This window comes from Colletotrichum paranaense (genome assembly GCF_030867605.1).
Source record: "Colletotrichum paranaense strain IMI 384185 chromosome Unknown Scaffold_24.1, whole genome shotgun sequence".
NCBI classification, from domain to species: domain Eukaryota; kingdom Fungi; phylum Ascomycota; class Sordariomycetes; order Glomerellales; family Glomerellaceae; genus Colletotrichum; species Colletotrichum paranaense.
Genome location: NW_026848982.1, coordinates 1 through 264,680, shown reverse-complemented (window position 1 = coordinate 264,680; position 264,680 = coordinate 1). Strand labels below are relative to the sequence as shown.

Genomic DNA, 264,680 nt, shown 5'->3' with positions numbered 1-264,680 from the left:
TCCCGCATCAACCACTCGGCCTCTCTATTAGTTGTAAACTGACTCTGTGTATTTGTCGTAGTGTCAAAATATTTGCGCAAATTGCAAGCCCAACTGCTTTGGAGGTTCAGCGCCAGACTTGGGCGCAACTTGCTGCGAGCAGTCGGACGGGACGATCAACATATTCTGCTTCCGCACGGGAAAGAACAATTGTTAGGAATCCAAATATTCAAATATGAGTCAACCTCAGGATAGAAATGCCACGGGACCCGCGCAATGCTTCACATTCCGACCTACTTTAGTACATGAACGAACAGATATGGGGACTAGACTAAAAGACAAGTAGAACGAGATCTTACAAGCCTCATTATTTCAAGCCCTTTACCAAACTTACTTCGGGGCCTGGACCGATACGTGATCCCACCAAAGTTGGACAAACCTGTGCGATGTTTACATGTGAGGTGATCCCGTATATTCCAAATTGGGAGTCTACAAAACTACCTCCTACTATCTCGGAGGCTTGATTTCGTATTCGGTGTTTGGAGCTTATGTTCAATGATGGAGAAGTCTAGCCTCAAGCTAACCACAGAGTAGCTCTGCTTGCTCTCCACGAACTGACTAGCTGGCTGTCATGAAAGGCGCCGCTGGGCTTCGCCCGCCAATGTTGCTATCTCAACCACGTGGAATAGAAACACTACTTGGACAGATCATTCAACCAATCCACTGGGATCCCCAGAAGTGGAATGGCCAAAATATTTGGTAGGATTTTGAGTGCGCAGTTGCAGCCGAGATCCCGATTCTTGAAGGCCTGCCCTGCAGTAGCGTAAATCGCTGATTGTTAGTCAACGATTTCGCTTTTGCTAGCGTGAGGGGAACCTAATGTCCCAGTAAGGCGGCGTTCCCGTCAAAGTCTAAGGAGAGGTGCCGTCTGTCTTGAGTTAACTACACGTTAGCAGTTCCACCTGAGTTACACAAGGCCGAGCGGGAACCCAGGCACTCGGGTAATATCGCGCTGTCAGTACCACGCCAGATCGACAAGTCTAGATCTACTTGTTTACTCGGTATGCTGTGCTGGCACATCGATGCTTGATGCGCAATATCGAGCCGGAGGCGTTCTCTTCGGATCTACTCTAGACGTCATGGTGAGTCTCCAGAGTGGTAGAGTCCATAAATAGTTTTCTCATCGGCCATCACATCATCCATCTCAACCCTTTACTCACCTCAATCTATTCTAGAGTCAATATCGCTTGTGATCCTCAGGGCATTGACAAAAAAGGTAAGCTTTCCGGTCTACGGATCGTAGACTTTGTGCCAATGACACTACCAGCTTGATGGACAGCGACGGTGGGTGCAATACGAGCGCCGCCGTCAACTAGCAGAATATGGACTAGAGGCGACTAGAGGCTTCTTAGCATCAACGATACCCGACAGGCGAACGTTCAAGCCACACCGGGCCATTCCTTTGTCAAAGACAATCCTCACACATCACCCGTTTTTTCGGATCAAACAAAGAGTCTTTGAGTGAAGACTCGCGCTACAGTTTGACGCATGGTTGCTATTTTTGCTCTGGTGTGATGCCCAGAGTCCCAAGAGTCAGGTTTGCAGCGTCAGTGGCCGAATCTCAAAGGTTTCCTTCCCGAGTACCGAGAGCGAGGTGCGCCTAATTCTGCAACGACTCTGTTAGCTTCTGGTCACTAGAGTGACAATCAGACGATGAATGAGGCTTTTCCGTAGCTCAAAGAATTGGATGTTGGATAACCGAAGCCTAAGGTTCTCTGGCTAGAAGCAATCGTGGCGGAAAGATGTATATAACTCTTGGCGAGATCCGACCAATGCCACTCTCTCTTTCACACTCATCACAGTCATTCATCACAATCATTCCTTCTTCTTCCTTCTTCACGATCATTGGCTTTACATACTAACATTAGCTTCATCTTCCCAACTTCCAAGATGCGCTCATTTACTGTTCTCGCTGCCTTGACGGCAACCGGGTCGGCTCAGCTCTTGTCTCTTTCTGAGCTAGCCAGCATCCCAGTCTCGACTGTCCAGACTGTTCCCATTGGTGTTGGCAACCAGACTGTTGCAGCAACCAAGAGGGAAGTCAACAACTTGGCCGCCCGCGGCGACTGCAGCGCTCTTCCCGTTGGCAGTGGCCCGGTCCCCACCACCGACACGGACACAGCTTTTCTCGCCGACACGGACTTGTCCAATGCTGCTTTGGCGGCCGTCACCCCGGCTGGGTGGTACCAGACCTTCCAGAACCTCCAGTCTGCGACCTCCGCCTCGGCTTACATGGGCTACAAGACCTATGCCACCTACAGCCCTTCGCAGTGCGCAGCTGACTGCAAATCGAACACTGGGTGTACAGCCTTCAACGTCTTCTTCGAGAGAGATCCCAGCCAGGATCCTGGCACCGCGTGCCCCAACCCCTCGAGCACAACTGTCATCAAGTGCAGCTTCTGGGGTGTTGGCATCGGCCCTTCCACCGCCACCAACAGTGGTGAATACAGGAACGATTTCCACGTTGTGATTGCTGGCTCAAACGGATACCAGCTTACAGCACCCGACTACGCCGTCACCGGCTACAACTCTACATTCACTGATACGGCCACCATCAACGCCCCCAGCGACTGCAACAGCTACATCACTTACAGGGCTCACACCAACGCCGCTTATGACCCTTCTCTCTGCGCTGCCGACTGCGCTTCTCAGAGACAAGAAACCAACCCCTTCAACGGTCTCTACTGCCACTTCTTCACCAGCTACTCACTTGTCAAGAATGGTGTCGTCCAGGCTCAGATTTGTGCTCTGTACTCGCGCACCTGGGACAAGAGCTACGCCGTCAACACGGGATACACCTCTGGCTCTGATGTCTACACCATCCAGTATGCTTACTCGTACTCTTATACCTCTGATTTGGGCACTTGGACTTGCCCTCAAGGCAATGCCGCGGTCGCCTCTACGACATCGACTACTTTATCTACTTCTTCCACGTCTCAAATCGCGACCCCTTCCACTCTTTCCACATCTACTACCTCACGGGCCGCCACTTCTTCGACCCTGACTACATCCAGCAGCTCATCTGCTTCCACAATCAAGACTTCCACCTCTTCTTCGACCGCCGCCGCAACAACTAGCAGCACGGCGGTCTCCAGCGGGCCCATCGCCGCCTGTCCCAGCCCAGTGAGCTATGTCGTTGGCTCTGCTGGTGGACTGTACGCTGTCTGCGCAAACACCGACTTCATGATTCCCAGCCCTCAGATCTACTACGGCTACAAGTCCAACGCTGACTGTGCCACTGCCTGCGAGGCTCAATCTGGCTGCACCAAGGCCGTCTACAACCCTACCACCCAGATCTGCTATCTGAAGGGTAGCCCCAGCGTCGCCGCCTCCAACTGGAACATCAACGCGCCCTTCCAGACCCTCGTTAAGGTCACCGACGGCACCGCTCTCACCAAGTGCTTGGCTCCCACTTACACCGTCAACTACTTCGGCACCACCTACCAAGTCTGCCCCAGCAGTGACTTCACCAACAACCCTGCCACGGACATCTGGTACTACGTTCCCAGCGACCTCGCTTGCATTGCTCTGTGCCGCTTGAGATCAGGATGCACCAAGATCGTGTACAACTTTGTTACCAAGACCTGCTACAACAAGGGCAACCCGTCCCTGGCCAGCACCGGATGGCACGTCAACACCCAGTTCCGCGCCATCTACATCAACTAAGTTGATGCGCGCCAGGGTAGCATTGGAGTTTTTGGCTCGATACTTAGACTTTCTTTCACTTTTAGCGTCATAGACTTTGTTTGGGGTTTGGAGAGAAGGCGTAAACAAAAGGTTTTAGGAACTCTCTTTTCTGGTTTTGACATTCAAGTCACTCTTTTCTTACTCTCTTCTACACTCTCTTTAACAGACCTTTTTGAGACCTATACATAATTATTTCACATCTCCATGGATCCATCTGCAATTTAACAGTTCAACCAATTTGCGCTTACTCGTTGCTTTCGACCGTGTAGTTCAATATTTACATGAGATTAACAAATGGCGGATTAATAGCCCAGTCCGAATAGTACTTGTTTCATCTGTTCTCTCAACTGCAGACTGGCTGTGTTGAGGGCTTCGATACCGCGTTTGAAGGGTTTGTTTGCCCACATCCATTGAGAGCACCCAAGGCTGTGTCGTCAACAGCAGCGTTATACGCGGCACCGCAGTTGGGATCGCTACAATTAGATCAGCATAATTCATGAGTTATTAAAACATACACAGCAAAGAGCACTCGAGATCTGCTTACCTGGCACCGCCACTGGCGCTGTTGAAGTACGAGCAAATATCGTGGGAAAAGCAATCTTGTGTGTAGACATTACCAACGGCAGTTCCAGTGCACCCAGCACCGCAGCGTCCATTGCAGGAGTAGCTTAGTTTGCCATTAGCAGTATTCAGATGCAAAGCATTACGGAAAAGACTCACTCTCCAGAGCCAGCGAGGTTAGTGCCGTAGTTGCTTCCCACTACGCCGGTGAATGTGCATGACTTGCCAGCACTGTTGGTCCATTTTGCTGTTGCAGTCGCACCAACCTTCAAACATGTGATCGCTCTCTTATCAAGTTCGGGAGCTGAGGGGGCTGCTAGTGCCATTAGGGGGCACAAGGCCATGATGAGCGAAAGTTGAGGCAACATGATGGTGAGCTAAGAATGGGTTCACTCATTCCGTTAAGGCTGAAGAGTGACTAGAATGCACAACAAGTTCTAGAATCAAGATATTGACATATTGTAAGCTATATAACCAATTCCTCCCCATTCAGTCCGCGTATAGAGCAACTTAGATGAGAGCTTCAATTTCGCCGATTGATGTTGCGGTCAACTCCGAGGCAACGGAGCAATTCCACGTCGGGAAAGCGTGTCGTCTTGGAGTATATTGCTTTCCATACTTTCGACAGGGCCAATAACATTCTGTCGAATGAAATCTGGGGTTGATGCAATTGCGCCATCAGTCGTCATCGGCATTGGGCCACTAAGGGCAAGGTTCCGGAGAATTTCACGGAGAATCATGTTGAGCCTCGTCGGTGAAGGATGATGATCTCCCGCTCGGCCCGGTTCTTGAACTCTCGATGAAGATTAAAAAAAGTCGTTGCCGCCTGCTTCATCTGGAGCAAAAGACAAGTCCATGATCCCACGAGTTCAAAGAACTGCCTCAATCCCGGGTCTAAGAAGCCCCACGACCCGTCTAGCCGAGACTTACTACCCCACCACGCCAGAACCGGTAGTCGCATTTCGATGAGCGTTGCTCAATGGTCTAAGGTATGCTGTATCTCTCGACAGCGTGTTGAAATGGGCAAAAAGAAGACAAAGGCCTTCTTATGGGAGTATTGCACCGTTTGCGAGATATCCAACCGCTGCGGCTCTTGAGTTTATAGAAATAGCACCGATTTCACCGAGGATGACCTACCAGACGCCCCTGCTATCATCTGAGGGGAGAACATCGTGAGTCTGCCGATGGCTCGATGACTAGACTGGATCCAGCTGTGGGCCGAACTTCTCAATTGCTTTGGAGGAAGTTCATACGGACCCTTGCGAAGGAAGAGTCTGGACTTATGAACTTCGACAGTACACCTTCAACGCCAACTTTAAGATGCTACGGCGCAACAGTCTTCCACTCGGACCACCCCGGCCAACGGAGCGGCTCCTATGAGAACAAAAGACCTTCCTTACAGATGTACTGACTATTGGCTCACGCTTGATGTCTTGGAACTTCATGGCATTTGAAAGAGAGGATGAAAGTAATGACCTTTGCGTCGGTGTATGGTTCAACTACCCATAGTGGGTACTCGCTACTCAGCGAGGGATGCTTCTGCGAGAAGAAGCCACCAAAACCACCCCTCCATTGCACCCTTAACAGGATGGCCATCAAGGGTTCAGACGAGCCCGGATCATCCCATATTTCCTCGAGTCTTGTACCAATGACCCCATTGAACAAACTTCTCTTCGGTCTTGGGAATCTCGCTGCCAATTGACCCATCAGAATGCTCAGGTCATGAGCTCAAGTGGACCAGTGTCACATCCGTCATTTGCTGATGTTTCCCGCAGTTCATCTCGTATCTATCCACCTGTCTTCGCGTATCATGGCATACCCGGCCGGTCAAGATGAGCCGAACGCAACCCTCGCCAAGCTGCTGGGACCAAGGACAAGACGAAGGATGCCAAAGCTCAACGGTCCAACGGAAGATCCTCTCTCAATACACTGACAGCTCGCCTTCACCGCACTCAGATGACATCAACGCCCAGCGGACATCTGCCCCCGAAAAGGCGTAATTTCCAGGCCGCGGGATAGAAGGATGCGACGGTACGCGAGCTAAAACCCCGCACGCCCATCGATCTTGGGTTAGTCTGAAGGTCTGAACTGGGGGAGGACTGGGGTTGTTATATGAAGTTACCCAAGACTCGTGAAGCTTTCTGGAGCTTCCCCGCACCGACACAACTTTCAGTGATTCTCAACGGCGGAAATTTCTCCAGGTTTTTTTTGTTTCTATCTCTCGTCCCCTGGCCCTGCAGCTTGGCGCTCTACTTAGCCCAACCACCCCTCTCTTCCTCTCCTGCAGTCCGCATCCATCTCGTGCCTTTGGAATGGCACCTTGGCCGATCATCTGCTTGAGTATCCCCCCCCCTAAAAAAGTCTTTCTTGTGTTCTTGGAAGGGTCTTGGCCTTGCGCGACTTCCAACGCTTCTCAGTGGCCCGGCTTAGAAGCCTCGGCTTTCGGGCCAATGCCGACCGGCTCATCTCGGCCGGTTCCTTCATGAAGTCGTGAAGATGGTATAAATACGTTGAGTCGCATTGTATTTCCGCAGTCTGGAAAATGGTAGAGAGACCGAGACCTTGAGACCGTTCTCGTCCCAGCACAAGTCCTCTCCTAACATGGCGCTCGCAAAAATCTTCTCGTCCGGCCTCTTGCTCGCCTCCCTCGCCGCCGCGAAGTGGATTGTCCCCGGCGGCAGATGGCGTGACAACGAGGGGAATCTCGTCAACGCCCACGCCGGCGGTGTCACGCTCGACAAGGACACGGGCAAGTTCTTCTGGTTCGGCGAGTACAAGATCGAGGGCCAGGAGGAAGGCGGCGGTGTCTCCGTCTACAGCTCCGATGACCTCGCGACATGGGAGTTCCACGGAAAGGCGCTCGAGCCTATCGAGGGCCATCCGTACATCTCGACCAACATGATTATCCAACGCCCCAAGGTCGTCTACAGCGAGCCCACCAAGGAGTACCACGTAAGTTTTTGCCTTGAATTCGAGACGAAATCTGGCTTCCAGCGTGACTAACTCGTTCCAGATGTGGTGGCACGCCGACAACTCGACGTACGGCCTCCTCCTCCAAGGCCTGGCCACCTCGCCCAACATCTCTGGCCCCTACACCTTTGTCGACGCCACCGCGCCCCTCGGCAACTGGTCTCAGGACTTTGGAATCTTCACCGACTACAAGGACGGCCGCTCCTACTCGCTGTACTCCAACGGTGACCGCCGCGAGGGCCGCGACGTTTACATCTCGGCCTTCAACGAAGACATCACAAACGTGACCGAGGTCGTCCACCGCTTCGACAAGTACGACCTCGAGGCTCCGACCATCATCCAGACCGATAAGAGCTACTACGCCCTCATGTCCCACAAGACGGGCTACCGCCCCAACAACGTTGTCGCCTTCCGCGCCGACTCACTCGCCGGCCCCTGGTCCCAGCCCTTCTTTGTTTCTGACGCATACACCCGAACGTACAACTCCCAGTCCGGCTTCTCCCTCAAGATCGAGGGCTCCGAGGTCACGACGTACCTCTACCTCGGCGACCAGTGGGACTCCAACTCCCTCTGGGAGAGCCGCTACATCTGGTTGCCCCTCGTCATCGACGACGAAAAGAAGTCGGTCCACGTAGAATGGCACGACGTCTACGACCTCGACGTCAAGACGGGCGTCGTCACCCCCATTGAAGGCACACCTTACTACGCCCACGACTCCGCCACCACAGCCGGCGCAGCTTTCAAGCAGGAAGCCACCTTTGCCAGCGGCGGCTCCATCGTGACGGGCATCTACGGCAACGACAGCACCGTTACCTTCACCGGCATTCAGGGCGCCGGCGAGCCGCAGTGGGTGTCGTTTTACTACCAGAACACGGACGACATGGGTTTCGGCGACCAGCCTGGCGGCAATCCCGACCGTATCGGCGGAAAGTGGCAGCTTCGTCGTGTAGCTTCTGTCGTGGTGAACGGCAACGAGCAGCAGGTTGAGACGCTTTTCCAGCGTGATAGCCACAAGGGCATTATCCTTTCCACGCCCTTGCAGTTGACTCTGGAGAAGAACGCGAACAACACTATCACTATTGGTGGGTTGTGGAATGGCTTTGACTTTAAGGGTGCTGATATCGACCGTATCGTGGTGTACCCTCCCGAGGGTGGCCCTGTCAAGTGCAAGAGGGGCATTGAGAATGTCGAGTAATGCTTTGATTAGAATAATTAGCCAATATTGGCCTCGTACCGAAAAATTACGTACGAAGGCATGATTCTTTCCAAGGTCTTTTTTGTCAAGATTCATTTGTGTAATCAGCAAGATGTGCTCTCTTGTCTAATCTCTCGTCAATCTCAACCTTGAACGTAGAGCCATCTATTCCATAGTAAACTCTACTGAGAGCCAGTTGAAAAAACTCAGAATCGGCCCTGCGGCGAAAAGGTGTTACAAGGTAAAGAACCTCCAAGGTTGGCAGAGCAGAGAATGACAGGCTCTTAGCGGCCATGCTCGAGTATAGCAATGAGAGCAAGAAACCAAAACGATTCCAACAACCTATTCTTCCAAAATTACAAGCCGTATTTGTTATCGCCTACCAAGTGTGGCTGACCGTACGATCAAGGCTTCTTGCGGGTAAAGACGCCGGGCGAGCGAATGCAATAAACACAGCAAGAAAGACGTAGTCAAGGATTAAATAAAAAAGCCCCGCTCGTATCGAATAAAGGGAATAAATACAGACGCCCATAAACTACTTAAGAGGGCATAAAAGAAAAAGAAAAAGAGGGAATGGAGGGGGGATACTGACCTTGCAACTCACGCCCCTGCCCAGCCTCGAACAGCGCGCCCCTCTGTCAACCCGAACTCTGACTTCATGGGAGTATTTGTTTTTATTTTAACCATTCGACCACCTCGCACACAGCTTGACCTGACCTCGCCGACCAAGACGGGCGCTGCTGTGCTGGTGACAGAATTAGACGTTGGGAGGGTATAAGTACCTACCGTGGTAGGTAAGATAGGTACGTAGATGGCCTCACGTGAGGCAACAGCGAGGCAGAGGGTGCCCGGTCAGGTGATGGTGGGCCTGGGATACGTAGAATTCTATTAGACGGGATAGAAGGAAGGTGACAGTCTGGGTCGTACCTTCTTACCCTGTGAGTTCACTTTACCCTCGACAAGGTAATAGTTACGTGTCCTCAACGTCCATGATCTGATATCGTTGAAATGATTATCAGTCCCTTATCTTCGTCAACCATCATTTACGTGGTTTTTGACTTGATTTCTTGTCATAGACCTGATCAAGGAAACGAGGAGCCCAATGGACTAGGCCCCCTAACGATCCTTCAGGGCAGTGGGGTGGAACTACGTAGCAGAATAGAGGAAGTCAACATTCCGTTTGATACACAGACTATAGCATTAGAAAGCACACAGGGAGGTAGTCTCCAATAATCAGGCCACAGAGGACATGGACGACGATGAATATCAAATGGACCACGGAAACACTTTGTAATTCTTCCAGAGACAATGGTTGACATCTATCTCTCATGCCTAGCAAGCAACTCATCAATCATCCGCTGCAACCATAGCCTCTCTACAACGCCAATAATCATGGAACGCCTACTCGTCTTACTCTACTCTACGATGTGTGAACATCCGTCTTGGAGATGGCCTCTGTTACCGCCTCGATGGCCGGGTCAGCCTCGGCCTTCTTCTCGGTAGACTCCACCGACGCTCCAGCTCCGGCCGCCTTGGCCTTTTCCGCCTCCTTCTTGGCCTTCTTACGGGCCTTCTCGGCGTCCTTTGCCGCCTTCTTAGCAGCGGCCTTGGCCGCCGCCTCCTCCTTTTGCTTTCTGACTTCCTCGCCGCCAAAGGCGTCCTTCCACTCCTCAATCTTGGATACCGCAATCTGGGTGAAGAGATGCTCGGGGGTTCCAAGCTTGTGACCGGGCTTGATGGCATCAGTGACCCAGGTGTCGGGGATGAACGGCTTGGGCTCAACGCCGAGCTGCTTGAGGATAGCAGTCGAGGTGTTGGGCAGGTAAGGAGCGACGAGAGAGGCCAAAAGGTCGATCTGGTTGAGCGCGAGACCGACAACGGCAGCGCAGCGGTCAGGCTCCTCAGTAAGAAGTCTGTTGTCGAGCTTGTTGTCCTGGAGCAGCTTGTTGCCGAGGCTATCGATATTATTAGCTCACGTCACGAAATAACGGGGGAGATAAATGGTTAGCATACGCAGAAATAGACATGATGGTCTGAAGACCAGCCCTCATCTTGGTGGCCTCCATGTTGTTGATGTACTCCTTGAGCAGGGTGTTGACCTCGTCGATGTGCTTCTTCAGGTAGTCATCAGTGTATTTGGTGTAGTCGGGAACCGCGCCTTCGGTCTTGGCCTGGCAGAACTTGTTGACTCTCTGGCAGAAGTTGCCGAGGTTCTTGAGGAGCTCGTTGTTGTTGCCGTCAACCATCTCCTGCCACATGAACTCAGAATCGGAAGTCTCGGGGCGGCGAGACAGTAAGTAGTATCTCCAGACATCGACGGGCACACCAGTCTGTTGTACCTGATTGCCAAAGACACCGACACCTCTCGACTTGCTGAACTTGCCACCCTCGTAGTTAAGATACTCGGTAGTGGAGATCTTGTGCAGTTTAGTCCAGTTCTCGCCGGTGCCGAGCTGAGATCCAGGGAAGATGATGGTATGGAATTGAACGTTGTCCTTGCCCATGAATTGGTACAGCTTCACGTCATCGGGGTTCTTCCACCACTGCTCCCAGTTCTTGCCTTCGAGGTTGTCGCCGTCGGTGTAGTTCTTGGTGATGGAGACGTATCCGATGCAAGCGTCGAACCAGACGTAAAAGACCTTTCTTGCGTAGTCCTCTCCGACCTCGTGAGTCGGGATTGGGACACCCCACTTGAGATCTCTGGTGATACCACGGGGCTTGAGGCCCTTGTCGATCCAGGCTTGGGTAATCTGCTCGGCATTATTGCTCCATGCGCCCTTTTTGCTAGACTCCTTGAACCACTTGACCAGATCGTCCTTGAGAGCATCGAGTCTGAGGAACAAGTGCTTCGTCTTGCGCTTCTCCGGGGTAGCTCCGTCGAGCTTGCAACGGGGCTTGATCAAGAAGCCAGTGGGCTTGGCAGCAACATCATCATCGGCAGAAGCGTTGGCTTCGGGTTCGGGCTCGAGGGGGTCGAGAAGATTACCGCACTTGTCACACTGGTCGCCTCTAGCACCATCGTAGGCGCAGATAGAACAGACACCCTCGACAAATCGATCGGCGAGGAAAGACTGGTGGGCCTCGACAGGGCAGAAAGGCTGAACGGTCTCGCGCTCCTCAATGTATCCGTTTTTCCACAGCTTGGTAAAGATGTCCTGGACAATCTCGGTCTGTTGGGCGGTCGGGGTTCGGCCAAAGATATCGAACGAGATGTCAAAGTAGTCGTAGATGCCCTTGTGGAGGGCATGGTACTTTGCGCACAGCTCGGATGGGGTTACGCCCTCCTCAAGGGCCTTGGTCTCGGTCGCAGTGCCATACTCGTCGGAGCCGCAGACTGTAGTAGAAAGAGTCAGCCGGGATTGGGCATTGGAAGACACTCAAGGGAGAGAGGTAGTCGCAACATACTGTAGATGGTGGGGTTTCCGCGAGCACGGGAGTACCGCGCAAAGACATCGGCAGACAGAACACTGCCAATGATGTTTCCGAGATGAGGAACGTTGTTGACGTAGGGCAGGGCGGAGGTAATTAGAACATTGTTCTTGCCCTTGACGGGCAGAATGGGATTCGGCGCCATGATGTGTTTGTTTGCTGTGTGTCGAGAGGAGAGGCGGAGAGGAGGAAGAGAGGAAAAGAAAGAATGGAAACTTGAGATGCCGACTTTCTCGGGGAAGGGAGTCAGGCGGCACGGTGTGCAATTGCGCCCACGGTGAGGTACGTCCCCCACTGCCCAGGGCAACTGCCACTGCCAACTGTGAGTCGCACCTACCTACCAGACTGACTCTGAAATGTTGCGCCAGCCTTGGACCCCGCACTATCCCCTTTTGGGATGAGGGGCACGGTCGAAAAGCTTGGGCCATTTCTCAATCGTAATCGCCGAGTTCTCATCCTCACTCACTCACTCACTCACTCATGTAAGGTACTCACTCATTAAGGCAACTCATTCAATATCTGGAATGAATTTGATCATGAGATGAGTTACATAAGGGTTGAGATGAAACGCGATGTTCTATTACGGCGTCAAGACTTAGCATATATTCGCGTTTTGAAATGCCATTGATATCAGCTTCGGTTCTTACGACCAGCAAATGCCATAATGCACACAAAGGCGTGATTACAATAGGGAGCATTGGGCGCAATGGACAGACTTTGGGGCAGGTGGCTCAATATCCAAACATTGGTCATCAAGCCTCGACTTATGACTCCATTTGTCACCTCCGCAACCTTTGTTCGCTCAGACGGCACTGGACGTGTTTGTGCTCGGCTGGTCGCGGACAGAGTCACGCGAGCACACGGCTTACAGCCTAATCGAAAGCAGGAAGTATGTTTACCTTCCTATTCTCTCAAACTAAACATGCAGCCCAGGCATGATATTTGAAATTCATTTACATGTCGCATTCGTTCTGGGAGCTCTTTTCGATTTCCAGTTTCATAAGACGATTGACGAACTATGAAGTGGTATTCAGGACAAAAATACCATTCCTTCAATGATTGAAATAACCAGAGATGCTGATAACAATCCAACCGTATTCGTCCGAACTAGGAGATCCCGTCCCAATTGACTTCTACAATAAGAGACGACATAATGCAAAGTATGTGAGCGAACCCAATTTGGTCACTGCTTTTCGGCGAAACGCCTTTGGGGGTTTCCAGATGAAATCCAATGTGGCGATAAGTCATGAGACCAATACCTTTGGGTTGAGGCTCCGTAATATGCTCCCTGAGATAGGTTTATGAGATGCCTGAATCACCATCTGTATATGTAATCTCCCTTGTTTCCCGAAACTTTTGAACATGAAGACAGCACTTTTGCCTGATTCATCGCTATTCCCACATGAATTCAACAGAAAAACGTTCCCACCCGCATCGTCATAAGCAGATCAAGACAAAACACAAACTCCCATCATCATAATCCTTCATAGGGCGCCAAGTTCCACACATCAACAACACCACTATGCCTCCCAACAGCCATCATCTTCCCGTCCATCGAAAAGGCCGCCGCCGTCACTAGCCCATCAATCCCCACCGCGGTCGTCACTTCAGCCAGAACCTGTCCAGAGTACACATCTGAGATATCCATCCCCTCCTCTGTCCGACACGCCAGGAACCGACAATCCGGCGACACCGCCAGCGGCCACCCTTCGTTGTTCCGCACTTTGTTCATCTCCCAGCTCGATACCCGCCCAGCCTCGTGCTCCCACACATACACGGCCCTCGCCCACACCGACACAACCACCCTCCCATCCGGCGACACCCCCAACGCCCGCGCCCCCGTCCCCGTCCCCGTCACAACCCCATCCACCTCCATCCGCCGTAGCGTCCTCCCCGTCTTGGCCTCCGATATCCTCACCGTCCCGTCCCTCGACAGCGTCACGAGGTCCGCACCGTTCGGCATGAAGAGAACATGCGTCGGCGCAGCATGGTTCATCACACCCGCCACCTTCTTCGTAGGTGGCATCCCCGGCGGACTCGTCGCCGCCTCAAACACAACAACAACGCTCAACGGATCCGCCGCCGCAAACTTCTTCCCGTCGGGGCTAAACGCCGCGGGATGCCCGACACCGTTCAACGCGCACCGCACCCCTCGCCCTTCCTCCCCGGCGCGGAGCTTCACCCGCCACTCCCGCTTCCATCCTGCATCCTTCTCCACCACCGCCGTCAGTTTTCCATCCGGGCTGAAGACGACCACAGGCGCGTCGCTGCTGATGTCAGACGGCACGAGGCGCGCGCCCACGGCGCCGGGCTTCTGGGGAAAGTCCCAGATCTTGGTGCTGGAGGGAAGCGCGGTGCCCGAGTTGTCTTGCGATGTGGCGACGTAGCCTTTTGGACTGATGGCGATGGAGGTGACGGGGCCGTTAAGGCAGATTGCGCGGCCGAGGTGCTTGAGGCGCAGAATTGATGGTGGGAGGGTGCCGTCGTGAAGGTTGAGGGATTGTATTGATCCCGAGATGGAGTGTGTCCTAACTGCATTCCGCTGCGCGCTGTAAATATGGTCAGTTATCTATGCATATCTTGAGTGATGTTGAAATGTTGCGGATCATGCGCGTAAATGTCAAGCAAAGAAAACGCACCCCCCGGCGACCGCCTCCTCATAGCTGGGCATCGAATCATCCGCCGGCGGGCCATTGCTGGCGTCCAGGTAAGCGCTCATGATGTCAATGTTTCTCTCTGTTTCCTTTCAACCCAAACACAGCATCATCCACTGCCGTCCGGCGGATTCCCCAGTGTAACGAATGAAGAGCTTTTGGATAAAACAAACAATGTGGTTGATGGACGAAGTTGGATTGAAGACGCTAGACGTTTTCCCCAGATCAATCGATCAGATCAGTCATGTCACCTTGCCGAGACCCCGGTCTCCTCGGGCGGCTTGGGATGTCACCGCACACAGCCGCAATGGCTGAGCTCCTCAGACCCCTGCCGGTCATTGTCTCTCCCCGCGGAACCTTGTTTGTGTTGCCGATGACCGGCGATCGCACCGGTCGCGCCGGGCACACCGGGCTATTTAGGTACCCTGCAAAAGAAGATGAAAGGGAATAATTTACAAATGCGCCCGGAAAATGAGCATTCGGAATGGCGGAACTCTTCCATTAGGTCGCATTCTGCCGCGACACTGACACATGATGAAGCAGGGACATTTGATAATTCACTGATGTGATGAGTGCGTCCTCCGATATAGAGATCCAATTGATACGCAATTGTAGATGGTCATTAAATGGTATTCTTCTGCTTCGCTATTCACATCGCACCCATGCAGTCCTTATGCCTACTGGCCAAATGCCTCCTCGTAGTTGGTCAGGCAGTATCTGTAGCGGACACTGGAATCCTCAATGCCGTTCATCGCCGACCTCAAACCATCGGCGCTGATGGGAACCTCCTGCACCCATGTCTTGATGCCCTTGTCGGCAGCAAGCTGCAACATCTCCAGCGTCTCGCGTCTGCTACCCAAGTGGGAGCTGCCAATGAAGCAGCCGTTGGGGAGGAAGTCCTGGTTGCGAACAGTGATGCCACCACCACCGGGGAGACCGACAGACACCCACTTGCCGTGGACGTCGAGAAGGCTAAGGTAGGCAGAGAGGTCGAAGCCCTCGAATGAGTTGGCCGTGTTAAGAATGAGGTCGAAAGTCATCTTGTGGGGCTCATTCCAACCCTTCTCGCCGCTCGCCAGGTAGCCATCGGCACCCATCTTCAAAGAGTCCGCCTCCTTGGATCGCGAACGGGAAATGGCCCAGACCTCAGCACCCAGAGCCTTGGCGAACATGATACCAAAGTGACCGATGCCGCCAATGCCGACAATGCCGACCTTCTTGCCAGGGCCACATCCGTTTCTGATCAGAGGGCTGTAAGCTGTCAGGCCAGCGCAGAGCATAGGAGCAGCGATGGTGCTGGGGAGGGCTTCGGGGATGGGGAAAACCCTGTTACTTGATTAGCTTGCATCTCATTTCGAGAGTAGCAAACACACGTACCAGTGCTCGTGTGTGCGGACGTGGGAGGAGTATCCGCCCTGGGAGATGGCGCCGGAGTCGGGGAATGTAGAGCCGTAGGTGTCGAGCTGGTGCTTGCAGTATGTCTCGTTGTCGTTCTTGCACTGACGGCACTCGAGGCAGGCGTAGGATTGAGCTCCAACACCAACACGCGAGCCCTCCTTGATCTTGGTGACCTTGGAGCCGACTCTCAAAGCCTTTCCGACGATTTCTAGACATAGCGGAGTTAGCCAGCCGGTCACAACTACGCAGTAGACACATGGACTCACCGTGACCAACCGCCAGAGGATAGGGCTGAGCACCCCAGTCACCCTTGATGGTGTGAACATCACTGGCACAAACACCGCAGCACTCAATCTTAATATCGACGTCGTAGTCACCAAACGGCTTGGGGTCAAACTCCTGCTTCTTGAAGTCTTGCCAGGTCTCGGCACTGTTGACCTGGAAGCCGGTGAACTTCTCGGGAATCGACATGATGGGTAGTTGAGTGTGAGTGAAGAGCTGTCTTGTAGATTCGTCTGGCTACTCTCGAGATACGACCTTGATTTGATTGCAGGAAGTGTCCGGATGGCACGAGAGAAGAGGAAGAGAAGGAGGAAGAGGAGAAAGGTTCGGACGCTGCTCACAACGGGCAGAGGGAACCGCGCCGGATGAAATACCCTGACCATTTTCAGAGCTTCTCCCGAAACCCCCCACCATCTCGTTTGTCGCGGCGCTGCGCGTGGAGCGTAGGACATCCATCCTTGAGTGAGGGGCACCTCCCAGCTCGGTCGAGGAGGGGCTTATGTCGCGCCGCAATGTCTGCCCATGGGAGCTAGATGGGGGCAGGACCCTTGCTCGAGGCTAGGCGCTTGTTGGAAGCAAATGATGGCCCTCTCATTCGATTCTTCCACAATCTTGCGCCATTGACTTCCTTCCCTCATCCGTCCGTCCGTCGCAGATGGCTGTGTTCGTAAAGGGACTGCATAAGAAAGAACATGTTTCTCGAAATCGAATCCGTTATTGTCGTGATTGCCGTTCAATTATCTCTGCTGTAAGCCTGTCGAGCTCGCATCCTTCTTCGTCACTTTCTTACACTCACCCGCCCTCCATTCATCGTGTCGCGCTGCCCCGCGATGATACCCCACCATTGCCCGCCAATTGCACCCCAAAACCCACTCGATTTGAGGTGGCTCCTCCGGGAGTTGGGGAAGGAAAATTGTCCGGAGGATTTTCCGAGACCGGCTGCCGAAAATCCCACCATACAGAGGGAAGAGATCCCCTCTTCGACGTTTGATGGCGGATGGGAACTCCACGATCACAGATAACATCGGGCTTGGCCTGGACCAAAAATTCTTCGTCGAGGGGCCAACCTCGCTGCACTGGATGTCTGAACTCCCTTCTTCGCTGTATCTCGGCAAATGTCTCCGAGTGCATGTGTGCCGTGCAAATGTCCCTAGCCAACCATCCAGTCCGGTCATGCGTACTGGTTCGATGCTTTCATCGCGCTGTATCTAATCGAGGTATGCGTAACGCCGTCAGGGTGAGTGACCAGTCCAACATGTCGGTACTGGCTCGGGGTTGTCCCAGCCTTCGCTTGGACTGTCTCTTCCGTTCGCCATTATTTCCTCTTCCCCCCTTGCCAACGGCGCCTTTTCCTCAGTTCGTCTCCCAGAACTTTCACTTTCGGTCGCGGTTCTGTGCGGACCGAACATCGGCGACTCGGGCTCGGTGCAATGATCGGGCGGTTCTCCGGCGCGTAAGCAACATCCCGGCCGGGTAGGCTATTTGAGCTTGGCGAACTCCCCCATGCTCTACTGTTGCTTTCTTGTAGGTGCCGGTCGCCCGCTTAATCCGACGCCGGCCAGAAATGCGACCCTCATCGAGGCACCAAAGTATACGAACGGGACATTTCCCCAGTCGATGGCGTTCCACTTGGCGAAGTTGTAGTACACCTCTGGCCCTAAGCTTCGAACTGTGTACAAGTGTCCAAAGTCGGCTACAAGGAGCACGAACAGGACGGTCTTCCAGACGCGCAGGTCTGATGTGGCGCGAAGAACGAGGGCTTCATTGAGAGCAAAGAGCAGGTATAGGTTGGCGAGCTGGGAGAGGACGATCGAGGTTCCTTGGGGAATGACTTCGGGCTTTGAGACGGCGTGAGTAAGCTGGAGATAGTCGTTGGGTCGCACGTGTGCGTAATAGGCACCGACAAGAGCAGAGATGGGCTCGATGCCTAGGAAGAAGACGCGGTAGAAGAGCGGAATGACGAGGCCTATTCTGCCGAATTGGGCAGGTTTGGGCGGCATCTTTGCAGCTTCTTGAGAGTAATATGTCGTCGACGAGAGAACAAGAAGGTCAACTTCTCGTCAGGAATTATGGAGAGAGAAGCTTGGAGAATTGAGAGGGGACGTCAGGGCGGTTTCGTCTCATCACTGGAGATTCTGGCGTGACGGGCACCCTGATGGACTGGGCCTCTCGTCATCGGCAGGAGCAAGGAAAAACTTGAGCTCCGGATGACCGGGGCTCGACGCGCCGGAGCCGAAGGTAAGGGTAAATGGCCCGTGCCCTAAACGCAATTCAGATGGGAATTTGCGATCTCATGATGGAACATTGCTGCTTCAAGGTCGACGGTCACAGGTCACCGTAGAAGGTTATCATACCGCCCATCATTGGGACGATCATCTTCTGCGGATCTAATCTATGGCTCAAAGCTCTGTATTTTAAGTTGTGACTTGGTCAGGAAGCTCACGATCTAACATGAAAGGTAGCTCACCTTCTTGTCGAGAGAATCTGGGGAAGCGAAAAGTCACAAAATCATCCCTGACGAGGAGGATATGGCTGTGATTGACTCTCATTTCCGAAACTTTATTCTTGAAATGAAGAGTTTCCCAGGCGTTCGCTTATCCGCGCCGTCTTTGTGTTTTAGACGCATCTGACAACGCAGCGCTCGGCCAAGGGAGCCCACCGCCAGGGTAGAAGTGAGACCTTCATGGCAATACTCGGGTACTCTGGTAGGCACATAGTGGCAGAAGAACAATAGGAGCAGGCGGTAAGGCACCGGTGAGATGTGACGGTGGATGGACGGAACGTTGACCTTCATTTGTCGGCTGCATAAGAGTGTGACAGCCAATTTCCGATTGTAAAGGTCTCAGAGCCTGGTTGCCACAATGCCAACGACGTCCGCCATGCTGGGTCAAAGGATGAGTCGTCTCTGGACTGGAATGGGTAAGGGCAATTGCCGAAGCTGATTTTTGGCTGTCTGTACGGATATGATCCTCTGGATTATCGTCGTCTTGCGACCTCGAAGAACCACACACAAATGGATGCCGCTGTCTCTGACACCAGGTTAAACACAAAGAACCGTTGACCAGACCGGAGTTTGCAAGAGAGATAACATCGGAAATTGACTTTGGATCTCCGCTTACAGGGTTGCAGGCGGCCTAGCCTGAAGGATGCGATGCGGGAAGGGTGGGATTTCCAGGGTATTTGCATTCAGGGACCGAGACCCCGGGAAGTTGGACACTATCGAGGCAGATGCTGCGGCCTGCCTGCAAGTGGGAATTCAATGATACCAGCTGGCTGCCAACGGTACTAAGTTTTGTAAATGGGAATGGGATTTCGGGATTGGAGAAGATGGAGGGTAGCGAGAATTGGTATCGAGACCTGGCAAAATTCTCTTTCACCAGAAGTATCGAATACGTCTCTAGTCACCGGGATAGAGACAAGTTTCGCAGTTCAGTGGCTCGAAAATCCGAAACACCAAGTACCGATACCTTTGCCCCCTTCTGCTGTTTGACAGCCCTGGTACCGTAGGTACATCCGCCACGGCGTCCGCGAGGCCTGCCACGCTGCAATTTCATTGTGGTTGCAGCCAACCTTACGAGATGAGGCGGCGGTTCGGGATTTCGAGAATGGCTTGCCCATTCAAAATGTAAACATTGCGACGCTGTGTGATGAATGTCAACAGCAACAACGGCGCATGTTGATGCGGTAAAGTCGGTATTCTTGTCCTGGCACACTGACTTCAAGTATCGCGGTCACTCCTCTATCATCCCATGCCCACATGATGTTGAATTGTCACGGGATACCTTCTTCTGCTGTGCTTCCTCTTTGTCCACTGGGATCAATACCCACTGTTTGATCATTTGAACACCTACGACTTACCTACCAGAGCATACAAAACCATCCGGATCGCACAAAGACGACTCGGTTCCCCGGGCTACCCCGTGCAATCTGCAACAGGCGTGGCGCACGTCCAACTACTTCTCGCCAGCACTAGTACCTTCACAGCAAGTTGAGGTGAAGTCTGACAGTGGTAAGCCCATACCTATCGGCCAGGCCGTCTTTGATCCTTTCTCGTTCTTGCGGGTGTGTGTACTTACGAATACTTGCCGGCTCCTGGTTTCCATCTCTTCTTCTACGCACCGTTCTCGCACCTGTCAGCGCCAATCTGGCGATCTCGCTTCCGTTGTTGTTCTTTTCAACGGCCGTCAACTCGTTCCGTATTGACCTCTGGCATCGCTGCTTCTTCCCGGTACACAGATCTGAGAAACAGTAAAGTACCTAAATGAGGGAGTGTGATACCTAAGTAGGTGAATCTTGCAGAGGCGGCTTTCCCGTTCCCCAAGACCCAAGAGATACCTGGATACAAGTACGTACCGCACTCGGTACCGGAGGGGAAGGACCGGGACTTTTCTTTGCCCTTCCCATCGCCGGCTTGAGATTTACATCAACATTACTCGAAACCGTCGCCCAACAACCACAAAAGACTAGTCGCCGCCAGTCATCACACAAACCCGAGGCTCGCACTTGGCTGGAGATCTGCACTGTCGCCCTTTTTTCCTTTCTTCTTCTCTTCCCTTTCTTTGTTGACTCGCGCTCCCACACCCGGACACACACCAGGACGCGCCAGGGCACCACGGCACCCACAGCTCGACGGGCAGATGCTCACTTGCTCATTAGGCACCGTACGAATACCTACCTGACGCTTCTGCCCAACTGCCCCAAGGTCATCGGACCTGTCTGCCAACTTCGACCTCCTTCATTCATCTCTGTCTTCGTGTTACCGTCACCGTCCTCACCCTCATCTCTCACCTCTATTTGTACTTCAAAGAGAAACCTAGCACGGAAAGACTCTCTGGGTGGCGGCGCGTTCTGCCCGGTAGTGTGTCCACCACCCTATTTCCCGCAGACGAATCCAGACCCGATCCGGTAACCCCAGGAAGCCGATCCCTCTTCCCACCACCCAAGGAGGACGGACCCTTGAAAATCCATAGAGAGAAGAAGGGCCAGCCGGGGGGACGAACACCCTTCGACCCTGACATTTCGACGCCCCTAGGCCTGAATAGGTCGTCTCCAGCAACCCCCAAACAAACCGTCCCCAGGACCCTCACCAACTCTTCCTGTCGCGGCTTGCTCGCCCTGCCTTTCAGTCCCCAAAGAGCCCCAGGAGCCACCGGCCGACTTCCGTGGTTCAGCTTTCCACTACCGCCCTCCGCCTGCACTGCAACTCAACCCCGTTCACGGCTGCTGCAGCCCATCTCGCTCTCTGTCTCAATATCTTTGAACCACACCCGAAAATCTCCAAAACTTCCGCCCAACCGTCTCCTTACTGGCCGCCACCTGCTTATCCACTCATTGTCCACCCTGCGGTGGCTCCAAGCCTTTAGCTGGGAAGTCCGAGACATTCCCGTCCTGCGAGTGTACAACTTCCCGGCGCGCCAGATAGAGTCAGGTTTAGGAAGGGGGAAAAGAAGCAAAAAAGGGAGAAGAAGCTAGGACTGAAGGTATGGAACCGAGACAAGACCCTCCGTGCCTCCTCGAACTCCCCATCTCCCTCTCTTACCTATTCCCTTAAACCCTTCAAACCTCCCACTGACCATGTGATGATCCCCAGGTATTTGTGCTCTGTTCGCTTCCCCACGAATCCGTTTCGACCTCCCCTTTCTCTTCCACGTCCCCGGACCCTTCCTTGTCGTCTCGTCTGCAAGGTCAGCTAGAGAAGATCAATCTCGACCTCTAGTTCTGGTCTCTAGGCGACTGTCGCCAACGTCGACGTCGACGTACGCATCTACAGCATGTCTGCACGCATCCAAAACCTCTCCGATTGGGCTCCGGTCCAGGAGGCTATCTACGACGAGCCCTCCTCCACTTCCGCCATTCAGGAAGATGCCTTTGATGGGAACGCCAACGCCAGACCATCTTTCCAGCAACATCGCCTTCGTAGCATGAGTCTCTCCCTCCCATGGCGCCGCAAATCCTCCATCTTCCACATCGAACCCGAACTGTCGAGCCATCTCGAAGAACTCTCCCTCGAGCGATCTCGAAGCCACGTCGGCCCTAGCAACGAGAACTCTGAGAAGCACGGTCACGGAGCACACGCGGGAGGCAACGGCGGCAATAGCAATGGCAGCATCAAGGGCATGTTCCGTAGGGCGTCCATATCGTTGAAGGGCATTGTCCACCATCACAAGAGACATTCGATCGGGGGTGCTCATGGCTTGGAGGAGCCTCAAAATGATGCCCGTCCCGGCACCGCTCACGCCAACTCCCATTGGCACCGCCTTCGCCAGGCAACGAGCTTCCGACACTCCAAGACGTCCCATGGCCCCGACTCACAAAGCGATGCCTCCGCGTCTGACCACTGCTTCCCCTGCCTGCCACTCCCTGGAAGTGGAAGCGCGCCGCCCATCATTCCTTTTCACACAGGCGCCGCTGCCAAGGCTTCTGCCGCTGCCTCAAACCAGGCTTTCCAGAACAAGTGGCTTCGCGCTTCCTCTGATGACTTCACTGATCGCGAGAGCGGCATCGGCATCACCGTCACTGGTGTCGACTCTGATGTCGATGTGGAGGTGGAGGTCCAGGACGCCAACATCAGCCGAATCAACTTTATTGCGCAGCTCCCTGTTGAGTTGGCGATCCAGGTTCTCGCTCATTTGGATGCCACTGCTCTTGGCGCTGCGAGCAGAGTTTCGCGGGAATGGCAGCAAATGGTCAAGAACCAACACGTCTGGAGAGAGTCATTCTTGCGCGAGAAGACTGGAACCTACGCTACTAGTCTCCCCGTTCAACCTGGAACAGGACAGGGCGTCCCGCCCATCAACCCAGACGTGAATTGGAAGCAGATCTACAAGGCCAAGGAGGAGCTCGACCAGCGATGGAAGGAGGGCAAGGCTAAACCCGTCTATCTGAATGGGCACCTGGACAGTATCTATTGCCTTCAGTTCGACGAGTAAGTATCAAGGATTCTTTCGAAAGAGCCTGGTTAACTAACATACGCATAGAACGAAGATCATCACCGGTTCTCGCGATAAGACCATTCGAGTGTGGGACATGCGGACATTCGAGTGTCGTCTGGTCATCGGCCCGCCTGAGGTCGTCAACGACGTCTCCCTGCTTCTCGACGACGAAGGACAGCCGGTTCATTACGCAGCTCTCCCCGATAACCAGCGGGCGAATCCTTCGATGCCTGCCATGGTCTCCTTTCCCACCCACCACAAGGCATCAATTCTTTGTCTGCAATACGATGATCGCATGCTCGTCACTGGGTCGTCCGACGCGAGCTGCATTGTGTACAACGTTCGCTCGGGCTACAGACCGATCCGCCGTCTTCAGCATCATACTGCCGCTGTGTTGGATCTCGCTTTTGACGACAAACACATCATTACGTGTAGCAAGGACATTAGCATCTGCGTTTGGGACCGAGCGACCGGCACTCTCCTCCGTCAGCTTCGAGGGCATTCCGGTCCAGTGAATGCTGTCCAGATGCGCGGCAATACCATTGTCTCTTGTTCGGGCGACTTCCGCGTCAAGCTCTGGAACATTGACACTGGCAAAAACATTCGAGAATTCCAGGGTCACACCAAGGGCCTGGCGTGTTCTCAGTTCTCCGAAGACGGCCGATATGTCGCCTCGGCTGGTAATGACAAGGTCATCCGCATTTGGGATGCCAACACGGGCGAGTGTCTTCGCGAGATGAAGGCCCACGATAACCTCGTGCGCAGCCTGCATATCGACTCGGTCAGCGGGCGTCTTGTCAGCGGCAGCTACGACACTGACATTAAGGTCTTTGACATGGAGACTGGTCGCCAGTTGCTCGACTTCCCACGATGGCACGCTAGCTGGGTGCTGAGCGCGAAGAGCGATTATCGGAGAATCGTCAGCACCGGGCAGGATCCCAAGATCCTCATCATGGACTTTGGTGCCGACGTCGCCGGAATCGAGGCACTGGAGAGCAGCGGCGGTACCTGCGAGATAGAGGGCGGATACATATAGAGGGCACGAAAGACGCATACAACCTACATAATACCCTAATACCGAGAGCGGCAAGGCTGGACCGCCCTCACTGACGACTTGGCTTCTTCATTTTTATTCGACCATCACGACTCGGTGGCGATCCGGCGTAGTAGACGTTATACGAAAACAAAAGAGATGAGGCGATTTTTGGAAAGAACAGAACCCTCACGGAGGCGTATTGGATGATGACGATGGATACTCATCCACTTGCATTGGGATTGCGGGTGTCTGGTCAAGATCCGGTTTCTTTTCGTTCGGGTTGGGATCCGTTCAAACATCTGGACTGGATCTTGTTTCTTCGTTTTGCATGGCATCCTGGGCTTTGTTGCATAGACGGCTACTGGATAGAAGCATTATAGACTCTGTTTCGCCATCACATATTTGTCCGTGGGTGTTCACTAACTGCCGCCTGCCTGGCCGTCTATTTTTCCGACGTCCTGCGAAGATGGGGAGTTTTGAAGTGACACTTTTGCCACTGATCTACCATGCTTTATGGTCATGCTATGAGACGACGGGTTCATGGTATAGAATGCGGAGAAAACGACCGTTTCATTCCAGACAAAAAAAGTCAACGGGCCAACGAGGCGGCAAAAATAGGTGGGACGGGGGTGAGCCTCGTTCCCATCAAAGCGGCGGCTGGTGTGGCAATATACCTGCTGGCCCATTCGGGTTTCAGGATGGGTGCGAGCAAGATCAGACGTTCCGTTTCGTTTCGACTCAAAAGGGTCTTTTTATCTGATGGCCGGTCGGCCGGCCTGGTTTGCGACTCTGCCAGGCCTTTTTGTTTGTTTCGAGAGTGTGTGGTGCGGTGGTTACCGCACGTCTTGGGTTGATTATCGGCGTGGTGGCAACGGATGAATCTGTGCTACGCGTCCTCTGGAACTGGGACCGAGATGGACATTTGGATGGAGATTTCGAGTGCTGTGCTACCTTACCGATCTTGGTGTTTCATGTCCTGTTCGACCGAACTGGGATGCTTTGGTACGGCTGCTTGTGTGTTGTCATGTATGCTGCAGATGTAAATTCCATGAGAATTGAGGGATGTAGTATACGTCTAGGTGCAAGTGAGATGCAGAAGCAATGGGTGTCCGATTACAATGACGACCAGCATCAAAACATGCGCATGCGAAGCAGATGTCGATGTCGAGGCTCTTCTGTAAGCTTGGCTCCATACCTCCGACCTCAAGAAGCTAAGTCCAAGAAGATCATTGGACTCAGTGCGTCTCTTCTTCGGACTCGGGCCTGGGAGCAATCTCATCTTTGAGCCTGCCCACGTCCCGTCCACGGTCCGAGAGCACGTCGGTGGGAAAACTGGATGATTGAGATCAGCCTAATGCGGACCTGACACACGGAGAAGGTCGCGGTCAAAGGGCGACTGACGGGTTGGACAGATCACGGACCGTGCCTTCCGGTATCCGCAAGGCGGTTGGCTACTTGCTTGAGCTTCGGAGAAGTATCTGAGCGGTGAATTTGGACTTGCTGATGTAGGTGGCCGCCGATATGGTTTACTTTAAGCTGGCGATTTGACAGAGGGGTCGGAACGGCGCGACGATGATGCTGCTCAGAATGAGTATCGTCTAGTCGCAGGTGGGATGTTGTCCATCACAACGACACTAGAAGACGGTGGCGAAGGGAGCACAAAGACTCTCACGGCTTGGGAGCCTCCAGCCGCCAAATGCACAAAAAACTAAAGTACCTTAGTTCAGACAGGAAGTATGTCTTGGTAGATGGTTCACCAGATTGAGGCTTTTGGCCATTCTTCCAGCTCCCAGTCTTGTATACACGCCAACATCATGATGATGGTAAAGATGGGCAGGTTTATGGATGGTAAAGTGGCAGAGCTCAAACATCGTGTGTAGCTGTCTCGCGAACACCGAGGTTAAAAGAACCATCGGCCAAATACTTGGTAGCTTCCCACATGCCTCTGCCAAGTATCGTGAAAACAGTCACATGTGTGGAAGAACACAAAAAAAGCATCAGTTTCAGCTGCGTTATCCGCAAATTGTCTTGGGCAGTTGACTCGGGCCCTATTCGAGCGAGAGACCTTGGTTCCAAGATCCTCCAAGATGTCAAGATGGAAGCTGAAATAGGGCCGAAGAGCAGGGGTCGTTCCAGAACAAAAGTCGAGTATCACGAACCGACCTTCCATTTCTGTCCTTCCCCGGACCCCATTTCCCCTCAGCATCCACGGCCCCAGACATCAGGTTTGAGTGGGTTAGGAGCGGGGGGACAAGCCCGGAGTAGAGGCAGAGAAGAACACAAATATATTGGGCATTGCACATTCACAAGAGCCGCCGTGATGGTGCCGGATGCGACGCTGCTCGGTCGGGCCGGATGGGCAGCAGAGGATCTGAGCCTTGCTGTGAGGAACTTCATCTACATGTGTTCGTCTCATGTTGCCTAGTCTTGTCTTCATCTCACGATGCCTGCCGCCGGAGTGTAGATGCCGCCGCAGCGTTAGGCAGGGAGGTATTTTTGTTCGACCCCCGGATCGAACGGTGCCCCGGTGGCGCTTCGGTCTCATTCTATGGATTGAATTGCCTTGGATAAATCTCCCGCATGCCAAGTTAAGGAAAACCCCGGATCCCCTCTCCAGATTTGTCTCCTCCAATACATCAAGGCCTCCAGGTCCTCAAGATATCACCGCTCTGCAGAATAAAATGACGCCGTAGAGGAGCCGGCTTAGACCACGAGGCTTTGACGCTGATGGGGGAAATTAGACTTGTTCGAGTGTCCCGTGGGGATGATCTGCGCTGCCGACCGACGCGGAGAATCTGCGAGGAAGAAAATGGTCACGACACGCTAGGATGATGTGGACGAGGGCGCAAAATTACCACGAGGACATGGGATGGAGGGGACTCGGGGGGGGGGGGGGGAATGTTGGGGTTCGCCCTAGGTCTCACGACTCCACGATTCGATTCGCGAGAGAAAGTACCACACGTTGCAATAGTCTGTATGTAGAACACTCACAAGGTGTGCCCAGGCCATGTGGACAGGAGGGAACATGGGCAACGCCACCTGACCGCGAGAACGAGTAACAAGCGCTCCTTGGAAAGGAGGCTAGAGGCGGCAGACGTAGATCTTATTTTGGGATGTACCCGGTTTAAAGATGTTGGTATTGAGTATTGAGCTACGCTCTAAATGAACCCAAAGCCAAGCCAGGCGGAGACAGGTCTTCAGCCGGAGGGATTGTCGCGAACCGTTTATGTCTCTTTTGGGAGGAGAAGGGAGAAGTTTCTGAACTTTCTGGGTCCAGAACCGTCCCTTTAGCCTTCACGCATGAAGGTTAATTTCCGTCAGAAATACTGGGGATGAGATGTGGTGTAGCGGCAAGCGGCGCATGGTGGTCCTGGTTTGTCCTAACGCTGTCTCTAGTGACATGCAGCTAAAAGTCTAAAAGGGGGCGCCGACAAGAAGTCGCCAAGTCGCTTTTATTTTGGTACTCGTGAGTTGCAGATGTTAGTTTCTGCTATGCTCGCTGTTTTTTTCCACGGGGGAGATTTGGGGGACTAAGGCGCAGGGCGTAACAGCTTGGCGGCGGACTTGTCAAGCGGCCAGGAATAGGATCATCGATGCGCAGATAGAGTGCGCGCGGGACGATCAAGCGTTGACGGGTGGGTTCGGGGGCCCGTGAAGACGACATGACTCTGGACAATTGGTGAGAATAGAGAAGTTGAGTATCAATAGTACCAGTGTTCTTCAAACACACACAGTATTATTAGGTGAAGTACTCCGGGAAGGATTCAGAGTTTTGCGCGTACATGAACAGCCAGGGAAGAGTGAATTACAGAGCGATGCTGGTGTACTCAGAGTAGTAAAGATGATATAGACGTTTCGAAACGGCTGCACTGGCAAAGATGGGATGTTGTGAAGCTGTGTTCGTTTGGGACCAATGTAGACTCCTGCATCAATCGATACCTCAAAGTTTATGACTGAACAGAGGGACTAAGGTTGCGTACCTAAAGCTCGCAATGCGGATATGTCCTAGTGAAGCCTCATAGAAAGTGTATCTACGATCCGGAATTCCAGAAATCAAGACCGCGAACTCAGACTGGGCCCGCAAGGTCATGACAAGTCAACAAGAGTAAGCATATCGAGTGCCTGGGCGCACGCGATGCAAGTGATGTGTCCTCGAGGCTTCAGCGTTGCATTGGGCATGGATGTAATCAGGTACGGCGATCCAGCGGTTGCGTGCGGTCCAGTCACCGATGTCCAGCTGGGGTCGTTTCCTGCACGAGCTATTGTCCGCAGCTGATGTCTGGTCATTGACGTTCCTCGTAGAACTCGTAGTCGTAGTCGGACTTGGTAGCGATGCGGCAGAGGTACTTCTCCCGGGCCTGTCCTGGCGAGTTGACAGCGGACATGACTCCTGCAAGGGGCATGTAAACCGCCAGCATCGTCAGACAAATCCTGGGGGCATTTCGGGCTCGATGGACGGGATATCCCCTACGATTGGCGTGCCGAGGGCCGGCTCTGCTCTTGAAGTGGTACTATAACCCATCAATAGATGAAGGTTTTTCAACATCATCCCTTTTGGACGAGACTGGTCTCACAAGGCTTGAAGCGATGGGTGTTCCCCACAGTCCATTAACCTTTTGAAAGTGAAAGCGACGCGCCGGGCGGAGCAGGTAACTGATTTTTCTCAACGTCTTCTCATGTGACAGCGCTTGGCTCTGGAGAAGGGCCGAGAGCATTGAGTATTGCGGGGTGGTAGTGCAGTAGCTTCCAATATTGTGCAGAAAAATAGGCAAGTCGCTGATGACAAGATGATTCCTGGAGGAGGCAGACAGTAGACCCGGGTGACTCTCTCTCACCACAAGGTTACAATGAGCAGCATCACGGGTGAGAAACTTCGAAGGGGGCCGATGGTAGCCCAAGCTTACAGAACGCCATGTATGTCGCGTGGCTTCAGTTGACAGGTCGTCCAGAGTCAATGCCCAGGGCCAGCCACTTCAAGGAACCTGACTATTTCATGGGAGACCTCTTTGTGAGCGCTTCGATGCCGTCATAGAAGAGTTCCAGACAGACGGGCCGGTCCAAGTTTCTGAGTCTAGTCAGCGCAGTAAAATGACATTGTAGGACATGAATGGTGAGAGGGAGATATTCATGGCCAAGAGTCAAGACATACCGGTAGTCACAAGCGCCTCGCCCATCTGGACCCTCTCCGTCCTCATCATCTCCCGCAGGAACAACTGCCATCCAACCAACGGCCACCAACGCACAACCACAGCCAGTGCCGCTGCGGGATCGGGTCGCAACGCGCCCAGCTCTGTGACGCGAACCCCATCAAACCATTTCTCTTTGAGCCCTTGCTGTGCACGCTGAAGGCATCTACCGCTGGTGGAGGGTGGACGGGCTTGAAACGGCGCTATGCCCGATCCTGAGCTACCCCGGCCTCTCCATGTCGGCTGTCCAGAACTTCTTTTGGTGACGGTGCTGCTTTCCTGCTGCTTCTTGAACATACCCTTGTCCCTGTTGTGTGTGCACTTGAGGGTGAAATGATCCTTGCTGCTGCTCATCCGTGGAGGGGCGGCTTTGGTGGGGAAGAGAACACAAAGTGGCCAAGCCAGGGGCACAAGAGGCGAAAAAAGGGAACGGGGGGTCCTCGAAATAGGGAGAACAGCCGCCGGCGTCTTGTCTTGTTCCCCCTCCCCGATATTGGTACGGAATATTACACAGCAGTACTTGGCCCCTTTGTGCACGAGACATTGGAACAAGACGGGGGAGTAAACTCCAAGAGCCACACAGAATGCATGCAGTACTCAGAGACCAAAGACCTCTCCGCAACTAGAGAACAAGTTATTCCGTCTTGTCTTTGGCCTTGCTTCTTTTCATCTTTGACTGTTCAACCAGCTGCCCGATTCGGAGTAGAGTTGACTCCCTCTCTCTCTCTCTCTCTCTCTCTCTCTGACAGACGGGACTGACCTTCGTTCTGTTTCCTCCAGCCACAGCATGGCTCATAGATGAGCCGTTCGATGACATGTCTACAATTTCCTTGGGGGCGGGCTGGCTGATCCTCCGCCTTCGCTTACTTTCCTCTCCCTGCACGTGGAGTCTCCTTTCTTTCCCCTTGAATCGACTGCCCAAATGGCCAGGTTCCTGCGTCCCATCATCAAGGCGAGGCCTTGAGGACCGACAGATCTCGCCCGAAAGATCATTTTCATGCGGGAAACGGAGGCGGTGCAGGGATCATGACAGTCCCTTGGGAAACCAAACCTTGGGCCGTTTACCTATTCCTGCATGCGATTCAATCAACCTCTCACCACCAGAACACCACCAACGGTGGATATACCCAGAACAAGGTCGACAGATCGCCAGGTTGAAGGGGGGCCCGGTGGTCCAACCCGGACTACTGGACTAGGGGCGGCTGTCGCATCGCATTGACTAACCCCCTGAACTGCTCCGGACAGGGCCTTTTCGTCCGAACTACTTGCGTATGCTTCTCTATTCTGCGTCTGTCTGTCACTCTCATTCTCTCACTCACCAACTCTCTCGCCTCGCCTCGCCTCGCGCGCACGTCGCTTGACTTACTCTGTCTGCTGCTGGCAATACCTAACAGCGTACCACCCCCCCATCCTAGCTCTGTTTGAAGCTATATCCCCTCCCAACCAATAGCGCCCCCCTCTGGATCCTTGTTTCATCGCATTTTTGTGCTCTGCCAGGATTACCTATCCAGCGCGGCAAGTCGGCTGGGTGAGGGGTGGTAGTAAAGAAAGAAGGACTAAGGTTAGCTGTTGTACTTGTTGGCTAGGTTTTTTGTCGAGCTCGGGCGGGCCACGGACGTCCAATATCCCCCCTTCTCACTCAATCATTCAGTTTCCCTTCCCCGGTCATACAACCCTACTGGCCCTGCTTGGCTGCCCAGAAGGCCGAGATCCAGTCGTTGAGTATCCGTACCTTTCTTTGACGGACGGCTCTTGGGGGTTGTGAACCGGGATCCAGGGCCTTGCTTTGCTTCAGACTGGGAGGAGGAGAGGTCCGACTGCCGCCGCCGCCACCATGGCGATAAATCGTCCGGCGAGGCAGGGGACTGCCCAAAAGGTAAGGTCAATATAAGACGATCATGTCGCCGTCAACCTCTTCTACGTTTGTGGTCCATCCCTTCCTCTGCTGTTGTCTCGACCTCACACCCTCGTCCTCCCATCGACGTTCTTTCTTTTTCGTTGCGTGTATCCAAAAGCCAAGAGGTGGGATATTCTACCACACTCTGCTGTTTCGATTCGTTCCAAGTCACTCTTTGCACCAAGAAAAAAACCAAGCCTCGATCGGCCGTCACCCGCTGTTGTCACTTTTCAACTTTTCTCTGGTGAGTGTTGTACACCGTTGCTCTTCGATACCGGTCCCGTGGCTTATCTCCTTCTTCCCTACACCCTCCCGAACCACCGGCCTATTGTCTCGGCTCTTAATATCAGTTCCTCTTGGCTTCTTGGGTTGGTGGCAACGGTATCTTCTACAAGAAGTACCGTGACGTGGGACCTGTCATCTGAGTCCGGGCCAGTCTGGGTCGAAGGGGGGCTCGCCGAGTGAAAGAGACCTTGTCTCGTCTGAAGGAGGAACAATAGGACATGATCCAGGCTTGTGATCCACAGCAGTCCTTTTAGTCACTGACAACAAGGCTGTTCGTGGAGAGCGGGCCGGTGCGAGTCGATTGTCAGTTAGTCACTGACACTCACGCGCCCTCCATACTTAAGGTGTGGACGGTTCGTGATGTCGATATCGAGGGTCATCAGCTTCTAAGCCCTATCACGCTTTTCACATCACCCCAGCCTGGTACAAAGAGAACAAATATTTCAGTCTTTCCTTTCTTGAAACAACTTTCCTCGAGCAGTCTCGAGCTACTTCCACATCCCCTCGAAGTTGCGATTGGTTTGGAATTTTCTTCCTTCCATCATCATCAACACCTTCAACACCACTTACTTCAGTCGAGACTGAGAGCTAACCGCCAACCTTCTTCTCAGTCTTCACCTTCCTTACAACCATCCAAACACAAGAGAACCTCAAACAGCTGGCTGTGCTTCCTCGCAATGGGTTTCTCTACGGTCTTTACGGCCGCCGTCCTGGCCCTGCGCCTGTTCTCGGCGGACGTCCTCGCAGCTCCCGCGCCTGCTCCGGTTCCTCAGGCCGCTACTCCTGACGCTGCTGCCGGCTTCTGGCTCGCCTCGATTGAGCGCCGCGGTGTCTCCGCCTTTGGTGACGCCAACTATAAGATCTTCCGCAATGTTAAGGACTTTGGCGCGAAGGGTGATGGCTCTACCGACGACACAGTCGCCATTCAGGCTGGTATGTGATTTCCTTCTCTTGAAGCAAAAGAAAATAGTATGCTAACCTCAGACCAGCTATGGACGAGGGAAACCGCTGCGGCTTTGGCTGTGACTCCCAGACTACCACTCCCGCTCTCGTCTACTTCCCCGCTGGCACCTACGTTGTCTCCAAGCCTATTGTCATGAAGTACTACACTCACATGGTTGGAGATGCCACTCAGCTTCCCACCATCAAGGCCGCTGCTAGCTTCACCGGTATGGCCGTCATCGATGCCAACCCGTACGACGACCAGGGTAACAACGCCCATACCAACCAGAACAGTACGTGCTTGCTTGATATCCCAAACAACTTGTGATGTCCAGTTGCTAACTTTTCGTCCCTAGACTTCTGGAAGCTTGTCCGCAACTTCAACATTGACCTGACCGGCATGCCCTTCACCTCCGGTGCTGGCATTCACTGGCAGGTTGCCCAGGCTACCAGTCTCCAGAACATCGTCTTCAACATGCGCACCGATGGTGGCGACGCCAACGTCCAGCAGGGTATCTTCATCGACAACGGCTCTGGAGGTTTCATGACCGACCTGACCTTCAACGGAGGCAAGTACGGTGCCTTCATGGGCTCCCAGCAGTTCACTACCCGTAACATGACCTTCAACAACTGCAAGACGGCCGTCTACATGAACTGGAACTGGCTGTGGACCTTCCAGGACCTCAAGATCAACAACTGCGGCGTCGGCATTGACATGTCCAACGGTGGTGCCAGTGCTCAGACAGTCGGCTCCGTTCTCCTGCTCGACAGCGTCATTAGCAACACTCCTGTCGGCATCTTGACTGCCTACAACCCTTCGTCTTCGTCCACCAACGGTAGCTTGATCCTTGACAACGTCGACATGACTTCCAACGTCCCCGCCGCCGTCCAGATCGTCGACACCAAGGCCACCGTCCTCGCTGGTAACCAAAAGATTGGATCCTTCGTCCAGGGCAAGACCTACACTGGCACTGCCGGTCAGGGTAAGGCTGTTCAGGCTGCCCAGGATGCTATTGTCAAGCCCGCTGGTCTTCTCGCTTCCGATGGCAAGGTCGTTACCCGCAGCAAGCCTCAGTACGCCAATGTCCCTGCTAGCTCTTTCCTCAGCGCCAAGGCCAACGGCTGCAAGGGTGACGGTAAGAGTGATGATACCGCTGCCATCCAGGCCCTGTTCAACAAGGCCGGCCCCAACGACATTGTCTACTTTGATCACGGTGCCTACATCATCTCCGACACGATCGAGGTTCCCAAGGACATCAAGATCACTGGCGAGGTCTGGCCTCTTCTCATGGCCAACGGTGCCGCTTTCAAGGACCAGGCCAATCCCAAGGTCATGCTTCGCATCGGTAAGGCTGGCGACGTTGGTACCTTTGAGATGAGCGATATCATCGTCCAGACCCAGGGCCCCCAGGCTGGTGCCATCCTCATGGAGTACAACATTGCTGGCTCTACCCCTGGCGCCGCTGGCCTCTGGGATGTTCACTTCCGCATTGGAGGCAGTGCCGGAACCCAGCTTCAGTCCGACAAGTGCGCCAAGAACCCCAACGTCACTACGACCGCCAACCCTGAGTGCATCGGTGCCTACCTTCTCACCCACATGACGGCCCAGTCTTCTGGCTACTTTGAGAACACCTGGTGGTGGGTTGCCGACCACGAGCTCGATCTTCCCGACCGCAAGGCCCAGATCAACATCTACAACGGCCGTGGTGTTCTCTGCGAGGCTACCAAGGGCACCTGGTTCTGGGGTACCGCCTCCGAGCACAGCGTTCTCTACAACTACCAGTTTAACAACGCCTCCAACGTCTACATGGCTCATATCCAGACCGAGACGGCCTACTTCCAGGGTAACCCCGACGCCAAGACGCCCTTCACGGTCAACAACGCCATTCTCGACCCCAACTTTGAGACCTTCTGCACCGGGCAGAGTGACAAGTGCGCTCGTACCTGGGGTGTCCGCGCCATCAACTCCAAGGACATTCTCATCTACGGTGCCGGACTGTACAGCTTCTTCAACAATTACGACCAGGTCTGCGTTGGTGAGAACAACTGCCAGGACCACATGGTCTCTCTCGAGAACTCGGATGTCAAGTTCTTTGGTCTCAGCACCAAGGCGGCCATCAACATGGTTACGGTCAACGGCAAGGGCGCTGCGCTCGACACTGACAACCGCAACAACTTCTGCGCCACTGTGGCCATGTTCCAGGCTCCCCTCTAGGAGAGGGCCAACATCAAGTGGTACAGTGTCGAGGCGGTTGCTGGATCCCTCTAGAAGAGAGTTACCGTGCCCCGAGAGGAGCGCCGTTACCCGCACGAGGTTTTAACGATCCCGTACGCTCCAAAGTACACGGGTGCCTACGTGCCGGGTGAAGCTTTCCCTATTCCCAAGGGTATTACCGACCACCACGTCCGTCACCATGTCCATCACCACAACCACCAGCCTACTGGCGAGCACGTCCGCGAGCTTCGCTTCTAGGATCGTGGCTGTGTTTACTTTCTCCCAGATGTAGTCGTCCGCCCCAGTGGTGCGTCGCTGCATGTTCTTAACACACCCCTCTTTTATGCTATGGGATTTGGCAGGAGGCATACTTGCATCAAGGGAGTTTACGGTTTCTAGAAAACGGGATTTGGCCGTGGATCGTGAGAACACGGAGGTTTTTACGGCGGGATTGACATTCTTGTTTTGCCTCAAGGGCATTTTGATACCATTCAACGAAACAAAGTTTCACAAAGTTATCTCGTTCTTGAAGTAGCCTGTGTGACTGATTTGTAAAATTTGATGCTCGTATGAAGCCAACTAACAACCACAGCGTCATGACCTAGTCATAATTCAGTAATTGCCTCCCGCTTTCCTTTGGTGTCTTTCGAGTTCTCTCGCAATGTGTCCTCACCTTGTAATCCTCACCTTGGATTCTCGGTGTGAGGCGGCGAGTGACCTTCACCGAGAAAGAAAGGCGATGATTCGCCGATCGGCGTTTCCCAATGGCCGACTGCGCGCGTTCAGCCCCCATGATCCACCCAGGGTACGTACTGCCTTTCTATGGTACTGCGGTACCTCACTTGATGTGGCAGCAACGTCATACTCTGTGCATCGATTTCTTCCAATTCCAAGCTCTGGCGCCATTCCTCCCGCCGATTTAAGAGACCATCGTCACTCACGATCCAGCTCATTCCCAGCTTCCTTTGCCCTTTATGCGATAACAAACACTCCGAACTTCCTCTCTCACACACCCAAGACCATCGCGATGGACACGCCACCAGCAGTAAACCTGCGGTCCAAGACCAGGCGGGCACTTGACGACCTCAACGGTGCAACCACGTCGCCGCCCTCTACACCCCTCAAGACAACGAGAAACAGCCCCTACCTGCCCACACCAATCGAGACGATCGTTCTGGCTGCTTTCCCCGTCATCCTCTTCTTCGGCACCGTCTTCTCGCTTCTCTCCCCCGACGTTCGCTCGTCGGAATACGACCCCGCAGCTCAGGCCCATGTACAAGACTCCGCGCCGTCGTACTTTGCGCGCAAGTCGAACCTGTTCAACGTCATATTCGTTAAGCGAGGCTGGTTCTGGATCACGGCTGCCTTCTTTGGCTTCATCCTTACGCACCCCGCGACTACGCAAGCAACCGCGCGCGTACAGGGCACTCTACGATGGGCGCTGGTCACGACCTGGTGGTTCTTCATCACGCAATGGTTCTTTGGTCCGGCTCTCATTGACCGAGGCTTCCGCTGGACAGGCGGAAAGTGCGAGATTATTGAAGAGAAGGTCGAGATGGGTGAAGGAGATGCCAAGGAAGTCTTCACAGCGGTCGCATGTAAGGCATCTGGCGGACGCTGGCGCGGCGGTCATGACATCTCTGGACACGTCTTCCTCCTGGTTCTTGGTACTGGCTTCTTATTGTCCGAGGTCGGGTGGGTGGTTATGCGCTGGAGAGGCTCAAGAAGAGAAGAACGCAGCGTTGTCATGACGGATGGTGCTACAAAGACCGCAACAGTCGAGGCGCAAGGTTCGAAGGGAGAGCCCGTCCCAGGTGATGCTTTGGGCTTAGGAGGCAAGTTTGCCGCTGCCATTATCGCTCTGAGCTCCTGGATGCTCCTCATGACTGCCATCTACTTCCACACATGGTTTGAAAAGGTACAGTATCAAATTCCTCGCCCTTGTACAACATCGCTAACGTATAATTCAGGTCACCGGTCTCATGACCGCTCTTGCTGCGTTGTATGGCGTCTACGTTCTCCCTCGATTCATTCCTGCTATCCGCCAAGTCGTTGGTCTGCCTGGTATATAGGCAAGTCGGTATATCATATAGAAGAAAACCAAAAATAGGCATTAATGCCAGATAATACAAGAAAATACATTCCACTCGAAAATTGCCCTGACATTATTCCCGATTCGCCGACCGGTCCATGGATACCTCAACTCGGCGAGCGAATCGCAAGGTTCCCAAATCTCACGTAATCAAACGGCCAGACTACTCTTAGATCTGTTCATAGGCTGCGGTTTTTCCAACTGAAATGAATTTGTCGCCATAGTTACTGGTCTTTCGGTGTAGACCTTGGTCGGTGAGAAACTCGGTGAAGGAGGTGAGGAAGGTGAATGTGGGGGTCCGAGGTGGGGTTCCTGGGGTGTCCGTAGCTCCCAGTCCCGTCCCTTCCCAAAGTGACCTCATCTTCGTCTTCGTCTTCCTCTTCCCAACGTTACAGCAACAACAAATTTACTCCAGTCCCTCTGACCCGTACCAGATGGACCAATGTCTCCAATAAAGGCCCCGGTCAACCTGCCGGAGCTTGTCAAAGCAGCATTCAATAAGGCTCGCTCCAATGGCGACCTGACCTATTATGCAACTCAGGTCACAGTGCTCAACGCCAACTCAACCCCAGTGAGTCTGTCTGCATTGCATCACATATCCCTAGCATGAACTCCAACTGGAACTCGATTAACTCTTCCGCGCAGTTCCAACTCCGCTTCTCCCCCGCCTTGGCGAACAAGCCGGTCGCCCAGAAGCCCAAGAAGACCGATCAGCCACGCAAGCCTTTTGATCCCTTTGAAAGTCCCGAGAAGGGCCCGCTGTTCATCGCCGAAATTCCATCGTCGTCGGGTTATAACTTGGTGCTGAACAAGTTCGCCATTGTTCCTGAGCACTTCATTCTAGCCACCAAGGAGTTTAAGCAACAGACCGATCTCCTGGAGCGCGACGATTTGGCAGCAACGTACTCTTGTATAGAGGCTTACAGACAGTACGGCGAACAACATCAGGGGTATAACAGCGAGCTATATGCCTTCTTCAACAGCGGCTCACACTCGGGTGCAAGTCAGCCTCATCGACACATCCAGCTACTTCCAGTGGCGCGGATGATGGACGGTTTACCCGACGGCGCGCGATGGGACGTGCTAGCAAAACAGCTTGGCCCGCAGCACGTCTCCGGGCTGCCGTTCTTAACCTTTGCGGAGACGATCCATCGAGACATGTCCCCGGATGAGCTTCACGGCATCTATCTATCACTTTTCAAGTCGGCGGTTGATGCAGTGGAATCTCACATCGGCGCTGAGAACGACTCTGGGAATGGCGGCGCGCGCATCAGCTATAACCTTGCCATGACGAGCGACCAGTTGGTGGTACTGCCACGACTTGCCGAGGGCGCGGCCATCTTCAAAGACGGTACGGCCGTAGGAAATCTCGCTCTCAACGGCACCGTCTTGGCGGGAACGGCTTTGGTCAAAAACGAGGCCGAATGGGATGCGCTAAGGTCAGGAGGTGACGGTGATGGCGTCCAATTACTCGAAGTTTTATCGAAAATCGGCGTTCCCAAGGATAGCGGCGGAAGCCACACAAAAAAGCTGTGAAGGCACCATACACATCATGCACGTCCATGGAGAAAGGGAGGAGGGGGCAAACACACATTGCAGATGCGATGCAAGCAAACATTGGCCCAGCGGCAGGACTCTAACTAATAGAAAGCAAACATGATAAGTCAGCCGCATCCCACTCGATACCGAGATCTCCATACGAATACAACCACCAATGGTCTACCATCAATCGACATGTCACTTGTCAAAAATTACTATTTCGCTGTCCACATCACATCGTTGCCCCAAGAATCAAAGCCGATCGCATCGTCCCGTGCCTTCTCGGACTATACCCACACACTCTATACATCCGAATCCATCACTCCATTGCGCCGTATACACCCATCTGGTGCCCCGAAGCACCCATCATGAGCTCGTCCCATTTCTTGCGACAAGTCGCGTTGCCAAAGAGATAGGAGCCGCCGTTCCTCTGGATGTATTCGGCGACTTGCTTCCAGGGGATCTTGGTGGAGGCGGGATCGCTACCCTTGGCAAACTTGCGGACGGCTCTCTGGAGCAGGTGGACCTACGAGTTATAAAGTCAGCTGGTGCCAAGAAATAGAAATCATGAGGAAGAATGGCAAGCAGTAACTCACGTCCTTATCAGTCCACTCAGGCTTACGAACCCGTGCCTCCTTGCTCTTGGTGAGAGTGCGATAACGTCCACGAAGAGTCGACTCAGCCTCGCTAAAGTTTCCCTTGGCCCGGATCTCGCGGTACGTCAGGCCCTCTTGCTTGGCCTTCAGCAGGTATTCGTCCTTGGCTGAACGCTCTGCGAGATCAAGCGTAGAAGGTTGGGCCCGACAGGGCTTGGGCTGCTTTGGCCGGAGCTCAGTCTTGTGCATAGATGGGACAGGCTTGCGAACTGGAGATGCTCTACGACGTGAGGAAGAGGAATTGCTTTCATCGGCTCGCGATGAGCGTGGCTTCTCGGGGAGCTCTTTTCTGGGCCTGGACATCATGACCTGCTGGGTGAGTGGCTCATCTTTGACTCCCCTGAAGCTACCATGGCTGCTCATTGCCGCCTGTTGGCTCTCCACCTGTTGCTGATGCTCAACGAGCTGCTCCTGTGGAGTAGGGAAGAAGAGGATGGAGTTTGGCTCGGAGAAAGGGGGCGGTGATTGGGGAGCTGCCTTGATGCCGTTGAAGTCTTCAGGTACCATGGATGAAGAGGCGAAGGGTGAGTTAGCATACTCGAACTGGTCTGAAGGACTGGTAATGATGGTGCTGCCGTCTGCCGAGTTGAAGGAAGAGGAGTCGAGCAAGGTAGGAGGGGCACCCGCAGAAGAGAAGCTGCCAAAACTAGTGCCTGGATCCGATGCTGTGAAGACGGGAGAGGAGGTGGACATGCCGTGGCATAAGGTGTTGGAAGTCGACAATGGAAGACCATCAATAGGCGAGGTATCGTATTGATACGGCATCGGGGCGAACATGGACTGGACATCAGTCGTATCGGCTACCCCAAAGGGCTGCCACGTTTGACTTTGATCCATGACTTGTCTTCTGCCATTCAAAGAACTGTCAAGCCGTTGCATTCTGGCAAAGAAGATGCCATGATCAGGGTCAGCGTACGGGCTGCCCGCGGTGCCAGCTAGGTATCTGTTCCGAAGCTGTTGAGCCTAAGGCAAGAGGATGAAAGTCAGCAATATTCTTGATCACATCTCACATGATGATGAGTATGATTATGATGATGTTGATGAGTGTTGATTGTTGAGCGAACGGGAGAAAAGGGGAAAGAAGAAAATTCAACAGCCAACGCACCTCGAAACTGTCTTGGATACCGTCTGGAATGACGGCCAAAGACCAGTCCTCACTCGCCATGGCGCCCGGTTGCTGGGTGGATCTGAAGGTGAAAGAATTCTTGTGATTGTTGCGTGCGAACAGCTTCCTCTGGCGTCGGATGTTGGAGCGTTGCTGTGCCTTGACTTTCATCTCCTGCTCAAAGGCAAAGATGTCCGAGCTATGGAAGCCCCAAGGGGCAGCGACCTTAAACATCTTGAACGAAAGAGGCTGCCCGTCAGACAGACAGACCGTCGGGCTGGGCGAGGAAGCGAAGCTGAAAGGAAGCCGAACGTCTCACCGCTTCTTCTGCTGAAAGTTCTATCAGTGTCTTCTGTGCGAGTTCAGGTTTCCGACTCGCATGCAACGATGTCGTCTTCCGGCTGTGCGTTGAGGAAGAATAAGGTTGTGGGCGATTGGTTTCGGCGATCAGTGAAGAATTTTAGAGCGGCTGATGCTAGATGCAAGTGTAAGATCCCGTTGGGTGTTTCCACGGATGTCTACAAGAGCAGGATGTGGTGTTCGCTCCGACGGGAGAAGAGCGGTATAGGGGATGATCCGCGGATACCAGCGGGAGCGGTGGCGAGATGAACCAGTTCTCTCTTGTGGCTGGCCGTCAGGGGTGAAGACGTTTTGGCTCTTTGATGCCGATGGCCAATGAGTAGACGGGTGGAACTGTCCAGTCACTCGTGGCAGATATCAATAGGAGGAGAAGGAGGAGAAGGCTCGAGCACAGGAGTCAGGAAATAAGGATGAAGGCTTGTGAAGCAATAAACATTAATGACCACGAGGCGAGGTATATTCGATGAGCAGGAATCAGCCGATGTGACGAAGACTGACTGTTGGGATAAGAATGATGAAAGAAGAGTGATTGACTACAGACACCGGCTCAGGCCATCGTTGGTTTGACGGGAGGAAGGCCTCTTCAAGTACAAAGTCCTCTTCAAGTACAAAGTCGAATTTCGGCTGTCCTTCCCGCAGACCCAGGGTTTGGTTTCATTCGAGAGATGTTACGGGATATTGAAAGCGCTTTTCGACTACTGATGATCCCGTTCCCTCTCGAGGATCTCACCCCAGAAGAGCCTCATACATGAGGTCTCCTTTACCTTTTGGGCATCGTGCGTATCCGAAGCCGCTTTATTTGTCCAGGCCGGCTTCGAGCCGTCCCCGTCAACACTGATGATCATACTGCCATGGGCATCCCATCTAGGTATGGAACGTCAAGAACACCCTCCCTATTCTACTAAGCCCCGTTCAAATCTGTCAGAATTCAGCCTCTTTCGAAGTGTCCCCCACCAAACTGCAGGGTATCATCGTACTTCTCGGGCGGTGCCTACGGCCCGGGTACATCTTCGGCGCGAAGATGGCAGGATGGGTTGTATTTGTGTGTGGGCTCAGGGATCAGGACAGCCCGTGTGCTCATCTGCAGACGGGTGGCTTGGATTGCACCCATTGGGGCTCGATCGCGCATCACCATGTTGCGAAGTCCCACTTTCATCGTCAATGATTTGGAACCGCCTTTGCTACCGGGTACCGCCTTGCGCATCAACAGTTATACCCTGGCTGGCATCCCAGTAGGATCGCCCCCGTGGAAAACGCCACGAGCCTAGGTCTTTCCCACGGCTGGGGGGTAGGTATCATGTCGGGGAGTGTTTACCTGGACAAGGGTGGTCACGGGATTTCAAATCGAGAGGAAGATCGCGGATTTACTGCCGTTCAGGGTGGCGTTTTGGTCGGCTGTAGGCGTTTGACTATTGCAACGGCCTGTCGCCGTTGTATGTGGTTGGCAGACCGGTACCCTTGCTTCTCGATGCCGGCGTACTAATCCCGGCTCCTTGGGCCCTGGCTCGGGAGGTAACCGGGCTCATGCAGGAAGACTCTTCGCCTGTCCCTCCTTAACGAGGTGAGCTTCGACAGATGGAGGACCACGTCAAGGTCTTGGGCTGGATCTGGTTCGATCTGCGCTACACAGAGAATTACAGCGCAGGTATATTCAGGGTATGAGTCTTTCTACTGGGAGATGCGGCTGTAAGGTCTGGATGGTGCATGCCGTGATCTAGATCCTCGGCTGTGGAGAGTGGGGGTTGTGAAAGAACACCTCGTACCCTAGCTTGCCACGTCATTTTGGATGCTTTCCCTACTAGACTCTTGCGAGATGAAAGCGGATGGAGACCAGAAAGCGAGAAGACACACGGTTAACAATGGGGGCAACATCATGAGATGAGAGAAGGGTGGCACAGCAAGATGTCCACGTGGGAGATAACGAAAGCGGCATTGCCAACTCGACTCTTCTCGGACTCAGAGACCTCGTGAGTATCGGCCCACGACCCTCCCTTCCCCGGTGCCATGACAGGGCTGATATGGCAGTCAGCGGTTCCTTTCTCAGCATGCTGCATACCAGCAATATGGTACTGGCCCCGGACCACGTCTGGTCATCCAGCCATCCCCACTCAGCTTGGACCAAATCTGTCTAGAAGGAAGCGTGCAGGAGAGGCTTGCAGGACTCAGGATGCGTGGGGCTTCAAGTGCTGGATAGATCTGTCGTTGAGTGGTGTCCATGCATGTCATCCTGGATTCATGCAGGTGTGTAGGTAAGCAAAACACACTCTATCGAAACGGCCGAAGCGCATGTTAAAACGGGAATAGACCCCATTTTTAAATGAGGGGTAAGTGACAACTTACTCAATCAGGATGGAAGTTCGACTCCTGGAATCCAATTGAGATGACTCTCATTTTGCGGTTTGATATGTTGAATCGGGAGCTAAACCAAATAACATCAATGATGTTGACCCTGCGTAAGTATTGAGAAAACAGGATCCGTTACCATTGCGACAGTGTTGCCGTGTGAAAACTGGGCAACAGTCTGCTTGTGTCTATATGCAGAAGAAAATATCTTGGTTCTTGCTGAAGACATTCAAAATGGATTGCACTGAAGGTCATCGGTGAGTAGACGGGAACCCCTCCCTCTGTCTTCATGGAGGTGTTCATGTACAGCTAGCTCACCGGTCGTGTGTCTACGCTCTGCAGAATATATGAGCTGTCAAGCATGCGGGTTCTTGAACTCGCACGTATGCTTGCATAGGTAGTCTACACAGCCTGCATATACATGCATGGCCAGCATCTCATGAAATGGAGAAGAAGAAGAAATGACGACTTACATGCCTTACGGACGCACCGTTGGTCCCCTGGTCTCGCACGTTTCCTCAAACTTTGAATTTCTGCCCGTCTTCAAACGCTATTCTCTCTCATGGGCCATCAAACCGGACTGTCTATCCAACTGTCAGTAGTGACATTCTGCAGAACATGCTTTGATGGCGTACGATGCAGTCTGCATACATTGCGTGACTGACAAGGGAGACGATTGACATGGGTATTGGACATGTTGCTGCGGGACGTCCCAGCCCAGGCGCACCAGTCTCAACTGAGGAAGACGATGAAAAAGGGGGACACCTGGAGCCAAGATCTGCGTGACACTTGTTCGCACCATACTCGCAGGAACGGCTGGTCTTCTCAACCTGGTAAGAGATGGCCTGCCCAGAAAGAAACCTCCGCCGCATGGGTTTTGAGACCTGTCATAAGTCGGGGCCCGTTGGGGCGACGTCGTACTCACGGGTCGACGCAGAAAATCCCTGGGATCATGTCTCAAAATTTCAATGACCCAGGGGACGTCTATAGATATGCCTATAGGGAAGATTAGACACTGATGGTTGGCGGGAAGCTGCCGTTCCAGTGAGCTGGGCGAGAGACGCAATCCTCCTATAGTAGAATTTACTAATTAATGTGCAGAAGATTTCGTCAACTCAGATGGTCCCGATCCAAATCGAGATTAGATCATTGCCGTCTCCAACGCAGATGAGGGAAACCGACTGGAATTGTGGACTCTTCGGGATAATGCAGAGGGGGGGAAGGGCCGCGTCTGCCGGTGTCGGATCACTTGAGCCTGTCTCCCCTAGCGAGATGCGCCTACCGAGCTGGAACAACTCCTACGGCAAGGGAAACCAAACAGGATGTTGTCAAATAGGTATTGGTTGAAGTTGATAAAAAAGCAAAACTTCGAATCAGTAGCTGTGGATCATCGTTCAACGTCTAACGTCCAGCGCCGCAAACGTCTGGGCGGAGCCGCTTCCTGTTTTCCCACGCTTTTTTCTTCCAGTAATCTTCGGATCGATCCGAAAGAAAGAGTGTATGGTGTGTTTTTGATCGACTGATGGCGTTGTATCACTGGCTTGAAATTTCCACGCTTCGCGATGCTAATCTGAATTTGGTGTTCATGGAAAGATCTAGGTTCCGTGATGTCTACCTTTGTGACTGGCTCTCTTTAGAGAGTATTGCTCCGCGAAACGACTCAGTCCAAGAACAAACTTGCAGAATACTTGGATCCGGTGGCAATTGAGCTTTTCACCGTTGCCGGTGGTGACAGATACCCCTATTCAGCCCGGTCGAGGCCCGTTTGGTAGGTACGCAATGGAGGCTACAAACACCACCCTGACGAGCCGTCGAACACAGCTTTCACAGTGAAAATATTTCTGTCACAAAGCAGGTGACAGACTTCTGGACGCTTTGAGACTTTTCATCTCCTCTTCTTCAATTTCTCTCACATACAAGGAAACTCACTCGAAGAAAAGTTGAGGCTGTTTGTGAAATCGCCGTGTGTCTTGTGTTGTGGACTGAACATTCAAAGTTGCTATTTACACCGCAATTCCAAGTCATAAATATCTACAATGGACAAAGGTTATTTAACCTTCCAAATCTCTTCACTGTACATGTACAGCTTGGTTTTCTCAAACCATCGCAGGGACATTGATCTCCTTGATAGTCCAAACCTTTCCATTCTGGCTGCTCGAGAGACCAGAATATGTGGCCTTCTGAGCGGTGGCAACTGTCTTCCCAAAACCATTATCGGGGCCTGCAAGAGTGATGACGGTATCTATATACTTTTGTGACGCAATAGTAGGACTGCAGTTGGCGTTGCACTCGGTTCCAGTCCCGTAGCCTCTCATAAACGGGCCAGACTTGTGCTCAAACGAGCTGAGCTTTGCACCGGTGTCGGCATCGGTGACGGTCTGGCGCCAGGTATCGTTATCCGAGAGGAGTTCATATTCGATCTTGACTTTCTGGGTGCCCGATACGGCAGAAGCGTCGCCGCTGAGTTGCCCAAAGGATCCGAAAAGTGAGGCCCGGACGCACCACTGTCCCTTCTTGGCGCCACACCAAGAGTCGTCCGGCCAAGATTCTAGGGTCGTTTGGACGAGATCACCGGTGCCATTCGACATACCTGGCTACAGAGCCAGCACTCCGTTTTGTGTGGGAGGTGCGGTGCCAGGGATAATTGTTGTCGCGGCCTTGATGATGGTTGAAGTTGTTGGGCCAAGGGATACGGAGCCGCCCCAAGTATCGACTGCGGCCGAAGTGCCAATGATTGCCGCGATTATCGCTGCCTTGGAAGTTCCAGAGACCATCATGGGTATCTTGGGTTTGAGCTTCGATGACAACTGAGAATGATAAGCTTGATCGATCGAGGTGTCACTTTGACCATGTCTCAGAAAACATTGCAGGTATTTATATCTTTTTGCAAACTGGAGCGAATGAGCGAGATGACATCCTCGCACTTAATCATATTCCAGTTAATCAACTCCATCGTGAATGCGGTAGTGTTCGCCTGCCCCGTGAAGTGCTCTGTATCGTGGATTCATGTAGGAGACAATTCTCCACGACGGAGATATTTGCTTGATGCAGTTCGACATTGGATTCGACTTGCTCAACCTTTTCGTGTCCACCAATGAAAATAGTCCAATTATCCAGGTTAACCCTACCAAAGGTCCTTTCCAGTGTCACAACTGGCCGCGTTTCTACCAAAGCTTGCCGACTTGATCTTAGTGTCATCTGAAGTTCATTAAGCCAGATCCCTTTTGGGGAAGCCCCTGCCTTTTGGGACTAAAGACCAGTCGCCCCAGTATAAGCGGAACCAATCGTCCATACCCAACTCAGTGCATGGGTATATCGCCCTTGGGATCACGAGGCTTCTACTTGGGGAAAGACTAAACAAGCAACTCAAGTGCCGGCTTAGCCGCCTCTTCACCCGCACGAAGAATCGCAGTAACACTGGCCCATGAAAAGTTGGATGAAACGACAAAACATGGCGGGGGACCCGATGGCCATTGCATCTTTCACTTGAGTCAAGCCTCGGAAAATGTAAATGAGGTGATCCTAGTCGCGAAAGACGACGCCTCGGTTTCAACTTCGGCTATTTCGGTCTCGTTCTCCGTGGGAGCTTCTTGAATCCTGCTTGGTCTCGATGCGACCTAATGCATGCCTGACTGTCGGCGGACCGTGGAATACAGCGGCACTTGCATGTCTCAGCAATTTGAGAAGATCGTGAGCTAAACGAACCCTATCCGAGTCTGATGCGAGGAACCATTGGTTTTGCTGTGAAATAAGTGTAACTGTAAGTACTTACCCAGTGAAAGAACTGGATAATACATGCGCATGCGCCGCCTGGGCCGCCATCTTTCTTGATCACTTTAAAAGCTGTCGCAGAGACAGGCACAAATATGTTTGAAGTCCATTTGTCAAATTGCTACGGTAGTTCAGGCTTCTTAGAAGCGAGAATAGTACCAGATTCAAATTTCACGTAAGATCAAGGTCGCGGATCACAAAGCACCTTACCAGAAGACTCTTTGCTACGTACCTTGCCAAACCCCACGAGTCTCGGCACGGCTATCAGTGAAATACCTGTAATCATCGCGGATGAGTGTTAGGAGTAGCTGCGAAAAGCCCACGATTACCAATATCTCTCCCTTGAGGTTTCTGCAACCACCGAGTCGCTCGTGATGACACTTATGAAGTCAATCAGTCGACAAAAATCAGGACAAAGTCTCGTCTGAATGGAAGATTTTGAGACACGTCTGAATCAATGCCGCTCATGTTGCCGTACAACCCCTCAATTTTGAAGCGCGACTTCGCATTTCTGTCTGTAGCATGTTCCATGACAAACGGCAGATGGAGCAGCTCTCATGAGGCCGATACAAATTTGCAGTCAGGATAGGCTGACCAAAGTATCGGCATTATTCCTGGACGATCTCACTTGAAGAGTCGTGCAATCAAATATCACGTTCTTCCCAAATCCCTGTGTCGTGGTTCATCCCACGATCGACCAAGGCATCACGTTAGAGTGGATGCATCTAAATGTCTGCGCTTGCGATGAAGCTTACTTGCACGTGAGCGATAGTACACAGAAACTAGGCACCGTTACTAATACCATGCTGATTGTCTTGGTGCCGAACGATCATTATTGCCGGAAAGTACTCCGTAAAACCTCAAGCGCCAACGCGTGGGGCCCCAGGATAATGCGACCCAACCAAACCTCTGGAACGGTTCGTCATGATTATCAATCTCGGGTCGTAAGGCTGTCCTTGTTGCCTATTGCTAAATCTTTTTGATCACCATACTCTAGACTGCCCCCGTTCTCTGTCCGATTACTGCGGAAGGGGGAGCAGAGTTTCTAACTGGCTGTTCGTACCATGTGGTGTGACGATGCCAAAACGCTATGTTTCTAGAGTTCAGAAGAAGGTTTAGATTTGTTTAGTGAAACAAAAACGTTAAGAAAAGGCCCGCGGCGCAGATTGGCCAGCGGAACTCCAGCAAGCGGGCATCGAAACGCTCCTTAAAGTGTAAATCTTGTTGAAAGTCCTAAAGGTCTTGTTCCTCTTGTTCCTGTTGGCTGCAACTTCCACAAATTGCATCGAACGAGCGACAGGGTTCCAACCAACCTGGTTCCCGCAACCCGGGAATGAAGCTGTCTTGCCCCGAAGGATCAGCCCCAGCATTGCACAGAGCGTATGGATGGTGCAGCTCTTTCAACTTATGTGCCGCACTCCCACGACTCTTCCGATTATGGTGCCGAAGTCCCGACTTGCGAGCACCGATAGCAAAGAAATCACAAGATAAGCTACCGTCGCAAAAGCATAAGCGGCATAGTTCAGACATTGGTGACGACTTAATGGGAAACGGTGATCTTGGCATTCTGTCAACGGTACACCCGATCGAAGCCACGCCCACCTGTTGGTCCTGGTTCGTCGCATCACGATGATTCTACATGGTCCTAGTGGGCGTTTAGATAAGATGGCGGTGGAACCTCTGCTTGTTTGACGTTCCATTGCATCTCCAAAGTCCCAAAATCCCTGGAGTCCATGATAAAAATGTTCAGCTAGACATCCACTCTCGCCAACCAATATCGGCCATCACCAATTCTCGTCAATCGGCCCCCATCTCAGTCGTCAGCAAATTCGATAGTACAGCTCCTTGCTGACATACTCCACACGTCAACTCCGCAATGCACAGGGTACGATGACCCTTGTGAGCCACTCCCAGCCGCAGCAATTGCCACTATCCGAACTGCTTTCTCCATACTCCTACCCACAGGCTGAACAGACATCCAGGCATTTGGTTCCTAGGGGATGTGATCCAGGTCTGCAGCCGTTTGACGTTCACCTGCATCAATCGAGCTGTTCTGTGAGTGCGGAGCTGCCGCCGTACCCTGTTGCCGTGGTAGGATCCCTCGATCCATGTACTTCGCAGGGACTGATCCGTTCCAGCCAATACCTCACGAAATTTCAACAACATTGCTTACAGTTGTACCGTCGACAATCGATGGTACAACTTCTTCCTGGGGCTCTGTTCCTACTCATGACGAACCGGCTCAAGGTGATTGGTCTTTTCTGCTCCAATACCCACACAAAGACCGATCAGGACCTTTTTCCGTGATGGCGCATAGTTCTCGGTGCAGCCAACAGAGGTTGGGCAGAACCCAGCTTTGCCTATTTAGCCCGACGAAATCAAATCGGGAAATGCCTCATACTATACCTTGCTGTCTGCAGAGTGTACACATGAATGGAAACGGTAATACCGTGCCCCCCATTCTGGAGAAGAGATACGACGTTGTGACTGATACATAAACAGCGGTATTACCGGCCGTTGGGAAGTTCGGTTTCAAGCAATCAAGCTCACAGTCAGAATCAACTTCAGAGATTGTCTTCATCATGACGTGGTTCGCTGCACTCTCGGTGTCCGGCGCCCTAGACGATCTTGTCGTCAAGGCGGTTTATCTAGGGCTCTTCTACCTTATCGTCAAGTACACATACCGGATGTTTTTGTCTCCTATCGCTAGTTTTCCCGGGCCGAGAATTGCTGGTATCACCAAACTTTACGAAGCTTATCATGTTCTGCTGAAGAACGACTGGCTGGAGAATCTTGTCTCGCTCCACGAGAAACATGGTAATTTGTGCACCTGTTGCTCGCTTTGTGGACTTAAAATTAACTCGAATTGTCATTACAGGACCGGTTGTTAGAATCGGGCCTAACGAGCTTCACTTTGTCGACAACAAGTTCAACCTCGACCACCACCGGCGGCCCGACCTCTTCAAGTGCAACAATTACTATGGTCTTCTCAACAAACTCCTTGGCGGATTGGCCAGCCCTACAAAGCATGCGCAGAGGGCAGCAGTTATGCGGCCAATATTCTCTGGCCAGACTTTGGCCGAATACTCCAAGACGTTGGATAAGCACATCGAGTCACTTCACTCCCGCCTTGCTGATGCTGCTTCGGATAAGGGAGTTATTAACTTGACGCATTACCTTTGGGCTTACACCAACGATGTCATGATCTCGTATCTCACCGAGGAAAACTATGGATTTCAGAAGGTCTACGATTTGCAAGCTACTCACGATGCGACACGAGCCTTCAGCGCCATCGACCTCGCCACCGTACTGAGGTGTATGCCACCGGTCAAGACTATGTTTGATTATGTTCCAGCTCTTCGATCATTTTCACCTTTGGGGTGGCTTGATAACGTAAGCTCGTTGATCGACTATCCCCGAATACTACATCAAATTCGCTGACCTCTTTGTGATTAGTTGATTAGTTCTCACGTCAGACCTATGGTTAAGTCTTGGGACGACGAGAATAGTCATCAAAGTGTGTTGGCTCGAATCTTCAACGAGATAGGGAACGAGACACAGACTGTGCACGAGTCGTCACAAGCTATTTTTATTGGAAACGAGTCTCTTCTCAGCAACTTGACCTTTGTCCTTCATCATCTTATTCAAAACCCGGAATGCATCAAGAAAATTCGATCCGAACTGGATACTTTGGATATTGGCACATATGGGCACCGAATCTGGAGGGATCCAAAGACCGCTCAACTCAGGTATCTGGTAAGTGGCTTGTTGATGTTGACCTACACTAGATAGAACTTGGCGCTGACGCCCCCAGGATGCTGTATGCAGAGAGTCGTCCCGCTTGAGCTCACCCAGTTGGCATCGTCAACCCCGACAGAGTGACACTCCGGTGAAATACCAAGGAGCCATAATACCCCCAATGGTAAGAGGGAGGATTTTAGTCACTTTCACTCTGACTGTATCTGACACGTCGTAGACGAGTATGAGCTTTACCTTACATTTGCTCGAGCGCGATGCCACCCTCTTCCCAGACCCGAATACTTTCAAGCCTGAAAGATGGCTCGGTTTCAACCAAGAGTCGAAGACAACCAAGGGACATTCCGTTTCATTTGGTACTGGTACGAGAACATGCTTAGGGCAACAGTAGGTTTAGTCCGACCGTCTCAAGAGTTTCCCCCTACTAACACACATGCTTCACAAGTATTGCTCACAGAGTTCTACGCAAAACAGTCGCTTTTCTCATTTACAACTTCAACATTTCATTGTGGGACGAGAAGATGGATAGGGCAGATGGATTTCGGTATTTAAACACATACCCCAAGAAAGGTCACGAAGGCTACATGAAGGTCCAGATGACTCCGCGTTTTGGATCGATTGCATAGCGACTCAGCGACTGTTTTCTTCATTTGACAAATATTTCCCCCCAAGAATCCCAGATCATCAAGTTTTCCTTCACTGCTATGTCACTTCAACTGGGTTATTCACCTCAGAATGCTTTTAGAACGAGGTTGAGGTTCAGAGCAAGAGATAGTATTGAATGATACCCAACAATGTCAAGAACTTCTTTATCCAACCTCGACATTACAAACATAAACAGAAACCCCACAAGCTACAAAGACCATAAGAACCCGAGATGCGTGAAAGGACCGAGCCTAGCCCGCGATTGTGTTCGGTGGCAGGGGCTGGTTCGCCGCCACGAAGGGCAGGGGCGGCCACTCGCCTGGGTCAAAGGTATCCTCAAACTTGTGGACCCCTGAGTGTACCACAAGCCCATGACGTTGTTGGCATGTCTCCGCGGCAAAGGACCTTGGTAATCCTGAAGGTAGAAACACCACTGCGGAGCAGTTTGGCGGCACTTCTAGCCACATGTTGAATTTCGTACCTTCCAGCACCCATTCGCAAACCACTTTTCCATAAGGACCGTCAAAAGTGACAGTAGCGTTCGTCAAGTTCCCACCTGGAACAGGTTCCACACGAATCACTCTCCAACCCGGCTCTTGGGGTGAGATGCCGCCGACAGATCCGTGAAGCCAGTCTGCTACTGCGCCAAGGGCGTAATGGTTGAAGCTGGTCATCTGTCCTGGGTTGATTCGCCCGTCTGGTAGCATGCTATCCCATCGCTCCCATATCGTTGTTGCCCCCTTGGATACGACAGGGTACAACCAGCTAGGACAAGTTTTCTCTAGAAGCATACGATATGCCAGTTGTGGGCGTCCGATCTTTGTGAGCGCATGCGATATCACTGGCGTACCCGCAAAGCCCGTACTGATATGGAAGCGTGCAGTCCGTACCAGCTTCTCAAGAGCCTTTGCCGCAGTCTGGCGTTGTAATATGTCGTTGGGATACAGGCCAAACTGAAATGCAAGGGACAGCCCAGTCTGAGAACTCGACATCAGGTTACCTTCGGGCGTAATGTAACGCCTCTGGAATAGTTGTTTCAGCTTCTCGCCATCACTGGCATACTTGGCAGCCAAATCAAGCTTTCCGATCGCCGCACAGAGGCGCGAGAAGACCACGGTCGTGTGTACCAGGTAAGCATTCGCGACAAGGATACTGTCAGTACGACCGTTTCCAGGATCATCGGGAGGTGCACTTGGATCAAGCCAGTCGGCGAGCTGCCACTTGTCCGGGTTCCAAAGACCGTCGCAAGCACGATCAACTCCTTCGTCAAGCCAAGTTTGCATGCTGACAAACTGCCTCTCAAGCAGTCCCTTGTCAGAGCTGTATTGGTATAACGCGTCTGGCGCGAGAACAGTCACGTCGTCCCATACAGCCTGAGCAATGTGTGGCCAGTTAGGAGAAATGGCCAGAGGAACAACCAAAGGAGGAATTCCTCCCTTGCCTTCTTCCAGTTGTTCAGCCGCCACATCCTCAAGCCAGTTGCCTAGGATCCCCAATGTATCGTATAGAAATGTTGCCGTAGGACAAAATACCTGCAAGTCTCCGGTCCATCCTAGTCTTTCGTCGCGTTGAGGGCAGTCCGTTGGAATTGACAGGAAGTTACCCCGCATAGACCAGACCACGTTCTTGTGAAGTTGATTGACGTAGGGGTTCGAACATTCAAAGAAACCTCTGCGCCTCATATCCGTGTGTATCACGAGAGCTTGGATGTCGTCTTCGGATGGGCCACTACCAGGCCAACCATCGACTTGGACATATCTAAAGCCGTGAAAGGTGAACTTGGGCGACCAGTTGAGAAGAGGCTCCCCTGATCCAATGATAGTATCGCAACACTTCGCATCTCTCAAAGGTCTGATGCCTAGTTCGTCGTTTTCCATCACTTCGGCGTGGCGGAAAGTGATCTCTGCTCCCTCCTTGGGGCGGACTGACTTGACGAGGAGCTTACCGACAAGATTCTGGCCAAAGTCTAGAATTGTCTTTCCAGTCTTGCTCAGAAAGACCTTGACACAAGGCTTCGTCTCAATGACTCGTACTGGCGGCGCGTCTGGTGCTACCATTGTTGCTTGAGGCCATGGGAGAAGTCTTGTGGCTGATGTCGTCTGAGTCACTTCGGGGGACTTCCAATCCCTCTCCTCTTCCCGCATATCGTACACTTCTCCATCGTAGATCTCACTTCTGACAAGCGCGCTGGGAGTACAAGACCAAGATTCATCTGACAGAAGGCTCCATGGCGTACCAGACCCTCGGTCAACTTCTAGTTGCGCAAATAGCCCGAGAGTGTCGCCATATCGAAATCGAATGCCGCCCTTGAAACCGAGACGTCCGGCGTACCACCCCTCCGCAACCTCGACGCAGATCGTATTCTTGCCCCCTGGGATCAAGAGCCTTTCCACGTCAAGGATGCGATAGACGAGACGATGCTTGTAGCTGGTCCAACCCGGAGCCATGCACTCGTCTGTGACTGGCTTCCCGTTGATCCAGGCTTCGAAGACACCCAAGGATGTGATGTACAATCGAGCTGAAGAGGATCTGAGATCGAGCTCCTGGGGTAAGATGAAGTCCTTGCGGAAGCGAATATGTCTCAAAGGGCCATAAGGTCCAATTTGCTCTGCCGCGGTGATGAAGTTGGCTCTGAAGTCGTCTTTCTTCAGCAGCGCAGCTTCCACAGTTGCTGGTTCAGACCACGCGCTTGGCTCTTCTTTGGCGTAGGACTCTTCGACCAGGCTCTTCCCATACACCCGCACTCGAACTATCGCAGCTTCGCGAGAAGATAGGTCTCTTGCTGGCCACGGCACAAGCACAGATTGGTCGCTGACCTCGGGGAAGCTCTGGGGCTTCTCGTCAGAAGCAAATTTGATCTCAATCTCGTAAGAAGTCTGGACCCAGCCAGCGATGGTCTCGTCGGTGCTTTCGAATCGCCATGAGATCCTTGGCCTTGATGTTGCTACACCGAGGCCACTGTGGTGGTGGTCAAAGACAGGCTTCGTAATTGCTGGGCAAGACATGGTTTGTTGTGTGCGACTAGGCTCTGGCATTCATCAACCCATGCATTTCAATGAATCTGGATTTCGAGAGGTGAAATAGACTCAACAAAACCATTGCGGTCTAATGGTCCCCGTGCTTGGCAGGTTCCGGCTCAAAGAGGCACCGATTCGGTCTCGATTTGGCACGAGGTCATGATCATCGCCGCGCGGTAAACTGCCGGTATCCCAGGGGCGGGAATGTACGTATCGGCAACGGCAGCGGTTCCGACGCAGCCAAGTCTTTCATCGACCACTCACGAGACGTTCATGATGTGGGATTTCGAGGCTTATGCGGAGACTCCGCGCCCCCGCATGCTCTAGCTCCCCAGTCGTTTGAGCCAGCTCAGGGAATCTGCCGAAATGAGTCGGGGCAATCATGGTTACTAGACGAGTTTGTCATGACTGCTGCATTCTGGCCTCCTGTTTGGCAGCATCTTTAAGGCGTAAAGCCGAGTTTATCGGTGTACCTTTGCACCGAATATGTGGCAAGGTAGATAGCCATTTTGATATAGAAGATAATCATGCCCCGGATTTCAACTTGCATAATGGAACCACAGTTCCCCAGATTTGTCTTGACCCCACACATCCCTACTGTCAGTATTTTCGTGACTTTGGTATGGGTTTCCTCATCGTCGCTGTGGCGCTTGTCGCCGCTCAGGGTGGTTTCATATATGGGTTTGACTCTGGTTCGCTTCCAACTTCTTGGGTCCAGCTACTCAGGTAATACTGACTCAAATTAGGAATTATCGCCACAACCTTTGGCCATGACAGTTTCAAGCTCAAGATGTATGGACCGTCTATGGTCAACACTAGCTATCAAGGTAATATTATCCACTCAACCCGGGAACATCCCATTTGGCATGGGGGCGCCGCTGACTCTTTGTCTTCACAGGCGCCATCGTATCGGTCTATAATGCTGGTCAAGCTATCGGAGGAATGACAGTAGGCTACCTTGCCGACAAGCTTAGTCGAAAGTACACGATTCTTCTTGCTTCGATCTTGAGTTAGTTCTCCCCGCTCGTGGCAAAGCATATACCATGGATGCGTTCCTGATGTTTTAACAGCGATCATTGGCTCTATACTCCAATGTGCCGCCGTCCAAGTTGGCATGATGATAGCAGGCCGTCTTGTGGCTGGCATCGGCTGTGGTCAACTACTCTCGGTTGTTCCCATCTACCTTGCCGAGGTTGCGCCTCCAGCGCGTCGTGGCTTCCTTGTCGGACTTCAGGGAATGATGATAGCCATAGGCTTTGGCGTTGCTAATTGGGTATGTGCATGTATACATCCTATTTCTCTCTCATACACTGACCGTCTTCAAGGTTGGCTACGCAGGTGCATTTGCCATGGGAGACGGCCAATGGCGGATTCCACTGGCAATGCAGCTTCCCATTCCTGTTCTTCTCTCTGTAATGGTCTTCCACGTACCGTTCTCGCCCCGTTGGCTTATACTGCGCGATCGATACGAAGAAGCGAGAACCGTCCTGGCGAACCTACATGGGGCTGCGGACAACGATGATCTGGTTGGACGCGAACTCATACAAATCCGTGAGCAAATTCTCCTGGAGAGGTCTCAGGGCAACATGGACTGGATGACGGCCTTGCGCGCACTGTTTTCCAGAAAGTACGTCCGCCGTACACTCACTGCCGCATTCATCGTCACCATGGGACAGCTCAGCGGCTCCTCGGTCATACAGAACTTTCAGAACATCTTCTACGCCACTGTCGGGTTCACTGGTAGAACGGCGCTACTCATCAGTGGTGCTTACGGCATGATGGGAATTCTGGGCCAGGTCATCTACCTCTTCGTCGTCGCAGACCGCTGGCCACGAACACGTACTCTATGGAGCGGTTCTCTGGTGTTGAGTGCCATGATTGCATTATGCATGGCTCTCAGCGCAGTCTATGGTAACAAGAATAACGACAGTGCGGCAGGAGCAAGGGCGGCCATCAGCGCCATCTTCATCTACTCCATGTGTTACGCCATTTTTTTCAATGCCATGATCTGGGTTGTTCCATCGGAGCTGTTCCCTTTCTTCCTAAGAACGAAGGGTCTGGCATTTGCCGTTGCTGCCAAGTCTGTTACAGCAATCGTACTCTCGCAAGTCACCCCGCTGGCTATCGCCTCCGTTAGCTGGAGATACTACTCACTTTTCATCGCAACAAACCTAGCGGCCGCTGTCTTCTACTTCTTCTTTCTGCCAGAGACTGTGAGTCATATCATCAAGTAGCACGCAATCTCTTGCTAATCTTTGGCAGTCCGGGAAATCCTTAGAGGAAATTGCGGAGCTATTCGGAGATGACCTAGCAACAAACCGCCTGGGCGAGCTGGACGTGGACGCGAAGAATGGAATCGGACCAGAGGCGGAGCTTCATGAATTCGCCGAGAGGCGATCTCGGGTTTGAAAAGTTCAGACGACAAGTACATCGTAGTGTTGCGGGCGCCTCTTCACACCTTGTGAGAGCACAAAACCGTGTCTAGCACATTAAGTATCCCGTAAACTAAGTGTATGCAGTAGGTAGCTCATCAGGGCCATCTACTAAGCCTTGGCCTTGCAATTTTAAGAAGTCGAGCCCACCTGCAGTCACTAGTACTGCTCCCTATGTGATACCAATGATTAAGGCAGGCGACTGCAGAGCTCACTGCCTCATAGACTTGGCTACTGAGGTTGATTGAGAAAACAGAAAAGAGTCATTAATAAGACAGAACGTTAATCCTTAGAACTGTGTAAAACAGGAAGCTGTTACTCAACTTCAATCTCTTAACTCCTTCAAGTTGCTAACCGCTGGAACATCGACCGAGAAGACCGTTGATTCGGTGACAAGTCCGATACTCCCCGCGATGTCACTGCCGCGAACCATCGAGTTCATCGCTGCGGGGGCGTAGATCATGCGGGGTGTAAGCGTTGCCACCCGGGCTTCTTCCCGGTGAGGAGGTGCATCCCCGGAGAGAGTTCGGAGAAAGGTCAAGTTGAAGGAAAGCCCATGATGCTTATGTCACCATTGAAGATGCAGTACTACTTAGTGTTAGGGTAGGAACATGTGGATAGCATAAAGTTTAGGATATCTGCTGAATGGGCGCATTTGAATCACTTCAAGACGTGGACGAATCGTTGGAGAAATTTCCTGTTCCAAACATCGTACTGCATACACCCAGACTCATCGAGTTCATCGAAACACCTACCACTTCGTTTCACAGGTTTTCAATCCTGTAGTGAACGCTCTACAAGCTCGAGCAACAGTGTCATTTCTTCTACGCTACTTTCTCGTACAGCATACACATTTCAAATCGCAATATGGCATCTAAAGCGGATCACATCCTCATAACCGGGGCCGCCGGTTTCATTGGCCAGGAGCTCATCACCGCCCTCCTTCTCTCATCGCCTTCCATTCATCTCACAACAACAGACATAACAACCCCTCCCATTCCGCCACAAGCTCTCTCTCACGCATCTCGTGTGACATCACTTAAAACAGACCTCACTTCATCGGAGGCAGTCGCTTCTCTTCTTACGAGTCACTCGCGTTTCGACGCAATCTACCTTCTCCATGGCATCATGTCTGGAGGCGCGGAAGCGAACCTGGAACTAGGCCTTGCCGTAAACCTCGACAGCCACCGCGTAATTCTCGATGCCTTGCGCCAAGAAGCATCTCCGCATCGTGGATCCGTTGTGGTATTCCCCAGCTCATTGGCAGTCTACGGTCCTGCAGCACCGGGCCAGATCAACACCGAGACAACTTGCCCGATTCCCCAGTCTTCGTACGGCGCCCAGAAGCTGATAATCGAGACGCTTCTGGGAGATTACTCACGCCGTGGGCTGCTAGATGGACGAATTGTGCGGTTACCTACCATCATCGTCCGTCCGGGCGCCCCAAGCGCGGCGGCTTCCTCCTTTGCTTCGGGCATTGTGAGGGAGTCGCTCAAAGGTGAGGGAAACATCTTACCAGTGAGGCCGGAACTACCTATGTGGGTGTGCTCTCCGAAGACGGTGGTCAAGAATCTGGTGGATATCAAGGGCATTCCTCATGAGAAGTTTGGGATTTCTAGAGTTCTCAATTTGCCCGGCGTTACTGTCACCGTGGCGGACATCCTGAATGCGCTAGAGGTTGTCGGAGGTACAGAGGCTAGGAAACTGGTGCGCGAAGAGAGAAGCCCGCAGATTGAGGCGATCGTCGGTTGTTGGCCGGCTTATTTCGATGTTTCGAAGGCCCTTGGCCTCGGCCTTTCTCAGGATGGGGATCTGATAACCACAGTCAAGGACTTTGCAGAACGCCTTCGGGCCAGTGTTTAGATATCTTCCTTCCCGTTGAGTGGATGTTCAGTGTGGTGGCATTTTCTGCACATAGTGCATTTCTGAGAAGATTAGCATGACATCGGGAAGTGGCTTTGACATAGGGAAGAATCATAGAAGAAGCTAGATCAAATATACATTCTGCGGTATTTTCGGTGTCGGCTATCAACCCTCATCGCCCAATTCCAAACAACACGCCAAAGACAGTTGCCCACTTCAACTTTTTAGTCTTCAACATCTCAACCCACTCAGGCAGCAAATCATGCAAGTAATGAATATTCGTCTTGCGCCAGTACCCCGCCTGCTTGGCTCTGTACGACAGAGGCGTACTTTCCCAAGCACTGGCGTATAAGTAAACAATCCACATGACGTCTAAAGAGGTCATGCCAAACTTTTCAGCCTCATGGCCAATATTACCAAGCACTCGCTCAAAGAAATCATCCCAGAAGGAGGCATCTGGCTCAGGATCATCGTCTCCAACGGTGTCGTGTCTCAGTCTCATGACTTTGGGTTCGATGCCTTCTTTGAGCTCTTGGATGGAGTAATCAAAGACGTCGATCAACTTTTTGGCTACACAATCGAAAGGCTCCAACTTTCTATAGTATTCACCCCATGAGAGATTGAGGTTGAAGTCTTTGGGTTGAAGATAGTAGAGAGCCGCAGAGTGTTCAGGTGGGATGAGGCCCGGGATTTCGTCAAACGTGAGGCCTGGGATGCGCAAGTAGTTCTGTGGCGCATAAAACCGCTTCAAACTATCCATCGACCCACTACCTAATGGGGCAGATCCATCTGATGACGGTGTTGAAGGCATTTCTGAGGACAGAAGTCACTCTGATATGCTAGATTGTTGATATTCTTAGAGCAGATGTGATGCTAGTCTCTGATTTGCTGATGATTGAGTTTCCAAGTGATGATTACTTGCCCATTGGTCTTAATGTTGATAAGTGAGTTGAAACTCATCCTTTATATGTGTCATTTACATAGCTCACTATTTAATGACAAAGCCACAAAAGCCCTCTTAGGCGTCCAAAATAGAGGTGGGACAAGATGGGCACTGAACTAGGTGGTGAACTCGACAAAGCACCATTCCCTTTGAGGAGTTTGTTCTTACAAAGATCTGGGTAAGATTGAAAAGATTCTCCTTTAGAACCACAACTATTGTGCAACAGTAGCGCCCAGGATGGATTGCGATAAGCTGTCTGATCGCTATGAACACCATTTCAGCTTAAGCCCCGCCTGGATTCACCATCAAACCAACTTAGACCCCTGCTTGCAGCTTGCTCCTCCAGTCCTCAACCCCCTTAAGAACAGGCCTAGGGCTTCCATCATACCCAGTCTTCCGCATCCACTCAGCCAGGGTCCGAATACGATCAGGATGAATGCGATCCAACAACTTCAAGTCCCTCTTATTGACGATGCCCTCTCCCCAGAACCGCCACCACGCTCCAAAGTTCTGTCTCCAGGTCATATCCGACTCGTCCCGAGCAACTTCCGGACCGACGGAAAAGTTAACATAGGCACCCGGGTACGGCTCCGCGAGCGGCGCGTACTCCTCAAACGATACACTCTTGTGAACGCCCTTCTTTTCTGTCACCTCGGTGAAGATCCTCGCGATGTCGGCGAAGCTGACTTCGTCGGTCGTCACTTCCAGGTTCAGGCCCGCGGACTCGTTGAGGTTGTCAAAGAGCCAGAGGCTGTAGATGCCAATGTCTTCGAGGGCGATAAGCGGGATTTTGCCGTCCTCTGCAGTATTATTAGGTTAGTGGTCAAGACATCGTGGTAATGATGTGACCAAGGGCATGATACGTACTGGCGGGGTTCACCCAGAGAAAAGAACCATCCGGTTGCTCTGTCGGCGGAAACATTCCATCCAGGAGCATGTCCATGTAGGGACCTGTCGTGACGACGGAGCTCTTCATGCCGTCCTGGCCTTGGGCCAAGATGAAATCCGTGACTCTTCCTTTGGAATCGTTGTGACCCCAATGGTACTTCTCGTTCCCTGTTCAAGCCAATCAGCAACGCAATTCAACAACTTGAATGAGAAGAAAGAAGCGCTCGATTGTTGCTTACATCCCGACTTCTTCAGTGCATAATCGGTACCCGCCCAGACGTAATGCCGAACACCTTCGTGCCTGGCAATCTCGTACGCGCGGATGCCGTAGAAGAGCTCACTCTTCTGGCCCAGAGTGAAGCCGTCCGTGTTTACCCATGCGCCGTAGACACCCTTGAACGCCCGGTGGAGATCATGCTGGCTGTCTTGTCGACCCTGGATGAGGGTGACGTTGGGAAGAGCGGCAAGCTCCTTTGCGCGGGCGTTATCAACGTTACGGGTGAGAATCCTGACGCTGTATCGCTTGGTTTCGGCGAGAGCTGTTTGCAATATTAGCATGGTGTGCAGAGTCTATTCTGCAGAAGATGATGAAATTACCCTTGACAACTGGTCTTCCCTGAGCGCCAGTACCGCCGATGATGAGGATTTCTTTCAGCTCTGACATGGTTCAGGATGTATAATCGTATTAAGTGATTGTGTTTGGTCGCAATATAAACCAACTCAACAATGGTGGCACTCATTGCTCCTTATATTAGTGCTTCTGTCTTGACTAATGTATCTTGTGTCTTCCATGCTGTTCCTCTGTTGATATGTCTTCCATCTCCCGAACTCACGTCACGATGAAGAGGATGCTTAGCGATCTAGATTTGAGCAATGGTCCTGTCTCGAAAGACATCCGGAAAATTACTAAAGTGCCCAGCAGCGTAACTATGTTGCCGAACTGCTTACTTTACGAACAACTGCCATTGAGGTACACCGCGGATGATTTGGTGAGACCGAGATCGAGACTGACATAACTTCCCCCGCGTTGTCTTTGTAATTGCTTTCGATTGACCGGGAACTGGCCGTCAGAATTGTGCAATTCGAGCTTGAGATTTGATGATTAATGATCAGGGTGGATTCTGATCTCGGTGTCATAACGGTGGCCAGTGAAGTTTAGATCAGTAATCATTGAATTATTATGTATGCCTGAGAATATTCCCTATTCCTTCCTACGCGTCAAAAATACCTTTCGTAACTCTAGAATGCACCAATTATGCTAAACAATACAACCTGGAAGCAATTCTCGTTCTTCCGAGTCTTTGAGCCATTTGTAAAGGAGTCTCGGAGTTTGGGCCGGGTTTATGTGCCTCGGCGCCGTTTCGTAAAAGGGCATCGACGACAAGGTCGTGATGGTCCGAATGGGGTGCCTCTATAACTGCAAAGAGCGGCGTGTACCCTTCCCTGTCCGAGATATTGGGATCAGCCCCGATCCTCAACAAGAATGAAACAGCACTTTCATCATCATCAAGTGCGACTTTCATCAGAATGGTACAGCCCCGCTCGTCAGTTTGGTTGGTTGTTCCCTCTGCAATTGCTGTGAAGATGGATCTTCGGAGCCTCTTGTCAAGGTTCGGGAACCAATTCAACGATTCAAAGAACGTTTCTCTTGCAACATTCATGTGCATCGGATCAAGGCCTGCCTCCAACAGCAGCTTTACTATCAGCGGGGCTTCCTCGTGGCCCGGAAAGATGCCAAACAAGGCGGTTTCGCCTGCTGCATTCTCAGAACCCAATTGTAGAGCATCATTTCTGGTTATAACCTCTACAATCTCGAGTCTCCCGGTTTGGCATCCCATGAACAGGGCAGTCTGTCCCTCCATGTTGACGCCGTTGACGTCGGAGCCGAGTTGAAATAGACATTGGAGTTGGGGCGCCCTGCAAAACTTAATGCTGACAAACATCGGGGTGTTCCCTTCCAGGTCTGGTAGGTTGATGTCCGCACCTTGCCTGAATAAGGCGATGATGGCCATGGGATCAAGACTATGGTTTTTGCAGGCAAATATGACAGGAGTTTGACCACTGGAATCCGTGCAATTGACATCTGGCCTAGCTCTGAGTATCAACTCCAAAATACCATGGCCGCCGTCGCGGGCGGCACAATGGAGCGTAGTGACACCCGTATTATCCGTAATGTCAATGTTGGCACCATTTTCGAGCAAGATTTCAAATAATTCCGTGCCATAACGGGAAGAAAATACGGCTCGGTGCAAAACCGGGACGCCATCCATCAGCTGATTGACATCAGCCCCTTTCTCGATTATGTAACGGGCGAGAGGTAAGTCGTGTTTGGCGACCGCTTGACGTAGAACATTGATTCCATATGAATCGCACTGATCGGGATTTGCGCCATTTTCAAGAAGAACGTCCATACAACTTCTGTCGCCCTTGCTGACAGCTATATGTAGCGGCGGTTTTCCAGCAATAAGGCGGTCGGCATCGGCACCTTTTTCCAGGATTAACTTCGCTATTCTTGTATGCCCATAACCAACAGCTATATGAAGCGGGCTCGGGCGCGTCGGGTCGTGATGCTCATAGTTCGCCTCCAGACGGAGCTGTTTCTGATCTTTACTTTCGTCCGTAGATGCCTTAGGCGTCCTGATGCAGAATGTTCGAAAGAGAAGGAGCTTCACTATAGTCTCATTCCCTTGAACAACGGCGTGATGAAGTGGATCTTCCTTTGCCTCAGAATCGTTAGGATCTGCCCCTGCCGCAAGCAGCAACTCTACAACCTCGGGCAATCCTTTCTTGACAGCTCCGTAAAGTAATGTGCTTCCCTTCTTGGTTCTGAGGTGTTTGTTGGCCATAGTCTTCCCCAGATGAAGCAGCAAAATTTCGGCTGCTCTAAAATGACTCCTATCGATAGCTGCAGCTACGGGGCTTCCGTATCGCTCTTCTGGAGATATCTCGATGAGAGGGTCCCGGCGAATATTGGCCTTCAGTAGAAAATCCAAGCCCCTATTTGCAAGAATATACGTCAGGGAAGCCCTCGAAGTGTAGTGGCAGGTCTTGTATCGCTCAAAGAGGTTATTCAGCTTGATCCAATTCTCAAGTGAAGCTGCAAATTCTTCAAGAAACTGGTCTTGTGGTATTGCCATCTTTGCAGCAGCATTAGAGTGGTATAAAACTTGCGTCGTAGCGTACCCCAGAAAAGGAAATTTTCCTATCAATGAGACTCCCAAGGCCTTCGGAGACAGGTATGTTTTTGGATGGACCGATTGCTTGGTCGATATGGTTGGAAGACTGCATGCTTTTATGTACTCATGGCAGCATTCTTTGAGTTGTTCATGGCATTGCCCCTCAGTTATCACCCGATCAGGAAAAGTTGTTTTAAGGCCATTATCCTTGAGAAAAAAGTCTCTGACCGACTCGTGGATGAATTGAACAATAGCAGGTTTGGATTTCGTTTTCGTGGTTTCGGCGAGCCCTTTTGAGGAGTTGACGACAAAGTTTTCGAAGTCTTGCTTCACGACGCGCTCAGGATCCGTCTCATGGAAGAAACCAGGTTTCAGGCCGGATACTATGGCTGCATAGTATTCGTCTGCCGTCAACGGACGTGTCCCAAAAAGAAGCCACTGGATCGAGAGCAGTAGATCTCGCATATAATCGTCATCCTTTCCAAGCATTTCCGCGAAAAGCTTGCTTAATTCCGGCGGCAACTGTTCCAACCTCTCCTCAATTTCATGGATCCGGCCTGTCCGGATGACTTTGTTGAGAATCTCAACAACTAGCACAACCCACATGAAGACTCCCGAAGCTTTCTGCAAGATCTGAGCTGTGATTTCGGTTTCTTGCCAAGGTGTTCTGTAGTCTAAGGTGTTCTGAACGTAAAGATTCAAGTCTTCGTCGTGGCCGCGTTGATCTTCTAAGGCGAACTTCACCTTATATCTTGTATCTAATGAAGGGTAATGCCGACTAGAAAAACACACAAACAGTTTCGTATCACTTTGAACAGCGCATTGGCCGAGGTCCTCGAAAAAGTTGAGCATCTGTTGAGCTTCGTATTCTGCGCATTCATCCAGTGCATCGATAAAGCATGTGATCTGGTCTGATCCCAACTGTGATATAGCTCTTTCGAAAACATCTCTGAGTAAGGGAAGACTCCAACGTTCTGCTTCCGAGTTTGCATCGAGATGGTCTCGGATTTCACGGTCTTCAAGAACTCCTTGTAGCCTGGGGACCATCTCAAGAAGCTGTACAATGAGAGACCTGTGCATCCCTTCAGCAGTTCTCTCTAGCACTCCGCCCCTGGCGTTGAAGAAGAACGAGAGTACAGCAGCATTTGGACCGGGTCGCCTCTTTGCACGAGCGTAGGCGAACTTCATGATTGTCGATTTGCCGGCACCAGGCTTCCCACTAATCCAAAGGAAACCATGGTGGTCGCCGACATATTTGGAGTCCAGCCATTTGACAAACTTCGGATGCCTTGTAATCCAGTCACAGGTTTTGCCATGCGCTTTCTTGATAGAGGCAACTCTATCATCCATCTGATCGAATTTCAAAGAGGCTAGTATCCTTTTACGCCTCTCAGGTGATACCAGATCTGGATAGAAGTTAGCAACTTGCTATCAATATTGGATAAAACCATCTTTCAGGGGTTGGCTGCCAACCTCGTCGAATCTCGATTGTCTCTGGTGCAGAGAGTTGTCCCTCCTGCGATGGAATAGTCATCAGGAGTTCCTTGGCATAAGCCGCGGCAGTTGCGGCAGCATATGGCTGCCAATCTTTCAGTTTATGCGAGTCGGAATAGTCGCAGATTCCTCTGATGACCAAGCATGGAAAATTGTCCATCAAACCAGCTGCCTCCATCTCAAAGCAAAGAACGTCGTGTTCTTGTGCAATTCGATCGCGCGTCTTTCCATGCTTCATGACTTGATCTGCGGACGCTATAGTCCCGTAGAAAACCCTGGGATCATCATCGGGCCGGTCTGACCGATCAACCAATTTTGAGCTGTCGCATTGATCGCAGCTAGATTTCCCCTTTGGGTGATCAATTCAGCATCGTAAAGGCGGTCGTTTTGAACTCCCTGATGAAGGTATTTGTTTACATCCTTACGAATAACTCTCTTCATCTGCGCGAGGATCGATGGCATCTGACTGGGTTTCAAGTCGTGACTAGCTCTTAGCTTAGTTACTGCTGTGAGAAGTGCCTCAGCAGGCTTGTTCAAGACACCTGTGTTGTGGAAGAGACCTTCTTGTTCAGTCTTGCCGAAGTCGTACTGTATGACTCCGGGTGATCCTGACTCTGGGGTGCTGACAACGACATCGCCAAGGCGGAGATCGACGCGTTCACGCGGTGCGCCACCACCGATGCCTACCATCAGCCTGACGGTAATAGAGGGAAAACTCCAGCGCATGTTGTTTGCTACAATAGCTGCCTTTGCGGTCCCATACTGCCCCGAGGGTAGACATGCGATAACAACGTTGTGAACGCCGATTTCGCCAAAGATGTACAAGTTGGTATCATTTTGGTTCATAGGCAATTGCTCGTGAACGTTATCGAGCATAGCCTGGGCGGCAGCCAGCTCGGTGTAAAGAGCTGCAACCCAGCCAACCTTGTAGTCTCTGTGTTCCAACCTGACTTTGGGCCCTCGCACTTCACGGTCGAGTTTCCTTATCTTGAGCTGGGCGGTATAATTGGGCCGCTGCTCTGTTCGGATGATGTCATGTTTGTCGCTATCGTCGTCGGAATTGCCCACTTGGCTTCTAAGACGCTTCTTACTGCCAGCCATCAGCTGCGACGCGTTCGAGTCGTCTTCCATTGCCGAACCTGCAGGCAATAATAAGTCAAATACCCTCTTGAGAGGTTCGTCGGAGCCTCGGAGGTAAGGACAATGTACCGAGACTGGAGACGGGCCAAGGCTTGAAGTTCAAAGTAAGGCTGCGAGCAAATCCGTCGTTTTTGGGACCATTGGCACTAGATACCGCGTATCAGGATCTTGAAGCACAAGGACACGCTTGGTATTCTCGACTCGTAACGCAAGGTTGGCGAGACGATACCAGAGTAATGACTCAATGCCCGACCTGGCCGTTGGGCTCGACACGTCGCGAGAATGCAGGCGAGGACTGCGCAACCCAAAAAAGCTACATGATGCATGTCCTCGGCTGGATTGGTCGTCGTGATCACCTGACATACAACCAATAGTATCATGATTTACACCGTGACTCGATGCCCGTATCGATCATGCTCGTCACATGCATATTCTTACACTGTTGTTGACATTACCAGCAGAGAAATAGTCGGAATATCACTACAATACATGGCTCTTAGCTTAGCTAAAAGGCAAAGTAGACACCAGAATGGCCTCTTGGGAATTTATTCGCAAATGTTTCTCTCTTATGCCGAGTCTTTAGGAACGCATGTCGCTGCCTTTGGATCGGCATCTTGACGCGTGACGAACACCCCCTCTCCGATTTCCGCCTCTCATTCGACCTTCCACTCTACAAAGGTCTCCAGAATGACTACAAATATCCCTGGCCTGGATGACAGTACACTACGGAGCAACGAAAAGCAGCAGAATGATGAAAGATGCACCTGCAGTCTCCTTTCAATGCTGACCTTGCATCTCTAGCTACTGCTGCCTAAAGACTCTAAAGCAAATACTGCTGCCTATCACTACCTTTTCGCGGGCCGACTCATTGGCAGACTCTCAAGACGCGGGCTATGCGATATGATGTCTCGGAAATTCGGGTATTGGGAGAGTTCTGTGGCGAACTCAAAAGCGAAAGCGAAGTCAAGAATCCTGCTGACCGTGTAGCTAGATCGAGAACTCTGGCAGCACGTCGCGAGCAAGAGCAAAGAAATGGCTTCAGCTTTGGGCCTTCAGTCGATGTAGTTCACGGCCATCTTGGCATAACCACAGGTACTCTCGGAATCTCATTCTCCTCAAGACTCCAAAGACATAACGTTCTCATAATTCAGAATTTGGCACAAGGGACTGCCAAGAAACAACTTTGATATCCTCATCTCGATGACTCTACCATAAAGGCCCGAATCCATCACCTCAAAGACCGGATCCCGGCCCCGTCGGCCACCGCTTCTCGCAGCTCCAGCAGGCAAACAGGCCATACGCCGCACGGATATCTCGGCTTGGCAAATGAAGTCGGGCAGCGGGTACAGCCCTTTTGCTCCCAGGATCAGCCGGGCGCCAAAGAAGTCCTGCAGGGTCAGCGAACAATGTCCCGAAGTGGCCTACACTCATTCAAAAAAGCCAATGACATGGTGTACACGTTATACAGACAGTTGATCCTTTTCACGGACAATCGAATCGGATCTCCCTAGATCCACCGGATACGAACAAGCGACATGTCGCGGGAGCTTAAAAAATGGACATTTCATCAATGTGGGTGTGGCGGAGCTTCGGAAAATAGACAAACAAACAGAATAGATTTTCATTATAAGTGCTAGTTCGGCACACACGGGATTGGCCCAGGGGCATAGTGTGCAAAGATACAAAAGGAGGCCATTATTCCTTTCCCAACGCCTCTGCGATGCTTTAAATGGACGACTCGTTAAAGAGATCTTGATTCCATGTCTTTTTGACGCGCCTTTCCCACACAACCAAACCTCTACCGGACAGCAATGTTCTTCATGCGGCCCGTTGTCGGTACCGGCTTCTCCAGTCTCAAGGCCCAAAGCAACATGTCCTCAGCGGGGAGGAAAACCAGCAAGGCACGATTGCAGAGGTACGCAACCAACGCGCAAAAGGTTGCGACGAAGGCGTCCATCAGGTAATGATTGGCGGTGCCCACGATTGTCAACAGAATCCAACTCGGGTAGAAGACACCGAAGCAGAACATGGCCCAGCTCTTCCAGCGTGCGCGGTTCTCTTGGATCTCCTTGAGCTCGACGTCATCAATATCCAGCGACTTGTCCAAGTCGTTGCGCAGCAGGTAGTTCCTCAAGCGACCGAAGAGAAGGTTGAGGATAGCCGAGTCGGCGATGAAAACACAGCCAATGGCGAAGGCGTAGCCGAAGTGCATAGAGGGCATTGCAGCCAGCTTGTTGACGAACTTGCCGCTCATCCAGACACTCTCGGCGTTCTCGAGGTTGACCGTGTCGACGAAGCCGTACTCGGAGGGCATCAGACGGGGCGGCGCGCACGGGTAAAAGATGAAGATGATGAAGGCACACATGTTCAACAAGGTCATTGTGCGACGGACAGTGCAAAAGCGGGCGTGGGTGGGAGCCATGGCGAAGTAGTAGGCAATGAAGCCGACGGTACCAGGGATATGAATCAGAGAGTATCCGCGGTTCAGGATCGTGAGCCAAATGCCACGGAAGTCGTCGATTTGAGCACCCTCGAGGAACCAATGGGAAACGCGCCATTCAACCCAGCGCTCGGGACCAGTTCTGGTACCCTCGCCGAAGAACTTGGCCTCGGTCTCGAGAAGAAACAGGCCGTGCTCCTGGGCGACATCCCAGACAGCCTTTCTGCTGCCGTAGTAGCTCTGAGCCAGAGTTGCGGTCATGCGGTAGAAGAAGAAGGAGATGGCCCAGTAGAACATTTCGATGAGGAAGGGAAACTTTTGCAGAATTCTCGAGTGAACGTGTCTCGCAAAACGGCTAGAGTTCGGGGTTTTGACGCGATAGCATCCAAAGATGGTACGGTATTTGGGCGGAAAAGGATCGGTCCGGATAGGATCGTAGGACTCGTCGGAGATGCGGGGTGAGTCCCCTCTCTCTTCAAATAGAGGTTCATATGTCGCGTTTCCGCGACGGAGGATCGAGTAGTTCTTTCTACGACTGACGTACAAGCCGATGAGCATGATGGATACAATCAGCTGGTGCTGGTGGTTAGCCTTGAGGAATCGTGTGACGTGGAGCTGCGGCTGCGGTGATCTGGCAGCGAAATGGCCGTGATCCTTACAATTGGTTCTACCCAGTCCGGAGTTCTCCATGTGTGTACTGCCTTCCAGCCGCCTTCAGGAGTGCCATACGGCAATTTGCCGCTAGGAGGCTTCACGTCGGCCATGATGTCTAAGTTGCGCGGGGATCCAAAAGTGTTGTAGGAGTGCGTATTCCGTTCCTCTTAGAGTGTCGTGTGCTCGTCCTGCAGTGATTTGAATCGGCAAAGGACAGCCCTCGGGAATCAGATCGGGTCGTTCTTGAAGTCGGAAAGTCTAATCGCTCGAAACAACAAGCACATTCAATGCAATCGGGACGTCGTGGGGCTGGTCGTGATGATGTCGTCGTGCGTAGTGAAGTACTCGTGCCTGTTTCGGGGCTAGACTTGTTGGTGGCCGTGTATCTTCCTTCAGTCGAGAGGATGGTGAATCTCGATGCCGACTTTCTGGTGTAACAGCGTCAGACAGCGAATGGCAGACAGACACTGATCATGCGACCAACTCGAAGAGTTCTCGAAGAGAAAGGGGAATAGGAAGGAAAACAAGATGTTGAGGAAAGGGGACGAGAAGCGGCCGACGGGGGGTGCAAGCAGCGACTCACGAGCGGCGTAGTAAGAAGCGGGCTCCGCCGTTCATTTAAACGGATGGACCATTTTTTCGGTAGGAGTTGACAGTAAGCTGGCTGAGCGAAACACACAGCAAAGCCAAGCAAAGCAAGAAAGGGCGGATTTGGCTCGCGGGCAACGCGTAGTTGTCCAGTGAGTAGCAAGAAGGTGGGAACACACGGCAACAGTGGGTGCGATGCCAAGACTTTTGGGTTTCTCATCTTTTGCGCTGCATCCCTGCTGCTTTGCGTATACGCAGTACGTACTTTTTCCTTCGTACGGATACATGTAATTCGTACCTGCCCCATAGTAAGGCACTTCGGTAGGTAGCCTGTAGGAGAAGGAGAGCCTGGGCATGTGCAAATCAGGCAATTGTTCATGTCGCTCCTTGCTTCGCTTGGCCCGGGGGGCTCTAGGCTCTTTCCTGCAGAGGGTCAGACTCGCGTGCAGCTACGTCAATTCGCACCTGCTGCGTGTGCTGCTTGGGTACGTACACACAGTCCGTCCCCTTCAAGATGGAACGGAGTGCTGTTTCGGGAAGGTTATCGTGTGTGGATGAAGGTACGGGGCAGGTGCAAATCTCGGGTTTCTGCTCACCGTTCCTCGGGCCCTTCCCCATCGCCCACCATCATCAACTCTCGCAGCCTCAAACCTGCCTTCCTGACTGCCAGGTCCCATGGATTCCCTCTACGACGGTACCTACCTTACCGTTGCGGCGGGAAGCTCAACTCTGTCTGGACCTTCCCTCGCATCCCCGAGAATGCAGTCTGTCGTTGATTTTTTGGAGATTGGAAGTTTTGAGATTTACGATACCTACTACCTAGGTGCCTACGTATAGCTGAGGAGAGTGCCATGATTCAGAGCAGGTACGAAATAAGGTACTCTCGTACCTCCTCTGTCCCATTGCGCCTGGTGGCCTGGGGGCCACGCGTCTTGGCGCCTTCCATGGCCATCGCTCCATCCTCCGACCCCTGCCCAGTGCCCGCCCACTCCTTCCTTCACGGCGGACTGCGTACCTAGCCCTTGCACAGCACAGCCATCATTCGTCAAGCCTCCTCCCGTCCTCCCGTACAGACAACTGGTGATGACGAAGTGCCCATACGGAGTATGCGTACGGGGTAGGTACCTGTCTCACTATGTACGGTAATTGCATCCTGCACAGCTTTTCGGCATTCTGATCCTCTTGCGTTCTGCCAGCTCCACAGAGTAACATCTTACTCCCCTTACTCACCAGTCACCGCATCATCACTTCGGCACGTCAACGGATGACTGACTTTGTTTGGTCCGATGTTGCTGTTACTGCTGCCCTTATTCGCAATTACTCACGTACCCAATCTTGGTCTTTGCCAGCTCTTGGATGCCCTCGACCATCCCTAGACCACAGATCACCATTCATCCGGACCAAGAACCATCACCTACCTACCTTAGGAACACACTCAGCAGGACCTTCAGGCTCCAGCATTGCCTCGCTGTCATGTGTCACTGTCGTCGTTGAAAGACGGTCAACAGAGTTCTGGCGGGCGACCAGTTGCTGTCTCTCTGCCTCGCTCTAGCCCCAGACGCCAGCCACAACCTTGTTGCCCATCTGCCGTCATCCTCTCCAATCATCAGGCACCCCCGGCACCCATCTCTCCAAAGGATTAGCCACTGTAGGTAGCTAGGCTGAAAAGCTCTGCAGGCACACTCAGGCTTGAGCATGCCTTTTTGTGCGCCACAAGAAACCCATCTCAGTTGGTTTCGCAAGCAGTCAAGCACATCGCACCAATTTGCGAAACCCTTGTCAGATGAGCGACGCTATCTGTCCTGCTTTTTTTGCTCCGAATCCCGACAGCGGCTACTTTAGCTCCAGCGGAATGAAGAAAGAGCAGGGGAAAAGTGGTGGTCCGTCGGACAACGAGCATCGCCAGCCGAAGAGGAACCGTCAAGCCCCGTAACGCTATTCGCATGCTAGCTGTCTTGGCACGCCCGGTTGTCTAAGGCTCCAAGCCATTGCAGTCTTTGCAAACCAGATGAAATGTAACTTCTGACAGCATCCCGCGCGCCTCGCTTCTCTTCTCGTTCTACGAAATACAGTTCCAAACTCTAAGCACTTACATAATGGCAGTTGAGTCCCGGGTCCTTCGTTGGCTGGGTTGCGTTAAAGGCCAAAACCCAGACTGCAGTCAAGTTGAACTACGGAGTACCTACCTTACCTACATAAAGTACTGCGTCTCCAAAGTCACATTCACATCCTTTCCAACAATCGAGCCAAGCAGAACGATGCGCCGGTCCTCCTGGCTGCAAGGTCGAGGACACCATTGAACGGATACCTACTGTGCTGGGGACCGACCAACGACTTGTTTCCTCAGTCTCATCTGTGATCGCCGGCCCCATTCAAGCTTGAGACAAAATCTCAGCATGCCACCATTGAATTCCTCAGCCGGGCCTAGGTCGGCGACCACCACAATCTGGGATCGGCATAGTCAACTGACAAGCTTAAGCAGTGGCGGTGGGAAGCCCAGGCCTAAGCTAAGCTGTTCGCAACCATCCCCACATGGAACCGGTGGTCAGCACCTTGCCAGCGATGAGGATTTTGCCCGTCACCGTCGTATCGCCTTTCCATCGACTGATCTAACCATTCACGAGCTCCTCTATCCGTATAATTATGGGACTAGAGAAATCGCACGCGACTCCTTGCACCTCTCTTCCTGAATTCGCATCAGCCACAAGGGGTCACACACACACACACACACACACACACACACACACACACACACACACACACACACACACATCAACGCTATCATTCAGCGCACTCGCGACAGCCCTCTATCATCCCGACAGGGCTCGATCGACCATCCTCCCATCTGGCAGGCTAGCCCAGTGCCAATCTTGTCAATGCCTATTGCCATATTTCGTCTCAAGTTCTACACCCGACAGCCGTCAGTACGCAAGGTATGGGGGAAGGCCGCCGGTAGTCAAGGCTTCTGAAGCAGGAGGAATTGTTTTCACCGGCATCCATCCGCCTTGGCGTTGCAAATTGCTGATGTTCAGACATGACGGCATATAATGAAACCACCTCACTTTTCTGGATCCAGGAAACACACATGCGACGGATTAAACATCTGTTGCTGGGCTCTCAAATTGACATCGAGACCAGATGAAAGAAAAACAAACCTATTCCGCTGCCGAGGGACTGTGGTGAAGATTTGAAAATCCCTTCCAACCAACAAACCAAGGTCTATTCTATTGGATTGGATCCAAATCCCAGCGCTTTACATGTCAAGCTTCCCGTCAATCTCGCAATGAGATTGAGATGTCAGCAACCATACCAAACCCACTGGCCAATGCCTGGGGGCTCCACTGAACGGGGACAATACGCGGGAGTAAAGAGCAATCCCTGTCTCTTGAGGAGTCAAGAGCATTCAGGGCAGTTCCCTGGCGACTGGTTAAAGCGGCCTCCGCGGACCGTCAGCATCATGACCGCGCATCTGGTCGGCCGGGTCCTAAGCGGCCTATTCGTACGGATGATGAGGGGATCGTGGACGCAAAAAGCTTGACGCATACAAGGCTACGGCTATGCGTACCGACACGCAATTCTTGCTCATTCTCCCCCCACACTCTAGATGCCGAATCAGCCCTTGACTCGTGGGGGAGGGGTCTTACGCTTCCTCGATTGACTATTCGTAGAGCACGTTCGACGCTACTTTTCAGAGATGCTGGTTTCGTCCAGCTTTCGGCACAGGTAACCGCTCAATCCCCAAGACTGGAACACTGCAACGCGCAATTCAAGCTGCATCCAAAACTGTTTGGGCTTAGCTTATTGGTTGAGCTCAGACGTAACTCACTCAATCCTCAATCCCCTAATCTTCAATATGAGCTCGGGGCGTGTCTCCGACATGCCGATGGCCCGGCGAACTTCCAGCCCCGTGCCAGCATCCGCGATTGGACCATCATAGGGGTTGCTCAAGGCATATCTTGCTTGAAGTCGATATTTCATTCAGTCTTGCAATTGTGCCTCGGAGCTCACCTTGATTGATAGGCACGTAGGAACTGTGAGCAGCATTGGTACCTGTGGTTGATTCAAGGTTATAATCCCATCATCCCATCGCCACGGAACAAGGCCAGGACCCCGAAGACCTCTCTTTACGGCAGTAGAGTTTGGATCGAGCTGTACAGGTTTTACAGCTCATCCCGCTGTTCAACTCAACTCTTGGCTGTCACAACTTGGTTGCATGCAACGTGCCAACCTTGGTGTTGAAGGCTCTGCAACACAGAATTCAACGAACATTGCCGGCGGTTTAACTGGGCTGTCCTTACCAGATTCTCGACCATTTCGCACCACGAGCCACCACAAGGACGTCACTAGCACCATTCTAGTCTCCCATCAACTGCGCACTTGATCTGTGAGATGACAGTCTTCGTTTCGAGTTGTGCCGGCTACCCATCGCCTGTCGCAGCCGTTGTCGAGGCTTGAGTTTGGGTTTGAAGGGTTCACCCTAGCCGCGCGTCCACCGCCGGAAGAATGGGATCTGCCGCCTCACCCAATCTGTCTATTTACCCAGCACTGTGGCGGAGCACGCTTCTCTGACTGATCGGCTGCGTGGCTGCTTCTTGACCTTGTCTACAACCAGGCTAACCTACAATTCCGTGCGGGGGTTTGGGTAGGTAGACTGTACGACATTCCTCCGGTCGGATTGGCCCCGCTCTTACACCATCGCCGACCTCCTTCGCCGATGGTACAAGTCGGCCGGGCCTAGGCGTGGGGCCGATATTGAAGAACGAGGCCGACTCTCAGTACCCACCCACGGCATGGATGCTAGCCAAAAGTACACACGCAACATACACACAGTAGGGGCCACGATGGTGAGATTGGCTTTTCTCTTTACTTTGCTAGTTGTCCTATCCTACAGCTGAAGCAAAGCAACGTCGTACCCAGTATCGACACATCCGCTAGACAAACTGCGACCAAAGAGCAAGGCGGCATCTTGACTACCACTCCTGAATCGTAACAGGTGGGTAGCCCTAGAAAAGAACATGATTAAACACTGTAGATGCCAGCTTCATCAACATTATCTCTCGTAAGAGAGTTCGTGGGAAGAAGCGAACAAGGTTCCCAAAAATAAGAGCGCCTGGATCCATCGAGATTGAAGAGAGTTTTCAACCAAAAATAACAACAAAGCCAACCGCCCCTCGCCATGTGCAACTCCCAGCACCCAGCACCCATCCCATCCACCCATCACCCTTTCCAAAGTCCAACTCAAAAACAAATCGTGGGGTTACCAGCAGTGTGTAGGTTCGTGCCCCTCCTCGTTTTCCCTAAAGAAGCAAATCAAGCGCCGCTTTCATGTCCCAATCAGTCAATGTTGCGTCAAGTAGATTTAGTTGGATCGTTGGTTAAATTGGATTTTCCGAGAAAAAGACGATGACGACGATGATGCACATCCAGAAAGATTTTTTTGTTACACCGCCCATGCTTTATGTGCTTTGTGCTTTTTTTCACTCAAAAATAGAACTGCTGCTGGGGCTGGCCCGGCGGCGGTTGGGCGACGAAATCAAAGTTCATGGTATCGACGCCGCTGTTCCAGGGGTCGGGCGATTCTAGGGAACGATCAGCCTTGTAAGTCTCAACCGACGACAGATTCGTGAACGCTACTTACCCCACCAGATTGATTCGTAGAGATCCATTGGGGACATGTATGTTGACGGGTCCAGGTTGGCAATGTTATCCATGCTGACGGGTGGGTATCCCATGCTGAGACTTGTTAGCATCATCCGAGGAACGAAAGGATCGCGAATGGGAGGTTCAGAGATTACATACTTTGGTGTGTACTCCGTCATCGCTGTACCATTTTGCATCTCGGCCATGGCGAGAGCCGCGTCCTGGTGGGGATCCATGCCGAACGGCTTCCCGTCATTGTTCCCGTTGACGTTATTGCCCATGGGGCCCATGAGCATCGGCGGCAGCGGCGTCCTCGCCCCGCTTCCGGTGCCGCTGGAGTCGGTCCCCTTCATCTGCGACGTGCCCATGATGGTGCCATGTTCGTAAATGTTACGCAGCGCCGTCAGCGCTCTCCATAATGGTCCAGACAGCTCGATATCCTTGTCCGTTTTGGGGATGTGAGCCGTGGGCGAGGTGGCCTCCTTCGCGGCCGTTGCGGACAGCGCGGCGATGAGGTCGCCCTGCAGCTGACGGACCTCGGGGCTGTTCTTCGTCTCACCCAGAATACCGAGGAGCAGTGCGGACGAGAGGCCGTGATACGTAAACGCCCAGCTGCGCGTAGGAATGACGGAGAGCTGGTGCATGGCGAGGAACATGCGGACCGTCTCGGCGAGATTGTGCTGGCACTTGTCCGAGAGATGACGCTTCTGCTCGGGGGTGAGCTTGGTGCAGTCGCGGCGGAGGGCGGGGCGGCAGCAGACGGAGATGACGAAGGAGGTGTGCAGGCGGACGGCGTAGTGCTGAAGGCGGTCGATGGCGCGTTTGCACTGTTCCTTGATGCGAATGTTGGGGGCGACGTTGTTGCGGAGATTTTCGACAGCTTCGCAGTTTTCAACCATTTGCTCGTAGCTTACTGTCGTTGCCACGTCTGGGTTCAGACGCCGCGAGATGATTTCGCAGAGGTGATACATTGTGTCCAAGTAGCCGTATTCGCCGGCAATGGTGGTTGCTACTGTCGGAATCGGGCAGCAGGGGATGTTTGTCATGGGAGGACTATTCTTATTAGAGTGCGTCTGGTTATGAGATTCTCGTAGAGTTGCTGTTCTTACCGATCAAAGGATAGTGATGTGAGCGTATCGTGCCACACACATGTCCACCACAGTTTCCGGCGGATCATCTCCTTGGACTGTCCATCATTCCGGGCGCTGTCCCGTCCGTCAGAGGGATTCGGCCGGTGCAGGCCGAGAGACTGAGCCAGCCTGCAGGTCAGACCAAGCAGGGCCCACGAGGCCTCGGCCTTCATGTCATTGAGAAGGACGAAGCTGGTGAGCAAGAGAGCTTGGATGGAATCGAATGTGGGGCTTAAAGCCAGTGTGGAGTCTCGGGTCAGTGGATGGTTTTTTGTTTACATTTCACGGTCATTGTCCGAATAGCCGGATGGGACCCATTCTCTAAGAGATAAGGGGGCCGAAAGGCAAAGAAGGGAGGATGACTAACCGAAGTAAAAAATTGCCGAGCCGCAAGAAATGGAACGATATTTGTATGTACTTTTGGGAGTCCCGCGTGCGGATATGATACGGCGAGTCGTGGTATTGCGACCCAACGGCCAGCAATGCAAAAAGAATGGCGAGCCATGAAGCGGATACGGGTTTCGGCGTGCGTGCGGCGTTGCTCGCGTTACGCGCGCGGTCTTCGAGGTAGACCATGAGCTTAGACTCGAGGTCATCAATATCGACGACGAAGCCCCAGAATTGTTGGGGAGTTTCTTTGTATGTGCGGAACAGCCTTCATTTTGTTAGTCCTCCCCCTGTCCCTTGTGAAGTGAAGAGACACTCACTTCATGACTTCCCGATCCGAGGGCAGCTCCGCCGAAATCTCCCTCGTCAGACTATCGAGATGTTTTGATGACATGAGCGGAAAGGGCGCAGAGGTATCGAGTCCGAGAATGGACCTCATATCCTGCCGTATATCGACGCCCTCTTGCAGGTCGTTGGCGCCGGACTGCTCCCTCAACAGGGAGGGGATACTATTTTGGCCGAGATACCGCGTGACGGCTTCGGGGGCCTCGGTTTCGTCCACCACGCCTGCAGCTACTGGTCCCCGGGGGAGCTTATCAGTATACAACCCGTTGTTGTTTCCCATAAACGACGACGACGATGCTGCAGAAGCAAAAGGTCTCGAACCAGGATGGATGTGCTGGTTATGCGGCAGTGAAGACGACAATGATGACTTACCGATGGCCGCGCGTGGCCAGGTCGCGCTGCCGGGTTCCTGCTTTAAGGGAGGTTGACCCGCGGCGGCGTCCGCGGCAGGATCTTCGGGCGAATGCGGTCTTTTTCGATTGAGCACTGATGAAGCCGTGCCGTTACCTGCTGTAGTCGGTGCGGTTGTGGTGCTGGCACCGTTACCGCCGGCATTGCTATTGCCGCCCTCTGTTGTGACGGAGCCGGCGGCCTTGTGGTTTGTACCGTGAGAGGCTGTGCGATTGGGCTTGTAGGAGCATAGTTGTGGGTGTTCTCGCTTGACGCAGTTTTCGCATGGTTGTTTGTTGTCGCACTTTACCTTGCGTTGGCGACATGGCCAGCAAGCGGTGCCTTTGGAGGAGTCAGTATGAGTCAATAGATGATGAGATGAGTGATTCATGATATGGGGGTGAGATGAAGGTGAGAGGATGTGAAGATCAAGTCATCTCATCTCTGTTACCTAGAGGATATGGGATGAAATGAGATGAGGTATGTTGAGCAGACGGCATATGTTTGTCCGTCCACCGGTGGCAGAGAGAAAAAGTCACTCATGAATGGATCAGTCTCACTCACCATATCTGACCTTGCGGTGAGAGTGGATGATGCGGTTGGCCTCCTCGGGGGTAAGATCATCGATGGAGGCCTGATCCGGGGTCGGGGTGGTTTGCAACTCGGTCATGATGGCGACGGGCCTTGCATCAGACCCGGGTGTCGTCGGCGGCGTGAGCAGCGGAGGTGAAGATGGTGGTGGAGGACGTCACGGATACGGTGGCAGCTACAGATGCAGCTCGCTGTCTGCCGCTTTGAGAGTCTAACAGACCGTGGTGGCGATAGCTGCTTTTCTCCAGACCTCTGTATGGGACAGGCACAGAAAGGTGGGAACTCCCCCTTTCGAAGCCCGTCCGCCGGGGTGGAAGGATTTACAGTTCACGGACGTGACGGGGGGCCAGCCGGGCGGCCGATCGGGGGTGATGAGCGCGTGCGGCGTGGAGTTTTGCGCGCAGGCGGCGGGCTCTTCACTTGGGAGTTGCAATTTCTTGCAGCAAGGCGAAAACGTCGTTCGGCGTACGGTCCTGGCGTGTGTGGTCGGGTGTCTCTGTGTGTCTGGTTCGGGATGCCGGTGTTGGTGGCCGGAGGCGGGTAATGGATGTGGGAAAGACAATTCGGGATTTGAGGTCCCAGTTGCGGCGGTTAGATGTACCTCCTTAGGTAAGGTAAGGCAAGGCAAGGCAAGACAAGGCAATGATGCGTGCTTCTGGATTGGTCTTCTTTCTCCTTCTTTTTTCTCTCTGCCGCCCGGGTGCGCGTTACCGGCCGTTGAGAAGAGAAAACGAGAAACGAGAAAATGGAGCTTGTGCTGTTTGCGGTTCGAAGCCTGGCCGGGCTGGCTGGTCTGTGGTTCCAATGGTTCCAATGCGGCTCCGTTGTTGGCGAAAGAGGAGTCCCTTCTTTTTTTCCCTTGAAGAGGGGGCGTTTGGAGGTTGGGGATTGGAGGAGAGGAGAAAGCAGGTGAGGGGACCAGCAAAAGAAGCTACAGCCTAAGTGAAGACTGAATGCCGAGATCCCGAAGCGACGGCGAGATGGGCGTTCGCGAATCGCAGATGGGTTCGCACCACCACTGAATAGTAGCAGTAGAGACTATGACAGCTGCAAGGTAACGCAGTGCGCGCCATGCAATCGGGCGAGGCTCAAGAAAGCAGCAGCGAAATGCAAACTGGTCGCGAGACTCGGGCACCGGGAATGGAGGATTTCTAAAGACGGAAACGGAAAAGGAAAGAAGAGAAGGGAGAGAGAAGATGTCAATGGAACACACTGGATACAAGACAGGACAGGACAAGAAGGCGCAACGAAAGAGACGGGAAGCAGCGGGGTTCAAGCTGAGAGGCGTTGGTCCAATGTCTGTGTTTCTTCAACTCTTTCGTCCAGTTGGCTGCCACGCTGCTCCTTCCCCTCCGGCTGCGCGGGACCCTTGGAATTTCCACCCATTGCTTAGCTAAGTCTTTGGATGAGTAAGAATGAACCGAAAAATAGAAGGAATTCCGCAGTGATAATACTACGGGTGGCCCTGCCTTCCAGCCTTTCTGACTGCTCACTGATCGCTCTGGGGTCAGAGCGGCTTCGGATCACCCACGCTAAAGCCAGATCAGGTATAACTCAGCTTCACTCTCCAATTGCCCAACCGCCAAGACCCACTCGTGACTTACCCCACTTTGGAGCCCTCGACACCTTCCAGACTCCCGTTTCTGCCTTCCTTCCTTCGCTGTCACTGCATCACCAGACCAATTACTCCGTACCTTATGCTTACATAAAATAGCACGACGGAGTTTGATTTGATCGGTGATAAACACCTCAGCGCGGGCACGGTGTATTCGTGTGTCTGTACCTCACAGTCTCCCGGGTCTGTCGTCACCTGGGCGGGGCTACAGGTGAGTGTCGGTGAGCCTAAATACTTTTCGGTCTGAGTGAGGCATTTCAACTGATGGATCTAGATCCAGACCTACCTTACACCCTTTCTTCGCCCCCTAAAGCCCTAGATCGACGATATCTTAGAGATCCTACGAGCAAATCGATGTCAATCATTGGCCGTCGAAATCGTCAAAATTTCTCTACCCTCACGTCATGTTGTGACCTGCCCTATACTGTGTAAGGGCATATCGTCTTCCGTGAGCCGAAATGTGGTCCATGTTGCGTCACCACGTGCTGCTGCTTGAGTCAGTCACATCTTCATCCCTGATTTATTTCTATGATCCGAATGCATACAACGGCCATAAACAACGTGATCGCGAAGAGTTTTAATCGTGGCTTGCTGAACAATAGGACCAGCTAGTTGGCTGGCTCAGAGAAAATCGTGTTTCTCAGCAAGCACGGGAAAATCTTCAGCCGATAAGAGTAGACATGATTGATTAAAAACTACTGGGTACTATTCAAGTCGCCGCATCCCCACCACAATCCAACTGCCAACATTGTGCCATCTACAGCGACGCACTCAGGGGCAGGTCTCTTGATGAGCTTCCAACCCACACCTTCTTCGGGTACTCGCTGATGACCCAGTTTTGGCTCGCCGTGTCCCAGTTGCTGAGGTCACGTCTGGTAATCTCCGCCTTGAACGTCGCCGACGCGCCGGCCTCAATAGGGATGCGCTCAAACCCACGGAGCACCTTGACGGGATCCTCTGGTCCGCCGAGCGAGACATAGAGCTGAGCAACCTCGTCACCAGCCACCTTGCCCGTGTTGGTCACCGTAGCAGTCACCGTGTAGAGGACATCCCAAAGCTGCGGGTTACCGCCAGGGGCTCCGGATGCGGGGTGCTTGGGCTGAGGAGTGCTTGCAACAGCGTTGGGAGGAAGGAACTCCTCGGCAGTCTTGCCGTAGGTTGGGTCGTTGGCAGACTCTTTGACATCCGAGGTATTCAGGTAGGGATAGATGAAGTTGTAGATGTACCGGAACTCATTGCTGGGGAAGACGTACTCGGCCGGATCTGTGCTGTAGTTGCCGAACGTGGGTGCTGCCGCCGTCTCTCCAGTCGTCGGGGCATACGCGCCGGCATTGCCCTTGGTCACGGCCAAATTGGAGTACTCAAAGGTGGTGTATGAGAGACCAAAGCCGAAGGGGTAGATGGGTGCAACGTCGGAGCTGTTAGATCCAGCAGTGGCACGGTCAAAGTGGCGGTAGTCAATGAAGACGCCCTCAGTGAAGTCGTCCTGCGGCGCCGCCTCGCCATTGTTGGGCTCGTACAAAACATCGGCACCGTAGCTCTCGCGGTTGGGGCCCCATGTGAAGGGAGACTTGCCTCCCGGGTTAACGTTTCCGTAGAGGACATCAGCAATGGAGTTACCGGACTCTTGTCCAGGAAGGCCGGCCCAAACAATAGCGGTGATGTTGGGGTTGTTAACCATGTCAGTCAACAGAACTGGGCCGATGGAGTGAATCACGACAATGGTGTTGTTGTTGATCGCCGAAACATTCTTGACAAGCTCATCCCCGGCGTTCCAAAGCGTCAGGTTCTGGCGGTCGCCCTCATTGCCTCCGACGTTGATGAAACCTTCACCACCGTTGGCATTGACAAACACGATTGCCGTGGCATCTGCTTGGGAAACCAAAGCCGCGGTAGCCGCAGTGTCGTAGTTGCTCAGAATGCTCTCGTAACGAGTACCATCGGCAACAGCACGGGCAGACAATCCCTGATCAGGGGTGACTAAGTAAGGGTACTCTGCCGTTCCTGATCCCCATGCAGCACCCAGAGTGCCATCGTTGCAGCCTCTGTTGTCGCATCCGTTGGGGCCCTTAAGGTTGGGTCCGGCATCCTCTCCAATGACTGCCAAGAACTTGGGCTTGTTGAGTGGCAAGGCGCCATTGTTCTTCAACAAAACAGTGGCCTTGGCGGCAATCTCGCGAATGAGGTTGGCGTGGTCTCTGCCCTTACGAACATCAACGTGCTGGTTGATGACCTGGGTGTTTTCCTTGGCGTAGTATTGAACGGGTCCAACGGTGTCCTTTGTCCATGAGGAGAAGGTAAGTTCCGGAACCGATTCCACCTCAAAGCCGACCTTGAAGAAGGCAGCCATGATACGCAGAGCCATGTCGTCAAGGCGATATTCTGGGACGGTGCCGTTGAGGACAGCAACGGTCAAGTTGGTTCCCCAGAACGTAGTTCCGGTGTTGAAGAGAACGTCGCCCGGCATGGCCATGTCGAGGCCTGCAACAGCGGTAGCAGCACCGGCCTATTTCAGAGTCAGCATGAAAATTCTACACGAGCTAGGAAAGAGAGGCGAATGAAGTCAAATCTTCCTTCAGCTATCAAGGGGATACGCACGTGTTGAGCTTGCCTGCAGTCATGTTAGCCATTATCCCTCTACATATCTAGAACAATATTGGGAACCACTCACCAATCAGACATGATGAATCCTTGAAAGCCGAGCTCTTCCTTGAGAAGTCCGTTGAGAAGCTTCGAGTTCTGGCAACCGTACGAGTTGTTGACTTGGTTGTACGAGCACATGATGGAACCAACGCCGGCGCGGATGGCATCGGCAAATGGCCACATGTAGAGCTCGTGCATAGTCTTGTCATCAATGTTGGACGAGATGGACTCGGTAATGTTGTATCCGTAGCCAATAGCTTCCGGAGCTTGTCTGAAGTGTTCCTGCTCGTTGCCAACGAAATGTTTGGCGCAGGCAATGGCGTGCTGCTGGATACCCTTGACCGACTCGGCCATGGCGATACCTGTGAGGTAAGGGTCCACGGAGAAGCCCTCCCAGTTGCGGCCTCCAGTTGGTGCACGACCAATGGGTCCGGCAACGGGGGCGAGGACAACGTCAATACCCTTGGAGCGGTGTTCGAAACCGATGGCCTCGGCTCTGCGGTAGATCAAGCTTCGGTCCCAGGTCGCGGCGACAGTCTGGCCGGAGGGGAAGACGGAGTTGTAATCGGTGAAACGAATGCCAACGGGGCCGTCTTGCATGCAAAGACCACGAAGACCGAGGCGGGGAACAGAACCGACGTTTCCAACACAAACGTCTCCTTGCCATCTGTAGTCGTGTTAGCCATTTTCGGTTGAAGAGAAGACGGTATACGTACCCGACTCCAGTGGTCAAGTTGACCTTCTCGAGAAGAGTCAATTGGGAGACAAAGTCCTTGGCTTTGGCATAGGCATCAGCCCAGCCATCGGCACTGGGATCCATCCATGGCGACGGGTAGACTGGAGGCGAGTGTGCGAGATCGCGCTGTGGACACCGTAAGTCTTTTGGGCATTCTAAAAGCTGTGATAGACCGAGAGCGGAACTAAGAAAGCGAAGGAAACGCATGGTTGCGATTACAACATGGCCAATGGGGCGCAAAGCTGTTTAGAATGATGATACGGAAGACCACGCATTGCAAGTTCAAGAGCGAGATCGAGAAGACGAGCTTCATAAGCAGCAAGACGCCTTCCATCCAGCTAGATCTCACGGAAACATGACTCCTGCATACCGACCCTTCTTATCCAAGACAAACTCATGCCCCGCTCAAGCTGAAAGGTGGTTTCACAAAAACGCGAGATCGATAGTGAACCGCAGCGGCAACAACTTACCTTGTGTAGCTTTCCTTCAGGCGCCACGGCAGCAGCGACCTGATCAGCCGCCGCCAGAAGGGCGACGACGAGACTTTGTGTTCTCATTGTGAATCCCTGCCTTTGCTGGGTGTGTCGTGTATCGGAGGAGTGACTGCCTGGGCGAAGAGGACAGAGACAACGGTGGAAGGAGGTCCTAGTCGAAGTGAATCGGTGACCCGGCGTTCAATGGCTCTGGACACAAGGTGTGAGAACTCGAGTAGTCACTGGTAGGACGGCTCGAGGTAGTGTCGGTGGATGTGAAGCTGTAGTCTCGTGGAAGGAGAGCACAGAACCTTGACCGAGAGATTGGATGAAGGCGGGTGCGGCTGCTACTTTAATGTTGACAGAGGAGCTGGGATGATCGTCCAGGGTAGCTCCTCCAGGAAACAAGCTCGACCTCTTTCTCTCGGCCGCAAGGGTAGTATCCGCAGGCAGAGAAGGTGCCGAGGGCAAGGTGCTGGGCCCGCAAAGACGGAAGTGTTGATCTGGGCTGGACCTGATGATGCAACAAGGTTTCCCTGCTTACAAGCTGTGGTGAAATGGGACCAACTTGTGGGCATATGCAGCACGCTGAACGGATGCTACCCCACCACACCGCAGATGAATTCTGGGGAGGGTCGTGAAGTATCCCACCGCCTCTGACTAACACGCGTGTACTTTGTCTTGGAAATGGTACCGTACACTGCGGGGAGGGCAAGACTCGGTTGGATGCGGAGAAGGAGAAGACGATGTATGGCGAAGACAAAGACAAGGACAACGCCAGCGTGCAGGAGGAAGGTCATATGAGTTGGAGATGGAGGGCCGCCTGTAGCTAAGACTGGATCGAGTTGCGCTCGAGGCATGCTCTAATTCGACTTTGAAAGGGGCGCTCAAGGACTCAGGGACTCGAGGGGAGCTTGCGTTCGAGACATTGGAGAGAGGGTGCCAAAGTCCGGGGCAAACGCCGTCCCGAGACTGGGGACAGGCGAGCGGCGTGAATGGTACCTATCCGCAGGTATAATGATTGGGTTCGCTGGGCCACTAGGGGCAGGGTGCAGAAATAGTATCCGTACGTCATGTTGAAAAAGGGCCGATCAGCAAGTGCGATGACGGACAGGGCGAGACCAGGATTGGCCGGACAGGAGAGATGACGGGACTCGGGCCCTCGGGTGAGATGAGTAGATACTTGAGAGTCATTAGGTCTCGGGAAGAGGCACCGATTGTCTCTGAAAGCTAGATGTGGCGTATCTGATGTGAGCAAGTCAATGTTGTTGTCGAAAAATGGACGAATGAGATCTGTGACGTTTGGTGAATTTGAGCTTGCCCTCGCCAATGTTGTGTTTCCACACTAGAATGTTGGCAGAGAAGGCAAAGACGGGAGGAGAGAAAGTCAACGGACCGGGGAATGGAGACCGGCCGCTGGGGTACGTATCGATGTGGTTCAGTAAACAAATCGGAACGGGTGGGGAAGCGGGGCCCCTCCTCATTGCCCCAGAGCGAGAGGGAAACAACGCTCCACGGAGTGAGTTGTGACTGCCTCCCCATGAAGTACAAAGACTCAATCATTTGGAGATTGGAAAGAAGCAATGGGAGGAAATTGCCTTGGACGGCAGAACCGGCAGGAATTGGTCAGCGACCGGGAGGAAACATGTCGATACGCAGGGCATGCCATCGTGGCTGCATGTATTCCGGCAGTACTCCCTCCCATTCGCATGCTCCTCTCTACGCTAATAAGTTCTTGGTCTAGAGGCGGTTCCCGGTAGTGGTGGCGCTGCGCCAACCTACGCCTTCCCGCCGTTGGCAATTCAGAGAGGCGTCTTCTTTCTTTCCTCTGCTTTCAGAAAGAGACGTTTCTTTCCATTCATGACGGCTTTGATGGAACTTGGACGCCGCCAATTGGTCGACGTGTTGCCAACTGGTTCCCACCGTCTGCAGCAGCGTTACATCCGTGGTTGACCCGGGCAAAATTCTCCAAGCCTCAAGGTTCTCTCTTTCTCCCGTTTCCCTCTCCTTTTCTCGGTTGGTAAGGTACTTGATGGAAATGGTACCTATGCGCATGATGAGCAGGATTTTGAGTGCCTTGGGCTGCAGATCGGAATAAACACTCTCCACACCACGTTCGGCATTTCATTCGCTTGGCACGCGTCTTTGTCATTCCGTCTTAGCTATTGACAGAGAGTGCAATAAACAATCTTTTTACGCAGTAAATAAGGAAAATGCAACGTCCCGGGATGGAGGCTCCAAGACAAAAACTCAAAAACATGCTGGTGCCTGAATCATTGGCACTTTTTAGAGGGACGGAGGCGCAGACGCACTTTTGCAAGTACCTACCTACGAGCTACTTTGTACGGAGCATCCGTCTCATCCACGGATGTTAAACCGGATGCTAAACCTATGCTTAAACTTGTACATTTCCCGTCATCCCAATTCTCTCGCCGTTGCATGAAAACCATAATCTCTCTTCCTCGCACTGATCACTGATGATGAGAAATTCAGCTCGTCCAACGTCCAATACGGCGACTTACATGACGCCACGCCCCAAACCAACCAACCTCTACGCAGTACAGTCTACCTACACTGCACACCGGAGTGAGGTACTTTGCACGCTGTCGACGACAACGCATCCCCCGCCTCTCGGCTCTTCCTCACCCACACACACTTTTCTTCTCCATCTTCAGTCTCCAGTTTGTCTCCCCCCTCATCTCCCCCGCATTTCGAACCCAGGTGCCAGCCAATCCACTCAGCCCTCTGCTACCCCTCATCACCCAAATCCTCTCCCCGTCTCCAGACTCCATCATCGTTCCCGCGGAATACCGGGTACCTTCATACCCATCATGAATCAAGCTTGAATGCACTCGCTATTGTGCGCATCGAATGTTCACAGTCAAAGAGACCATGTGCCAAGGAGCGGGGTCTCCGAGTCCTTTCGGCCCGTTTACTATCTACTTTATTGGAGAAGCTTCGTTGCCGTACGCAGCGGCCAACTTCGGCTCTCGCGATGGGAGCTCACGAAGAGAAGGAAGAAAATTTTGCGTAGATTGCATGCCCTGCCCTTATGATCAATCATCATCCGAGTCGGAGTTCCGATCTGACGTATCCGTGCAGCTCGCAGCTCGCAGCCCGCAGCCCGCAGTAAAGCACGTAACGTTCCCTCGTACCCAAGTAGGCGGACGACAGTCTAATTCGACGCTTCATCTGTCCAACCTACCTCTCATAACTGCCGGCGTGCCTACTACTGGACAAAGATCTCACAAAATGCATAGCGAAGGGTTCGGTATGAAGTAAGCAGCAAAAGGCAAAAAGAAGCTCATGATGACTAGACGACCTGTCTAGTTCCGCAATCACGCCCGATTAAAAGTCACTTACGCGCCCGAATTCCTTCGCCTTGGCTTCAGAAGATGGCGCTTCTGCAGATCCCAGCCATGAACGCCACATGCCCAACTGATTGTCCAACGCCTCTTAGCCGGGCGAGCCAGAGCCTACTACTAAGCTAGCAAAAGCTCCAGGTGAACCCACGATCCGGGTGATGCGCGATATCCACCAGCTCCACGACCCAACAAACGGGCCGAAGAGGTGCCCATCCGCATGCTTTTCCGGGCCTGCTTTCCGGAGCCGTCTCCTGATCCCTCGGGATCTCAGTAGACACCAGGAAGGATTCTCCACCGAACAATCTTCTTGTACTTCTCCCAGTCCTCGCCGTACTTGCGAGAGCACTTCTCGTCATCGCGGCGGTCGCGGTGAATCAATAAGACGGCAAAGTAAACAATGTAAAAGTAGGTGATGGGAGTCGCCATGCCACGAGCCGCGCCCTGGATAACCTCACGACCATCAGCCATCTTAAAAGCTCCCTCGAGTCCGGCTTGGGCATATCCGGTGCCTGCCGAGACAATGGTGTATCCAGCCATGCCCGTGGGCAAGCAGTACGGCCACGCCTGGAGCCAGTCGCCAAGGTAGTTGATGTGACGAGCGACTCCCCACCAGCCCGAAACGAGGAGGCGACTTCCGGTCTTGGTCTCGATGTACTTGAGGTGGGCAACGCTTGGGTCGTCCGGGTTGCTACGGAAGGCATTCTTCTGGCTGTTGGACAGTCGAAAGATGGAGAAGGCAACGCCGATGAGTCCGACGATACCGGCCATACCCAAGGGGCTCATCGAGACGGGGTACACAGCCAGGTAACGAGTCTGCAGGGAGTAGACAAACGGAACCCAGACGAGGTCGCCAAAGGAGAGCATGAAGCCAAAGCCGTCCGTGGTGATGTCAATCGTCGTCAGGATCGCGGGCTCATTCCACCAGCAGTCAATGACGTACGCAAGCTGGACGGCAGAGACGAAGACGCTGCTATTGGTGACGAAGCCGTAGGTGCGGTGCTGTCTGGCCATCCACGCAAAGTTCATCAGAGACCAGCCCAACAGACCCGGTCGGATCTCCAGCCACTCCTTGACGTCTATCTCGCCTAGGAGAGGGATGGTAACGCGGGGGTTGAGCTCGCGCCCAATGTACCAGTCGTAGATGAGGTTGCCAGAGTGTCCACCTGCAGCCAACTCGCGGAGCTCTTTGTTACCCTGCTTGACGCCGAAGCTTCGCACGTACACGAAAGTCGCAATACCATAGGCAATAAGCATGTTGGCCGTAACGACTTGGATGTAGTTGTCGGTGATGAAGGTCCAGAGAGGGAACTCGGCGCCCTGGGCAATGGTGCCGGCGAGACAGACGGTCAGAATAAACATGCTGGAAGCGAAGGCTGCATCTGTTAGTGAAAGCCTCTCTCTTTGGATTCGCACAGCTTACAGTTGCATCGGTACTTGAGGCGGCCACCAGAGGCGAGCTCGACGCCATCGACCTCGGTCGCGGGAAGGATACGGTAGAGGAGCGCGTTGAAGAGGTAGTATCCCAAGACGGCAGCAGTGACCTTGTTGTCTGCGAGACCCCAGATGCCGTCCTCGGGCCATCCGACTTCGCGCTTGAGTTGATCGAGCTTGAGGGTCGAAGGGCTCAAAAGAGAGGGAGCAGGGCAGCCCGACACGTCGTTGCAGCTGAAGGTGAAGAGGTAGACGAGAATCGGGAGACCGAAAGAGATGCCGAAGGCGCCGATACTGTGTTGCCGCGGGTTAGCTAGGTTTTCATACAATGAGAATCTGGAGTACTCACGGCCCTCCGAACTCATAGCCATGCGGCTTTTGGACTGCGTCCTTCTCTACTTTGGACTCCATGTTGATCGTTCCCCCAAAGCAAGTGCTGTCGAGTCTGGGTAATAAGGATGGGAAAGGAAACAAGCTCGTGTTGAGCTTCGCGTGTATGATCCAAGGTTTTTGGCGAAAAGGTTTTCGTACGGGGTAGACGAAGAGGAAAATGTGAATATTTGTATGCCCCACCAACCCAATGTGGAAATACGAATGCGACAGTGACAGCCGCTTCAAAGCTCAGTATCGACCCCAGTTTCTGTTGATCGCCAGGTGGGCTGTGGAGGACTGTTTGCGCCGGAGCTCTGGTGTTCCGGGTGACCTCATGGAGCTCAATTCGATGACGCTAATAAAGAGTTGAGCCGTCTCATTGGGCTATGTTAAGGGTGGGGCTACGAAACGGTTTACGCTGTACGGTGGAGCACCAGTCTTGTCCCGTCGTAGCTTCCCCGGAGGAATGGTTCCACCGAGGCAGGCGGCGTCCGGGGGGACGTTCCCAAGCATCGGACGATATCAAAGCTACACGGTCCGAAGATCAGGACTGGAAGAAGCTTTTATTGCGTGTGCATCTACACTGCCCCTTTCGGACACCACGAATGTTTATAAGTTTCATTAACTGGTGGTGTAGTAAACCGGTGAGAGGAATCCCTCCCGTCTTGCAACTGCAAGGAACATTCATTGCACTGGTCCAGCTGAACCTATCAGAAACGGGCGGGTCCTGTTAGGTACGGTGCGGGCGGGTCGGCAATCGGAGAACCGCTTTTATCTGACACGCTGACTAAGACTGGGACTGCGACTGACTGTCCTACCTAATACAGATGTAATGGAGACTTCCACGTGATTTGGAGGTGGGTGGGTACCTTTCCGGACACTGCAGCCTGGCGGCCTTCTACCTCCGGCGGATGCTGCAAGGAGGGCCCATCCACCAATCAATGCCCACGCCCCGGTCACTCCCGTCATTCCCTGCAGATGAAGGCTGACGAATTGAAGTGACCAAGGTGGCTTTCGTGGCCAGGCAACTCATTCTGCTCTGCGCACCTCGATAATTCTCATCTTCTCCCAACGGAATTGTGTCCACGTTCCGCCATCGTTAACTCTCGTCGCATAGCAAAATCGCTAGACCATTCGCTTCGATTCCGGGTTCCCAGTGGCCGACGGTCTCCAATTGACGCCCTAGGGGTCTTCTCGCGCCAACGTCACCCCCGCGTCCACAGGGGCGCCGACGTTAACCATCCTTCATTCCAACTCATCCTTATCGGCATTGCACCGGAACAGAGTCAGAACCATGCATTTCCTACATTCCTCGACACTTTTGCTCCTTCTCGCAGCTGCGACAGCTCGCGCTGCCGATACCGCGACGTCTTCAACGACAACAAGTGCACCGGCATGTACGGCGGCATCCAAGAGCGGCAGCGGGGCTTTCTATGACTTGCGGCCGGATATCGCCGTCAAGCCGGAGGAGGGCAAGTCATCAAAGTCAGGCGTCACGACCGATTATCACGCCAGAGGATGGGACTATGGCCGCAACTTCACTTTGAATATTTGCGCGCCAGTCATTGAGGCACTTGACGACGTTGAAGGCCTGACAAAGACCGAATCGAAGAACGTGAGTGCGTTCTACGAATACAAGAATGAGGTGTACTCCATTGGGTATGTATCCCACGAAACTCTTCACCAGACGCGCAAGTACTGATCACATCGATCTTCAGGTCATCATCCATGGACATTCAGACCCGCGGGCGCATACTCGTCCTGCAGTACAAGAACGGTTCCCCATGTGGAAAGACCAAATCGAAACGATCCAAAGCCCATGATGGGGCGTCATACAACAAGTACGCCGACGAGGAGGAATCCACGGCTCTGAGCGCCTTTGGCAACACCCAAAACAAGGTCACCGCCGACAAGGACGACTCAGACTCGACCACGCGCCGCAAGTCTGCCACCATCTCCTTCCATTGCGATACCGAGCAGGTCGGTGGAGCTGCGCATATCTCCTTTGTCGGCTCAGACCCCGATGACTGCGCGTACTTCTTCGAGGCCCGTTCCCAGCATGCGTGCCCTAGAGCCGAACCTCACCAGCCCGGTAGCGTTGGTCCCGGCAGTGTGTTTGCCATCATATTTGTCATTGCCGTACTCGTCTACTTTGGAGGTGGCGTGTTCTACCAAAGGACTGTCGCGCATGCGCGCGGTTGGCGACAGCTTCCCAACTACAGCCTCTGGGCTGGCATTTGGGGCTTTGTCAGTGTACGTAGTATTCGCGACTCTTTTTCTCAGAATCGATTCTGACATGATTTGCAGGACATGTTCATTATCGCGACCTCTTCTTGTGCACAGCTACTTCCTGGGAGACGAGGATACAGCCATCTGTCTGGGTCACCGAGCAGAGGCCGCAATCGTGAAGATGAGAACCGACTGATAGACCAGCTGGATGAGGAGTGGGACGATTGAGTTCGCTTGGCGTGGGGTGTATCATAAGCATTTGAGCATCAACTTACCTTTGATTTACAGATTGCGATTGCGTGTTGGAGCTGCGGGATTGTTTTGAGGGGATGTAAGTGAGTCGCAGGCAACTACCCTAGATACCCCGTGAGAAGAATGCATAGACGATTCATGATGTTCGTGCAAGTTGAGTGCTGTCTGCTCGATACCTATTCTTTGGTGAAACCCAGCGCTGGAAACTTTAGGCGGCGCTCGGGTTTGTGCCGCGGAATCACCTCCGGGTGTGTTGGAAACCGCGGGGCAAGTGTGGTGCAAAAGCCCGGTCTGGCGTTGATGCTACCTTACTCGTACGATCCTCTCGGGGATCGGGCGAGCTTGACAGGGAAATAGCGCAAGAATATCTCCATGGAACCAATGGTGGGACAGTGTGCTCCCGAGATGCGTCTGTGTTCAGGTCCGAGTTGAATTTTGGCTCCCGGAGATTTCAAGACGTTAGTTCGGAGACCGAAACCGGGGCGGAATGATGCCCCGCCACCGCCCCTCTTTTCAGCGTGATGTCACGGCGGGTACAGCCCGCAATGTCGGCGACAACTCTTGCGACTCTCAACTCCGAGTGAATTCTGGATTCCTTCTCACTTTGTTCTCTCCAAAGTCGAATCCTACGATATCGAAAGTGAGACCAAAGCAATCACAATGGCGTCCAACAAGTACACTCTGGCCACGCGCCTCACAGTGAGTTCTCACCTCTCACCCTGAATGTCATCACGATACCATCCATATTATCCACAGTCCCGTAACTCCGGGCACATCAGCTAACGCAGACCAAAGCTCGCAAATGGCAAGTCCATCCCCCAGATCCAGTTGGGTCTCTACTGCATGTCAGGCCGCGAAGCCACAAAGTCCATCCCATGGGCCCTGACCGCCGGCTACCGCGGCTTCGACTGCGCGCAAATGTACAACAACGAAGCGGAATCAGGTAAAGCAATTGCCGACTTTCTTGCCAGCCCTCAAAACACGCAGGGTCTGAAGCGCGACGACGTGTTTTATACGAGCAAGCTGGCGAGCAGCAGTACCTCGTACGACGCCGTTCGCAAGTCGATCAAGGAGTCTGTTCAGGTTGCTGGGCTGGGGTACATTGATTTGTTTTTGCTGCATAGTCCGTATGGTGGCAAGGAGGCTCGCTTGACGAGTTGGAAGGCGATTGAGGATGCGATTGATGCTGGGGAGGTGAAGATGGGTGGTGTCAGCAACTACGGTGCTGCTCATGTGAGTTTGCTCAGACTTTCGAGAGTCTTGCTGGGGCATTGAGTTTGGGAACTCGAGACGCTGACAAGATTTGCAGATTGAAGAGTTGATGGCATCGAAGCCTCGTATCGCACCCGTCATCAACCAGATCGAGGTCCACCCCTTCAACACGCAGACTCGCATCAGAGAGACCTGCGCCAAGCACAACATTGCCATTGAGGCCTACGCGCCGCTGGCCCGCGGCATGCGCATGAAGCACCCCAAGATCCTGGAGCTGGCCAAGAAGTACGGCTGCACTCCTGCGCAGCTGTTTGTTCGGTGAGTTATCATCCCTGTTTCGATATGATCACAGCATCTGATTAACGCCTCTGTAGCTGGTCTCTGGACCGTGGAATGATTACTCTTCCCAAAAGTGTGCGGCAGGAGCGTCTCATTGAGAACGCGAACGTGGCCGAGTATGAAATCTCGCCGGAGGATCTTGCTGTGTTAGATGCGCTTGATGAGCACTTGGTGACCGATTGGTATGTTATTAAATGACTTGATGAAGTGTGTCTAGGAAAGCGAGGCTAACAAAAGGTGATAGGGACCCGACTGAAGCTCCTTAAATAAGGTCACTAGAAAATTGAAATAGAAAAACTCCCAATCCCATGATCCTATGCTAAGTTCGACTGTGACCAATCAACCACTTGCGACATGCAGATAACTCAGCCTCAGCTGGAATGGATGCATACATCACGTGGCTGAGAACTACCTAGAAAACTGGTCGAATTTCCTCACCTTTCCTGCTTTCCCCGCGCCAACCCCTACTCTCGCTACCGTCAACATGCGACTGCTAAACACCGCGACGCTCAAGGTCAAGGAGTTTGTGAGCGAAAGACCCAAGTACGCCATTCTTTCCCATACATGGGGCTCGGAAGAGATCATTCTCCAGGATACGGAAGCAGGAGACTGGGCTGCTTCTAGTATCAAAGCTGGATGGAATAAGATCAAGGGCGCTTGTGCGCTCGCTCTGGGTGATGGCTTTGACTGGATCTGGATCGACACATGCTGTATCGACAAGTCTTCGAGCTCTGAGCTATCCGAGGCCATCAACTCCATGTTCCGTTGGTACAGAGAAGCTGAGATCTGCTACGCCTACCTTGAAGATGTGCCTCAGTTGAGATACGCCCCGCTTATTGGCTTTCTGAATCTCGCTCCTGACCTGGACTCGAATCATGTTACCTCCATCAAAAAGGATCAGGATGCTTTCCTCAGGAGCCGATGGTTTACACGAGGGTGGACTCTTCAAGAGCTTATTGCACCACAAAGAGTTGACTTTCATGTTTCAGACTGGTCCTTTCTTGGGACGAGGAGTGATCTTTCGGGTATCATCCACGAACACACCATGATCGACAAAGAGGCTCTCGAGTCAGAAGGCGTAGAAAAGCTGTCAAAGTTCACTGTGTGGAGTAGAATGCAGTGGGCTGCCAGCCGAGAAACAACTCGCGTCGAAGACATGGCTTATTGCCTTTTAGGCATATTTGACGTCAACATGCCGCTTCTATATGGCGAGGGAGACCGTGCGTTCCGCCGCCTCCAAGAAGAGATTCTCAGAACCATTGAAGGCTATAGCTTAATGGCCTGGACGTCATACGATACGTCGCCCCAGCCGCTCAGAATATACTCATCGGCCCTTGCGTCGCATCCGAGAGACTTCGGCACTATGAGAATAGATACGAGCCATGTTTCGGAAGCTGCGATTAGAAGAGATTTTGACAGTGGCATGCAAAGGATCAGTGTGCGAGGATCAACGTGTTCAAGTTTGATCAAGCCAGACAAAGAGTTAATGCTCAGGTGCATTAAGCCTTATCTGAGTGGCGTCACTACTGACGTTCATCAACCGCATCTGAGGCCTGATTTCTCTCCGCCTGCGTTATCGCCGCGGGGTATCTCAATTACCATGTTCACGAACAGGGGATTGAACCCACATCCAAACACTTGGCTTGCGTGGACTGATTTGAACATTCATTTACCGAACGGCATATATTGTCTCTGTATCATGCTTTCAGAGGAAGATAAGTATACAAATTGCGCGGCTAAGGCGTATCGGCGCGATACAGATCGACTCTATGCGGTCCCCTTTGCGATGCTAGAGATGTTTCAATCGACAACGTTCTATCTCCGGGCAACTCCAGCGTACTACGTCGAATCTCTAGCAGAGTCCTGGAATCTAAAGCCCGAGAAATCCCGGCTGCGATTTGACAGGCGGAATGAGGCTGTGTCTGCGACCGTTCTTGCTGCGTACCCCCCTCTGAAAATGGAGATGAAAGGGGATGCGTACGCCTTCCAGACGAAACCGGGGGAGTTTAGAAGAGCAGTCGCATTTATGTGCGATCCAATCTGGGCTTTCGTGATCGAATTGGAGGAATTGAAAGGACAACGGCGAGTGTTACAGTTTGCTGTCTTGTATGGAAAGGATTCAAGGCCAGAATCTCAATCTCAAGAGCAAAGGTGGCGCTGTAAAGTCACACCAGCACCCTCAAATGTCGGCGCATCCATCGGGTTTTATTCTTTCGTGCGCTATTCTGACAGAACTGCGTCTCTTCAACAGAACTCGATTCGGCAATTCCCATGGGGTGTTGTTGGGGCGGTGGTGAATTGGGACATAAAGGAAAACCATAGCGTTGTTGATGTAATGATACATCTAGAGAGGCAGCCTGAACAACCGCCTCAGGACTTAATCACCACGACGCGCGCACTGGATTCCAAATCGAAATTGGAGTAATGCATCAGATGCAATATTATCAAACACTTTGGGAGCGATGTTTGTTTCTCATGCCAGCCCGCGACGAATGATAGGAATGAGGGTTTCATACTAATACATGATACGATCTCCTGGCGGAAGATAGTAACTGCCTATTTCTTCATCATTTCTCTCAAAGCATCAACCTCGGCCTCCTTCCTCGCGAGTTGTAGCTTCAGTTTGTCACGCTCCTCCTCGACAACTTTAAGAGCAGATTCCAGCTCCGTGATGCGGTCACGGCCTTTTTGACGATATTTTCGAGCTGCGACAGTATTGCGCTGTCTTCTGATAGCATTAGCGTTATCTTCATCGATTGAATCGAGGTCAGTCGTTGGAGATCCGTTGGCTTTGCGTTTAGTGCCAGATGCGGAGTGATCGCGGCGCTGAGTTGCGGGGGCTGAGGGCTGAGTGGGCAGGAGATCGGAAGTGGTGCTCCTCGAAGGAAAGGTCGAGGAGAAGATGGACTCGGGGTTATCCAGAATGCTTTCCTGCGGGCTTCTATGAGTGGCCCTTTGAGATGGTCGACAGTCTGAGATGGATATCAGCAAGAAGATGGCTAGGTGAATCAACACCACTTGAACGTACCATGCGGTCCTGATGATTGGGAAGGCTCGATGCTAGCAAGCATACCCAGAAAGACATCTTCCCGACCTGTATGCAACGCCCCCAGCGCAGCGATGCTGTCATCCTGACTACTTGCTCGATGCAACTCATCGGCTTCAAGTTGCGGATCGAGAGAGATTTGGTAGTTTGGAAGTTGAGATCCATCTCCTGAGTCTGTCGTGATGCCCTGCCACCCAAACATAGGGCCCATTGCCTGATGAGAATCCCACCAGGTAAGCTCCCCAAGGTGGTTCCGGCTCCTTTGGCTGCTGTTCTCGGTAGAATACTGGTCGAGTCCAGCTGCACGTAGGAAATGCGAATGATTGTAGTGTTGCCATGGAGTCAGATTATTGGGCCTCTCTTTGAATGAGAGGCAGAAGTACTTTGACAAGAGGTCAGGTTGACTTACGTCTGGAGACAATCCAGGGAATTCCAGTCTCCCTGTACGATGTTGTCAAACAACGGCACGTGGAAACGAGTGACGTGAGAGATTCAAATCAGAAATGGAGTTGCTTGGGTGGGGAACCGGTCAGCTAGATTAGGAAGTGTGGATGAGTCGAGATGGCTCATAATGACGGCTCCTACGAGCGGCTCTCATATTGGTCCGTGTAGCTCCCAAGAACTTACAGACACAAATTAGTTTGCTGTGGCTTCAGAGGTCAAGGCAGAGATAACACCCCATTAATTGTACGACGTCCGTAAACACTGAAATCAAATTCCTCAAATAGTGAATGTGCATCGCGGTACGACACAGATGGCCTTACGGATATCTGCGTGATTGTAGAATTAACATTACGTATATCTTGTTGAGTTTGGTAGTAGTGGTAGACAATGAAATACGTATACCTGGCTGAAGACAGATGCGCGCAACCTTTAGCTGTCATCGTTGCTGCGCCATGCGCCCCGCAATCCCGCGCCTGGGGCCGAGATTCTATTGCCCTCATGGAAACCCCTCTGGAGACCAGTCATACCAGCCCATGTCAACCTCATCAATAACACCCCACTGCTCAACGAACTGCTTCTTCTTGTCCTCCAGACCTTCAGTGCAAAGAATCTCAAACACAGTTCTCCAGGCGCTGTTGACCGCACCGATGATCCAAGCGTGGCCCGAACTCAGCGCCTCGCCCGCGAAGTGCATGTGGCCATCAGCAGAAGGCCTCATCAACCACGGCAGCGTGCTGCTGAACTGCCCCGGGCCGAAGATGGCAAAGGCGCCGTTGGAATAAGCCGATCCGTACCAGTCGTAGGCGTGGTATCCCTCAAATTGCGACAGGAGAAACTCGTGAGACACGCCGTTGAGCTCTGCCAGGTTCCTCAGAGTCAAGTCAACCATGACGTCGATGCTCTCTGGCTGATAAGGTGCCTGTTGTTTCTCATTGTGCGGGTTCATGTAGGAGCCTAGTCTGGAGGCATCCTGGCCCCAGACGTAGCTGGCGATCATGGTTCCCGGGGCACCCGGGACATCGACGCCGTAGGAGGGGTAGACACAGCGGCGGATAGGAAGATCGGTGAAGGATTGACCGCCCTTGAAAGGACCGGTGGCGAGGTTTTCCCACCTGCAATGAGCGAGTTAGTTGAAACCCCAAGTTTGATGCTGTGGCCGGAAAACAGCTTACCAGCGAGTCTTGAACTTGAATCCAATCTTTGTCGAAGGATCGTAGCTTCAGTACGAAGTTAGCTTGGGCTTAGAAGAAACCCGGCTGAAGTAGAAGGTAAGTGGACTTACTTGAGAGAGCGGATGGCATGGTTTTCGAAATAGTTGAGCTCTAGCTCGGTCATGTTGATAGCCTGGAGGGCACCCAACGGAACAGTTGAGATGACATGAGCGTAGTCGTATTCCTTACTACCGTTGACGACAATCTTCAAGGAGCCATTGGAATTCTTCTTAATGTCGGAAACCCTGTTGTGCAGAACGGGCTTGTTCTTCACAATGAGGTTCATGCCCTTGGTCAACATGTCCATACCGCCATTGATCAGCGACCAGTTGTCAATATCTGCACTGTCAAAAATCCACTGCTCTAGGACGGCTTGAGACATGGAGTACATATCGTAGTGACCTGTGGCATCGTTGATGGTCTCCATCCAGTCGATCTCGGTGTTCGTAAAGCCCTGGTCCAAGAGGAATTCCCGGACCGTCATGGAATCATACTTCATGAGGAGATTGAAACCTGTGTCAAAATTGGCTGAGAGCGCTGTCGTCATGCTGCTGACTTGAGCCTTCCACACATTGTACGCAGACTGCGTGTTAAAGGTCGAGTTGAATACCGGAACGTCGTACCTAGCAGGGGAGGCAGAGTTCGGGTCTTGGAGAAGAGAGGTGATGCCATTGAATCGTCTGAACGTGTTGTCCGTTCTGAAGATGTAGTGTTTCTTAACAACCTGGTCGCGTTCAGCTACCCTCGCATTGATGTAGGGGATAAGACTCCATGAGTCGTTTCCAATGATGCGGCTCATGTAAGGCATCGGAGGGAAGCGCATGGCGCCGACGTCCTGCAGTGATCATGTTAGCTAGGGAATGGTGCACTGTTTAGCGACAACAACTCACGTAGTAATCATAGTAGGCAGGGTCTACGGGTGTGGACTTGTCCCAAGCCTCTTGATCAAAATGGTAGGTGTAGATTCTCCCGCCAATGCGTCCAGAGACCTCATGAATGTCGTAGTCAATTCCGAGGGAGTCAAGTAGAATGGCAGCGTAGAGTCCGGCAGCTCCACCGCCAATGATGCCGACCTTTAGGGGAACATCCTTCGGCGTCGGTACTCTACTATGGTTGCTATAGTTTGACTCATCCACGACCTTGCGGAAGAAAGCTGCGCGCGGATTCTTGGCAGCAAGCTCGCCGTCGTTGCAGATGTTTCTTTCTTCGAGCTGGACTGGCTTGGATTCCGGGGCGGGTAAAGCGAATGACTGTGCCAACAAAAGGGCGGTAACGAGCGTACGTGTGCTGAAGAGCGACATTGTTCGGGCGGTAAAGACTGTATGATAGCCGGCGCGGCTGATAGACGTGGATCTGGCCTCTGCCTTGCACACAAGTGACTACGTTATTGATGGCGGCATCAACATCTCCATTTATAGCGATGGTCGTTAACCGGCATCTTGGCTGCATTGTTTACACTTCACAACATGGACCTGCATTTCGACCATGTCTACAGAATGCCAACTTCGCTCCCCAGGGTCTTGGGCCATCCAGGGCTTGCATATCTTGAACTCAGGTCTTACTGAGTTCCAGTCCACATTCCGCTTTTCTTCTCCTAAATCTCGACACGTGGTTTGGACCCCTCTGCTCTGGAATGCGGCCCAGGCCCAAGACGGTCTCCGCAAACACGCAATTCTTCCGAGCTGCTGGAGGTGCACGGCATGGGCTTCATTTCCTAGCATACCTCTGAGCAGTTGAGCTGAGAGGGCTGAGCATCACATATCTTTCGCAGCCACGTCCAATCTCTTCCCTTCAGTGGGAGAGTCAGAAAGGGTATAGGGGCGCAGGTTTGATCCGGGTAGGTGGAATATGAAGCATGGAGCAGGAATAACCTTCGAAGTCAGTCTGGATATGTATTAGTTTTTGGTGGGGAAAAAAACCCCTTGTTTCTCAGACAACGGAACCGCCTGACGTTGAACCACATGCAATTTTAAAAGGCAGCACAGAGAGTGAAAACATGTTTCCATCGGCGACAAAGTCCCCTTCTTAGTCTTCAGTAGAAATCTTGTTCTTTGAGTTAGGGTTAGGAAATCAGAACACTGCTTTTGCGCCAGGTGGCTTTATAATCATTTTCGGATATAATGGCTCAGTAAAAAGACCGGTGGGATACTGTCGCTGTATGGATTGTGCACGGGTCGTGTAGGTACCCAGACTTCGTTCAGGGTAGCTTCCTGTTCTCTGATGTGTAATATGGACTCGTTACGAATGCATATCGTTTCTGCTAGAAGCTCTCAATCGTATTTTGCACATGTGTCCAAAAAGACTACCAGCATTGTTCCGGTGTGGGATCGGTGAAGCGACTTGTTCAAACTTCACTTGCTAGTCAAAATATCCGTGTCCGCCTTTGTCCTGGCCCATGCGTGCGCCTTTGAAATACCATGCTGCTATTGCCCGATAAACTTAGCGGCAAACCCAAGACATCTAGCTGCCGAGAGGAGGGTACCGTGCCGAGTCTAAATGGATCGCCTCATCACTCGGCAGCCGGAACCTTCTTTATTAGTGTTGCACACAAAGCCACCACTGTTCTTCGGAAGCAAAATGAGTCCGGAAGCACTTTGTTACCGAGAAGACGCGGTGGGGGCGCCGGGACATAGGGGGGTCAGGTCGGCGCCTTAGCAATGCCCGCTCGCCGGGAGGGGGCCGTTACACCAGACGGCAGAGATGCTGATTGATAATACTGAGTGCGAAACCGTGGTGGATCTTGCGTGATGCATACACAATCGTGCGAGATCTCCAGTTATTGCGCGATAGCTCGGTGGAGGCGGGGTGAAGCTTGGAGACAGCTGTCCACCAGCAAAGCATATAAGCAGGTTGCGCCCAACCTCCAAGTATAAAGGTGAAATTGAAGTCACTCGCAGCTGATAAGATTACAACCCGTAAAACAACTCTCAACTCTCCAATTCTTAAACTCCAAACTCCAACACAGTCTTAAACCAAGTCCAAGAGTCTCAACATGTCTGTCGTTAAGAAGGTCGCTGTTGTCGGAGTAAGTTCACCTATCATGTCACTTAACGTTCCGATACTAATTCCATCAGGGTTCCGGAAACCTTGGCCCCAGCATCGTCCGTGGCCTCATTGACGCCGGGTTTGAAGTCACAGCAGTCTCGAGAAAGGAGTCCAGCGCAACATTCCCCTCCGAGGCCACTGTTAAGAAGATCGATCTCTCCTCAGTCGAAGCTGTCACAGAGGTTTTCAAGGGCCAGGACGCCGTCGTGTCTGTCGTCGGAAATGCTGGATTCGGAAGTCAAAAGACACTCGCCGACGCTGCTGTTGCCGCTCAAGTTAAGCGCTTCATCCCATCAGAATTCGGAATCAACACTCGCAAGGCCCGCGGCTCTAAGATTGGCGGCATCTTGACTCCCAAGATTGAGTTTGTTGACTATTTGATTGAACTCTCTGAGAAGAACAGCTCATTCACGTGGACTGGTATCGCTACTGGACCCTTCTTCGATTGGGTAAGCTAATAATCATCTTCTCCCATCTTTACATGTAGTCAGCGTGCTGATCGAGCATAGGACTTTAGCGGTGGCCTTCTAGGCTTCGATATCAAGAACAAGGCTATCAGAATCTTTGACTCTGGAAACGAGCCTGTTTCGCCATCATCTCTTCCCTTTATTGGAAAGTCCGTTGCTGGCGTGCTCAAGAACACCGAGGCGACAGCCAACAAGTACATTGACGTTGCTTCATTCACGACTACTCAACGCGAATTGCTCAAGGTTGTTGAGGAGCTGACTGGCTCTACTTTCACCGTCAGCAACGTCAAGACTGCCGATCTGGAGAAGATTGCGGATGAGAAGCTATCCAAGGGTGACTTCAGCGCCTTTATCGACTTGTTGCAGCAGTACAGCTTTGCTGATGGCAACGGTAATGCCACAAAGGACAATGCGGCGGTTAAGTTGTTGGGTCTGCAGGAGGAAGACCTCAAGTCTGAGACCAAGAAGGCTCTGTCCGCGTGGAAGTAGAGATTTATGAGTAACGAAAATAAGCAGATGCTAATACAATAGAGGCTATCGCCCTATCAAATCAACTTGTCTTGCTCGTGCCAATTACGCCGTCGCGGAAGTTTGATCATTAAGTTTGAGGCATGAATATCTCGATGGCAGGAATAACAAGAGGCCATATGTCGAGCGCCGCGTCGCCGTAGGAACTAATCTTTAACATTCGGTCTAGGGAACATCATAGTACTTAGTAGGCACTAAAAGAACTTAGAAAAGCCTGAGACGCTGAGGAAAGTTCAACTGACATAGATGAGCAAAGTCTGAGACCGCCCATACGTCCCACATGCCATTCCTAATGTCCTTTCGTCTGATGGCAATGCAGCCGAAGCCGCAGATAAACTCAATCAAGTTGAACTATGCCTTCGCCACCCCAATCGTTCGCTGGCCAAACGGCGCTTCCTTTTCGGGAAGTGCTCATTCCAGGCTCCGTCTAAACTTTGTTTTGTGCACAGATTCATATTTCTCAACTTTGTCTTGCGTCCACAAGAGATATGCTGGCGTGCATCATCGAGTTCGCTTGCTCCACAAATTCTTCAACGTCATGCTTGCGATGGTGCTTTAGTTCCTCGGTATCCCACTTGCACTGATGAGCTCGTAAACTCGCCCAGTCCTGTATCATCACCGACAACATCTTATGATCATGCCTATAGAGATTCGAACTGCGCTCGAGAGCGACCTCAAGCGATGCGCAGAGGTCGGGCACGTAGCTTTTGGCAAAAGCCCTTTCACTAAAATTATGTTTCCCGGTCACGTCCCGAAAGATGGGTTCTTAGGGCTTCGTACCACCGACTTGATCAGGCAGCTTCGAGACGACCCGACCGTTCGAATGTTCGTGGCAGTAGATACGGAGCGAAGAGGTGATTGCGCAATCGTTGGGTTTGCCAAATGGCATGTCTACGAACATGGCATGCCTTTGAGCACAGGGAAACTGCATTCTTGGGGCAAAAGTTCCAATGAGGAGGCTTGCAGCTTGGTGTTTGGAGGCGTGGGCTTAATGAGAGACCGTCTAATGGCCTACAAGCCGTGCGTTTGTGAGTCGTCTTTCCAAATCGTCAAGTCTGAAAAGGACTAGCTTCCCTAATGCTAAGTGATGGCAGACCTTCATATCTTAGTGACAGAACCCCTGTATCAACACCGCGGCGTGGGGCAACATCTCATGGCCTTCGGGATCCAGGAATCACTCCGATTAGAAGTTCCGATATATCTTGAGGCAACAGAGGCTGGCCACTCTCTTTACCAAAAAGTCGGCTTTGATGATATCGAAGTACACCGCGCTGACTTGACCAAATTTGGGGAGCATCGTCCTCATATGATCTGGGGAATGATCCGAGAACCATACTCCTGGTTTCCATGAATCACTTGCACATTTGAAAGTCCACTCAATCTGCTTTAAGAAGGAAGTAATGGAGAGTGTGTGAAATGAAATGAAATCTATTGCAAACAACCATCTATGTTAAAACGCCATGCTATGCTACCATTTTCCTATCCCGTCATGCAATGCTCCATGATCAACAACGGCGAATCCGAATGTTACTGTTCGCTTAAGAAGTGTAACCGGCAGCACGGTCAGCGGCAGTAGCCTGCGCCATCTTTTCTGTTCCCACAGAAACAGTGGGGATCCAGCCTTGAGGGTTCACATCGTTGCCAGTGGTAGCGATGCTGTCACCGGTAGAGTTGACACCGATGGTGATGTAGCCAACGAGACCGTCCTCAACGGTGTCTCCAAGAAGAGAGACGCTGATGAAGGGGCTATAACCGTCCTCGCTAGCGCTGGACAGGACAGAGTCCTCGGCATTGGTGGTGCGGTTCAAGGTCTCGAGGTGGGCGGAGTAGGGGCTAACGGCGTAGACTTGGGAAAGGAGGTCTTCCTCGAAGAAGAGCTGTCCGACGTGCTGAAGTGCGCTCTGGCTGAAACCAACACCGTCGGAGGCGTTGGCTTGAACAGCCACGTGGATGTGGGTAGAGCGAGAAGTGTAGTAGCCGGGAAACTTGGTAAGAAACTCGATCATACCAGCTTCATCGGAGACCTGAATGCCGCGGAGGAAAGTCTCATCGTCGGTAGTGCCATCAGATCGCTTGCTCCAGCCATCAAGCAACTCAGAGGTGTCGGGGTCAATGCCAGTGAAGGAAGCATATGAGCCAGTCGCATTGCAGGCCCAGATAGAGGCCGAGGCACCCTCTAGCGGCTCGCAGGTCTCGACATCAATGATTCCGATGTCGAGATAGAAGTCAATGCCGGACTGAGTTTCGCGGAGGTCGTGACGGACCAACTCGCCGTCCACGCCGTAGGGTCCAAAAATAGTTTCGGGGGCCAGGAGACAGGTGTTGTTCTGGATGCTGGTGTATTGAAGGGTGTTGCGCTTAGACATGCCGTGGACGTTTGGAAGAATGTCGCCATTCTCGACGCGGCGCTCATAGAGGCGCTGAGAGCGCTTGGCAATGATTTCAGCCTTGCGCTTCTCGATTGCAGCAGCGCACTTGTTGGTTGAACGACCAGCAAGAGCTGCCTCTTTCTTTGCGTTCTCCTTGGTCAGCTTCTCAGGGTGAGCAATGACCTCGGTGGCGGCCAAAGAGAGAGCAGCGAGAGCGAGAGTAGTAAACTTCATCTTGTCGTGTATGATGTGTGTAAGTCAAAGCCAAGACGTGGTTAGAGAGAGAGAAGGAGAGAGATCTCGATGTAATTGAGCGGAAAAGCTTGGAAAGTAGTCTTAGTGAAGGTCTGGATGAGGTTTTGTTGCTGCTTCTGACGATTAAGAATCTCCTCTATTGCGGTAATAGCAGCTTTGCTTTATATGTGTGTCTTCACTCTGAACTTCATCATGATTTTCTCGCTACCCACAACTTGGCATCCCTTTTCGCATGAGCTCCCATTACGACTACTCTGCGCCTCGACTAGGCCGTCCCGATAGAGTGGATGTAGGTCGGAGAACCAGGATCCATATTCGTAATCCCTTGAATCTGGTTGAACAGGCTCATCTGGTCCACGGGATTTTGCACCCATCGTTCCAGGAATAGAGTGTGGTCGTAGCTTAGCATGAGAAAGCTACGTGAATGATCCGTACATCCCCGGGATTCAAGGGGAAAGAGGGCAAGTTTTCTGCCCGGAACGTGGGTGATGTTGCGCTCGGGAGGTGGGAGAATAGGCCCACAATACCCGCTTCGTCCGACTCAGCCTACCGGGCCGCCTCCCTACCCCTACTGACACCGAGGCTCTGGCCCGGATTGTCCCACCGGAAGTCCTATCACTGACGCGTTTGCGTGTATGTCAACGTCTCTACGGACCTCGCGAGACCTCCCTGACCGGGTTCTAGAAGGAAATGCCCCTCCCGCATAGAACATTAAAGGAGGCGCGGATGGGACGAACACGACGACTCATGAACCAAACATCCGATAGCTTACGTCGCATCCAACCCAAGGCTGACTTTAGCAATATGGCAGCTTTTACCGTGATTCTAATTGGATATCTTTGTTTCTTGTTATCCGACAGGTCAAGCCATGAAGTAGGGGTCAACCGTGCCGGTAGACATAGATGATTTCAACGCACTGCTTGATAAAAATCTCATCCAATGCGGCTATTCCGCATTCCGAGCTACTCGGGAAACAGCCAAGCCGCGCGTTTTGGCGGAAGAATGCCTTCGTTGAGAGATGTTCCATGTCCTGATATTGCGTTGACTGACATACATGTATACAACTGATTTGCCTCGTCTCTATGCGGATCCTGCGAATCTCTGAAAGTATTAGTCAGTGAGGGAAGGGTGGTAGTTGGTTCATCCTGCTAAGACTCCAAAATATTATGGCCCTCCGGTCGCTTCGGTCACCCACAATACCCACCTGTCGGGCTTCCCCGAAAATCAGAATCAAGTAGAAGATCGCCGATTATTAATATCCCATAGACTTGTTACCGCTATTAACACACGATATCTTTGTCTTAATGTGGCCCAACAAAGTCACCTCGAGTACGGATAAGGTGTGCGATGTTCGAGAGTCAGCGACTTTGGAGCTACGATGAGAACTATCGAGAATTATGCGATGAAGACATTCCACCCCCGACTGAGAGTTTGGTTCTCATAGCTTCTTCGAATTATCTAGACGGCTTGCAGATGGTGATATCCCACTCAACATATGTAGATACATCAAATGCGAAATAGCTTGGGGATGCCGTGGTAAGGTCACTGTCTCGATTGACACTGACACCAAACCTTTCCATCTCATGAAATGGAGGCGGGACATGAAGTGCCAACTTTAAAAATGGACGGGAGGTAATAATCGCAATTTTATCATGAGTATAATGGTCCCAGCATGCATGATCTGTCACACTATCCCGAACCCCCCACGTACCGTTTCGGTTGGTCGCCTGTTAGGGATTATGAAACTTGGGCGGGCTCACCATCAGCCACATATAGAGCCCTGACATTTGAGTTTGTCGATGCCGTTAGCAGCCAAACATATATCACTTGGTCGATAATCGCACGAAGGCTGATAGTAGACGAGAAATGAACCTGGGCTTTTTGAGTGAAGAACTCCTGAAAGATACATCAGAGAACCTTAACATCTCCGCAGTTGCATTATCATGGCGGGAAGGGCTTTCATTGCTAGCAAACTGGAGCCTCAGGAGCTGAGCGAGACATAGCAACTGAATTATGTAGCAAGAAGTGATTCAGTAATATGAGCCTAGAAGCAGTCGCCTGGAATATCACATCTCGTTTGCGTCAGCCCAACAATTCTCGAGATATCACCTCGGAATGCAGTGCTGATCTAGGCCTCAGAATTTGGTCTAAACAACCAACCCGTCAATGTAGATTGAAGAACACATTAGCTCGCTGGTAATAGTTGACAATGGTATTTCGAAACCAGAAAGCTCTCAGACATCTGCCTGTATAGCTTCAGGCTCCAGGTCTTACTTAATCTGTCTGTTCTGGAAGCTGGAATCAATTCTGTTATTTGCGTAAGATGTTACGGGGAAAAGGGAACGCCTCCTGATTCAGTGATTAACGCAGCAGAGACTTTTGCCAGAGTCTGACTTGTGTCGACAGGCGAAACAATGTATTTTGTTCAATCAAGATCTCGATATCCTCGAGAAACGTCACAAAGGGCTTAGTGCCCCAGAAAATGACTCGAGATGTTCGCGGGTCAAGTCTTGAAAAGTTTCTGTAGCCAATTGAAAGGAACATTGATACTAACTGTGGACTTCAAGCCCCCATGTCCGACCAAAGACACCTCGACAGCCGCCGATATTGACCAGAGACAGAGGACTCTGGAAGACTTTGTTCTTGGTGGCTAGCTCATTATCGATATCTTAGTAACGATGACGAATTTGACCTCTAGATAGATGGACATTAGCTCTCGTGATTTTTCGATTCTAGCCTTTAAATTAAACAAAAGCAACAATAATGAATAATTTTATTTGCTATAGGAAATATTTTTCTTCATCAAATTTAATTGTATACACTACATTATAGATTTATTTATTATAGAATAGGAAAGTTCGATATTTTTACGACTCACAGATCTTGTACCAGGATCACAGAAGAGACCAGACGAGCTCATCAGGTGAAAATTAGCCCTGTGCAACATTGAATAACTCCTTTTGCCGATGTTGATTACAACTAACTCCAGTTTAGTTGAGCAACGGCATCCAACCACTGGAATGCAGGCTTTGACCACGACCTATTCTTGATTTTCTTCGATTTCTTTTCCTTGTTTACTCAATTGAAGAATGCAATTGTTTTTTTGGTAAAAGAAATGATTCTCTTAATGGTCGAATTGAGTTATTGAGTAGAGCTCTTGTCCTTGAGCTTTGTCTCGGATACCTGCTTGACAATCGATAGTTTGGAAATTGTGCCTCGACCTCTTATTTCTTTCTTGAACAAACTTATTCAAAAGCATCGTCAACTACATATTTCGGCCGGGATCCGAGTCTACAGGATACATGATTTGACTTCAATAACGATATATACCAGAAATAATTGCATTCAGGCCTCAATCGATCTCATTCTTTGCATACAAGTTCACCCCCATCATGTCGTCAAACCACCCCATTGCTCCATCGTCGATGTATTTCGAATCACTCAGAAGGACTTTAACGGCAAACCCCAGCTTGTGGAACGGACTGACACTTGAGTGCGCAATCTGCAGAGAGCCTATGAATCTTGTTGGAGACGGACTACCTTCCCCAGAGGATACTGGTTCCGATGGAGTCAGTCGTTTGCATGCAATTCATGGCCATGAAAATTTTGCGAATCTGCACCCACGTTCACCCAAGGACGCCATCGTCCTACCGTGCGCTCACATATTTTGTAAAGGTTGTCTGTTCATAATCTATTACTCAGATTACGGTCTCCAAGACTTCCTGCCAACTAATGTGTACCCAAGGCCCGATCCAGTCTGTCCAGCCTGTCGAACAAAACTGGTCTACCCAGATTGTGACTTTCGCTGTCGTTTTCTTGGCATACCATTCCCACGCTCGAACCAAGCAATGAACCTCTTCCCCCCAACACTTCAAGGTGGTATCACGCAGGGTTCACGTAGATGCAACTCATGTCGGGTTATCGCAGCCTGGTATGACCTGCAGCACCGCGTTGACCGCGTGATGGAAGCCTCCATGCCTTATGATAATTGGATTATTACCGTTATGCCTACTAGTATTGCGGGTCAAGCCTGCTTATGCCGCAGTGAGGTGTACTTGGAACGGACATTTGGAGAACGACTCGCCCAAACCGCGCGCCATTTACGCATCGATACTGGGTTATGGCCTTGGTCAGGACCGCAGGCTTCTGATCAACTCAAATTTGTTCTGAGATGGCGGACGTGAGATTGAAGGATAGGTAGATGTCGACACAGCAGAAAGATAGTACTTCCATGTTCTCGCGATCCTCAAACAAAATCATGAGCTTGTTTCAATTTTCACCAAGGTGATTTTCCACAGACAGACGGGTTCGATTTCAAAGTCATGCAATCACACTCTTTTCTATGACTCTTGAAGAAAAGCTGGCGCCGTTGAATGTTAGGTCTATTCTAGAAAGGCGTCATGTTTGTTGTACAGTGTGTGAGAAAATGAGCCTTCGTGTGTCTTCAATGGTGTTCCGATGTTTGCACGACGATGGTCCGACTCAAAGCCAAAGCGCTTTTTGGAGAGTCCGTAACCGCTTGTCAATCGAATAATAGTAATCAGTGGACTGGATGCCTCACCGAGAACAGCACAAGGTTCATGTTGAGAAACACTGCATCGCATATCGAAGCCTCTTGCGCCAGTGGACCAAAGAGGGCAACATTGCCCAACCAGGTCCCACCGGTGGCCGTTTTCAAGCTTTGCGGCTTGCGCAACCGGGGATCGGAGGGATCGCCTTGAAGGGAGACATGGACGTGTGACTGGCCAGTGACGTTTCCGTGTGAGCCTAGCACGCCGATCATAGTGCGGAAGAATCTCACTTTGCGGGGTTCCTCCGTGGGCGGGAGGAGATTCCTTGAGACCCGAGACTAACACGAGTAGACAATCGCAGGTGATCACCTCTCAACGACCATATTTCCCCGATGATGGCTCACCAGCAGGGTCCTCTGTTTCTCAAGATACCACTCAAAGAACACTATACGGGGAGCTCAGCCACGACCGGTAGTCCCGACAAAGCGGTCTGGAGGGATGCTGGTGACACTGCGCGGCCGTATGTCCGAAAGCTTTGTTTGCTGCAGGATTCGGGTGCGTACAGACGAGTAAGACCTATGTAAGACCCAAGTCTTCGTCATGTTGATCGTTCGTATTCCCGGAAGAGCACACTCGTCGTCAGGGTTGGCCGATGCAGGAAAGCAAACGCATGATCACGGAGATACGCCAGACCAACAAATTTTGTGAAGGGCATCAAGAAGTTCAGACGTGTTCAGAATTGGTATAAATCCAGGTGAGCTGTCCTCTCCCATTCTTCCGATTCTCATCTCCTCATCATTCCAACCACTCTCAGCCCTCGGACCGTCCAAACTCCAATTACACCAACAAAAACAGACCTCAACGCTGCATACCCGAACTCTGTTCCTCTTCCAGCTACAGTACATTCAAGACCCCTTGCACCCCCTCAAAAAAACCAAATCCCTCTTCATCCATTCCATCATGCATTTTTCAACCATCATCGCAACCGCAGCGGCCCTGTTCCTCGGAGCCGAGGCCGGTGCCGTGCCCCGTCAAGACCCCCACATCACCGACTTCCGGATCTGGAGCGAACAGGGATGCGGAGCTGCCGGTAACCTCGGCGTCTGGACCATCACAAAGTCGCAAACCGATGTGTGCCAAACAACGTTCAACGCACCGGACAATGTCGTTAAGGCCATTCGCCTCAGCAGCCTTACAGAGGGCTGTGAGAGTAAGACCCTAATACCCTGTTTCTTGAGACAAATGGCTAATACTGGCTGGCCAAGTGATTGCCTACCCTACAGCCGATTGTGGAGAGGGAGGTCGCCAAGTCGGCGTCCAGACTTGCGAGGAGTGGAGCGTTATCGCCGACAACTTCTTGAGCTTCAAGGTCACCTGCTCTTAGCCTTTCTCATCACTTATTGGGACTCTCGCATTTTCTGGAGTTTGTGATTTCTTCGACGATTTGGGACCGGAGAAAATGGTGCATGAACGCATGGGTTGGAGTTGAACGCAGACACAGCATATGGAACCTTCCTTGGGAGTCACGACTGACAAGGATGTACGCCAGTGACTGGGCTTGGCATAATAATGGTAATTCACTCCTTAGGTACTATTTTCTATAGAGAAATTGGACACGATCAATGATCTATATATAAACTCCCGACGCGATTATCTTGTGAGGAATGATAGCCGAACTTTTTAAGGTCTAGCGTACGTATCATTGTAGCCGTCAACGAGCAGCCAAGTGAGACATCTACCATACATTCCCAGTAGAAATAAATAGACATTGGCTGGATTTCGTGTCTGATTACAGTAAACCTTCGGAGAAAGCACGTTGTTTGCATAGTGGTGAGCATGCTCTTGATGGTCCCCGAACGTCTTAATTGCCTTAGTGCTCAGGAGTAGGGTATCGGCGATCACACTCGAATCAGGAGTGCCGTTAGGTATTTCAAATCGAAATTCCCAAGAAGAATAGCTCCGTGGTCCCAGAAAGCACAATTGTCATAACTTGGACCCTTGAACGTGGAGACGGCTCTTTCGTAGTTTGGCGCCTGTCCTAGAACGGGGTGAGTCTTGAATGCATGATGTCAAGAGAGCCAGAGTAACGGCACTAGCGGCACTTCATCGTCATTGCGACCGGGCACCCGCCTCGAGCTACATATCCTCGAGGTTTCCTCAGGTGCGCTACCAGCCTTTCATCATTCGATTTTTTTGAAAGTTGGATAGAGTTCTTCTCAATTGTTCCTATCACGAACCTCATATCAATCGCAACAATGAGCCAACCAATTGGACTGACAACGATTCCCAGGCTACTGCGTATGTGCTAGACACCGAATTTTAGCCTCAGATATGTTTGCCTAAGAGCTAACTTGCATCTTCGGGTAGCTGTTACGGGCACGTTCGCGCTCCCATTCACGATCTACTACGCATTCCTTAGCCTTCGTGTCGTCAACGAGCGTCTGAAATCAAAGCAATACTTGGGCGACAACTCCTCAAACCCTGGAGCGGACCCCGAATCATACAAGGCCAATGCACTTTACCTTGCCGGCCGATCGCATGTCAATTACATCGAAAATGTGCCGCTTGCTTTCATCCTCGCTTCACTGATCGAGGTCAATGGAGGCAACCGCAAGACACTGAGCTGGCTGCTCGGGAGCTTCTTTGCCCTCCGTGTGCTGCATGCCGAGCTTGGAATTATGAAGCCCGAAGGCATGGGCAAAGGCAGACCCATCGGCTATTTCGGCAGCATCGGTATTCTCGGTGCTTTGGCGGGCTACGGGGCCTTCTTGGTCAAGGGATATTGGGGATACTAATTAACGTACCTTTCATTACATCGAGAATGTAGACGGGCTGAAGACAAGCAAAGACAAGAAGGGCCAAAAGCGCATCATTCTACCTACTTACGCTGTAAAGCTGCGAGGAGTGCTAGTGTCCACTGCAGCTTCCCCCCTACTGTTGCGGGGTCAAGAGAAATCATGTGCACTTAAGAACCGGGGAATCAAGGATCTCTGAATGCCCGCGTGTGTAGCCAAGCATTAGATTCACTTGGGTTTATCGGCTGAAGGTTTCAAGTCATTACCTGTCAGCATCTGTAATCAAGCCTCTAATCCATTGCTGGGCATCGATCATCTCAACCAGGAGTCAGAGTGCCGGGACAGTTTATCGTAACTCTTGGTGGGAGCATCGCTTAAGGGCCTGCATAAGGTCGCTTCGCTATTTCCCCGCCTGTAATTAATTATATGGTTCACGTCGTTGGACCTTACCCGAACCTTAATCACAACAGTCTCGCATGATTCGCTATTTCATTAAAATGTCCCTGGATGAACGGCAAAAACACATCCACGAAACCCAATCAGTGCACTCTTTATTCCCGGCTCTTGGCGCCGAGGTTGGACGGTTTCCTTGCGCTCTCCGCGAGCGATGGTAGAATGGTTCAGGTATTAAAGCCGTCAAGGGTCGCTCTGAAATAATACCTTTGCGTCATGGAGAGTTTCTCGTACATCTTTTGACCCATCTTGCCTGCAATGCACTTCTCTAAGGTTGCCCTCCTTTCCGCGCCTGTGATGGCCATGGCCAGCCCTGTCGCCTTGGAAACAAGACAGGACAACACTTGCTGCTATCAAACCGAGGTGAGAAACCATCCATTCGATCTGTCGAACGCCAGCTCGCTAACGCGTACACTGCCTAGGATGTGAACGCCCTCGTCTTTGTGACCAAAGGCCAGTCATCTCAGACTCTTGATACGCTTAACTGGTGTTATCTGCAGGTTGACCGGTATGCGGATCCTCTGAACACTTTAATCTATTGACTGAACCTAATTCCTCGGTGCTAGCGACGTGACTGATCCAGACAATTGCGAGAAGGCGACGCGATCATACTGGGCCGGGTACTGTCCCTCGGATGGCACAAAGGTTATCCCGTGCCCCTAGGTGCCGTATTTCACGGAGTTTGCGCCACACAGGTGACATGCCATACGGTGCATGATAGCAAGTAGTAGGCAGTTTAGCGAAGCTGCCAATGAAGCTATAAGTTTGATTATAGCCTTGAACAGCTGCTTACGTTCCAAGAACTCGGATCCTCGGTCCTTCGATGAACCCACCCCCTCAATCAGCCCTACACCAGAATGAAAGTTGTCTCTGTTTGCGATTTAAGCACAAGGGCTCCGCCGGCCTTCGCTATCGCTACCAGTCTACCAGACCACTCGGGCGGTTATTCTGGGGTGATAGCGTCAAGGCTAGGCTCAGCTCGGCTGACATGGCAGGGGACCATCCTCGTTCCAGTGCTTAAACTCAACACGACCAAATGTTACCAGTCCTGATTGGCTAGTAAGACAAGCATCACCGTGGCTTGGGAACCACGAGGACAGCAACTCCGCCCCTCCTGCCTCCTTCGGTGTCAGCCTAAATGCTCACCGTAGGCCTCCCCGATAGCAGCTCAACGCGCGCGGCGCAGCACTCGGGAGTATTTGGCTCCGTCGCGCAGCTTTCTACTTAAGCTTGTGCGCGCCATCTTCCCCAGCTTTTGCATGGTTCTTGTTTGATACTTTCAATATCTCAACGTCCGTACACACACAAACCATCATACCTACACAAGTTGACCGTCTTCGCAAAGATCCGTCATCGACATTAAACCCGGAAACATCACGACAAATCGAGACATTCTGTGTTACATAATAAATACACCATGCGCAATCCTTTCAAGCCAAGACAAGCGCCTTCCCAAAGCTGGGTCGGGAGACCGAGAGCTCTGTCAGCCGACGACCCAGTCTTCAAAGACCTCGACGAGGATGAACGAAAGGGCATCGAGAGCAGCTCTATCCGCCAACAACAAAAGACGTCACAAGAGTCAAACAGAGAGTCGCTGAAGCCTTCTGGGTCGGATAGTGCCGTCTCAGTGGGAAGCGGATCATCTTCTCATCACAGCGTCAGCGCTGATATCGGTCAAGGTTATGCCGCAATCGCAGGAGCTTTCTCTGGCACCGACCACTCTGGACATTGACCGCGAAAGATCGGATTGAATCCATTTCAAAATCTCTGGTCGATTTGCAGGCTTATGGGCGGAACGGATGCCTTTTTGAATAGTAGGGGACGAACAAAGGGGAGCTGGCAACTGAGTTATGTTTTACGAGCGAAAGATACCCAAGAAATTCTTTATTCAACGACGGATCGAATAGCACGGAGTAATCAGCAAGTGATGTACACAGACCGTGCTCCATCGGTCAAGTAGAACTGTCCGTCCTTGTTGGCAACAGGAACGCAAGAATGGTCTTCGTATGAGTTGACCGTGCTGACCGTCGCCTTTCCACTGCACCCGGCATTTGCCCAGAACTTGAGCTTGCAGACGTTCCCGCCTCTGTTTGCGAATAATGCCCCGTAGACATTTCCCGAAAAGTCTTGGCACCGGCCAGAGGAGACGTCAAAATTGTTGGTATAACTGCCAGCACAGCCTCCGTCGTGGAAGACGCCGAGACTAACAGTGTCGCGCTTCTGCAGTGTGGCGGGCGTAGCGGCAGCTTGCGCTCCGAGGACCAAGACGAGGCCAGTTATGATTTGAGTGAGTTGAACCTGAGGTGGATGCAGTCAGTATGCGGATTTCATCAAGATTTGCTACTTCGATAAATTTACCATTGTGAATATTGGATCTTGTCCTCGACTATTTGAGGATTGTGCGAAAGTCTGACCGCAAGGTTGATGTTGATGTCTAGTATTCGTGGGATTTATAGTCTTCTACGCGCTGGTCAACTTAGGCAGGTAGTTCTGAAATACCCCAATACATATCTCTAGTCGCATTGAGCGGGAACGTCTGACTGACGATACCTAGACGAACCACTAGTGGAGTGGAATCCGCATCAGACTCGAAGAGAAGGAGGAAGCAGCGGAGTTCCGCCCTTCACAGGCATAAGTCTCCAATATCTTGCTTACTCGAAGCAGGCAATTGATCTCATTACTAACAGCAATATCTCCGAGACCCATAAGTTCAGGGCCATAGTCCGACTAGAACATCTGTTCCGAGCGACTAAGCGTACGGTGCTTACTCACACTCCCTTGAAGCACTGCTGCCTGTAAGGCTGTTACTCAGCACCATGACACCAACGTAACATCAACCATATTGGGTGCAAAAGATGCTATTGTATCAGCCGATCAAAGATATACACAGAGAAGTCATGTCAAAGTGCCTGATTCATGAGGTTCATTTACATAATGACCATGAATCCGGGGTCGAGGTTCGGGCACATCTGAACCAACGATGTTAAGAGTGTCATACGGAGCGATGGCTTGTTGACTATACTGGAAACCGTTTCTAATTCTAAGAAGGGTCATCATCATTGCTTTGCCTACGCATGAAACTCTCTGGCATCTGGCGTAACATCAACATAAACTTCAACCTGCTTTGAGTTGCCCGGCAAAAGGACTGCGACCCCTGATTTTCTCCCCATAGATACACAGCAACCAAGGGACAAGCGAAAGAAGCAAACCAATGCCACCTAGTAGACTTCCCGCAACACCGTACCCAAGCCTCTGAAACATGATGTTTGTAAACAAAGGGAACACTCCGGCAAGCAGATTCCGGCACATAGACTGTGCTGCTAGAGCGGAGGAGGCATATCGGTGGTAGGTGTCCGCCAGATAGTTGAAGACAGCCAGATAGATGGTGAATATGCCAACCGTCACGGAGGTGATTGCGAGTGCGGGCACAATCCAAGGTACGTTGGGAGACGAGCTCCAGCCAAACCAAAACAGCCCGATCGGCAGGAAGAGTGACTCAACACATGCAGAATAGAGTCTTCCTTCCGGCGTTGCCATCCGTTGAGGCATGAACTTCTTGAAGATCGGCTCCTGGAAGATTGTAATCACCGCCCCGATTACCGATCCAACAATGACTGAAGTGTAGATACCTCCTACCTGACTGCTGTTGAAGCCATACACGGAGCGGAATGCCAGACCGATACTGTTGAACTGCATGTATAGGATCGCCCACGCGAATGAAACCCAGGCGGAGAACCAAAAGACGACGGATTCGGTGCAAAGAAGTTTCAGGGGGAAGGAGAAGCTCCGCCAAAGGATACTCATATCAAGCTCAGGACCCTCAAAATGGGCGCGGAACTGGACACGAACAGAATGCGACTGGCCCTCGCCAAGCTGCTCGGTGCCTTGCCGCAATCCAGTCTTGTCCCCAATCGGCGACGAGACCCGCTGCAGGCGAATACCGTCGAAATGTTTGTTGAGAGTTACGCACTTCCGCTCAAGTACAACATTACTCCGCGTCTCGGCGAAGAAGATGAAGATGGCTAACGTGGTAGAACTGACAGTGATCATCTGCACGTAAAAGATCCATCTCCAATGGAGGTTGTCAACGATTATACCGCTGATCATGGGACCCAACCCGGTTCCAATCATGATCGTGAGCGAGTAAAGGGCCATGGGCGTGTTGCGATTCTCCTTGTGGAATACGTCTCCCACCACGCCCCCGGTCAGCGTCGCAAAGACTGATGCCCCGTTGCCTGTAATCAGACGAGAGACCAACATGCCAGGAAACGACTGTGTCACCGCGCAGCCCAGGGTTCCCAGGAAAAATACGGCACCTGAACCGACAAAGACCCAGTAGCGGCCGTAGATCTCGCTGATCAAGGCTAGTATCATGGGCGCGAAGCCGAAACCCAAGACGAAGAGGGTGATGCCTAGGTTGAATTGGGTGTTCGTGAGACGCCATTTCTCAACCAGGGGGGCAGCGGCCATGGCATAAGCGCCGGCAGAGTAGGCGGCTAGGGTCGAGGCGAAGAAGGTCCCAAAGAGCACCGTGATCTTCTTTCGTAATGGCCATGCAAATGGTGATTGGTATCTCGTATCGAGGGATGATGGGTAGTCCTCCTCGAGGAGGCCTTCGATACCGTGTGATCGCAAACATTCTGAGAGCTGGAATGCCGGATCTAGCGCATCGATGTTGAGAGGGATATCAATCCCATCTGCTATGACTGTGGTTGACTCTCCAAGCGCGGCAGGATTTGATTTCCCCTTGACATGGTTAATGTTCGTAACCTCGGTTATGTTGGACCGTTCAATGTCTGAGTCGCCAGTGGAGATGCCATCCAGAGGCAGAGGGACTTGACCCATGGTTGAGTGAGGTCGCATCCTAAGCCATCTGCGTCGGTGACTGCGATGGTTACCATCGAGCAAGGCAAAGATAACGCTGTGGAAAACTCACTTCACGCGATGGGACGCAACGGCGCTTTAGATCAATCGCTTTTGCCAACGACCTATTGAGTCAAACAGCCGCCAAGCGATGCGGGCGCGGAGACTTCTCCGCATGCCGCGTTGTGTATCCGCTGTCCGTCCACACCTTAGGGAGTCGTCCGCTGGTCAGTCTCCGATGATCGGAGGACCCTAGTCAATCCTCTGCGTCATTGTCCCCATCTGGTCAACCGGCTATACAACTACTAACGGACGGACACACCTCCCCATTGTCATTGTGCGAAGTTATGTGGCTGGCTTAGTGAGAGTGTGAGGGAGGGTTCATGATCAAGCTTTCGTTGGTGCGATCGGCCATAGACGGTGGCCACAGCGATATTGCAGATGAAGTGAGTCCTCATGGTCTCTCCAACTATCAATGCCATCGCCATTCCTTGGTTTTGCTACCTGCAACACACGTGGGGAACAATAGGGGAAATCGGACATGTAACCCCTTTCATGAAGACGGCATTCTTTATACATGTCCATTGATCCACCAAGGAAGCTTCCCCAGTATCGCGTGGCAGATCGTTGGGATGAGACCTCCGCAGGATCGGCGGTTGAAAGCGTGAGCGGTCCGGTCCGCGGCAACGCCCCGGCATGCTTCCTCAACCTAAAAGGACGTACAGCCTGGTTCATTGGCACTAAACAGGGGCAAGATGCAGCACTTTACCCAGAAGATTGGAACTCAGAGGGGTTATCGGGGAAATGCATGTCTTCTGCGGGCAAACATATCGTAGGCCGAATGTGTCGGCTAATATCTTGAGCTATCAGGACGCCCCCCCGGAACAAATGATAGTGCGGGGTACGGCATCTTATCTTGGCCCTTGTTCTCTACCTTTGGAAAGGACTCAAATAGCATTGGGCAGAATGGGGTATTAGGAGGGCCCTTTAAGATCGGATTCACTTCGCTGGATATCTAAAATCTCATCATACTACCTTACTTCTGGCAAGAGTTGGCCAAGAAGGGATGCTTGGCAATCCACGGATTCCTTGTTTCCCGACCGGATGCCATTGATGGGCAAGCGTGGACATGACGCCTCCTTTGCATCAGGGTTCATCTCCCTGCGTCGCTGACTAACACTCGATGAAAAATAGCGAAACTGGACTCAAAGCCCGCAGCTCAATCCCCTCATAAGTCTCCCTCGGCCGATTAATGCCTCCTCTTTACTTACACAAATGAGGACCAAATTGATCGAGTGTGCCTATCATTAACAGTTGGATGTGCTTTATGTGCCACGTACGAGTCGCTTTTCTACCGGCTTGCCATCCCTCGCGATGCAGCCATAGTGACACACAGTTGATGTTGGAACAGCAACTCTGGTGAGAGGGTCTTCATTACTTATGTTCCAAAATGAGTAATCAGGAGGCTCGTGCTTGGGTGAACGAGGCAAAGGTCCCGAGTCTCACCTACCTCGCTTGGCCGCGGCTCATTGGCACTATCACGCGATGGTGGCTAGGATGGCTTCATTGCGCCCAGCCTTCGCATGAGGAAGGAACCAAGACTTCGGTTCAATATGCTTACCCGTCTCGTCTTTTTCCCCGAGGGACAAGACACCTTTGGGGACTTTTGTGAAGCAAACTTTTTCAGCTGAAGATCAGCGAGGTGCTGATTTGTTGAAGTTCCCCGTCGCTCCCGGCAAAAGTTGAAATCCAGTCTCGCCATGAGATGATGCTGCCTGGCGAGTCCGCAAGTGCGTCTAACCCCTGAGTGTCATGCAAACTCTGCGCGGGATGAGGATCATATCCCTTGTCTGAGATGCAGCCTGGAACTCGGTTACAACCGATGGAAGGGTGCCCAGACCTTGCCATGGTTGCACCATCGGCAACAGATCTCACGTACGGGACTGCAGCTCACAGCTGCTATTGAGTCCAATGGACGATCCAGAGGTGATTATGAAATTTGCTCACCCGGAAGGTCAGATCATATTGCAGCAGGATAACACGAGAACTCTCACAGCATGTCGTGAGAAGGCCGCGTGGTGCGTGGTGTGTTCATCAAGGCATAGAGGGCAAGAGCAAAGCAAGATGTTGAACAAGTCCTAACGCCATGTGACTCTGGAAATGCGCACTTACAACGAGGCAAGCGCCTTTGTTTGGCCGTAATTGTCGATAGATGGCAAGAATCTTTGAAGTTTGCCAGGGCAGGTGAAGTCGAGATGCAGCTTGTCCCAAGTGAAGGATCATCGCCTTGCCCAGTCAGACACCACCAAGCTTGAGCATAATCGGCAACTGGGGCAACAGACACTTTCTCTTTTGAATCAACTACAAGTTGTACGCATTTGAGCGGAGGAAAGTGCGACACAAAGTACACGGGCAAGGATATGAGAATGAGGCAGCAATTACTATCGAGGTCATAGGTGAGACGAGGTTCATGACTGTGTTGTACAGGTCAGTTTGGAGTTATACATACTTCACCAAAATTCGGGTGATTCTCATCAGATGGTACCTTTCGGAGTATATCTGATAGTCTCGCCACTATTTCAACGATGAAGCCTTCATTCACACTGAATTGGAAGAAGTCATGGTGTTCCTTTGTTACATAAGACGTCGTGGGCGTGTCGCCCGCAAAGCTCAATCGATGCCCCACGGGATAAAACCGGGTCCTAACGCCAAAATTTTCCCACTTCGAGTCTTCGACATCTTGTCCTCAGATCGCGTCATCGGCCGAGTGGACCACAAACAGAAACTATGACACAGAACTTTTCGCACCAGACCACTGGGACTGCGGGATGGAAATCCCTTGTGCTTGTACCCTGACAGTTCGAGAATAAGAGCTAGGATCTTGGGGGCCATGTTGGGGGTCCAAAGAGGGACTCGAAGACTCCAAGAAGCCTTCTAAGAAGCTCCAGATGCTCGCAGCTCCATCATCCATGGTCTCTCGCAGGTAAATCTCGCATGCGGATACTCTCGGCGCACCACTGACGGTTAGACTCTCGAGTCTCCAGAGCCTCCTAATCCTTGTATGTCGGGACGGTGACCTTTGGGACTTTTTGGTTTTTGGCTCTATTCGTTCGTATGTGCAAGGGTGCCTACTAATGCGGCGCAACCTCGACTGCTCACCCCCAAGACGACAAGCCGATTCCACCCAGACGAACCTCTCGCCACATGGAGCCAATTCGGTGTAAATAAGACGTGATCTCCTTGGCGGGGCCTGCTCTGCCACAGACATAAAGTCTTCTGTCAACCTTCTAGTTTCGTAGTTCTTTCGGATCGTCTTCCGTTCTCCAGTCTTCCGTCTCCATCTGGTGTCCTTTCCTGGTCTCTGATCGTTTACACCCACGACGACAGGATCAGTTCACCATCATCACATCGTCAAGATGTCCAAGTTTTTGAACAAGTTTGGCGCCTCGTCGTCGGCCACTGCCGCCGACGGTGACCACAGAAAGCATGGCGATCTCCCAGCAGCGACGACCTACGACAGCGAAGTTGGTGAGTCTTCTTCATGATGATGGTTGCGGAGCGCACTCCGTTGACCGAGCTCTGCCGCACAACCGTCAACTTGCTAATCAATCATCCCAGGCCGCATCGAGCACGCCCGCGAAAACAAGCGAAAAATCGGTGTCACCACTGCCATCTTCCTCATCGTCAACCGTGTTGTCGGCACCGGTATCTTTGCGACACCCGGCACCATCTTTGCGCTCTCTGGCAGTGTCGGCCTTTCACTCTTTATCTGGGTTGCCGGCATGATCATCGCCCTCGCCGGTACCGCGGTTTATCTCGAATGGGGCACCGCAATCCCCAAGAACGGAGGAGAAAAGAACTACCTCGAATACGTCTTCCGCAAGCCCAAGTTCCTCACCACGGGTCTCTACACCGGATACGTCATCCTGCTCGGCTGGGCTAGTGGTAACTCTGTCGTCTTTGGCGAATACATTCTGCACGCCGCCGAGGTCGAGGTCGACCGCTGGAACCAGCGCGCCATCGGCCTGGCTTGCATCACCACCGCCTTCTTGATCCACGGTCTCGCCCTCAACTGGGGTCTGCGCCTGCAGAACCTTCTCGGAACTATTAAGCTGTTCATTATTGTCATCATCATTCTTTGCGGCTTCATTGCTCTCGGTGGCCACGTCAAGCTACCCGAAGAACAAAAGCCCAAGAACTTCCAAAACGCATTCGAGGGAACCACCGGTAGCCCCTACGGTGTCGTCACTGCTCTTTACAACGTCATCTGGAGTTACATTGGATACAGCAATGCCAACTATGCCCTCAGCGAGACCAAGAACCCCGTCCGTACCCTCAAGATCGCCGCGCCCGTCGGTATCATCACCATCTCCATCCTTTACATGCTGGTTAACGTCGCCTACTTTGCCGCTGTCCCGAGAGAGGAAATCCTTGAGGGTGGTCGCCTTGTGGCGGCGTCCCTTTTCCGCAATGTAATGGGCGGCACTGCCGAGCGTGCTCTTTCAGTCTTCGTCGCCCTGTCCGCCTTTGGCAACGTTCTCAGTGTCATCTTCTCCCAGGGCCGTCTCGTCCAGGAGCTCGGTCGCGAGGGTATTCTGCCCTGGTCGCGTTTTTTCGCCAGCAACAGACCCTTGAACGCCCCCTTGGCTGGTCTCTTTGAGCATTGGCTTATTTGCGTCATCACGATGCTTGCTCCCCCTCCTGGTAAGAAAAACTCAACCGAGCTCTGTCATGATGCATACATACTAACATACCTATAGGCGATGCGTACAACTTCATCCTCAACCTCATCAGCTATCCCCTCGCCATCATCAACGTCTTCGTCGCTGGCGGTCTTGCCTACCTGTACCTCAACCGCAAGGAATGGAACTGGAACCCTCCCATCAGCGCCAGCCTGCCCGTAGTCATCTTCTTCATGCTTAGCAACATCTACCTCGTCATCGCACCTTTTGTGCCCCCCGAAGAGGGCCAGAACGTTTATGAGAGCCTACCCTACTACCTTCACTGCGTTGTCGGTATCGCTATCATCGTGGCTGGTGGTCTCTACTGGGTTGTCTGGGCCAAGATCCTGCCCAAGATTGGCAAGTACGAGTTGGTTCGCGAGACTGTTGTCGATGAGATTGATGGCTGGGAAAGGAATGTGTTCTTCCGCAGACCTTATGGCGAGTCTGTTCCCTCGGAGCGTCATGTTGGGTCTCCAGAGCCTGAGGTTGCGAAGTGAACGCGTCTACGGTCAGATTCTGCTGCACAACCGAATCGTGACTTACTGCATTGCGATCATTACATATTGATTCTGAGGATACCCTAGTAGCATAATTTTATACCTTATTAATATCCCACTCTTGGCACACCTAGCAGGTGGACCGTTCGATCATCTTCCCGAACCTTCCCCGAGCCTAGCATCAACTTCCTCAGAAGAATCTTGTTCAGACTCATATGTGTATTAACTGAGTAAGCTCGAAGGGGCTGATCCCCCGACCAGGCTGTAGAAACCGACTGGACACCCACCTCTTAACCCAGCCTTCCGCGTTAGACTCGAGGCTCAGCTCAGTGGTCTTGTGCGACAGCGAACTCGATGCAGGCAAGGCTAGAATACGAGATTACCTAGCACTAACCATGTGTGGCACAAAATGGCTGCGCCAAAAGAAGAACCTCAACGCAACAATATGCGAGTAAAATGCAAGTTGTTCAAGCTTATGTGAAATGCGCATCTTCTTGTTCCACCACGACGGTCTTTACCCAATGAGACGTTCAGGCTAAGCGATAGGTCATCGACTAGAGGTCGGCTCCAAGCCAAGCTGAGATCGTACTTCCGGGGTGCAGCTTGACACAACTCAGCTGGAAACGTTGACAAATGATAAAGCCAGGTCCAATGAAATGCACAAATTGCGGCAACAGAGAATCCTCGCTTGCTGTTTCATTTGATTATTTATATGTACATAATAGACGGCCAATTTCCAGTCCTGTTTCTCTCTTGCTCACATTGCACACGTGAGCATTCCGACGCTTATGCGATGGCATCAGTACAGCCTGCTCCGTTGGAGCAAGTCCTTCACCAACTCGCCAATGACCTGGCCGAACTGACCAGAATCCTGTCTGGTCAGGAAAGGTCTGAACACGCACAGAACAAGCAACTGGTCGCACAGAATTCTCCAGAAACTAAGAGCGATGTGGAAATGTCCACACAATTACCACTCGAGGTGGAAACGATTTTGTGTGCAACGCCAGTCGCCGGCTCTGACCTAACAGAAGCAATCGTTTCAGTAGAAGTCTCAACGGACGCAACACGAGGTGTCCATGAGAGTACTACAGCATCTGAACCGCCGCTAGAGATCGCGCCACTGCCATGTGGAGCGCCAGCTACCAATCCTGATATCTCGACAGAGGCTGTTCCAGCGAATGTCTCAACTGACGCACCGCCAGACACTTCTGAGAATACCGCAACGCCTGCGCCACCACAGCTCGATGATTCTAACCCCCCCGAAGATGTCGTTACAGTAACGGGCGCTCCATCAGAAGTCTCTGGGAGTCCTGTAGTGTCTGAGCTACCACAACCGGATGCTATAGTTCGCTTACCAAGAGATCTGGATGAGTGGTTCGTCAGCCCTCTTCCTACCGGCATCCGCATGAAGATATTTCAAGCTGCCGGTACTTCATTTCTCATGAGTCATCCTTTATTTGGTTTCATGACATTGAAACTGAACTTGGAGAAAGCTGGTGCTTCGACATCGATTCTCGAGGAATTCACGGAAGATCCCTCCGCATGGGCCTCTGGGAACAGTATTTTGAAATCGCATATACACAATACACGTACTACGTCAAAACCAAGTTCCAGTTGGTCGAACTTCCAGCCCTGGAAGGAAAAGATGCGCGTGAGCTCTATATATGCGTTAGATCAAGGATCCGTAGCTTTTGTCAGTCAAACTTCAAAACCATCCGTCATGGAACGCGCGAGCTTTTCGTCCCGGATGTAAGTCCATCAAGTTCCGGAGGCGCGTGCTACTCCGTGAATCAGTCTGGGACACCGTTTCTCTCCAGTCAAACGGTTCGTTCAACACCCTGTAGACAAAAGATATCGTGAGGTTCTCATACTAATACTAACACTATAGGATCGGGTCGAGACACCATTGGGTAAAGTTTGGTACGTTGAGATTGTTTGTTTCCCTCCTTAGCACATTGGCGCAGTAAAATGATAATTGTCAACGGAACAGGATGGTCAAGTCGCGTGTTCTTAGGAGATCGACATTGAGCATACCAGTATTGGCCTCTCTATCAAGTTGGCTTTCACCTGCGAGCTCGGAACAAATCATTGGAATCATTTCCTCCTACATACTCCCTCGCCACATTACGACCCACCGCCGTTCTCAATGTCAAACATTTACACGGCCATCTGATCCGACGGAAGCAGGTCGAGGATCCATGAGACTTGTCATTAGCATAAGCTACTGGGTTCAGTTGATACATTTCCCGGACATAGAGGATCAGCAAACACATGAGGAAGGCATTCTGCTGTGCAGAGAACTTGGGAGTATTTTTGGGCCACAATATCCCACAGACCCGTCTGACAGCGACTACACTCATCAACAGGCTCGACAAGTTGGGCCTGGTTCGTTGACGGTCATGTTAGCGGCGAGCGTTCTTGAAGGAGCAGGAGGTTCTGTGATAGACCTACTCTTTTCCATCTTCAGACGGATCAACTCGGTCCCACTGGCAAAGTATTCGACATTGAGACAGACGCGGACCACGGTCAACGGGAAGTGGAGAGACATTATGTCGGATGAACGGAGATCTACGGTCCTTGAAAGGAGATCAACCGTGGTGACTACTCTGGACGAGATTTCGACAGGTTCAAAGTACACAACCGTCATACTAGCTGATGACAAAGTGGAACACAATCTTTCTCCAGAATCATTGAGTAACTTAGTGAGGAATAGCAAAGAGCCTACACAATCCCTCTAGCCTTCTGGAATTTGCCATCATTTGCTCATTATTTTCACAATAATGGGTACCTGGGAGCAGCGCTGTCATGAGATATTGGATGTCATTGAAGTTGAAACGTCCATACAGGTTAGTTAATACTTTCCTAAAATCTTTTGACTTCCAGCTTAGATATTACCTACTTACCTCTATGCCGTTCATGGAGGAACACATTGGTGTACACGCCCCACTACTGCAAACGATGTTGAGTGCTTGCTCAAGTTGTCGTAGATGCATGAAATCCAGGACACGCATCGGCTGGACGAATTGATGTTCGATCGGTCACTGCAGGTATCCAAAAGATACTTTTCATTGCTTCAATTCCTCAAGCTTGCCTCGAATTCTCTGGAAGAAACAGCGTCCAACTTCGGAGCAAACCACAGGCACTTCCTCGAAGCAGTGTCCTCTGCTACTCAGACTATACGTGACGACGAATTGAATGGCGTGAAAGAAAGCTGGAAATACGTCGCCGAGTCCATCAGTGTATCAACTAAAAAGCTTCAGGGTCGTGTCAATCAGCAAATAGAAGACCTCAAGGTGCATCAAGAAAGCGTAAGCAACATCATCCCAGTGAAGTTTCATTTTTCATGTCTTCGAGGGCTCTCGCTATATCATTTAGATGTTTAACGCAACATCTTTGCGGGAGACCAACAACGGCATGGCGTTGAACAGATCTGTTTACGTGCTTACTGCCTTTACGATTTTGTACACCCCCATTGGGTTCATGGCGGTACGTGTTGTATATCAACTGAGCAGCTGGCTTGCAATCGCCGGTGGAATACTGACAATGCTCTCAAGACGTTTTGGGCGCTTCCATTTCTGAACAGTCCCTCCGATGGTGGAAAGCCAAAGGTACCCGACGGATTCCAGGAAAGCTTTATCACAGTACCCATTCTCACATACTTCATTGCCTTTGTTTCCTGTCTCTACCTCGGCTCTTCACGGTTTCGCAAAATTTCAACCCAAATTGTCCTAGGGTATCGGGCGTACCTGTTTGATCTCTTTGGCCCTGTCAAGTACATTTGGGATGTTCTCTTAAAGTTCACCGAACCCTTCCGAGTTGCAATTCGAGAAATCCATCGGCAAAGGGCGACGGTTAGCTTCAGCCCAACCCGAGCTCGAACATGGACTCAAGGTATCACAGGAGCGAGTGGGGACACAAACCAGACGCAGCCACGAACCGAAGGGGTCTGAGTTTTAGATGACTGGTGTTATCAAATGCATTTTCCTTTCTACTAGGACAGATCCTGATGCAATCGACCAAGATCATGCTTCGATGCTGTACCTTGTAGAAGACTTTAGCTCAGTCAAGGGTCGCTGGCTTGTTCTGTACGGACACCATCGCCCTGGCACAACAGAGACTTGCCAGCCGCTCGAGATACCCGCTAAATCCGACGACGCACTAACGGATTCAATTATATGTTGCCTGCTTAAACAGAAAGATTTCTTAAATTGATCGGCTATTCAAGTGCTCTTAGGCACGAAACATCTTTTTGCTCGATGCCTTGCAACACCAACACTGCGTGAGATATGTCAGCAAGCAGATCTTACACGAAGCATCCATAGAAAGGGATTGAAGTGAACGATGTACCTGCACGGTCATTTGTACGCTGGGATCGGAACTTGAGGCAATCCAGCAGTCGGCATCGTTTTGGCCGGACCCAGCAGGGCAGGGAAACCCGCCAAGCTTGCCCTTTGCTTCACAGTCTGCCGTTGAGTCCTGAAGGAAGCAAGATTAGATATGTTTGCGAACCGTGACAGCTTAATGTTCGGACTAACACAGTTTACTGTCTCTGGCTGGCATGTCACAGGTGTGATACCGTTGTTCTGGGCAATCGATCCTGTGGCAAGGAAGGAAAGCAGCGTGATGCTTACGGCGAATGAACGCATGGCCTTCTGGGTTTAGTCTGGGTGACTGATGGTGTCTGGTAGAATAATCTTAGGTACCTGACTATGTGTCTCGGCTGAGTCGTGATCCTTAGTTTCAAATCATTCACAAGAATGTGTTCAACAGGCGCATTCCGTTGGTGGATTGAGGACCTCTTTATCTACAAATTTCGGACACTTAAGGTTGTGTTTAGAGATTGCGATCTACGTCATCGATGCTAATTTGGGGCGATTTGACGTCGTTCTCAAACCAGAGACTTAATCAAATTGACAGTGAGCTCTTGAGCAGGCCTCGAAGGGACGGCGAAGCCTTCATAGGGCTGCTGGATATTATAGAATATTCTCCACGCCAAGCGGGCTATCAATCGTTCATAGGCTTAAGCAGGGGCCCATGTATGAGTTTTCTGAAAGGTAATTGGGTAAGTTAGGGAGGGACATCAACTTTTGACTCGGTTTCGGCGGACGAAATTCTTCTTGAGTCAGGTTTCCCCAGTATTTTACTATAAATGACTTTTGCTTGAGCCACGGCCAAGACAATGCATCAGCTGATAGCCAGCAGGTGTCGGAAAGGCAGGCGTTCCCACGAATTCTCGCGCTGATGGTAGACTGGGACAACGGCTTCAAAGCTCTGATTCTTAGATACCGGATATCGTGGGCAAGAAATGGGCAACCGGGCGATCTTTCCGTACCGACTGGTTGTACTGAATCAATGACTCTTAAGCTCGCTTCTTCAAAGGCCAAGCGAAGGCCCCCAACGAAGAGCAAAGCATGAAAGAGCCCAAGAACAAAATGAGCGACTCATAACGGCCCATCCCATACCCTCCGCTCACCGGCTTGGTTAATAATCCGGCAGTAATCGGGCCGGTGGCCAAGTTCCCGATGCCCTTGCCAAACGCCATCATGCTGTACACGGGCTGCGGGTCGTCGGAAAGCATCGCCCCAAACTTCGGCCAGTTGATGAGGAAGCCTCCAGCAAACATCCCAAAGACCAGTGCAAAGATGACTAACAGCGGCAGAGAGTGGGCGAATCCCCAGAGAGTGAAGGCCGCCACCGCCGACGTAAAAGAAGAGACGAAGATGAGCATAAAGACGTTGTTCGTGTGGTCGGAAAGCCATCCGAAACCAATCTGCCCGAAAACGGTTGCCAAGTTGTGCGCTGCCAAGAGAAGCGCCCCCATGGTACCAGAAAGCCCGATGGCACTAGCGTAAGAGGGCAGATACAAAGACGGGATGTAGTAAGCGAAACCCTGGAACAAGTTCGAGAGTGCGAAGCAGTAGAATAGGGGCTGTCTCAGGAAGCTGACGTCGAACATGCGCATGGCACCGTGAGGGGACGGCGGCAGTCGGCCCTTGATCATGTGTAGAATGGGCGCAACCCCAAGGAACTGAGCGACAGCTACAGCCCGGAGCGTAGTCTGGTATCCATACTTGGACAACAGTACTTGCAGCAGGAAAGGCATCCCAACACCGCTAAACCCGCCGCCGGCGTAAAGAACGCCATATGCAAGTCCGCGCCGGGCGACGAACCACTCGTTCAACATCCGCAACACCGGGAAGTAGAGCATCAGAAATCCAAAACCGTACAAGACACCCTGGGTTGCGATCAGACCCGCGATTGAGGTGGCAAAGGACGCGCCGACCAGAGACGCGACGCACATCGCCCAGCCGACGACGACCATGTGCTTCTGGTATCGGTGGAATCTTTTCACCACAGGCGCAGCGAGCGGCGCTCCGAGGAAATAGATACTCGTGGATACCGTGCCAATGACAGCGATATTGGAGTCACCCTCAAATTGTGGTTGGGAGGAATAGTATTCCTGAAAGACACCAAAGGTCAAGGGAAATCCTGGAAAAGTTAGTGACACCGCCCCGTCAGACTCTTTCGGAGAATTTAAGAAATACCCCATAGAAGTGCCTCAATAACGAAGCTGGAAAGCAGAAACTTCCATGCTGCAGCGCCCTTGTCGGTCGGCGGCATAGTGTGGATCAAGGTGTTTCCGTCTTCCTCATCACTCTGCGGCGCCGAGGCAACCGCGCCGGAGTTCGGCATCGGGCGCAGTTCAACCGACATCTTGACTGAAGCACCGGGACGTTGAAGATGCGTCGTTCAGTACAGGCCTTCCGTCGAAACGCTTTCGAGATGCACCTTGAATTTCTTTACATCCCCCGTGGGGTAGTCTAGGTTTTTATGACAAAGAGTCTTGAAAAACCGACACCGGTGCCGGACCGGGACGGCTTCCGGTTGTGGGGTAGCAACACTGGGTCAAGAGTCATTTTCACATGAAAGGGCGCACGCCTTTCCTAGTTGGTGAGGTACTTTGGTCGTTTTGAGTTATGCGGTCTAATAAGTTTTGTAAAAGTAATTGTATTGTGCGTAATAGGATTGAAGTCTTGGACTTTCTGTTCTTCGTGTTCTCTACCGCTGTTTATTGGGTTTTGTTACGATAATTAGTCGTCGAAGTTTTGGTGAATTCAATTTCTCTGGAGTTGAACAGAACTTGGATTTCGAACCAGAAAATCTCCCTTATCACGTCAACCACCAACCGACTGTTCAAGTGATATCTCGACACTCTCTGGTGCGAGATATTTGGGTGACTATTCGAATCATCTGCCCCGAAGCATAACCTAATCGCTCTTTTAGGTCGGCGGCAGACTTGGACATTGTACTTGACAAACGCGTTCTGCCAGTTGATAGAGACACCACTATACTCTATTTAAGCAGCAAGTTTCGGAGGACACTTCTCAGCGTTGAATCAACAAGATGGTGTGCTATGAATCATACTGAGTAATGGGATCTGCGTGCCTCCAATTGGTTAAAACGCCAGTCCCGCAATCCTACAATGTGCCCGATGCAGTAACGTAAGCTCGCTGGCCGACATGACGCATTGGACCCTTATTCTTCGGGCGCAGGGGACCTTGCACTGTCAAACGACGCCCTTTGGAGGTTTCCCCAATGAATAAGGTACATCCACCAACTCAACTCATCAACCCACATATTTATTTAATATTCGTTTACAATACAGAGCTCGCTGGAAAAATAAATAGAGAGGCGCACACACTGGTTCCGAGGTTTGAGCTACGCAAGTCGCGCGCATCCAGATCAGAGCATTTACTGCCGAGTCATTTGCATCTTGCAAGTTTCAGCACAACTTCACGTGTCACATCGTAGTGCTCCATCGCCGCCACGACATCACATCGAGTAATTCAGCCTCAGCATGACAAAGACAAGCCTTTTCGAAGACTATGTGGTCACCGATAGAGGCGGCGTGATTGAAAATAGACATGCAGTCCACGCTGCAGTCGTCGACGCTGATGGCAAGGTCCTCTATGCAGTCGGCAATCCTTCACGAATGACGCTGGCTCGCTCCGCATCTAAGCCAGCGCAAGCTCTCGCAGTGCTTGAAACCCCAGGCTTCGACAAGTACGGCTTCGACGGAGCTGATATAGCTTTGATGTGTGCATCTCACAACAGCGAAGACCGGCACGTCTCGAGGGCAAAGTCAATGTTATCCAAGGTTGGGGCGCAAGAGTCAGACTTGCGGTGCGGCGGTCACCCTTCAATCTGTCCAGTCGTGGATAGGTCCTGGACCAGGGTTGGATATACGCCAACCGAGATTAACAACAATTGCTCTGGTAAACATGCGGGCATGTTGGGCGGCGCGAAGGCTCTAGGTGCGAGTTTCGAAGACTATCACCTCCCTAGCCATCCGATCCAGGAAAAGGTGAAGCAGGTTGTTGAAGACTTGAGCGGGCTTGACGGTGACGAGATCAAGTGGGCCATTGACGGCTGCAATCTTCCTGCACCCGGGCAACCTCTCTATTCGATGGGTCGCATGTATGCTGCCTTTGCCGCCGCCGCGGATGCTAATGAAGAGGACGGAAGCGTCCAACCGGTGAGAGTGAAACATATGTCCGATATCTACAACGCCATGGCGACGTACCCTGAGATGGTCGGCGGAGAGGGGCGTTTCTGCACTATCCTAATGGAAGCGTTCGAAGGCAGCCTTATCGGCAAAGTTGGCGCAGACGGATGTTACACCATCGGTATCCGCGCATCAGGGTCCACGAAGAAGCTTGGCGCGGAGGGGGCCGTTGGCATTGCAGTTAAAATCGAGGACGGAAGCCTCGAAATTCTCTATGCTGCTGTTCCTGAGATACTGGATCAGCTTCGAATTGGGACGCCGGAGATACGACGTAGATTGGTGAGCTTCCATCACTTGAAGCGTACCAACACCATGGGTGTTGAGACGGGTCAGGTCACACACGCCTTCAGCGTTCGCCGTATCGATTGAGTTGTACTACGGGCCCTTTTCAGTGGGAGTGAACTTCTCGACATGGTTGCGTGGATTGATAATAGTCATAGAGGGTTGCTTTCTCTCACTGGATGATAGAGCAAGATAGATGAGTTCATATTATTACCAAGCAATTGCGGGGTGACTCACTTCCACCTATTATGAACCTGAATACCTCCTCAGTGAAGTGAGGTTGTATCCCAATGTCTTTCCTCCATTGAGTGAAACCAGCGGCCCGGGTTTAAGCCTGGGGATGCAGAATCTGAGGGACTGAAGTTAGGCCGACTGAAGTAAGCAAAGCTTCGCAATCACATATCGAAACACGTGTGCCTAGCGCTTACTGGCACTGCACTAGAATGCCCCTCGTCTTATTCCCGTTTGCTGCGCGCCTGGGTGAGTCGATGCATCCCCGCACGCCATGGTACCTACTTGAGGAGCCACTGAAGACCAAAGTAAGGTAAGTGATGTAGTGATGTAGTAATCACATGCGTCTTGCTTGGTCTTGAGTGCCAGCATAAACTGGATTACACCCTGTCACCGGCAGTGATAACACGTCCACACGATCAGCGGGCTTTTCTGCGAACCTCGTAGATTGGCAGTCATCTGAGGGTCTGGACTGGCGAAATTCAGGTGTTTGTTATTCATGGTCGGCGGGAAAGCCTCGAGACTACCGCCAAGCCCAAGGGGCTTACTTAGGTCATGATGCTATACGAAACTCGCAGATGATCTATATATCCAACGCTTCCCCCTCATCCGCTTGATTTCAATTCTTCTTCCATAATCATATTGTTTTCGACCATTCATTACACAGTAAGTCATCGAAATTACCTCATTTACATCACACATCATGTCTTCCATCGCCAGAGATGACAAGACCTCACCGTCATTCATCCCTCTTGCCGGCGTAGCTCAGGACGGCTGGTCAACGGAGAATGAAGCAACGGCAACGTGCCTCTGTGGCGCCGTTCAGCTCTCATTTGTAAGATTTCACATCAATTCATCCCATAACACCAACCCAAAGCCCAAGAATCATCGCACTAACAGCCCCTATCAGCCAACCCAAGGCCGCGGCCTCCTCAATCGCTTCATCTGTCACTGCACAGACTGCCGTAAAATCTCCTCCTCAATGTTTTGCTCCAACTTCTCCGTTGCCGACAGCCACCTCCGCCACATCCGCGGTAAGGAGAACCTGAAGTCTTTCAGCCAGTCTCGAACCATCGCGACTGGCAACGATATGGCAAATCACTTCTGCGGCACCTGTGGCACGCTCATGTACCGCGTCAGCTCCGGTCTACCAGGTATGAGCATTCTCAGGCTCGGTACTGTCGATGATTTCCGCCTCGTGGAGACGAAGCTCAGGCCGCAGGTCGAGCAGTTTATCGACACGCGCGCATCTTGGTTGAAGCCGGTTGAGGGCGTCATGCAGTTGGATCGGATGCTTACAGCACAAGACATCAAGAGTCTCTTATAGATGATCCATATCATTGACTATGTTTAATGCTGCTCAATTTGAACGTCCATGTGTACTGAAATGGAAAGGCAGCGGCCTCAAAAGTCCAGACTAATCGAAAATTTGTACACATTTGATCAAAGCCCGCATCTCCCAGTGGTATCATACTGCTACATGCTCTTCCCTCTTCACAATCTCACCGGTCTTCTGATTCTTCAGGTAGAAATGCACCTTTTTCCGTGGCGGAATCGTGGCTTCCGGCGGTTCTCGAAAGTTCATCGCAACTATTCGTCTCTCTTCGGGCACGAATCCACCACTGCCTTCATCAGAGGTATCGAAGGCGTCCAACTCGATGATACCGCCGAGAGCGATATTATGCTCAATCTCAACCACCCGCTTTGCGATAGACCATGTCAAATTCCTCTCCCAAATATTCCTTTCGGGCTGCATGAGCTTCTTCATCAACCTCAGGGCCTCGAGTCGCAGTCTTAGGTGGCGGCACCTGATGACCACCATGAAGAGGAGAGAGCTATAGCCGAGCTCGAGGACGCTTTCGGTTCCCCAGCCTGCTGAGGACTTTGACGCCTCTGAAGAGCCTTCCGCTTGAGATGCCAGAACGACGATGGCGCGGAATTTGTCCGTGTGTGCATCATACACGCACTCGCCTTCGTCTTTCTTTTCAGAAGCCAAAAGGGCAATCCTGGCCACGAGATAACGAATGTCTAGCAACCGTATCATGTCCTCCTCCTTGCTGGTATACCTCTCCTCTTTCTTCATCTCCCTGTATGCCTTGTACCATGCATCTAGATCAATGAGGATGAATTGTCGAAGCCATTTCGCGTCTGGTTCTGGACCTTCCTTTCCGGCCTCAAGCCAGCGGTCGGTAATACACGCACATTCCATGTGCCGGACAAGACGTACGTGAATCGTCAAGAGTCGAGCGTGAGCTTCTGCGACATTCTGAATCCGGCTGGTCGAGGTCGATATGGGTTGGCGCACTGTTGGAAAGGTCGTTGGGTTGATACCGTATCGGTATGGCGCGATGCTAAGCTGCCGCATGACTGGTGTGATGTGGTTCCGCAGAAAGTCAGACTCGTTATGTATCTCATTCAGGATGTTTATACCGTGCCGGCAGTGAGTTGTGGCGTCTTTTGGGTTCCGACGGATCAGCTCTGTGCAGATGAAAAGCACACAGACGAAGAGAATCAGCGCGCGGTCTGTCGTCGTGCGGAGGAGCTTGATCGCCTCGTTGTAGTGCCACACAGCAAAGGAACTTGCTTCCCATGATCCGTTGCTGAATGTCTCGTACACGGAGCTGAGCGCCAGCACAGCATGGCTGGCCACAGGTTCTTGGTCCGACATTTGGATCACGACATTAGTCCAGAAGTATGAGTTGAGTGACCCAGCAAAGGCCGGCCCCGTGACCTTGCGGTAAAAGTCCATCGTCCGCTCGGCGTAGACAATGCTGGCTCTGGTCGGCTGTGAAGCCCGAATCGAAGTTGCGTTGTTCACGGGGCATGATCTCAAGAGTTGCGCCCAGGAGTACGTCGTCGTCGGCGGGGAGATGTAACCATCACATTTGCGGCCGGTGGAGATGCATCTCGCGCAGGATGGACGCGCCTCGTCGCATTTGATTCGTCGGATCTTGCAGGTTGTACAACCCGTCTTTACTCTTTGTGTGCCTATTCGGGCCATTGCGGTGGTCGACTCAAAGGTTGACTAGATGGCCGTGATAGTTCAGGCGTGAAGTCATTCCATTACATCCAGCCGTTTCAACTAAGGTAGGTCGTCCAACGAGAGGTGCGATATTGGTCCAGCCGAGAACACAAAGAGTGATGATGCGGGGGAGACGTACTCGTTATATCAATCATATAAATCTAATGATATATAACCGGTGGCAACACAGATCCTGTGTAGCATAGATTAACTTGTCAAAGCTTGGAGGTCAATCTTGGGCTTCGAGGTTTAAGCAGCTGACCTGAACTAGCCGCTTGAGCCAACATCCGCAACAGTCAAGCATTGGCAGCAGGTCTGGGCGAGTATTGGTTTCGAAACGAGATTTCTGGGGATTTCAAAGAGCTTAGACAAGTTCAGATATCGTGGGGCATTTAACGAACACACCAATAGGTAGTGTGTAAACACTAAAAGCTTACTTGCCCGTGCCAGACTTGGTTTTTTTGAGATGAAACCGTTCGGCTACCGGCGGCGTGCCAAATGGGAACGATATGTTGACAATTGATAGAACCTTGACTGTCAGTAGAGAAGTATGGGGTCGTGTATAGAGCTGACATCCTGGAATATGCATGGTTCGAAGTTCAAAATCACTGGTGAGGTTCATCTAGCGATTCGAGAACGCTAAGCACGTGCATAAATGAGGAGACTAGAATTGCGAAGTAAGATTAGTTTCTGACTCTGCAGCTTAGGACCATGGTCTGGGGAAGCATAGACAAGCATAGCTGATCGTAGGGCTGAAGGACCAAGCAGCCGGTAAGCACACTAAAGTGCAGTATCGTACAACCCTGATGGACGAGCCGCGATATGCGAAAGTGTTCACCGCTCACCTTGCCGTGGTGAGGCGCTCACCGATCAGCCCGCACTCACCGGGGGATCGACGGTCCAGACCCCCATAGACCGTAGAATGCTGCATTTGGACTGGTGCAAGACCGGAGCGAGCCAACAAAAAGCTCCCTTGAGAATAGACCAATTACAGCTAAGCTTTCTTCGGAAGCCTCCGGCCTGAGCACCGCCGCCCTTGTTGCGATTTCCCTCCCTCCGTTCACCGCATTTCTTCAACGACACCCCGCCACCATTCCTGCAATTGCCACCTCCCGTCCACCGTCCGCGGGTGTTCCCTCGAGCAGGTTCGGAAATGACCTGATACGGGTGGCGACTGCCGTCGAAATGCCACCCAATCGAACCCATTCAACATGTCGCCGTTTCGCCCGCTGCGGCCACGGCCATTAGCTGAATGGTCACCGGCCAACCTACGGCAGAACCCCGATTCCAATCCTGATCCCAATGCCGAACCCGGTATCGGTACCGTACGGGGTTCCGGCCTTGGGCCTGGTCGACCCAACATCAGCCTTCGCCGTCCTGCGCGGCCACGCAAGACCAACAGCGCCTGTGATCCGTGTCGGAGGCGAAAGACAAAGGTGGGCCTCGGCTTCCCCTGTCTTGCATTTGTCCTGCGGCGTTGTTTCTCGACGTGCCAATCAGTGTACATGCTTTGGATCTCTCCGTGAGGTGCTAACTGCCGTCTTGATAGTGCGATGGACGGCTCCCACGATGTGTCATGTGTGATCAACGAGCGGAGAATTGCGAATACACCTATACCGTCCGACATCGTGTAACTCTTGCAGAAGTGGAGCAGTCCAAACGAGGTGGCCCTGCCGAGATACTCGAATCTCTTCGAACACTTCCGCCAGAACAAGCCCTCGAATTGTTTTGCAAACTACGCAACGAGACGCCCGGACATGCTTTGAATCTTGCACGCCCATCCGATCAGCAACACCTTAGAGGCCTTCTCCCACCAACGCAGAACAGCCTTGGTTTCGAATTGACGATCCGACACCCTGTGGCATATCCTGCCCTGTTCCCGATGCCGTACACGGACTTGACTCTCGGAGCCTTACTTCAGCCTTTGACGAAGGCATGGTTGCAAGGGCAGCAAGGGCAGCAAGATGCGTATGTCAATCTTATCAATTCTCTAATCCAGATCCTCATTGTCAGGGGAGCCTGTGAACGTACCTTCAACCGGCACAACCATCACAAGATGGCTTGAGGCTCGGCCGAATGCTACCATGGCGTACTGACTTATAAGTCACAGGTCTTCAAGGCAGGCCTCCCCTTTCGGGGGTCCATACCTGACTCCCATGCGAGATGAGGACGCGAGTTCAGGATCAAAAACCGGTTCACCTGATCATACAGGGGCTGCGACTCCCAAACCACTCTTCGACGAACGATTACGTCTGCTTGATATCAGCAAGTGGACAAACATCCCTATACCGAACGACCTTGCCATCAGTATTATATCGCACTATCTTGACATTGATTATGCTACGCTACCCCTTTTCGACGCTGACCTGTTTGTACGAGATTTGGTTAATGTTCAACATTTCTTTTGCTCTCCGTTCCTTGTCACTGCCGTGTTGAGTTGGTCATGTGTATGTTGCCCATCATCCCTTTGCGATCATCAGGTGCTGACACAAACAGCAAGCATATACGACCCTCCATACTGATGCCGCCGCTTTCAGTGTAGCTCTTTTCGCGGAATCTCAGCAGTACTTCTCTGATCAGCAGCAACCCAATAGCGTTACAACAGTCGCTGCGCTTCAAATCCTAAGCATGTGCGCCGTGACGTACGGCAAAGACGACATGAGTCTTCGGTTCCTGCAAGAAAGTGTCAGGTTGGGTAAAGCGATGGGCCTCTTCAATGTTCAGTCCGAGGCCGAATCTGCGACCGTCTGGCTTGGCGGCCATACAGAGTGGACGAGAGCGGCGTCATACACGGCCTGGGGCGTTTACAATTGGGTATCGTGAGTAGCCTTTATGTTATGAACGTTGCTATTGAGAGCCGCCTCTAACCTACGTAGGGTGTTTTCCCTCCACTACCGCGTCCACGAAATCCACACACCGCCGTTGCTGCCGATGCCTAGAGATCTGGTCTTATTTCTACCAAGCGACGATCCGAGGTCAGCCAAGACCGCATTCCATGCCCAGCTCCTCAGTGCCGCGAGCGATATGTGGGTCATCTTCAAGGACATACTGGAAAGATTCTACGGCCCTCAATACCACAGCGCCACGCTCGAGTCGACACTGAGATTCGCAGAAGGGACATATCACCGTCTACTTTGCTGGTCTGGCGCACTCTCTCTGGATATGGCAAGAGGCGAAGAAAGTAACCACAGCGTCATGCTATTGCAGTACGTCTGGCCTAGACCTGAATCCCATGATGCGTTTCGACTAACATTGGCCCAACAGCGTTTACTTCCACGCCGTGGTAACCGATCTATCCCGTCCTTTCCTCGCAACCGAGTACAAATCACAGCGCCTCTACTCCTTCAGCACACAGCACGCTACCCCCGAAGCAGTCTATGCCTCGTCCGTTACACAGCTTAAGCGACTACTCCTGCTCTACCGCCTGAGATACAAGAACGCGAATTACTCCGTCCTCTGGCAGACTGCAGTCGTCTACGTCGCCAACGCCATGATCCAAGAAGGGGGACTATCACTGCGGGCTGACGGCCAACCCGGAAATGAATGGAAGTTCTATTTGGACGTCTGCCTCGCAGGCCTAGAGGACTTGTACGCGTCGTTCCCCGTCTTTGGGTCAATCGCCCAGGGCATGGTGGGCATGGCGCTGCGACACTCGGCGATACGAACAAACAAGGCCACCCGCGTCCTGGCGCAACTCGATGATATCGAGCGGCGGCACGCATCTCTCAAAGGTATGACGGACAAGACGGAGGCGCGGTGGATCATCGACTTGAACCTTGCGACGACTGATTTCGAGGGTGCTCAAGCTCGCAACCTCGTCGAAGAGCTTCAGAAGTTGATGGTTGAGCAGACCGAGTCTGAGAATCTGGGTGATGATGAAAAACAATGAGGCGGTTATACCGTGACTTTTCGAGCTGTCCATGGGAAATGCACCGACACGGATCTACTTTTTGCGGTATTGGACTTCTTGCCGTAGAAAGATATCACCTCATCCTCGACAATCTTTGTCGTTCTAACGCAATATATCAATCAAGACTTTCCGCGATACACGGTGTGGGAACTTGATAAGTGATAAATTGGGAAGGCAGCTCTGTATTGAAGCGAAGCTGATATAGACAACAAGTAGCCCTTCATTGAACAATTCGGAAGAGTTTTGGATCATGTTGATGACCGCGACTACTCGGTTTGATGTGACGCTGCGCTGTCGGTGAAAAAAACATGCTGGGTTTCTGTAGAAAATCATGGGAAGCAGCACAAGGGGAAAACATCGCGTAAATCACCCGTCATGTATTCTTCTCACTGGTTACGGAGCTTGTGTTTTATTGCATCTCAATAAGAAAGCTTATGGAGTGAACATGTAGTTCTGGAGGAGACAAATCAAAGGTCTCGGGGAGGCAGACAGGTAAATGTAGGCAGAAAACAATCTTGATCTGTTCCGCCCGCATCTTAGTGATCTCTCCCCCTCCAAAACCTTCCAGGCATCTTCAAAGAGACGCATAGTCCAAGGAAGGTCATCAACGACGTGTCTTCGAGATCTCGTACAGCTTGGTGTCCCTTGAACGTACGAATCATCCCCACCAGATTGTTTCTCGTATCTCCCTAGTGGCCTTTGAAAACAGTTATTGTTGATTCGTTTTCAGAGGAAGGAATTCTCTAGCCAGTGTAGCCAAATCATCGGAGGAAGTAAGAGTCGGATCCAGGGACAGCTCACCACTATCATCGCATCATTGATCACTCTCGACATCGCCTCTGTAAGGCTCTCCGTAGAGCCTAGCCCACCTTTGCTTTGCCTCCTCGTCCAAAGGCCGACCTTGGATGTGCCCGCCAAACAACATCAACCTATCCCAGTAGTCGAAGCACCGCGAGCTGAACATCAACTTCATGGTCAGCTCGAACACTGGCTCGGTGCCATCCCTCCCAATGTGAGTGACTAGCCAGGTAAACGTGGTTAAAACGTTGGCAAGCTCTCCATACACCGCTCGAATAGCGGCAATTGCGTCGTCAGAAGATCGGCCAACGTTGCCATCATCGCCTGTAGTCACGTCGACGCCCAATAATTCTGCGCAAGAGGCGATAAGTCGATCGGCGTGCACGTCGCCCGTCTTCTAAGCGGACGCCGCTTCGTTCCAAATCCTCATCGTCTCGTTGCGCGTCGGAAGTAGACAGTCTTCGAAGGCCTTTCGCACCTGAGCCTTTCCCAGATCTTCATCGTCGATGTTGATGCGAGCTTTGAGTTCTCGAGCACATTTGGCCACATGCTCTCCGTCAGCTAGATCTATATGGAGTAATTTGTGAAGAGTGCGACGATCGATCTTGGAGATGCGATCGGCATCGGCGGCGTCGTACTCAGCAATCAGCTTTTGAAGATTGATCCCGCCGGGTAATTTGCGTCTTCCGGCAGGCTGATTTTCTAACCCAGGCCACGTGAGATGGCCATCTAGGCCTAATGTGACGGACTTGTCGATGAGCCCTGCGTTCTGACCCTGTCGGATCTTTTTGATAAAGACTTTGTAGTAGTCCTTGGTGTCTTGGATACTCTTGTCAAGTGTGATGCATGGACCGGAGGGACTACCGACATTGCTGTCCTCGGCTTCGAGCTCATATGACACCTGCGTATCCCCATTGTCCGGGTCAGAATATGAGTCGAAAGTCACCGCCTCAGACCAGGGCGATCGAACCGACATCTTTGGCGCTGACCATATCTGATGATCGAGTTGATCCTGGTAGGGCTCCAGGGCCTTGAGGCAAATCTCTTCATCGGCCACAGGACGCCAAAGGTTGGGGTTGGACTGAATGTGCTTTGGAAGGAATAAACCATGCATCAGCGTATCCCTCGTCCTCCTGCCCATGTCAGGCCACTTTCCATTAGTGTACCCAGCGAAACCCAAAGTGTAGATGTCGGGCATCATTAGCAGGGCGGTAAGCTCTGGGGAGGGCGGTGCTCGAGTTCCATGGTTCAAAGGCATGGTAATTTCTGAACCTTCCCAAGAAGGGGGCACGATCTCTAGCCAGTCCTCCTCGTCAAGTGCCATCTCATCAATGTACTTGAAAACAACATCGGTATTGATGTCCTCGTCGTTGATCACGAAGGCGTCGAGCTTCTTATCGTTGCCGTAAAAGTAGTCCACGGCGCGGAAGATGTGGACGTAGGCCGAGAGCTTGAGTTCCTCGTGGATCCGAAAGTAGTGCGGCCCATACAATATCATCTGGGCAAGCGAAACCAAAGGAACAGGCTTCATGGGCTTCTTCGTCCCCTTCTCGGCTCCTAGATCAAGAGCGTGGTAGCAGTCATGATAAATGATGGCTAAGATCAAGGCAAGGATTGGAGACACAATATCTCGCTCGTACTTGGCAAGGAACGTGTCAATCTCACTCATGAGACCTTTTGGGATGCTTATTCCCTGCATCTTCGGCATCATCAGTCTAAAGTGCCTCCACTTGTCCTCTCTCGTGTCAGATATGGCGGCGTAATCGGGCATAGTTTCTGCAGAGGCCACGAGTAAAGGACATGTGTGGCCCGCGGCGAAGGCATCCTGCTGTTGTTTCTTGTATTCCGCTAACTCATTCTCTGGTACGACTCGGAACTTGCTCCCGTAGCCTTGTTCCCTCGACAAGTGCTTCAGAAAGAGTACCTGATTGGGGCGAAGCATATCGACGGGCGGGATGATGAGACACGGAAGCGTCATGCTCGAGCCTGTGCGCGCAGTGTATTCGTAGGTATTGTTTTTCAGCGAGCTCACAGCGACGCTGCGAGTGAATGCGGGCGTGAAGTCGGTCGCATTGATGCCGACGTAGTAAGAGTCAATCGTGAGCGGTTTGTCAATCGTGTACCGTCGATGACACCGTTTGAGTAGGGTAACGATGATGAAATTGCCAGGGTCGTTGAGGAAGACCACCTTTTCTGGATCATCTTGGGAAGAGGTGTAGCCATCGGTTGAGTTGTCTGGTGAGAATTCACGATCTTGAAGCTTGAAAAAAGTGCCGGCGAGTTGGATGGGTTTCGGCAGCCCATTGTCCTCTTCATTCTTGACGGCATCGGCTTCACCATTGTGCCGGTGGCGTGCGACAGCACCCTCCATGGTAGTGCTCTGGGGTCGAATGAATGGGCTTCCGTATGGTACCTGCCGAGAATTTGAGGACGCTCCGTCGGGAAGTCGGCGTGGCGGTCGAGGGAAGAGGTAGAGAACTTCGGGAAGCGACAGAAGAGGCAAATTTGAAGATGGGATGCCTATCATGTGGAAGAGGCAGCCGCGAGTGCGCAAGCTTTTGCGTGGGTTGAGTTTGACGCGATATTTGAGTGGGCTAAAGGAAAGAAAGCATATAGACTGCAATTGAAAGAAAGACCGCGGTCTCCTTTATATGAATACAAGGCAGGAAACGATGGAGAGTTGGCCGAGGGAAGGTACCTTGGGTACCTTCGGTATTCGAGATGATGAGGTCAGTGAAGGAAAGAACAATTCAGAAGGTAAAGTAAGATGTATGTACAAAGGAAAGACCTACGGGAGATTTGCTGCCTCGTAGTGGGAGTATTTAGCTTACCTTTTTCTGGAGTGTCTTTCGAAGCTAAGATCAATTTCTTTTGGCATGGCCATTCTCATGCTTCGGCACCGGAAGTTCTGCAGTAAGTCAAGGACCTAATGTGCTCAAGTTGAACAGAATCATGTCCAAGTACTCAATAACGAGAGGGAAAACGGGATGTGGGCGGCTTCAGATGTTTGAATATGCTCTCCACGAGATCTACCTACTTACCCAAGGCTGGCTTGGTTACCTACCTCAGATGGGATCAGCTTCAGCATCATCAACAATAAGCTCCTCCTCCTTCTCTTCGACCTTCACCTTCTCAGCCCCCAGCACACTCTCACCTTCATGCTCCGGCCCCTCTCCCTCCCGCCAAGCCTCAGGCCCAAGATACGTCCTCGGCCAAATATTCATCGCAGTCTTCAGCCCATCCCCAACAGGCAACCCAGCATGCACAACCCTCCCATCCCCTGTCCCATTCTCATGCAAATTCACCCAAAACACTGCATTCCCCCTCACAGGTTTGAACGCGATCCCACCATCATTGTGCTTCCTCCACATGGTCCCTTCATCATCCACCCTCCGATGCTGCGGCGTAACAGCCTCAATCTTGGGAAACCACGTCTCGCCACCCGTACACTCGTCCTCCAAAATCGCAAAGAAGCTCGCCACCCGGTTCCACTTCCTTCTTCGTCCTGTCCTAACATCAGGTTGGAAATCATCGTACCAGTCGTGGTGGACGTTGAATCTCTGGCCCTTTGTATACCGCACCAACTGGGGCGGTCCAATCTCGTCCCGCCCGGGCGCCATCATCGTGCCCAGGAACCCTTCCGCCCTGGCGAGCACGCATTGCACGGCGACATCGTCGGCAGGGAGACCAGCGGACCAGGAGGTTCTATCTGGCGTTCCTTGCGTTCTGCCATTCTTGACGACGTAGGAGGGTTTGAAGGCTGGTTCGCCTGCTTCCAGGAGGGATGCGATGTCTGCTTCGGAGAGGAAGTTGTGGATGTAGATTACCAAGGGATCGAGGGAGACGATTTGCGTGGTGTAGTTTTGGGATTGGCAGGCGTAGGGCTCTGATGTCCAGATTTCGGGTTCAGAAAAGGCATCATCTGTCGGTGGGGAGAGGATCCTGTTCAGTGATGTTTGGAGACGGGAGGGGATATTGTGTTGTTGGATGTACGGGAGGGAGATTGCTACGAGAGCCGTGTAGGCCGATAGCCCGAGAATCTTGGCGATTGCACTCATGATGTATCACCCATCCGAAGCGCTTCTACACGATTAAGTAACAATGGCGACGATGAAGAGACGTCATGGAGGGACAGAAGACGGGGAGTCTGGGGGGTGGCATCTTCATTTAAGACGGCATCTCAGACCCTGTCCAGGGTCCTACACCTATCTACCTGGCTACTCCGATCTGGTTCATCTACTTCGAATCTGTCCCCAATCCGAGGTTCCGAATGCTGCCTCAGATAGATCAAATGGAGCGTCGTCCTCCGACTGGGCGGAGAAACTCTTTCTTAACCCGGACCGCATCCCGTACCCCGCATTTTTGGGGTAGCTGTGCCTCACCGAGCCCCGCCGAACCCACTTGGGGCACAGCTTTCGGTGAGACATTGGTGAAGGTTGATGCCTTCTACAAAATCGTATATCAAACGCTTGACCACCTTCGTCTCAGGATTTTTATAGCAAACAAGCGACAAGTAAGAGAGTGCAATATTCATCACATAATCCACTGCGTCCATACTATCAAGTGGAATTCCACACAAAAAAAAAAAAAAAGAAAAAAAAAAACAAGAAAAAGAACGAGGGAAGGCGGAAAGGTACGAGGCGTGTGTCACAATGGCCCCCCTTTAGTCCCTGCGCAGCACCAAACTCGTCCTTCATCAAACGACAAACATGGTGACAGCAGACACACGGTCCGGACGAAAGGCATTGCTTTGTAGCTCCATACCTTAGTATACATATATGCAATGCTCCCAGACCCACAGGCAGCAAGTTGGTCTTCAAAATATTTCCCACAGTGGTATCCACGGCTTCCTATATACCAGGACAATACGCGTACAGCAGGACCGGGCATAGCAGTCTGCAAAGAAATCAAACAACTTCCTATTCGCCTTTTTGCACAATCGCATCTACTCCGCCCCAGTGTTGTACGAGAATCAGGGGGTATGGCGAATGGTTCCAGGAAATGCCAAAAGCTCCATCGCAAAAAGATCCCTAAACCATGGTAGCAAACGCCACGCAAGAAATGCACCGTTGAATTCGCTCCCTGTCGCTCTAGATCTGGCTGTGTCGCGCACGCTTGCGAGCGCTTCCTTGAGATGATGATGGGTGCAGCTTGTCGTTCTTCTCCCTCTTGAGCTTGTCGTCGAGGACACGGGCTATTGGTAGTTAGCATAGTCATTATTTTCACCGTATTCAAGCGCCGCCACATACTAAGCACGTCGTATCCGAACTGGGGGTACTCCAAGCATAGAGAGCGGAACTCGTCCTCGGCCTCGGAGCGGAGGGTATGCGAGCGCATGGCCCAGAATTGTGCGACGGGAGCGCGGATGGTGGTGTCGTCCTTGCCAGTGTAGGCGTAGACGTAGCGGGCGTAGGCGATCTCGCCCTTGGCCGTCGAGTTGACGCAGTGGATCTTGGAGCTGGCGAGCGAGCGGAGACTTGGGACACCGAACTTCTCAGCCAGGGTGTAAACGCGCGCGTGCTTCAGCAGCTGCGTGCCGTCTACATCGACTTCGGGAGTCGAGGGGTCTTGCTCGAGTGTGCGCGAACCGGCTACCTTGCGGGGGAAGTACTCTCCTGTGTAGAGGAACTCGAGGAAGCATCCGACCGAGTCGAGGTCTTCACCAACGAGCTCGACTTGGCGCGGCTGTTGCGCATTGAGTCAGTAACGTCGGGGAAATGCAGAATGCGCCGGGTGAATGCCGCAACGTGGGAGGACCACTTACGCTACCATCGTCGCTGAACTGGGCGCAGGCCTCCTTGAAGAAGGGGCTTTGCACCAGAAGCGCCTGATGAGCTGTAACAATTGCTTCCGACTCGCCCTGCCCGACCAAGAGAGTGACGACGGGGCTGGACAGGTAGCTGACGAAAGTGGTGCGCGGCTCGACGGGGTCGCTCTCGCCGCCCTCGGCAAAGGGGAGTTCCTCAGCGTTGGCATCGCCCTCCTCGGCCATCTCGACGTCGGCGCCAGGATTGGCAGGGGCGTCCTCAACAGTCTCGACGTCGTTATTGAATTCTTCGGCCATTGTAACCGGTTCGGTCGCGAGTGTGCCTGGTTTTACTTGAGAGAGTGATTCGATCAGACTGCGTCGGGCAGCATGGTTTGTCGCGATAGCAATCGGTCAATTGATCGCGTAGACGTTTGGAACAGATCGGGCGCGTAAAGACAGGCGTAAAAGAACGTGGCGGGCGTCAATGTCTAGATTGAATTGAGATTGAATCAACGACAAGCGGGAGTTGGGAAGAGAAAGTCTGTCCAGGTTCCAGATTGGGGGGGGGGGCACGGGCGAGGCGGCGGAGCTCTGAGCTTCAAGGTAAGGGGAGGTAGGGAACCAAGCTGGCTGCAGCTGCCTCCGCCATGCGCACGGTACCCGTTAGAAGCGGGTCTGAGGGGTTCCGTTCCTTTTCCACAGGCAACATGCGACTCTGGGCAGGCACACCCCATCCAACTTGCAGACTTTCTCCAGTGAGTGTTCCTGCCAAGCGTAACGCGACGCGATACCTTAATAAGGTACAGGTACCCAAGTAATCGATAAGCTTTAATTTGATCGCTATTTATCGATGAGCCACTTTTCGCACGCGATCCCTTGTAGGTAGGTAAGGTAGGTAATTGGGTTGAGGCACATGTCATCGCATCTTAGATCCCTACCTCTATCCAGGAAGAAACAGCAGTTGAGACGAAAGTCAATGTTCATATTGTCGCGTGGCGGCATTCGCATTCAGAGAACAGTAAACTTGTCAACAAAGTCGATTGCCAAGGGATTGTTAAAGATTACACCAGCACCCACCACCATCGTCGTCTTCAACTCAAGCAAAAGGAGCCTCAAAAGTTATATTCAACACCAAGGAGATAGCCCCGCTCCATTAAGAGTGTACTTTGTACCATGAAGCGAATCGGTATCAGACGTAACATACCCAGAAGTACACCGTTGCAATGCAATGTGATGATGCGCTCTTGCTCCTTCAAATGCCACAACCATGCTGCAAACACAGTGACCTATCCCATTGCCCTCAGGTCTTCTCATTATGCCCTCCTCATTTCCATTGGTTTTCCTGTCCGGAGTGCGCCGACTCTCTAGGCCTCCTGTTCAACGACAAATTCGGTATACTGGGATGTATGAGCCTCAATGGCTGCTCCTGCTTCAGAACCTCCCAGTGCTTCTTCAACGTATCTTCTCTGACCACCAGCTCAAAGTTCGCCAGGAAGCAAAAACTAATCTCCAAGCGCGCCAACTCGACGTCGCTAACGCCTCCAACTTTGGCAATCTTGCTGTGCGGGTAGCTGAGGTCTTCCAACGCCTTCATTGCCACCCGAAGTCCCGCTAGAACCAATCGATGCGCATTCCGCCGCGTCACAGGTATCGCTCGTTCGTCAACGGCTAAGCGGTGGATATACAGGCTAGTAGCAAGGTACACAGCAGTGCTCATCGGGCACCATTGGTGGATTCGCGCTAGATATTCGTCGATACCAATGGGCGGCGGTTTCTTAGAGTAGAACTTGCGCGTGATTGCACTATGCTGAAGATTAATCGGCTGCGAGTTCTCCCCAATTATTATGTGTGGTTCGGGTGCTTTCGGTGGCGGTGGTGGTGTCGGCGATTGTGTCTGCCGCAGATGGACACCGTCTATTAATTGTGGTGTCGAGCTACTCGAGCCGCTCATCTGGGACATCATCGGTGGTCGACGAGGCGAAGACGCTGAAGCTGCGGCTGCAGCCTCAGCCTCCTTGCGCATGCGAGCCAGGTTCTTTTGTGAGCTTGTGCGAATGAGCTCCTTCTCTGCCGCCATTCCTCGCATATTGGGTAGTGTCGGGCTTGTAGGAGGTGGTGTTGGAGGAATATCGCCTGTTATCTTCACGAGAGCCTCGATTCCACCACTCAAGAGCTTCATCGCCGCCCTAGGCGATAACTTGAAGACATCGGTGTTTTCGGGGACATTCGGGGGGCTATCGCAGTCGGCAACGCTCAGTCGCGGATCGGACGAAGGGTTCGGCGGCGGCGGAAGGTCGGGGACGGCGCTCGCGTTCGAGTCTGTCTGCTCCAGAGGCAGGCCGTCCTCACCAGGCTTCGGAGTCATCCCTGCGGTGCTTTGGTGTTGGTCCTGGGGGACACACCGGGGATGGTTATAAGGCGACAATGACGTCGGGTTAGGGTACGAGAGTAGTGTCTCGGTGTGTTCGGCGTGGGCAACAGCGAGCATCTGACGCTTCGAGAAAACAAATAATCATAAGCAAAAGCCCCGACGGGAGCCGTGTGATGTGTGTACCGTTGAGCTATTTCACACAACTTTCATGGCCCAAACTACTATCTTTGCACAGTTGCAGTTCCCTCGGCCAGATTCGGCTTGCGGGGGTCGGAATGTATCGCGGGGAGGCTCTTTCGCAGGTGGCCCCCAAATGGTCTGGCCCGAATGGCGTAGTTTCGAGCCGTTCTAAGACAAGCTAACAGACTTGGTCCTTGAAACAAAAGAAGGAACTTGGCGTGAAATCGTGGTTCGACTACTAGGATGGAATTATCGTCGTTCGGCCGCGAAATATGAAAGGGCGAGCAGAGGGGCAAGCTGATGATCGGCGCAAGGCGATATTTCACCAAGGGTGTCTCTTGGTGGTCAAGAGGGGCTCGAAAAGGTCGGTCAATATTAATGCGGTGCGGCTGCACGTCTCGTTTGGGGGGTTAAAGCAAAGCAAGTGGTTCGGTTGGCAATGTCTCGCTCGGAGCAATATCGTTGGTGGTGGTATCGGTGGTTCGTGGTGGTGGTCTGGACCGACAAGGTTGAATTACTGGTAAAGGTGCTTGTGACAGAGCACAATCTTTTTGCTGATCTCGAAGCTAGTGCGGGGAACTGCAGGCATGCGGTAGGCGAAGAGAGCCCAAAAGACACGGCATCCCCGTTGCGGTGGAGGGATCGGCGATCGTCTGAAGTCGAGGACCCTACAAAGTGCTGTATTAATGGCCAAACACACTGCAACTGCAGGTAGGTGGCAGACCAAACAACGATGAAGGCGAAGAGGACGGCTTGGAGCTGCAGGCGAAGCGATGCGCTGAGAACAAATTGGGTGCCACCTGCAAGAAAAGCAAAAGGCTGGGCAGGCCGCAGAACAGCAGACTATGGGTGGCGTTTGCCTGATGGGATTTGGAGCTGGTGCGATGCAGCGGACGTCGCCGGTGCAAAGTGTACAAGCAGGGAAGCGTAGGTAGTGCCGCACAGGGGATGGAAAGTCGTATTATTCTCTGCGGAGGCGACCTGACTGGGAACGCGCTTCAACAAGCCGTGCAGTTTGTGTACTCGAGCAGATAGCGGGGGACAGACGGGCTGAATAGACCGACGGAAGAAATGTTGTAGTAGTTTGGCGGGCAAAAAATTGCGGTATCAGTGGATGACCACCTGATGAGTCGACAAGTACTCCAAGCTGGTGGTGGCTGGCTGACTTGTTGTTGGGGCGAGAGAGGAGATATGCAGGAACCACGACAGGAGGTGAGCCGAGGTGGCGAAGAGGATGGCCAAATAGTAAGAAGAATGGGATGATAACGGAAGGGCTAGTGCGCTGCCTTAGCCAGATGGGCACCTATCGAATGTGTATTGATGAATTTGCTGATCCTAGATCGTCGTGGACGTCCCCGGTTATGTGTCGATCGTGGTCTGCGTCTGCATCTGCATGTAATGTTGTCGAGTGCGCCGGGTCGGGATGGGAGTCCGGGACATTTTAATGAGCGGTTGAAATTTTGGAGAAATTTCACTGTTCGGAAGGAGGCCGGGATTTTGGGAAGGCGGACGTGGAGGTGGAGGTGGAGAGGCAGGCACGCAGGTTCCACAGGCCGAGGATGGAACTGTGTGAAAGTACATATGTACATACTCCGTAGAGGCAGTCCCTTCCTTGTTGCCCGCTTGCCCGTATTGCCTTTTCCCCATCCTTGTTCTTGCCATCCTTGGTGCCTTCCTCGAGTTTTCTGTTTTCCTTCCTATTTTAAAGTGAAGCTTACACCTTCCCTCCAGCTCCTCTACCTAAGGTATGTCCCGGTAGGTAAGGTAGGTTGGTATGGTACCTCAAGGCAGGTATTTACGTACACAGTCATCCATCCATACCTTACATGGATCTCAAGAAGGATCACAGAAATAACGCCTGCTGACTTGGAATTGACACATTTTGCTCGCACACTCTTACACACACGAACAACATGGCAGCCGCGCCCTCGAATTTGGGTTTACATCGCCTCGCATCGGGCAGAACGGCTGCAGAGATAGCTCGGCTCCCGCGGTGACGGTTCAAATTCTCGTGTAATAAGTGAGGGGCTCCCTGGCGACGGGACATGACTAAGATGCGATTAGGTGCCCGTTAAGGCCCGATAGCAGATGGGATGCCCTGATATCAACGGAATTTCATTCACCCAAGCACAATGCCTGCGGCTACCTTACATTGCGGAATTCGATAGGTTGGAGACACGCATAAGGCACCTGTATGGTGTTGTCTTGCAGGTGGTATCCGCTCGCCCTTTCCTGCCTTGCCCTGCACTGGTCCCTTCCTCGTTCACAGTCCTGTCGCAAACCTGGAGTGTGTGCTTCCTCCAAATCCCCTCAGCGGGCACCTTCCATCCATGTGGTGTAGTGATGAATTTGAGCAGGGGTTCGACAGAGCTAAGAGCAGCACAGACATTGGCCTGGCCGGTGCTGTGCCCCCACCCCTCACCCCCCCCCCCCGGTTTTATTTTGGAGGCAGGCGCCGATGGTGGCCCAAAGTGGAGTTTTAGGGGTCCCTTTTTTGCTTGTCAAATGACCAGATTTGATGCACGAGCCCCCGGATAATTGAGGCAGGCATCACTGCAGGCTCTCGAAAGCTGACGGAACGCTCTTCCAGATCTTTTAGGCTTTCTTTCCACACCGAGCTTGACTGGCTGGCTGGTGGAGCTTTTCAATAATGTGTCTTGAATTGCCATTGATTTTTTTTCTGCATCTTCCCACGCCGCTGCAGATTCGATGTGACGGCAAACTGACGATAATGCTACGAACATCCAATGTGTCCCTGTCCAAACGACCCATCGGTGGCAAACACATCGAAATCTCGGCTACACACCACACCACTTCCTTCTCCCGACTCAGTCGACTAACATGGCATCGAATACTTACCTATCCCCAGGCTTGTGCCGCAAAACCCACCCATCCATCCCCTGATTATCATCCATGGCCAGTACATCACACACCACGCAGACTAGCCATGATTCTGGCCGGCTTCTCGGGGAGATCTACCCGCTGGGTTAGGGGAAGTCTAGGTCTAGGTCTCGCTGCTACTTGGGCTCCTTTGGCCTCATTCACCGTTGCCCGCAGCCTATTGCAGCGATGATAACGAACAGCTCTCATATTCAACGATACCATCTCAACAGGACCCTCCGTCTGTGTGGCTACTAATGTCGGAAGCTACCCAGCGAACATGATCCCATCGCGAAGCAAGGTGACAAGTCGCGGTCGTCGATGGATTTCTTGCAGCATCTCTAGAGTTTTACTTACACCTAAGGGTCACCCATGCTCGCCCGACGAAGTTCCGAGCGCTATCGTATCCCAATCAAACTTCAAATGTCCGGTCACTCTCTATTCTGCCGTGTGAGCCCCGCGACGATCCATCTACGTCTGCGAAAACAAGCGTTAAATCTACCAGGTCATGCTCTATCAGCCTGGTGAAGATACCTCAAGCCATTCGCTTATACCGGTCTTCTACCTTCACCGTTCCGATTTACTTCGTCAACGCTATATCTATGAACCCAGGGCCACTTTGATATCCAAAACAGCGGGCTGACCGCCTTGCACCGTCTCAATAGCCTTCTTCAGCACACCATCAAGATCCGCCGCGTTGTCTACACGAGCAGCAAACAAGTCTCCACCCGCGGCCGCCTTGGCGATGCCGGCATAATCGGGTGCCGGGTCGAATGAGATGTTGATCTCTTCGTTGGTCGCCCTGGAACCTTCACCATCAGGGTGCACCAAAAGAAGTGACCGCCTGGGGGCGTTCCATCCTATCGTCACATCAGCTTTCGTTTCAAACTCACCAGAAGGATTCGTTAACCACTTACCCTTGTTATTCAGAATAATCGTCAGAATAGGGATATTGTATCGCTTGGCGATCCAGTATACGCTACCTGGCACAGAGAAGAGGAATGTGCCGTCGCCAACAATTTGCACAACAAACTTGCCCTTGTTGTTGCCACCGTTCTCAAAGTCGGTTGCCAGCTTGATACCGAGAGCGCCACCGCCAGACCATCCAAGGCCACCGCCACCGCAGTTGATCCAAGATCCGGGCAGTGTGGGCTGAAGATTGTCGTGGACGAAAATTGTGTTTGTCACAGCCTCAATGGCCCAGATGGTGTCCTCTGGACACAGCTTCTTCAGTGACCGGGTAAGGTGGCCAGTGCCGAACTCGCCATCCGCCTTGGGCTGCGCCTTTTCCTCGATCTTGGCAAGAAGTTGCTTGTGAGACTCCTTGACCTTTGCCTCGCGCTCCTTGGCTTCCGCAGACTCAAGTTGAGCAGCATACTGCCCCTTTAAGTGTGCAGTAATCTGTTCAATTGACACCAGGCTGCTCGCTCGGTATCTCGACTGGGCGGCGATGTAGAAGACGGGCATCTGCTGCTTGAGCGGGTCAACATCAATATGGAAAATCTTGGCGTCCTTCTTGGGGTGGCACAGAGTGTTGATCCACGGGACGTCGCAGTCAAGAACGACAATGACATCAGCAGTGTTTACCGCGTTCTCAATACCAAATCGAAGTCCCAACCAGCCAGGGTGGTCTGCGGGGAAGCACATGTCGCTACCACCCGTGTCAACAACGCGCAGGCCCTTGACGGTGTTTGCGAGTTCAACGAGAGCGTCAGGGAACTGGTGGTCTCTGCCGCCAAATCCAGTGACGATGAGGGGCTCTTTTGCACCGGCCAATGCCTCGGCAATCTTGTTGACGGCGTTCTTGGGAAGACCTCCGAGCTCAACGGGGTGCCAGTCCTCTTGACGAATGCTGTACGGTTCGACCTCAGCCTCCATCACCTCTCTAGCACCGCAAAGATATACGGGCCCTTGAGGGTCTGACTTGGAGAACTGAAGGGCGCGATTGACCATCTGCTTGACATTGGTTGCTGTCTTGAGCTCGCCAGAGTACCGGCAGTATTGCGAAACGATTTGCTTTTGATCAGGGACATCCTGAATCCAGTGGATGTACTCTGTTCTGCTGCCTCTCATCTCGCCTTCGATAGTGAAGGGAGACAGCCCGGCAAACACCAAAACGGGCGCGCGGCCGCATGACGAGTTGTGAACAGCAGCGCCGAGACCTTGCGTTCCTACGTCGACGTGGACAATAACACATTGCGGCTTTCCAGTCAGGCGAGCGTAGCCGTCGGCCATGGACATGGCGACCATCTAGATACCTCATTAGCACATGCCCAAGTGGACGCACGCGGAAGAGACGGAGTTTCATTACTTCATTGGGACATGTGATGATTCTGGGGAAGTTCCCCTTTCGCTCCCTCTGACCCTTGACCATGGCTTCGATAATGCTGGGGTGGTCAGAACCCAGGTTCACGAAGCAGTGGGTGACGCCGGCATCCCATAGCGCCTCAAAGAAGGCGAAAGACGCGGTATACATCTCGGTTGATTTCGAAGAAAGGTTCCTGGCCTGTTGGATGGTGGCCTTGAACTCATCCTCGACGAGAGGCCGAGAGCTGGTAGGCTTTATACCAGCACCCGCATGGGAGGATGATGGTGATGTTGATCCCCCACTTCGATGCAGTGGGGCAGCGGATGAGAAACCGGCAAGTTGACGAGCAGGGCCGCCGACAACGGCTATGCTGGGCGCCAATGTCTGGTTGAAGCGGACTAATTTCCCTGGACGCCCACCTGCAGGGCCGAAGCTGCGCAAGCAACGTGCCATTGGCACCGGCAATTGTCTGAAAGGCATGGTGAAGAACGGCAATAACGGGCCAACTAGCCAGCCAGCAGTGTGTATTGGAGGGGGGCGGCGTAGGTATCAACAAGTGAGGTGGATGTGTAGGTGTGTGTGTGATTGACTACTTCACAGTGTTATCAAACAACTCTGAGGGAGGGGAAGAGTCTCGCTTGACAACTGCGTCAGTACTGAACAGTCTAGTACCTGGGAGTCGTCGAGCTTGTGTGGCACACTTCAAGCAAGCTGGGGATGAACGACTCGACCGATCACCGGTGTATGGGATACGGGGTTTGACCGATGACGCGCCGCGGCGGAGAAGTTGCACAATTCTGGAGACTTTGTATAGACTTCGTCCTCTGAGCTGAAGCCTGATGGGGGTAGTTTGACTGAAGTCAGTCGGGACTGGGCCTCCCGTGACGGGCGACATAGACGAGTTTATACGCCCGGAACTGGGATCGTTCCACAGACCGACCGCCGGCCCAAGCTTGTTCCCCAGAAAAGGGAGCATCACGCCCTTGCGGCCCCCTTGGGCTAACCCCGCAATCGGCCCAGGGCCCGGTTTCATAGGGCGCTTGTTGTCGGCTCACTGCAGGGTAGGCGACACAGCTCCATAGCCGCTCACCCTCATCGTGTTTAGTCCCGAGAGAAGGGAGCACAAGGCGCCGTGGAGGGAGGGACATGTACAAGGGTTGAGGAGGAGGAGCGAGAGGTTGATAAGAGGAGACAGCCGTTGAGATGACATGGCAGCATGCAAGCTTCATCCCTGAGTGAAGCCGTTCGTGAGGTGAGCTGAATGATACGGCATGTACATAGGCACATCTCTTATCAAGATGGGATCTCAAAGCCAAATGTCCCAACTTCCCTACTTGGGGACTTATGTGTCAAACACCGCTCTGGGCCGAGGATTACCGCGACCAAGCCCCAACGAAACAAGACGTTTTGAGGTAAACCATGGGCTAAGAATCCCGATTCTCAAGTCCCCGTCTCATAGCACAGGAGTTCCCCGCAGCAGAGCGCGCGTCCGGGCGTTCCCTGCAGCACCCAGCTGATGCGTCGAGCTTGTGCGGGGTGCAGGCGGTGTTATCTGGTGGCTTTTACTATTAGCTAAGAGGATCCGCTCGGCCTTTGAGCTTCGATGCAGAGAAGCCCGAATCTAAAGCAATGGAAAGGCGGGTACGAGGCATAGCTCAATTGATGTTGTAGCTAATTAATCTTGTAGCTGGCAATACTATTTAGTGTTATTTTCATCTTCAAGTGTCATCCCATGACTAAGTCACGTTGCTCTGCACGTCCCATGTACAACCACATTCATCCATCTTGCCTCAATGCATCCGGCCAGATCCATCCAAGCACAGAACCAACGCCAAAAGCAACAAGGCACGTCAAGATCATCGTCGCCATGAGGCCCGCATAGCTCGTCTTCTTCGGCACTGCCACCGGCGGTTTCGCCGTCCTCCTCCCCGCCGAAGCCTGTCTCGTTGCAGTCGGCCTCGCCGTCAAGAGACTCTCCCACGAATACACCGTCGGCGCCGTCGGCGTGCCGTACAACGTCGTCTCCTGCTTATCCATCGTCTGATACCCGTACCCTGTAGTACTAGGCACCGCGCTCGGCGTGCTCGTCGTCACGGCCGTCGATTCGCCCGACCAATCGTGCCCGTCGAACGCTTTATACCACGACCACTGCGAGTCGGGGTCGTTCCAGTCCGCGAGGATACCGGGGCACTCATTGAGGCAGTTGAAGAGTCCCGCGCCCGTGCCTTGCTTCTTGTTGCCGTGCTCGTCTGCGAATTTGAGGCCGCAGGTGCGGAAGCAGCCGTACGAGGAGCAGGGGAGGGAGTACCACGGTTTCAGCCAGCCGCCGTAGGATTCCCATGCCGTCCAGTCTTTGATGTCTGTGTTTGTGAGGGTGAAGTCTGGGGAGGATTCGACGCCGTAGTAGTTTGTCTGGATTTTGGAGCCGTTGAAGGCCATGGCTGTTATTTTGTAGGACTCGGAGGGGCCGAGGTCTTTGGGGATTGTGATTTTGGGTTTGGTCGTGCCCATTGGGATGAAGTCGCTTAGGTAGCCTGCCAGTCGACCCCTTGTCAGTGATGCACTTTATCGGTACTGCGCAAGGCGCAAGGATACCGAGGTAGGAAGAAAGGCCCTCTTACAGGTGTACATCCATTCCTCGGTGTACAGGAATAGCTGGTAGTGCTCGTACAGCATGTCATGGCCGCAGCCGACGTCCTCGTCTACTGGATTGCGGCATACCGCCACGATCTCGTCAAAGACTGGCCCGGGGAGGGTCTCGTAGACGAACGGTTGTTTCCAGTAGTCGAAACCAATTTCGATTTCCGTCTCGACACCAGCTTTGATCTCGGAGGGAACGGTGACGTTCAAGGCGTGCGCTGTTGAGAGGAGCGTCATGAGGAACGCGAGGAGGGTGTCGGGAAGGGCCATGGCTGCGGTGGTGGCGATAAGCTATCGTGATCGCGATCGTGGAGGTCGAGTGTGAAAGCCGGTAGTCTCTCACGTGTAACAGGCGTTGAGCGAGTGGACGAGAGGCGAGCGCTCCCTTGGTGCTGGCGACGGCAGCGAGTGCAAGTGTGGATGATTGAGGAAAGAGGCCATCGCGAAGAAAAATTCTGTGACGGCTGATCGTGTTGATGCGAAGGATCGGGATGCTAGACAGGGGCCGATGGGATTTCCTTAGCTCCTTCCTGCTTGGTCTGCGCTAAAAAATAAGCCTAAGTACTTTGGTCCCTGGTGGGGTCCCCGAAGTCGCCCGGGATCGGGCCCGGAAGTGGGTCTGTATACGGTGCATGGTCTGGGGGAGGTCGGAGCGAATTGCGGTGATGCGTCCTTGCAGCTTTCGTACACTGGTCGCTGACCATCGACGAACTTTTTATTGGGGTCGTCATTTGGTTCAAAGCTTCGTGGTATGTGATGAGAAGGTAAAACCATCGGACGACAGCAATCAGTCAAGGGTTACACTAACTTCGATGTAGCACTCTTGGGATTCTTAATGCGGTCATTCCTGAGCATTGAAACCCTGAGGATATAGTACGCTACAAGTAAGTCAGTACATAAAATGGTTCTGTCACATTATGGCCATAACAGCCGGGAAAGACTGGCCTCGAATGTTCGGGGGTCTGCTTCAATACCACCCCGCTCGCATCGGACTGCCGCATGATGCTTGGAGCTCGAGTCCTTCACACTGAGCTCCATCCTGGAGCTCCGCACGACCCGGTTTGCATGTTCAGATGAACGCTGTTTGAGATACTTAAGCTGCCCCTCCCGCTGAGATCGCAGTCGGAGAGGAAGCTTCCCATTCATGATTAATACCCTTTTCTGCATGCCAAAGGTCAACTATAATCAAAAACGAATTACCAAAGTCAGGCACCAGCGACCTTGATAAAAGACACGCAAAACCGACTCTGAGCAGAATGTCTATGAACATAGCCTCCCCCTTCTCTCCTTACCCGAGCTACGTACTCGGCACAGGCCTCACTTTCATAGGCCTTCTAGGCTTCGTCCGGCCCCTGGCAATCTACGACGCCTTCGGCATCGCCAGACCCCTCTCCGCAGAAGCCGAGGCTTTTAGCTATGCCAAATCAGCGCGCGATCTAGCTACCGGGTTGCTGTTTCTCGGGCTCGAGACGTATCAGGAGGGATGCGGCAATGAAGACGCGGTGACTGCGTTATTGGCCGTTACTTCGCTTGTTGGAATCATGGATTGGTGGATTGTTAGGACGATGGGTGGAAAGGGAGGACGAGGAGATGGGGGGAAAGCTTTGACGCATTTGGGTAGTGGGGTTGTGATTGGGAGCTTCGCCATTTGGAGGTGGATGTATTAGTCTTGGATGAGTCCTTCCCATGACGGAGGTTGGTGTCGAATGTAACGCAGATCCCAAGCAACTTGATGACCAGTAGTGTAACTTAGGCCAAACCGAGTCATCTTTGATGACTTGTAGTTGACTCCGACTTGACTAGGTCTTCATATTCTGCTTTAATTACAGACTGATTTACCCTTTGATTCATCTGGCGCGCTTATATGTGCGAGCCTCAAGCCTTATCCTTGTCGACGATGATCCTGGGCGAGACCCTGATCTGCCAGTCGCTAATATTGTGGTAACCACCTTACGTCCGGAGCGCCCTCGACAGGATCTTGTACTCGCCGCTCTCGATCGCACTGCCGTGCGAGAAGTTGCCGCTCGGCCACCAGGTACTCGAGGGCAGGCGCGGGTACTGTTGAACGGGGGCATCAAAGTAGGCGTCCAAGATGAGGTTGTAATGCTGAAGGGAGCCAGGGTATTTGTGCTAGCCCGGAACACAGGGGTATGTACAGTCTATGGACTCCCAAGAGGGTTCGACGAGCTTGAAAGGGTTAGCTATTTCCAGATGAAGTACTTGGTTTTGATTCGGGAAACGGGGAGTACATACATCGAAGCTGAACTCACAACGAGGCCAGAGGATGTCAAAGTCAATGGTAAAGGTGTCTTCGATAGTCATCTTGAAGGTATCATTCTCTTGGATTAGCACAAAGTCGGGGGTTTGAATGACGGGGTCAATTCATTCGCCGGCCCAAATTTTGCTATCTTAGACGCTGCCTTTAATACCTATGGAGAGTCAGTTACCTCTGGAGCTGTCATTGAACTGGCATCATCTACAGACCAGCGCATGTCACCCGCAGAGACTCGTCGTTAAAGCCGATAATATTGATGTATCCGCTATAGATCGGGAAAAGCTTCGCATCAATACCGGCAGGTTCGATGAAAGTCACCGTCAGAACCCCAGTCGTACCAAGAGCTACATCAAGTGCAGTCGCCGAGAACTTGACCGTGGCCACCTCGCCCTCGTTCGAGGAGTACGGGATCGGAGGGAAAGTGACCACGGGATCGGAAGCGGGCTCAGTGGAGATGATGGAGTGGTCTGTGTCGTTCAAATTGATGACGGCGGAGGTGATGGATGTCTTGTAGGTTATGACCTTTAAAGGCGTCGACTATATCGGCACCTGGCATTGGAATAGGGGTAATAACCCGTCAGCTTCGGTGAATCTAGAAACGCCAAGATAGAGAGACTTACGCTAGAGAGCCGCTTCCATCATGATGAGCGACGGGCTTGCCGCTGGAGGCGATGAGGTGGTGGGCCGAGTCGCTGGCGTTGCTGGAAATTTTGGAGCGGCCTCCGTTCGCTGAGAAGTAGAGAGCGGCGACGCCGGCAATGTTGAAGTTCTGTTAGAACGAGTTGAGCTAGTCTCCAATCAGCAACTTAGGTACATATGGAGTGGCCATGCTGGTTCTATAGAGAACAGCCTACCCACCCTCGGATGTCGGATACGTGGGAAGAAAGGAACCACCTGATATGGGGATTATGTAAAATACGAAATGTTTGAACAGCTAGCTGTCGGGACGACGATAGCTTACCAGGAGCTGAGATCTCGGGCGTAAGACGGCTGTCAACTGTCAAGCCCTAGGACGAGAAGTAGTCAATGGCACCTGCAACGGACCCAGAGTTGGCGCTGGGAATGCCGACTGTCTTGCTACCGTTGGCTACAAACTCAAAGCTTACCTTGTGGCCCCGTTCATTTTGCTGAACGAGCCACTTGCCATCCTCTAGACTGGTGAGTCCAACGGATTCGTAATTTTAGTATGTCATGATCATGTTGCAGGACAGGGGGACGCCAAGTTATGGAAATGACTTACATCCAAGGGGCTGCTCCTTGGGGTTGTAGACGTTTCGGTTGGGAATCTCCCAGGCAGCATCCTGAAAGTTGTAGTAGAATGCCAACTTGACACTCGTTCCGAAGAGGTTGGTGTCGAGGACTTGCCAGCACTGACCATTCTGCCGCACATGTGTTGGTGAGGCTTAGGTCGAATCATAGAGTAGACAGGCACAACAACAATGAGATTTCCGCCAGTTGATAGCAATTGTTAGAGGTGAGCTGAGAAAGTTGCAAAGTTATCTTCAGCGATGTAATGCTCAATTTTGGTTGACTTGTTTCCAGCGCTCTGCGATTGTGATCTCCAGTCTTTCGAACTTCTTTGTTCCCCATTGTTTTGACACACTGCTGCGGCCCCGTTCAGGCACATGACATTGTATTACTTGTTTCCGTACCTCTTAAGAATCAAGGCTTTGTTACATTCCATTCGACTTCCAAGTTCATTGACAAACGGTGCTTTCATCAGCTATTTTGGTAATACTCAAGCCATTGGCATCATTGATAGACTACAACATGATTGTTCAGAGGCTTCTTTCGCTGTAAACGACATTAGAACCATTGTATCGATGACTCTCTGGCTTCAGACACACTATTTAACAGTCCGTTGCAACCGAGTGTCTGCATCACCTACAGTCATCAACAGCCTGACCATCGAAGACATCACCAATACTATTTCAGCCCCTGGCATACAACTCTAGCGCGTATCTTCCTCACAAGAATACATTTTTGACTACTACGACTCTCATACATTTCTACTCTGCGAGATCGGATCTCTTCTTCAGCATCTCATTTATATAGCTCACGTGCCTTACTTATCACATCACTTGTCGACAATGGCCTCGCCTACTCACGACCCGGCTGACATTCTTTGCTGGATGAGGGATGTATCCGGAAATTTGGAGGACACAAGCTCACTCGAAGAAGAGGTTCCAATTCCCCCTGAAGTTAAGCAAATTCAAGAGACCAGTTCTGGTACCGCCTACATTGCTGACCGGTCTGCTTCTGGAAGTGGATCACGGGCAAGCGAATCTGGAGAGACGCCAGCTCTGACGACAAACTCAACATGTACCAAACGCTCCTCACGATCTGAAGAGGGAACTGACACTGAAAGTGTTAAGAGACGTAGGTGCAGCTACGTTCAGTCGCCAACGTTTATACAAAGCCCATGGGAATCTGCGACCGGTTGCCATATGTACTACCGAAACAGCTGTCGCCCAAGAAAGCTGGAAACTGTCACATCGTCTTACTGGCCAGATATTCGCGACGTCTATGCCAGATCACTTCATGACCCGAGCATCAAATGTTGCGTTCCCTGTTCCATCTGTCATGAGGATTGCGCAGACGAAAGTACGTCCTGGAAAGTTGGATGGGAACTGCCCGTCATCCTTGCGTGTGGCCATATGATTGGGGAAGAATGTCTCAAATCGTGGTTCAGATCGCGGGCAAAAAGCGATCAGCCAAAGGACTGCCCAGTGTGCAGAAGGTTGCTCCAATGCTCCGAATGCAAGGAAGCCTTCATGTTCTCAATACTTTGTCGCGATTCTTACGTCCCGAATCTGAAGACCAAAACCTACAGCGAGCAGCCAATGGAGCAGACCATTTGCAACGATTGTCAGGCCGAGACTGATTTCGGAAGTCGAATCCTCCAAGGTGAGCATATTGCCGAGCCATTTCCCCGCGGCGGCGCTCCCCGACATATGATAGATTGGTACCGTCAAGTAAGGGATGAGTTTGAAACCAAAGCAAAGTTGAGCTTGGGTGACGGAATGAGACCGATCGACGTCTCTGGCATGATTCACAAAGAGATTTTCGCCGAGATGAAATCATGGCTGTATTTTCTGAAGGAGGATGTGGCTCACAGAGTACAGGCAAGTATCGCTAAGATTGAGACAGAGCTGGATGAAACTCACTGGTGGAATCGCGCTGGAGTGGACGCGGAAGAAGAGTTCGACATCAACCCAGGCTATGGCAATCGCTCAGATGGTGGCGAGGACCGCGGCGAGGACGGCATGAGTTACGAGGGCTTTGATGGCCGCTGGCATGGCGATGAGACTCAGGCTGGGGACAGGGATTACGATGCCGCTAACTATACTTGGTGAGATTTGCTGACATCAACTTGGTGTTACACCATACTTTCCAGAAGATAGAGCGTTGTTGATTTTGAATGATCTGATCGATGTAATACGACTTGGATAAGTTGTGGTCAAGAATGTGCGGGGTTGTTACAAGCTCAACCCGCAGCTGTAGTAATTCTGAATAGAGTCTACTTCATCTATCCATTGGTGGTATCACGATCTCCATCTGTTCCGGACGTGCAGTTGATCTGGAGCAAGTTCTTGTCCAGGTTTTTGCATTCGTACACAGGTGGCTTCCCGCTTGGCACCGTGACTGTGACGTTCTCGGCGCGGATGTTGCTGCAACGCTATATCGTAAAACTAATGTCAGTGATGTGTCCGGAGAATCAATGCTCTTTCATAGCGATGGATGGAAAGCTTACGTCTGCGGCACTACAAACAAGGCTTCCGGCTTGCGGGTCTAGCTTGGTTGAAACCGTGCCGTATATGTTCTTCAGAGTGATGTCAGAAATTGTAAGGTTGGCCTGGAATCACCATGATCAGCACTAAATTGTACAAATACCTCAGAGAGAACGAAGGTACCTACCGGGAACTCTTCGCAGAGTGTTTGGTTCTTTTGGCCGTAACATTGCGTAATCGTAATGGCCCGATCGTTGTTGATATTCTTGAAGAGGTCATACGTGACGTTTCTGACACGCCCGAGACCACCTCCACCATTCAGGAGTGTCTGGAAAGCAGTCTCAATACCAGGCCAGACTTTGATGCGAGCGGCATCGCTAGCGTTGGCCATAGTTGTGTTATATATGTAGAGGTTCTCGACGATATCGGTCTCGCCCTTGTACTGGCCCAGGGAGCCAACGCTCATGCCGTGTGAGCCAGTGCAATCCAGGTTCTGGACGACAACATTGGTGCTGTTTGGTTTGAATGACACACAGTCTGCATAAGCCACCGAGGTCAGTTCACGCGGTATCAACGGGAGTTTTGCTGTCCTGATTGCAAGCACCCAGACCATCCGTAGCCGAACTCACCGTCTGTGTTGATAATGACTGAGTTCTGAATCACAATGCGATCGGACCGATAGGTATCCCAACCATCCGAGTTGGCGATCTTGACACCATTTTGACTCTGTCCCAATCATTGTGTCAGCTTTTGCGCCGCCCTGAGATGGTGGTAAATCAGTGGATCGTCCTACCTGGGCTTTAAGATCCATATCACTGATAATGACATCGGTGCTGTTCGCAATCAGGTTGAACCACTGGTATCGTTAGCCTGTAACAATCTGGATGTGGTGGTCACAACTCACGTTGGGAGGGTTGCGCATCCGAAGGTGTGACATTGTCGCCCCCTTCGCTCCGTCGAAAGAGAACAACATGGGCCTCAAGAGCTATTATGTCCTGTTTAGCACACTCGAAAAGTAGCATGACCTGGCGTTCTTACACTACTGTTGGTCTGAATGGCCTCCCAGTATGCCTGACCGCGACCATCAATGACAGATTTATCGTTCCCAAGATCACCATAGATGTTGATATCCTCGCCGCCAAACTTCCAAAAGACTGACTGGTTCTGGAAAGCGAACTTGAAACTGTTCTCGGCCCAGTAGAGGGGGTCATCATTGAACTGGATGTCGCCGGTAATTACTACGTCAATGTGCTTCAAGAAGGTGAGATCCAACGGCGAGCTAATGAGGTAGGTCTTGTCGAACACCACCGTGCCGCCGTCGTTGCATTCCTTGAAGGCTTTGAGGATCTTCGGCGCGTCGTCCTTGCCCTCGGTGCAGCTCGGCTTAACGTAGCAATAGCGGTCTTTGTCTCTGGGAGGCGAAAATGGCATGGCCTTTCCGGTGTTGAACGGAGCGGGCTCAACCTTAGGGCGCTTGGGAAGCTCATCCTGGGCGGAAACAATCGACATTAGGCCAAGGGCGGCGGCCCATAGAGCCAAAGAGGTGGTCCGCATCTTGACAAACTTGCACGCACACGGGAACGACAGAGTGGTGTTAGGGATGTGAAAGCGCCACTACTTGAGTCCTAGTCCCTGAGCCATCCGTACTCAAATACCCAAAATCCTAAGAGCTTAAGTTTGATGAAATGTCACCGGCGGCGGATCATATCATCATTATCCCCAGATTGAATGCAACAATACGTGGAAGATTTGTGGGGTTCATGTAAGGTCCCTCGGCCGGTCGGTAGAAGATTTCGCGGACTGGGGTGGGAGCAAACACGTTGATTCTTCCCCAAAGAGCGTTCCCTTCAACCTGACGAACCCCTTGCGGCTGAATCCTTCTTGCGCTTCTCCGCATACTGTACCCATTTGTGAGCGCGGGGTAAAGAGGGATGCGGAGAAATTATCAGAGACAACTTAGCGAGGCAATTAGCGAGCCGGTGGGTGCAATTTGCTTCGCATTTCCGGTCTTGGCGTTGACATAATATGAGATCACACAGGTAGCAGATATTTGCTGAAGCCCTGGGCTCTCGAGACCCTCCTCTTCAGTAAAACTGGGAATAGGAGCTAGGTTTCAGGCCATCTATCCGCAGACTAGGCAATGGAGCCCAGGGACCCTCGCAGAAGTACGGCGGCATTCAGGCTGTTGGTAATACAACCATGTAGGGCAGCGCGGTTCGAGACCCCAAGCGACAGATCATAGTGATCATGGTAAATTTGACTCTCGTTATAATCTTTGTCATTGGCTTCCGAGGCAAATCTAAATAATGATAACCTCGAGATTCTCACGATCAGGACCGTTGTGCTGCTTCATCGTCGACAAGGTATAAGGGAATGCTCTTCAAACTGAACTCGATTATGGAAAGGTAGCCAAGCTTGACTTATTAAGGGGCTTCGAAATCAAACGACCCATAGAGAAGTCACAAAAACGTGATCCGCTGCTAGTGGGAGAAGAGGGGGGGGTATCAAATGTTGCATGTATCAGAGCCAACCGGCCGTCCTTGATCATATTCCTGCTGTCCTGCTTTTGTCCTCAAGACCTGACTACATTATGTTGTCCTCGTGAATCACTTCCGCTCGCGCCATAGACGTCCAATAGCCTCCTCCGTGGCTGTGGGTATGTTGGAAGAACAAAGAGAATGTTTCAGAATCCGCAACATGGCGGTATTGACGATAGGCCGCGTCCAAGACCAGACTTTTATCAGAGTTAACTTCTTAAAAAACCCGTGTCCGATAGCGCTGAGGCGGCGGGGGTTGCTGACGGCGAGCTGGTCCATTGGTCTTGACTTTCCATGCGTCGTAACGATTAATGTAGAAAGGTTCGGTTGGTTGTGGTTGTGGCATTGGAACGTATTGCATTGGTCGGCCCCGGGTCGGGTAGACCCGCGGAGGTATCCTTGGTGTCCTCGGCCCACGGGACCCGGTCACCCCGCTTTCGGAGGAAGAGTCATAATACAAGGAGTCCCAGTCCGGTGGCGGTCCTGGTCTTCTCTTGTTCTGAGAAATGCAGAACCAAGCGATGAGAACAATGGCGACGAAGGCCACGATGCCACCCAGGATTCCTCCTATCTGTGCGCTTGATAGGGACCCGCTTGATCGGTCCGGAGGTGGTGGGTCCGTGGTCGGAGCAGCGGCTGGGGGCGGGTCGGCCGGGTTGCCATCGGAGTATGATGTCGGTGGCCCGCTCCCTAGTGTAACGTATGTGACGAAAGTTGAACTTGGTCGATAGATCGTCTGAGTTATGACATGAAAGCCTGTCTCTTCCTGTCGGGCAGCGACGGGAAGAGGGGTTTCGCGGGGTTGCAGCGAAATCGGAGTGGGAGAGGTATGCATTGCTGACGGGATCTCATCAGGTTGGTTGGTAAGCGTCTTATTCGTTATATCCAGCCAAGAAGAGAAGGCCTCACTGGCTAAGGCAAAATGGTACCGTCAAGTAACTTAGATAGCGTGGTAAACAATGAACCCCATGAATGAGTGTCAAAAGACCGAAGAAGCCACAGTACGAAAGAAAAAGGAAAGAAAGTGCAAGACGTGTCGTTCTTATCCCGGAATCTAGAAGCAGGCTGTGGTTCGCAGAGAAAGTTGCTTACCATCTTACAACTTCTCACGGGTGCCAAGTAGCATCCACCGCATACTTCCATCGCAAGGCCAAGACTAGGCATAGACGCAATTCCTACGAACGAGCTGCAGCGCCACAGGCAACACCACGCCCCCCCAGACACATCGGATAGACACTCAAGACGCGACTAACCTTGTTTTGACACCTCTCTGCCCAGACTTGTCGATATCGTACGGCTGCGCCTGACACATCCAAAAGACCTGCAGGCAGGCTGCAAGGCATTGGGGCTGGCCAGTGAGGACCGACAGCGTGGTGCCATGAACATGCAAAATGCGCACATGATTCTGCCCATCAACACTTGCGATAAATGGGGGTGAGAGGCCAGATCCACCAATAAGCTGAATTGGTCGGGCTAAGGTGCAGGAGTTTTGATCAACCGAACCAATGTCATTGAGTTGCGGACAGCCATTAGCAAGTACCGCACAGTCAGACATCGTATACACACCCACACGGGGGCCGGCCCGTCGAGTTGGATCTGTGTGAGTGAGACCCTTGACTGGAGTGCTCATGTGCTTAGTTTCCAGTGAGACACGGTGTATATCAACAACGGCGGCATCTTAGTTGCCGGACCTACTTCGCGTGTGCGAATTTGGCCCCCAACCAACCTTGACTAACATCAACCTATGCAGACACTAACGCGGTCATTGCATCGGCCAACCTGGATGAGAGTTCGTCATCAATCTCACAAAGATAAGACCGGAAGGACACGGCAGTTATCAGAACAAATCCCGACGAAGTCAATTGCTACCTCAACGGGTGACACGATGCCGGACCTCATCGCTACTATTTCCAGGTGTCGTCACGTCCTTGATCGTGCTCGATCTATCCTTTGCACCCGCGAACTCAAGACGTCATTTTAAATCTCTTTTATGTCCCCCAAAGTTACACCACGCCTGGAAATATTACATGCCCCCAAAAAGTACACGAACGAGAATAAGTGAGAAAATCATCATGCCAAAGTGCCAAGAAGCGCGTGCGCGCGCGCGCGGATTGCCGGTTTTATAAGTCCGCAGAAATTCATTCAAAGACTGAAGAACAGAATTGCGTTCGATCAACGGGGGCCAGGAGAGCGAACTCCAACTTCTCTGACAGAGTATCATTGGCAGTATCTGAAAGAGGGTTGAGTCAGCTATTCGTTCTGTTTCGTTTCATCAGAGAGAATTCATCAAACTTACTTTTACTTCGATCGGACTTTAGCAAGATTACGCAACGGCTCTCCTCCCCTCGCGGAAAGCAAAACGAACAATTGTTCCACCTATCTCCTCCTCTCAGCCTTACCGGCACGGTTCGGTTGAGCAGCAGCGGTAGGATTGTTGTCAACGATGATACCGACGCCGGCACCGCCCTCGCCGTTTCCGAGTTGGATCTTGGGACCCTTTGTGAGCGCGGCCTCGGCAAACGTGAGGGCACGATCGAAGCCGCTCTGGCGCTTCTCCACCCTCTTTGTAATATCTCGGCCTGCAACGATGCCTTGTTGAGCGGCTCCGGGGGCGCCAATGCCGGCAGCGGCAGCGGCAGCGGCTGCTGCGCCTTCGCCTGCGGCGGCGCCTCCCTTACCCTTTCCAGCCTCCGCCTCGCCTCCGAATGTGAGCGCACCATCACCGACTACCAACGCAGGGGAGTATGCGCCGAGGTTGATGTTCAGGGGTGCGGGGGCGGCGTTGATCCCTACGGCCAGGATGGCGAGGGTCATGAGGGTGCTGGTGATCTGCATGGCGAAAAATTGGAAAGTTGAATTGAAAAGATTGGGTATCGTGTGTCGGCGCAGCCGGTAGATGTCTCTCTCCTCAAGAGGAATTATTAGGTAGTACTGAAAAAGAAGGGGATTCCTTTGGTGGAGGAGAATCGAAGAAGCAGAACAAACAGCACAGCTGAAGTGAGGAGGAAATAAAGAGAGATGACGGAAATCAGGTAATAGCACACGCGTCAACGAGTGGCAAGGCAAGGTGGGAGGAGAGAGCGTAATGAATGAAATCCCCACGGAGCGCCAAGAAGAGGTTCAAATACCTGGCATGGAGAACCACGACCAGATCCAGAACCACAACCAGTGAGAGAGTGTCAAAGGTGAGAGGTTGGAAGGTGGAGGATGGGACAAGAGAGGCGCGGAGACCATGCCATTCGGGGTTGCGGCGCCGTCATGCGTGTCAAGACCTGCCGCTGCCAAGGCCAAGCGGCTCTGTCAAAAATAGAAGCTCTTCCAGGTGCCTTGGACAAGAGATGATAGGTTCTTGGGCGTTCTAAGCTCCAGGGACTAACAGGCACACGGACCTTGCGGAGGGGGGTTTCCGCTTGGGATTCGAGGAGAAGGGCAGCAGAGCCGCGAGTTGATCCAGGGGGGCCATGTGGTTTCCATCGATGGTATGGTGATGATGGTGGTTACGCGGGATGTGGTGGAGAAGTGCGTCTGAGCGGAGGTGAAACGGTCCAAGTCCCAAGACCTCCAACAACGAGGGCTCCCCGAAACCATATAGAGTCTTGGCAACTGGGCTGGATGCGGCCCTGGCATTGTCAAGAAGCAGCTTCTTTCTATGAGAGCGCTGCAATCTCTTCTCTGTTGCCCATGGTGTTGCGAAGTAAAGATAGATGAAGCTGATGTTTGACGTTGGGGCACGAGGGGTTGTCTACCGAGGATGCGATCTGCGACCTGCCACAGGCTAGCAGCTGCAAGGCCGTTTTACCATTCGCAGCTCCGACAAGAAATATCAGTAAATTACTTAGAAGAGCCATAGTCTGCACATGAATACCTACCATGGTCGCCAAGATGTCTGCTTGCCGATGGCCAAGGACCGGGCGTTTCCCAAGATAATTGGCCCGGCCAGCGATCGGGATACCAAGGCTGTGCCCAGGACTTCCAAGAGATCCCATTCTACAACCGTAACGGCATGCACCATCTACTCGCCCGGAGAACGTCGCATACGAGGATTTGCCATTCCAGCCTCAAGACCGCTTCCCCGACGTGGATGCTGATTGGACCGGGCGACGTTGATTCGAAGCTGAGACCAAAACCTACTCCTACACCGATCCGAGTCAACGGAGTCAAACAACACTCATTGTATCATTCTTCTCCGAAGTACAGCAGCTTGCAATGAAGATCTGACATTGACAGCTCTTGGTAGCATAAATTTCAGAGTGATTTCGCGCGCATCGAGAAAGACTCTTTGAATGGTTGGGCGAACTAGAGGCCCATGTCGAACTTGACACTCTAATGCATTGACTAACCGCTAACCATTAGAGACTGGTCGCTGATTGTGTCTGAATAGGCTAGGTTGAGCCGTTCCACAGCACTTCCTTGCAACGGCGCGTGCCACCGGCGGAAACACACTCGCGTGTGAAACCTTGCGTCAGAAAATTCCTGTCTGCGGGTAGCCCCTTGAGTCTTGCAGATGTCCAGCTGACTCGTCACCATAAAACAACTACGATCCCACCGGTAATTGTTTGCACATGTAGAGTCGCATGTGAGCGGCATGCCGCCTTGGAAATGCTAGTCTGGTTGAATTCTTGCCACATCACGCCACGAAGGAGTATTCATGTCAACACTGTCATGTCCTGTAAAAGCCAGATCCGAAGCCCTCAATTGTGGATTTGATATAGTTCAAATTCCATTCATCTAGCGAATCGTAGTCAATATTGACTGTGAGTGAGTGACTGCCCGTACTCCGTACAGTACCAACCGGTAGTCGGAGAGACTACCAGCCGAAGTTCTTACAAGAAGTCAATACAACACGTCGATAAGCTACGATAATACGGAGACGCAATGCTGATCTAGGAGATTAACCCGATTCCGATGTCTCTCACGATCTTCAGTGACGTTCTGCTTGTCTAAAGAAAGACTCGGAGATTTACCATTGGCCTAGGCACTGCCTCCGTAAGCGTTTCACAGCGACTAGCTTGACGGGCAAGACAACAACCGCGGCTACATTCGACACGGATCCTCGGGCTTTATCCTTATAACCGTGGCACAGATGAGCGACTGTGCCTTGCGGTTGTCTCCTTGCACCTGCATAATCCTGTATGGCCAAGACATTATCCAGATCTACATATTGAAGCTTTTCCATACGCCAAGAACTCTGTGGTTTGGCGCCATTGATTTTCAGAATGGTTGGAAATGGCCTCTTAGTTTGACACCTTTAGAATGCAATTTCGGGGTACTTCAAACTCGGCTGGGCACGAAGGAGAGCTCATTTCCAGTAATAGGTAGTCAGCCAGAACATAATCATCTCGGTAAAGCCTAACTTTATCATTGTGTGCAGCTGCTGACTCAATCCTGTGCTTTTCTCCTGCTCCCGTAGACGAATTCCTTTTGGTTCGCCACCCAGATCCGATCCTCATTAGAAACTCCACAGTCTAATGCCTATGCGGCTGAATATGCCTTTACGAGACATGACGTCCCGTGTCCAGCATCTCCACCCAAGCTTCCTGCCTCTTCTGCTCAGCAGTCGGCGTCAGCCAAGTATACTTTTGATAGATATAATCGCTATGCGCAATGTCTCTGATCTGCCTCATAAGGTTGTCAAGCACTGGTACCCGCTTGTAGTCACTGTAATCTTTCCCATCAGCTTTGTGGTCGTATCTGGGAGCCCAAACCGCACGGGACCTGGTCTCGCTGAGTATGGCTCTCATTAGCGAGTTGGTCGCTCTCTCGACGCGGAGAGCGCGGCACTTGAAGCAACACGAAGGGCGGGAGGCGCCCTCGGGAGTGGTGAGCGGGAACTTGTCCAATTCTGTCATGCTCCTGGGCAGAGGCAAACCCATCATGCCCACATCCATACAGCTTTGAGCGCACTGCAAGTAAGGGCCGATGAGGCCCGGGCAGTAGGGGCACTTTGGTTGACCGAGGTTGTAAAAATTTGCAATTTGTTTGATGCATGCTTCGCACAGAATGTGACCGCAAACGAGAACCATGGCGCGGTTCGAGTTCTGGCCGGGCGTGGTGGTCATTGATGTTGAGCATTTGGGGCATGGAGCAGCAAACTGCTGGAGGGCCGTGTCGGAGGTCATCCAAGACTTGATTTCCGGCCAGAAAACCTTTCGGATTACTTCGCGCTTGTCCGTCATTGCGGCTGCATCCGAGGGTACGAGACGATCGGCCGGCCCTTGTCCGACCGGCATGTACGGCGGGACGGGCTGCTGCGACGGATATCCGGACGGGTATGCGGACGGTCGCTGTGATTGCTGGAGACTTTGGGGCGCAATTTGGTGCGGAGCGCCAATGAGAGGGCGGCCGGCTTGGGCCGACGGGACCGAGTCCCATCGGTTGCCAGTGAATGCATCGTTGCCTTCGCCGATATCAAGTGATTCGTCGACCGAACCGACGACAGAGGGAGCTCCGTGGCTCCCTCCGCTACTGGCCCCGCCGAGACCTCCACCAGACCCTCCGCCGAAGTGCATGTTGCGAAGCTTTTGCAAGGTTTCTCTGTCCATTTTATCAAATTCGTTAGATGGTTGAGCTGAAATGTTTCTCAACTAAGGTGCCACACAGTGGAGGGACTAAGACTGTCTCGATCAAGTCGTCGAGAGGATGTCGTAAGCCGGGTTACTCGAGTCTTCTTATATCTGAAATGGTGCTCTTGGTCCTCTGAAGGCATCTGTGCTCCCTAGTTGTTGTTATTCGTTACTTGCTTTGTGTCGCTTAGGCACCTTTTTCTGACGAGACAACTTCTTGTGCCTTTCGGCAGAATCGCGAAAGAAAACGCTGAATCATGTGGTGCTTCTTTGAGAAAAATCTCCCTTGCGAGGCACTTACTTCCTGTGTCCAAGGTAGTCTGCGTCTTATTGCTATTTACCGCATCAAGGGAGGGACTGGTTGCATCCATCACAATCCAAATAGTTCGCTACGATGCCCCGCACTGTACCTCCAGGCTTCATGAGTCCTCTTTGTTGTTCTCGAATCTCATGCTTCGAAAAACAAATTTGGTCTCACAGAATGCTGCGGAACCATCGACTGAATCACATGTAGATAGGAGCATTATCTCCGAGTCGTAAATTCCCATTGCCCTTGCAACGTCAGTGCAGATATTGCGCGAAAGTTGGACTGTGGGCTTTTTGGTCCATTGTGATGCTATATTTTCGGGGCATTTCCCCATTGTTCCCACGGTTGGGGCGAGTTATTACTGGGGACACTGTGGTGGACTTCCGAGTTCGGGGTCTGGGCAGTTGGCCCTAGCCACTCTCTTTATCTCCCGAGATCCCTCTCTTGGCTACTTGAGCACCATGGCGAAGAGCCAAACATCGAATGTAGGCTTGCTGAGAAGCTAATTCTCATCATTTGTCTTTACGCTGGCCGAGACTGAACTTCCGAGTCATCCAGCCCAGCTCTCTTCCACGCAAGCTTCGCCATAACTTGGGAGGTGGCACAAGCCTGGAATACTTGATTTAACTTTCTTGAACTTGGGCCAAGCAGCAGTAGTTCCACACCTGTGGAACCCGCCGAGCCGCCGGTGTAGTGGACTGAGGACGGGAATTATGTTATGAAAATTCAAATGCAGAAAACTTGCCGTCATCGAAGAATCCATTCACCTCAGCCCTACAGAACATAGTCGCGCGCGAATTGTTGACGTCAATTTTGTATTCAGATGACCCGGACGCAACGGCAGAATGCTAAGGAATGTTTCCCTTGGCCTATGTAGTTAGTTACTCGACATCACAACGCGTCACTATAGAAGGAGTCTTGGGGGGATGAGCGTCACCCTTAAGTAATGTATGAGCCACTGCGCTGCGCCTGTGAATTACCTGCAACTTTTTTTTTTACTTCACCGATGCCCCAAAGTTGCCCATTGAGTAATCAAAACAGCCCGAGTTCAACACCCTTGTTACTATTACTCTACTGCAAGCCCCTTGGGCGAAACACATTCAATATGTCAAAGAAGTACCCTGCCCCCCACGCGCCAGTAGTACGGATAATTGTGTTGGAGACGGACAACCCCCATCCTGACACCCATGCAGCGAAGGGGAGCTTTGGAGAAATTCTGCATACACACTTCCAGCATGCCGGCGCTGAACACGACCCTCCGTTGGGAGTCGATACAGATCAGAAGTTTGTGGTAGAGGAAAAGGGAGGTACAGTCCCATCATTTGAAGATTTCGACAGCTATCAAGGTGTCTTGATCACCGGAAGCATGTATGATGCACACGGAGATAATCCCTGGATTCTCAAACTCCTCGGAGTTTTACAAGGTTCGTCACCACTCAAGCCACTGATACCCTTTACAGACACCCGCAACCAGCGGTACTGACTCCGGGCAACAGAACTCTGGGAGCGCCGGCCGGATCTCCACTTGAGCGGCGTGTGCTTCGGCCACCAGCTTCTCAACCGGATGCTCGGCGCCGAAGTCGCACCAGCGCCATCAGAAGACTGGGAGTTAGGCCACTGTCCGATCGACCTTTCCCCGGTGGGTAAGCAACTGTTTAAGACAGAAGACAATCATGTGCATCTTCACCAAATGCACCAAGACCAAGTCGTCGCGCCACCTACCACCGAGAGCTCCAAGGGCCTATTGAAGCCGGGCGACAAGGTGGATGTGTGGGGTCACAGTGAGCACACCAAGGTGCAGGGCGTCTACATCAAGGGCCGGCTCTTCACATCACAGGCGCATTTGGCGTTTGATGAGGATATGGTAAAAAGGCAGATCCAAATGAGGATTGACAGTGGCGGTATTCAGGATATGGAACATGCGGATCAGGCGGCGGAGACTGCGCATTGGGAACACGATGGTGACCTGGTCGCAGCGGCTATTCTAAGGTTCTTCCACGGAGACGATGATGAGATAGAGTGATGGGTGGTAGGAAATGGTGTTGTAGTAATGGCTGCCCAGTTGTGGAGAAACTTACTTGTCAATCCTGAAGCTAGCTCAGCTGTCATGTCTGAGTAAAGACCCAGTCCACACCACAATGTGTGTGGCCAAGTTTGAGGACGGATAAAGATATCCGATGTTGTTTCATTACCACGATGACATGGTTCAATATGAAGAAATTCAACATATTGCTTTGTCGCCTCTCCTCTCCCTTGGTATCGAGTCGCATGAATTCTTGGCGTGGTTGGCTGGAGCGAGGCACCCTCGCTGACCTTCCCTTTGGGTCTACAAGAAGACGATCCCACCGGTAGTCTTGAGACTTATGTGGTGATTATGCTCGTGAGGACGAATCACTCACGTACTTAATCTCATAGGCACTTCATGCAGCGTTCCATTCATGCTACCTTAAATTCCATTCTCTGCCACCATTGCTGTTGGTCAGCGGCAACATCCATCGCCTATCACTGCATCAGTCAGCTTTGAGTGCGGGATTCGTATGATGATTGCAGGGCTCTAAATATAGCATATTGTTGGATGGCTGCAGAAAGAAGACCCCGGGGAAGTGAGTTCTGTCAGTCACATAAGAAGCAAGACTTCCTTTCCCAATCTCGAATGATGAGTTTTGCATTCAAGGTCCGCCTTTTGCAAAATACTTTCTGCTAATCTCACCGCCTCAGAAGATGTCTTCAGCGTCCAATTTTCCAGGAGTCGGGACGCATCTTGTCTACAGAAAGCCGCCGCCAACACCAGAGTTTCTCAACCCGCCAACCAATCTTTATTCCGATGCTGAGAATTACAGAGATAAGCGCGAAGTTTTTGTTCGTAACATTCGCGCCGAGATGAATCAGTTCACTACCGCGAGTGATGGCTTGGAGTTCGTGAAGCATAGGGTTGATGTTAAAGACTGGTCTGACGAGGATGAGGTTCGCGAGGTGATACTTCGAGACACCCAAGAGCTTCTCAAGAAACAGTAATATGACTTTCCCTTATCTCATGTTATCTAAAACTTTGTGATTAGGCGAATAACTAATCAAATCTACGAATAGTTTTAACGCCAACAGGACATTCACCACTGTCTCAAGAATTCGACACTCTGATACAAGTGGAATCAGGAAAGACACCACGCCGGTTTACTCTATTCACGGCGACTTGACTGTTCGAAGTGGCCTTGAGCTTCTGGAAGATACTATTCCCAAAATGGATCACCCGCCCAAATCTATGCCTCCTAAGGGTCGAGTTCTCATGGTCAACGTATGGAGGCCTCTGAAGACGATCAAACGCGACCCGATTGCCTTTCTAGTGCCCAAAAGCATTAGATCTCAGGAACGACATGCACAGATCTTCTCACGACCTGAAGGAAAATTCAAAGTCTTCGGCAAGGACGCTCAAGACTTCTGGCTGGATACAGCTTCCTACAGTGAAGACCATGATTGGGTCTTTCTGGATCATCAGCAACCCGATGAGCCTGTCCTATTTCTTCAGTGGGACAGTGCGTCATTGGAGAGTTTCGAGTCGAGGATGGCTGTGTTTCATAGTTCTTTTGAGGATTCTAGATTTATGAACGAGGAGGAACGAGCGAGTATCGAGCTTAAGTGTCTTGTTTTCTTGGACGAGTGAATGAGTGGTGGCCATGGAGGCGGAAGATCACGCATCACGCATCATCTCAGTCTAGGTAGCTCAGTCAATCAACGAGGACTGATTGAATGTGGATACTAGCTAGTCTTCTTATCCAAATGCCAGACTTGCTAATTCTGACGAAGCTCCTCTAATAGTTTGGCAGAGACCACTGAGCATGGCATAAGAACTACAAGAGCAAAAAACTTGGGTTTTTTCCTTGCATTCTTTCTCCATACATTGTTACTACAATACTCAACTGTGGTCCCATTGCTATTTATAGTTTACTTGAGCTTGTCTTGGCCTTACTCGGATCTGACCACAATCTTCCCTGTGTCTCGCCTCTATCTAAGGCATCAAGCCCTGCCGGAATCTCCGCAAAAGGAATCTCTGTCAACTCTGGCTCAATCGACTTGTTTGCCAAAAGGTCGAAGACATCTCTCAAGTCCTGTTCACTCGCTCCAAACGATCCAATCAGACTTACACTACGGCCAATCAAAGCATAGCTAGGGATTGTGATCTCGGAACCTGCCAGTCCAACGACGACGACTTTGCCCCCTTCGCTCACCCTTTGAATGGCCTGCTTTGTGGTTGCCCCTGTGCCGGCGAAATCGACGATGGCATCGAACTCCACATCCTGAGCATCTTCCAGGCTCTTGAAACACCCACTAGCACCGAGTCTCTTTGCCTCTTTGAACTTTGACTCAGATATGTCGATGCCGTACACTTTGGCTCCTTTGAGGACTCCAAAGCCGAGACCTGACATCCCAAGGCCACCGATACCAATCACGCCGATCGTCATACCAGGCTTCGCAGCGGCTTCGACTACCACAGCATGGTAGGATGTTGCCATCGCATCAGTCGCCACCGCAGCTTGAGAAAATGGGAGGCTATCCGGGATGTGGACTAATCTTGCCACAGGTGCCAGCACGAATTCTCCGTAACCACCGTCGAATCCAAGACCAATAGCCATTGTCCAGTCCCGAAGCTTGATCGGATATGAGAAAAGCCCCACGGTAACACGTTCGCCGGTTTTGAATTCTTTCACATCAGGGCCGAGTGCTGTAATTATCCCAGAAACTTCGTGGCCGAGAGTAATGGGCCGCTGAACAACCCCATCGATGCCCTTCAATATGTGGCAGTCTGAATGGCACAGACCGGCGGCTTTGACTTGTAGCTGAACCCAGCCGGGGCCAGGCTGAGGAATCGGTAGATCTCGAAGTTGTAGGCCGCCGCCTTTCTCCATGTACTGAAAGGCTTGCATTTCGATAGACTTGTCGTCCAGGCTTATTCAAGTTGGCGCTCCTGAAACCTGGGGGTAGAGGTGAACCACGACTTTTGCCGAGACTTTATGCTTACAGGGCGGGGGCTTCACCCCGCATTTTGGATATTACCAGGCCGAATCCCGCCGGAGTGACTTTTAATACTCCCCGGGGTGGCACGTGTGACAAATCATGCAACATCAGATGCGACGACAGCCAAATCTACGCTACAGTTGAGCCAACGGCTGTCGTTCTACAGCGAGGTGTCGATACTGCTCTAGCGGAATCGGGTCCCGAAGTTGACACCGAGAGCTCGGCCGGCGCGACTGTGGTTGCCAACGGCTTTTCGCGGACATGCGGACGCCGTGGCCGAGGCACAGGCATGTCGGACAATCCCCACTTGATCAACGTGGTTCGGGCGATGCCCACTTAGTTCAATGTCTTACATGGTGGTAACGTAAAGCCTGACTCTTACCAGCGAGTAAGCATCCTGAACAGCATCACCATGCAGCGCCTACAGGGTCCGAGGCGGTCTTCTCGGACGCACCATGGACACCGATCAGAGACATGAATAGGCGCAAACTTTTGAACATAAAGAAAGTCGAGAAATGCTTTATGTTATCGTTGCCCACTGGCTTTGATGTTGATAATTGCAGCATAGCAATACCTATCACCTCACACAATCAAAGTTGACGATCAGTAGAAATGCGCTTTGGTGCGCTATCTTTCGAAGCGGAATCGGTCCCCATGTTTTTACCTCCATACCCGAAACCTCCAGACCCATACAGCTTCGCAATCGATATGATGCTGGGCTATACCTACCGCGTCGCCGCATCTCAAGTTCGCCATCTGGTCCCAAATATGCTAGCTCGAGGATGAGCCTCTCATGTCAACCATAGTGCTCGACTACGGAATGAGTTCTGTGGGGGCGTACAAGTAGTTTGTCCACCAAGTCGAGGTGACTTATAAGAACGAGAAGTTCATATACAGTCTCATCTTGATCCTCGACAACGAGGCAGCCATATTTGCAGGACGTGAGCAGTACGGCTTTCCCAAAGTCTTTGGCAAGGCCGATATTCGGACGACAAACGGTACCCGGCTGGTTCTGGCAAATGCGCAGAGGCCGGCAGGACGAACTCTTTTCGAGTGCGAATTCGTCCCCGACCATCGTATTCCCAGTTTGCGTGCCGCAGACAAATGGGGGCTCAATCTTCGTAGTATTCCACAGCCGTGTGTGGGAACATCGGCGATTCAAGAGCTGATTCCTACGATCATGGACTGGAAATTTCGCGAGATCTGGGCTGGCCATGGTCAGATTACTTTTCCGCGCCGCTCTGCATTTGATCCTTGGTGCGGTGTGAATATTTTACGATACGAAGGAAGCTTCTTTGCACGGGGTCTGACTGGCGAGCTTCGGTGTGGCGGTGAGAGTTTCAAGGTTTGAAAGTTTAAGGATCAGGTCGGGTCTAAGTGATTGAGTTCTTCAAGTACTTTAGACTTTCACCTAGTAGATAACGGTCTAAGATGGCATGAGACTTCACCTTGGAGCATTGGCATCAGTCTTAGCATCTGAAATTCACATGTCGCATATTCGCGCTCGCCCGGATTTGGCGAAACCTTTCGTGATGAGAGTGAATCCAACTGCGAAGCTCCACGACTTCTTCGAATAGTTAGTTCGAAACGAAAGAATCGGAGGAAAGAGAAAGCCGATGTCGATCGACAAAGCGATTGCTTCAAGCGAGATGCTACGATGGCTATAACGGAGGAGTTGGTGACTAAGTGGGTTCGTGAGTGATTGGCTGTGTGATGGAGTTGAAATCGAATCTCGTTGTCCGATCATTTCAAATACCTTCCCATTGATAACCGAAGTTGAATTTCTATGGCCGCTTCGTATGGCTATCTAAAGGCACTATTTTCTGTACTGTTCAATCTCGACACTCGGGCAGTCATTGACCCTGTCAGACCAAGCAGAACTGTCAATATTGAGGTCTATTAAGTCGGCCGGACCGGGGGGTGAGATTAGGTGTGGTCATTGCGGATAGTCAGGCCCATTACGGATACGATCGGACACAACGTCTGAGAAATTGCGATCGCATATGATCAAGGATCCCTCGTCTTGTAAAGTTCCCAGCACTTATCGATAAAGGGACACCGTTTGAATTCGGACCCAAAAACTAACCAGGGCTCTGAAAAGTGGACGTAATCCGAGCCTCCAGGTATCAGTCGCATCCGCGGTTCAAGGCCCGCAGGGTTGATCCAACACACTTCGTCAACAACAAGTTCCTTCGCGCAAGGATTACTTCCGGCCTCGCCACACTGGCGCATTATCATACCGGGTATGATGCTTCCTCGCCTTTCTTACCAGGCCACACAGCATTTGTCCCTCGACCAATGAGACTGCCTGGTCTCGGACCACATTTCCGAATGGGTAAAAAGATGCAGAAGCGAACGAAGTGAAGAATCCTTCTTGTATCCATTAGCCGGCGTGAGGTTACAGTCAGGAACATTGTGGCGTTTGAAGAGCCGAGAATTCTGACAGCTCAAGGGGCACGCTTTGCGGGACATGGACCTCCTGCTGTAATGAGCGAGGGCAAGGGAGGCAACTAAATCAACATTTGTGCCAACATGCCAAACCATTGGCACGATAATCAGAAGAGACAGATCACCCTGTATAAACTTCCTCTTTATGGAGAGCTAGAGTACATGACTGTAGTTACAGTAGTCTTCTTAATACCCCGCCCATCGGTCAAGCTGTCCCGCAGCTCGACCTTGTCCTCACTAATATCGCTGTCATCGCCCCCGGCCCCAGCCGCGACGGTCGTGGTTCCCACAGGCCGAGTGGCGTATGTCTCCATCTCGTAATCGTTCCCTGTTCTATTCATTTGGTTCTTGGGAAACTTCTCGCCTCTGTCTTCGCCCGGCTTGACTGGCCATTGGGTGTTTGACAGAGTCTGCCAGTTACTGCCGCTGCGTAGCGTACCACGGCCGTAGTATGCTCCCGCTGTTGGCGCTTTGGACCCCTTCCCGTAGATACTACCCAGGAAGTCCTTGAAGAGGGGTCGTAGAGTTGGCAGACTTCCAGCTATGATTCCGACATTGGCCTCGATGACGGTCCACATCTGAATATCTCGCGAGTCCCAGGTTGGATCAAAGGCCCTCCCATAACTCGTGACGATATAGTAGACTTTGGCGCAAGCTGCTGCGCATGCAAAGACTCCCAGGCCGAGGACCATCATGAGAGATATTCGAACCCTTTGCGGAACATTGAGCCCCCAAAGCATGGGTGCCGGAATCGCGATTCCAAAGAGCAAGTCTGTGAGGATATTTATCGAAGAGTTTGCATAGGAGAGACCCTTGATCGTATCGACATCCCAGCAGGTTGCCTTGACGTTGAAGTCCCAGAATGCGCGTACATCTGTGCACTGGAAGATAATGGTCTGTGACGAATCCGTTGTGTTAGCAATAGGACCTTCAACCGTGCTCTGGAGGTACGCGATAGTTACTAACGAAAACGCAGGCAATCGTGTAAGCGGTCATGAAGACCATGACCCCAGTGATGAGGTTCTTGTAAAGCTTTTTGGAGGCGATTCGATGTAGCGACGACCCTACAGCAAGCTTGACTAAACAGATAGCAGCCAGGAAAAGGGGTTGAGAGACGAAGGCCATTTGCATCGCTATCGGGTAGTCTTTGACGAGATCAATGTCTCCTACGTGGCGGCCAACTCCGTGAATGACCTGCACGATCAAGACTCCTTGACCAGCAATCGCGATGACCATCGCGGATGTCATGAACCCGTCCTTTGAGATCATTGTCAGCGATTCAAGGCTAATGCCTACTTTCTATTGGAAGGGATATCACGTAAGCCCAAAAATTGCAAACTTACATCGAATCCGAAGCTGTGAATCATGCGAAGGCGCACCCAAAGGCGAGCTGCCACGACAATCAATGCCACAGAAGTGACAGTTAGTGTTGCGGCCAACACCGTGGGTCCCTCATTCTCCTCCGGGTTCGAGACGAACTCCATTCTCTGATGAAGGATGATGAATTTTTGGCATCAGATGACTGAGAAAGATGTAAAGATTCGGTTTAGTTTGGAGAGCAGAGCATTGATAACATCAGCCACTCTAGGCGCGCCATGTCTTCCGTTTTCCGGCCACACACCATAAAGTCATAGAAGCCACGAGTCTATTCCTCGAATTATCCCAATTAGGCTGACAGCAGGCTCTCGGTGCCTTCTTGGCATTCCGCCTCCAGCCTCAGACTGGAAACCAGACTCTGGCTGATTGAAATGAAGCTGCAAGGGTTCGCAAACCCTCATCGGCCCATCTCTTCGCAGCAGTTGCCTTTTCAGTAAGGTCTATGGCATCGACTATTTTTGCGATAGAAAGTACGAATACAAAAAGTCCTTCACCCGGGCTCCCAGTCATGTCAGTTCTGCATCGGAGTGTCTGCGCCGCACCCTTTTCTTCAGATGGTTGGTGGCTTTACAACTTGGCGAAAGGGAGGGCAATGCTGTGATGCTGGGATTAATAAACGGGGGTTTGAAATTCTGCAGGATGGTATGACGGTGCCCCTGGCTGCGAGTTGGTTGTTGGGACTAGAATCTGCATAAAGTCAGAATCTTTTCGACTTCACGGCCCTTCTCTGCCTGTTCTGGGATCAGCGCAAGCCTTGAGCCTTTGTTGCTAGAGCCGTGGGATAAATCTGCACAGCGTCGGGTTCAAGGCTGCATCAGGTAAAGAGTCTTACATGGGAATCTAAAACCAACAAACCAACTGGCCCGGACCTTGGACCGTTTCTGCAACCCCGGCTTCAACCTGCATGATGAAGTCGGGTAATCCGCCGTCTTTCCCGCTGTTCCGGCCTTGGAAGCCAAGATTCGCCAAACGGCCGACGGGTTTTCTTCCCCGTAAAGTGGAACCAATTGCATGTTGGAACAACACATTGCTCGCGACTGAGAGATATTTCGCAGAATTCTTATTTGGGAGGTGTTTACTTGGGCCGGGTTGGTGGCGATGCAAATTGGATCCTTTTACGCGACATGATCCACCATAGAATCCCTGAATATCACGTACGGAGAGAGCACCAACGACGATGTAGTAGGGCCTCGGTCGACTTCTTATCTTGTCACTGATGTGATTCAGTCTCTTCTGATCGGAAGTAGGTCGGCGGGAGGGTTATATATCTGCCACACGGCTGGCGCTTCTCCTGCAGAAGTTCTCTCCCGCACTCAGAAAGTACTCAAGCTCTGAGCCACTCGTTCTTGAGGCCTTGTTTTCTTGTCCCACACAGCAGGCCTCATCATGCACGTTCTCTCACTTGGTGTTTTCGCCCTTCAGGCGGCTTCCGCTGTTCTCGGCAACCCACTCCCTCAGACCGATGACGGGGCCGCTGCTGCTGCCGAGAATGTCGATCAGCTCGCGGCTCTCGCTCAGGCTGCCTACCAGAAGTCGGAAGAGATAATCCAAAGTGGAGAAATCCAGAAGCGTGGAAGCTCCTGCTCTCTTGGAAACATCAAAATCCGCAAAGAGTGGTAAGCTTTGTCCTGGCCATGCTCGCCTTGTAATCTGAACTGCCCTTAACATGAATCTAGGGGTTCGTTACAAAGACAAGAAAAGCTCGACTACATCAAGGCCGTGCAATGCCTTCAGTCAAAGCCTGCCCTGACCCCTTCCGACATTGTTCCTGGTGCAAAGACTCGGTTCGATGACTTCGTTGCCACACACATTAACCAGACTTTCACCATCCACTACACCGGCACGTTTCTATCCTGGCACAGACGTTTCACTTGGTTGTACGAGGAGGCGCTTAGAGAGGAATGTGGCTACAAGGGCACTCAACCTGTAAGTTGCCTGTACAAACCCATGATAGCCATCGGCTAATCAGCATGACAGTATTGGGACTGGGCAAAGACCGCCGTAACTGGTGTCGATAGCTCTCCCATTTTCGACGGCACCGAGACATCAATGTCTGGCAATGGGGAGTTCATCGCTGATCAGGAAGACATCATCCTTACCAACCCTGACGGTTCGGAAGCCGCTCGCCTTCCAACCGGAACTGGAGGTGGCTGCATTACATCCGGTCCTTTCATGAATATGTCTGTAAACCTTGGCCCTTTGGCTCTCTCTCTTCCGGGCGGAGGCAGTGAAACAAACCCGGACGGATTCTTTGCCTATAACCCCCGCTGCCTGAAGCGCGACTTGACTACGGCTATCAACCGAAGGTACTCGAACGCTTCCGCAATCCTGCACAACATCCTGGTTCCTCAGAACGTAGGCAAGTTCCAAGTTGAGATGCAGGGAGATCCCGATTCGGGTACCATGGGCATGGGCATCCACGGAGGTGGTCATTTCGTAAGTGGCTCCGTTCCCTCTGTGTTATTCATGTCACAACGCGAAGCTAACATTCGTCAGACTCTTGGAGGTGACCCTGGAAGAGACTTTTTCGTATCGCCCGGTGATCCCGCTTTCTACTTGCATCACGCGCAGATTGATCGCGTCTGGTGGATGTGGCAGATGCTGTCACCCAACGCTCGTCAGTTTGCTGATGATGCCGTCATGGGAACCAACACATTCTTGAACTCGCCTCCAAGTGCCAACACAACTCTTGACGATGTTCTCGAGTACGGATACGCTGCCGGTCCTCCTATCAAAATTCGAGACACGATGAGCACTCTTGCTGGCCCGTACTGTTATATCTACTTGTGAAGAAATCGGCTTTACTTTGATTACTACTCTCATGTAACGCAAGACACTCTGCAAGTAGAAATGAAGAGTCACCAAACGGATAGTTGTCACGTTATAGATTACACTTAGAGTAGTGTTTAATATAGAAAGACACAACGAAACCCATAAATGTAACAAAGGCCTTCAATCGGCTCGCAAGGGAAGCATCAGTCGTAAAGCAATTTCTCATTGCTTGAGCGATAGTATTAGACAACGCATATGTAATCCTACAATGTCACCCGGTCTCTATGCTTTCGATGCATGACATCGCTATGTCTCAACATCTGGTAAAAGGAATGAGCCAACTCTATCCGGAATTAGCATTGCCCTTTCCAGCACTTGATTAAGATTGAATATCCTAATACGTACCCGATTAATGCATAACATGCACACATGAGTGTTCCTTTGATACCCGGCATCTTCAGGTTGCTCCGCCCATCGCTCAGCAGAAGCCGTGTGGAAAGTGCGGCTGCGCCTAAGAGGGCAGCCGCTTCAAACAAGCTGAAATCAAAAGCTGCGTCTCGGTGCATGATCCAGCCTGCTAAGATAGTTATGGGCGCTGCGCAAAGCGCGATCTGTATGGCTGACCCAGCTGCAACCGCGATGGCGAGGTCTAGTTTCTCTTTCGACGCCATCGTCACGACAGTGACGTACTCTGCCACGTTCCCAATGACCGGCAGAATTATCAAGCCGATAAAAGACTCTGACAGATGGCCTTGATGAGTTATGTCATCAATGGTTCCGACGAGAAACTCGGTGGACATTGACATCAAGGCCGAGCTTATGATTAAGGTGATGACGGAAACCGCTTTTTGTCCCAAGGATCTCCGGGAGCTCTTTTCTCGATCTCGAAGAGTTGCGACTTTCGAACGACTAGTCTGGAAGATGCGCAATCTATCTGAGAAAGACCATCGATGAGCGCCGGTAGTAGTCTGAGAGATTCTATTGAGGTGAGTAGGATCCGCAGTCGAATGACAAATCGACTGACGGCTCAACGACTCTAAGCTATCGCAAGAGCTCTCGCGGCTGTCTCTTTGTTCGATCTTGTTTTCTTTTCTTCCGCGTTCTGATTCTCTATCCTCGCGTGAGGACGCGGAACGTGAGGAATCATCAATGCTATCGAGCTCGACGAAGGTATCAGTAGCACAGCGGACTTCGTTGGTGCCATTCCATATACCCAAACGAGAGTCCTCAAGACGACGGGTCCGAGACGATGATGGAGGGTCAGGTGATACTATCGCTCTGCCATCTTCTAGGTCCGCCACATCTTGGTGTCGGATCGCAGAGATGTGTTGCTCTCTCAGTTCATGTATGAAATAAAAGATGTAAATAAACAGAACCACAAAGGATGAAGCTCTGCTCATTGTCAACATGGCTTCATTCGCGCCATCGCGTGCTTGAAACGTATGGCTGAAAGCGGCCTGGTGTTTATGAATATGGTTCTCAAACAGATGGAAGGTAGGTGTCGCTCACTCACCGGTATCAGAAGAACAAAGACGGAAACAAACAGGAGGCAGCCAAGGAGCTGAGTCCCTGAAGTATCCAAGGCCGGCTCCTGTTGCGATACTCCGCAGACACATAGAGCGGTGCCAAGAATTGGCAGTAAGTTGACAAGCATTGAACCAAGGATTGACGCTTGAACGACTTGGATCTGATTATGTTTGAGGGCGATGCTGCGGACATCAGTACGATCAAACGACTTGATGGGAGCAATAAATGGCACGCTTACATGCTGGAGAATTGTCAATTATCATCGTTTTGGTCAGCGAACTGTGGCCATATGCCAGACTAACTCACAATAAAATCAGCTCCACGAGGTTTCCCATTGTTATGTTTAGCAAAGCTCCGACCGTATCGCCCGCATCGGATGCAATCATCTCAGTAGCTCCAGTGAGCAAAGAGGACAGTGGAACCACCGCTAGGGCATTGGTGATGAATATGACCAGGGGAGCTTTATCAGACCAAAACGCCCAGACGCCAATGGGTACGAAGATGAGAAGGCAATTGAGCCACAATGAAAACATTTTCTTTCGAATTGCTTCCTTGACCTGCGGTGACTCTACAGGTTGTGGAAGAGTTCTATTTTCCAAGGGCAAAAGATCGCGTGAGATGAGACTAGCCTCAGAGCCGGCAGCTTCGGAAAAGGTCAGATGTCTGCTGCCTCCGGGCATCCGAGGGTACATGTACACCGCGTGCAAGGGCATTTTCCCAACCAAGCATAAATATGAGACGAACTATATCCGCAAGAACCACAATGAAGAAAATGTCATCATATGCTTACTTTCGGTCTCGAAATGAGGGGAGTGTGGCGACACGAGCAGACTAGCACCTGAGTGGACGGGGTGTTGTAGCGGCCTCAAGATACAACCCAGAGCGGTTGCTGCCTTTCAAAATTTCCCTCGTACATCTGAACATCATGGCCTTTCGAAAGCCAGTTATTTGTGTGTTTGTTGTGTACGAAAAGCCATCGTATGAGGGATTTTGAGATGCGGCACATGGCCCGTGAGGGGCGTGTTTAATGAGAGCGATTTTTGACGGAGGCCTCCAGATACGTGTTCGAGCGACTACAGTCCAGCTCTGCCATATGCCTCCCCATGTGGCTTACCAAGTTCAGTCTAGTGATATTCCTAGGCTCCGCGTGTCTCAACGATCCTAGAGATTTGCTTATCCATGCGGCGATGGATCCTATTGCGGGACATTTTACAAGCTCGGGAAGATGAAGACAAGCTGGTAAATCTCCAGCGGCCGGATCTCTCACAGTCATGTAGATAAATATCCTACAACCATTAGGATGACAATGCTCCTGCGGTTGTGATGTAGATCTACATTTCACTTCATGTTACATCATAGACCATTCCGCGTCAGCCGTTGGAGCACAAGAGAAGCTGTGCGTCGTCCTCATCTTTCCGAGAAAACCCACACCCGTACCGCACTCTTGCCCACAGGTACGTGTAGGCTTCGCAAAGTTAAGTGAAGCAGCATTTTGTATTTACAGTGCTACAGAACAGGCCTGTTCTAATTTGGGGGGGGGGGGGGATGTAAGCATCTCAGGATACCTTTGGCAGTGGTTGCCAACCATGATGTGGTACGCCCCAAGTGTTAGACCATCAACCATTGAATGTGTCCATCATGAGATGAGAACGAAGAGAAATCTGTACAATAGAACAAACAGCGAGAAATCAGAGCCACAAAATCATTGAGTTGTCGAACACTCCGCCCCGTCTGCATCGCAAATACTCTCGGAGTGTTGTGCCAAATATGTTGAATATTCCTCTACACACCCAAGGCTGAGACAGTGCCGGAGACTTTTGCTGTCCTCGGCAGTTGCGCGAATTTAGTGTTCAATGCCCTTCAGAAGCTCTTCAAGGCTCCCAGATGTGACGACGGTCACCTTCTCACATAGCTCGGGAGGGCATACTTCCTCATAAGCCTTGATGGTGGAAAGTCAGTGTCTTGGTTTCTCAATCCGCACTATTAGTCGGTGTCTACAATCAATTTTCCAGGCTTGTTGGAACAGTCTTCCTTCAACGGTACATGTCGGATCACAGAGGCGGCCAGCGTGGTAGGACCCCAGTTGAATACCGTCGGGGTCAACGGCGCATTCTCGCGAAACTGATGAAGATTATCTAAAGTTCGCGGTAAGCATCAACAGCTGGTTTTTCATGTAAACTACCAGAAGCAAATACCTTCAAAACGAGTGACAACGTCCAAAATAGGCGCGCCCCTTTGGCCGAACCCCACGCCAGTCACACCCCAGTGGGTGCCGTTCATTCGGTCAGCGATATTTGTAATTGGTTGGTCCGGGCCTTGAAACAAAATTGTGACGAATGTTTATCAGTAAGTGATCAGCACTTGGTGGTACGAAAGCATTGTACCGTGAACATTGAAGCCGGCCCTGACAAGTGCGGCGGTGTCATTCCGGAGTTCCTTGTCAACATCAACAGGGTCATAGTGCTCCGCAATCACGTATAAATGATAGGCAGGAAGTCACCTGTGTGTTGTTAGTCGAACGCTCTACTTCTTAAGGGATCTATGCGGTTCTCACGTATAGAAGACGTTCACTTCACCGCATCCAACGTTGGAAGGGTAGGTGATTCGGGAGAGTCGGAGCGGTCCCAAAGATGCAGTCGTGCTCCCCAGAAGCACGAAGGTGAAGATGGTCTCCAAAGAGTATCTCATGTTGAATCTCGACTATGTGAGGGTGCTAACAGTAGCTTTGAAAGTTTGATGATGATAAGTTGAAGTCAGGCGGTGGAGTATAGTAGTTGATGATGATCACAGCTCATCAAGCACCGATTTTAAGGATGACAGCCACGCTTTTGTAGCCAAGTGTCTTTACTCCAGCCGTTGACTATGTTAATTCATCTTCAACTGATGGCATGCCCCTTTCTTCCAGCCGATGATCCAGCCGATGAGTAATCGGCGAAGGTTGAATCGCGACGTCGCGAAATCATTGCACCAAAGTTGTCAGCCTTGTTAGGCAGACTTACAAGCCTGATACGTAATAAGTCGCCTGCATATCCCGGAAGAGAATTTCAGTGTACCCTGTTCTTGTCAAAGAACCTCTACCCAGGTTGATTTGCAGAGTGGCGCACCCACGTCCTAGAATTCTGTATGACCTAAGCGCTCTGCAATATCTTGATGACGCCATGGAGCTTGATTCAGTGTCGATCCAATCAGGTGTTGTATTCAATTTTAATCAACTCATTCAAAGGATCGCAACATTTGAGCAAGTCTAGAGTCAGTAGCTAGAGTGATATGGAGCCCTGAGTGAGGACCTAAGCAAAGTCATGAAACTACCCTCAACTCGGCAGTTGATGGCTGTGCAGTCCTATCTCCAGATATTGTCACAAGGGTCTTCAAGCGATTAAACGGTTGAATGGGCCCCCTAGTCAATAAGACATCCTGCTCATATTGTTATAGGCACTTTTGAACCGTCTACGGCCCCGCAGGTCGCATCCTTCAGAGGTCATCAGGCAACACTGTGGGACTTCCGAAACTTTACCGGGACCGAGTCGGGAACCTTTCATGACCGAGTGCTCCATACCCCGTTGCACCGTAAAACTTCAAGGCCCTCGCTGATCGATTGAAGAGAGCCGCTACGATAGACCATGTGGATTTGTAAGATTTTGTAAGAGTCCTCTAATGAAAAGGAAATGATCCTGCAAAATGAGACCACTACACCATTTGTAATCGATCCAGCTCCACGGAGTTCGAGAGCAAGCATGAACGTGCTGTCTTTCTTGGAGACTCTTAAGGAAAGAGAACGAAATTGACCACCTTCACAAAGTGAGGGTATAGAGTCAACCCCTAGTCTGTTAGACGAGGAAGTATTTTCTACGTCTGCTCTCACATTCTGCGAACAACTATGTGCGTTCCTTTGCCATGCTTGTCCAATCTCTATTGTGGTTGATGGTCACAGCTACTAGTTACCAGGCATCTGATCGACCTACACTGAATTTCGACTTTCCATCGAACCCAAAAGTCCAAAGATTCAAGGTTCACGTCCACGAATCCTTTCTGTATGGTACCTTGCAGAAAGTACGATCTTATAGACCTACACATGGCCTGTCTTCAGAATGGGATACTGAAGGGCCTTCCGCTGGGAATCTGACCGGCGTTGCGGAGTACTGGATCAACCAATACGATTAGAATAGAGTTGAGAAAAGGCTCAACGACGATTTCGATCACTATGCAACGACTGTCCTGGGCGGCGAGAGTCACCCATATCCTGTACCGCTGCACTTTATCCATCATGTCTCCACCAACTCCAATGCAACACCACTACTCCTCCTTCACGGATGGCCATCAACGAATCTAGAGTGGTCAAAAGTCATCAAGCCTTTGTCAGAAAATTACGAACAGTCATTTCACATCGTCGCACCGGATCTACCTGGCTTTGGATTCAGTCCGGAGCTAGAACACCCCGGGCTAGGATTGCGCGAAATGGGATCAGCCTTCGACACATTGATGCACCAGCTCGGTTACGAAAAGTAAGGAATAGTCACTACGGACCTCGGATGGGTCACCGGAATGTGAATGACCATGGATGTCCGTGATAGTATATTTGGTCACATGTGCGACTTCTTTATCGCTGAGCCAACCACTGAAGACCGGGCTCGACTGGGGCAGAATCACACCACCGACGAGGAAACTCTTTACATGAAATCTATCGACAAATGGTTTAGCTCCCGTTGGGCACATTCCGTAGTTCATAGATAGAAACCTCTGACTGTATCCCAAGCTCTGGCTGATAGTCCGATTGGTCTGCTTGGCTGGTTCTGGAATGTCAACTACGCCACTTCCAATGACTACCCTTACACCGAGGAAGAGCTCCTCACGGATGCGATGATGATGTATATACCGGGGCCATACGCAGTTATTCGAGCTTACCTGGGATTCCAGTTTTGCAATCCCGCTTTGAGGGTGATTCTTGCAAGCGTCGTAATCATTGACACCTATGCTAGTCACAATTTCCCCACACAGACGTGCCCACGGGGGTCTCTCAATGGAGTATGGGCGATGGCCCGTTCCCTGACGTTGGCAACTTTGGGTTCGCAGTAAGTTCTATCAATTGTGGAACACGTGTGTCCAGACATCAAAATTGACTTTCGACAGCCAAGAGAATGGGTCTAAAGATCCGTTAAATTGGTGTTTCTCCAGAGACATCGAGTTGGCGGGCATTTCCCAGCTGTCAGTCACCCCGATCTGTGGATGGGTGACGTGCGGGCTTTCTTTTCCGCCCTACGCAAGTCGTCTTCAGTGGAAAAAGATGAGCTGTAGACCATTGTCAGTAAGGCCGTATAAACACCACGACGAGGAGACTCGTTGAGTGGCTGTGTGTAAAATTCAATGCACATGTTGAACGCGATCCAAAAAAAAGTCCCTAATGAAACACGAGCTTCGCGAAGTTATAAAGTCCTTGTTCTTATCGCATAGTCTAGACCGAAGTCTTTGGCATCATACCCTATTATTAGCCTTCAACGGTTCATCTACTCACCTGTAAAATGGTCCCGCTGCGTGTCTGAAGCGCTGTTAGCGTGTCCACGTATCATGCCGCGACGCCACCGAATTGCAGCACCAGCCACTCCCCGTCTCTCCACGACTGGTGCTCAGGAGGATCCTGCAATATCCAAGACAGCTGTCATTGATCCAGACATCGAAGCAAGTTCTCCCTGGAACTGGGGTCGACAAGCGGTGTGTCAGCGGCTGAGTGCAGAACCCCGCGCGGGCAGGGATACAGGCCCAATGATAGAGCTCAAGGGCAAACTATGCCAAGCAAGCTTGTATGACATCCAGTGATCTCCGCAGTCTAACAAGTGACGTCAACCCACTTTCCATGTTCACTGCCAAGGAACACGAATAACAAGCCACCGCGTAGTCTGGGCATCAAATGCGCTCACCCATCAATTTCCCCTTTGATGTTGGGCTTCAGCTGGAGTGTTCTTGACATTCCCCTGATTGATCCACCCTCTAAACGGGCTGACCCACTCTCGCGGTGACCCATTGATATATCATCATTGTTCCTCAAGGCCTCTGGTCTTTCATCGACGAACACCGCTTTGCTCTCCTCTGCATTATTCACTTTTCTGAATTCAGCATCCTTATTCAGAATGGCAGGAATCGTAGATAAGTTGACCGCCTCTGGAGGCACCGAATCAGCAGGTAGGGCACAACGGACCCATTCCCCGGCTACAGTACTTCTTTGTTCGGCATGTTGTGTCTAACATCCCGTCAGGATTCCTCAACGATATCATCGAGCAGCTATGGCCAAACATCAATGTTGCCGGCTGCAGGATGGTAAAGGAGATTGTGGAGCCCATGTTCGCTACGATGCTTCCTGGCCCCCTCGCGAGCCTCAAGTTCGTCAAGCTGGACCTCGGAACTGTTCCCATGCGGGTAGCAGAAGTGGACGTCCACAAGGTTGACAACGGCGGTATCAAGCTTGACATGGACGTGATCTGGGAAGGAAAGAGCGACATCGAGCTCGATGGCAAGATGGTGCCCAAACTGGTAAGACCCTGGTACAAAGATGACCGCTTGACTCGCCCATAGCTAAAGCAGACGACGACAGGGTATCGAGCATGTTCATCTGAAAGGCAGACTTTCCATCCTGCTTGCACCTCTAACAAATATCATCCCCTTGGTATGTCACTTTTACATGACTTCTTAGATAAATGATGCTGGTATGAGTGCTGACTTGAAAATTAAGATTGGAGCTGCGCAAGTCGCCTTCATCAACCCACCAGAACTCAAACTCGACTTCACCAATGCTGCAAACATCGCAGACTGGGCCTTGGTTGATAAGGCTGTGCGCAAGGTCATTCTGGACATCATCGCCTCAATGGCTGTGCTCCCCAACCGTTACCTTGTGAAGCTTGACAGCAACAATGACTACTTTAGAACATACCTGCCTCATTTGGGCGCTCTTCGCCTTACCATTGAGAGAGCAATTGGTATCAACGGCCCAAAGAAGAGTGGCGCCAAGAGACTGTTGGCCAAGATTGTCAAGGATGTCCCCGACTGCTACGCTAAGGTGAACGTTGGTGCTGAGGAGGAGTGGCGCACATCTGTTAAGAAGAATGACCACGACCCAGAGTGGAACGAGACCCACGACTTCCTCGTCGCAGACTACGATCAGCGCATCTTTATTGATGTCCAGGATGATGACCTCGGTGGCGATGACGATATTGGTATCGCGACTACTACGGTCAAGGACATTTTGCTCAATGGCGGCTCCCAGGAGTTGGCTCTTACCCACAAGGACGAGCCTACTGATGCCAAGATCGTCGTCCATGCAAAGTTCTATAACTTTGTGGACAACGCTGAAGTCATCACATCCACTCGAAGTGAGAATGAGCACCAAATCGTCGGTCTCGCAACGGTCCTCATAGCCAGCGCCCTCGGATTGCAGGGCCAGCGCGACGAACTTAACCCCAGTATCAAGGTGACGTGGGGCGCAAAGGAGTTCCGCACTGCCGCCAAGACGTACAGCCCGGGAACAGACATTTTCAACCCGTCTTTCGATCAGGCATTCAGGATCCCTGTGACGGCAGACTTGCTCGCCAACCCTGCCAACTTCAAGATCTCTCTGCTCAACAAGGCTGACGAGACTGGTGCTGTTGAGATTCCTTTCCAGGATATTCTTCATGCGCCTGGCTTGGTGAAGGAGGAGAGCTTCGATGTCGGATCTGGCGCGACTGTGAGAGCCAGTATCTCTCTTCGCGGCTTGCAGGTTGCGCACTAATTAGCTCATGATTTGACGAACATGTTCATGTATAACTACACGATAATACACGACTGAATGATATTAATCAAAACGAGACGTATCTTATGATGAGAGAAGATCGATTTACGTAAGATTAAGTGCCTGTAGCTCTATGGTTCCCTGCAGGAGCTCGCCATCCATCATGCCATGAACGTACGCCTCGCCAACAATTTGGGAATGTGTTGTACAAGTACGTGAACGGGTCGAAGTGATGAACGGTGCGTCTGCGCCAATAATTATCCACACATCATCGCCTACTGATGCTGACATTGGCGCAAGTCCGAGGTATCCTCCGTCGGTTACGAAAGGGCATCTCCCAACGAGTTTGGCAAGGGCAACACTCATGTACTTCATGCCCTCGGAATGCTTTCCTTGTCTCAAAGCTTGGTATGACGTGAACATTTTACCAGATGCCCTTTCCGTCTCCCAGTTGAATGCAAACTCTCGATCAGCGATGGGAGTTCTCCACAACGCCTCTCCCAGTGCTTCATCGGTTTTGTAGACTGTATTAGTCCCTGCCAGTGTGGAACCAAGATCGTCGAGCCATCTGATAAACAATGACTGTTGAAGACTATCTGCCTCACCGTCCAACCCATTCAATCTTACGAAAGGCGCTCCTTGTTTGACGATCTTGCCGACTTTCATAGCCTTCAACGATAGCGAGTACGTATTGAATGGATTCTTATCCGAGAATGCCGCTGATAGAGACTGTGAGAGTGATCCGGAGGCCGTGTATGCTCTTTCTCTATTTTGGCCTCGGACCATAAAGATGGATGGGACGTGTAGCGGCTGCGCCAGGAATTTCGAGGACCAGTCGGGTGCCCATGACGGTTTGCCTAGATTCATACCCGCGGAATAGCTGTGTACCCCCCCTAGCCCTGCAAATGATAGGATTCTCGGGCCGTAGTAGATCAGACAGGCTTTGGCTACCTCTGTCCGAATCGTTTGCCAATCCTTGTTGTACTGGACTGGAATGAACGGGCTCAAATCCGGGCTAATCAGGCCTAACAGCGAGAAGACATAGTCTCGTTGATCGGAGGCCTGGAGTTGAGCCTTATTTGCCATTCTTGAGAGTAAAGAGAAAAGGGCGAAGAGTGAAGAGTTTGGACGAGTGAAGGCCACTGGAGTAACCCTATCGAGAGCCGCTGTAAGAAAAGCCACCAGCGTGGAGCTGTCGCGCCTCCCCGTGCCTGCGCCGATAATGTTCAAATAGTCGCGCACACCACAGAGCACCCAAAATCCGTTATAGAATGCATCCCAAGAGGTCCAAGTATCACCGCAACAGACCACACAGTCTTTTGATAGCACGCGTTCCTGAATCACCCAGACGCGCTGGAACCACGCTCGCTCGAATAAAGAACCGATAGCGTTCAATCTTGCTGACTTGTTGTGACAAAGCTCTCCGAGTATCCCTCTGAGCACGGCCTGGACTCTATCGACAGTCGGATTGACGGCGATTTCAGTAAATGGGAATTCGGACCATGACATGACAGCAAAAGCCCCCGAGTCTACCAACTTGTTTAATTCGAAAAGAGTGTTCATTGCCAGATCACTGTCCAAGCTTGTCAGGCCGAGCCAAACAAAGGTTTTGGTAGCGTAGCGGTAGATTTCTCTCATATAAGACACCTGGTGAGCTCTCTCTGCTTCGTTTTGCTGGTCGATACACAAGGCATCGATCCAAAAGGTTGATCCGAGGTTCTCGCCAATTCGTCGAGAAGCCAATTGCTTCAGAGCTGCTTCTAAGTTTGTGGTAACTTGAACCCACTGGTCCTCCACTAGGATGTCCTTCGTGATCTCGGCATCTCCCCATGCGTATGAAACCGCCACGTATGATTGCCTCTCGTTGAGGCTGGCGTGCTTCAGACGACAGCGAATGGGTAAGTCCGCCGTAGACCCCGGATCTTCTGTCTCCAGAGGTGCTATTTCGATGAGGCGAACTTCTTTCTTTTCTGGATCTAGCGATTGATATAGGAAGGACCGCAAGCTGGTAGTCATCCGATGTTCGGTCATTGGCCGCGATGAAAGGCAATAGCAAGATTGGTGACGTGTCGTTGAGTGAAGTACTCCGGCGTATAGTCCTCAACTGCCTTCTGATTGCACTTACTATCTCCAATTGTGACTTGAAAGGGGGCGATACTTCTAATGGTCGCTTTTCTGTGGCTCTTCAACAGATTGGGTTTGCTCGTTGCAGCAGCAAGATTTCTAGCGCTTTGCTGTGCCCCTCTCTCACATGGCAACTCTGCTGACATGTTGCGGTTGATCCTGTTGGTCCAACCAATCATGGAACGCTGCGATAACCAATCGTCTTGTCGTGCGGGTATGATTGGTTGTGTTCTCCAAGCAGTGCGTTGGCCACTTCACTCTCCGTATTCCGCACCCTCGAGATACGATACCTCCTATTTCTTAAGTTAACTCTAGTGTACAGACACGAAAGGATAATTTTCACCTCAGTGAAGCATCATAGTACTTTTATCAGAACAGAATGGAAACACTCTTCTAGCTACCTTATTTAAGACCTATTTCTGGTTACAGAGTGCCACGAAACTCGTAATATTGGTTCTCATTCACGATTATATCGACGGAATAATCAGTGGGTTCAAAGCTAGGGATACTGGAAGCAGTTGTCAGAGATTGAGATGTAGAGAACGTTCGAGGAGCCTTTTTTTTCAGATTTCGTCACAGCAGAGTGTTTGGTCGTGTCCTGAAATAGCGTATGCCAATCGTTGAGTAAATGCATGTACGATCTTCCGTTGCTAACCCAATACCTTCGGAGACGGGCCTTGGCCTCTCAAGGGCCCACCTCGGTAGGTGTAGCCTTGGTAGAGAAGCTGGAGTGCCGATTGAAGACATCGTCGATCACGTCTTTCGCCTCGTCAAAATTAGAAAGATTTCAGCCGAGGATAGCTCTTGCTGGACACTGAATCTGAAGTCTTTCGGCTTGACTTCCCCAAGCTATGCGGGTTACGCGAATGAATCTATTGTGCTTCAGGGGCTGACTGTATCTCATTGAGAAAGACATACATCTACATGTACAGCAAAAGTGGGCAGTGAAAAGTATATTCTGTCACGCCAAGATCTCAAGGTGTTTCTAGCCGACAGTAAGGTAAAATTTGTAAAGGTTAATAACAAAGATCCCAGAGGTCAGCGGCAAAGAAAACCCAAAAGAAAACACATGAGAGGGGCTCGAACCAGAGACCCTACTCAATTGAGGATGTAAAAAAGTTGTCATGACACCGCATGTACCCATTAGGCTACAGAGGCACCCGAGTCGTCACCACACGATATGAGCCACGGACATAGCTGTCTCTATATTTCCTGAGCGCTACGGATAGTAGCTTAAACGAGGGCTTCAATAAGGGAAATTCAAATCGAACGCGGGTGTTTCTGTTCCTGGCTTTTGACGTTCTCCAGCCAAAAGATATTGCTCTCAACCTTGAAGTCATCCCCTGTCTTATTGAATTCCCATCACGTTGCCCTCTATGTTCTCGCCCTCCATCCAGTGTTATACCTAGACACTTCGCGTGAACAGTTTCCCATGGCCTCGTGCAATTTAGCCCCGCGTTGTCTCGTCCAAGCGGTCCGGTGCTCTAGTGCTGGTCTTTCCATTGCTACCTTATATGATACCGCTTGACCGTGCCTCCCCCGTTCTTCTCTGAACTCGCTGTTGCCCTGTTTCCGTTCTCGAACCCTGTGCTCCTGCTCTTTGCTTCCTGGCGGCTACTTCGACCATGTCCCTCACCTGGCAGTCTCGGGCCATCCTCCTTCTCGTTTCAACATCGCCACCACACCACACCCTCACCATCCTTCCCCGTCTATCTCTTTCCTTCCGCATACCTCATCCTTACTTTCCCATCTCTTTCCCAACTGTTCTAGCCCTTCCCACACTTCCCCCGCCGCCTCTCCCATCAATCAGTTTCCTTCTCGTCGTCGTCGAAGACACCGTAGGTGGCCTACTTGGCGCATGGCACTCGCTCGTCACCACACGATGTCGAGAGATCCCGGGTTCGAGCCCCGGCCAATCTCACCTCAGAGTGGGTTGCGGATTACGTCTTCCCTTGGGTCCACTCAGGGATGAGATGTAGTAGGCCAATGTGCTTTGCGAACTCTTTTTGGATTATGGTTTAGTTGAATACTTAATGAAATTGTAAAAAGAAAGGAGTGGGGGAGGCGTCTGGTTCTGTAAGTGCTTGCTTGACTTCGGGTGGGTGGACGATGGTAATGGTGGTGGCGGCGATAGCGACAGCGGCCTGGCGATGGTGGTATTTGCTCAGACATTGCAACCAGTCGAATGATCCCGGCTTATATGCACATGACTTGGAAAAGAATCCTGAGTCTCATCTCATTGAGGATTTTGAGGGAGACGAGAATGGGTTTGGGTTCGACGACCAGAACCGGCCGTGCGAAAAGCACACAAGACTAGGTAAGAGACAGGAGGCACTGCAAGATTTTGGAGATACGATGGCGATGATGTGAGACAGAACATGTGGTAACGAGCACATGGCATCAGGTTATCAACGATTGTCGAGTGACCTGTTGAATGCCGAGAGGCCGCCGCAAGACCGATACATTTTACAGCCGAGATAACCACAGTTACCAGCGTGGACTCTCCCACCATGGTGAGGACAAGGCTCTTCCGGCACAGCCCTAAGACAGCCCAACTCACCTGACATGTACAACACACTGCATCTATTATCATGATGCTGGACATTTAAAACACCTGTCTATTTGCAGAACTATGTGCGTTGCTTGCATCTTTGAAGTATTCTCCGATTACAGACCTGCGACCAATAGTGCACAGGTTTCGCCCAACCACGAACCATACGGCACGGGAAGTATGGCTCTGCCGATGCGACAGAGCCCTCAATCATTCCATGCACCCACTTCTTCAATGCACTCTCGCCTCTTCGGTTCTTGTGTGTATCGCTACTTCTATTTATGGCGGAGGGAGCCCTGTGGCGCCTGCAGCGTGTCCGCCTCGACGCCCGAGGAGAAGGCTGTGGTTGAGGGGCAGCATAAGCGGCAAGTTATGATGGATATTTAAGAGATCGCCCCCCCTAACTTGACTGAGAGCCTTTGGCTCCTTCATCAACTTTCTCTTGGATGGTTGACTCATTACTTACCTTGCAGTTATTGTTGGTTCTGTCAACGTACATTTCTCACAAGTTTCCGCAATGGATACCTACAATCTATTGCCACACGATGGCCTTTCGAAGTCAGTTCGATCCAAATCATATCCAGAGAGGTGTTTTGAATCTGGCCCGAAGAGCATGCCTTACACCACTGGAGCTCGGAGTCATTGGGCCTTATGTCGGACCAAGGCTGCGCAGAGTCATACTTTACTTATTTTTTGAGGCCTTGTTTATGAAGTATTATCGCTCTTAATAGCGCTGGTTTCCTTTCTTGGTCTTCTGGTTCTCTTTTCGGCGGACGGTATAAGCCTGAACCGAGCTGGTCATTCGGGCCTAGGTCTTCACACATCACTCTGAACGCCATGGTTTCGATAGTTTCAACTATCTTTCGCAGCTGCATCCTTTTCCCAGTCGCAACATGCATAAGCCAGTTCGGCTGGATTTGGATGAGAAACCCGCATGGAAGATCGCTTCAAGACTTCCCGTCGTTTTCTTCTGCTAGCAATTATCCCCTTGGCAGTTTGTTCCTTCCTTGGAGGCTACGGTTTTGGTCGGCTACTTCCCAATGTTTTCTACCTGAATGTGACGTTCCTAACGAAAGTCATAGGCACTTTGCAAGTCTTGGCGCTACAATACCGCTTGTAGCGTTTGTATCAGGGCCAATCTTCCAGCAGAGCGTTACGTATGAGATCAAAACAGTCATTGACCCTACTTTCCCGCAACCACACTCGTATTGACCTTTCTGTTTCTCGCTGCCACGACTGTGGAGACGCGTAGGAGGGCTATTGGTGTGTGGTTGTCGAGTCCATTGGCTCTTTTCTTTAATGGGCATCCGGATTCGAGCGGCAAAAACGTTCGTTCTAACGCCAGTCCCGAGTCTCTCAATACAGCTGATGGTCTGGTCCAGTTTGCATCGGGGTTCAAGACTTGCATCGCTAAAGGCTCTCGCACGATCGACGCAGCGGCGAGAGAGCCTGTCAAGCCGCAAGAGGAAGATATTGAACTAGGATCACTTAGTAGATTTGACTCCAGCCTGGTTAGCGTGCATGAAGGCAGAACAAAGTCTGATTGGTCATATCCCCCAGAAGCACGACATTTTGCAATTGCTTGGCTCATGGGTGAGAAAGTCTGCTCTGACATTGGGGTTCTCGGGAACGAGAGGTTTATAGACCATCGACGAATTCGAGAATGAGCCTCAGACTAACTTTTGAAGGTTATCAGGTGTTTTATAAGAGCATGAAAAGTGTTTGTATACATGAAAGTCAGACTTTTGTGTCGTTAATAGAACTCTTGGATTTCTTCAGATCATGTTACTATGTTTGATCATAATCATGAATCTTTTCACATATTCACTCACTACTGTGTAATCACTGATACTGTGTATTAATGACGTGTAAACAATATCGAGAACCACCCGAACAGCCAGCAAAGGCAGAATATAGAAACAAACACTCACTACTGCTCTCATTCCAAGCAGAGGGAAAAGAAGATTCTTTCCTCAAGAAGGGAGGGTCCCTGTGCAGCTTCACAACTTGATAAACCATAAGAATTTCGAACGAATTCATAGAATACCTTATTAATCGGAGGAAGTGTGCGTACTGAAGACTACACGCGAGGAGTCAATATCATTCGTGGATTATGAAACGATAAGATCATGTACAGGCAGGGGCTCGTGAGCGTGTTATCTTGAATGAACGGCTCATCTTTTGCGCAAAAACGAGGCCTACGAGGATCTATCGGAAGAATGTCCCGCATATCAACTTCGTCACATTCACTCTCGCCTGGTGTCTTTAATCCTTGTGTTCGGTGACCTTTACCCAAAAGTTATCCTGCATGAACAAATTGTGATTGACGCTATGCCAAGGCTTAGCGGGATCCAAAATCTGGAACTCAAAATTGCGAAGCAACTGAGTGTGTAAATGTCAGCATCTCAGCACCTCAGAGTGCCACTTCAATCTCAAACTTGGGGCGGAAAGACAGTGCTTACTTCAACAAACACCTTATTCAATTCCAGAAATGCAACATTCTTTCCCGCACAACCCCATCGCCCATACCCAAACGCGAGTTCAGTTGTCTTCTGCATCTTATCCTTTGTCGCCGCGTCGGCTTCGATCCATCGCTCAGGCTGGAAGAGGTCCGCATCTTTACCAAATACGTCGGCGCGACGAAGCGTGCCCCATACGTTCTGGGCGATGCGCGTGCCACCCGGAACAAAGTGTCCATTGATAGTGTCTCCTCCGGCGGGCACTTCTTTGGCGCAAAGGCCGGTGAAGGGCGCGCACATCCGGAGACCTTCATAGATAATGGCCTGGCTTTGGTGAGCAAGTCCAGGCTACGATTATCAGGAGCGAGATTTGGGGGGCCTAACCTGAAGGTAGGGTAATGTTTTTCCTTCCTCATAGGTAATTGGGGATGATATCCGGCCTTGGGTGATAGCTGTGCTAATTTCGGTTTTTAGAGTATGATATGCGCGAGGCGATGTGATAAGATGCAGGAAAGTCGTCCGAATTGCTGTTGCGGTTGTGTCTGATCCAGCAATGATCTGGAAGAGAACTTCTGTTTCACACTCGCTCTGGCTGACGCCGTGCCGGATAAAGGCACCCTGGTTGTTCTCAGCTTTGCTCCAGACAGGATAGCTGACAGATAACCTACCAGCATGTCCGGTTCCTCCTTTGCATCTGTACCGAAACGTCGTCCGACAACCTCCTTGGCTACTCTGTTTCGATCAGCATCGCAGCATCATGCTACTCATAGAGGAACCACTACGTACCCCATTAGCTTTCCCAATCCGCTCTTGTCAGTATGTTTCGGGCCGACAGCGCCTAGAACGGGCTTGGAAAACATAAAGCTGGCAAGCCATGGCACCTCACTGCATAGCTGCAGAAGCGGTATAGCCGCCTCCGTGGTGCTGATGTAGTCATGGACATCCGAATCAGTGGCTAGGTACCCAAACTCTTTTCCATACGCAACTCTGGTAATAACATCCAACGTGAAATATTGTGTTGTCTTGCCCAGGTCCATCGGCCTGACCTCGTCGTCGGTAGTAACATACTTCCTCTTGATGAGGTCCACGAAACCAGCGACCTGGGAGTTGATGCCGTCTTCGAGCGCCAGGTTCTCTTTGCCGGCGTATCCAGCTGCGCACTTCGCTTTCAACTTGTCATGTGCGCCGGTGTCGCGCAGACTGAACAAGCTGTCTTCGTGAGGATTTAGCTTTGTGGTATCGTACCAGGATGATCGGCCGTAAGGTGATCGGGCAGCGTTCATGCGACGTAGGATATCCGGGTCGTCAGTGACGAGGTCGTTTGGGCCAATGCGGACTAGGGAACCATGTTTCCTGTTGAGGTTGGTGAAGTGCTCGGCCGGTCGACCGGAGCGGGCGTTTGATATGAGCCATATGTAAGAGAAGCGTCCGATGAGCGGGCCCGGGAAATCGCGGAGACGGCCGTAAGCTATGATAGATGAGACGACATAGTAGATGATGAAAGCGAAGCTGAGATAGAGCGGTGTCGCGCCTGCATCGAGGTATGAGGTGAAATTTGATGGCGTCATATTTCCAGTCGTCAGCTCGTTCTGCAACTTTATTGCAATACTGAGGGAGGCAAGATTGAGTTGACTTCAATTTCAATTGCAACTACAAGGCTCTTATCCAGTCGTAAGGGTCCCCCATTATATGGTCTAGTATTTTCAATGCCGACAGCGATCATCTTCTACTTTCCGGGTTTGCCCCGTCCAGATATTGGCTAGACCTCTTGCCATGCCAACGCGTTGATTGTTGGAACCCCGCCTCTTGTTACATCGCTCGGGATTCTAGAGACGTCTTGAGGATGACAGCGCTGACTTCCATGTCGATAAACCAGGGTTTGCGGATTGGATGGCTTGGTGTACCGGGCCGTTGACACCAAAAGTCCCAAATGCCGATTATGAACCTACCTCAATTCGGATACTCCATCTGGAAGAGTCGCACTGCCCAGCCTACGGTATCATTCGATTGCAGACAATCAGTCTATCGATGCCAGGTGATGTCCAATGACGACCTTCCTTTCGGACCCGGGCAAGATGGGAACGAAAGGTCGGCAATTGGAGAATTCAGACAATTACGCTTGTGATTGGATGTTTTGGGGGGAAACTGGAGGAGAGGCAGCTTTTGTGGGTTCCTCAACCTTGTCTTGTGTAACGTAGGGATCACGGATATGTCGGCGTAAGCGCTTGAGCTTTTATGGTTACAACGAATGTGCCATGATGGATCGCTATCGGACTCTGAAAGATTTTGAAATGGGGCAATGGGCAAAGAAGGTGTCTTGGTAAGCTGTTGCTATTCACGGACAAGCGACCATTTGCCAAGGAAAACTCAGACATTGTCGACGACCCATATAGGCCCACAGACACGAGCTGGAGGAGTAATAGAGGAAGCGTTATTGGTCGGAGGAGGGACGGGGCATGAGCATAAGGTACACTAGGATAAGGAGAAGGGTAGCAAACATTGCGATGAAGTATGCGATGGTTGAGAAACATTACGAGACAGCAACGACTTCGAGCCAACTTTGCAAAGACTTCCATGATCTGGAATCTAGCCCGAAGATGAAGGACATCTAGCTAAAATGGGATAGCTCGAGAGGCGAAAAGCTGATGCTTGGGAAGAGAACGGGGAGGGTTGTCCATATTAAAAACACAGTAGCATACAAATTCCGTCGGAGACTTGACAAAAGGGCCCCCCATATCTTCCTTCATTCGAGTCTCACCGTCCGCAAGGCACGATTGCTCCGCCGAGTGTTGGTGGTTATTAGTACATTATCGTTTACAGTACAGTCGTCTTCAGCGCGGCGACGCCCAAAGTGATTCCGTGAGTAGAGCCCAAAGTCTTATTGAGGTGCCTTGGTGCGCAACTGAACGCCGTGCCACTGCTTCATCATGTCGCCCAAGACGGCGTTGACCATGCGCTGCTGCTTCAGCATGTTGGCGCCCTTGAATTTGGCCGAGGTGATGTCGATGGCGTACATGGAACCGCATCCGCCCGAAACGTCTTGAACGATGAGTTCCGAGGGCGTGAACTCAGCAACCAGCTTATCCCATATCGTCGACTCGGCATCGTCCAGGTGGTCGGGCTTCTCGAGGGCTGTTGCGGTCTCGGTCGCGGAGGAGTAGGAGCGCTTGGAGATGGATCGGAGGTTGGATTGAGGCAGTGGTCGGATCGCCTTGGAAACTTGGACTCTAGGAGCGGATCTCAGGGCGTCGTTTCTTGTTGCGATCGACAGACTTGAGAGGGGAGCCTTTGCGATGATGGTGTTCGTGGGCTTGGGGAGCGCAATTGCGCGACGGCACGCTCTGCAAAGCATTTTGGACTGATTCGGTGATTAACTTGTTGGCTATTTGGGCCGTGGTGTAAGAGGATTTGGCAGCGGCTTCAACTGGGGTCGCTTGAGGCTATCGCGGTCGAATCGAGGTCTCCAAATAATTTGCCGTGGATTTGGTGGGAAGCTTCAATTCGGAATTTCTAAGCTCGCAGCTATTGACGTCAACCAGGGATGGGGTGAGCTGCCGGGATTTAGCCGGTGGCTGTGTGCGGTTTACAGTGTGGCTCAGCTCACACGGTACCTGTGTGAGAGGAGTGGCTCAGTGACATACAAGTGAGACTCACACCTCCATCAAGCATACTCACTCACATGCTTCTCATGTGCCACTCACTCGACCTTCACACCTTTCAAGCCAACAAGCAACCTGGTTCACTTCGTGCGTAAGGTGAGAAAAGAAATATCTCCTAGTCATTTCATTTTAGTCGCAAAACAGCTAACATGGATCACAGGGACTGGAGATTTTAAGGGGCTAATGCGACAACACCTTCAACCACCAAGGGCTACATCATCACCCTCAGCTCTCCTGCTTCACATGCAGATGTCCCCGCTAAGATAGGCCGCTCTAGACGGTGGGAAAATTATTTCTGCATCTCCAATCTGCCAGCCATGGCGCGTCTCTCACCTACTTCCGCCGAGTTACCCCGGCAAATTCTCCCAGTTCGAGATCACCCCGTCCATCTTACCCCAGGGCCCAGGGCCATCAATAGCGTCTCCCCGCATCTCCCCGCATTCTTCTCCAATGATTTACCCCAGGCCGTAAAAGTTGCTTAGTCCGACACTAGAAATTAGAGGCGACGAGGTTCTCTTGCGGTTTTTGTCAAATTCCTCCAATCAGGCGTGTTAAGGTCCGGCCGGCAACACTTTTCCCAGCGGTCTGGCAATGAACGCGATGAACACGATGAACGCATCAGGGGAAGACAGCGAGCTTCGATGCTACGCTAGAAGGCGTATAAAACGTGGTACATAGAGGAAAGGAGACGCTCAGGGAAAATGAGAGGGACTGAGTAGCAGAGAAGAGCAGCAGCTTGATCCTCCTTCTTGTTTCCATGGCTCGGTTGTCCTTTTTGTTTTCCGCGGCTGCGGCTTGCTTCCTTCAGGCCGTGGCAGCTCAAGAACCTACAGCCCAGGTCCTCAATGGCACTTACCAAGGCCGTCATTTGTCTGAGTGGGACCAAGACGCCTTTCTCGGTGTCCCTTTTGCGCAGCCTCCGGTTGGCCAGTTGCGGTACAAGTGGCCACAAAGCCTCAACACTTCTTTCGAAGGCACGAGAGATGCCACAGAACAGGGCTACAGCTGTATGCAGTTCAGAGGGACCTTCAACATGTCCGAGGACTGCTTGACCCTCAATGTTGTCCGTCCAGCTGGAAAGCCTGAGAAGCCGCTCCCGGTTCTCGTATGGATCTTTGGTGGTGGCCTATACACTGGGTCAATTGTAAGGAATTGTCAATTTTGGAGCATCGTGTGTCGAGACTGACTTGAATGTGACATAGGCCGATCCTCAATATAACCTGTCGGGCATTGTCAAAGTCAGTCAGGACATGGGCCAGCCCATTATTAGCGTAGCCATGAACTACCGTCTCAACATGTACGGCTTCCTACAGACACCTCAAATCCTCGCCGAAGGATCCAGTAACGCGGGTCTGCTGGATCAAAGGTTGGCGCTCCGGTGGATCCAGGAGAACATCGCGGCCTTTGGTGGAGACCCGGACCGGGTGACGATCTGGGGCGAGAGTGCCGGGGCCCAGAGCATCGCCTACCACATGTTTAGCTACGATGGCCGGGACGACGGCCTCTACCGCGCCGCAATCCTCGAGAGCGGCGGGCCGACGGGGGCCCAGGTACAGGACCTTGCCTACTACAACGCTCCCGTCGAGAATCTGACGCGCAGTGTCGGCTGTTGGACCGCCAAAGACCAGTTGGCTTGCCTTCGCGGCCTAAGCCAGACGCAACTCTTTGCAGGAAACCCCAGTCAAGTGTGGAACCCGATGATTGATGGCGACTTCCTGACGGGCTACCCGAGTCAACTGATCCGCGAGGGCAAGTTTGTCAAGGTGCCTCTTTTGACGGGCGCCAACAGCGACGAGGGAATCAACTTCAACCCCAACAGCCCCAAGCCAAATACCGAGACTGACCTGTTCAACGGCTTCACTTGGTGGCGCTCTTACGCCCTCTCCCCACCGACGATCAGAAAGCTCTTTGAGCTGTATCCCAACGACCCCTGCACCCAACCGCCGCTCTCCATCACGAACTGTTCCGTGTACCCGGATTATGGCCTGCAGTGGCGGCGGGGTGCCTCCATCGGCGGCGACTTAGTCATGATCTCGGGCCGCCGGAAGATGTGTGAGCTCTACGCCGTCTCTCAGCCCGTGTACAGCTACCGCTTCGACCAGCTGCTTTGGAACCGCAAGCAGATTGAGGGTGTGCGACACTTTGACAACGTCGCGTACAGCTTCCAGAACATTTCTGGCCTGCTCGGGCCGTCGCCGCAGTATGACAGCCACGTGCGCTTCGCCCGCGCCATCGGGGAGGCCTATGTGCGCTTCGTTTACGACACGGATCCAAACCCGAAGGTTGGCAGTAATGGGACTTTCACGAATGGCACGTCGCTGTTGCCGTATTGGCCCAAGTATGACTTGAGTGCCCCCAAGAACTTGGTGCTAAACGCATCCAAGAGCTATGTGGAGGATGATACCTGGAGGAAGGAGGGCATCGACTTCATCAACACCTACGAGGTTGCAAGGGAACTTCTTGCATGAAAAATTGACCTGCAGTTGGGAACTCGGGTTTCTGAGAGCGGGTCTGATATATAGCATCGGGCAACAGATGGGTAATCGGCATTGTCCGGCGTACACAGTACATAGATGATACAACAATAAGCAATGTTAGTTAATCATGGTGTGCTACGGATACTTATCCCGCCCACATGTTCTTTTCGTACTAGTGGAGACTGCCTCGATCCTCCGCGCTCGCCGCAAGGCCAAGGAGGGGAAGCAAGGCGACTCTTGTCATGGAGCCCGGTCACCGCCCAGCCGCCCGTTGACCCTCCCCCCTATCTTCCCGGGACGGACTGCGACGGTCGCATTTAACGATCTGTAAGGTACGACCCATCGTGTCCGAATGGTCGGGATGCTGATCTTGAGGCAGCATTGGCGTGCCTCTGAAGACTTGGCCGAGTTGGGCATCTGCGTTGGCCAAGAATCTTGATCCCCTCTCACGCAGGTGAAGAAGACTAGACTTGATACTGTTTGGTCGACTAGCGCCTGCATCTGAGTAGCTACCTCGTAGAGACTTCATGAAAGTCGGACAGTATCAACATCTGCAGCGTATCGCGATACGATAATGGTCGATTGTTTAGCTATAAAACCCGCTTCTGAGTTGAGCAGGGCAAGACTAGCATCATGCTTCGGTCAATCAGAAATCAGAGTTGTTTCGGCGAAGGACGCTGTGGATATTTCCTGTCTACTGTGAGCTCCGCTCGGAATACAGAGCATACAACTCTGTTTAGTCTCAATATTGAATACGGAAGTTATTTGACCTTGTGCTGATAAGAATATCTTCAATTCTTCCCAAGAGCACAAAACACCCTGTCTGCTGCATGCCGATGCATGTTGTTGAATCAACCATGAACAAAGTTTGGCGCCATAGTAAGGTTAAATGCATTTGTGTTTGCCAAAGTTCTATTTACCTTGAAGACCCCTACAGCAGTGCAGTCCGCCTAGAATATGTGTATCCAGGTCCTCCCTAGCAGCAAGAAGTCAGTAATCATTTATCCGCAAATTTTAGGTTCAAGCAAGCGGGGATCATTGTTTGATGAGCCTCTCCAGTTGCCATCTCGCTGTAACCTCTTCGTTGATTTGCTGCGAGACACAGAAAGGCGACTGAATCGTACAAACCCTTCGCCTTTCGAGGTTCTCCGTCAGCCGAACCGTCGAACCCTGAGAAGAAGTGCATATCAAAAGTTCTCTCATTTTCAGCTGGACCCGTTCTCTCGCCCAGAATACGAAGAACTTGAAAGTTTAACCAGGTCAGATTGAGTGGAGGAGATCCCCGCGGCCTCTTCCCGAGCTTCCCAGATCGCCTTAGCAGCCCAGCCGGGACCCAACTCCTTTTGGCTAAAGGCGAGAGAAGCGAGAGTAGCCGTGGTCCCCACGCCCTTTAGGCGTTGGTCTGGGCGTATCAATACTGGGCCATTGTTCTTACTCTTCAGACCTTCGCATCACTCCAGGCCTTCACAGCTCTATCATTGCATAGAACTCGGCGGGACTCAAGTACAGTTTCCAGTTGATACGGTTCGATACGTAATAGCAGACCGAAAGCGATGTTTTGCGCCTGTGACTCGAGAGTCCAGACTGACGCGCCTTTGTAAGTTTAATGCGAACCATCCAGCACAGGGAACATGTAGCGTCGCACCGCCGCCCGCATCCCGCGAACCTTTGCGTCCGGTTCAGAGCCGGGGCCTGGCCACCGCGTTATCGACTTTTCGGCAGGTGAATCGGATGGAGGCCTAGAAAGACGAGAAGCCATGGATGATGGGATGACAGGTGTCAGGCCTTGTTGGTCTTTTCCCGTCAGACTCTCGAGCCTTCAACTCTCCCAGAATCCTTTCGCCCACTCAAAAACTCCGTTCAGCCACTTTTGGCTCTGCTCTGTGTGCGTGCGGGGATTTCGCATGTGGGCGCGGAAGAGTTGGCGATATTGACTAGCAAAAGGTCCTCCACCCAGTAAAGTCTCTGATTCTCCTGCCCAAAAGGAACAGACACAACATGAGTCGTTTGACCTTTCAAGCTCCTTTTTCTAGTTACGGACTGGCCTCCGACCTCACGCCCTATGGCTTGTTTCCTCGATAGAGAAAAATCGTATGCCGAGGAGTATCGGGACAAATAATCAACCTCAGAAGCCGATACTGACGTGCCTGGAACAACATCCAACGCAATCGCCTCAGAACCCACCATGCAGCCGGGATGTCCGTCCCCGCGTGGATGCTGCCGTTGTAACTACCACTCGCGTGCCTGAACACATCGCGCGCTCAGCGCTCCACATCGCACGAGTGCCAATTCAGGAACACGCCCAACAGACAACAACCCCGAGATGCACTACTACCACGGCAGTAAGAGTGCCATGACTTCTTGGCCCCTTGGCTCCGTGGTCTGCGGAAGGGATTGTTGCACGCAAGACGGAAGGCAGCGTTTCTTCGAGGGGATGTGGGAGCTGCAACTCCCGTATCGTGTTTACCGTATGATATTGATATGATGTTTATCGCAGAGCGGCAAGTGTAATGTCTTGGAGTCTTAATAACGTTACGAATGAAGTCTTGCTGAACTCTGATAGGAGCAGACCCTCGTCCACCAATCTTTGTACAAGCCACTGACATTGAACAACTCGTCCTCCTTGTCTTTGTTCCCGGCCAGTATTTCGCAGCAACAATACCAATATGGAGCCGTCACCAATGCCACACGAGCCACCCAATGTCCTTTTGCCATCTGCAAACACAGGGCTCTAGATGTGCCACCAGACCAGAACAAGCCTCCCGAGTGTCCTAGCCTCCAATCCATGCGAACGCCCAACGGCCAGCCGCACTCTGATTTCAAGCACAAAAAACGTTGTGGCGTCGCTGCTGGCAATCTTCGCCCAGAGATCTCGAAGAAGTCAAATCCGATCTCCCGCTTTCTGCCAATCACTCTTCCGCGATAGCTCCAACTGCTCTTCTCAGAAGCGAGCCTCGAGAGGGCCTGCTCGCCACCAAACGGGGGGGATGCTAGTGAAATAAAAGTGCCCCTAACCAAGCAACCCCTGGCCACGGCTAAGTCTATGATCCATGGCCACCACGGTTGGCCAGGGACTCCCCTCCATCAGGTCTTGCAGTCCCTCCAACGACATGCGGAAGACCTTACCCAGATAGGAAGGCCATCTGAGCAAATTGACCGTTCAGAATGCTCTCCAATGACATTGTTCAATTAATTAGCCCCGGCGCAGCTCCCTACCACTACGAAGCCTAAACAAGGCAGCTCGAAAAGCAGCTTCTCATATGTTGATCGACGTTCGGTCGAGATGCTCCTTTTCCGCTACAGGCCGTGACTTGCCCACGCGGTGAATGAGCTGCAGATTGGCCTTCAAATCTTGAGGTAACAAGCTGCGTGCAATTTCTTATTCCCTGGTCCCGTTCGCTTGTGCTATTTCCCCCTGACCCATGGTCCCATCCCATCCCACCCCTCAACCTCACCCCTGCTCCCCACTCACTATCGCGTGCCACACTGTCACCGCGCTTTTGCATCCTCGCAAACTCCCACAGCGCATGTCTTCTGTGCCGATGTTTCTCTCCACCTGCCTGGGCGAGCAAGCGTGCTGGTCTGAAATGGTGCTCCCAGTTCCTTTCATGACGACAACGACAGGCCCAGTCTGGCGCCGTCCTGGGTCCCTGCCAGACTGGGGTTCGCCTAGAGAGTTGGGCCGAGCGAACAACCCATCCCCCTCGTCCCCGGATGAAGGACACACTCATGGCACTTATAAAGCTAGACCCCCGGCGCGTCTGGCTCAAGAGATGCTTTCTTTCTCGCCAGCTCCGGTCTCCCACAGGTCATCCGTTAGCCAAACACAATGGTCAGAAGCAGTCTCTTGCTGCCGCTCCTCGCGGCGGCTTCCGCCGTTCAAGCCAAGGCTCCGTCTCCCAAGACCGTCGCTGGTGCCTTCATCGTCGAGTTGGAGGACGGACAGGTATGTCAATAGCGCTGAGAGCAACCTACGCCAAGGCAAGGTAGAATTGCTAACCTAACCTTTCCAACAGGATGCCTCCGAGTTCTACGCAGAGGCAGAGAACGATGCCATCACTCGTTTGAACCTCACCTACTCTCTTTTCAAGGGCGCGTCCATCCAGTTCAAGAACCTCGACACCGCCGACCAGAAGGCCGCCAAGCTCGGTCAGCTCGCTTCGGTCAAGAACATCTGGCCCGTGAGGACCTACAGCATCCCCAAGCCCGAGGTTGTCTGGACCGGTCAGCAGGGCCGCGACTACATCGATCTGAAGAAGCGCCAGGAGGGCGAGGATACCTTCTCGACTCACGTCATGACCCAGGTTGACCAGCTTCACGCCAAGGGAGTCTCCGGAAAGGGCATCAAGGTCGCCGTCATTGACACGGGTATCGACTACCTTCACCCCGCCCTCGGTGGCTGTTTCGGCGCCGACTGCCTCGTCAGCTACGGAACCGACTTCGTCGGTGACGCCTACGATGGCTTCAACGAGCACTTCCCCGACCCCGATCCCATGGATTGCGGTGGTCACGGAACCCACGTTGCTGGTATCATTGCCGCTCAGAGCAACCCCTTTGGATTCACCGGCACTGCTCCCGGTGTGACCCTAGGTGCTTACAAGGTTTTCGGATGCGAGGGCCAGGTCAGCAACGATGTTCTCATTGCTGCTTACAACCGCGCCTACGAGGAGGGCAGCGACATCATCACCGCCTCCATCGGTGGTCCCTCTGGTTGGACTGACGAGCCCTGGGCCGCCACCGTCTCAAGAATCGTTGAGGCTGGTGTCCCTTGCACAGTCTCTGCCGGTAACTCTGGTGACCAGGGTATCTTCTTTGCCTCTACCGCCGCCAGCGGTAAGCACGTCACCGCCATTGCCTCCTTTGACAACGTCATCACCCCGGCTGTTCTCATTGAGAACTCGTTCACCATTGCTGGTGGCGAGTCCCAGAACTTTTCCTACACCCCCGGCGAGCCTCAGAACTGGGCTGGTGTCGACCTGCCCCTCTGGGCCACGAGCACCGACTCTACCTCTACCGCTGCCCTCGGCTGCGACCCTTACCCTGCCGGTACTCCCGACCTCAGCGGTAAGATTGTGCTCGTTCGCAGAGGTACTTGCACGTTCGTCACCAAGGCCCAGAACGCCGTCAACGCTGGTGCCAAGTATGTTATGCTCTACAACAACGCCGCCGGTGCTGGCTCCGTCTCTGCCGCCGTTGATGGTCTTGAGGCTATTGGCATGACCACCCCTGCGCAGGCCGCCGTCTGGCTCACTGCTCTTGCTGCTGGATCCGAGGTTGTCCTTCACATGACCGACCCCAAGGAGGCTGAGCAGATCCTGCTCAACTCCAACAACACCGCCACTGGAGGTTCCGTCTCTAGCTTCAGCTCTTGGGGCCCCAACTGGGACGGTCTCCAGAAGCCTCAGTTCGGTGCTGTCGGTGGTAACGTTCTGTCCACCTACCCCCGAGCTCTGGGTAGCTACGCCGTCCTTTCTGGTACCTCCATGTCTTGCCCCCAAACCGCCGGTATCGTCGCCTTGATCGCCGATGTCCGCAAGACTCTGGACCCCGCCACCATTGAGAACCTTCTCTCTGCCCACGCCAACCCCGTCAAGTTCAACTACGGAACCGGCCCCGACGCGCTTCTTGCCCCTGTTCCCCAGCAGGGTGGTGGTCTCGTTCAGGCTTTTGATGCTGCCTACTCCACTGTCATTCTCAGCCACTCCAGCCTTTCATTCAACGACACTGATAACTTCATCCCCGAGCTCAACTTCACCATCAAGAACACTGGCGCCGAGTCCGTGTCCTACGACCTGAGCAACGTCGGTGCTGCCACTGCCTACACATTCGAGGCTGCAGGAGATCTTTTCCCTGCGGTCTTCCCCAACGAGCTGTCGGCCGAGTACGCCACCCTTGCCTTCAGCGAGGAGAAGGTCACCGTCCCCGCCGGCGGCGAGGTCACCGTCCTGGTCACCCCCACCCCTCCTACTCTTGACGCCGGCCGCCTCCCCGTCTGGTCCGGCTTCATCGCCCTCAACGGATCCGATGGCACCAGCCTCTCCCTCCCCTACCAGGGCATCGCCGGCAGCCTCCACAGCCACGTCACCCTCGACCAGGCCCTCATGACCACCTCCACCAGCGCAAAGGCCGAGGTGTACGAGCCCGTTCCCAGCAACTACACTTTCACCCTGCCTCCCCCTGGCACCGCCAACGAGACTGAGGCCGTCCTTCCCGCCCTCGCTGTCAACATGGCCTTCGGCTCCTCCTTTGTCCGCGCTGACTTGGTTCCCCTGACCACCTGCCCCCCTAACATCACCCACGAGGTCTGGGGCATTAAGACCCTCGGCCAGCCCCGCTCCTTCCCTTACCTGTACGTCTCTCGCGGTGTCTTTGCTGTCAACTTTGACGGCCAGCTTGAGGATGGCACCTACGCCCCTGCTGGCAAGTACAAGTTTGCCATCAAGTCTCTGCGCGTCTTTGGTGACGCGACGAAGCTTGAGGAGTATGATACCACTGAGACTGAGCCGTTCCGCATCGTTTACGGTGCCGCGAACGCGACCGCTCCCGCTAGACACTAGGAGAGTGTTAGGAATATGCCACGATAGCATAACATGTCTATACGACATTTCTTCATGTAAATAATTCCATAGGACTGGAATAATGTCTGATACCTGGAATTAATCTTGCTTAACGGTGATGATTTTTGTCTACTCCTCCCAAGTCTTTCCCAGCCGTTCCAAGCCATGTGCCCCATCCACGTGGCCCAGTTGACTACTCGTAAGGCAAACCTAGTCAATCACTTGTCCTAGCAATATCTTAACATCGCCTGCTGCTCGACGGTAAATACCCTTCAGTGTGGTGAACACAAGTCTTCAAGGGCTTCATTCACGCCCAGAACTGTACTCACACCTTTGCTCTTAAGACAGTCCCAACAGCCGCTATTCTAGCAGCAAACAGACTTCCAACGCCTAACAAAGTTATCACAGCCGCCCAGATCTGCGCCCAGATATACTTTCCACCCGACACGTCGAGGATCGCGCCAGCGATAGGAGGCCCTGCTAAGGAAGCCACACCCACAATTGTCGCGACCATTCCGAAGCGTGCTCCCATCTTCGTGGGGTCTACAGTCAGACTCGCCAGGGCAGGTGTAAAGACGCCTTGTACGAAACCGTTTGCGATGCCGAAGAAGACACTAAGGACGTAAAGCCCAGGACTCGTGTGGACTCCAATCCATGCAAAGTACATACCACTCACAACCACGTTGCTGATGATGAACATATTTATCGAGCCCAGATAGCGCCCAGCTATGAATCCGGAGAGAACGCGACTGGGTATTCCTGACGAGTTCAGAATCAGCAGCAAGGAGACAGATTCAGTGAAAGACAGCCCAATGACCTCGCGGGCAAAGACATTCATCTGTAAGCGAATCAGCATTCAGTCTCATCTCCAGGGCCAGGAGAGCATGACTTACATAGAAGAGACTGAAGTAAAGAGACAGGAACACGAAGAAGCTCCCGATAGCGAAACACGTATAGGACCGTTCTTTAAAGGCACCCCACTCGATCAAAGGACCCTTCTTCCTAGGCGCCAGCCGCGGTCTCATCAGCGCAATCGCAATAACACCAAGTATCAACATCATCAAGGCCTGACACCTCACAGCCCACGCAAAGCCCACATGAGGCATTGTGTAATTCAGCAGAATAGGAAATGTAACAGAGCCGAGGCCTGTCCCCGTGGTAACAATGGAGAGCGCTAGAGTCTTGCGCCTCTTAAAATACGAGCCGACGATGGTGATCCCCGGCATAAACATGATGCCCATCCCGAGTCCGGTGCATAAACCCTGTGCAAGGAAGATTTGCCAGTATGCGTGGCAGAAACTGGTCAGAAATGTCCCCATCACGGCCATGAATAGGCCGATGATGACGGCGTGACGGGTGTAGCCTGCGTCGGCTAGGCGGCCCGATAGTGCGCAGATGCCGAAAGTGAGAAAGATCTGGATCGAGCCTATCCATGATGCCTGCGATGAGGGGAGGCTGAGGGTGGTGGTGTAGTAGAGCTGGTAGATACCGTATGAGGAGGGGTAACCCCAGGCGATTTGGTTGATCAAGTGTGAGGCTAGGACTTGCAACCAGGCTGTGGTGCCTCCATCTGGATATGTGAATCCCTCTTCCTCTTCCTCGACGATTGAACTTTGTCGGGAATTGGTGTGATTGAGCGGGGGATCTGCTTCAGGGTCTGGCATTGATGATTGCGGCTGTTGCAAACCAAGGGTCTGTTTTTCTTGAGGATCTGACATGACGCTAGGGGCACCTCAAGAGTTGGTCGAGGTACAACAAACAAAACGAAGCGGACTTTCAATGGCACATACGGAGAAATGGGGTTAAGCTGGATGTTGTTGAATTGGGAGAGACGCCTGACTGCATTCGGATGGTTTCAGTGGCTCTATGAAATAGGAAAGAAACGATTGGGTGACTCACAAACCATCTAGCAAATACTCGGATTCTGTAATTCATCACCGGTGTTATCTCCTGGCCGGCACAAAGCGCCGGGCAAGGTTTCCCGCGCTTGGCACACCAATCTTGAACCAACTCTTCCGACTGAGACATGAGTCACGTAGACGGTGTGGAAAATATTGATCCCCCCTTGATTGTAGTTATCTGTATCTCCGACAAGGAGTTGGGGTAACAAAGATAAGGAGTTGGTTCGTTGCCCACTTTATCATTGATTCTCATTCAAGCCATACGTGCTCTACGAAAGCGTAGCATTTGTGAGCTGCAAGTACATTGAGAAGCTGCGCTTACTCCTTAATGCAATGGAAAATGTATCAAGTACAACGTAAACAACCTATCGGAGTTGTATATCTAACAAGACCGGGAATTGTTTCCGTTGTATGTCCAAGTACAAATCGTATTTTTGCGTCGAATATTAGCATCCTTAAAGTTGCTCCTATGCACGCGTTGTGATGATAACTCTTTTGTACCGACGGATCGCGTACGGCCCCTTTTTGGTGCGAACCTGTAACACGACATGCCACTCCTCCCCATCCATCGCAGAGCCGGCCTCAGTTGGCGGTGAGATGCTTACCTTTGGTCCAAGTGTGACATTTGCAAAGCCAGCCTCATTCAAAGAGTAAATACCATCCGTTCCGAGTGGAGGCGTGAGTGGCAGAATTGTGAGTGAAGGTTGGACGCCGAAGCCCTGAGGTGGCGGGTACCCAAACCACTCAAAGTCGAGTTGGCTCGTTTCTCCAGGGTGGTCGGCATCACATGTACTAGCAGCGTCGAGAATGATTGATCCATTGAGACTAAGGTCGAATCTCACAACTTCGGTGCCTATCGAGCCATTGATGCTCAGTTGAGGTGGATGCGCTACAGCACTCACACTGTTGTTTAGTGTCCATTGCATACGAGCGGCGAAATCGTCTTGCATGGCATCTCTCCAGCGCCAGATCGTTGCTTGGCTGCTCCGGTATTGACTTCCCGAAGGAAGTGATACGCTATCTGGTGCGTTGCCATACCAGTTGAAATCATCTACTTCAGACACCCTGGTGTAACGGCCTCCCCAGCTTCCCAAGTTAGGCATATCGGGAACCGAGAGGCCATTCGAGATCAACCAAAGGAAGCTGGGCGAGTCGCCCTCCATTCCATATAGAATCTGAGGATAAATGCTCCCGAGAGGCCCGACTCGAATGTTCTCATCGGCCCAAGCATTCTTGATCTTGGTAGTATTCGCAAACCCATTGTCATCGGTGTTGATGCCGACCCATGTTGCACCTTCAAACTCGTTGAATCCATTGATGCTGGTGATGTAGAAGATATCGGGCCATCGTGCTTGGATCCATGAGCCGGTGCCATCCTGGTCAGAGATGGCATAAACTCGAAGCCGTGACCGTAAACGTGCAGCATCTTCCGAAGACTGGTCGGTCTCGATCTGCTTAAGAGCTTGTGCCAGTGTGCCTGCGCCGCCCCAGAGACTAACATAAAGTGGCTCCGAGGATTCTTGGAGCTTTTCGATTAGTTGCTTCGCCCCTTCGCTGAGAGATGTGTTCAGCGCTTCCATTCCATAGACCTACACTCACAAAGTCAGGTCATGTCAAGCTTAGCGAGAGATGATTCGCAGATTCTGATACTTACTTTTGGCCCAGATGACACCAATGGCAAGAGGACATCCGAGCTGCTGTACTGGAACGTCTGCGAAACATGATGGTTGAGATTACCCACAACGGTGCCGTATACTTGTAGGATTCTGATCATCTCTTCCGGGTGTGTCTCGTTTTTCAAGAACGTTGATGTAGTTGCGCAAAGCCCGCGGATATCCAGTTGATTCGAGTACAAGAGTAAGCGGATGAGTGACATGGAGTCGTCGGGTTCGTTGAGGATGTCGGAGAAGATGAAGACTCTAGGCTTAGTCACACCTTCAATCCCATTGGATGTGTTCCCTGCATTGAAGCTAGCCTCGCATTGTATGGATTCTGCACTGACTGGCGATGTCAGAAGATGACTCCAAAGCAGAAGAGGGAGTCCAACAAGCAAGTGCCAAAATGCTGCCATGCTGCTTCGGTTTTACGATGGAGTCTCTCAGTCGTGGCGAATCACCAGGAACAAAATACCGATCAACTGAAGTCAGAAATGGAGGCGGCATGTCCCTTTTCAAGCGATGGAGTGCCTCCCTTCGAGCCCTTCTAGCTTACACCGACAACACGTCGCACCTCAGGCTGAACGATCCCTCCGTGTTTATACTTTCCGTTTTGGGAAACACCTATGTAGTCAGTTCGAAAAGTGCTTACGATACCCCAATCCGTGCCATCCAGGACGTCACGTTGCCAACGTGGAGACTGCGGGGATTCCGGGGTAGCTGTGCCGGGGTGACATTGTTTTCTCGTCCTCATCACTGTGTCGGAAAATCCGAGTTTGCGTTGCAGGTAGAACTACATGTTTACTCAAGGCCCTGTTATCGAACAACGAGCTGTTTGAAGTATCACTATCGCTGCTCACCAGTATGTACTCAGAACATGAGGTCAGAGCCCGGATTTTCCGAGATCCAGAATCATCCTTGACAAGAACGCGAGTGGGAGTCGAGCGGATCGGAGCATAGGTACCGTCTCTACCAGCGTTGAGCCTGGAAGGCTTACTGACTCTGGTTGCTTTCACCCAGCGAATTGGAGATTTTAGTTCCATCAACCAACAAAAGTACTATCTTTAAGCTACCCCAAATGCCATTGAACTTTCTTCCTGAGATGATAACTCAAATTTTCGCACCTGAAAGACACAAGTCAAATCTCAATGATCCGTCGCTGACATCGTGACTTCCAAGGACGCAAAGTTAGGGTCATATTGCCTCAGCCCCCCGGAAATAACATGGATCTGTTTGGCCTTGGTGGCTCAGTGGTAAAGCGTCTCACTCGTATGGTCTACGTAATGAGAAGATCGGGCGTTCGATTCGCCCTCGAGGCAGATCTTTTGCTATCTCGACTCGGACAATTCATTTTGGAAGTAACAACGCATGAATAGTCCGTGGGAACACATCACTAAGGTGTCTTTATGTCCGTCCACGCGCTGGTCATGAGCTAACTGCAATTTGTACCGATTTTTGCCACCAATCCGACATCATCATTTTTCCGATTCAGTCTTTGCAAATCAGATGATTGAAGAAGTCCCCAAGGAAAAGTGCCGACCTCTTCGGGTAGCGCGTCTTTTCAGGACTCTCGTAGTCGATCCACGTCGCTCCGAACCTGTCGGAGAACCCTGCCGCCCACTCCCAGTTGTCCGTAAACGTCCATCCAAAGTAGGACTTGATAACAACACCTTCTTGCGAAGCCTTTGCCACCTCTGTAAGGTAACTTTTGAAGAAGTCAACGCGGAATGGGTCCTCGAGAATATCGTCAGGGCCCTTGGGTTTCCAATCATGCTCGCCTTGCGCCGTTGTCCCGTTTTCCGTAATGTAGATGGGTACATGGTACCGATTCCAGATCCATCGCAGCAACTTTGCCCATCCCCACGGCGTCGTGCGTAACCAGTAGGTATCGCTCATCGGCCCGCGCGGCACACCCTCCTTGTTTTCGTCAAACTGCTCAATGTTGCCCTTGTGGTCGTTGATGTCGGCCGGACCGTCGCGGTGCTTGACGTAGAACGCAGAGTACGAATTCATACCGTAGACTTCGGAGCTACCTAGCACAAGCTTGCTCTCCTCGGGCGTGAACCGTGGCAGTCTGTCGCCGAGTTGCGCGCGCATGGATTCCGGGTAGTCGCCGGTCTTATACAATGGGTCGGCGAACCACGCAATCTCGAATTCCTGGGCCCTCTGCGCGGCTTCGACGTCGAGCGGGTCCGATGCGTCCCAGGGCTCAGACCAGTTTCCGTGCAACGTGATCATGATCTTGCCCTTTTGTTTTGGCTTGAATTCCTTTTTGTACATGTCGGCCACGTAGGCGTGGGAGATGAGCTCGGTATGCGCGACGATGAAGGGCTCGGTGGAAGAGTCGCCCTCTTCATTCAGCTCGCGGAAGCTGGAACGGGCTGGGGCGTGCACTCCGGCGGCGTAGCCCGCGAGGGTGTAGACACCGGGCTCATTGTAGGTGATCCAGTCTTTGACTCGATCGCCAAAGCGCTCGAAGCAGACGCGAGCGTATCGAACAAAGTCGGGCGTGTACTTTTCCTTGTCCAACATACCACCATACCGATCCTCGAGGGCTTGCGGGGTGTCCCAATGGAAGAGCGTAACGTACGGGGTGATACCGTTGGCGAGTAACTCATCAATCAGGCGGTTGTAGTATGCGATGCCGTCTTCGTTGACGGGGTCGTCTTTGCCGCCGAGTGGAATAATGCGCGACCATGAGAGAGAGAAGCGATAGCCGCTGACGCCGTATCTCTTCATGAGTGTGACGTCTGTCTTGTAGAGGTCGTAGGAGCGCACAGCATCGTCGCCTGTGCTTCCATCTTTCACCTTTCCTGGAGTATGCGCAAATTTGTCCCAGATAGACTCGCCCTTGCCATCCTTGTTCCAGGCACCCTCAACTTGAGCAGCGGCCGTGGCAAAGCCCCAGGTGAAGTCGGCGGGCAGAGCGCCCTTGATGGACTCGTCAAACTCGAATTGGGAAGCCATTAATGATATTCGGGTGGTGTATGAGATTGCTCACGATCTCACTTTTCACTTAACCACCGAACGTAAAACATCATTAATACACTGAACGTCGACCATCTTCAACCCCGCTTCACGATCATGTGCTGATAGCTCCAATGATTCTACAGATGCAGTGCCGTCGGAAATCACAAAAGGGACATCCTTGCGGCGGGATGAGATGACAATGATTCGTGGAGGGGAACCATGTCGGTCACAGCTCCCCCGACAGCGGGCGATCAGATGAACGGTCCCAAAGATGGGGTCCCCACTGAGCCCCGACAGGGTCCATCATACCTTGCATTTAATGAGGGACTCTTGAGAGATGTGGCCGCCGTTATTCGACCTTGCAATTGAACAAGCCACCCGAAGACAGAAGACCTTGAGTATTTCTCGACTTTCCCTATTGATATATGTCATCGAAATCTTGCCAATCTTTGGTTTCCATGTATTATTCTTGCATGGTCAATTGCCACAAGTATTAACATCACACATGCGAATTCCACCCAGCGTCCATATCCGCAAGCTCCATCCGCAAATCCGGGCCGTGGATCCATACTGGCACGGACACTTCCAAGAGGCGATGAATGACAATTAAAAGTTGGGAACTCCGTTACTTAGTATTGGGTACTTAGGTAAATGCATCTGCTATCTCGAAGTCCTAGACCAATAGGCGATAGCTTACGCCTTGGACTGTCTTCATCTCCTCATGCCATGACTGGACCCATTTTTTAAAGACCAGTGGCTTCAGGCTCGGGCATCGCAGTGGAGGATGCAATTGGGTCTCCGAAATCAGGATCAATCTCGTCCTGCGACGGCGTATCATCGCCACAATCCGTACCATCTGGACCAACGCCAGTGAAGAAGGTATCGCTGTAAGCCGAGTCGAGAGTCCCTTGGAAGTTGGCGTCGCTGAAAGGAACTCTGGTGTGCTCATATCGGATGCCATTCAGCTGCTCTTTCGCTGCAGCTGGGAGGCGATCCCAGGCGACCAGAGGGGGGCTCAAGGCTCCTTCGGGACCATTTGCAGAAGGGATAAGAGGAACTCCGGCATCGTATGCTAGAATAGGGCGTGTTGCTGTCGCTGAGTTCTCCCAGCTGACGAACAGGGTGTTGGTGTTGTGTGTGGTATCGAATGCGCCTTGTGGGTTCGTAGAGTACGCGACGCCGCGAGGCGAAAAGTTTGCGATATCGTCGGGACACTTATCGACGGTGAGCCAAACGACGGCTGTGATCCAGTGATGCTTATGCTGCTCGTCGTTACCCTGCACTTTGGGTAGGTAGTAGCTGTAGATGATGCCCGTCCGGTCATGGGATTTTCCGATTCGCGTGTAAGTCTGACCAGTTTGGCCAAAGTCGCGGCAGTCGCCGCCGGCTTTACCTGTTGGCTTCAAACCAGCACTAGCATTTGAGCTTTGTCAGTATCTTCGATCTATGTCGCTTGGCTCTTAAGAGCTGGATCTCACAAGTCCTAAGGGTTATTCTCACTTACCCAGCAGCACCATCAGCGTCGACCGCTGCGTACGGGACACATCCGTGCCATAATTGGATTAGGGGCTTGAAGGTCATCTGGACCTCTCCATCGAGATCATAGCCAGGGGCTTCTGCAAGGGGGACGACTTTGTCGTGATTCGCCCATTTGTCGTTTACCGCAACGTCGCCATCGCGCTTCCAGTGTGTATGTGAAGTTTCTGCGCTAGCAAGGTCCAACGAAGATACGAGAAGGGATAGGAGAGATGCTCGAAGTGACATCTTGAGACGATTTTATAAAGAAAACCTGAGAATGCACCGCAGAAGATGTGATGTCTGATACCCTTTGCTGTTATTTAGAAAGATCGAAGTGCAAAGATTTAAAGAGTCTTATAGTCGACTGGTTCATCCATGGCGATCTTGTAAAGAGACTGACAGGTAGTAAAGAACGTTCTTCCGAAGTCGTGTCATTCTGCCAAATCAACGAGCCAGAGATGACAATGTTTGGTCGATGAGAACCATCCCTCCAACGGAGAAGACCGTAAAGCATAATTGAGTAGATTAGATGAGAGAATGATGATAAATATCTGAACTATATCAAAGTACGGCGTGACCTACTGAGCCTCATTATCTACTGTATCCAAGATTTCGCTTGATATCCATTGCGGCTACGAATGTACAGCTGGGATCGCGGCATACGCCGAAAGCTTCCTAGGCGACACCGAGAACCAAGTCAATGGAGGCTACCTTGGCAGTCCCTCGGTTTCATTTACTTATGGTCTTGGTTCTATTAATGTTTGCGTTTACCAAGCAACATACCTGGTCCCAAATCATACTCAAGTGATGAAGCGGTCGAACACAATACCATTACCCGTTCTTGACAACAGAGAGGTAGATGAAATTCTTAGTCATAACGATTAATTTTCCTAAACATGCAAGATGAACCCTGATTCGTGATTTAACGGTCAAAGTCCGCTTACCTTTCTCGCATCCATCCCGACCGACTCAGGATGTTTAGTGGTGAACCCGAGGAAAAGGCTAATAGAGGAGCCAAGGTATGACCAAAAGAGTCATGCTGTTCCTGGCGATAATCCCGGAGATTTTTGTCTTCCGTTGGAATAAAGAAGTCAATCTAGAGACACGCCCATGTACTGCGTACCGAAGTCGTATGATCCCACTCCAGGGTTTGCCGTGTGAGCATCAAGCAGGATGCCGCTGGGGCCTACCTTACCATGGATACCCCTCAATAGTAGTGTGATTTGATGAACATACTAGGCTGCGAGAGATTTTCTTCTAGAAACAACGTAAGAAAAATAGTCTAATAATAATCCAATGGTACAAGTCAGCTACATATACGTGCATAACTAAAAGCCGTACGTGCCTTGGCCGTTCGGTGTCGAACATCACCATTCACTTTCGTACTTCAATGCCTAGGCAAAACTATTCTCTGGGGTCCACACTATTTTCTGGTTAAGAGTCTGCTCGGCCTGATTGAGGCAACTTAGGAATTCTAGGATTGGGAAGGAGTACCGTCGGTCTCGCGAATAATGTTCTCTCCATGAGTGGAGCTTCCACTCTAGAACTTAGGAAAGAGAGGTGTTCGTGCCGCTTAGGTAACGTAAAGATGCCGAGCTGACTGGCAATAGTTAAGGTGCAATCAATGTCGGAATCCAACGTTGTGAAGGTGCCTGCATTCTCGGCGAATTTCTCGTTGGTTTGATCCTTGTTCTGTCCCTTAAATCCCGCCGGGAACAGATTGCTCTGTGGCATCCCATACGCCCGAAGTACCCGGGACTTTCGGGTTGACGCTTTGACTTACGGAATCGTCCAGGAGGCTCTTGGACGGCGACTCTGTTCTTTCGTTGTGTTGTGACTCGAGTCATTCAGTGACATGAATCCTTATTAAGTGTTGCCAAGAATGCCGTCAATATAATGCCGGTGGCTCCATCTCGTGGGATCTCTCGCTTCAAACAGAAATATAGCACTTATTAGAACTACTTCATCAATTTGTGTTGGCCATTGTGAGAATTGATTGTCGAAGGGTCTTTCTCGAATCCGGAAATTGCCTTCTATTTAGACAGCATCTCTTCGGTGGAATTTATCTAGGTTTTTGACGTCTAAAACCACCAAAGGGATGAACATCTTGGCTACGGGATGGCCGAGGATGAGGACTTTCGATCTCATGAGCTTTGGTATTGCGCAGAATGAGAGACTACCAGCTCAAAATGTCTCACGTATAAATCATTTGCAACTTCAATTCTCTGTTGTATGGTCAAACAACACCATCCCATCTCCAGCATACCAAGTGTCTTTGGAAACATTCACAATGAGGTTTCTGCAACTTCTCGCCTACTGCGTCGCCGCCTCCGGTTTGGCTCTTCCGAAGTTTGACACAGACCTCGTAGTACGCGCTCCAGGCGACTTAGCTACTACGGAAAGCATCGCATTCGACGCCGACGGCATCTTATCCCGCGACTCTAGTGCGGCATGGATAGAGGCCGAGAAGGTCGTTGGCACCCTGAGGCACAACACATACTACTATTTCATGTCCTGCAACAAGGCGTATCCTGGCCAAAAGGGCATGACTCCCTCTCAGCAGTACACCATTGATCAGACAGGCTGTCTACATACTGGTCTGATCATTGGAAAGACTGCTGTCTTCCAGAAGAAGTTCAAGGCCAGCTATCTCCACGTCAGGCGTCTGGCAGACAATCCCAACACATGGACTCAGACTAGACACGATTGGGACGAAGTCAAGAGAATGCAGCGGTAAGATTTCCTCCAAGATACATTTCGGTAGAGAGATACAATGATATGTACTAAATCTGCCTTCATCAAAGTATCGATTACGGTGGTACTACGACATCGTCCAAGGGCAATCTCGATAGGGTTGTGAGAAAGGGTATGGCTGTTCCTATGATGAACCTGACGAGACACAAATGCTAACATATATTGGATGTAGGTGAGGAGTGGATTGCATTATCTGGCGGCCAATACTCTGCCGACTGGAATTGCTTGGCCTACTACCGTTTCATGGCCTCGAAGCTCTGAACGTAGGCTTCAGTTTTCTTCGAGAACATGAGTCCAGCTCCAAACAGAAGGCTGTTTATCATAGTGAACTGCTAGCTGTCGCGTGAATCCCGATTTCTCTGCCATCCGTTAGTCGTCAGGCAGTATGGAGTATTGTAACTATTCTGAAGCATTTGAGATTGACCTGTTCGAATCTCAAGTACCGTGCCTTGCCCATCTCCAGGTGGCGCTATATCAAATTAAGGATACGAACCTTCCGCGTTGTTCAAAATTGAAACAACATGGGTTCCCTACCCAACGTGATTGGCGGTCAAATTCACGTAATTGCAAGAGCTTTCAGCAGAAAGGCAGCATTCTGTAAACAGCACCAGGGTACTTATCGAAGTAGTGAGAATTTGTTGGCTAATCAGCTAACGATTCTTACATAGTATTTGATAACTTTTGTTACCTGTTATCTGATCCTAATGGACTTGGGATGAACCAGTCGAAAGTGTTCAATAAGGCAAAGCGAAAAGCAGGTAACTGCAGTGGTCTCGATTCCAAGATACTCGGACTTCTTGCGTCTTGTTTCCAATCGTTGTCATTCAGATGGTGGTCCAAGACACACTGGATGAGGTGCTTGAAGCTGGCGCATGACTGTCCAGCAGGTGCAGAAGGAGGAACCCAATCGAGGAACCCTATTAGCAGACTGAGCTGTTGCACAATAGAGGATCTTGTCATTTCAATGTTTTGGGTGTTGGAATACGTAGGGCTCGGCTGAAGCAATCCTTGACATAGGATACCACCAGCAGGGGCACCATACTCTAACAGCTAAATTCCAGTTCAGTAAGTACATATAATAAGTTAAGGGGCTTCTTACCAGCCATTCAAAGTCACGTAGAATGACAGGATCGTTAAGAGAGTCTCGGTGCTTCCAGAGTTCGATAGTCAACCTCACAAGATCGAAACTTGTTGAGAGCAGCTCAGTGTCGTCAAAATTGCTGCAGCGGAGAAGTAACCTTTCTGCAAAGAAGAGGTTTTTCAGATGATCGAGTTGGAGTGTAATCCTGAAATACAGAGTCCGACTGTCAAGATCAGAATCATTGAGATCGTTTAGACTAAATCTCAAGGCTTCCGGAATCTTGGAAGGGAATACGAGTTGTCGATTCTTCAAGGCTCTGTCCCCAGATGTTAGTCCACCTCAGTTAATAACAAGATGGAAGATTTACGAACTGAATTTGATCGTGCTCTACCTGCTTATTGTGAGATAACGCGGCAGCAATGAGTTCGTCTCGGATGCTAGCAATCATGTATCGTGCCCGAATGATAGTCGAAGGATGTATTTTCCCACTCATGTTCCAGCCCTGGTCGTCAAGAGATTGAATTGCATGGGCCAAAGTAGACTTGTCTGATGCAAGATCTTCGTCGCTAATGTCGAGAGGCATTGGAGCAGAGCAGAAGCTATTTGTCAAGAGAGGCGGCCGGCCAGTGAAAGAGACAGCAAATTTATCACTAGTAAAAACCTGAGCCACGATTCGTCGCCGATTCTCGGAGCAAAGCGTTGGTTCGTAAGAGGGCCCATTTTCTAGACTATGGTATCCAAGATACGTGAGCATAGTGACAGACAGACTATGAGATACATAGCTCGAGATGCCTATGAGCAATTAGCACCGACACTAAAGGATTTTTGAAGGGTCGTAGTAATTACGGGCATCACCATCAACAATGGAATCAAAGATTGCTTTGCGCTGGCAAAGCTCCAATAACAGATCGTTGCCATCAGTAAAGGTACGTGAAAGCTCAATGCAATAGCCTAGACAGGCTTGAGCTGTTCGAGGAGATGCGCTCTCCGAGAAAGCGTTCAAATGATGACGATACAAAGAACCAATATCATCCGAAACACGTGCGATACTGGCCCACAGCAGTCCTATGGATTCCCAACGGAGGTTTTGGTCATGAAACTGACTGATCCATTGAGAAGCGTCATCCTGCTCATCCTCAACAGCTCGTCGGGTATTCCTACAGAGGATCTCGGCCAAGTCGCTAAAGCATTTGTTGCCCTCGTCCGGCGACGTTTCAAATGCAGCTTGGAGTGATTTGATGATCCGATTAACAGCAATATGGCTCCATCCCTTCTGCTCATGGAAGGGTTCATGAGAGTACGCCTGCAAGCTAGGCAAACAACGTAGCACAAATAGAGCCGATTCTTGGCAAGGTGACGGGAGCTCACGAAAGATGACTCTATCGTGATTTTCTTCGTGACTTTGTGCGAGCCTTTTGTTGGGGTCCAAAAGCGAAGTGCCTCCACTGGCTAGGAAAAGGTCAAACTCAGTCTCTTCAAAACTTTATTATGACTTGTGTAGCCGAAATAGCCCGAAGGAGTAGAATTTGACGTGGTATTTGCTACTGCTTCCTGTCCGAGGCTGGGACCGGTCTCAATACCGAGGTCGGCAGCTAAATCCGGCGTATGTGTCTCCAGTTGCGGTTTTGACGGGTATATGCAGTTGAGCCTAGTTCGTGCTCTCTGACAGCGATTGCATATTGGCTGTGAGCGGTCGCAAGCAAGCTTCCGGCTGCGACAAGGGGCACACGGCGGCTGACGGGTGTTGCGACAAGACGGTGAGGAAAAATCAACGGGGACCATGGTTCAAGCAGGCAATAGATTCGAGCGAATGTGAGCGTATACGCAGTAACAGACGTTTGGTCGATTGATCGACCGAAGCGACTCCTCCTAGGTAAGACGACATTACTGGTTGATTGACTGAGCGATTGAATTTTCTTGCATGGTTCCAGACGCCTTTGTCAGCAGCTATGGTCGCAAAGCGGCGCTCATCCTCGGCTTCGGTCACTGGCAGCAAATGAATGTATCGGCTTCGGCTAGTGTGTCAATCACCCCAAACTCCTATTAATACCTACGAAGGAAGAACAAGGCTTCGGCCCGAAGCCGAGACCAAGGCTGGATTTTGGCCAGTAGTCTTAATCAAAGTAATATCTGCTTCTGAAAACCGAGAGTATTAGGGTAAGTATAAAGTAGGCGGGGTTTCTCAGCTCTCATCATCCTAAGTGCACTCGTTTCTCTGGTGAAACGCTCTCAGTTTTCTTTATTATACTTCACAATAACGCCATTATGCATGCGGAGGGGGCCCTCAACGGCCTGATAGGGAAGTATCCCGCCAAGGCACACGCGTTACGCGTAGCTCAGTACATCCATGCTAAGATGCCTTACACAAACGGTTTTCTTTTTCTTACGGGGGCCCGAGAGGAATTCTACGATGATACAGACCTAGCGATTCCGTACCGACAGCTGAGGCCCTTCATGTACTTGACTGGTATTACCACTCCCAACTGCCATCTGATCTACGACATCAGAAAGGCTCATTTGACGCTCTTTGTCCCACACATCGACCCCGAAGAGATCATCTGGTCTGGATGGCCCCTATCGAACGAGGAAATCCTTGGCAAGTACGATGCTGACTCTGTGTTGTCCAACACAGAACTCCAATCATCAATAGGCTTCATCGGAAGCCAAGCATGCCAGCACGGGGCTGTAATGTTCACCCATCGGCGACCACCAGAGGCCTGGTGATAACTTTCCTACGGAAACGGTAGTGGACTCGAGCCTACTCAAAGAAGCAATTGACGAGTGCCGAGCGATCAAAGACGATTACGAAATTGCTTTAATGCACGAGGCGAACATCATCAGTTCTATTGCACATCGAGCGGTGATCAAGTCCCTCAAGGAATGCAGAACCGAATCAGAGATTGATGGGGTGTTTCTGAGAGAATGCACGAAACAGGGAGGAAAGGTTCAAGCCTATCCGAGCATTGTCGCAAGCGGGCGCACAGCGGCAACGATGCACTACGAGAGCAACAATCAAAACCTCTATCAAAGTGGCAAGCCTAATGATGTGGTCGTAGTGGACGCTGGAGCTGAGTGGAACTGCTATGGCGCCGACATTGTGAGCTTGTCTTCCTTACCTTTCTCCTGAATCCGACTAACACAAAACAGACTCGAACTCTTCCTATCTCTGGCAGATTTACCCGCGAATCACGCGCGATCTATGATATCGTGCTGGATATGCAACAACAATGCATTGCAGAATTGAAGGAAGGGGTGTTGCGGGATGATCTGCATGTATTGGCACACAAAGTTGCGATTGATGGTCTCCTAGCCCTTGGGATCTTGAAAGGGGACAAGGATGAGATCCTGAGAGAAAGAATCAGCACTGCTTTCATGCCCCACGGACTTGGCCATTTTCTGGGCATGGATACACATGATACCGGAGGTCAATGCGACATGACTGATGACAATCTCGATCCCATGTTCAAGTACTTGAGAGTCAGAAGACTTCTACCTGCGGGATGCATTGTCACGGTGGAACCAAGCGTGAGTTCCATTCCCACCTCCCGATTTCTCACAGAACTACGAAGTTTCCTTTCTCTGAAGCTAACACAACTAGATACAGTTTAACGAACATGTGATTCGGCCTCTTCTCCGTGATAACAGACTCTCAAAGTTCATTGATGAAAAGGTATTGAACCGATATTGGGATGTTGGGGGCGTAAGGTGAGTTCTCAACAAGTCCCAATAGAACCTCGCGATGTTGAAACTGCCTCCTAGTATCGAAGATGACCTTTTAGTCACGGAGTCTGGCAGCATGAACTTAACAGATGTACCCAAGGATCCAGATGAATTGGAGAGAATCTTGTCAGGAGTGGCTGCAGACTCGTGACCAGCCTTTGCCACCTAGCTTCTAGATCAAATGATTGAATCATTTCAATCTAAGAACAGACTCATGTGGATTGAAGTACTAGTTGATGTCGGGCGAATGCCGGGAGAGTTCCGGGGCCCGAAAAGTCCGCAGTGGATCTGTGTCGCCGGGTCCACCTTCGGAGCCGTTCAGGCTCGGAACTATAAAAGTTCCAGCAGAGGAGGCGCACCGAGCATGTTCGAACATCCCATCAGTGACTTCAGAATCGCTCAAGAAGGCCCTGGGGCATACAGAATCAAGCTCAGGCTCGCGGGAAACGGGTATGTAAGGCGGATCCGTTTCCCATAAAATCGCGCTTTGCACTCTTGCGAGAACGTAATTATGACTATTTGCGCAACTTTAACAGCTTCATTGATGGAGGTATGAGCAAGAAACTGTGTGCTGGCCTTTGTTGAGCCAATGACCCTGTGGCCGGTGTAGTATGCAAAACCAATAAAATTCATTTCTTTACGCCTGGTATCTTAGCCCGAGTTACAGTCATTCTACTCATTATAACAGAAGGAACCACCACCAAGTCCTCTTTGATACAATCGACTTGTGGACATGACCAAGTCGTAAATGCCGTGTCTAAACTAGCCGAGGCTAACCGAAACCCTTCCACCAACGATTTATGCGTATCTCTGGTCCATCTCATAACGAGCTGCGTTCGGGTCGTAGGTCTTGTTGGGTTCGTTGGAGGCGTACCCTCCAGTGTAACCAGTGCTTGGGTTGGCGGGAGCGTAGTTCCCGCGGGGCAGTGTGCCCTTGCGGAACTTGTGGTAGATGACGCTAGCATAAATGAGGAGACCAACGAAGGAAGCGCTGCAGAATCGAGGTTAATTTGTCATTCAATGGAAAAAAAAGTCAGTTCGTTGGAAGCTGCTTACAGAATGACGATTGCGATAATGAAGGTAAATGCGCCGCCAGCACCGATGATGGTGAGGATGAACAAAATGACCCAGACCAGAGTTTGGATGACGTTGGAGACGAGGAAGAATTTCGGGCTGAGCGTGCGTCGGGAGCGCTTGACGATGCAGACGATGTCGAGAATCAAGCAGATCAGAATGATAACCATAATGACACAGAGGACACCAATGACCCAGCTTGCTGTTCTGTTGTCGTCGCCGTAGTCGTTCAGAGTCTCCTTGTTAGAGGCCGCGAGGGCGATAGTTCCGGCGTAGAGAACGATCTCAAGAACCATGATCGCGATTCGAATGACCCAGAAGGGAATCAAGACGCGCTTGAGGAACGGCGAGCTATCGCCGATGATGTATGCTTGAGTCATTTTGGCGGTGTTCGTAGTTGACGTGTTGTAGGTATCTGGTCGATTGCCGGGAGGATTGTGTGTATTATCGTCAAGTGAACACGAGACCAGTCTTCAGTTTCTAGACGTAAGGTATTCGATGACAACAAGAACGCATTGCCAAATGTCGTGAGAGACTCTTGCGCCTTAAGTAAAATTTGACGATGACCACGGCACTCGAAGGATTAAACCCCTTGGACCAACAGCGCCGCACTTCCGTCTCGCTTACAGTTGGAATGTCTTAGTTGCGTTGGACCGGCGCGCCACAGCCCCTATTGTTTTGGTCGCCTTGGTCCTTGGCGACACAGCCCTAATTAGACTCTACAGGCCTGCAAAGTAACCTTAAGATAGTCCAACACGCCCAGCAGCTCCCCCAAACACACTCTAAGTGGCTGGAATTGCCCTGTGTTGCCTGTTTCATGGGGCCTAAAGCAAGGAGAATCCTGACTGCCAGGGATCTCGGCTGACAACAAGCGCCTGATGGTGCGTCCCCAAGTGGCATAGCCCCGGATCATCTCGTAGATCCCTGGCTTCTTTGCGTCTTTTACAGTTTTTACCACCTATTCTCGACAACCAGCACACCAAAGTTCCCGATCTCGGGCGGGCCTAGCGAATGTCGCTGCCTGTGGTGGATATTCTCTGGCCTGTTGGGCTGACAGGGTGTAAGACTGTACGACTGTGCCCCTCGTACCATTCCTAGACCGTCATTCGCAGATCTCTGTATGAAGTCATTTCCATGCCGCACCGCTAACCGCCGAGACTTGAAAGAAGCCATTACGAGATTTGTTTTGGGAGCTGCGGCACTGCGAAAATGGGGCCGATTTTAGCTCGGGCTACCTGCACGATTTCCATTCCTTGACCCTGCGCCCGAAATTGCTAACGGCAGCGCCGTTTTGGGTCTCCTCCTCAGGCAGTCACGATGTCTTGGTGAGGCGCGATGCGTCGCACACGATCTTATGGTAAAATACGCTATGGCACTGTTTAGTTTCCGATCATGACAGTGGCGTCAGCTACATTGGCAAAGCGGGAAGTGGTGAGATTTGTCCTCATGAAGAGCAACGCTGTAACATCTGGGCGATACTATGCGCCTCTCGAAAATTGAGATTTTAACTTTCATTCCGGGATGAAGCGAAGCAATGATCGAGCCGAGAGCCTAGCAGTCGCTCCACCAGAAAAGAGAATGGGGATGTTCCATAGGGGTATCCCCTAATCTACTTCGCCGTCCATACACAAGGCGAGCAGGGGTTGATGTCTTCTCGGGCACGCGTGAGGAAGCCAGCTAGTGAGCCAGTGGTCCCAGTAGCCCACCTTAGCTAAAAGCCATACGAACGGATGGCTTGACTGAAGCCACCCAAATGCCAACAGAACCTTAATTTTTATTTCCCTAAAAATCTCCTCTTGAAGGTCGCTCAGCCCTGTTTGCCTGGCCCACGTTCAATGCCTAGGTCTATTGCATCCCCATTAGTTGAACAGTCGCACTTGCTTCAATGAAAAGTGAACTACCTCACTCAACATGAAGCGATCTCGATTCCATCGGGACATGGAGTTCGTGTGCACATTTACATAACGTCCCGGTTGAGAACCGCCAAAATGTGATCGATCGGCTTCCCCGACGTACTGGGGCTGGGTATCTGGAGTCAACAGAGTACGAAAATTTGAGAGCTACCCAACGACGGCATCTCACCTGCCCAAAAGGATCGATACGGACAAGGCAATTGGCCCACTGCATTGTGAGAAGTCCTTCAGCGCTAGATTCACTGACTCAGGAGGTGATCTTCTAATGTGAAATCTCTACGAGTTTATTGTTTGCAACATCCGTCTAGATCATGAAGGTTGAGACATGGGACTCAGTATTGCCTCAAGCGTACAGAGAAACCACATCATCGATGGGCTCCGTGAAAAACAAACCTTGAGGAAATGGGACGCAGAAATGTCGAGATCACCGCCATTTGATGGCTTTAGATTGGTGTGATATGAGGATTTGGAGACTTTATTTATCTAGAATGGATCACATTGAATGCTTTCTTGTCATCACTTATCAAATCGGCGATTCGATGGATGTGTGCTCAGAGATTACCCATACATGCTGCTGTCACAATAAGCGGGCCCACTCAATGTGGGCAGCATTAACCACATCCATATCTCGTGACAGCTGCTTACGTCGTAAACAGGTGCAGTGAGACCCGCCATCGCACAACCCATACACGAATCAAAACAACCCAAATGTCGGCCGAGTTCTGGGCCAACCAACCGATTATTGACTCTTATGTCATCCTACCAATCCAGGAAACAAACTCGCTCTCACCTCCATTTGTTTTGTGCAGAAATGTCCACGTTTCCTGTCAGTCAGACTTGGCTACGTCCTGCATCTCATCTTTGTCAGCGCTACAGTCAGATACCGAGAACGTCATTGGTGCATTGATTTTCCGTCGAACGCCAAATGTGATGGACAGTGGAGATCCATCAATGGCTTCTCGTCAATGTAAGCGCTACAGGTTGCGGTTTTTGCTCCGTGCAACACAGTAGCAGTCCAAACCAACGGGAGTAGAAGTATTTAAGACGCCTCAGAATCAGTCGTTCAATATTGCCTAAGAACTGTGACGTTCAAAGCTCCATGTCTTTTGTTACTCATACTTCACAATGTCTTCACCAAAATTCCAGATCCCGCCAGAGTTCGAATCAAAACTCCGCCATGTCGAACCTCTCGACTCGCGCTCCGATCAGGAGATCTTTAAGTCTTTAAAAAGTCCTCTACCAGTCACTTCAGAAAAGAACATCTGGGCCTTTTGGGATTCTGGCCTCGACAACCTTCCAAGCTGGGGCCAGCGCAACATCATTAACTGGGCTCGACTCTGCGGTCCGGAATGGGCGATTCGCGTTTTGGACGACGTCCCAGACTCTCCAAACAATGCCTTAAACTGGGTCAAGGAAGACCAACTACCCGAGGCCTATATTGCACACAAGATGGATGGGCCCCGTGTGCGGACTGGTCCCCACAGTGCAGACTTCCTCCGCGGTATTTGTCTTTACCAATATGGCGGTGCTTGGGTGGATGTGGGCACCATCCTCGTTCGGTCCATAGACTATCTCTGCTGGAAGAAACTTGAGGACCCAAACAGCCCTTACCAGGTTTCCGCCCCTTGGATGTACTCGAACGTCGTAGCCAACCATTTCATTGCAAGTCGCAAAGGTGACATGTTCATCAAACACTGGTAAGTCAGAATCAGTATCGGAGCTCAACAATACGGCACGACTGCGGCTTTGTTTGCGGGGGAGAGCTAATTCGCTATCAAGGCACGATGTTTTCATGGAGATTTGGAAGGGCCGCAACAGCTCCGATGGCATTTTCGAAAACCCTCTCGTCTCCTTCGCACAAAATATGAACGCCGATGCAGTCGAAGCTCGGAACTTCAAATGGAACTGGAGCGCTCCTCTCCCAAAGGTACTGGAGTACATTGCTCAAATCGTGTGCTGGATCAGAGTTGCTGCGGTCAAAGAGCCTAACGGCGGCTTTGATGGCGTCGATTACTTCGACAAGAAAATCCTTCTCCACGACTCGCTGTACGAAGACTGGCCGGCAGAAGCCATCATCGGTTGGAATGGTGAGGACCTCTTCGACCTCTTCTCAGTCCGATTGGATGCCGATCCAGAGTCTGAAGAATACAAGAAGGCTTATAACGTCGTATGGACGATCTTGACTACTTCGACTATGCAGAAGGTCACCCACGCCGCAGGCATGACCGCGACCAACGCATTGGGGACTTTGTGGGACATGAAAGAGAATGAGAACAGGGACCGTGAACCTGGAACTTTTGCAGAGTTGCTGCGGTATGGAAGCGTTCATTTTGAACAAATTCGAGAGATTGAGTATATCACGCCGCCGAAGGCTGATTTTGTGTTGGAGAAGGGTGTACTCGAGCCATGAGGGTGTTTTTAGATTTATCAGGCTATCTCAGTAGGAGAACGGTCGGTTTCCTACAGCGCAATATTAGTTGAGACTAACTACAAGATTCAATTAAAGTAGAAGGAGTCATTCTAGGCCCCTTCATAAACTGTGTGATGATCATGGAAATTTGACAAAAGATTAATCACCTAATGAAAATGCATGTCGGCGTAATATGCGTCCCACGAAAACCAATCGAATGTCGCATCAAACGGTCTTTTTCGACCTCGCAAATCGGCTGTGGATGAAACTTCAGGGCCGCTGCTTGCAGATCCGAGAATCTGTCGCGATTCAAGCCCCAGAGATGGCCCAGATGTGAAAATGTCAGCTGGCAGCCAGTTGAGGAAATTTCCAATGTCTAGCCCATCCCCCAAAGTGAAGTCATCAAGAGTGCCTTGTGAGAGGCCGGGGAGGCTATCTCCTGCTGCCACTTCCTCGACATTCGTTTCAGCCCGACTATGTAGTGGGGGCCATGAGGAATCAAGGGTTTTGTTAATGGTTGCATGGCGATGTCGTATGTGTCTCCGAGCTAGTTCGAGGAACACAAACGCTACATTCTCCAAACGAGAGCATAAAACCGCGAGAAGCTGCATCTGATCTCTCATGCTCGAAAAACAGGAAATAGTTGTAGCAAGGAGACCAACGTCATGGTCGATTGTCGCTGAGGCTTGGAACGTGGAGCTGTGGACTAGGTTCTCGAACACGACAAAGAATGGTATGAAAGGATAGTACAATAGATGCCTGTTGCCTTTGTTAGAAGGGATCATGAACGTAGGTTCGAGATCTGCTGAAAAAGTCTTACCAAACAACTCCGTTATAAACGGAAGACCAATTAGAGACAATTGAAGGTAGTATGAATAGAGCCTCTCTTGCGCACTCTAAACGTTGATTGGAGGAAGGCTTGTCCCCTTTGAGAAGAACAATCACGACATGGAGGTACTGGAATCTCAGACTATTGAGGCCCAAGGACATTTCCTTCAACTGAGTCGGCTCAAGGAGGTGCCTATCTGCGTCCATTATTTTATCCGAAATCTGTAATTTGCACAGCGTAAGTGGAAGGAAATGATTCGACGCGGATGTAATTTCATCCTTTCATTGACGTACCTTTTTCGTTTGATTGGACCATTCTTCGAGCTGCAGCTTGATAGTCTCCCTCGAGGGTGGCGAAGAACCTGGGGCCAGCGTATCGACGACTGAGCCCATGATCCTGGCTAACTCAATACCCCTGATGAAGAAGTGTGCTCCAAACTCAGACGGACGAGCAGCCGGTGGTGCACTGCTGAAATCCGAATCGAGATGTGGTTGGAACTTGAGCAGATAGCTGAAATCAGGCAATGGAACCTCTTGGTAGAGTTTCATCGGAAGGAACGGGGATCGACCAAATGCAAGGGCACACGACTTATCCAATACGAAAAGAAGCCAAAACATCGAGAGACTTCGCTGATATGATTCAACATCTCTAGGCGTTGGCAAATGTAAGCCGAGAGCCTCTGCTTGGCGACAAGCATGGCCGACCAGCATCCACGACAAGTTCGGAGAGGCGTAGTCCTCGCCATGAACAGCCAGCAGAGCTAATGCTTGGACATTAACTTGTCGTGGTTCCAAGAATATGCTGCTGTCGTTCAAGGCGATCCGCATGTTCTGGCGAAATCTCGCAGCTTCTTCTCCATGGTCTTGTTTCTCTGGAAAAACTTGAGCTAACATGATGTAGTTGAAATAGACCAACCAAGCCTTCTGAGAGACTTTATCAGGATTGAAGACTATCTGCTTCAGAAGCTCCTCTGAAGGTGTGACAAAGAATGGCTCGCCTTTTGGCGCGTGTTCTAAAAAGGCTAGAAACGTCAATGTCTATCAGCACACGGCCCGGTCGTGGGATCAAGGACCTAAGACTTACTTCCAATAAGCTTGTAGCCTATTTATTTTTTATAAGTTAATATTATAAATATTTATAGTATTTATTAAAATAGTCTTCTTATAGCTCGGGGTTATTTAGTATAATACTTATAAAATTAAACTTTTAATTATTAAACAAGCTTTAAGGGTTATTAAGTTATTAACGTTTTAATATTTTAATAAAGTATATTTGGCATATATAGTTGGATAGTAATAGTATAATAGTAGTAGATAATAAGGGAAGTAGTATTTTTAATTTTAATAAAAGAAACGAAGTAACGAATATATATACGTACGAGTTAAAGTTAAAAGTATTAAGGTAAATACCGTAGTTAATATTATTTTTAATAATAGTGACGAGGGTATCTCTAATACTATATTATTATAAGCTACTATTACTTAGAAAGGTAGCTAACTTAGCTAGTTACGTAGTAGGCTTATAAAGTAGTAGTATTAAGTACTTAATATTACTATTAATAATCCGTGGTTATGAACTTTATAGGAGGGAAAGTTAAGGAAAATCTAAAAAAAAATAGTTTATCGAGATAGTAGGAGTATCTATTGATACTATGTATTAATACTGTGTAATCGATATCGAGAACCGCCCGAGCAGCTAGCAAAGGCAGAAAATATAAATAAATAAACGAACATTCTCTGGAAACTGGGAAAGGCATGACCACTTAGTTTCAGCCGATTTCTTTGGCCTACCTACTTGTTTCCATGCGGGCAAGTTATAGATTCAGAGAGATATCGGAAGGTTGGCTCTTGGCAGACCGGTCTCGCTCCAATACGTCACGTAGACAGCGCCGGGATGATACACTGGAAAGCCTGCTGCCACCATGTACCTGTTAGACATTCTCTTAGTGCGACTGGAATATCGAACCGCTCCTTGGCACGGTTCTATTTCGCCAGCGGGAGATGAAAAATCCAAAGAGGCGAGTACCCGCAACAGCATCTGGTCAGTCATCTGCCTTGGCCTCTATTGAAATCTGACTGCACACTGTCAGCAGGGCGTTATACATGTCGAGGAAATCTCTTCTTGCCTGAGTGCAGACACAGCGTCGTGATAGTTGATATGGCTGTCGCGGCCTTGCCTGGCATCCCGCACCAAAGTCATCCAATGGCCTAATCTTCACTAAGTTGTTCACACCCAATGTTCCATCAGACATCAGCCTAGCAAGATTAGTGCGGAGATTCACTACAGAAAGTTCTGCCCAGGTAGAAAATCACAGGCAAATCGCGCTTGTCCCTTGTTCCCAACATATGGCCCCTCGTTCTGTGGACTTTCTCACCTCCCACACGGTTTCTCTTTGCGTGACAGAGCCGCTCTCGATTGATATATCACAGTTCTTTGCTTCGGATTAGCATGATGCTCCTCAAAATTTCTAGCCCTTGGCAGACATCAGCAGGCTCCTTCGTAAATCGTCATCAGGATTACCCTTGAGCTTGTCTGAAGATATGTTCGACACTGAAGGTTCGCACAGGCAGAAACACCAATGTGCTATATCTGCATCCTATCGTTCGCAGATCCTACAATCGTCATCTTTTGCGCAAGAGCAATCACTCCGCATGTCCAGGCCATGATGACCTCATCTGCCATATCTCTAAGCTTGACATTCTATCCAGGATGCATGCATGTAAACAGACGTCGGAGTAGATGTGGCGGATAGTGATAATCAAGACCATCAGTCTCCGTACTCTTGGATTGAACAGGTCTATGTACCAATCTATCTACGCCGGCTTTGCCCGAAAATCATCGCAAGGAATGCAACCACTCTGTAGATAGTTCCAATACCAACCAAAACTCCCATGTTGCGCCATAACCAATCCAAATGGAAGCCAGTCGCCGTTGCAGCAGACTCGACATCATACAAGTACCCAAAAGGCGAGACTAGCTGGCCAAAGTAGATCTCTGCTAACCAAACACCGGGTGAAGCGCGCCAAAGCCATTCCAGATGCCACTCCTTGACTTTAGCTAGTGGAGGAGCAGCACCAGACAAGATTGCAACGATAAGACTAATCATTGTCGCAAACAGGGGGGCATCTTCTCGCCGGACAAGCATGCTGACGATACTGGCCAGCCCGTAAATGCAGTAAAAGTAGAAGAAGTTCGTGAGGAAAGCAAGCCCCCAGTTGATCACCGGTACCGTGAGAATGAACAAGAATGTTGTGAAATGGAGACATCCAAAGAGCATACGGGGAAGGACCGAGACGACCTTGGCAAGAAAATATGCTAGTCTGTTGTGTCCCGCTTCGGCCTCCCTCCGATGCACGAGCAGTTCTTCTGAGAAAGTCTTCACACCAGGTGCACCAGACACTAGACCCACAGCAATGGAGACCAATAGAGCAAGTTCAGGGGCGGACTTGAAGTCTACAGCAGTTGACAAGATCGAGTACGGCTCTTTGAAAGTGCCAGTAAACAAGATGCCCTTTTTCGAGTGCTCGGCAAGGCCCAGGAGAAATCCAGCGAGCGCCGCGAGACCCATCTCAGCCCAAAAAGCTGCTTTGGTGCGGTACTGCTGAAGCATGGCCCGGCGGAGGCAGAGCCATGCCTGTCTGTACAACGGTGCACCGCGATGTTTGATGGCGGCGTAGATGCCGTTATTGCTCATGATGGAGGAAGCGTGACGTTCCTTGGGCGCGAGAGACTGGCGGTGATCTGACCACTTTGAAATGAGCGAGTCTTTGCAAATCTCCCCCATTTGCTTGTAATCGCGACCGTTTCCAGTAATAATATCGGTGACCACATCGCCGTGATTACTGTGCTTTGGGAACCCGAAGCCGAGCCCCTCAAAATAGTCCTGCACTTCAGCTTGGGGACCTTCGTAGATAGTCTGGCCATTGCCGAGGAGAATGAGGTTATCGAAATTCTCAAAAATTTCGGTACGTGGCTGATGGATGATGACAATAACGGTGATTCCCAGCCGCGCAACTGCCTTCAAAGTCCGCATTAAAGATGAAGCTGCAGTTGCATCGAGACCACTCGTCGGCTCGTCCAGGAAGATCGCCATTGGTGCAGAAGCTAGTTCCATACCGATACTGACACGTTTGCGTTGCCCACCACTAATGACAGGTACAGCGACTGAACCGACTAAGGAGTTGCGTACGTGGGAGAGTTCCAAGCAGTCAATGACAGAATCGACATGAGACTCAATGTCAGCCGTTGACCAAGTCTGAGGCAAGCGGATCTTTGCGCTATGGACAATGTTTTCGTATACCGTGAGCTCCGGCAGCACGATGTCGTCTTGAGGTACATAACCAATCACCTTCTTGTACCGCTTCAACTTGTCTGGACTGCTGTTCACAGCTACTGTGCCTCCGGTGTTCTTGGTCTTACCCATGAGTACGTTGACAAACGTTGACTTACCGGCACCGGATCCGCCCATGACAGCCGTCAAAGTGCCCCGGTCGATGGATCCCGTAACGTTTTGAAGAATCATCTTGGAGCTCTTCTTAGGGTGGAAACTGAGGTCAGAGTAGCTGAAGGAGAGACCAAGATTAGTTGCATCAGTCGCACGCCTCATCGAGGAGACAAACGCCATCAGCTGAGGATTGAGCATCTCGCTCGTTGGCCGTACATTGACTGAGTCTTCGGAATCGAGGTTGAGGGCGGCTTGAAATCCTCCTCCATAGGCGTCGGTCCGGCTGGGAATATAGGTAGCGCTCATTGGGAGCATCTCGCGGTCTGTATCTTCCGAAAGTGCCCTGTAGCCCGTGATCTGAGCTTTCATGCTGCTCATGCCACGCTTCAACGTTGGTCTCCGGCTCTTATTTGATTGATGATCGCGAAGGCGCTTTCGGAATTGGTAAATAACCATGCCGGCGATCATCAGAACATCGATAATGATCAAGATGGCGAGAGGGATGAGAAACAGCTCGTAGGAAGAACCTGCCGGGCAACGGCTGCCAACCGAACATGGTGTTGGGGTTGCGGCTCCAGGCTGGCAATATGAGCCAGCAGGACAGACGATAGAAACCTTGCCGTTATTCTCTTCTGGGCAGTAGTTTCCAGCTTGACAAACAACCGGCTCAAAAGGGCCCATGCCAGCGTTCTTGCCGCCAAAGTTGCAGGTGATCGATGCCAATCTTGCCATTTGACATGCGTCCAGCGGTGGACAGTACTGAGGTATTGAGTTGACGGTATTGTTCTCACCTAGACCTGAGTTAGCAAACACTTATCCTTCAAACGCACACTTGCAAGGTGTTTTTGAGACTCATACTCACATAGAAAACCCGGGCTGCACCCAGTAGCCTGCCAACTGTCCACAGTCTGAATCTCTATCGGAACCGCCCCTTGTCTGTAACACGGCGCAGCACTATATGGCTGCTGGCCTGCAATGATCTGTGCCGTTGCTTCGTAGAACGAGGTCGAGAATCTGGTGTTATTCTTGCCAGTGCAAGCGCTGTCGTACACACTGAGCCCGTCGTTGCCCGGCGAGTCTCGCAACGCTCCAGAGAGCCATCTTTTGGGCTTTTCGATATCCGGCGGACTTGAAGCATCATAAATGGGCCCATTGGCATTTCCGGTCCCATTGAGTGTGTTGAACCATCTGCCGGTTCTGATTGTGTAGATGCTTCCCTTGCTTTGGTCTCCGATGCATTGCCAAGCTGGCTCTGGGGCTCCGCCGGCAGGTGTCACCTGTAAAGCACAGAGACATCCTTCTGTATCAAGGAAACTAGGGCCTGTTGGGTCTGTTTGGGGATAGTATGGGTCCTGTGGTAAATCCGAGGCGTCGAGGCCGAAAGTCTTACGGCTCATGTTGGCAATGGAAGTCTTGTCTCAACTTTCTGCTGAGAGTTCATTACCCGATCCCAAATTTCGCGATTATTGCGGAATTGCAGCTTTTTCATTCTTGAAAGTGTTTTCGTTGTCTCCTGGCAGGCAGACATGGTACCAAAACACGAAGCAATGTTTTCATTTCCCATCAGATTTTAGCGCGATCCTTCTGGCTCACAGCGTACAGCTCATAAGGGACGAGCCCACGCAAAAAATACTTAGTATTACCTAGATAGGGAAACTCGGACGAGGCGAAGCTGCAGACCAATTGCTGACGCTCCACATACGAGTGCCGCGCCTTGTACCATGGGAAATGAGTGAAACCAATCCGTCATTGTGTCTTGGAAGGTTGGAGATCCACGCAATGGCGGCCTGCAGCATCGGGCGAGATAAACGGCGTCGTGCCGCGGTCGAACCCACAATACCAATGCTTGTTCCACGAACTTTTGCTGCCTAAAGATGATGGGCATACTAGATGGTATCTAATCTTGGTTTGGGTACAGCGCGAGCATAGCGTAGATCCTCGGCTGACATCAATTCACTTCCTAGGATCCGTTGTCTTTAGTAGGGGCAGCATGCAGAGTCCCGAATGAATTGGCACTGACAAAGAGGCTTTTCATGTGATCCAGGGTGATTCCGATTGGCTGGTTCCAGCGTGATCTCATGGCGCGTCTCGACCCAACAAAATCATGATGGACTATCTGACTATGGTATCAGCAGGTGAATGACAATATCTTCATTGAATCATGTTTCTCAATTGAGACTGCTGAAAGCTATCCCTGGCACATCTCGTGTCCCTATTTGCGCCGAAGTTCAACCCATGTAATGACACATCATCCGCTGCGGGTAACTTCAATAACATGTCAATCGACTGGATATAAAGTATGTGCATTACCCAATGCTGTATGATGCTATGGAAGCAGTATATGATGGGTTGATCGGAGCCCGTCTCTATCATATTTCTATACTGACAAGTTAGATCTGGAGCTAATGGGGAGGGACATGTAAAGATGGTTGTCCTGAGTCCGGATGGTATCCTGCCACAGCTACCGGGATAGTTACTGGTATCCTCACTTGGACGTCAATTGAATCAATAGTAACGCAGTACTTCATATCTTGATATCGTAGAACTAGACCATGGTACTCTACTGTAAACGTCCACTTTTGTGTCATGTACAAGTAAGACGAAAGAAACAGATGTGTTTGCGTATATTAATCACTTGGGCCAGCTCAGACGCCCTGCTTGATGATTTCCGCTGCCTGTTGATAGGAAACTGTGTCAGTTAAATGGAGCATCGGGGCTAGAGAAACAGAAAAGCAAGAGGAGCAGACGCACCTTCTCGGCAAGAGCATAAGTAGGCTGGCAGGTGTTGGCGCTGGGAACCATGGGCATGACACTAGCATCAACGACTCTCAGGTTTTTCACTCCGTATACCCGCAATGTCTGGTCGACAACACCGCCCAGGTTGAGTGGCATCATAGATGCGGTACCCACGGGGTGGTAGTCAGTTGGTGACATGGCGCCGGCAATGTAAGCCTTGAGATCCTCGTCCGAGGTGACATCAGGACCGGGGGCGTACTCGACCGGATCAAATTGCGTGGCCAGGGAGGTGTTGAAGTTGTAGCGGCGAAGGAACTTGATCGACTCGACGAAGAAATCGGCCTCGAGAGGGTTGGACAGGGCGCGATAGTCAATCACAGGCTCAGTGTTCCACGGGTCGGTCGTGTTGATGTTGATGGTGCCACGGCTGAAGGACTGCATTGCGACAGGGCCCTGAGATCCATGGTCTGCGATGAGCTGCATGCGGGTGAATGCCGTGTCCTTGGATCGCATCTGAGCGGCTAGGATCTTCATCTGCGCCTCGAAGCCAGCGACGACTGTGGACGCAGCATCCGTCGGCAGGAGACTGGCATAGTCTTGTTGCTCCAACTTGGTAGCGAGCTCCTCAGCCCGGTCGGACACGGCGGTGAAAGGGAGCCAGCCGGCCAAGTTAGTCAGTGCAATTGAATAGGGGCCTGTCCCACGGAAATCATCATGAATCAGTCACAGCCAGGCAAATTTGAGTGAGATAACTCTGGCTTGGAGGACTACTAACCGGTCTTATTGGCTGCCCACACCTCGTCGGCCCAAGTCTTGAAGTCATTCCCCTCAACTAAGTCGTTCGGGTTAGGGTGGATCTCAGTAAGCTTAGAGACTATAGACGGGTTAGTTTTTTTATTCTTCGTCGACTGAAGGTCCGTTTCATCGCGCCCATAAAATGTCTCGTCACTTACGAGTAATGTTCATGGTAGAGAGACTGCTATGGTCTTGGAAGTTCTGGCCGACGCCAGGGAGATCGACAAGAACATCTATGCCACCAGCTTCGAGAAGGCTCTTGGGACCAATGCCGCTAAGCTGCAGCAGCTGAGGAGTGTGGATGGCGCCAGCAGCGAGGAGAACCTCCTTCTTTGCAGTGACAGTGACAAAGCTTTTGTTTCCGGACGGGAACTCAACTCCGGTAACGGATAGCTGGTCGTCAAGAATCAACTTGCGGGCCTGGGTGTTAAGCAAAAGATGGTAGTTAGGACGAGTGGCGTTGACGTTCAGATAGTGACCGGTACCAGCGTAGGAACGGGTGACGGTACGGGGATCCATGAGCGTGGGGAACCAAAAGACACCGGGCTTTCCGGCACCGCTGTCAGCCGGGAACTCCACTCCATCGATCTCCTTGAAAGCCTCAACTAGGGGCTTAACACCAGGGTAATAGAACCGCGGCCATCCGGCATAGATCTCTGACGAGTCTCCCCAGTAGGAGGCGTCAAACTTGACGCTGTCAAAGTTGTCAGTCAGCTCGGGAGGCGGCTCAGTGAAGTGAAGGCCCTGTTATAATGACGGTCAGATTGAAGTCGCGACAATGAAGTTGTTGCTTTAGGTTCCCTCTCTTACCTTCTTGAAGTATGGCAAGATACCGTCCCAGCTCCAGTCGGCAGTTCCCTGCTGAGCCTCGGATCCGAAAAGGCTGGCCCAACGGTCGTAGTCCTCAGCCGAGCCACGCATGTTCATCATGGCGTTCACTGACGCACCACCTCCGACCTGTTTAGCGATGAAGACATTGCCTGTCCTTCCGTTCAGACCAGGCTGGGGTACAGACTGGAGTCCAGGCCAAAGGAGGTCGGTGAACGCTCCAGTCCGAGTGAGGAAGGAAACCTTGAGGTTCTCGGACATGTTGCCCCAGTCTGCAGCCTCGAGAACCAAGACTTTGGTCTCAGGGTCCTCTGTCAAACGGTCTGCGACAGTCAAGCCTGCAGTTCCGCCACCGACAATGACATAATCGTAGCTGTTTAGCAACTGAGATGAGTTGATTTGGCGGGGAATCACATAGGCGTCAGTGACACAGCTTGCTCCGAGGAGAACCGCGGATGCGATTGTCAGCCACCGGGGCTTGGGTTGATGAAAGAACGGCATAGTGAACAATAAGCGTCTCTGCCGACTCGCAGAATACTATCTATGTAAAAGAGAGTGAAGGCTGCTGAGAGACTCATACAAACTCCAACGATGAGGTATGATCAATCGTTTTACTTATACACAACTCTCCTTGTGTCCAGGGCAAAGCACTTGGCGCTCGCCCGGAAGCATTCCAGAGCCGTGAATACGCTTACAGTATATCTCACAAATGCATGTCATATCAGACTTCTGATTCGGAAGGTCAACATATGCAGGGGCAGGCTCGGGGATGGGCCCGCCAGATGGATCAGTCGCCAAGCTGCCAAGTCGTGCGGCGGTGCTGTTGGACAACCAACTGAACAGGATACAGAGTCGAGTTGACGGAATTACGGAGGCCATGATCCATTAGCGAACCATATGCTGTTGGTTCTATACAACTCTATGTGCGACGGCACTGTAAGTACCAACGGGATCTTAGGCTAATTTGACCTTCGGAGACTGTCAAAGCGAGGTTCCGAGCCTCTTTTCTGCAGCTGATGGTCACCACATGACAAGGCTGTTCAAGGTAAATTATAATTTCAAAGAAGAGAATAAGTGGGAATATCCCAACTCCCGAGTCCTGAGCAACCTCTTTTCTCGTCAACTTCCTTTTTCTGCGTCATAAACTCTGTTTGCGTTACGCTCTCCACTCACAAACAACTGACGGAGTCAAGTCTCTCTGTTCACTGACTTGTAGTCGCCCCGCTGTTGTCGAGAATTCTCTCAAGCGCGCGGGAGTCCCGCCGGCCCATCTTATCAGATCCTTCTTCGTTGTCGGGTATGTCTTGGCGGCGGAGCCATGTCAATAAATTTGAATTTTTAGTCATCAAAACTCCCTTCCCAGCTTATTTCTCCGAGAATTACCTTACGCGAAAGAGGTCAATCTTCGGCGAGAATCCAAACCTTCGTCAAGAAGAACAGAGTGCGACCCCTTCCAACACAGCCTTACGTCCGCTATGGCCGTTGCTGACATGCTTGGCACGCGCGACCTTGTGACCAGAACAGGTAGGTAGCATAGAGCCACATAGACTTGGTTCTTGGCTATCCCCATAGCCGGTAGCGAGCTCGATGTGCGCTTCACATAAAATTTGAGTTGCTTAAGCCAAGATGATCGTCGGAATACGGCCATACACCTGGCAGGGGTTGCACTTCGGCTAACACACCATCCCAAGGATCAGACGATAGAGTTCTGGATGTGGCAGGCGGTGCTGTCGACACAAAGTCCGAGATCCTAGGAGACTGGATATTTGGTCTACTTGTAGGTCACAACTTACACCCATGTACGAATATTGACGGATGCTGAGTCGAAACTACATGGATGTTGACCGCTTAAATCGTTGGTGAAAGGGGGGCGTTTATTTCTGGCTTGCTGCTATGATGGAAAATATTCAACTAAGCATGGAAACACAGATCCAACATTTCATTTTCCGTCAAAACGGTGTAGCTCTTTCAAGTTATTGGCTCATCATGCGCCATGTTAAAACTGACGCCGAAGCATACACTTCAATCATAGTAAGATGGGGAGCTGATCCAAGTGTCGAGGCGTAGTTGGCCTGTGTGAAGTTGGGCTCTTGCATACGGTACATCCATTTCTGAATGCTTTTTCCCCCTCGCTATCCGCGAGTAAAGTTAAAACTGCACTGTTGTCTTTCACTAAAAATCGTTGGTCGCCAAGCCTGGGACCTGGGATGAACGACTCGGGCTTATGATGCACCTCGAGTCGCGGAACATGCGGACTCCGGAACCGGTCTGGGATAGCCTGGCGTCTTGAGATATTTTGTGTTTGGCTTGATGACGCTTTTCAGTCCCTTCGCGCAGAGCAGACTCGTGGAACAAGCTAATATGGGCTCCATCATAAACCTGATGCAACCTCTCGGCCAGCAACGGAGGATGTTAGCGCATGATTTCATCCCACCCGGCAAGTTGGCCCCAGATCCTAGACTTAGCAAAATGTGATTTCCTCATTCAAGGGGAGGATACTCCCAAAGTGCGATATCAGGTCTGGTCACATTTACACAATGCACCGCCAGGTAAGGTAAGGTAACAATTTGTCGCAATCGCTGCAGTCTGAATGTCCGGAACCGACCCGGCTCCGATGATTTGGTATGCCCAAATAGAAATTGGAATTAGCACAGAATATCAACTCGCCGGGTTGTGTTTCCCTAGCTAAATAGACCACCCAATTGATACCCTAACTCTTAGTCACATCTCAGCTTATTTATAAATCCTTACTCGGTTCATTTAGGCATGAATCACCCTGCATGCAGGCGGAAAGCGTGCGCAGGACGATACATCTTCAAGTTGCTGAGTAAGTACAGTGCTCGGGAATTTGGACTCAGAAATGTCTTCTCTCATCAGAAGACTGGCACATTTCGTGTGAGGTACTCGTACCAATTAGGCAAAGTCCTCTTGTACGGATTTCCCTCTGTCGTCAACTGCAAATCCTCGATTGCACTTCCCCACTTAACCAACTCCGCTTCTCCATACGCTGTTTGCATTATGGCCAAGCCGAAACCCATTCCAGTGCTAGAGCGAACACCGGCCGGGAGAGTTATCATGGGGTATCCCGCCTGGGCAGCAATTTGATACGTCTGGCCGACGTCAGGAGGGACTAGGAGACCAGCCAATTTCGTCCCATTAGAAGAGGTGAGGGCATCATTGATACCACTCCGCGTTGACTGCTGGGAGAACTCGACAGCTTGAAGATAGGTCTCATCCTTGATACCTTTCGACTCGAGAGATGCCAAAAACCCGTCTTGGCCAGAGTAAAACGCGGCCGTCCCAAGTGGCCAAGGATGACCGCCCTCGGTCCCGTCATTGTCATAGTTGAATGCAATGATATCTTCGAAAGTCTTGATATCGGTGTTTTCCAGCTCCGAAAGGTAGGTGTTGATGTTGTTGTAAAAGTCAACTTTAACGACCGTGTACTCGGACTCATTCGGGTAGCCTCTTGATGTGCCATAATCCCAGTCCCAACCATCCGGGCTAACGATGGTCTCATAGTCAGTGATTTCAGTGTTGTTGATTATCGTTGCCCCAGCTGAGGTAATGAGCTTGAGTAATTGCTCTAGAGACTCCCTCTGTTCATCGTCTGCGAGAGCCCAGAAACTATTCCAGGGAAGTCCGAAGGTGGCGCCTTTGAGGATCTCCTTTGTAGATAGGAATTGAGTGTAACCCCCTTCAGGCGTCCTGCCTTCCTGAGCCAGGGTGTAGTTGTCTCGCTCATCAATGCCATAGATTGCATCAAAAGCGTAAACAGCATCTCTGACTGTGCGGCCGAAGGTTCCGACAGAATCTTGATGCTCGCTCTCAGGAATGACCCTATCTCCGAATTAGCGAAGCTTCGGAAAATCAGATTCCAGAGACATGGTCCATACCCTGCCCTTGAAGTCAGACCAACTGTAGGCTTGAATCCTACAATGGCGTTTCGCTCGGCGGGGTTAATGACACTACCATCTGTCTCCGTGCCCAGCGAGAAAGCAATGGCATTCGCCGCGACGCCAACAGCGCTTCCCGTGCTACTACCGCCCGGATTGAGTGTGAAGTTATACGGGCTTCTGCACTGACCGCCTCGAGCCGAGAACCCCTCAGAATAGTTGTTGCTGCGCATATCGGCCCACTCACTCAGAGCGGCCTTGCCGAACAAGATAGCGCCGGCTTCGCGAAGGCGCTTGACCACGTGAGCGTCTCGGGGGACGATGCTGCCCAAAAGCGCAAAGCTGCCTGCTGTCGTCTCCATATTGTCCTTGGAGGCGATGTTGTCCTTGACGGTGAATGGAATGCCATGTAGTGGCCCCCGTATCTTTCCGGCTTTGCGTTCCAAGTCCATCTTGGCAGCTAGCTGGAAGACATCTGGATTGATTTGCAAGATAGAGCTGTCTTGCGCATTAGTGTACATCCACTTATGTTATGATAAACCATCTACTTTGCAACTCCAACATGCCAGCTAGAGTAATCTACTTACTGAATATACTCCTGCGTCTGGTAGGTTCGTTGGATATAACACCCGATTAGCTGCTGAGAAGTGAGTGTGCCAGCAGTCAATGCTGCTTGCATCTCGTCAATTGTGGCTTCTTCCAACTTGAAAGTTCCACAGAGTGGCATCGGGAACAAGTCTGCAGATCCCACATCTTCAAGCAGCGGGAACACCGAAGGGACGGTTGTCGACGAGTTTCCAGGCCAGCTTTGAGAGGTGCTCGGCTTGCAGTTAGCCAAGGAGATCTCAATACCCGCCACAATGGCAACCCAGATTTGTGCCTTGTACATCTTGGTCACTGATTACTGCGCGTCCTCAAGCGAGATGTAGAATGCAACACACGGACTGGACAGGTAGAAGACCGGCTGGAGACATGAGAAAGTGGTTAGGCACGCATAGCCACAGAGTCGGTGTACCCTATTGCAGCTTTTAAAGCCTCACATCTCAGCTGATAAGCTGATGTGATGTGTGCAACTCTGCCCCGCCCCGACATGCCGATCCGGGTTTGCTAGATTGCGGCGGGGCGCAGGTGTTGTCGATGGTTGGCTGCATCTTCTCGGGGGCTGAGATACTGATAGGAGATGATAGGAGAGTTGCGGTGCGCAAAAGCAAACCTGGGTGCGACTAGTCTTGCGGGGATTAACAGGGTTTCCAGGACGACCCAGTAAACACCCAATTCGCAACACTGTTTAGGATTATCATGTAGTAACACAATCTGTATCGCCGCGACTTATATGACGCTACTGGCGTGGTGGCTACTGAGTAGTAACTTGTACGAATGGTGACAGAAAGTGTGTGTTGAATGATTGGTCAACTTTTCGAAGAAACGAACGGACGCCAGCCTTACATCTTGCATGCCGAAAGCCATTCATGAATCCTAGTCACTCGCCTAGGTTGATCCCGAGGTCGGGGTCTAATGTCGCCTCAAATATTATGGATGAGGCAGTGGCTAGCGCTTTACAATCCCTAAGACGTTTTGATCGTTTGTTGATTAAACTCAAGATTACTTTAGGTAAGGTAAGGTACTCATGTGAGGCTATTCCCGCTTCCAGCGACCATATGAAAGGGGAGAAAGCCACTCTTTGCCACTGCCCTTGTCTACTTCTTCATGAGGCGATGAAAGGTCTTCCCAAGGATAAACTTAGGTTTACAGTCCTCCAATACATAACAGTCAAAATCGATTCCAGATATAAGGCCACCCGACCCGACACCCATGGGTTCAACCCACTTGAATGACGCCATACCTGTGACCACAAAAGTACAGTTCTGAAAGAGTCCCCCGTTGAACACAACGCCGATCGCCTTGCCATCCTGCAACGGCCGCACCTCGAGTCCAAGTCTCTGAGCCTCAGGCCTCGAAATGATGTTGCCCTGCAAAGTTGGGTTGATAAATGCCATTGTTGTTTTTCCACCATCTTGATCTTGGTCATTGGGAAGCATTTGAAGTCCAATTCTCGACCTTGTGTGATGCGATGTCTCGACGTTCACTATCTTATTCAAATAAAGCAGATGTTCCGGAACATACGCGCCATTTATCGGTACTTTTCTGGGTGGTGTTTTATGTTGTCGATGTCCGGCATTATCCGAGGCAAGTATTATATTCCGAGGAGCTGAAAGTGACGAAATCGTTGATCCGCTGCGTGACAGTCCGTGAATCTGCGAAGTTGTCAGCTTTGTCTATGGGCATTTGCCGTAAGGTTAGCGTCATCACCTCTGTTCTGTCGATAGAATACGACGATGAAGCAGCTGAGGCGGGGTTTGGCTCGGGAACTTTTCCAGTTTCCACTATACTTTGTCCTAGCTGAAGAAGACTATCATGGGGTTGACCTATGGATAGCTTCGACCCTTTAGCCGTGCTAGCTGGTTTATGGCGGTCTATCTCCCTTCTCTCCGCGTGAACGTTCACCAGTGCTCTCATCAGCATCTGGATCATCTCCTTCAAGCGATATCTAGTCCAGCGCTCAATTAGTACTTGAATGAATCTACGACCCGACAAACGCTTCGCTGTTCGATATGCATACGTGGTAATTTCCAAACCCTTCATGTCTGTCATGCTTGACCCCGGACGCGGGTCGTTGCGCTCCATGGTCACAATCTCAAAATGCGCCGTCGCCAGCAGGAGTTGAAGACTTGTTTTGATGCTCTCCATTTCTGGAAATAGATCTTTGATTGAGTCCTTCTGGTACAACCAATTGAAGAAACTCAGCACGAAGCTCTTACTTCCCAGGCAACTTCTGATCTGGCTGGTGGCTTTCTTAAGTCGCTGCTCGACAGATCCTGACTGAAAGGCTATGTTGTTGAGTACCCCTTGTGTTGCGATAAAGTCGAGAACAGGAGATCCCGGATACTTCTTGCAATGTTGACTGAGTGAGAAGTGAGCAGTACGCACGACATCCGAAAATGTTACGACATCGTTTGCGTAGTGCTCAATCTTTTCAGCTCGATAGCCTCTCTGTTCCGAATACTGATACAAGGCTTTTGCGAACTTTTCGCCATATTGAACTAGTTGTATTATCGCTGCGAAGCTTGAAACGAGTCCGAGAACCTCAGCCATTCTGATTAGACCGTGGGTTTGCTATTGACGGTAGAGTAAATGGGTCAAACACATAAGCCTCTCGATCGAGCAAAAACAATATGTAGCTGCGTCGATTCGTTGAGACCCTCTACCGAACATCTTATAATTTCTATCCCCACATCTGACAGACCCTTGAGTATGAACTTACTCATGCTGCTATGCATGTCATTCCATGTCATTCCATGCCGCTTGAAGCCAAGTTGTAAGAGCTGCAGAAAAAGTGAGGCTTGCCGTCAACAGGAACCGCTTTAGGCTGAACGATGGGCTTCCTGCTTCTCTGAGTGCTGCATTCTACGGTGCCGATAGTATGACTATCAAATGATGCAAGATGCAAGATGCACGCGATGCATATGTTATGCTATTAATGCTGCATCAAGCACATCATGGCTTCTCTCAGAATCAGGCTACGCACTAGAATGCATATTTCGGTGTAATTACTGGCAAAATTTGACTGTCTTGTCTGCATCGCTCACCAATTAGACGAAAGGTCAACGTGCGGGGTAGTCTTGAGTGGATGGTGAATAGAGAGAGCCGTCGAAGACGTAGCGGCCAGCGCTGTGATTGGGACTGAAGTAAAGTACAGAGCACATTGAGGTGGCATCGCAGCCCAGGCGGCGGGCGAGGACCGAAGTGGTCCGTCCCACTTCTCCGGGTCCCGGCCGAACTGTCAAGCTTCGGAGTCGGGCCCAGGCGTGCTTGCATGTTGCCGGAGTGGCTTTGTTCCTCCGGTGGGTGATGCCCTGATTGCGTGTAGTTCCCGAAGTACCTTACCGAAACAGATTCGAATAAATTCGGCGTGCGATGACTAATGCGCGGACTGAAGTTGACTTTAGTGATGTCATGGATCAGTAAACAGTTCGTGCCAATATGATCAGATTGCCTGAGCAAATCCTCTTCTTTTGATCTTGACTTTTCCAATTTTGTATTTAAAGAGTCTCCTTTACGAGAAACGTCATGACATACTCACGAGTTGGTGTGGTCACCGGTGCCAACAAGGGCATCGGGTTTGCAGTTGGTAGGATCTCATCCCACCCCGGAATCGCGTCATTCCAACTGACTTCTTACTCTCTCACCAGTCCGACAGCTCGCGCTGCAATATCCCAATTCCCATCTAAACAATGGTTCGCTGCTCATCTATCTAACTGCGCGCGACAAGTCTCGCGGTGAGCAAGCACTCGAAAAGATTCAAGGCGACGCGGATCTCAAGCAAGCCAAGGCCCTGTCTACCCACGGAGGCGCGGCGGACATCAAGTACCGCCAGCTTGACATCTCAGATTCATCCAGCATCTCGAACCTCGCATCATTTCTGAAGAAGGAACATCCCGATGGCGTTGACTTCATCATCAACAACGCTGGTATTGCCATGCAAGGGTTCGGTAAGCGCGATCATCAAGTGCTGCGATGGTTCAACATAGAAGCTAACCCTCCGTGCACAAGACTCAAACGTGGTGAAGAACACTCTGGCATGCAACTACTACGGTACACTGGAAGCGACACGCGCCTGGATCCCGGTTATGAAGCCAGACGGGCGCATCGTCAACGTGGCATCGGTATCAGGGTCCCTAAGCAAGTACTCGCCAGACATCAAGCAGCGCTTCCTTGACGCGCAGTCCGTGTCGGACGTCACCAAGCTAATGGAAGACTTCACCGCCGCGGTCGACAAGGGCACGCACGAGAAGCAAGGTTGGCCCAGCGCCGCGTACGCGGTCTCTAAAGCTGGCGAGATTGGCATGACCAAGGCCGTGGCCAAGGAGTTGCAGGACAAGGGAAGCAAGCTGCTCGTCAACTCGTGCCATCCCGGGTACGTGGTCACGGATATGACGCGAGGCGGCGGCACAAAGACGCCTGATGAGGGTGCGCAGACACCTGTGCATCTGGCGATTGCGGATATTGGTGGCAAGACTGGAGAGTACTGGTCTGATGAGAAGGTCGCCAGGTGGTGAACGTCTGGGCGGAACATGCCCAAAATGAGCAATATGACGAGGAAGACGCAGAGCTAGTTGACAATGGTAAAAATGAAACTTGACTAGAGTTTGTAGTTGAGGCAAAAGCAAATGAGGTCCATCCAGGATTCGAACCTGGGCCTACGGAAAGTTCTGAGAATCAGAATCCGACGTCCTAACCAACTAGACTAATAGACCATTGTGATTGGTGCTTGTCGCTGAAGGTACGAACTCCGGGTCACACTATAGAGTAAAGTCCTAAGCGCGTTGGAACCTTCTTTCGCGTCACAAGGCTGCTTCAGACACATTGCTCATCGAGCCTTCGAAGTTGCGATGATGGCCCGATATAGTGTAGCTTTAGAGTAGTGTGCTGCCTTTTCATTGTTTGCTTATGGTAATTGCTGGAGTTGCGAACAGCTGAGAAAATCAAAAGTAAGCGTAGTTACTGCGCTGGTTGTGGTCAATTTCCTAGGAGCTCTAGATGCCGCCTTGCTGCACACGAGCACATATTCATGTATCAACAAGTAATGTACTCTGAAACGAAAGCCTCATTGGAAGCGTGTACTCCGTATTCGCTCTTTATCAAAATGCTTGAGAGCACGTGAAAATGGATGTCGACTGGAAATTTCGGGAGGGTCCCGACGGTGGAACTAGGAGGAATTCTCCCTGGTGAACTGCGACTTCCAGCGAGGAGTTCCAACTAGGTTTAAGGGCAATGAATGCAGCGGTTCTAGGCACTGGGGCGCCGCCAAAAACCTGAAGGTTCGCGGCGCGGCGCGCGTTCCTGCGCCAGACGACGCTATGTGCACACACCCGCTTCTGGAGTATTCATGTACCACTGAACGTCAATGACTGAATGAGCCGTTGAGTATTGACGAATGGCACCGAATTGTGATTCCGTTCCGAGGTTTTGGGTGGATGTAGTGAGCGCGACCCGGCCGAGGTCTAGGAGGAACAAGAAGACGGCCCAAGTCAATAAGTCCTCATTTCAATTTCTCGCAAAACTCAATCCAATGGGGTCACCAGTACTCCGTAGCTTGCTTCCATTTGATCATTCGGACTTGGACCAATGATACCATCAGTCTCACTTTGGCCATCTCAAATTCGTGGATACGTTACCTTCCAGGAGGCCAAGACTTTGAAGGCGGCGCGGAGACACTAGGTACTGTGTAGGTACGCCGTCGACGCCGTAAACAATGGGCTCATCCATCTTTCGCCCGCCCAATGAGAGACGCTCTAGAGCAGTTGACGAGTTATCATTGCTTGATAGCGTGACGTAGAACTCTAGCCTGCCAAGGGATCCCGACCGGCTCTCAACGGCAAATTGGCATAGCAGTTGGCAAAGCAATTGGCTTCATGTTTCTGCCAAGATGCCAAGAGGCACAATCAAAACTTACGGTAACGCAATCGGGCAATGGGAATGGGATTCTTTCCTGGGTGCTGCTAGAGGCGCAGACAACTCAACCAGCCACCTGCGCAATCACAGAGCAGGCATTTCCGTCTCCCGCGGGGTACTTGACGTGATGTGAGCAGCAAATGAAGCTTCTTTGCCCTCGAAAGCCAAGTCGCCAATGCGCCTAGCCATCCCGCGATAAAACAGTTCTTGTCCCCGGGCAGCCTCATTGCTTGTCGCTAATCCCCAAAAGCTTCGCTCTGCCTTGGCTCAAGGGGTCCATCGCAATATTGCTCAATCATATTTCGCCAGAGCCCAGGACCAGGTATGTGGTTCAAATAAACCGGACCTGCTATCCATGCGGCGAACGGCAGCTGGAACGGCGCCTTCACCCACACGAAGCACGCAATGGGCAGCCAATCGTTGGCAAAAGTCTCATCTTCACTTGGTATGAAAATGCCTCGTTCTTCCCGTCGAAAGGTCGTACTACGCTTTCCATAAGCAGCGCAAGCCACGCTGCTGGGCCGCGTGGGATGGAACATGGACCGGACACACCGATGCCAAGCTGCTGGGTCGCGCCGGCGAATGGTCTCGAACTGCTGTCAGCAGTCAATCAATGGCAATCAAGAGAGCCCCGGTCCAGATAGACCGAGAGCTATCGGTATGTCACTGGCAGCGATGTGCATCCTGCAGAGGACCAGACACCTGCAGCTGACCCAACATAGTGGGCTCTCCGTCACCGAATCTCTCATTCTGCTTCTCCCGCCTGTAAATATTTGGGCGATCACGCTTGATAGTAGTGTGGGAAATCATAGCACCAAGCAACGACGCAAGCAATGTGACCGTCGCACAACACGCGGCGTCTCTGAAGACTCTACTTACCTACTCGAACAGGTCTGATAAGGCTCCCTATCTTCTCTACCGCGTCATCAAGCACCATGGTACACATAGTTACGTTCATCCAAGTACCCCTCTTGTAGAATGTTTATGGGTGAACCTTGTCGACTCTCGAGCTCTGGCCAGTCTTTGCCCGCGCTGCAGATTCGTCTTCAGGGACCAACGACTTGCCGGGACTCGGAAACATTTTCCTCGGAGTCTAATTAGAGAAGCCAACCCGAGAGACTGAGCTATTACCACCAGAATGGTGATAAAAAACCAAAGTATTTTCATTACTACAGATAGCTACGCCGGCCACAGACTCTTGAATGGAGATACAATAACCCGTCTGGCATGAACTCCGAGGATAGGAAAAGACAGGGAACGATCCCCGGAAGAAACAAGCTGGACCGCCCCCATCTTCCCCCCATCCCCTGGTCGCCGCCTCCTCACTACGCCCTCATACCTCTTCGGGCCCATCCCGCGTTGGGCATGGTTCGCACAGAGACATCCACTCTCCTGCAGACCTCTCCCTCTTGCAGTCCTTCACCCCTCAGTCTCACCCCACTGTTCCCGCCTCTCTGTCTGCTGCGACGCTGCAGTGTAATTGCTGCGGTCCCTGATCTTTGGGAATTCTTGAAAAGGATCTGCGGTCGCAGTGTTGGTCGCGCCGAAGAGCTCTCTCAGTCCTTTCTCGCTCTTCTTCCTCTTCTCCTACGTGAGGCTTTTCCTAACGTCCTTCTTCCAACGCGAAGAGCCAAATCCACATCAACCCCCGAGACATCGACCGGTGCTTGTGTGCAGTGTGAAACCCTCATGGAATTCAAAGTCCAATTCTTCTGTCTTCTTCTCAAAGCCCTTTGGTAATTTGAGGTTTACATAACTGTGACTTCTCCAAGGCTCCAAATCAATTCCAAGATCATCAAGTTCGCTCAACCCGTCACGAGGGCGCATCTGGACTGTCGAGCCCCCCTTCTCCTCCGTTCACTCTTCCGGCTCGACTCGAAACGAGGCCGCGCCGAGATCCCCCACTAAACCGGGCCTAATCCCCCACATCTTTCCCCTCGTCCCGACCGACCGACCATGTCATCCACCGGCATCGAGCGAGCGGGACACCGCGACGGCCTTCCGAATTATGGAGGCGGCTACTCCGAACATGGCCGTTTCCCCGATGAGAAGGGCGTCGGTGAGCCATATGGCGAACCCTTAGACGGCGGATTTCGGTCTTCGCTCGATTCTGGCGACAAGGGAGACCATACTCACCGCAAGCTCAAGTCGCGCCACATCCAACTGATTGGCATTGGCGGAACAATTGGTAGGTCCTTAGACGTGATACACAGAGAACAACCCAACTCACATTGTATGCAGGAACCGCTCTTTACGTACGTCACCTTGAAGCACGAGTCGATAGGAATTCACATCGCATATCAGGTACTCACACAACTATAGGTTCAAATCGGAAGGGGTTTGCTCAATGGCGGCCCCGCCAGCTTATTCCTCGCCTTCACCATCTGGTGTACTTTCATCCTGGCCGTGACCCTGAGCATGGCTGAGATGGTCACCTACCTCCCGATTTCGAGTCCCTTCATCCGCTTCGCCGGTCGCTACGTCGATGAGGCCTTTGGGTTCGCTGCCGGCTGGAACTTTTTCGTCTTTGAGGCTGCTCTTGTACCGTTTGAGGTCGTCGCCTGCAACCTCATCATCCACTTTTGGAGCGACGTCGTACCCGCTGGAGGCATCATTGCCATCATTCTCGTCCTTTATGGTATTATCAATGTCATGGCGGTGCAGTGGTACGGCGAGACAGAGTTCTGGGCTGCGCTTGGCAAGTTCTTGCTCATCGTGGGACTCATCATCTTTACGTTCATCGTCATGCTGGGAGGTATGCAACTTCATACGTAACATGCTCGCCAATTGGAAACACAATACTTATCTTGTCCATAGGAAACCCGCTTGGAGACAGATTCGGCTTCCGGTAGGCAATTGTCTCTACTCTCTCCCATCAGCCTAGTCCTCTAACCGAGTTGACCCATCTAGATACTGGTACGAACCAGGCGCATTCACAGAGCTATACTACAGCGGCTCCCTCGGACGCTTTCTCGGCTTCCTGCAATGCCTGATCCAGGCTTCTTTCACCATCGCAGGACCGGACTACGTTGCCATGGCCGCCGGCGAGGCCGAGAACCCGCGCAAAGTCATGCCCCGCGCCTTCAACGCCGTCTTCTACCGCCTGACCGCCTTCTTCGTCCTTGGCTCCCTCTGCGTCGGCATCCTCGTCCCCTACAACGACGAAGAGCTTACCCGCGCCTTCAAGGACGGCGAACCCGGCGCCTCGGCCTCGCCCTACGTCGTCGCCATGAATCGCCTCAAGATCAGCGGCCTGCCCCACATCGTCAACGCCATGGTCCTCACAGCCGCCTTCTCTGCGGGTAATTCGTACGTCTACTGTGCTTCACGATCGCTGTACGGACTGGCACTTGAGGGCAAGGCGCCCGCGTTTTTCAAGAAGTGCACGAAGAAGGGCGTTCCGGTCTACTGCGTCATCGCCGTCTTGCTCATCGGCCTGCTCAGCTTCCTGCAACTCAGTGCCAACACTGCTGTTGTGCTGAATTGGTTTGTGAGCTTGGTCACCGCGTCGCAGTTGATCAACTTCTCCTGCATGTGCACGGCATATCTTGGGTTCTATCGTGCGCTCAAGGCTCAAGGCATCAGTCGCGATACCCTTCCCTACAAGGCTTGGTTCCAGCCGTACGCTGCCTGGTACGGTCTCATCGGCACCTTCATCATGACGTTCGTTGGAGGGTACACCGTTTTCTTGCCTCTGGATGGATACTGGAGTATCCCTGATTTTCTCTTCTCGTAAGCCAACCATCGTCTTTTAGCTAGCCTGCATGGTATACTGACAAGCACGAGGTATACAATGGTCGGCATTTTCCCTGTGCTGTACCTGGGCTGGAAATTCCTCAAGAAGACCAAGATCTTCAAACCTGAAGAGGTCGACCTGTACCGCAACAAGGATGAGATTGACGAGTATGAGAGGACGTTCGTACCTACTCCTGCCAAGTAAGTTGCCAATCTTATCCGATAATCAACAAGTGGTTCTAACGGGCATGACCAGGAACGTCTTTGAAAAGGTTCTAGACAAACTATTTGGGTAAAATCGTGTTGACATATCCGTCCATTGTATCATCGGCGTTGAGGGTGAAAGAAATAGATATCCCATGGGCAGAAATACAACTGAGGGTTATTCCAATTAAAAGTTTTAAGACTATATCTCTCAACACCGTGAATCCACCTGCATCTTCGTCCAAGACATTTCATGATCACTGCTGCCTGCAATGAGACGAAAAGGATTGCGGCAAAGCGGATTCTTTGCTTAAGTTGGACAAATCTTCGCCCCATGTAAAGTAAGATCAACGCCATGAGGGCTCTCCACGAGCAGCATCAGCTCGGCAACCTGGACGAAGAGTTGGCCGCTCGGATCAGGGAACACCTCGCCACTATACGAGCATCTTCATAGATTCCATCTCTATTTTCTACCATCGGCTCCCCGTCACCATGGCCGGTCAGAGCTCCTCCCTCGCGCGCTGACCGCTTCGGATCTGGCCCATGGCCACCTGCAGCTACGCCGTTCACCCCAATCACCCTGTTCGCTAACGAAGCGGGTATTTCAGGTTATGACGTTGAGCTTGGTTGGCACGCACTATCCGGAGAACAAAGGGTAACGTGCCGTGCTTGGTCGGAGATGCTACGATGTGAGACTGGGGCTCAGCATGAGACAGCTCTAGCCGAATGGCCGGCAGCTTTTGCTCTTCCATTTGCAGGAGAGCATCAGCAACAAGGGAGGAACTTGGCAGGGCTTGCGAGCCGTGGGGAGAGGCTTCCTGGCGTGCCTGCGCGCCCGGGGATGATCACCGGGCTGAGCGTGTTTCGCGATGAGCAAGAAAATGACTGGCAGGAAGTGTTGAGACGGTGGGAAGCTCTGCCTGAAGAGGAGAGACATGCGTATGAGGCGAGGGCTGCGACGGATAACGCTGCTACAAGAGCTACTTTTGATGAAGGGAGAGTATCATGAAGTAAATACTACAGTGAATACTAATCAATCTAATCCCATGTTGCAAAGCCTCGTTGATGCATCTATCCGCGAAACTTCATTCCTGCCCATTTGCCACAAGAATGCGGCCACCATCAACGCATAAGTTGATGCCGTCAACGTACGACTTATTTCGTAGGTCAGTTAATAAAAGAACGCAAGGATAGGATCGCAACTGGTGTTGAAATTTGGGACATGAATGTCGGAACGAGAAGACTTGAGGCTTACCCCAGCTCTGCTAGCAAGATAAATCACCGCGCCGGCGATGTCTTCCTCTTGACCAGCTCTTTTGGGAGGAACCCTGTTGAACAAGGAACTAAACACATTGCCTTCCTCTCCAACAGGATTCATACGACTTGGAAAGACTAGGGGAATTCCATATGATCAGTAATCTCAGCTACCAACGACTTTGTTGTCACTTACAGCCAGGATTCAACCCCACAACTCGAACGTAGAAATTTCTGAACTTGGCGGCCAGAAGCTTCACTAGGTGATCCGTAGCGGCTTTGCTTGCAGCGTAGCTCGTCAGGTCAACATTGGTAACGTTGTGCATACTAGCACATGAGCTCGTCATGATCATGGCGCCACGTCCTTGACGACTACCGGGACCGTCGTCATCATTATGGGAAGCGGCAGCATGCAGCAGGGGAAGGAATGCGACAGCCAGGTAATAGTGTGATGTGACGTTGATGGAAAATGTGTCTTTCCAGTCAAACGGCCTCGAAGACTGCATTGAAGCTTGCAACTCGAGGACATTATCAGTCTCCAGGTCGCAATGATCCAGCGGATCCCGTCGAATACCAGCGTTTGACACTAATAAGTCAAGGCTGTGTTCGCGTTGTTGAACATACTTTACCAGCCTTGTTACCTCATCATGCGCCGACAGGTCGCATGGTACACTGCAGAAGTCAGAGATGCGATTTCATGAGCTAGATTTTCTGCAATACCCTATTGCATTCCCTCCAGAACACTTGCCCGACTCGTTGAGCTCTTTGACAGCTTCATCAATGAAGTCAGTTGGTAAAGCAGCCACGTACACCTTGGCACCATTTGTGACGAGGCCCTAGTAATCTGAAATGAGAATTCAAGTTGCTACAAAGGATCATGGTCTCTCGGCCTTGAGTCATTATACTGAGATGTTGGGTTACATACCTTTGCTATCATTAGGCCCAGTCCGCTACTGCCTCCGGTCACCACGGCCACATAGCCCTTGACCGAAAACAGTCGCGTAATGTCGAGTGAAGACATCCTTAGAATCTTCAACGAAGTGTACGGACCACTTATGAGGTATGTCAAAAGCTGTTCGATGCTCAACTTCGCCTCTGTAAGCGGTTGATCGCTTATCGGACTCTTTCGCTGGTCGTCGGCCCAGCCGATATGCAACCTCTCCCGTTATCAGACGAGGGCGGGGTAATTCCTCAACGTACCGCGAACTGCCGTCGGGAGATCCGACTGTCCTCTCACTTACATCCCAACGTTGTCACAGTCATCAGACATGGCACCAGAATTTGCGGACGCTCAAGCTAAAACGTCGTGCAAGCGATGTCACCGACGAAAGAAAAGATGTGATCGCGGGTTGCCCCAATGCAGGAACTGTAGCGGGGCTCGAGTGTCGTGCAGCTTCCTCGATGATGATCGTGTTATGGCATCTTACCCCGTCACGTAAGTGATATCCTTTTTTGATAGTATTAAACTCTTTGACGTTTGCTGAATAAAACAAATTGAATAGATACGTGCGCAGTCTCGAGACAAAAGTCAAGTCTCTCGAAAAGGAATTCAATTCACTAAGATCCGCGACAGGAAGAGAACTAGACTCTCGAGCGGAACTCATGAATCCGGATACAAGTGATATTAATATTGCCCTCGGTCGTCAAGAGACGGAGGCAAACAGCACGAACTTGCTTTATGAGCCCTCGCCTACCCAGCTGCCTCTCTTGCAGTCCTCCCCTTCCTTCGTCGAAGAGCTCAAAATCCTCTCCTTCGAGGCAACGGCTGATCGTCATTTGGGATCTTCCTCCGGCCTCTCCTTCGCCAAGCTGACACAAACCGTTCTTCGGCGTCTGAATCCCGACAAGGCCGACTTTAGCTTCGCTCATTTTGAACCCGAGGGTGGCATATGGCCGCAGTTGAACCTTCCCTCCTCGACTTCAGACCTCTTAGATTCAACGTTGTTCAGTGGATTCAGAGACCCTTTCATGTGCTACCCTTCGATGCTTGACGGGTTCTCCCCGACCGCGCCAACCGAGCCCATCTCCGTTCCAGAGCAACAGGTCTCTCTTGAAGGCAGTCATGTTGACCAGCTCATACGTTTCTACTTTGCTCACTCGCATACGTTATACCCGATCGTTCATCGCCAGGAGTTCAATAATATACTGGAGCATGTTCGAGCGGATCCTCAGTTTGCTTTAGCTCAATCATCCCTATGTCAATTTCGCCTATGGATGGTCCTTGCCATTGGATCAACTGCGCAATGCTCAGTCACCCTTTCAGATGAGCACGAATCAATGATGTACTACAAGAAAGCACTCGAGCACTTTGAGGGGGCTCTCGATTATGGATACATGGTACGAATCTCCGTGTAAGTGAGTTTATGGGGGATATGAAGGCTGACACATAACTGAAGGCCGCGTTGGAAGTTTTACTTCTGCAAGTATCTTATTCTTTCTTCAACCAGCTTGGACCCAGTAAGCGATGCCAGAAATTCGTTTGGATACTCTTGCTCACTTTTTTGATAACAGATACATGGACATTGGTTGGTCTCGGTGCACGTATGGCAATTGGATTAGGCATGCATGCTTCCTCAACCTACGAAGGCCTACCAGCCGACGTGTCTGAAAAGCGGAAGAGGCTCTTCTTTTCCGTTTACATGATGGATCGGTGAGTCCTCACGATCCACAATACCGCAATGCCTGGCATACTGATCCTATTCAACAGCGTAGTATCTATAGCTCTCGGTCGCCCATTCGCCATCAATGAAGATGACATCGATGTGACGGTAAGATAGGCACTCTCTCGGGACTTAATTATTCAACTTCTCGCCCATCAACTGACTCAAATTTCAAGCCCTTCGCGGTGGAAGATGATAGTGACGTTGGGGCACAAATTGATCTGCCCGAGAACTCATTTAAGCCTTCTATACTGACCGTTCCTCTCCACATCCTCGAGCTACGGCAGATTGCCAGCAACATCACGACTTCAGTCTATTCTCACCGAATGTCAGCCAGCCTCAATGCCGAACAGCGCGAAGAGGTATCAAACTCGCTCCACCAAAGACTTCTGAACTGGCGTCGTAATATGCCATTTCCTCTTCCAAACACCGACGCTGCAGTGCCGCACCTCAACAGCAGCTGGTATGACTTCAACTATTATCTCCACGTCGCCATGTTGTATCGACCATCTCCGCTGTTCCCGACTCTGCCAAAACCCCGTGTCAAAGTGTTAGCGGAAGCTGCATCCATGTCGATTCGTCAAGTATCTAATACGCACCGCCAAAGGTGTCTTGCATACAATTGGCTCAACCTTCTCTCGATATTTACCGCAACTTTGTCCCTAATATACGCCACAACTGTCCAACCTGATAATCTCATCTCTGTTTTGAGAGACAAGGGAGCAGTGGCGGACCTTGACTTGACTATCGAGCTATTTGACAAGCTTAGCGTCAAGTTCCCTGTGGCTGGCAAGATACGTCGAATGGTTGAACAGATATCTACTAGGTACAAAGAAATGATGGAAGTCAACGAGGCGTGAGCTGAAAAGCCAAAAGACGAGCTACCTAGGTCTCTTACTATCTTACCCAGTCAATCCTATCTGTTCAAATGATCTATATTACCAGTGGCGACCATCGGTCGATGGACGAGGGCTTCACGGTCGGGTCGTCGCCCTGGGATGACTCGTGCCGCCGAAAACGCAAGGCCGCTGGCACGGCGCTTGGAAGACCCGCCCTTCGGAGTTACTATCCGATGTTCGACCTCGAGAGCTATTGCATCCTCCGAGATCTGCATAAGGACAGTCGCAACGGTGAGGTGGAGATTAGCGTGCGACCGTATATCCAGCGATATGCGTTGAACACCACCTTGACGCTCTGCTACGGTATTCGAATGGACGCTGTCTACGATGACCTGTTACGCGAGATTCTGCACGTTGGTTCGGCAATCTCGCTCTTGCGTAGTGCTTCAGAGAACACCCAAGACTACGTCCCCATCATGCGGTACTTCCCAAACAACGAGAAGAGTCGTCGTTCTAAAGATCTCAGGGAACGCCGAGACGCGTATTTGAATCTGCTTCTGGATAAAGTGCGGGAGCAGATCAAGCGGGGCACCGATAAGCCCTGCATTTCAGCAGCAATTTTGAAGAACGAAGAAACTAAGCTTAGCGGGGTTGAAGTCTCGTCCATCTGCCTGTCGCTTGTGTCCGGAGGATTCGAGACGATACCGGGGACTCTCACCTCGGCTATCGGATCCCTTGCCACAAAGGAGGGACAGGCCTGGCAGGACCGGGCTTACGAAGACATCAAGCGTTACTACCCAGACGTGCGCGAAGCATGGGCTTCCTGCTACGCAGAAGAGAAAATTCCCTACATCAACGCCATTATTAGGGAAGCTGGGAGGTACTACACAGTCAGTTCTATGAGTCTTCCCCGAAAGACCGTCACCGAAGTGAATTGGAACGGAGCCATCATACCCCCTAAGACAATGATCTTGGTCAACGCACAAGCCGGAAATCATGGTGCGTCACTCTCTTCCCAAGTGACTGAAGGTTTCTTAGTCTTACTGACGTTGTGCAAGATGTCAGACATTTTGGTGATGATGCCGGTCATTTCGATCCCGAGTGGTGGCTTGAAAGTCTTAATCCCCCAACAGAAAAGGAGATCTCAGGCGTCGGTCACCTCAGCTTTGGATTGGGTTCCCGCGGCTGCTCCGGGCAGTACATCGCCCAGCGTCTACTATATGCGGCCTTGGTGCGGCTGCTATCTTCGTACAAGATTGTTGCAAGCGAAGAAGAACCTCCGAATACTGACTATGTCGAGTATAACCAGTTCAAGACGGCTTTGGTGGCGATCCCGAAGGACTTCAAGGTAAAGCTTATCCCCAGAGACACCCCTGTGACGAGTGATTGTTTGAGAGCTGCGGAGGAGAGAACTAGGGAGCATTATGTAGAGCAAGGCAGTTGGGATACATCCATGCACGTCTAGTTAACAGTCAAAAGACTATCGGGGCTTTGGCCTGACACCTTGGATCCTTCAGGTCTCCCTCTGATTACCTTTTTTATTCAAGAATAGCGTATTCTTGAAGTTTACAAGATCAATTTGTGTCTATTCAAAATGGTTGCATCCAGCTTCTGTAAACAATTGACCAAATTTATTCAGGAACTCAGCTGGGTTGAGACCTGTACCAGTCAGGCCAATATCGTTCAGTCTTCTTTGAAGTCTTGGGTATGGAGTCACTGGTTCGCCTTCCAACGCAAGGGTATCGCCTAATCTCAGTATTCGAAATGGTCACCTGGACTTTTACGTCTAAGGGGAAAGCCAGACTGTGGCCAGAGCCTTGTGTTCACGTGTTCCTCTGATGGTCTTTGCTGCATGATACCAATCCACATATTGACGGCTTCCGAATGCTCCGTGAGGCATTCCAATTAGCGTCTCGCAATTTTGAATTCGCTAGAATCATCGCGTCTTTCGATAAGCTAACTCGAGCTAAAGTCGATGAGCATTTCTCTCAACGGACCTAGCGAAGATCACAAAGATGGCCTATGGAAAGAGGCTTCTCAAGCGTCAAACTTGGACCACAACGCACTCTTTTCGAGTCTCGAGCCCATCAATGCCTATATGCATAGCACATAACACATGCTGAAAGCAGTGGCCAGTATCTGGATCATTGAGTCACAGAGCCGGGAGGATTCGGAAAGGAATCCCTCGGTAAGGAAAGGTAGTCCGAGCGATCAATGCCTGCCCGGTAAGTTCCTCTGGAGGCGCCTCGGGGTAGTCTGATCATCGCCTGACAACAGCCAAGCGATTCCCGATCTCAGCCCTGCAAAGCATCAGCCGTCTTTGTACAGATTTGTTAGTTCTAATACTGGCGGCTCCTATGGGCCTATCAGAAAGCCTTATGCGGAGTTGCCAAAAGTCTGTGGAAAGGGTAAGGGTCAAGAGTTTCAATCTTCAATCTTTGACAATACAGCAGGGGTCTGACTTAGCGAAGCGGGAAGCTACAACCGCCCGTTCGAAGTAAGAGAAAGGCGAACATGAAGCTTAACGGAGCCGACGGAAAGTGAGCAGAGTTATAGACTAGTATCAGGGTCGTTTGTACATGAGGCCGTTTAGTTCAACCCAGCAATTTGGCTTCCCAAACACATCAACAAACGAGACGGGAGTGAAGGGGACATCCTGTTTTGAGACTCTCGAAACAAACGCTAATCTTGATGGAATACAAACATCAAAACTGTCAATATCGTCCAAACACAAAGCTCTAGGACATAAGCAAAAGCTTCTAAGCTTAATTGTGAGAGCTTGGGGCGGAACCAGATCCCCTCGGCAACCCGACAATGCCTACCTTTCAACTCAAAAAAAGAAGGGATCACTCCGAGATCGCAAAATCAAGTGAGCGGCGAATTAACGTCGGCGATAATGCCAAATAATCATGAAAAGTGGAAGGCCTCGGGCCCGCTTCGATTCCCGATTAACTCAGAGTTCATCCCGTCTCTCCCCCATTTCAAGCTTTGGTGATAGCTGCTACTACTACTTTGGGTGAGTGTTCCCTCCCCCACGGGTTTGAAAGGAGGCTAAATCTCAGATCATCCCATCACCTACCTCAACACCCTTCAGGCCGTCATGGATCTCGGGCTCTCGGTCCTCCTCTGACACATCTCATCCCCCTTGGGCCACCGCCCATTCGCTGTTCGGCGCGTCAAAGGTCCAGAACCTACCTCCCTTCGAGGCCCTTCCCGTACTCTGACGAATCGCATCATTTCCAGGACGAAACGTACTCAAATCCCCATTCGTCCATCGCCTCGAGAAGAAGCTAAGGCAGAGATGGCCGTAGCGGTCGTCGGAACCGTGAATCCTGTGCGTAGGGCTTGGCATGTCGGAGAGCTTTGCCATTCGCCCCCCTGCCCCCCTTTGGGAGCTCCAGCTCTACCCAGCTTGAAGCTCCAGCTCCAGCTCAGCTCAGCTTCGACCAGCTCTTTGCCCGTTGGGAAAGTCACAGTAATTCAAATTTCCATCCACTAGATGCCGTTCGCCGCTTAGTCATCTCAAAGGGAACGTGAGTCTGTGACACCCCCAGCGGCAGGCCGCCGAAACTTGAACGGACGGATATCTGTCACGATCTGAACTCAACGGGACCACGGGCTCCACTACCGTTCCGTTTGAATTCTTGCCACCGTTTCGAGAAGCGCTAGACGCCGTTAGTGTTCTTTTGAGGATTTTCTTTCAGACTTGTTGAGGTTGTGTTGTGGCGAAAGACAGCATCACGGTGTTGTCTGCGAAGTCGATCATGGGCACCATCGCGAACTTCAACCATCACATACGACCATACCCATTGGAAAACTCGGGATCCCGTCCGCTCTCCCATAGATAAGCCAATGAGGGCCGGATTAGTAGTTGGGTCGGTGACGACCAGCGAATACCTGGTGTTGTATGTTTTTG

The 264,680-nt window shown here is 51.5% G+C and overlaps 104 protein-coding genes across 104 annotated transcripts in view; 43 read left to right on the top strand and 61 right to left on the bottom strand.

Moving 5' to 3' along the window:
* Window positions 1-196, top strand: part of CPAR01_16336 (uncharacterized protein) — a gene marked incomplete at both ends in the record, with an annotated part of 346 nt that extends 150 nt beyond the window's left edge. Inside the window, one exon of the mRNA XM_060500581.1 lies at window positions 62-196. Coding sequence (XP_060340762.1) covers window positions 62-196 — 135 coding nt within the window. The remainder of the gene's footprint in view (window positions 1-61) is intronic.
* A 1,733-nt stretch (window positions 197-1,929) lies between these two features.
* Window positions 1,930-3,705, top strand: CPAR01_16335 (uncharacterized protein; the record flags this gene model as incomplete). Its single annotated transcript, XM_060500580.1, has 1 exon — window positions 1,930-3,705. One exon carries the CDS (start codon window positions 1,930-1,932, stop codon window positions 3,703-3,705), a length of 1,776 nt encoding a protein of 591 aa, XP_060340761.1.
* A 364-nt stretch (window positions 3,706-4,069) lies between these two features.
* Window positions 4,070-4,655, bottom strand: CPAR01_16334 (uncharacterized protein; the record flags this gene model as incomplete). Its single annotated transcript, XM_060500579.1, has 3 exons — window positions 4,070-4,199; window positions 4,271-4,393; window positions 4,447-4,655. The coding sequence occupies 3 exons, from the start codon at window positions 4,653-4,655 to the stop codon at window positions 4,070-4,072; spliced, it is 462 nt and encodes a 153-aa protein (XP_060340760.1).
* Window positions 4,656-6,888: 2,233 nt separating this feature from the next.
* Window positions 6,889-8,452, top strand: CPAR01_16333 (glycosyl hydrolase family 43 protein; the record flags this gene model as incomplete). Its single annotated transcript, XM_060500578.1, has 2 exons — window positions 6,889-7,239; window positions 7,301-8,452. The coding sequence occupies 2 exons, from the start codon at window positions 6,889-6,891 to the stop codon at window positions 8,450-8,452; spliced, it is 1,503 nt and encodes a 500-aa protein (XP_060340759.1).
* Window positions 8,453-9,872: 1,420 nt separating this feature from the next.
* CPAR01_16332 (methionyl-tRNA synthetase) lies at window positions 9,873-12,026 on the bottom strand (the record flags this gene model as incomplete). The annotated part of the gene is made up of 3 exons (XM_060500577.1): window positions 9,873-10,407; window positions 10,466-11,786; window positions 11,858-12,026. 3 exons carry the CDS (start codon window positions 12,024-12,026, stop codon window positions 9,873-9,875), a joined length of 2,025 nt encoding a protein of 674 aa, XP_060340758.1.
* A 561-nt stretch (window positions 12,027-12,587) lies between these two features.
* CPAR01_16331 (uncharacterized protein) lies at window positions 12,588-14,268 on the top strand (the record flags this gene model as incomplete). Its single annotated transcript, XM_060500576.1, has 2 exons — window positions 12,588-12,770; window positions 13,372-14,268. 2 exons carry the CDS (start codon window positions 12,588-12,590, stop codon window positions 14,266-14,268), a joined length of 1,080 nt encoding a protein of 359 aa, XP_060340757.1.
* Window positions 13,356-14,600, bottom strand: CPAR01_16330 (ribosome assembly protein 4; the record flags this gene model as incomplete). Its single annotated transcript, XM_060500575.1, has 2 exons — window positions 13,356-14,430; window positions 14,521-14,600. The coding sequence occupies 2 exons, from the start codon at window positions 14,598-14,600 to the stop codon at window positions 13,356-13,358; spliced, it is 1,155 nt and encodes a 384-aa protein (XP_060340756.1).
* Window positions 14,601-15,212: 612 nt separating this feature from the next.
* Window positions 15,213-16,404, bottom strand: CPAR01_16329 (alcohol dehydrogenase GroES-like domain-containing protein; the record flags this gene model as incomplete). The annotated part of the gene is made up of 3 exons (XM_060500574.1): window positions 15,213-15,861; window positions 15,913-16,141; window positions 16,200-16,404. The coding sequence occupies 3 exons, from the start codon at window positions 16,402-16,404 to the stop codon at window positions 15,213-15,215; spliced, it is 1,083 nt and encodes a 360-aa protein (XP_060340755.1).
* A 548-nt stretch (window positions 16,405-16,952) lies between these two features.
* CPAR01_16328 (uncharacterized protein) lies at window positions 16,953-17,390 on the bottom strand (the record flags this gene model as incomplete). Its single annotated transcript, XM_060500573.1, has 1 exon — window positions 16,953-17,390. One exon carries the CDS (start codon window positions 17,388-17,390, stop codon window positions 16,953-16,955), a length of 438 nt encoding a protein of 145 aa, XP_060340754.1.
* Window positions 17,391-17,723: 333 nt separating this feature from the next.
* CPAR01_16327 (uncharacterized protein) lies at window positions 17,724-18,215 on the bottom strand (the record flags this gene model as incomplete). The annotated part of the gene is made up of 1 exon (XM_060500572.1): window positions 17,724-18,215. One exon carries the CDS (start codon window positions 18,213-18,215, stop codon window positions 17,724-17,726), a length of 492 nt encoding a protein of 163 aa, XP_060340753.1.
* A 3,771-nt stretch (window positions 18,216-21,986) lies between these two features.
* On the top strand, window positions 21,987-24,183 carry CPAR01_16326 (WD repeat domain-containing protein; the record flags this gene model as incomplete). The annotated part of the gene is made up of 2 exons (XM_060500571.1): window positions 21,987-23,140; window positions 23,193-24,183. 2 exons carry the CDS (start codon window positions 21,987-21,989, stop codon window positions 24,181-24,183), a joined length of 2,145 nt encoding a protein of 714 aa, XP_060340752.1.
* A 1,075-nt stretch (window positions 24,184-25,258) lies between these two features.
* CPAR01_16325 (uncharacterized protein) lies at window positions 25,259-25,462 on the bottom strand (the record flags this gene model as incomplete). Its single annotated transcript, XM_060500570.1, has 1 exon — window positions 25,259-25,462. One exon carries the CDS (start codon window positions 25,460-25,462, stop codon window positions 25,259-25,261), a length of 204 nt encoding a protein of 67 aa, XP_060340751.1.
* Window positions 25,463-26,046: 584 nt separating this feature from the next.
* On the bottom strand, window positions 26,047-26,316 carry CPAR01_16324 (uncharacterized protein; the record flags this gene model as incomplete). The annotated part of the gene is made up of 1 exon (XM_060500569.1): window positions 26,047-26,316. A coding segment is annotated over one exon (270 nt), but the record flags the coding sequence as incomplete, so codon positions are not given.
* Window positions 26,317-28,466: 2,150 nt separating this feature from the next.
* On the bottom strand, window positions 28,467-29,723 carry CPAR01_16323 (uncharacterized protein; the record flags this gene model as incomplete). Its single annotated transcript, XM_060500568.1, has 2 exons — window positions 28,467-28,573; window positions 29,333-29,723. The coding sequence occupies 2 exons, from the start codon at window positions 29,721-29,723 to the stop codon at window positions 28,467-28,469; spliced, it is 498 nt and encodes a 165-aa protein (XP_060340749.1).
* Window positions 29,724-31,299: 1,576 nt separating this feature from the next.
* Window positions 31,300-31,731, top strand: CPAR01_16322 (uncharacterized protein; the record flags this gene model as incomplete). Its single annotated transcript, XM_060500567.1, has 1 exon — window positions 31,300-31,731. A coding segment is annotated over one exon (432 nt), but the record flags the coding sequence as incomplete, so codon positions are not given.
* A 497-nt stretch (window positions 31,732-32,228) lies between these two features.
* Window positions 32,229-34,708, top strand: CPAR01_16321 (glucan 1,3-beta-glucosidase; the record flags this gene model as incomplete). Its single annotated transcript, XM_060500566.1, has 3 exons — window positions 32,229-32,484; window positions 32,541-32,786; window positions 32,850-34,708. The coding sequence occupies 3 exons, from the start codon at window positions 32,229-32,231 to the stop codon at window positions 34,706-34,708; spliced, it is 2,361 nt and encodes a 786-aa protein (XP_060340747.1).
* A 1,027-nt stretch (window positions 34,709-35,735) lies between these two features.
* On the top strand, window positions 35,736-38,336 carry CPAR01_16320 (inositol phospholipid synthesis protein Scs3p; the record flags this gene model as incomplete). The annotated part of the gene is made up of 4 exons (XM_060500565.1): window positions 35,736-36,626; window positions 36,679-36,772; window positions 37,235-37,371; window positions 37,446-38,336. 4 exons carry the CDS (start codon window positions 35,736-35,738, stop codon window positions 38,334-38,336), a joined length of 2,013 nt encoding a protein of 670 aa, XP_060340746.1.
* Window positions 38,337-38,658: 322 nt separating this feature from the next.
* On the bottom strand, window positions 38,659-40,334 carry CPAR01_16319 (uncharacterized protein; the record flags this gene model as incomplete). Its single annotated transcript, XM_060500564.1, has 3 exons — window positions 38,659-38,865; window positions 38,936-39,958; window positions 40,101-40,334. 3 exons carry the CDS (start codon window positions 40,332-40,334, stop codon window positions 38,659-38,661), a joined length of 1,464 nt encoding a protein of 487 aa, XP_060340745.1.
* A 4,565-nt stretch (window positions 40,335-44,899) lies between these two features.
* On the bottom strand, window positions 44,900-45,391 carry CPAR01_16318 (uncharacterized protein; the record flags this gene model as incomplete). The annotated part of the gene is made up of 1 exon (XM_060500563.1): window positions 44,900-45,391. One exon carries the CDS (start codon window positions 45,389-45,391, stop codon window positions 44,900-44,902), a length of 492 nt encoding a protein of 163 aa, XP_060340744.1.
* A 2,416-nt stretch (window positions 45,392-47,807) lies between these two features.
* On the bottom strand, window positions 47,808-48,140 carry CPAR01_16317 (uncharacterized protein; the record flags this gene model as incomplete). Its single annotated transcript, XM_060500562.1, has 1 exon — window positions 47,808-48,140. One exon carries the CDS (start codon window positions 48,138-48,140, stop codon window positions 47,808-47,810), a length of 333 nt encoding a protein of 110 aa, XP_060340743.1.
* Window positions 48,141-48,880: 740 nt separating this feature from the next.
* CPAR01_16316 (cytochrome P450) lies at window positions 48,881-50,956 on the top strand (the record flags this gene model as incomplete). Its single annotated transcript, XM_060500561.1, has 7 exons — window positions 48,881-49,016; window positions 49,077-49,391; window positions 49,453-49,967; window positions 50,031-50,330; window positions 50,389-50,496; window positions 50,551-50,717; window positions 50,776-50,956. The coding sequence occupies 7 exons, from the start codon at window positions 48,881-48,883 to the stop codon at window positions 50,954-50,956; spliced, it is 1,722 nt and encodes a 573-aa protein (XP_060340742.1).
* A 270-nt stretch (window positions 50,957-51,226) lies between these two features.
* Window positions 51,227-53,980, bottom strand: CPAR01_16315 (uncharacterized protein; the record flags this gene model as incomplete). The annotated part of the gene is made up of 1 exon (XM_060500560.1): window positions 51,227-53,980. The coding sequence occupies one exon, from the start codon at window positions 53,978-53,980 to the stop codon at window positions 51,227-51,229; it is 2,754 nt and encodes a 917-aa protein (XP_060340741.1).
* Window positions 53,981-54,614: 634 nt separating this feature from the next.
* On the top strand, window positions 54,615-56,401 carry CPAR01_16314 (uncharacterized protein; the record flags this gene model as incomplete). Its single annotated transcript, XM_060500559.1, has 6 exons — window positions 54,615-54,684; window positions 54,739-54,819; window positions 54,891-55,001; window positions 55,063-55,265; window positions 55,318-56,205; window positions 56,255-56,401. 6 exons carry the CDS (start codon window positions 54,615-54,617, stop codon window positions 56,399-56,401), a joined length of 1,500 nt encoding a protein of 499 aa, XP_060340740.1.
* An 890-nt stretch (window positions 56,402-57,291) lies between these two features.
* Window positions 57,292-58,287, top strand: CPAR01_16313 (NAD-dependent epimerase/dehydratase; the record flags this gene model as incomplete). The annotated part of the gene is made up of 1 exon (XM_060500558.1): window positions 57,292-58,287. The coding sequence occupies one exon, from the start codon at window positions 57,292-57,294 to the stop codon at window positions 58,285-58,287; it is 996 nt and encodes a 331-aa protein (XP_060340739.1).
* Window positions 58,288-58,459: 172 nt separating this feature from the next.
* Window positions 58,460-60,782, bottom strand: CPAR01_16312 (NmrA family protein; the record flags this gene model as incomplete). Its single annotated transcript, XM_060500557.1, has 6 exons — window positions 58,460-58,995; window positions 59,399-59,442; window positions 59,619-60,030; window positions 60,098-60,286; window positions 60,358-60,657; window positions 60,716-60,782. The coding sequence occupies 6 exons, from the start codon at window positions 60,780-60,782 to the stop codon at window positions 58,460-58,462; spliced, it is 1,548 nt and encodes a 515-aa protein (XP_060340738.1).
* Window positions 60,783-61,371: 589 nt separating this feature from the next.
* CPAR01_16311 (uncharacterized protein) lies at window positions 61,372-65,919 on the bottom strand (the record flags this gene model as incomplete). Its single annotated transcript, XM_060500556.1, has 3 exons — window positions 61,372-64,700; window positions 64,768-65,043; window positions 65,091-65,919. The coding sequence occupies 3 exons, from the start codon at window positions 65,917-65,919 to the stop codon at window positions 61,372-61,374; spliced, it is 4,434 nt and encodes a 1,477-aa protein (XP_060340737.1).
* A 1,807-nt stretch (window positions 65,920-67,726) lies between these two features.
* CPAR01_16310 (uncharacterized protein) lies at window positions 67,727-69,132 on the bottom strand (the record flags this gene model as incomplete). Its single annotated transcript, XM_060500555.1, has 2 exons — window positions 67,727-68,941; window positions 69,028-69,132. 2 exons carry the CDS (start codon window positions 69,130-69,132, stop codon window positions 67,727-67,729), a joined length of 1,320 nt encoding a protein of 439 aa, XP_060340736.1.
* A 5,959-nt stretch (window positions 69,133-75,091) lies between these two features.
* Window positions 75,092-78,172, bottom strand: CPAR01_16309 (fungal specific transcription factor domain-containing protein; the record flags this gene model as incomplete). The annotated part of the gene is made up of 6 exons (XM_060500554.1): window positions 75,092-75,189; window positions 75,249-76,303; window positions 76,360-76,611; window positions 76,748-77,035; window positions 77,088-77,844; window positions 78,067-78,172. The coding sequence occupies 6 exons, from the start codon at window positions 78,170-78,172 to the stop codon at window positions 75,092-75,094; spliced, it is 2,556 nt and encodes an 851-aa protein (XP_060340735.1).
* A 2,293-nt stretch (window positions 78,173-80,465) lies between these two features.
* CPAR01_16308 (glycosyl hydrolase family 3) lies at window positions 80,466-83,644 on the bottom strand (the record flags this gene model as incomplete). The annotated part of the gene is made up of 5 exons (XM_060500553.1): window positions 80,466-82,214; window positions 82,307-82,319; window positions 82,380-83,018; window positions 83,068-83,213; window positions 83,558-83,644. 5 exons carry the CDS (start codon window positions 83,642-83,644, stop codon window positions 80,466-80,468), a joined length of 2,634 nt encoding a protein of 877 aa, XP_060340734.1.
* Window positions 83,645-87,192: 3,548 nt separating this feature from the next.
* CPAR01_16307 (ergosterol biosynthesis ERG4/ERG24 family protein) lies at window positions 87,193-88,767 on the bottom strand (the record flags this gene model as incomplete). Its single annotated transcript, XM_060500552.1, has 3 exons — window positions 87,193-88,298; window positions 88,346-88,650; window positions 88,706-88,767. 3 exons carry the CDS (start codon window positions 88,765-88,767, stop codon window positions 87,193-87,195), a joined length of 1,473 nt encoding a protein of 490 aa, XP_060340733.1.
* A 1,255-nt stretch (window positions 88,768-90,022) lies between these two features.
* Window positions 90,023-91,185, top strand: CPAR01_16306 (uncharacterized protein; the record flags this gene model as incomplete). Its single annotated transcript, XM_060500551.1, has 3 exons — window positions 90,023-90,387; window positions 90,447-90,981; window positions 91,036-91,185. 3 exons carry the CDS (start codon window positions 90,023-90,025, stop codon window positions 91,183-91,185), a joined length of 1,050 nt encoding a protein of 349 aa, XP_060340732.1.
* Window positions 91,186-91,869: 684 nt separating this feature from the next.
* Window positions 91,870-95,185, top strand: CPAR01_16305 (aldo/keto reductase; the record flags this gene model as incomplete). Its single annotated transcript, XM_060500550.1, has 5 exons — window positions 91,870-91,908; window positions 92,005-92,442; window positions 92,519-92,739; window positions 92,796-92,942; window positions 93,136-95,185. The coding sequence occupies 5 exons, from the start codon at window positions 91,870-91,872 to the stop codon at window positions 95,183-95,185; spliced, it is 2,895 nt and encodes a 964-aa protein (XP_060340731.1).
* Window positions 95,186-95,316: 131 nt separating this feature from the next.
* Window positions 95,317-96,017, bottom strand: CPAR01_16304 (BZIP transcription factor JlbA/IDI-4; the record flags this gene model as incomplete). The annotated part of the gene is made up of 2 exons (XM_060500549.1): window positions 95,317-95,732; window positions 95,789-96,017. 2 exons carry the CDS (start codon window positions 96,015-96,017, stop codon window positions 95,317-95,319), a joined length of 645 nt encoding a protein of 214 aa, XP_060340730.1.
* A 729-nt stretch (window positions 96,018-96,746) lies between these two features.
* Window positions 96,747-98,762, bottom strand: CPAR01_16303 (L-amino acid oxidase; the record flags this gene model as incomplete). The annotated part of the gene is made up of 4 exons (XM_060500548.1): window positions 96,747-97,362; window positions 97,423-97,467; window positions 97,533-98,296; window positions 98,352-98,762. The coding sequence occupies 4 exons, from the start codon at window positions 98,760-98,762 to the stop codon at window positions 96,747-96,749; spliced, it is 1,836 nt and encodes a 611-aa protein (XP_060340729.1).
* Window positions 98,763-99,957: 1,195 nt separating this feature from the next.
* CPAR01_16302 (uncharacterized protein) lies at window positions 99,958-100,116 on the top strand (the record flags this gene model as incomplete). The annotated part of the gene is made up of 1 exon (XM_060500547.1): window positions 99,958-100,116. One exon carries the CDS (start codon window positions 99,958-99,960, stop codon window positions 100,114-100,116), a length of 159 nt encoding a protein of 52 aa, XP_060340728.1.
* Window positions 100,117-100,453: 337 nt separating this feature from the next.
* Window positions 100,454-101,462, top strand: CPAR01_16301 (NmrA-like family protein; the record flags this gene model as incomplete). Its single annotated transcript, XM_060500546.1, has 3 exons — window positions 100,454-100,486; window positions 100,536-100,955; window positions 101,016-101,462. 3 exons carry the CDS (start codon window positions 100,454-100,456, stop codon window positions 101,460-101,462), a joined length of 900 nt encoding a protein of 299 aa, XP_060340727.1.
* A 676-nt stretch (window positions 101,463-102,138) lies between these two features.
* Window positions 102,139-102,852, top strand: CPAR01_16300 (acetyltransferase; the record flags this gene model as incomplete). The annotated part of the gene is made up of 2 exons (XM_060500545.1): window positions 102,139-102,529; window positions 102,596-102,852. 2 exons carry the CDS (start codon window positions 102,139-102,141, stop codon window positions 102,850-102,852), a joined length of 648 nt encoding a protein of 215 aa, XP_060340726.1.
* Window positions 102,853-103,039: 187 nt separating this feature from the next.
* Window positions 103,040-104,104, bottom strand: CPAR01_16299 (uncharacterized protein; the record flags this gene model as incomplete). Its single annotated transcript, XM_060500544.1, has 1 exon — window positions 103,040-104,104. One exon carries the CDS (start codon window positions 104,102-104,104, stop codon window positions 103,040-103,042), a length of 1,065 nt encoding a protein of 354 aa, XP_060340725.1.
* Window positions 104,105-109,596: 5,492 nt separating this feature from the next.
* On the top strand, window positions 109,597-110,020 carry CPAR01_16298 (uncharacterized protein; the record flags this gene model as incomplete). The annotated part of the gene is made up of 2 exons (XM_060500543.1): window positions 109,597-109,846; window positions 109,902-110,020. The coding sequence occupies 2 exons, from the start codon at window positions 109,597-109,599 to the stop codon at window positions 110,018-110,020; spliced, it is 369 nt and encodes a 122-aa protein (XP_060340724.1).
* An 871-nt stretch (window positions 110,021-110,891) lies between these two features.
* CPAR01_16297 (uncharacterized protein) lies at window positions 110,892-111,431 on the top strand (the record flags this gene model as incomplete). The annotated part of the gene is made up of 2 exons (XM_060500542.1): window positions 110,892-110,934; window positions 111,004-111,431. 2 exons carry the CDS (start codon window positions 110,892-110,894, stop codon window positions 111,429-111,431), a joined length of 471 nt encoding a protein of 156 aa, XP_060340723.1.
* Window positions 111,432-112,142: 711 nt separating this feature from the next.
* On the top strand, window positions 112,143-112,547 carry CPAR01_16296 (uncharacterized protein; the record flags this gene model as incomplete). The annotated part of the gene is made up of 3 exons (XM_060500541.1): window positions 112,143-112,247; window positions 112,307-112,392; window positions 112,451-112,547. 3 exons carry the CDS (start codon window positions 112,143-112,145, stop codon window positions 112,545-112,547), a joined length of 288 nt encoding a protein of 95 aa, XP_060340722.1.
* Window positions 112,548-113,301: 754 nt separating this feature from the next.
* Window positions 113,302-113,616, top strand: CPAR01_16295 (uncharacterized protein; the record flags this gene model as incomplete). Its single annotated transcript, XM_060500540.1, has 1 exon — window positions 113,302-113,616. One exon carries the CDS (start codon window positions 113,302-113,304, stop codon window positions 113,614-113,616), a length of 315 nt encoding a protein of 104 aa, XP_060340721.1.
* Window positions 113,617-113,801: 185 nt separating this feature from the next.
* CPAR01_16294 (uncharacterized protein) lies at window positions 113,802-114,245 on the bottom strand (the record flags this gene model as incomplete). Its single annotated transcript, XM_060500539.1, has 2 exons — window positions 113,802-114,182; window positions 114,243-114,245. The coding sequence occupies 2 exons, from the start codon at window positions 114,243-114,245 to the stop codon at window positions 113,802-113,804; spliced, it is 384 nt and encodes a 127-aa protein (XP_060340720.1).
* A 753-nt stretch (window positions 114,246-114,998) lies between these two features.
* On the bottom strand, window positions 114,999-116,729 carry CPAR01_16293 (uncharacterized protein; the record flags this gene model as incomplete). Its single annotated transcript, XM_060500538.1, has 1 exon — window positions 114,999-116,729. One exon carries the CDS (start codon window positions 116,727-116,729, stop codon window positions 114,999-115,001), a length of 1,731 nt encoding a protein of 576 aa, XP_060340719.1.
* Window positions 116,730-120,163: 3,434 nt separating this feature from the next.
* On the top strand, window positions 120,164-121,968 carry CPAR01_16292 (amino acid permease; the record flags this gene model as incomplete). The annotated part of the gene is made up of 3 exons (XM_060500537.1): window positions 120,164-120,275; window positions 120,366-121,451; window positions 121,508-121,968. 3 exons carry the CDS (start codon window positions 120,164-120,166, stop codon window positions 121,966-121,968), a joined length of 1,659 nt encoding a protein of 552 aa, XP_060340718.1.
* Window positions 121,969-122,761: 793 nt separating this feature from the next.
* Window positions 122,762-125,918, top strand: CPAR01_16291 (uncharacterized protein; the record flags this gene model as incomplete). Its single annotated transcript, XM_060500536.1, has 8 exons — window positions 122,762-123,619; window positions 123,667-123,717; window positions 123,763-123,792; window positions 123,857-123,888; window positions 124,335-124,353; window positions 124,956-125,276; window positions 125,344-125,454; window positions 125,523-125,918. 8 exons carry the CDS (start codon window positions 122,762-122,764, stop codon window positions 125,916-125,918), a joined length of 1,818 nt encoding a protein of 605 aa, XP_060340717.1.
* Window positions 125,919-126,198: 280 nt separating this feature from the next.
* Window positions 126,199-126,614, bottom strand: CPAR01_16290 (uncharacterized protein; the record flags this gene model as incomplete). Its single annotated transcript, XM_060500535.1, has 3 exons — window positions 126,199-126,243; window positions 126,316-126,444; window positions 126,504-126,614. The coding sequence occupies 3 exons, from the start codon at window positions 126,612-126,614 to the stop codon at window positions 126,199-126,201; spliced, it is 285 nt and encodes a 94-aa protein (XP_060340716.1).
* Window positions 126,615-127,327: 713 nt separating this feature from the next.
* CPAR01_16289 (monocarboxylate transporter) lies at window positions 127,328-128,682 on the bottom strand (the record flags this gene model as incomplete). Its single annotated transcript, XM_060500534.1, has 2 exons — window positions 127,328-128,457; window positions 128,514-128,682. The coding sequence occupies 2 exons, from the start codon at window positions 128,680-128,682 to the stop codon at window positions 127,328-127,330; spliced, it is 1,299 nt and encodes a 432-aa protein (XP_060340715.1).
* A 1,144-nt stretch (window positions 128,683-129,826) lies between these two features.
* Window positions 129,827-130,903, top strand: CPAR01_16288 (uncharacterized protein; the record flags this gene model as incomplete). Its single annotated transcript, XM_060500533.1, has 1 exon — window positions 129,827-130,903. One exon carries the CDS (start codon window positions 129,827-129,829, stop codon window positions 130,901-130,903), a length of 1,077 nt encoding a protein of 358 aa, XP_060340714.1.
* Window positions 130,904-131,750: 847 nt separating this feature from the next.
* CPAR01_16287 (uncharacterized protein) lies at window positions 131,751-132,374 on the top strand (the record flags this gene model as incomplete). Its single annotated transcript, XM_060500532.1, has 1 exon — window positions 131,751-132,374. The coding sequence occupies one exon, from the start codon at window positions 131,751-131,753 to the stop codon at window positions 132,372-132,374; it is 624 nt and encodes a 207-aa protein (XP_060340713.1).
* A 141-nt stretch (window positions 132,375-132,515) lies between these two features.
* Window positions 132,516-134,048, bottom strand: CPAR01_16286 (C6 zinc finger protein; the record flags this gene model as incomplete). The annotated part of the gene is made up of 1 exon (XM_060500531.1): window positions 132,516-134,048. One exon carries the CDS (start codon window positions 134,046-134,048, stop codon window positions 132,516-132,518), a length of 1,533 nt encoding a protein of 510 aa, XP_060340712.1.
* A 1,232-nt stretch (window positions 134,049-135,280) lies between these two features.
* On the top strand, window positions 135,281-137,958 carry CPAR01_16285 (uncharacterized protein; the record flags this gene model as incomplete). Its single annotated transcript, XM_060500530.1, has 6 exons — window positions 135,281-135,505; window positions 135,619-136,037; window positions 136,180-136,516; window positions 136,566-136,888; window positions 136,946-137,275; window positions 137,334-137,958. The coding sequence occupies 6 exons, from the start codon at window positions 135,281-135,283 to the stop codon at window positions 137,956-137,958; spliced, it is 2,259 nt and encodes a 752-aa protein (XP_060340711.1).
* Window positions 137,959-138,793: 835 nt separating this feature from the next.
* CPAR01_16284 (uncharacterized protein) lies at window positions 138,794-139,162 on the bottom strand (the record flags this gene model as incomplete). The annotated part of the gene is made up of 1 exon (XM_060500529.1): window positions 138,794-139,162. A coding segment is annotated over one exon (369 nt), but the record flags the coding sequence as incomplete, so codon positions are not given.
* A 12-nt stretch (window positions 139,163-139,174) lies between these two features.
* Window positions 139,175-142,835, bottom strand: CPAR01_16283 (uncharacterized protein; the record flags this gene model as incomplete). The annotated part of the gene is made up of 3 exons (XM_060500528.1): window positions 139,175-141,371; window positions 141,609-141,703; window positions 142,107-142,835. The coding sequence occupies 3 exons, from the start codon at window positions 142,833-142,835 to the stop codon at window positions 139,175-139,177; spliced, it is 3,021 nt and encodes a 1,006-aa protein (XP_060340709.1).
* A 1,032-nt stretch (window positions 142,836-143,867) lies between these two features.
* On the bottom strand, window positions 143,868-144,841 carry CPAR01_16282 (uncharacterized protein; the record flags this gene model as incomplete). The annotated part of the gene is made up of 3 exons (XM_060500527.1): window positions 143,868-143,971; window positions 144,027-144,462; window positions 144,542-144,841. The coding sequence occupies 3 exons, from the start codon at window positions 144,839-144,841 to the stop codon at window positions 143,868-143,870; spliced, it is 840 nt and encodes a 279-aa protein (XP_060340708.1).
* A 1,009-nt stretch (window positions 144,842-145,850) lies between these two features.
* On the bottom strand, window positions 145,851-147,014 carry CPAR01_16281 (cyclin; the record flags this gene model as incomplete). The annotated part of the gene is made up of 1 exon (XM_060500526.1): window positions 145,851-147,014. One exon carries the CDS (start codon window positions 147,012-147,014, stop codon window positions 145,851-145,853), a length of 1,164 nt encoding a protein of 387 aa, XP_060340707.1.
* Window positions 147,015-147,452: 438 nt separating this feature from the next.
* On the bottom strand, window positions 147,453-148,380 carry CPAR01_16280 (uncharacterized protein; the record flags this gene model as incomplete). The annotated part of the gene is made up of 2 exons (XM_060500525.1): window positions 147,453-147,920; window positions 148,219-148,380. Coding segments are annotated over 2 exons (630 nt in total), but the record flags the coding sequence as incomplete, so codon positions are not given.
* A 960-nt stretch (window positions 148,381-149,340) lies between these two features.
* CPAR01_16279 (uncharacterized protein) lies at window positions 149,341-149,466 on the bottom strand (the record flags this gene model as incomplete). Its single annotated transcript, XM_060500524.1, has 1 exon — window positions 149,341-149,466. One exon carries the CDS (start codon window positions 149,464-149,466, stop codon window positions 149,341-149,343), a length of 126 nt encoding a protein of 41 aa, XP_060340705.1.
* A 1,091-nt stretch (window positions 149,467-150,557) lies between these two features.
* On the bottom strand, window positions 150,558-152,745 carry CPAR01_16278 (thiamine pyrophosphate enzyme; the record flags this gene model as incomplete). Its single annotated transcript, XM_060500523.1, has 2 exons — window positions 150,558-152,207; window positions 152,269-152,745. 2 exons carry the CDS (start codon window positions 152,743-152,745, stop codon window positions 150,558-150,560), a joined length of 2,127 nt encoding a protein of 708 aa, XP_060340704.1.
* A 1,296-nt stretch (window positions 152,746-154,041) lies between these two features.
* On the bottom strand, window positions 154,042-155,175 carry CPAR01_16277 (uncharacterized protein; the record flags this gene model as incomplete). Its single annotated transcript, XM_060500522.1, has 2 exons — window positions 154,042-154,799; window positions 154,887-155,175. 2 exons carry the CDS (start codon window positions 155,173-155,175, stop codon window positions 154,042-154,044), a joined length of 1,047 nt encoding a protein of 348 aa, XP_060340703.1.
* A 986-nt stretch (window positions 155,176-156,161) lies between these two features.
* CPAR01_16275 (uncharacterized protein) lies at window positions 156,162-157,708 on the top strand (the record flags this gene model as incomplete). Its single annotated transcript, XM_060500520.1, has 3 exons — window positions 156,162-156,565; window positions 156,735-157,053; window positions 157,388-157,708. The coding sequence occupies 3 exons, from the start codon at window positions 156,162-156,164 to the stop codon at window positions 157,706-157,708; spliced, it is 1,044 nt and encodes a 347-aa protein (XP_060340701.1).
* CPAR01_16276 (uncharacterized protein) lies at window positions 156,856-157,227 on the bottom strand (the record flags this gene model as incomplete). Its single annotated transcript, XM_060500521.1, has 2 exons — window positions 156,856-157,035; window positions 157,159-157,227. 2 exons carry the CDS (start codon window positions 157,225-157,227, stop codon window positions 156,856-156,858), a joined length of 249 nt encoding a protein of 82 aa, XP_060340702.1.
* On the bottom strand, window positions 157,315-160,134 carry CPAR01_16274 (peptidase; the record flags this gene model as incomplete). The annotated part of the gene is made up of 6 exons (XM_060500519.1): window positions 157,315-157,334; window positions 157,390-157,702; window positions 157,833-157,949; window positions 158,142-158,170; window positions 158,421-158,559; window positions 159,985-160,134. The coding sequence occupies 6 exons, from the start codon at window positions 160,132-160,134 to the stop codon at window positions 157,315-157,317; spliced, it is 768 nt and encodes a 255-aa protein (XP_060340700.1).
* Window positions 159,271-160,536, top strand: CPAR01_16273 (uncharacterized protein; the record flags this gene model as incomplete). The annotated part of the gene is made up of 3 exons (XM_060500518.1): window positions 159,271-159,559; window positions 159,645-159,784; window positions 160,021-160,536. 3 exons carry the CDS (start codon window positions 159,271-159,273, stop codon window positions 160,534-160,536), a joined length of 945 nt encoding a protein of 314 aa, XP_060340699.1.
* Window positions 160,537-160,709: 173 nt separating this feature from the next.
* On the bottom strand, window positions 160,710-162,465 carry CPAR01_16272 (exopolygalacturonase; the record flags this gene model as incomplete). The annotated part of the gene is made up of 7 exons (XM_060500517.1): window positions 160,710-160,859; window positions 160,935-161,036; window positions 161,099-161,496; window positions 161,541-161,637; window positions 161,705-161,767; window positions 161,816-161,896; window positions 161,950-162,465. The coding sequence occupies 7 exons, from the start codon at window positions 162,463-162,465 to the stop codon at window positions 160,710-160,712; spliced, it is 1,407 nt and encodes a 468-aa protein (XP_060340698.1).
* A 1,200-nt stretch (window positions 162,466-163,665) lies between these two features.
* On the bottom strand, window positions 163,666-164,283 carry CPAR01_16271 (uncharacterized protein; the record flags this gene model as incomplete). The annotated part of the gene is made up of 1 exon (XM_060500516.1): window positions 163,666-164,283. The coding sequence occupies one exon, from the start codon at window positions 164,281-164,283 to the stop codon at window positions 163,666-163,668; it is 618 nt and encodes a 205-aa protein (XP_060340697.1).
* Window positions 164,284-165,824: 1,541 nt separating this feature from the next.
* CPAR01_16270 (uncharacterized protein) lies at window positions 165,825-166,283 on the bottom strand (the record flags this gene model as incomplete). Its single annotated transcript, XM_060500515.1, has 1 exon — window positions 165,825-166,283. The coding sequence occupies one exon, from the start codon at window positions 166,281-166,283 to the stop codon at window positions 165,825-165,827; it is 459 nt and encodes a 152-aa protein (XP_060340696.1).
* Window positions 166,284-166,909: 626 nt separating this feature from the next.
* CPAR01_16269 (uncharacterized protein) lies at window positions 166,910-167,658 on the top strand (the record flags this gene model as incomplete). The annotated part of the gene is made up of 2 exons (XM_060500514.1): window positions 166,910-166,927; window positions 167,299-167,658. The coding sequence occupies 2 exons, from the start codon at window positions 166,910-166,912 to the stop codon at window positions 167,656-167,658; spliced, it is 378 nt and encodes a 125-aa protein (XP_060340695.1).
* A 1,282-nt stretch (window positions 167,659-168,940) lies between these two features.
* Window positions 168,941-169,990, bottom strand: CPAR01_16268 (uncharacterized protein; the record flags this gene model as incomplete). The annotated part of the gene is made up of 1 exon (XM_060500513.1): window positions 168,941-169,990. One exon carries the CDS (start codon window positions 169,988-169,990, stop codon window positions 168,941-168,943), a length of 1,050 nt encoding a protein of 349 aa, XP_060340694.1.
* Window positions 169,991-171,423: 1,433 nt separating this feature from the next.
* CPAR01_16267 (GMP synthase) lies at window positions 171,424-172,341 on the top strand (the record flags this gene model as incomplete). Its single annotated transcript, XM_060500512.1, has 2 exons — window positions 171,424-171,742; window positions 171,815-172,341. The coding sequence occupies 2 exons, from the start codon at window positions 171,424-171,426 to the stop codon at window positions 172,339-172,341; spliced, it is 846 nt and encodes a 281-aa protein (XP_060340693.1).
* Window positions 172,342-173,039: 698 nt separating this feature from the next.
* CPAR01_16266 (uncharacterized protein) lies at window positions 173,040-173,976 on the top strand (the record flags this gene model as incomplete). The annotated part of the gene is made up of 2 exons (XM_060500511.1): window positions 173,040-173,329; window positions 173,406-173,976. The coding sequence occupies 2 exons, from the start codon at window positions 173,040-173,042 to the stop codon at window positions 173,974-173,976; spliced, it is 861 nt and encodes a 286-aa protein (XP_060340692.1).
* A 274-nt stretch (window positions 173,977-174,250) lies between these two features.
* On the bottom strand, window positions 174,251-175,237 carry CPAR01_16265 (alcohol dehydrogenase GroES-like domain-containing protein; the record flags this gene model as incomplete). The annotated part of the gene is made up of 1 exon (XM_060500510.1): window positions 174,251-175,237. One exon carries the CDS (start codon window positions 175,235-175,237, stop codon window positions 174,251-174,253), a length of 987 nt encoding a protein of 328 aa, XP_060340691.1.
* An 884-nt stretch (window positions 175,238-176,121) lies between these two features.
* On the top strand, window positions 176,122-176,679 carry CPAR01_16264 (acetoacetate decarboxylase; the record flags this gene model as incomplete). Its single annotated transcript, XM_060500509.1, has 2 exons — window positions 176,122-176,174; window positions 176,226-176,679. The coding sequence occupies 2 exons, from the start codon at window positions 176,122-176,124 to the stop codon at window positions 176,677-176,679; spliced, it is 507 nt and encodes a 168-aa protein (XP_060340690.1).
* A 1,240-nt stretch (window positions 176,680-177,919) lies between these two features.
* Window positions 177,920-179,260, bottom strand: CPAR01_16263 (uncharacterized protein; the record flags this gene model as incomplete). The annotated part of the gene is made up of 3 exons (XM_060500508.1): window positions 177,920-178,672; window positions 178,743-179,033; window positions 179,120-179,260. The coding sequence occupies 3 exons, from the start codon at window positions 179,258-179,260 to the stop codon at window positions 177,920-177,922; spliced, it is 1,185 nt and encodes a 394-aa protein (XP_060340689.1).
* A 1,279-nt stretch (window positions 179,261-180,539) lies between these two features.
* On the top strand, window positions 180,540-181,943 carry CPAR01_16262 (uncharacterized protein; the record flags this gene model as incomplete). Its single annotated transcript, XM_060500507.1, has 4 exons — window positions 180,540-180,769; window positions 180,830-181,079; window positions 181,131-181,589; window positions 181,650-181,943. The coding sequence occupies 4 exons, from the start codon at window positions 180,540-180,542 to the stop codon at window positions 181,941-181,943; spliced, it is 1,233 nt and encodes a 410-aa protein (XP_060340688.1).
* A 288-nt stretch (window positions 181,944-182,231) lies between these two features.
* Window positions 182,232-184,165, bottom strand: CPAR01_16261 (vacuolar calcium ion transporter; the record flags this gene model as incomplete). Its single annotated transcript, XM_060500506.1, has 4 exons — window positions 182,232-182,268; window positions 182,331-183,382; window positions 183,439-183,634; window positions 183,759-184,165. The coding sequence occupies 4 exons, from the start codon at window positions 184,163-184,165 to the stop codon at window positions 182,232-182,234; spliced, it is 1,692 nt and encodes a 563-aa protein (XP_060340687.1).
* Window positions 184,166-185,295: 1,130 nt separating this feature from the next.
* On the bottom strand, window positions 185,296-185,732 carry CPAR01_16260 (uncharacterized protein; the record flags this gene model as incomplete). The annotated part of the gene is made up of 3 exons (XM_060500505.1): window positions 185,296-185,391; window positions 185,451-185,587; window positions 185,648-185,732. The coding sequence occupies 3 exons, from the start codon at window positions 185,730-185,732 to the stop codon at window positions 185,296-185,298; spliced, it is 318 nt and encodes a 105-aa protein (XP_060340686.1).
* Window positions 185,733-189,574: 3,842 nt separating this feature from the next.
* Window positions 189,575-191,208, top strand: CPAR01_16259 (C2 domain-containing protein; the record flags this gene model as incomplete). Its single annotated transcript, XM_060500504.1, has 4 exons — window positions 189,575-189,626; window positions 189,700-189,974; window positions 190,036-190,107; window positions 190,174-191,208. The coding sequence occupies 4 exons, from the start codon at window positions 189,575-189,577 to the stop codon at window positions 191,206-191,208; spliced, it is 1,434 nt and encodes a 477-aa protein (XP_060340685.1).
* A 105-nt stretch (window positions 191,209-191,313) lies between these two features.
* On the bottom strand, window positions 191,314-193,478 carry CPAR01_16258 (uncharacterized protein; the record flags this gene model as incomplete). The annotated part of the gene is made up of 2 exons (XM_060500503.1): window positions 191,314-193,184; window positions 193,334-193,478. 2 exons carry the CDS (start codon window positions 193,476-193,478, stop codon window positions 191,314-191,316), a joined length of 2,016 nt encoding a protein of 671 aa, XP_060340684.1.
* Window positions 193,479-198,148: 4,670 nt separating this feature from the next.
* CPAR01_16257 (cytochrome P450) lies at window positions 198,149-199,910 on the bottom strand (the record flags this gene model as incomplete). Its single annotated transcript, XM_060500502.1, has 5 exons — window positions 198,149-198,265; window positions 198,346-198,666; window positions 198,727-198,960; window positions 199,011-199,074; window positions 199,129-199,910. The coding sequence occupies 5 exons, from the start codon at window positions 199,908-199,910 to the stop codon at window positions 198,149-198,151; spliced, it is 1,518 nt and encodes a 505-aa protein (XP_060340683.1).
* Window positions 199,911-201,220: 1,310 nt separating this feature from the next.
* Window positions 201,221-201,694, bottom strand: CPAR01_16256 (BolA-like protein; the record flags this gene model as incomplete). The annotated part of the gene is made up of 1 exon (XM_060500501.1): window positions 201,221-201,694. The coding sequence occupies one exon, from the start codon at window positions 201,692-201,694 to the stop codon at window positions 201,221-201,223; it is 474 nt and encodes a 157-aa protein (XP_060340682.1).
* Window positions 201,695-202,030: 336 nt separating this feature from the next.
* On the top strand, window positions 202,031-204,469 carry CPAR01_16255 (carboxylesterase; the record flags this gene model as incomplete). The annotated part of the gene is made up of 4 exons (XM_060500500.1): window positions 202,031-202,088; window positions 202,179-202,468; window positions 202,810-203,145; window positions 203,204-204,469. The coding sequence occupies 4 exons, from the start codon at window positions 202,031-202,033 to the stop codon at window positions 204,467-204,469; spliced, it is 1,950 nt and encodes a 649-aa protein (XP_060340681.1).
* A 3,838-nt stretch (window positions 204,470-208,307) lies between these two features.
* CPAR01_16254 (subtilase) lies at window positions 208,308-211,035 on the top strand (the record flags this gene model as incomplete). The annotated part of the gene is made up of 2 exons (XM_060500499.1): window positions 208,308-208,424; window positions 208,495-211,035. 2 exons carry the CDS (start codon window positions 208,308-208,310, stop codon window positions 211,033-211,035), a joined length of 2,658 nt encoding a protein of 885 aa, XP_060340680.1.
* A 325-nt stretch (window positions 211,036-211,360) lies between these two features.
* CPAR01_16253 (major facilitator superfamily transporter) lies at window positions 211,361-213,063 on the bottom strand (the record flags this gene model as incomplete). Its single annotated transcript, XM_060500498.1, has 3 exons — window positions 211,361-211,873; window positions 211,929-212,767; window positions 212,826-213,063. The coding sequence occupies 3 exons, from the start codon at window positions 213,061-213,063 to the stop codon at window positions 211,361-211,363; spliced, it is 1,590 nt and encodes a 529-aa protein (XP_060340679.1).
* Window positions 213,064-213,403: 340 nt separating this feature from the next.
* Window positions 213,404-215,007, bottom strand: CPAR01_16252 (uncharacterized protein; the record flags this gene model as incomplete). The annotated part of the gene is made up of 2 exons (XM_060500497.1): window positions 213,404-214,525; window positions 214,591-215,007. The coding sequence occupies 2 exons, from the start codon at window positions 215,005-215,007 to the stop codon at window positions 213,404-213,406; spliced, it is 1,539 nt and encodes a 512-aa protein (XP_060340678.1).
* A 1,072-nt stretch (window positions 215,008-216,079) lies between these two features.
* On the bottom strand, window positions 216,080-217,558 carry CPAR01_16251 (beta-glucosidase; the record flags this gene model as incomplete). Its single annotated transcript, XM_060500496.1, has 1 exon — window positions 216,080-217,558. The coding sequence occupies one exon, from the start codon at window positions 217,556-217,558 to the stop codon at window positions 216,080-216,082; it is 1,479 nt and encodes a 492-aa protein (XP_060340677.1).
* Window positions 217,559-218,304: 746 nt separating this feature from the next.
* On the bottom strand, window positions 218,305-219,325 carry CPAR01_16250 (necrosis inducing protein; the record flags this gene model as incomplete). The annotated part of the gene is made up of 2 exons (XM_060500495.1): window positions 218,305-218,974; window positions 219,066-219,325. 2 exons carry the CDS (start codon window positions 219,323-219,325, stop codon window positions 218,305-218,307), a joined length of 930 nt encoding a protein of 309 aa, XP_060340676.1.
* A 2,044-nt stretch (window positions 219,326-221,369) lies between these two features.
* On the top strand, window positions 221,370-222,094 carry CPAR01_16249 (uncharacterized protein; the record flags this gene model as incomplete). Its single annotated transcript, XM_060500494.1, has 3 exons — window positions 221,370-221,812; window positions 221,884-221,945; window positions 222,006-222,094. The coding sequence occupies 3 exons, from the start codon at window positions 221,370-221,372 to the stop codon at window positions 222,092-222,094; spliced, it is 594 nt and encodes a 197-aa protein (XP_060340675.1).
* Window positions 222,095-222,517: 423 nt separating this feature from the next.
* CPAR01_16248 (uncharacterized protein) lies at window positions 222,518-224,696 on the bottom strand (the record flags this gene model as incomplete). The annotated part of the gene is made up of 5 exons (XM_060500493.1): window positions 222,518-222,883; window positions 222,933-223,230; window positions 223,286-223,706; window positions 223,761-224,363; window positions 224,408-224,696. 5 exons carry the CDS (start codon window positions 224,694-224,696, stop codon window positions 222,518-222,520), a joined length of 1,977 nt encoding a protein of 658 aa, XP_060340674.1.
* A 483-nt stretch (window positions 224,697-225,179) lies between these two features.
* Window positions 225,180-225,638, top strand: CPAR01_16247 (xaa-Pro dipeptidase; the record flags this gene model as incomplete). The annotated part of the gene is made up of 1 exon (XM_060500492.1): window positions 225,180-225,638. The coding sequence occupies one exon, from the start codon at window positions 225,180-225,182 to the stop codon at window positions 225,636-225,638; it is 459 nt and encodes a 152-aa protein (XP_060340673.1).
* Window positions 225,639-225,906: 268 nt separating this feature from the next.
* Window positions 225,907-226,785, top strand: CPAR01_16246 (xaa-Pro dipeptidase; the record flags this gene model as incomplete). Its single annotated transcript, XM_060500491.1, has 4 exons — window positions 225,907-226,011; window positions 226,062-226,439; window positions 226,513-226,619; window positions 226,674-226,785. 4 exons carry the CDS (start codon window positions 225,907-225,909, stop codon window positions 226,783-226,785), a joined length of 702 nt encoding a protein of 233 aa, XP_060340672.1.
* Window positions 226,786-227,432: 647 nt separating this feature from the next.
* On the bottom strand, window positions 227,433-228,088 carry CPAR01_16245 (uncharacterized protein; the record flags this gene model as incomplete). Its single annotated transcript, XM_060500490.1, has 2 exons — window positions 227,433-227,625; window positions 227,691-228,088. The coding sequence occupies 2 exons, from the start codon at window positions 228,086-228,088 to the stop codon at window positions 227,433-227,435; spliced, it is 591 nt and encodes a 196-aa protein (XP_060340671.1).
* A 2,658-nt stretch (window positions 228,089-230,746) lies between these two features.
* CPAR01_16244 (capsule polysaccharide biosynthesis protein) lies at window positions 230,747-232,031 on the top strand (the record flags this gene model as incomplete). The annotated part of the gene is made up of 2 exons (XM_060500489.1): window positions 230,747-231,318; window positions 231,401-232,031. The coding sequence occupies 2 exons, from the start codon at window positions 230,747-230,749 to the stop codon at window positions 232,029-232,031; spliced, it is 1,203 nt and encodes a 400-aa protein (XP_060340670.1).
* A 167-nt stretch (window positions 232,032-232,198) lies between these two features.
* On the bottom strand, window positions 232,199-233,961 carry CPAR01_16243 (uncharacterized protein; the record flags this gene model as incomplete). The annotated part of the gene is made up of 4 exons (XM_060500488.1): window positions 232,199-232,790; window positions 232,852-233,081; window positions 233,154-233,897; window positions 233,944-233,961. Coding segments are annotated over 4 exons (1,584 nt in total), but the record flags the coding sequence as incomplete, so codon positions are not given.
* A 1,708-nt stretch (window positions 233,962-235,669) lies between these two features.
* On the bottom strand, window positions 235,670-238,701 carry CPAR01_16242 (uncharacterized protein; the record flags this gene model as incomplete). Its single annotated transcript, XM_060500487.1, has 2 exons — window positions 235,670-238,095; window positions 238,167-238,701. The coding sequence occupies 2 exons, from the start codon at window positions 238,699-238,701 to the stop codon at window positions 235,670-235,672; spliced, it is 2,961 nt and encodes a 986-aa protein (XP_060340668.1).
* Window positions 238,702-239,949: 1,248 nt separating this feature from the next.
* Window positions 239,950-242,164, bottom strand: CPAR01_16241 (GMC oxidoreductase; the record flags this gene model as incomplete). Its single annotated transcript, XM_060500486.1, has 5 exons — window positions 239,950-239,979; window positions 240,056-240,735; window positions 240,816-240,914; window positions 240,994-241,579; window positions 241,646-242,164. The coding sequence occupies 5 exons, from the start codon at window positions 242,162-242,164 to the stop codon at window positions 239,950-239,952; spliced, it is 1,914 nt and encodes a 637-aa protein (XP_060340667.1).
* A 2,372-nt stretch (window positions 242,165-244,536) lies between these two features.
* Window positions 244,537-246,448, bottom strand: CPAR01_16240 (amidase; the record flags this gene model as incomplete). Its single annotated transcript, XM_060500485.1, has 3 exons — window positions 244,537-245,503; window positions 245,560-246,057; window positions 246,147-246,448. The coding sequence occupies 3 exons, from the start codon at window positions 246,446-246,448 to the stop codon at window positions 244,537-244,539; spliced, it is 1,767 nt and encodes a 588-aa protein (XP_060340666.1).
* Window positions 246,449-247,737: 1,289 nt separating this feature from the next.
* CPAR01_16239 (uncharacterized protein) lies at window positions 247,738-248,712 on the bottom strand (the record flags this gene model as incomplete). Its single annotated transcript, XM_060500484.1, has 1 exon — window positions 247,738-248,712. The coding sequence occupies one exon, from the start codon at window positions 248,710-248,712 to the stop codon at window positions 247,738-247,740; it is 975 nt and encodes a 324-aa protein (XP_060340665.1).
* A 975-nt stretch (window positions 248,713-249,687) lies between these two features.
* Window positions 249,688-250,676, top strand: CPAR01_16238 (carbonyl reductase; the record flags this gene model as incomplete). Its single annotated transcript, XM_060500483.1, has 3 exons — window positions 249,688-249,748; window positions 249,810-250,109; window positions 250,171-250,676. 3 exons carry the CDS (start codon window positions 249,688-249,690, stop codon window positions 250,674-250,676), a joined length of 867 nt encoding a protein of 288 aa, XP_060340664.1.
* A 1,751-nt stretch (window positions 250,677-252,427) lies between these two features.
* On the top strand, window positions 252,428-253,812 carry CPAR01_16237 (uncharacterized protein; the record flags this gene model as incomplete). Its single annotated transcript, XM_060500482.1, has 3 exons — window positions 252,428-252,517; window positions 252,575-252,730; window positions 253,267-253,812. The coding sequence occupies 3 exons, from the start codon at window positions 252,428-252,430 to the stop codon at window positions 253,810-253,812; spliced, it is 792 nt and encodes a 263-aa protein (XP_060340663.1).
* A 216-nt stretch (window positions 253,813-254,028) lies between these two features.
* Window positions 254,029-257,020, top strand: CPAR01_16236 (amino acid permease; the record flags this gene model as incomplete). Its single annotated transcript, XM_060500481.1, has 8 exons — window positions 254,029-254,260; window positions 254,314-254,327; window positions 254,395-254,827; window positions 254,890-254,920; window positions 254,983-255,804; window positions 255,853-256,008; window positions 256,064-256,079; window positions 256,466-257,020. The coding sequence occupies 8 exons, from the start codon at window positions 254,029-254,031 to the stop codon at window positions 257,018-257,020; spliced, it is 2,259 nt and encodes a 752-aa protein (XP_060340662.1).
* A 76-nt stretch (window positions 257,021-257,096) lies between these two features.
* On the bottom strand, window positions 257,097-258,286 carry CPAR01_16235 (short chain dehydrogenase; the record flags this gene model as incomplete). The annotated part of the gene is made up of 5 exons (XM_060500480.1): window positions 257,097-257,165; window positions 257,267-257,403; window positions 257,462-257,937; window positions 257,986-258,101; window positions 258,191-258,286. 5 exons carry the CDS (start codon window positions 258,284-258,286, stop codon window positions 257,097-257,099), a joined length of 894 nt encoding a protein of 297 aa, XP_060340661.1.
* Window positions 258,287-258,533: 247 nt separating this feature from the next.
* CPAR01_16234 (cytochrome P450) lies at window positions 258,534-262,229 on the top strand (the record flags this gene model as incomplete). The annotated part of the gene is made up of 8 exons (XM_060500479.1): window positions 258,534-258,700; window positions 258,768-259,602; window positions 259,662-259,722; window positions 259,777-259,915; window positions 259,973-260,033; window positions 260,102-260,751; window positions 260,871-261,763; window positions 261,823-262,229. The coding sequence occupies 8 exons, from the start codon at window positions 258,534-258,536 to the stop codon at window positions 262,227-262,229; spliced, it is 3,213 nt and encodes a 1,070-aa protein (XP_060340660.1).
* A 2,200-nt stretch (window positions 262,230-264,429) lies between these two features.
* Window positions 264,430-264,606, bottom strand: CPAR01_16233 (uncharacterized protein; the record flags this gene model as incomplete). The annotated part of the gene is made up of 1 exon (XM_060500478.1): window positions 264,430-264,606. One exon carries the CDS (start codon window positions 264,604-264,606, stop codon window positions 264,430-264,432), a length of 177 nt encoding a protein of 58 aa, XP_060340659.1.
* Window positions 264,607-264,680: the final 74 nt, after the last annotated feature.